The sequence below is a fragment of the Camelus ferus genome, chromosome 17 (assembly GCF_009834535.1).
Source record: "Camelus ferus isolate YT-003-E chromosome 17, BCGSAC_Cfer_1.0, whole genome shotgun sequence".
NCBI classification, from domain to species: domain Eukaryota; kingdom Metazoa; phylum Chordata; class Mammalia; order Artiodactyla; family Camelidae; genus Camelus; species Camelus ferus.
Genome location: NC_045712.1, coordinates 28628131 through 28909046, shown reverse-complemented (window position 1 = coordinate 28909046; position 280916 = coordinate 28628131). Strand labels below are relative to the sequence as shown.

The 280916-nt window shown below is 56.2% G+C and overlaps 2 protein-coding genes across 13 annotated transcripts; one reads left to right on the top strand and one right to left on the bottom strand.

Annotated features, from left to right (window-relative positions):
- The first annotated feature begins 103084 nt into the window (after nucleotides 1–103084).
- On the top strand, nucleotides 103085–178805 carry SLC6A6 (solute carrier family 6 member 6). 6 transcript variants are annotated; one of them, XM_032458719.1, is made up of 15 exons: nucleotides 103085–103372; nucleotides 131342–131454; nucleotides 141999–142241; nucleotides 144173–144307; nucleotides 145429–145663; nucleotides 152996–153128; nucleotides 159680–159814; nucleotides 161003–161106; nucleotides 161233–161357; nucleotides 164929–165041; nucleotides 168863–169000; nucleotides 169840–169942; nucleotides 170484–170584; nucleotides 172013–172184; nucleotides 174799–178805. In XM_032458719.1, exons 2-15 carry the CDS (start codon nucleotides 131436–131438, stop codon nucleotides 175038–175040), a joined length of 1998 nt encoding a protein of 665 aa, XP_032314610.1. In that variant the 5' UTR covers nucleotides 103085–103372; nucleotides 131342–131435; the 3' UTR covers nucleotides 175041–178805. The 6 variants fall into 6 exon arrangements, with proteins under 6 accessions (XP_032314610.1, XP_032314611.1, XP_032314613.1 ...); XM_032458720.1 differs by lacking the exon at nucleotides 131342–131454; XM_032458722.1 differs by lacking the exons at nucleotides 103085–103372; nucleotides 131342–131454 and adding an exon at nucleotides 115780–115899.
- Nucleotides 178806–182253: 3448 nt separating this feature from the next.
- On the bottom strand, nucleotides 182254–266857 carry GRIP2 (glutamate receptor interacting protein 2). 7 transcript variants are annotated; one of them, XR_004312197.1, is made up of 25 exons: nucleotides 266761–266857; nucleotides 210003–210083; nucleotides 209613–209748; nucleotides 208670–208815; nucleotides 207926–208012; nucleotides 207379–207454; nucleotides 206333–206478; nucleotides 205372–205519; nucleotides 205095–205264; nucleotides 203012–203137; nucleotides 202535–202684; nucleotides 199998–200184; nucleotides 199408–199553; nucleotides 198630–198710; nucleotides 197010–197076; nucleotides 196767–196912; nucleotides 195784–195928; nucleotides 193629–193768; nucleotides 192897–193076; nucleotides 191710–191881; nucleotides 189950–190055; nucleotides 186464–186607; nucleotides 185957–186005; nucleotides 185597–185743; nucleotides 184595–184726 (listed from the first exon to the last, which is right to left on the bottom strand). XR_004312197.1 is itself a non-coding variant. In XM_032458711.1 (24 exons), the coding sequence occupies exons 1-24, from the start codon at nucleotides 266813–266815 to the stop codon at nucleotides 184568–184570; spliced, it is 3141 nt and encodes a 1046-aa protein (XP_032314602.1). In that variant the 5' UTR covers nucleotides 266816–266857; the 3' UTR covers nucleotides 182254–184567. The 7 variants fall into 7 exon arrangements, 6 of the variants coding, with proteins under 6 accessions (XP_032314602.1, XP_032314603.1, XP_032314604.1 ...); XM_032458711.1 differs by lacking the exon at nucleotides 185957–186005 and having other exon boundaries at nucleotides 182254–184726; XM_032458712.1 differs by lacking the exons at nucleotides 185957–186005; nucleotides 266761–266857 and adding an exon at nucleotides 231532–231601 and having other exon boundaries at nucleotides 182254–184726.
- Between the last annotated feature and the right edge of the window lie 14059 nt (nucleotides 266858–280916).

Here is a 280916-nt window from a genome sequence, read left to right as displayed (position 1 = left end):
CCCGGCCTTAGCCTTATGCCCACCTCTGAGCCAACCCCTGCAGCCATGAATGTAGGGCTCTCAGTGGGTCAGCTCTCTCAACCACACGGACTGAGAGCAGCCCTCGCCCCCACATCCCGAGTGCCCCCAGTGCCGCTCCTCCCAGTGGTACAAAGGCACAGGTGTCTCGGGGTCTTTGGATGGGAGGTCATGTTCTCTAGCATAATGGAAACAGGTGAATTTGGAGCTCAACAGGCTTAGCTGGTCATTCACTATGTGACCTTGAGTAAACACTCTCCCCTCTCTGAACCTCATCTAGAAACTGGGTGTTCATAGCCCCTTCCTTGCTGGCCACAGGCAAGATTCAACTAGTGCTCACCACCGTGCCTGACCCAGGAAATGTGCCCAACATCCCCAGGGAGGGGTTTATGAGAGAGGGGGTATGAGCGAGTCCGGGCTATTCCCAGGACTAGGATGCGGGGTGGGTGGTCAGTGATTCAGCCAGGTGGGCCGCCATGAGGCCAGGTCTGGCTGCTGACGGGTGCTGGGACTCCGCACTGAGCTCCCGTGACAGGGGCCACTCGGACAAGGCCGTCCGCAAAGGCCCAGCCAAGCCTGTTTCCCTCTCCGGCTTCTCAGGCTCCAGCCCGATCTCCAGGAGGCACCGTTCCCAGCATGAGCTGGCTCAGCTGCCGGCAGAAATGCCGCCAGAAAAGGACAGTTTGCTGTGGGCCCTTGGTGTTGGCACGGGTCTGCATCAGACACAGCTGGGTGGGAGGACAGGCACATCCAGGGTCCTCTCTGTGGCGTCTGTAGGAGACAGGCAGGCGGCGCCGCAGCGAGCACAGGCGGCAGCCGGGCCGCCTGCCCTCGGCGCGGGCTCAGCCGGTCAGCAGCCGCGTGACCCTGGACAGATCCGCACTTCCTCATCTGCAGAACAGGGGCGATGGTGATAAAAGTGGTGTCTGCCTCCAGGCTTGTTGTAAGGATCACACAGGTCACGTACTAGCCCAAGCCATTGTTACATGTTTGTGAGCAGCAGTTTCATGCGGCTCAAGCTAAAGTTCCTGACACAGAGTAGGTGTTGCCCACCGACATGAGCTCTCTGTGGCACCCCCAGAAGTCTTGTCAGGAGGGGACTGTTGCCCCTGTGCCTTGGGCAAGGGTGTGCAGGAGCAGTGTGGCCACACACACAGCAGGTGCCCCGCACCAGCCAGCAGGAAGCCGAGCATCTGAGAGACGCAGTCCCGTCTCTGGGGTCCTGCAGACGTGACCTGGGCCTGAGACGAGTTTTACAGGCTTACACATGCCTGGCCCCTGCAGTGGATTATTTCTAGAAGACACTATCCTTTGTTCTAATCGGGGTCCCTTATGTGAGGATCCAGGTGATACAGGTCTCATAGAAGTCAGTGCCAGCGGGAAAAAATCTATCTCTCCTAGTAAACTTTTATCAGAAAAGCCTAGAAAGGGAGAGAAGATACGGGGCTGGGTTTTGTTATCATCTTTATTATACCTACCGTCATGGAGCATTGATTATGTACTAAGACATTGCTCTAAATGCACCGTGTGAACCATCTCCTGGCTCCTCAAAATGTGGTCCTTGGACCAGCAGCAACAGCATCACCCGGGTACTTGCCAGAAAGACAGAATCTCTGGCTCCTCTCAAGACCTGCTGAATCCTAACCTGCATTTTAACAAGACGGCCAGGTGACCTGTAGGTACGTTTACTGGTTGAGTCATCCCGCGCCCTGGCATTTAATCCCCACTGCACCCATGAGGTAGACTGTTACCCGCTTTCTGGAGAAGCAGTTGGTTGAGTAAGATGAGGTCACCAGGCTCAGACCGCATGACTGGGACGCTGACTGCCCAGCCCTTGGGGAGCAGGAGGAGACGCTGTGAGCAAAGCCCTGGGGGGGAGCGTGCCTCAGACCCTTGGGACAGCCAGATTGCCGATGGTGTTTCTTGGGCAACTTAAAGCTCTGGGCACCTTTCCCAGAGATTCAAGGAACTCAGAGCTGGCAGGCCTCCTAGGTGCTCACGTTCACGTGGCAGGTGGCAGCCCCAGAGCCAAACCCTACTGCAGAGGTGAAGAGGCTTTCGGGTCAAATTAAAACCTGCCGCTGCGCTTCCTCCGGCCTGTTGATACGAGCTCACTGAGCCTGTTTCCTTTCTTGTAAATGGGGCCAAGTGTATCCGCGAAGTCCAATTATTGGGAAGATAAAACAATCTTATGACATTAAATTCCTTCATTCAGTGCATGATGGAATCTCGGGGGGTGGGTGGGGTAGCTCAGTGGTGGAGTGCACGAGGTCTGGGGTTCCATCCCCAGTACCTCCATCAAGACAAACAAATAAATAAACCTAATCACCCACTCCCCCCCCCCCAAAAAAAACCAAAGCAAGACAAAAAGAAAGAAAAAAGAAAAAAAGAAAATCTCCAGACTCAGGTCGTTTGCTGGGAATCTACAAAACATTCAAAGAAGAATCAACACCAATTCTATGCAGTGTCTTCCTGTTCTCCACAGGAGTCAAGACGCAGTCAGTGAGGCAGGGTCCGAAGTTGTATCTATTTCTAATACGCAACACACGCCCTAATCTCACCCCCAGGATTCACTTACCTTCACAGCTGGAAGTTTGCACCTTTTGACCGCCTTCACCCGTTTCCCCCCAACTCCACCCCCAAAATCTGGTGACCCCCCCATGTGTTCTCTGCTTCTATGAGTTCACTTTGTTGTTGTTGTTTCATTTTGTTTTAGATTCAACATGTCAGTGAGATCATATAATATTGATCTTTCTCTGTCTGGCTTGTTTCACTTAACGACCTTGAGATCCATTCATATTGTTACCAATGTCAAGATTTCACTGTTTTTAATGGCTGAATAATATATATATCTATAGATCGATATAGACATAGATATCTATCTATACATAGATACAGACAGATACATAGATGTGTAGGTACATAATCATGTTTCTTCATCCATCATCCATCAACGGACATCAGGTTGTTTCCACGTCTTGGCTGCTGTAAATAGTGCTGCATGAACACGGGAACACATACGTCTCTGGAAGTGATTTCCTTCCCTTCAGATACATACTCAGAAGTGTAACTGCTGGATGATCTGGTAGCTCTATTTTTAATTTTCTGAGGAGCTTCCATACTGTTTTCCATAGTGGCTGCACCAATTTACGTTCCTGCCAACAGAGCATAAGGACCCCCTTTCCTCCACACCCTCACCAGTGCTTGTTGCCTCTTCTTTGTCATGACAGTCGCTGGACCAGGCATGAGGTGCTGTCTCATTGAGGTTCTGCGTTTCCCTGACGATTAGTGATGTTGAGCATCTTCTCATGTACCTGTTGCCCATCTGTATGTCTTCTTTGGAAAAATCTTCAGTTCCTCTGCCCGTTTTTTAATAAGATTGTCCACATTTTGCTGTTGAGTTGTATGAGTTCTTTATATAGTTTGCATATTAACCCCGTATCAGATACACGTTTGGCAAGTATTGTCTCCCATTCTGTTGTGTTTTCATTTTGTTGGTGGTTTCCTTTGCTGAGAAGAAGCTCTAGTTTGATACAGCTCCACTTGTGTATTTTTGCTTTTGGTGTCAAATCCAATAATCCATTTCCAAGACTGACACCAAGGAGTTTACTCTGCTCCCTGTGTTTCCCCCTGCTGGTGCCCGCTGCTCCCCACACCCACGTCTCCCACCTCAGCGAGTATCTTCATCTCCTGCCTTTTCTTTAGAAACCTGTGGTCTCTAGCCTCCTCTCCCTGCAATCCATCCTCCACCGTGCGCAGAATCTAGTTACGTCACGTGGCTGTGGTCCTGTCACCCCTCTGCTCACCGCCCGTCACGGCCCAAGGGACAAGGTGCAAGCTTAGGCGCACAGCCCATCACAACAGCCTCATTCTCCTCACCACGGCCACCCGGGCCTCTGTTCCAACAGAGGCTTCAGGGAGGCACAGTGGGGAGCCTGAGCCCCCGGTCCTGGCTCCAGGCCCCGCCAGTTAGAAGCCCTCTTGCCGGCATCAGTTTTAGAGGCCAGTGTGCCCTGTCTTCCCGTGTCACCTGGTTGCTAGTTTCCTCAAACAGGAGAAGCCTAAAGAAATCCATTCGAAGCCACATTGTAATTAAACTTCCAAAGGCAAAGAAAAATCTTGAAACTAGGTCAGATGCAGTGTAGCGGATTCACAGAGTTAATAATAACTCCAGGAGTGAGCCCAGAGCAGCACACCCTTCATTAGTGTGCTATTTCTGCCAGGTTTTCGGTATCAAAGTTATGCTGGTTTCATAAAAGGAATTTGGAAGCCTTCCTTTTTTCTCTGTGCACTGAAATGCTTTAAATCGCATTGGAGTTACCATTTCTCTAAGGATTTGATTGAGTTCACTTCTGGGCCTGGATATTTCTTTTTTTTTTAATTGCATCTTAATTAAGCTGTTTCCATAAAACTCTCATTGCAATCAACATGGCAGGCCCTCCCGTCACCCCGGAAGTCTCCTTCCACCTGTGTGCACTCATCTCCCCTCCACCCCGCCCGCAGGCAGCCCTGACCTGCGTGCTGCTGTGACGGATTAGGGGGCGTGCTCTAGGCCTTACGTAAATGGAATTGAACAGTATGTACTCTTTATCTCACGTCCTTCTTTCAGTGTAATCATTTTCAAATTCACCTGTGTTGTGTGTATCAATAGTTCGTCCACTGTTACTGCTGAGTAGAACTGCGTGGTATGGACACAGCACCGCCTGTCTACACGTTCACCAGCTGAGGGACGTTTGAGTTGTTTCCAGTAGAGCTACCGTGCACGTTCATGTACAAGTCTTTGTGTGGACATACAGTTTTTTTTTTCCTCTTGGATAAATACGTCGGAGCAGAGAGATTGGGCCATATAGTAGGTATATGTTTAGCTTTTTTAGAAACTGTCCAACTGTTTTTCAAAGAGCCTGTTCCATTTCACATTCCCACCAGCAGTGAACAAGAGTTCGAGTTGCTCCACATCGCCTCCAGTGCTTGGGATGGCCAGTCTTCCTGTGAGCTTTTGGGAGGATATGACTTGACATCCTCGGTGTCTTCTCTTTATCTTAGCCTGGGCTGCCTAGACGGCAGAGTTGGAGGCAAACAGGTGCCTGGGAGGAGTCAGGAGTCCAGGTAGAGGGAAAATGGGAAGGGAAGCAGGAAGGAGAGAAAGCAAACACAAGGTGTTACATGCTGAGCTGGTCACAGCTGCACAAGAACGTGCAGGAGGTCACCCAACCATGGCATGTCTCCCGAGAAGCCGTGTGGAACTAGAACACCCTGGAAGAGCATATGAGAGAGGAAGGGAGATGACTTTATCCACTGACAGTTTTCTATCTCCTGTCTTTCACTGGTCCAGAGTTACCCTATGGAGTCTTAACTCCCCTTAGCAGTCAACCACAGATGTATTAGAGAGACCACTCGCTACCAGAAGAACTTCCCAACTGAGCCCAGCCTATATTATCAACCTACAGAATTGTAAGGTAAATAGACAGTTGTGTTTATAAGTCACTAATTTAAGACCATTTTGTTACACAGCAATGGCTAACCAACACAACATGTAACTTGCTTAGCAGAGTAATCACAGCTTACTTAATAGAAGCCATAATGCTGCTGCTGCTGCTGCTGCTGCTGCTGCTGACAGTGCCCATGATCTTTTGGGAAACCTTGGTTTCATAACCTCTGCCCTAGAGGAGCTCATGGCATGACCTTATTCATGGAGAAGAAAGGCAACAAACAATTGCTTCTAATTCACTCTCTCACTCATTTATTCTTCAGAGTCCTGACAAATTAGAAGACCTCAGGCCCCTGCTAAGGAGATGTGACCTCATGGCCACCATGAAGAGCCACTGATAGGTTCACAGCTGGGAGTGGTGGGATGAGAACTATTTTAGGAAGATCCTGCAGTGAGAGGAAGGGTCAGAGAGAGGCGGCCCGAGGGAGGGAGAGTGACGATGTCAAACTCCTCCTTCCATCTCTCCAGGCACCCCATGGTCTTAGAACTCAGACTCCTCGTGGCCCGGTGCGACTGGCCTTCCACCCTCTTGAGCCTCTCTCCCCCAGCCTCACTCTGTTCCACCCACGCTGGTTTCTCTTGGCTCCTTGGCAATGCCCTGACTTGTCTTCCCCTAGTGCCTTTGCACATGCTGTTCTGATACCCGCCTCCCTCTCTGTGTCACACGTGCTCATCCTCCAGACCTCTGTGACTCAGATGTCACTGTGCCCTTAATCTAAACTAGGTCATCCTGATAACACATCTGAAGCCCTGTGCTTTCCTTTTGTGGCAGAGACGTGGTTGATACTTACCTGTAGTATATGAGTGAGATTTGAGGGGTGTCCGTCTTCTCCACCAGACTGTAAGCTCTGTTAGGGCCGGCTTGCTCATTGCTAAGCCCCAGAGCTTTGACCAATAGCTGGTGTGTACCAGGCAGGAACAAAATAGTTGTAAAATGAATGGATGCCCTTGAGTGAAGATCCTTTGGGGCAGAATACCCACAGTCATCCAGAATCTCTCCATCCTGAAATGACATGGGAGGAGACGGAGGTCACAATCCTTAGAACTCTTCCCTCAGGAGACAAATCAGTCTCGCCCTAGAAGTGTCGCCCAGGACTCCAGCACCAGTTTTATAGCCAGAGGACACATTTAATCCCGCTGGTAATTAGTCCATCCCACCAGCGCTGGTGGCTGAGCAGAAGGTTCTTGAGGAGAGACCAAGACTGATGTGGAACAGCGAGTTCCCCAACCTCAAGGACACGGAATTTTCCTGCAGGGTTTTAATCATCTATTTGAACAAGGAATGCTTTCCCCAAGCCTGGCTTCATAAACAATCCTGTGATCAGAGGCAAACAAACAGCCCCTGTGTGGACAATGGACATCTGGAAGATTTCATCTGGGCAGCAGCAGGCAGACTTCACAGAGAAACACCCAGAGCTGAAAGCAACTAAAACCCTTGTGGTTTTACTTTATTGCCCCCAAATGGGACAGTCAGTGACATCCCTCCCTTTCCTCTTTCAGAATCCCTCTTCTCACTTGGGGCTCCTGGCTTATATATAGCTGTTTGTCCATCTTGCTGTCTCTCCCACTAGATCATAAGTTCCGTGAGGACAAGAAGAGAGCTTGGTCATTCATTGTTTTCCCACACATAGCTCACTGCTTTCCCACACATAGCCACAGAGTTGGCTCCAGAAATGTTTGCTGATTGGGTAAGCAAAGGTGAAAGATGGAGCTGTAAGTGGGAATGGAGAGAGCAAACAGTCTGAGAATGGGCTCATGTATACAGAAAAGTTAAGTTAAAAGCTTCATGAGAAATGAAGTGCAGGCTGGTGAGATTGGGAGCCTCTGGATCAAGCCATACCTGAAGCCTTCCCTGTCACTGCAGTTTTCAATCACTTGTGCCAGGATATTTCCTTTGATTAACCCATGTCCACACAAACACACATAAACGTTCGTAGCATCTTTATTCATAACAGCTAAAAACTGGAAACAACCTAAATGTCCATCCACTGGTGAATAAATAAACCTATTGCGATATATCCATACATGTAACAGAATACTTCTCAGCAACTCAAAGACAAAAGGAGTGAACTGCTATTACATACAGCAATATAGACGACTCTCATAGACATTCTGCTGAGCAGAATAAGCCAGATTCAAAAGATACATATTGTATGATTCCACTTAAAGGAATTTCTGGGATGGGTTAACAAAACTATGAAAGATTCAGAATAGTGGTTGCTCTCAGAAAGGTGGGAGCTAACTGGGAAGGACATGAAGGAGCTTTCCGAGGAGCTAGATATGTTTCATGTCTCGATCTGGATGGTAGTGACATGCATGTGCTCATATGTAAAAGCCATCAAGCCATACACTGAAGCTGCGTGCATCTTTATGTAACTTATTTTCCCTAAGCTTAGTATTTTATCCTTGTTTATTTTGGGGGGGAGTAATTAAGTTTATTTATTTACTTATTTATTATTTTTTCTTAATAGAGGCACTGGGGATTGAACCCAGGACCTGGTGTCTACTAAACACGTGCTCCACCACTGAGCTCTACCCTGCCCCCGAAGCTGTATGCATCTGACTGTATGTAAATTATACCTTAATAGTTTTCTAGTAAGTGTTGGATTAGATTCTCTCTGAAGTCCTAATTCTCTTGAGTTTAGGACCCTGGCTAGAGTACAGCTGGCAGTCACTCGTTTCCCTGGGTTCCCTGGCAGGCGGTGTCCTGTAGCTAGAGGGGCACCAGGGAAGGACTCCAGGCCCTGGGCACTGGGCGTGGCCCGGCAGGCTGCTGGGGGTGCGAAACCGGGGAACGCAGAGCAAGTCAGCTGGTGACACCGGGCAGATGTACAAAGAGAGGGCCGAGAGGGAGGAGGAGAGAGACAGAGACAGAGGAGGACAGGAAGACCCAGAGAGCGCGGCAGGACAGGGACGCGGGCCGCTGCGCGCGGCCCCACGCCACAGCCGTCTTTCCCTTCGCTGGACTCTTGGCGCTCACGTCCACATCCCTGCAAGGGTCACTCGGATGCCACCCTTGTCCTTGAACCTCCCTGACCTCCTGCTCCCGGTGAAGACCTGCTTCCCTTGTGCTGACTTGCTTGTGTGGCGCTGAAGGTGTCCCCAGAGCTGTGGGCTCGTTCCTTCGCTGTGTGCCAGCCTCAGCCCAAGGACCAGGAGCGTCAGAGGCGGGGAACCTGCCCTGTCAGGCTCATCCTCCAGCCCCACGCCCGCCCCCGCAGGCCTGGCTTCATCGGGGAGGTGATTCCTGAGTTGCAAGGTGTTCACACCCCGTGGCTGTGTTTGGGACAGTGGCCCCTGCCCCTGGGCCTCCCTGTCAGCTCCTCGCTGTACGACTGGCGAGAAGCTGGTGCGGACGCCATCTATCCCTGTGCTGTTTCACAGGACACAGGCAGCAGTGAGACCAGGAAACCCAGGGCAGAAAGCGCAGGGGGGTGTTCTGTGTGCTGGCCAAGGCACGTGGTCCTACGGGAAGAGCAGTCACACGGTGGGCTCGAGGCATTTGGAAAGTGGAATCGCAGGGCTGAGACCAAACAAAGCAAAGATGTGGGAGGACCTCTCAGGGCGGTGTGCTGGAGAGACCTGTGGGTGGGCCTGTTATGTGTCTGTTGCACAATCTCCCAGGGGTCATTGAACTTGGGCCGAGTGGCCAAAACCAAGATCCTCCTTGCTTGCCTTCCCTCCAGGCACCCAGCAGGCCCAGGGTCTCAGCTGAGTGGATTAGCTACTAAATCATCACATAAGAAGTCCCATTTAAGACTTAAGGGAGGGCACCAAGTCTGGGTTTTGCCAGAACTTCTCTCATCCACTGCCAAGACAGCTTCCTTTGAGGACAGGCCTAACCGCACGCTGGCCACGCCTCAGTCTGGTGTCCAGGATGGCGGGGCCCACAAAAGAGGATGGACTGACACTCGGCCGACAGTGCCGCCCTGAGATCAGGGACTTTTCCATCTCTTTATTCCCAGACTCCCAGTCTGAGCCCTTTAGGAATGTGTTTTGCCTGGGCCCCGGGGGCGCCGCTGATGAGGCCTGAGTTCCCTTCCGCTCCCTCTGGCTGGGATATGGTTCCCATCCAGACTGTGGGTGGAGGAATTCTTGAATGTGGTTCTCGTTTGCATCTTTGGCGACCCTCAGACAAGAAAGGAGGCCAGTGCTCAATGTCTGTTCCAACAGGAGCTGCACTAGGGGTTCCAGTCCGCAGGGAGGCGGGTCTTTGAAGGAGGAGGACGAAGCCATCGCATGACCAGCTGTTGGGGACAGTTAAAATCACGGTTTTGAGCAGGTTCTGGTCCACCACTCACTGGGTGACCTGGGCCACTCACTTGCCATCTTGGGGCTCAGGTTCTTCACCCGCTGTGCCTCTTCCAACTTGGCTATTCGAGGTCCTCCGAGCTCCAAACCTACCAGTCCTCTGCAAGGAATCACAGTTGTCCTCACTTTTCAAAAACCAAGGACAGAAACAGATTTCGAGGTCTCTCAGCAGGTGGAACTAGCATGACGGTCACCCCCTCCTCCCAGGATGCAGAGGAAGAAATGGAGAGGCAGGAGTCCCAAGCCTGAAAGGGATTTGCAAACAGAAATGAGCAACGCAGGCGTTCCGCCTAACGGCTCCCAGGTTCCGTGCTACATCCTTTCCTCTGTTTGCTCCCAACACTCTGCTCCTCAGGGGCGCCCTCCCTCAGTGGGGCAGCAGCAGTGGCCAACCCTCCTGTTCGGAGAGCTTTGGGCGCCCCGGCCCTGTGCTAACCGGGCTGTGTGATCACATCAAAGATGGGGAGATGGAAGCACAGAGAGTTTGGACAGCAGGACCCTGGTGCGCCGTGTCCCGAGGCCCAGCCCTCAGCAGGGCCGTGTAGCCGGGGAGTGTGAGTGTGTGTGTGTGTGTGTGTGTGCACGCACAGGGGTGGTGGTGCCTGTGTAGCATGTTGGGTTTTCTGTGTGCCGGGGGGTGTGTGTGTTGGAGTGTGTGCTGGTGTGCCTGTGTGTTGTGTGGGTGGGTGTTGGTGTGTGTCTGTGTGAGGAGTGACTGAGCTACTGCATGTAAAGCCCTGGGCCTGGAACATGGTAAGTTCTCAATAAATGTGGCTCATTATGGAGGCTTGGGTCTTCTTAGGTTTTTTTACCTGGTTTTCTTTATCAAGCTGGAGTGTCCAGTCCATGCACAGGTCTCAGGTGTAGAGCCTGACCGAGTTTTACATGTGTATACATGCATGTAGCCGCGCCCAGACCAAGGTGCCGGACACTTCCAGCTCCCAGAAGCCTCCCCCTGCATCAGTTCCCCCCGTTCTGACTCCTGTCATCACAGACAGGCTGTACTGTGGATGGAAGTATATGCGCGTACGCTGTGCACTCTTCCATGTCTGGCTCCTCAGTTCAGCGTGTTGCCTGTGAGATTAGCCCACCTTGTGTTTAGCAGCAGCCGTGAGCTATTGCGTTGTACGAACTTCCTGTCATGTGCTTATCCATCCTCCTGTTGGCGGCCATTTGGAAGGTTGCCGGTTTGGGCTGCGATGAGTAAGGCTTCCGTGAACACAGCTTCTGTGGGCAGGGCAAGGATTTCGGGGGGCATCTGCCGAGAAGAGAATTTGCCGGGTCGCAGGGGATCTGCAGCTTGGGCTTGAGCAGACGCCGCCAGACAGGTTTCTGAAGTGGCGTCAAGTTCCGATCCAGACAGCAATAACTGATGGTTCCGGCTGCTCCGTATCCACATCCTCGCTGTCACAGCTGCTTCTCCAGAGGCAGGTGCTGTAATGGAATTTGGGTTGCAAGGTGCCCGTTAGGGACCAGCTCCTGTGGGGAGAAAGGGGCGGAGCAGAATTGGACAGAGGTCCAAGCTAATCTGTGACGCAGGCGGGTGGAGCCCGGTCAGCCCAGGAGCGGCGCTGGAGTGAGCACCGCCCGTCACAGCAACCACTTCGGTGGAAACGGCCGACCTCCAAGCCCTGCCTCTCTTGGCCTTTGGATGCGGACTGCTCGGTGAGCGCCATGGCCTTAGACAGGGTGGCTCCCAGCAGACGTTGAAGGGGCTGACAGCTGCCTGCTGATGGCAATTGTGTGGCTGTCCAGCAGGCCGTCCCTTGAAGGGAGATCCCTCCGGGGCCACCACGCACAGTCGCCTTGGTGGGGTATGTGCGAGGCGTCCTGCTGAGGTTTAATCGGCGTTTCCGTGCTGACCAGGGTGCTTTCTGTGCTCATCGGACATTTGAATATCCCCTTGAGCGCAGCAGCTGTGCAAGTATCTGCCTGTTTTTAAACTGGGGTGTTTATCTTTTCCTTATTAATTTATAAAAGTTATTTATGTATTCTGGATATGAGTTCTTTTTCATAGATGTACCACAAACTTCTTCTCTCAGTGTGTTTTCTTTAGGAAATGTTTGCCTACCTCATGGTCAGGAAGATATTCTATTCTTTAAAGGAGTTATCATTTTACTGTGGATCTATGATCCATCTCAAATTAACACTTGTGTGTGGTAGGAGGCAGGCTTGTGTTTTCCCCATAAGGGGATCCAGTTGAGCTGATACTATTTACTAAAAGGACCGTCTTCCCCCCACTGAATTGCAGTGCGCCTGGACTATAATCAGCTGATGGAAGGTGCCAACACAGCCAGGCTCTGCGGGGCTCCCTGGCCCGGTCCGCTGGACGACTGTTACGCTCCACCACACTGTCTGCTGTGGGTTTATAAAAGCTCTTGACGTCTCTTGACGTAGTCCTCCAGGTTTGTGCTTTTGTTTTTATTTTTTGAGATTGGTGTTACCTGTTCTAGATCCCTTGAATGTCCGTATAAATTTTCACATCAGCATGCCAATTTCCTCAAAAATGCCTGCTGGGCTATCGACTAGGTGCACACTGAATACGGATCTTCTTTGATTTACGATATGATGACATCCTGATAACCCATTTAAGTTGGTACTATCACAAGTCAGAAATGCCTTTAATACAGCCAACCCACCAAACATCACAGCTTAGCCTGGCCTACCTTACACGTGCTCAGAGCACTGAGCCTACAGCTGGACAAAATCATCTCACACAAAGCCTGTTTTGTAATGAAATGTGGACTGTCTCATGTAATCTATTGAATACTGCACTGAAATTGAGAAACAGAGTGGTTGTCTGGGTACAGAATGGCGGTAAGTGTATCAGCGGTTTGCATTGCGAGAAAGGATTGTAACCGCGTACACCAGCCTGGGAGAGACCAAGATCTGAAGTACAGTTTCCTCCAAGTGTGTATTGCTTTCACACCCCTGTAAAGCCCAAAACTCCTAAGGGCCCTCTGGATGCAATTCTCTCTGGGGCGAACTGACATCTTAGTAACATTAAGTCGGCCAGTCAATGAACATGGTATAGCCCTCGATTTATTTAAGTCTTCTTCAGTTACTCTGCAACATTTTGTAGTTTTTAGCATAGGAGTCTTGCATCTCCTTCGTTAGATTTATTCATAAGTATCTGATCATTTTTGGTGTTATTATAAATGACATTTAAAGTTTTTCTTTTTCTAATTGTTGCTAGTATATAGAAATTCATTTGATTTGGGGGAGCTGATTATAGTCAGTAACCTTGCTAAATTTACTCATTCATTCTCATATCTTGTAGATTATTTTGGATTTTTTCCATGAAGTTTTATTATTTGAAATAATAAAACAGTTTGTATGTTTCCTTCCCAATCCTTATTTGTTTTATTTTTATCCCCCCCCCCTTATTGAAATGACTGGGTCCTGGGATGCCATCTTGAATAGAGATGCTGGTGGTCAACACCCTTCACTTGGTCCTGTCCTCAGGAGAAGAGTGCTCAGTATTTCACCATTAATGATGATGTTAGCTCTGTGTGTGTGTGTGTGTGTGTGTGTGTCAGACACCCTTTACTGGATTAAGGACTTTGATACTTTCTCTGACAGTTTTTATCATGAATAGGCATTGAATTTTAACAAATATTTTTCTGTATCTGTTGATTTTAGCTCACATATATGGCTGCAACACTTAAGAGCTGGGAAGTGGTTTGTGGCTGGTCTCAGGCCAGAGGTTTCAGGGCAGCTGTGCCCTCGTTGGGGCCAGATGAGACGGCTGCAGGGGGGCAGTGGGTGAGGTCCACTGCAGAGACAGGCAGTGACATGTGATCACCCACCTCAGTCCCCGCGAACTCCTGCTCCGCTTGCTCCCAGCAAGGACACGGGCTCTGCTTTCTGAAGGGAAACTAGCCCCCTTTGTATGACCCTGCACCAGGCACTATGTTAGGTGTTGTGAGGAGGCACATGACACTGGTACCGACCCTCCAGGGCCTGTGGGGTCTCCATGTGTCGTGCCTTCATGCAGCTCTTAGAGGAACCCGATTTGTGCTAGAACTGGCGGGTCTCTGTCTGTCTCCTCCACCCCCACAGAACCCCTCTTGCCAGGGACCAAAGGCCCTCGGAAGCAGTCGGGCCACGCACAGACAGGGAGAGAGCAGTGGAAAATGCAGAATGCATCCAATGACCCCCCCGCCCCCCTGCACCCATTTCATCCCCTGCACAGTTGTCTTGTGGATTCTTGGCCTCGCCAGTGCGGTCTGGGAAGACTTACAAAGTTTCCTCCCAGAGCTTCAAGAAGCCAAGAACAGGAGCTGCCCTAGGCCATTTCTGTCCCTGGGTCTCCTTTCAAAAGATCTCTGGATAGATGAGGGGACTGCGGCCTGTGGGCAGTCAGGGGAGAGTGCCTTTTAGGGTTTCAGATTTCTGGCTTGGCTCAGATACTCTGACTCTCCAGTTCCCACACTAGATGCTTAGTCCGCTGGGAGTCAAAGCCTTGCCTCCCCAAATTCCCATTACATGTGCTGCTTCTGCTGCCTCTGCTCAGCCTCCCTTCTGCTTTCCATAGCAAGTCTCAATCCCAGGCCAGACTAGTGGGGAAATTAGGAAATTTTAGGTTGCAAGTAATAGGAACAGACGGCAAATTAGCCCAGTCCTCGAGAGAGGGGGAATCTATTGGTTCACAGATCTGAAAATTCTAGGGGGAAATGACTTCAGGTGTGGCTGGATCCAGGTGCTCAAATCCTGTCATCAGGAACATGACTTTCTCCATCTTTGGCTCTGATTTCTCCTGTGTGGGCTTTTTTCTCAGACAAGCTTTTCCCTTGCAATGGTAAAGAAGATCTGGCTTATATCCTCCCAGCTTGGTAGCTCCAAGGGAAAGACAACACTCTTTTTCAATAGATGAGGCAAAAATCCCAGGAAAGGCTCTCATTGGCCCAGACCAATTCACATCCCCATGTTGAGAATCAGCCTCACTGAAAACTTGTGGCCTGCGAATGTGGGAAGGGTGACTCCTGAGGGGGAAAAAGCGTTTGCAATGAGAATTAAGTGTGCCGGGCAGACAAAATCTCAGCGCCACCGCCAGGCGCCCTTGCCCTCCTCCATGCCTTTGTCCACATGTTTTCCTTTCTGGGGTGTTGTCCTCTTTCCCATGCTTGATGTTTCTATCCCTTCGATCCTCACCTCCCTGGGACCTTCCCCAGCCTTCCAGTCCACACAGACCTCCTCTTCTTTGAGCTCACCATGTACCAATAGCCTAAACATTTGATTTTATTTTAAAATAAATATAACTTATATTCTTCTGATTATGTCAAAATAATACTTGTTCCCCAGACAAATCAGAAAATACAAAGACGAAATCCCATTACCTCTGGGGAGGTGACACTGTGCCCAGGCGTGGTCCACTTGGCATTCGGGACAGCCCTCTTGGCTGTGAAGTGGAGAAGGCAGAGATGATGCTGGTTCTGCCCAAGGTGGTGGCCGTGGGGAGGGGGAGAAGCAGGGGAACTGCAGAGGGGTAAGGGTTGGGGAGAAAGGTTGAGTACGATGGCTAGGTTTCTGGCTTGAGCATCTGTGTGGATGGGGACGACGGGGAGCAACAGACGTGTCTCCCTTGATACCGCGAGTGGATTTATGCTCACAGCTGCAAGGAGTTACTCTGATTAGTGCTCGCTCCCCCACTCCAGTAAGCCTCTTTCCATGTCAATAACGTGTCTTTACAGCGTCCTTGGCAATGCCCACACACTATTCCATATGATGTGCTGATATTTTAACAGTGCTCCATGGATGGCCATTTAAGTCATGTTTGCACTGACCCTTTAGTACTTGAGTAGCTGCCAGATTGCTTTGTTTCTCGGTCATTTGTCCCTTTATGTCAAGTCCGGGAGCTGTCTGTTCTCTGTTCCTCCCCTCAGTGTCTTGCGTTTTGGCCACTAGATGGTGGTGTTGCATAGTATCCCCCCCACCATGGTCCCAGCCCTTGGCGGGCTCCGTGCGGAGAGCCGTGCTCCCCAGAACCCAGCCCCCCAGCCCCCCAGCCCTGACCTCCACCCAGAGCAGGACCGCACAGACGTCTTCGCCGACCCATGGGTGAGTGGGTCCTGCATTCTCGGTGCCCAAAGAACTCCTGCCCTAGGGACGACCTGCTGCTTGCTGCACATGGATGCTTCCACGCTTCCTTCCCTGCAGGAATGAGGGGCTGGCGCTTTGGACAGTGGCTTCTGAAACGTGGCATCCAAATTGCTGATGGAGCCTGAGATGGTTTGAGGGGGCGCCAGGACTGCATTACCAAAGCTTCTTTGGTATGTTTTGAGAAAAATAGTTGTTCGTCCTTCAAATCCATGATTTCACAGATACTACTCTTATTTGAAATAAGGTTAAATTAAAAGAAAAATGTTTAAATTTTCATTTAAAATTTTAAGGAAAAAGACGGTACAGGTAGCACACAGATAAATCGCTAGCTTCACTGCAAATCAGAAAGGTCCAGCTCTGGATCTAGATGAGAAAGTGTGATGGGGTCATAAGATCTTGTAAGGACTGAATTTGAAAGTTTAGACCCTGAAGATCTTAAACTCTTGGAGCCTAGAAGTAGAATCTTTGAACCAGTTTCTTTGATCGACCACCTTTGCCACTTACGTATCCGCTGCCAGTTAGAGCATCTCGAAGCCCGCATCACTGAAGGCTTGTTGCAGAGGTCAGGTGTGTCCTCTTGACTCCCAGGCGCCCCTTCCATCAAGATGCAGAATGCAGCGTAGACCTTCCTTCCACTGGAACTTGGACGCTCTCGCTTGAGCAGTAGAGTGCAGCAGACGTGACAGTGCGCCACTTTCTGCGACACTGGCTCTGGGCACCCAGCCACTCTCCCTGAGGAAGCCCAGGCAGCCCATGAAGAGGCCCTGCAGAGACAAACCAAGACCCCACCCACATCCCCAGCTGAGCTCCCCCAACACCCATGGGTGCAACATCTTGGAAAAGGCCCTCCCAGGCCCCAGGTAAGCGGATCCAGCTGACGCCATGTGGAGCAGAGACCAGCTTTCCCCACAACAGACCTCTGACTGACGAGGAGCCCGAAGGTCAGAGAGGCCCTGTGGCTTACCCCGGGAAATACAGTGGAGATGTGGCAGGGCTGGGGCTTTCAGGAGTGGAGAGAGGAGGGCTGCCGCTGCATTGGCCACTGCCCGCCCAGCCTTCCAGGCACCCCTGACCACAGTTCCTGCTACTCCGCTCCAGGCCCTGGATCCGCACCAACGCCTGAATCCTTCTGCGGGAAGGCCTGCTTGGGCAGGGCTCGGGCCAGATGGACTTCGGCTGCCTGGGGGCTCTGAGAGGCGGGCCTGCGGAACCTGGGGCAGCCCTAGACATGCCAGGCCCCTTGGCACCAGGACTGCTCGCAGCCCCAGGACTCAGAGGCGAGGCTCTGTCGTCCTCCCCATGCAGATGAAGAGGCTGAGGCTGGAGGCTTCTGCTTCAGGCTCAAGGCTCATGGGTGGCATGTGGACCCCAAGCTGACTGCTAAAAGGGTGTGAGGGGAGGCAGAGGAGCTAGAGGGCAAGGGACTAGAGTAGAGGAAGGGTCCTGTCCTCCTGGGAGCCCACCTTCACGTTGTGCCCCCCTACGCCTGCCTACCGCCATCCCCAGCCCCTCCACACACAGTGGAGGGAGCCTGGAGGTGACAGCAGACCTGGGACTAGGTTGAGAAATCCACTTTGTGAGACCACTGCGCCCGGAGGTCCTGCTCTGACCTCTCAGCTCTTGCAGGAAGATCTGGAGGTGCAAGAATGCAAATCCTCCCGCCAGGGGCCGTGCCTGAGAAATCGGTGGCCCCCCCGTCCCCACCGTGGTCCTGAGAACACAGACACCTTCACACCCGCGAGCTGGCCTGCCTGTCCTCCAATCCTCGCTGCGCCCCCAGACCCGGCCCCCTGTGTCCACCTGCCGGTGAGGAGACCCAGGCTTGGCGGGGTCCAGTCTCAGGTCCTGACTTCCAATCCAGTTAGAGGCCAGTCCACATTCCTTTTGTTTGCTTGCTTGTTGGCTTGTTTTTAACTCTGGGAAAATACACATAACATAAAATTTACCATTTTAACCATTTTTAAGTGTCCAGTTCAGTGGCGTTAAGTGTATTCACACTGCTGTGCAACCATCCCCACCATCTGTCCCCAGAACATTTTTCATCTTCCCGAACTGAAGCTCTGCCCCCGTCACCACTAATCTCTCACCCCCCCTCCACTTCAGCGCCTTGGCCGCCACCACTCTACTTGCCGTCTCTGTGGATCCGCCTGCTCTAGGGACGTCATGTAAATGGGGCCATGCATTTATCCTTTTGTGACTGATTTATCTCACTGAGCACCATGTCCTCAGGGTTCATTGATGTTGTAAGCATGTGTCAGAATCTCCTCCCTGTTCAAGACTGAATAATATTCCATTGTCTGTGTAGACCACATTTTGCTTATCCATTCATCCGTCAATGGACACTTGGGTTGCTTCCAGGTTTTTGGCTGCTGTGAGTAATGTTGCTATAAACACGAGGGCACAAATATCTCCTCGAGACCCTGCTTTCTATTCTTCGGGGTATATATCCAAAAGTGGGAATGCTGGGTCATATGATAATTCTGTTTATAGCTTTTTTAGGAACTACCATCCTGTTTTCCACAGTCGCTACGCCATCTTGCATTCCTATCAGCACTGCACAAACGTTCCAGATTCTCCACATCTTTCCAGCAGTGGCTTGTTTCTGGCTTGTTGCTGCTGCCTTTCTGCTTTTCAGTAGCCATCCTAATGGGCCTGAAGTGGTATCTCGTTGCAGCTTGATCCTTGGCCATCTGCATGTCCTCTCTGGAGAAGTGCCTCTCCAACCCTTTAGCCGCTTTTTGGTCTGGTTGTCTGGGCTTTGTTGTTGAGTTGCAGGGGCTCTTTATATGTCCTGGGCATGAACCCCTCGTCACAGAGGTGCCTGGCAAATGCTTTCTCCCGTTCTCCAGGTTGCCGTCCTTGAGTTCCTCAGATAAACCTTTTGTGTAACATACATAGAGGAAACTGCACGGGACACAGCGTCAGCCTGACGAGCTGTCGCAGAGCCAGCACGCCTGTCCCGCCGCCTCACCCCTGCCCTCAAGGGCAGGGGGACTAGAGGAGCGGAGGGTCTTCCGCAAAGGTCGCTGCCAGCCTGGCCCCTAACCCCGCTTTTAGACGCTGCGCCTGGAACAGCACGGTGAGTGCTCTTTTCTTTTCCTGGCTGCTTCTGGTCTTCACTCTTTAGGTGACATCACTGCACGAAGCTGTCACTCGCTGCTGTGTGACATTCCGTGGATGGCACTGAAGAGTCTCGAACAATCCAAATTCCCTTCAGTAATTCTGAAGCCCACTGCCCTCCCCCACTGAGTCCCCTTTCACCTGCTGATGGACGTCTGGACCTTCCCCAGGACTTAACCAGGTGTCCGGTGCCCGCTGTGGCCAATTCAGGCCCTGGGAGGAAGGCATGATCACACTCCCCATTTGAGAGGAGGGGAGGAAGGATGTGAAGAGAGACTCGAGCCAGCTGCCCCAGCCGGAGCTGGGGATCCTCCATGCCCTCCTTCTCTCCTCCAGCCAAGGAGGCCTCCAGGCCGGGGCCTCCCCCTCCCCTCCCAGGGCCCAGCACGGGGCCTGGCCCAGCACTGGTGGTGTGGATTCTGGTCGGGAGAACCAAGGTGGAAATCAGTCTAGTTTGGGTGCCACAGACCCCACGTGGGACCCTGAGCAAGTCACTCTGCTCGGGTCCTCAGCGTCCTCCTTATGTGATGACACTGCTGTGAGGGCATGTGAGTTAGTGCCTGGAGGCGCCCAGCTAAGCGGCGGGTGAGTGTCCACAGTTGTGGCCGTGTTCATTGCCTCTGCCCGCTGTTGTCACAGACACAGAGGAGGCATCACTTCCTAGCCCTGCCAGCCGCAGCCGAGTGCCCTCCCTGCCCTGTCAATTATTCTTTTGTGTTTCCAGCCTCCCTTGAGCCCCGTAAAATACTGCCTTCCCGGTAAAGTCTTTGTCCACAGGACGTCGCCCCACTCCCTTCTTGACTGGCCCCTTGGGCTCTCAGAGGCAAACCAGTCGCTCTTCTCCCAGTGGGCTCAGGCCCCACTCTAAGCTTTTCAAAAAATTAAATTAAAAGTTTTAAAGGGTGAGAGATACCTACAGTATAAAAATTCAAAAGTCTCAAGAGAAAAATAGAAAAATTAGATTTCCTCTCTCTCTCACTGCTGTACCCCTGCCGTCCGGTCCCCTCCCATGTGGCTCCAACATTCCCAGTCCCTTGTGTATGTTTCCAGAAATACCGTGTTCTGTCATCAGCAGGAATTACTCCCCATTTATATTTCACACACGTGGGACTCTCTCCACACACACTCTTCACCATGTTACTATTACTTTTTACAGCAAAAAAAAAAAAAATCAAATTGAACAAAGCAGCCCACAGCCATCACCACTTTAAAACTTTCAAATTTTGAAATAGTTTAAGACTCATGAGAAGCTGCAAAAATAGCACGGAGAGTCCCCGTGAGCCTTTCCCCCCGCTCCCCCCGCTCCCCCCGGTGATAACATCGTACACAATCGGAGCGCATTGTCAAAGCCAGGAAACCGACGTGGTACAGTATCATTAACTCAGCGCCCGGCCTTATTTGGGCTTCACCAGTTTTTACATGCAGTCATTGTTCTGTTTTGTTTTCTGGTACATAGTTCTATGAAATTTAATTGCAAGGATAGATGTTGTAACCATCAGGACACAGAACTGTTCCAATCACCATAAAGAAATCCCCTCTTGTCAACACTTTATAATCACACTCTGTCCTAACCCTGTTCCTGAGCAGCCGCTGGCCTGTTAACACCGTGGTTAGGGCACTTGGACAGTGCTGGATAAATGGAGTCATACTGTGCGTAAAACCTTCTGGGATTGGCATTATTTTGCTCAGCAGAATGCCTTGGAGTTCAGTTCAATTCGTCGCTGGTCAGTAACTCATTCCGTGTCATTGCCTTGTGGTATTCCATGCACGGGATGGCCATGGTTGGTTAATCCATTCGCCTGTTGAGGGACATTTGGGTTGTTTCCAGTTTGCGGTGATGACAAATCGAGGTGCTGTGAATGTTCACCTGCAAGTTTTTGCATGAACCTACATCTTCATTTTTCCAGGAGAAGCACCCAGAAGAGCAGTTGCTGAGTTGTGTGATAAGCGTATGCTTAACTGGCTGAGAGACTGCCACCCTACTTTCCAGATCGCTGTGTGTTTTTACATTCCCACCAGCAGCATTGAGTCCCGGTTGCTCTGTGTCCTTGTCAGCCCTCGATCCGATCAGCACTTTTCACATTGGCCGTGTTGCAGGTTTGAGTGCTGTCTCAGCGCAGCTCGGCGCTGCGTTTCCCCAGTGGTCAGGGGTGCGGCGCATCTTTCCTTAGGCTTATATGCCATCCACCCATCCTCTCTGGTGATCGCTCTGTTCAAAATTTTTACCCATTTTCTAATTGAATTGCTTACTTTCTTACTATTGGGTTTAGAATGTTCTTTGCATGTTCTAAATACAAGTCCTCTTGGGATATGGGTTCTGCAAATACTGTCTCCCAGTCTGCAGCTTGTCTCTTCATCCCCTGTACAGTCTTTTGCAAAGCACACTTCTTTCGTTTTGCTGAGGTCCAGTTTATCCCTTTTTTCTTTCTGTGGACCATGCCTGTGGTGCCATGTCCCCTTGCCTTTACCTCACTGTGTCTTGTAGACAGCACACAGCCCTGTCAGCACGTACAGAGCTTCCTCGTCGTGTGTCTGTGGCTGCAAGCATGCCACCTTACAAATAAAGCGTAATTTATTAAGCCAGTCCCTGTGGGATCCAGCCGTCCAGACTTGTGCTATGCATCAGTGCGGCAATAAATAACCACCAGCAGACATCATTCTTACACTGTGGCTTCGCATGCCTGCGGGATAAATTCCTGGAAGCGGGGCTGCTAGTCAAAGGGTTCAAGCATTTGCCCAAGGCGGTCTCTCCCCTGGCCCTCCCGCGGCCGCGCCCGCACCACTGCTCTTCCCCTCCTCTCTTCCTAGCACAGGGTTTTATCACGTTGTTTGGTCTTCTCCAGTTTGAAGAGTGAAGAACGGTTCTCCATGTGGTTTTAGTTTAGCTCTGTCTTTAAGGGCTTCCTGTGTTTTCTTTCCTGTGAACGTTCGGCTCCTCCTGGGCTCCTGGCCGGATGGGTCAGAGGAGACCCGCCCTCACTCTGGGAGCGGGGTGGGCCGCGGCCTCAGGGCTCCCTCACCGGCCAGCGCTCACTCATTGGAGGGCTGAGCCCCGGGTTCACACCCTGCTCCTGGCTGCTGCCTGAGTCCCTGCCCATGTGGGCTCGTGTGCCCCTCTCTGAAGTGGGGGTAAGAGGGGCAGCTACCCCGAGGACTGTCGGGGACGTCCTGCGTAACTCTGCAGGAAGGCGCTCAGACTGGCGCTGCCCGGTGGGCGCTGTGGCAGTGCTGGCTCTGTGGTCAGCCATAGGGAACAACGCCGTGTTGTGTATTTGAAAGCTGCTAAGAGAACAGACCTTAAACACTTTCATCACAAGAAGAAAACTGTAACTATAGGTGGGGATGGACGATAACTGGACTTACGGCGAGGGTCAGCTCCCAGCACGCACACGCATCGGCTCGTTGTGTTGCACACCTGAAACCAGTGCAGTGTTACACGCCAACTATGTCTCAATTTCAAACAATGAAGTGCTGGCTCTTTTCTTACTATTACTATCTGTGAGGACCGTGACTCGAACAGGTGTCTTCTCCCCTCGAAGTGCTCATCCAGCCCCTGCTTGACTTTCCCCCAGAGCCCTGGGGCTCCCTGCCTCCAGCGTGTTCCAGCTCCGAGGGCTGTGGACAGCCCCCAGACGGCTCCGTGTTGCCCTCGGAGCCCCTGCGAAGGCTGCGTTCTAATGCTGGCTGTGCGCCATTGCCTTCTGATTGCTCCATCCCAAGGGAGATTGCACTGGCTGTCTCCCTCCTGCACACCCAGTTCTGTGCCAGGGACAAGCCTGTCCAAAGTTTAACCAAGGACACGGTGGGGACAGGGAACTGTACAGGTAAAAGCAGAGAGAGGGGCTGCTTGGATGTGGTAGCCTGGGGCCCTAGAATGTCTCCAGGTGTGAGGGTGTTGGCCTGGGTGGCATGTCAGCAAGAAGTTTGGGGTCTTCTTACTGCCCATAGTCTTTTTTCTCCATGAACTTCTGGACTCCTTGACCTCTCAGAGATGAGGGAAGGGAGGCCCAGAAAGGACCACTTGAGGAAACAGGCCAGTGTCCCCACCAAGAGCATGGGCTTGGGCATCTTGATTTGAATCATGGCTTTTGGCTGTGTGACCTTGAGAGAGTCACTCAACCTCTCTGAACCCCAGTTTCCCCATCTGTAAATGGGACTGACAATAGCAGCTGCTTCCTAGAGCAGATGTAAAAGTTAAATGAGATGGTGCTTGCGAAACACTTACCTGGCACGGACAATGCCCACTTGTGGGGGGCAGTGGTGATGATGGTGGTCTTGGTGGTGGTGGTGGTGGTGATGGTGGTGGTCATGGTTGTTGCTGTTTTACTAAGGGGAGGGATCTCAGGCCTTTGTACCTGCCATGCCCTCTAAATGGAGCACCTTTCTACTCCCTCCACCTCTCCAAGCCCAGTCATAATTCAGATCTCAGCCTAAACAAGCACCCACCATGTGCAGGGCCCTGGGAACATGGCGGGGAGCAGCCCCCACCCACAAGGACGCACCTTCTCCAGCTGCTGCTTGGAGCCGAGTGGGCCCCGCCTGGGCCGGACTCAGGACACCTGCCTTCTTGTTGCACATCATCTACTCTTTCATGGGTGCGTCAGGCAGCTCACCTCTCCCAGCCTCAGTTTACCCAGCAAGAGATCTAAGAAAAGCCCTGCACACTCCCCCTCCCCAAAGCCTCCCGCCCCCACCCCGCAGTCAGCATCCACAACGGTACACACACGTCTCATCTCTTTCCTTGTGTGGTGCTGTTGGGCCAGGAAGTTCCCAAACTGCCCTCACAAGTGCTTGGAAATAGAACGGCTCTCTCTGGCATCTCCTTTCAGCTCTGTTCTCCCAGGGGTGTCAGCGAGAATACCCAGGCCTCATTAACTCACGGGGCATCTGCATCATTTCATTTGCCAGAAATTCCTCACCACATCTACCCTAAGCGATTGATTTCATGGGAAGCTATTATAGTAGCCACATCTTTATCAAGGCGAGCCTTCATTTCCAAGGCTGGGGGAAGGACTCAAGCATCTGATAAGTCCGGCCTTGGGGCTCTGCCACCAGGCAGTGAAAATTTTGGGCTTATGCCCCAGCTTCTCTATTGCATGAGTTCTCTCTTACAGTTTGTTGCCTGTGACAGAAGAGCTGGTTCAAAAGAGAGGGAGACTTACTGATTCCCATAACTGTCAAGCCCCAGGATTTCAGGCATGGCTGGATCCAGGTGCTCAAATGATGTCCCCAATTGACAAATGAAGAAATTGAGGCATATAATTTGCCTGAGGGTGCACAGCAAGGAAGTCCCCTCTGTCCACTCTGGTTTCCTCTGTGTTGCCTCATTCTCAGGCGGCCTTACCTTTGTTGATGGGCAGGTAGTCTCCAGCAGCTTCAGGCAGCGCTGTCCAATAGAGAAAGGATGCCAATTTCCTTCAAGTGCTTCAGCAGGAGTGCTGCTGAGGGCTGTCACTGACCATGCTTGGGAAACCTGGCCACCCCTGACAATGAATGGGCCAGGGGATCTGGGCTGTGAATGGTCAAACCTGGAGCATCCACTCCCCTCTGACGTACAAGCTGAGAGCTGGCTGCTTGAGTCACCCCAGCTCCGCTGGGGGTCGGCTTCAGGAATCATAGAGGGGGCACCCTGGAAGCAGGGATCCTTGGGCCAGCTGTGCTGGACAGGAGAGGCCCAGTGGGTGGGGCCTGGAGAAAAGGGACTCTGCTGGCCCCAGGGCTGGGCCGGGGAGGGGTGGGTGGGAGGAGGTGGCCTTCCCCATCTTCCCAGGGACACGCAGCCCCGCAGTACCTTCTCATACGAGCACACTGACAGGGGTTCCGTCCTGGCACAGAGCAGTTACTAGACACCTAGGCACTGTTTAGGATCCTCACAACAGCCCTGAGAGGGAGCAGGTATATGCCCGTTTGACAGATGGGGAAGTTGAAGTTCGTAGAGCTGGTTTGCCCAGGGTAGTGAGGATGCAGAGCCCGGTACAGATGCACTGTGACTCAGTGTGGGCCAAGACCAGAACCGAGGCAGTTAAACGTAGAGAGGGTTAGCAGAGGAGGGTACGGCCTGTCAAGCTGAGGCTAAGGGGTGTGTGTGGGCGAGACGGGAGGGCCGGGATGGTCAGGAGAAGTTTTCAAGCAGGATGTGCTGCTTCAGCACATCTGGAAGGATTTCCACTAGAGAAGCAGCAGTGAGGAGGGTGTAGGATGTGCTAAGCAGAGGGCACAGGGTGGACGCGGGTCCAGAGACGTGAAACGGCATGAACCCTGTGGGGAGCTGGAAGCGGCTGGCTGTTTCTGGGGTCGAACAGAGAGAGTGGAGGGAGGGACCAGGTCAGGATCCCTGGGCCTTAGCTCCCCGGGCCTTAGCTCCCTGTGGGATGGCCTGTGGCAGCAGAACCTGCTGGCTAGGGAGGCTGGTGGCGGGAGCAGCGGAATTCTGAGCTCGTTGCTGGTTTGGGAGACAGAGGGACAGAGGCCCAAACCCAAGAGCTTATGTGTGTGGGATTTCCAGATCACCTTCCCGTGTGGGTGGGGTGGGGGGGGTACTGCCTTCCCCAGCGAGACCCTCGGAGAATGCCACAGTCACTAACTCAGCAAGCTGGTACCCTCACCCCACAGCATACTCAGTAGGGACTCATAAGGGGGAGGGTAATTATCCAAATTGTTTAGAGGGGAAGCTGAGCACAGAGAGGGAAAGCAACTTGTCCCAGAGCACACAGCCAGGAAATGACAGAGTGGGATTCCAACCCAGGACTCCCTGATTCTCCTCCTGGCCACCCATCACCCCCGAGCAAGCTTCAGGCCAAGCTTGCCCATTGCCACTGGGCCTCTGGAAGCTTCTCATTGAAAATGTTTGCCCTATTGTGTTTTTTTAAATTATACTACCAATAAATGCTCATGGTAACATACTAAAACAGTACAGGAGAATCTAAAATGGAAAATGAACGCTTTCTACCTTTGTCTCCCACAGCGGACACTGCTGGTGCCTGGCCCGGACCCCCCTCAGTGGCCCTGGGCTTCCTCAGTCTGCTGTGCATCACCTGGGGCGCTGGTTTATGTGCAGATTCCTGGGCCCTGCCCCGGAGATGCTGGCTCACTGTTGGGGGAACAACTGGGAATCTGCGATTTTACCACTGCCTCAGGGAATTCCCATGGGAACCACTGGCCTGGGAGCATCTGGGAGTTTTTCCCAACTCTGAGGTTCTGGGAAACCATCTGCGCCTCAGGCCAGGATGGGCCACAATTACCCAAGAGCTGCTCAGCTGTCCCCTTAAGGCAGTTCTGGAGGGCAGGGCACTTCGGGCTGAGGCCTGTCCGAGCCTGGGGAGGACCCTGAGGGGCAAGCGGAGGGGCCTGGGGGGTGGGTGGAGTGAGGGTGGGTTCCCTTGATCTGGTGTTAGCAGCTGGGGAGGGACGGGGGCTGTGCTCCGGAGATGGAAACCACACACTGCTTGACATCCGAGAGGAACACTCCCGGCTGTGTTCCCAGTGGTCAAGCCCACGGAAATTCTGGATTTTAAGAATCTTTCTCTGCTCACTTTTACTTCAACCTTGACTTCTCCCACTACCCAAACCTGGGACCAGGTACAGAAGTCTCCTGCATCCTTAAGGAAAAGATGGAGATCCTCCCCTGACCCCAGGTCACACCTCAGGGCATGAGGGACAGAGCACTGACCAGGTGGAGCCACCGCAGGCCTGAAGCAGGGAGGGAGCCAGGGGAGGCAGTGGGAGGGTACTCTGGCCATGACCTTCAGTGCCAAGCACCTTACCTCCGTGTTCCCTCTGTAACAATGGTGGTGGCCTCTCCATGACCCCTGGGAGCCAGGTGCAAAATGGGTGGGCTTGAGCACTGGGGTTAGGGGCGGGGCCCTAAGACCTTAGTTTTTAAAATCAGATTCTCACAAGAGTCTGCGACTCTAAGAGGAAAAGAGTCGCTGATTTGCTTGTCCGTGCCATGTGCCCAGCACATGGCTCGCTCTGTGCACAGTGTGGGGTTAGAGGCTCTCGGGCCAGCCAGCTGGGTTCAAATCCGGACTCGGTGAAGTGTTACTGTGTGACCTTGAGCAAGGGGTGTCGCCCGAAAACCCTGCATAAGGGTTAGCTGTTACTATGGTCTCATTCCTCCGTTAAGAGCCTGACACCGGAGGTGCTACTGGGGCGGGGAGATGCCTTGGCTGCAGGTACAGGGCACCGGCTAGGAGCGGCTCACATGACAGCGAGATGTGCTCCCATCATAAGTTCCGAGGATGTCACTCTGGAGCTGGTTCTGTATCTTGAAGATGTCTTCAAGGACTGGATTTCCTTCCATCTTTCTGCTCTGTCATCTCCTTCACAAGGTGATGGACATATTGAGGGGAGGGCCCAACAGTTACCATGGAGCCAGGTGATCCGTGCGGGATTCCTCAGTGCTCCAGGCCAGAGAGTAGAGGTGCCAGGAGCATTCAAGAAGGTAGGAGGGGCCTCTTGGCTGCATGAACCATTGGCCCCACTCCTTCAGCACCTCTGCGCAGATGGACGGTCTTGTCTGGGATGAAGCGTGCCCTCCTGCCCTTGACTTCGGACTTCACCGTGTGACTTGCTTTGGACAGTGGAATGGAACAGAGGTGACAGTGTGCCAGTTTCAGACCTGAACTTCAGGGGACTTTGTGTGCTTTCGTTTGCCAGCTCGTGCCTTTGCCACCCCCGTGAGAAGAACAGCTCCAGCCAGCCCACTGGTCCAAGGGGGATGCGGGCACGAGGGGCAGAGCTGCCCAGCCGCCCCCCCCCCCCCAGACCCGCAGCGTTAGCAGAGCCACCGCACAACCTGACCTCGTCCAAACACCCCAAACCCACAGACCCACGAGGATAAATGGCTCTTGTTTCAAGCCACTGAGCTTTGGGGTGCTTTGTTACATGCTGTTAGTGTGGCATCGCTGACTGACACATTTTCCATGACTGTTCAGAGATTCCAGCGATCTTGTTACCGGTCTCTCTGGCTCCCCTTTGTCTGAATCTCCTTCCTATTGCAAACCCGTCCCCTCACCAGTGGAGTTTGGAGGAAAGAGGGCCCACCTCCCACTATGGAAGCCGAAAGGACAAGATGCTCCTTCTCCTTCCTTCCGGATCACGGGCTCCTGTCCCAGGGGACTTTGAATATTTAGTGACAGGTGCAAAGATGCAGGACCAGAGGAGCAATCACTCATGCAGGTGGTGGTGGCTGGGATGGCCCAGCAGGGGCAAAGGGCCACTTCTCACCAGTGTTCCCCTTGGCAGCGCCCCTTCCGCCTTCCCTATCCCGGCTCTTACCTGTGTTTCTGAGCCTGGTCTCCAGTCTTCCCGAGGATTCCATGAGTACCCGACATCCTTCCAGTAGATTCCTCTTCCTCGTAAATTGGCCAGGCTCGGCCTCATTGCCTGCACCGCTGAGCCCTACTGGTGCACTTGGGAAGCGGGCTACTTCGCCCCTCTGTGGCTTGGTTTCCGGTGTGAGGTACAGGAACAGTGATACCAGCGCGTCCTGCACAGGACGGAGCCGGCGCAGTCCTTGCGCGGTGCCTGGCACGCAGCGAGCCCTCAGCAGGCAGCAGCTGTCAGCGCCTCGCATACTCCTGCTGCCGGAGAGCGCGAGGAAAGACGAAACCAACGTCCTTGAAGCCAGATACGTCTTCGTGTCCTCTAAAGTTACTCCAGAGCCCCAAAGGGCTGCACCCACCATCCAGGGTACTGGAGGTGACCGTGAGGACGATGACGGTGGTGCAGATGACGACAGCTGATGCCACGTGGTGCGTTTTCACTGCCAGCCCCCGTTCTGAGTGTTAATCCTCATGGCCACACCATGAGGAAGGAGCTGTCACTTCCCCATTTTACAGATGAGAACACCAAGTAAGGCCCAGAAAGCGGAAGTGACTTTCCTGTGATCTTGTGACTGGTAAGCAGGGCCTTGGGGTTTGACCCCAGGCATCTGGCTCCAGAGTCTACAGCTGGAAGATAAGGCAGCAGACGCTCCAGAGCGATTGCGTGCGTGCGGGCAGCCCAGAGAGGCCTCTCTCCCGGACTGAGCTGGTCCCTGCCTCCAAGTCCACGGGGAGGGGAAGCCGCAGGCCTGGCTGAGTTGCAGCTTTAGAGCCTGGGGACTTGGGCCCCAGGTCAGAGCCAGCCAAGGGGGCAGCCCTTGGCAGAAAACGTGGTTCCAGCGGGACTGCTACCCAACGTGGCCGCTCCGGTGTGCGGGGCCCAGCCTCACTCCAGGGGCAGAACGCAGCCCCCCGCCCTCGGCCTCCAAAGGAGGGGCCTACCTGTCCCGGGCCCTGGGCTTGGCGGGCTGCCGCCTGCCGCCCAGACACTGGATTTGTGCCCAGGAAGCGGTGGCAGCCAGATGTGACCACTGTTTCTCAGAGGGCTGAGGTCACTTGCCTGGGGTCACGCAGCTACTCCAGCTGGAGCCAGGGATTGAGTGCACGTCTGCCAACCCCAAGGCCCCCGTGGCTGTGACCGAAAGGAGTGTGTGGCATCTGTTAGACTCGCATCTGGCCGACAGTGGCTTGTTTTTGTGTCCTCTTATAACAAACAATAAAAAGCCAATCGCTGACATTTATGGAGTGTTAGTTACTGAGAGCAGGCCCCACGTGGTGACATCATTTAGCTCCCTCAGTCACCCTCGGAGGGCCGGGCCATTTCTGTGCTTGTTTGCGGAGGAGAAAACTGAGGCACAGGGAGGTGAAGCGGCAGAGCAGACGCCTGCTTTCCTCCCCTGCCCGGCATTCTTCACCCCCTTTTCTGGGAGGTGCACCCCAGTTTCCACACCCTCGGTGTTGGCAGTCCAGTCAAGACTGCCCTGTGCTCCTCTGAGAGGCGGGCTCACGGCCAGGCCTGGCCAGTCCGACGCTCTCACCGGGGGTGCTGACTCTTGGATCACGTGACCCGTCATCTCCTTGGAGACTTGTCTGCTGGTCCTTGCTCCAGGGCCCCTCATCTGAGCCTTGCTGACTTTGAGACTTTGATTCCAAGAGTGACCTCCTGTCCTTCCTGCAAGGCCCCTGCGTCCTCGGCTGGAGTCAGCCGAGCTGCTTCTGTTCCTTACAAGCCAGAGTCCCGGCCAAAACAAGGGGGCGCCCAAAGGTCACGCGGTAGTGCGGGACTCACACCAGATAGCCTGACACAGAGTCCAGTCTTGGCCACTACCTGGGCTGGGAACTCTCATGCGTCATGGAGCCCAGGGACATTGTCCAAAGTGACTGTGACTTTTGCATTCTCTACCCCTGTAGAAGGGTAATGTCTTAAACTACATAGAAGTTGATTTTCACTGTCCTCAGTTTTCAGGGCTTCACAAACGCCACAGACTAGATCCTGGTACCCAAGGGGTGTGTGCACCCCAGTTCAGACCCTCCCCGTGGGCTCCTTGCTACCATCTAGGCCTTGGCTCTGGAGTCACCGGCAGACCCGGGGCCCCCGGGATCCTCTCCAGAGGTCAGGGTGGATGGGGTCCAGCACGACGGTGCTTCTGAGAACCTAGTGTTGGCCATTCTCATCTCAACTCAACCTTTCTGCCCTGCCCACATCCCTCCTGTACAATCATCTTCCGAGTATTCTGTGTTCAACTGACATCCATTCTTTACTGAAGGTCATTAAAAAACTTAGGAGACTTCATTCATATCCCTGCTGGAAAGGGCCCTGGGACACTGAGCACAAGCAGAAGGCAGCAGTGCCCAGAAAACCACGTGCGTCGCAGTCCAGCCCGACACCGCGGCTGCCCGGAGACGGGGGCCTGCCAGGCCTTCGCCAGGGACGTCTGCAGGGGTGAGCGAGGGGTTCCAGACGCCCAGCGCCGCGCTGAGCTTCCTCCCTGGAGGGATCGGAAAGACGGGTTCAAAGGAAAGCAGGAAAGAGCCACTCTGTTCTTGTGTGCACTGATGTCATTTAAGGCTGTGTCGTGTGCTTCACATTTCAGGAAACACGGTCCTCGTGGTCGGCTGAAAACAGAGAGGGAAAGCCTTGTCCACGGCCACACAGCGCCTCCCAGAAAGACGGGCTGGAGGGGGGCTGTCCCACCCACACGCTAGCTCTTTCCGTGGCCCCTTCTTGTCTTTAAGGCGCTGCAGATGCTCCAGCAGCTCCTGATCAGCTGGGACCACCTTTAATCTCCAGCAGCCTCTCCCCTTCCATCTGCTGGGTTTGGGCACCCCCGTCACCCCTGCGCACACCCAGCACCAGCTGGTGCGGGCTCTACAAATGCAAACTCATTGAAATGTCAGCTGGAGCAACGCAAAACTAGAAAGGCACACAGGTGACAAAAATAGACGTGACAATCACAGTATCCTAGACTGTCAGCGGTGCTTCCAGGCCCTCTTAACCCTTCCTGGGGCAAGTAGCCCTTGAAGAATGAAGATACCTCGGCCTCCCACCCAGGGGCACCCACACGCACGCACGTAACATTGCCTGTAGCTCTGAAGGGGCCACGGGCCCGACCCACCTCAACACCTCCTGTTTTTGTCTCATGCACTGGAGCTCCAAGAAAGAGTTTGTTTGCGAAAAGCGACCTGATGCCAAGAATTTGGAAACGAGTGGTCTCGGTGATGTTTCAGGCAGCTCCCCGTGAATGAGCTGCGCAGAGAGGCTCAAGGCCACGCCAGAACCAGCAGTTCAGGGTCCACCTTTTGCAACCTGAAACCTTACCCCCGACTTATCTCTTAGGGAGGGTGAGCCTTGGAGTTTATCTTAAAGGCGGGGGCACTTCTGTGGAGTCAGTAAAACTCTCTGACCACTTTGAAGAGGCTCCCAGGTGATATGTTGGCAGGGGAGGGGATGGTGGTCTCCGGTCCCAGCTCTGCGGCCATGACCCCCCTCCCTGCCAGCACAGCCCCAGGACACCATCTGCACAGAATACAAAAGCAGCCACGCCCTCTGGCTTATGCAACTCTGAGGTCCTGGCCAAGGTCCTGAGTGGCCTCGGTGTGTGTGCTCGCCTTCGTTCCCTCGGTTCCCACATCTGCCCAGAAGGAGAGTGGAGGCAGTGGGGACGGGGACCAGCCCCACAGCACCCTCTCCTCCTTGATCTAGAACTTCCCGTACCTGAGGTCTTGGCTCTGCCCCATTTGAAGTCTCTGTTCTCAGGTGGCTTCGTGTCTTAGCAAGAATTTGGGTAAAAAGATGTCCTTCCCAACAGGAAGTGGTAGGGACAGAAGCTGAACAATAGGGCTGGGAGAGAGGCCCATGGGGCAGGAAGGATGGACGGCTGATGAGAGGGCAGGGAGAGGGAGAGGACAGGCACTGAGGGAAGCTGGCCAAGGTCGCAGCAGGTCAGGGACTAGGGGACTGGGGGACTGGGGGCGGGTGGGGGTCACATGGTTGGAAAGGGGGCATTTTCCACCTGCCCCTGGGGGCTGCCATCACACCAGATCAGGAGGCTCGCAGTCCGGTGCTGATGGCCTTCGGGCTGGCCCGGTGCCGGTTGGGCTGAGAAGCCAGTTCCCGTGGCAAGCTGCGCCAAGAGGCATGTCATGCCTGCTGGGTCCCTGCCATGGCCCCTTTGCCCCCTTGTGTTTCCTGCCCTGTATTTGCTGCAGAGTGTGCTCCCTGGCCAGGACCATTGGGCTCTGATGTGCCACCTAGCACAGGGTCTGAGGAGGACAGATGGCCCACACATGGTGGCCTCAGTCCCCCATCCGGACTTGGGGACAATCACCTCCAGTGATGCTGGGGTCAGAGATGGGCGCTGGGTGTGGAGGGGCCATCCAGGGTCAGGGAGGGGTCCACGTGCCTCCGCCCCGGGGCAGCCTGCAGACCCGGTAGGTGCCCAGCCTGAACCCACAGCTCGAATGCCTGTGTCACTGGGAACGAGGCTACAGTGCTGGCCGGCGGTCCACATCCAGCCCCAGGCCCATTCCTCCCACCACTCAGAGGCAAGTGGGCATAGACTTTGGAGCCTCTGGTTCCAAATCTTCATTCTGCCACTTACCAGACGTGAACCTCTGCATCTCCGTTTCCTCATCTGGAAAGAGATTAATAAATGACAAGCTGTGTCATTGGCAAATAGCACAGGTTCTGTTCTCTGCTTCTGAACCCATGGCAGACATTGCCAATTGATTAAGACTTCAATTTTCTCCTTTTGCACCGCGGAAAACATCGCAAACTGATCAAGAAATTCTTTCTCACTGAGCCTCAGAATCTTTCTAGGTGTCCAGAGCTCCAGGCAGCCACTTCCGATAGATCAGATTTGGCATTTGAGATGAAACCTTTTGCCATCTCGGCTGTAATTTTGCCTACAGAGCACAATTCCTGGCACATATCGTGTACAAATGTCCTCTAGGAATGTCCTTTACCATTCAGTATCTGCTCAGTGCAGGAGTCCGTATCCATTACCCCTAACTCCTGCTTTCTCCCCTCCAGAGGTGGGGAGCTCACTCCTCGCTCAGGCCAGCCACTCTGCTGCTGGGCAGTGCTGCTGATGAGGAAGTTCTCGAGTCTCCCTCCTTGCACATCCCTTTTCCTCAGATAATCTCTGATTCTCTAGCAAATTGCTTCCTTCTTTCCTGGATTAGCTTTCATTACAGATTGAGGTGGTGTATTTTTAGGTAATAAATGGGAACCACCTGATGAGTAAAACCTCCTCTCAGCTTGCATGTATTTGATCCTGGACCAGCTAAGCAGCTTCGGCATTTGATGGATGTGTTTGGGGGAGTGTGTGTGTGGAGGGTGTTAGAATGTGTGGGTGAAGGGGAGAGATTGAGAGAGAGAAGAAAGATGGAGTGAGAGAATAAATTTTAAAGCCTCATGACACACCAGGCCAATGTCACTTCTTATGTAAGTGTAATATCTTCTCCGGGGATTGGGGCTGCATTCAGGGCCCCATCATTAGCTGATTAAGGCTGATTATTCCAAGGGGAGGGACAGTGGAGAGGGATGTGAAGTTACATAACTCTCCATTTATTTGGATTTAATCCATGCTTCTAAATTTAGGAGCTGAAAGACTTCAAAGGCGAGCCCTGTCATTTGGAGGCGGTGCTGGCCGCGCAGGGGTCCAGCGAGTGTTGGCGCCCTGGGTGCCTATAGTCGAGGGGGCGCTTCTTGGCGGGGGGCAGCTCCCGGGCCTCACCCCACAGGGCCCGGAGGACACGTGGGGAGCCGGTGCCACCCGGTCGTTTCACACCCTGCAGCAGGTGCAGAGGCACTGGGGGTGGACAGCGTGGTGATGAGGGGTGAACCAGAACCCAGTGTCCCGGTGGGCAGGGCAGTTCTAGGAAAACCTGGCTAGTTGTGGTCGCCCCTGAGCTACAGCTGTGTTCACGTGTGTGGTCAAGTGTGGCCACTTCCAAACAGATCTCCTGTCTGCTGGGGCTCAGAGCGTCCTGCAGGGGCGGGAGAACCACTCCATCACTCAGGTCGCACCCTGCACGAGGGCACCGCATCTGCGTGGGCACCTCTCTCGTTGGAGAGCGCAGAGATTCACACGGGTGTGAGGACGGTTTCTTACAGACGCTTCAGAGGATGCTCCAAAGCACCGCTATCGCAGTGCTTTTCTGGAAGCTGAGAGCCAAGTGTCTGGAGCAAAGGGAGCTTCTTCTGGTTTGCACACAGGCACTGGCTGGGCGAGCAGCACCCTGCCTCTAGCTTCCCCTGGGGCTGGCTGGATCCAGCTGGGAGTTCAGGTCACAGCGATCCCGTTCAGAGGGGTGGCGCTGAAAACTGAGGGCAAAGAGCAGCTGTAGAGCTGCAACTAGTCACTCAAGGTCCCAGAAATACTCCCCAGGCCACTGCAGGGAGGCGGTAACACTCTTAGAGCACAGGAGATAACGAAGTGCAGACAGATCACTTCAGTGATGGTGAAGAACCCACGCCCACGGCAGGAAGGGCTGTGAAGTTGTGTTGCAGCAAACGGTGAGCCAGATGCGGGGTCGGCCACTTACAGCGGATGAGTGGCTCACCTTCCTGGGCTTCGGCCGGATCGGTTGTAAAATGGAAGTGAGGCGGCGGCTCCGTCATCATTTAAGAGTTGAATAGAAAAATGGCCAGAGCCTGGCTCACAGCGGGTGCTCTCCGAATGCTTGACTTCTCTCTCAACACGGCTTCGAGGAATCCAGGCCATTTGAGCACTAGACTGCAGTATTTTCTTTGCAATCCTATATACTAGGAACAAAAATCAAATTCAATATCCTGGCAAAAACAATCCCATGTATCTGACTCCCTGCCCTGCAGGCTGAGCTGGCCCCCCTGCCACTCTGCCCCCGTCCCTCCACCCCACACTGTTCCCTCAACGTGCCAGGCCGTGCCCACCTCAGGGCCCCCACGCTTGCTGTTCCTCTGCCTGGAATGCCCTCCCCATCTCCCCACGACTGGCTCCTTCCCGCTGCTCAGGTCTCAGCACCCGTGCCGCCCCTCAGTGCAAAGCGGCCCCGGGCCTCCCACCCCTCACTCGCCTTCATTCTCTGCACGTCCCTCATTGCTCTGTTTCTTTGCTCCCTTGTGTATCTTCTGTGTCCATCACCAAAATCTAAGCTGCACAAGGGCAGAGGCTTTGTCTGCCTCTCTCACCGCTGAACCCAAGCCGCAGGTGTCCAGTGACTGGCTGTGACGCCTGACTCGTGCTGGGGAGGACAGCGAGGAGAGCCGGCCCTCCGACTCCTCCTCCCTCCCTGGGGTCGCTGCTCTCTCGGTCCACATTCCTCTCCTCCTCCACTAGGTGACTTCCTGCGGTCTTTCATGATTCCCTCCCTTAAAAAACTTCTTGCTCTTTGTGTTTTCAAGGTGCGTGTGACTTGAACCTTCCCCACGTCTCTACCTCTGCCTGTCGGCTTGGGTCCTCTTCGCTTTGATGGGGGGGGTGGGGGCGCAGGGAGCAGGCGCAGGGGTCAGGTGTAGGAGCAGGTTCTAGATGAGTAAGGAGCCTGCTGCCTCCGAGGCAGTGGGACCCTCCCCCCAGGGCTGTGAGTGGCCCGGATAACCTGCTCCTCTTGGTGCTGGGGTGCTCCGGGCCCCACCCTCTGGGGAGAGTCCCAGACCCAGCTGCCGCTGCGCCAAGGCTACTTCTCGTCCTAAAAGCCAGGTTTTGACAGGTCTGCCATGCGAGGGCTTCACTGAATCGGTCTGGCTTATGCCGACCTGGCCGAGCTGAGGAGCTCGGGTGGCACTTACCTCACAGTTTACAGGTCTCTTTCATTGGTCATTCATTCAGCAGATGTTTAATAAGTACCTAATCCGTGCCAGAAATGGACCTAATTTCCATTAATTAGACTTCATTTGCTTTTTAATTAATTAGAGCTTACCTACTTTTCGTATAATAATGTGTTCATAAGGCAGTGGCTTTTATTACCATGGTCCCCATTTTACTGCCGAGGAACCTGTGGTCCAGGGCTGGCTTTGCTCTAAAGCTCAGGTCTCAGTCCGTTTGGGCTGCTGTCACAAAATACCACGGGCCGGGCGGCTTACAAACAGCAGAACTGCATTGTTCACAGTGCTGGGGCTGGACGTCCAAGACCCAGGTGGCAGCACGGTCGGGGGAGCGCCCTCCTCTGGGTCTCAGACCTCTTCACATGGTGGAGGGGCTGGGGGGCTCCGTGCGGTCTGTTTTATGTGAGCACGTCCCACTCGTGAGGTCCGCCCACACAACCTAAACACCTCCCAAAGGCCCAGCCTCTTGGACCAGCACGTTTGGGGGTTAGGTTTCAACGTACGAATTCGGGGCCAGGGTGGGGAGGGACACATTCAGACCACAGCGCTTGGGAAGTAAGTCCGCACGGTTTCTCCCGTGCACAGCCTCCTTGCTTATTCCCAGGTGGGGCCCCTGCCCCATGTGCACCGGTCATGTGTGCAAAACTTGCAAAAGTAATACATTTCACCTGCAAGCAGCTAAGACAGCCCTCTCTTTCCACTCTGAACTCATCTGTCCCTCTTTCTCTCATGTTGAGCAGTATTGGAGTGGCTGTGGGCATTCAGATCTGGCTTAGGGGAAGTTAAGTAGGAGATGATTTAATTTGAGTTTACTGGGACAAATGTATGTGGTTAAAAGTCACTCCATGTATGGTTAAGTTATGGCCAGCCCCCCTGGTGTAGAAGACAGCTTCTAGGAACACCCTAGGGCTCCCTGTGCCCACTGGGCTGGACTGTAACTCAAAGATACTGGTCCAGAGTTTGTATCACCATCCAAAGATGCTCTGTGTCACCCAGCACAAAAAGCAGGCAGAAAGCAGGAAACCCAGGCCTGAAATGCAAGGAGTCAGAAGCTGCTCTGTAGAAGGTTCCTCCTGCCATCAGACATATGACATGGTAAAGGCAGATCTGCTCCTCGGTGCTGTCATGGACGCCCGGTCCAAACCGAAGTTCTCTCCTGCAGGAGTAGACTGGATACCACAGCATATACAGTGAAAACCTCAAGACATTTCTTTTTCCTCTTTGGGGACGATCACGCAAAACGCAGTTTTTCAGAATTTCTGTGTTTGTACAGCTGTGCAACAGACACCAAGGGCTCTGACATGGGCAGCGTGGGAACTTGACGGACGTTCTCCCAGATTTGACGATGGTGCGAACCTGTGTGTGTTTGTGTAAAGCACTTACAAGTACACGTTGTGAAGCTGAGACTTCCCTGAACCGCCTGTAGGAGTGAAATCAATTCAACAGGGCCCGTTAGAGGAAAGGCTGGGTTCTCTTTTAATTCCCTATAAATAATATGGCAGAATTGCCAGCCATGTGAAGGTGATCAGTGAAACTCTGGGGGGAAGATTACAAAGGTGCGTCAGATAGTTGATTAATACAAACACTGTGTTATGTTTCTGTGATGTTTGTGGCGTTTGTTAGCATCCTGAAGTGTCCAGTTTCCTGTGATTTCTTTCCTCGTCCTGAATCTCACCTTTTGTACCTAATTTCTATAGGCTTGGGCTCCACCTCTAAACCATGACCGTCACACAGCTACCAGGACAGGGTGACTTCCTACCGCGAATACAAGCTCACACAACCCCTATTCTTCTCTGTCATTTTAACACAAAAGGTAGCTGACAGCAATCCCACTGGCAGCTGTGGCAGGTGCCGGCTGCGAAGCAGGATGCGGGTGAGAGTGGGCACGTTCCCGCAGTCGTCTGGGGAAGAGAGGATCCCCAGGAATGTAGAGGAGCGGCCGTATTTTGGGCTCAGTTCTGTAGAGTCAGTGGGAATCCATGACAAAGTTGGGGCTGAGGGGAGAAAGGGGAGACATCCAGGATGATTTTGCAGCCCGCGTTTGCCATTCTGGTTTTCCTCTGGAGGCTGTGACCTCGGGAGTCAGGGTTCTGGGAAGACTGCTGCGGGTGGAAGGGAGAACCGGGCTCCAGGGAGCAGGCGGGGATTCGCAGCACCAGCTCCCTAGTGCCTGCCTGGCTGATGCTCACACAGGGCCTAGAACGCCCAGAGGCGTGCTACCTGGTGCCAGAGGCCTGCCGCCCGGTGCCAGAGGCCTGCCGAGGCCTGCAGGGACCCTCCCTGTGCAGACCGAGGAGAGCGGGCCACACGCGGCCCCGCGTGTGCCCAGCCCTGCCTCCCTGCTCCTGGCTGCTGCCAGCTCCTGAGCCTGAGCAGATGCCTGCAGATGGGCCCTGGGTGGGGGCCAAAACTGGCTGGAGGAGGGGGAGCCTGGTCCTGATCCCACGTCTGCATCCCAGCCAGCTGGGGGACCCGGTCAAGGGACCCCACTTCCCTGAACCTCTCTTTCCCAGTGTAGGCGCATGAATACGACCTTCCCGGAGGAGCCTATGCTGGCTTGAGCTTTTCCAGGGCTAAGAAAGTGACAACAACGGTGGCGCTAAAACAGTGACAAGAGCAACGACAAACATTTCCTGAGTGACCACTCGGGGCCAAACACTCCACTCATAGACTGCCCCCAGCAACCCCGTGATGTCAGCCCTTTTACTGTCCCCATTTTACAGATGAAGAAACGAAGGCAGAGAGGATGGCTGTTAGTGCTAGTAATCATAAAACAATGGCTGATACCAACCGCAGTGATAACCGATGGGGCTTCAGCTTACTGAGGGCTTGCTGTGCACAAGCAGTCAGCGCACAGAGATCACATCTCCTGTGAGGGGCATTTATATCATCCCCATTTTACAGGTGAAGACTGAGTCCTAGAGTGTGAAGTCACTTGCCCTCAAAGACACAGCTGGTCAAGTGGCAGAGCCAGGGCTCAAACCCATGACTGTCTGAACAAACTCCCAGCCATGGTCACTACTGGCCTCTCCTGATGCGATCTCTCACCTGCAATGTGGCATCTCCTCACCTGTCCCTGTCCCTAAATCGGGTAGGGCAGTTCTGGTCTGTGACCACAGGGTGATCAGCTCCAAGTCTCTGCCAGGGAAGTGGCTGCTTCGCCCAAGCGCGCACAGCTGGACAGGGGAGGAGGGGACTGAAAGTGAGGCTCAGGACCCACTCGCCGGCACGCGGCGTCCTGAGCCTGCGACCCACTCGCCGGCGCGTGGCGTCCTGAGCCTGCGACCCACTCGCCGGCGCGCGGCGTCCTGAGCCTGCTTCCTGCCCCGGGCTCAGGCGAAAGAGCCCGAACCCCCCAGTAAGTGTCCTCCTCCTGCAGACGTCAGGCTGGCCAGTCTGCCTAAGACACCTGTCTCCTTCCTGGCCAGGTGCCCGTGGTCTTGCCATCGCCCCTGGATCTGCGGGCCCCACCCCTCAGGAAGTCTGGAGGCCTGACACACCTTGCCCGCTTGTCCAGAAGTCTCCTCGTCCTGGCCCCAGCACACCTGGAGAGCTCCTGCCTCACTCCCGTGTGTGCACACCTGCAGCCCAGCCCAGCCTAGAGAGTCCCCAGGGCTTGTCAGAAAACTGGATCATCAGAATCTGATGGGGCAGATAGGGTGGGGTCGTACAAAGTCACACAGCAACTGAGAGGCTGAGGCTGCTGTCTGCCACCTGGAAGGTGGTGGACTGGGGGGCTTCTGGCCGCCCCCCCCCCCCCGCCGAAGCTGGCTGTGCAAAGCTGCCCAGCCTCTGTGTGCCTGATGTCGGCTGTGTTGGTCTCTCTGACCCGCCTTAGGGACTGGCCCAGGGCTCACTGGCTGTGTCTTCCCCACTCAGGGGTCTCCCCCGACCCACTGCTGTGGCCTTGACCTAAGACACAGAGGCTGGGGTTCAAGCCCAGCGCTCTCGGTCTGGGCTAACATTTCTTCAGGTTGAAAAGCACAAGGCACCTCTTGCGTCCCGACCCTGGGGATGGAGCCTCTGAGCCAGCATGGGAAGGGCCTGAGGAAACAGCTCTCCTGGCAGCTGGGCCCCAAAGGTGGGGTGAGACCTCAGCAGCCTGCAGTGTGGCCCTGCTCCTCTCAGGCATGGCTGCTAGAAGACACAGGAGCATGAGCCTGGCAGGGTGCAGAGTGATCTGCCCGTCTCTTCAGCTCGTGTCCACAGAACATGTCAGCAGGAGGTACACACTCACTTAGAGGAATGCACCGTCACTTGTACACACACACGCACACCCTTCCCTCCTGACATGCCAGGTCTCTCTCCCCACCCTTATCGCATTTCAGACTCACATCAGGGCTGCCTCTGCCCTTTGCCTACGTTGTGCACTGCACAATTGCAAGGGGCACCAGTCACATGGCCTGTGATGTGAATGGTGCCCCTGGTGTTGGCTAGCACAATGGCCCCGCTCACAGTGACCTGGGAGTGAGCCAGGGAGACTTGGCCCATCCTGTAGCTGGTGGAAACTGATGCTCAGAGACAGCCAGTGCCCTACCCACGGGTCAAAGAGTGAGTCAGTGGTTGGAACAAAATCTGTGTCATCCTTTGTCTCCCTTCCCCTGGACATTTCAAAAAGAATTCTTCTTTCTTTATTTCGTTCTAAAACTTAGATTTACTTTTAAAACAAATCATTTAAAACCTTCTAGCTAGCTGTCTGTGTTTTGAAGAGGAGCCATATTCACGTGACAAAGATCATAAGGGCACCAAAGGATGGAGAGAGAAAACCGCTCCCCATCCACCCGGACCCTCAGGCAGCCGCGGCCGCTGTCTCGTGTGCCCTTCCAGAGATGGTCAACACACCTTTCACACAAATGGGTGCATCTGATGCCGTGCACACCTCTCTGTTTTCACTTGATATGTCCTGTGATTTATTAGAATATTTCAGGCTGTCTGATTTTTTGTGTTACCGTGGACAGAATTCCGTTATGTGGAGGCCTGGGTGGCTATTTAAGCAGGACCCACTGGTGTTCATTCAGGGGGCTTCCGAGCTCTCACGGAAGCAAAGGATGCCGGATGACACGGCCGTGGCCCCTGCCCCACACGTGTATCATGTCGTGTCGGAAAAAACACTTAAAGGATAAATGCTTTATTTCTTTTAAATCAAAGTATTTCATTTTTGAAACAAATTTAAAGCACCGTGAAAGGACTCTTAATAATGTACAAGAGAAGGTCCAAATTGCCCACCCCGGCTGATCCTACTCACTGGAAGTGACCGGTGTGGCGTGAGTTCACAGCTGGCTTCTGTGGCTTCATAGATGCGGTTGGTGGCAAAAATGGCCACAGTCCTTCACATCTCGCTGTCTCCGAGCCCTTTCTCGTGTGACTTTGCAGCTCCTCCCTGTCTTGACTCTGGGCTTGGTCAGATGCCTGGCTTTGTGCAGAAGAATGTGGCAGAAGTGATGGTGGACCAGTCCTGAGCCCAGGCCTCAAGAAGCTTTCTGTGCGTCTGCTGAGTGTTTCAGAGGCTCACTGCCCGGTTGGAGTGAGCCTGGGCTAGCCTGCTGGAGGATGAGGGACGCGTGGTGCAGGGAAGTCAGGCCCCAGGGAGCAGAGAGCCCAGCCAGGACCGGCAGGGCGGCCCACCCAACCCACCGCTGGCCACAGGTGCTTGTGGGAGCCCAGCAGGGGCCAGAGAACTGCCCAGAAGAGCCCAGGCTGGTTGCTGACCCTCAGATTCTCAGAACCATTAGCTAAATAAGTGGTTGTTTTAAGCCAGGACTTTAGGCGGACCTGTTTTGCAGCTTTGCAGAGTAATAGGTAACAGACTTCTGGGTCAGCCTCACCCCCTCTCGCAGCTGCTAAGTACTCCATTTGTGTGGAGGTGCCATGGCTTATTTTTCTAGTGCCTTCTTGGTGGACTTTTGGGTTGTTTCTTTGTTTCTGTGCCTCTGTCTCTTCATCTGTAAAATGGGACTGATGACACTGCGCTGAGATTAATTTGTGAAAATCAGCATTCATCAACGTGTAATGGCTGACACTTGGAAAGTGACCAGCACACGTTTCTCTTCTTCCTTCCTGTGGGACAATTCCCACTCAGACAAGAATGGCAAACAGGTTTGTCTCAGCCCCCGCTGTCTGGTAGGCGCTTCCAAGGGCTTATACTGAGCAGGACTCTGGGGCCACGTCTGGGTCAGAAGGAAACACTGCCATGGTCACTTAGCGACGCCTGCCGTGTGCGTGAGGGAGCAGTGGTGAGAGGGATGTGTGCTATTCTCCTTTTGGGGGGGTAATTAGGTTTACTTATTAATTTATTTTAGTGGAGATCCTGGGGATTGAACCCAGGACCTTGTGTGTGCTAAGCATGCGCCCCACCACTGAGCTGTCCCCTCCCCCACGATGTGGGCTGTTCATGCCTGTCTCCATCTGAGCCTCCCGCTCACTCAGAGACTGAGGAAGCAGATGCCCCTCGAGGCCCGAGGGGAGGGCGCTGGGGGGGCTTGGACCCAGCTCGCTGTGTGACCCAGGACAGCGGGCCCTTTCCTCCTGTGCCTCAGTCTCCCTTACTGTCCAATGAGTGAATTGGAGGCAAAGGTGAGACTCAAGCCCAGGTCACCCCGCTCCCATCCTGCCCCCCCAGTGAGTGGAGGCTGGGCCCCCTGGCCTGGGTGGTGGTGGCTGGAAGCGTGCCCGTCCACGCTGCAGGTCCGCAGCCCCTCCTGGATACCTGGTAGGGTCTGGCTGTGTCCTCCATGGGACATGTTAACCCGGTGGGTGTCTGCTGGAACGGCAACCAGCTCTCAGGCTCTCGGGGGACCGGTCCCCTTCTGGCTTGCACTCCCCCGGCGTGAAGCCCCTTGTGGGCGGGGAGGCCCCAGCTTTCTGTGGTAAAGGTCTCCCGTAGACTCTCCACCTCCAGCAGCCCTGGGCTTATCTGTATTTATATAGCACTTTTTCCAAAAACGTCTGAGTAGAATTTATTTAAAATTCCCTCCAAAGGTTAAAAAAATAAATAGAATAGTCTAACAAAAGGATTAAAATAAACAACACATTGTGAGAGAAGAGAAGGCTGAGAAAAAAGTGTCCCTCTCCCAAACCGACCTCCCGCCGCGTACTCAGCGGGCGTTGCCTGGCGGCGGCGGGGCTGCCCTCGCCGAGTCCGAGCGCGGCCTCCTGGGCCTTCTCAGCACCGCGGCCGGGTAGCCGTCCCCACGCCGCAAAGGCAAATGCTATTTTCATCTGTGGTTTGCAGTCCCACCCTTCCTGGGGGTCAACGTGTCCAAGGGGGAGGGCTGGGGCCTCAGGTCGGGGAGAGACGCGTGACTTCCCTGTGGGGTGCCAGTGCTTCCAGGGAGCTCGCCCCACCTCTCTTTCTCAGTCTCTGTCTCACACACAGACACAGACACACACACATGTGCGGACACACACACTCACACACGTCCTTTTTTCCTTCACACACCTGTTCTTCTGCCTCTTTCTAACAGCTTCCTTGTTCCCCTTTGGAGCTGGAAGGGTCCTTAGAGGTCATCCTGACCAACCCTAAACGGCTGCTCTGGTTACAGGTGGGGATTCTGAAGGACAGAGACTTCACCTACACGTCTTATCCCGCTGGGTTAATGTGGTCTAGAAGTAACTCCCCCGACGCTGAGCCTCAGTTTCCCTGCTGATGCGGGAGAAAGGTGGTAATTCCCAGCGCTGGGACTGCTGCTTGCTGGGCACGTTAAGTAAGACAGCATGATGGGCTCTGAGCACTTAGCAAGTGCTCAGCAAAAAGCACCCGTTCCCATCCGCGTCCTCCTCCTCGTCGTGATCTCCCCACGGTCTCAACCTGCCCCTCCCAGGCCACCTCGCCGGAGGAAGCGATCCTGGCAGTTGGCCACGTAGGGGATGGGGGTGGACCCAGGCAGGCAGCAGCTCCTTGAAATCTGTCCCAGACCTTTCAGCTCCAACCCCTCCCTGCCCGCCCCCCGCGGCCGCATTCTTAGCAATGTGACAGCGCGTCCTCTGAGACCTGGCCGCTCTGCCCGCACTAGGGCCAAGTGCAGGGGCCCCAGGCTCTGCCGAGGTCGGGGGGGGGGGGGCAGGGCTTAGAGGAAGCCACAGGCCCCGTTTCCCCTCCCTCCCTCCCTTTCTCCCTGTCCTCTCTCTCTCTCTTTCTCTTTCTTTTACTGGAACACAGGCCACGTTTATATAATGTTTCATGGCCTAAAGCATCCCTCTGGGACGGGTTTTCCCCAGTAGGTGTCTCCTATTTTATTGGTAAGTAAGTAGAGACAGGATGCGGTTGACGTTTCCATGGGTACTCGGGGGGTAGATCTTGATCTCACACGTTTGGAATCTCAGTCTCAAACCAGTCAGGAAACTGCTGGAATAATCCAGGAGAGATGGTGGGGCCTCAGACATGGTGGTCGCCGCGAAGTGGGGACCAGTGCTCAGCTGGACAGCACTGGGCTGTGGTACCAGAGGGAACTAGAGGGGTCAGAGGTGACTCCAAGATTTTGACCTGAGTAACTGAAGGAAGAGTAGGCTGGGGGCCGGAGAATCAGGAGGGTTACTGGGGACAAGCAAGGACTGAGATGTCCCCTGGACAAGGGAGGGGGATGCCCAGGGGGCAGCTGGACACACAGGTGGCGCCTGAAGGGGAGGGTCCGGACGGGAGATGCACTTTGGGGTGATCAGCACGTAGACTGAGGAGGCCACCAGGAGGTGCATGTGGATGGAGCAGAGAAGAGGACGGAGGCCTGAGCCCCAGGGCTCCCCGCCAGTGGGGAGCAGAGGGGGAACCGGCAAAGAGGGCCGAGAGGAGTCCATCTGAGGCTGAAGGGAAGAGCAGGGAAGGAGGGGGCGAGGGGGAGGGATCCCGGGAGGGGGCGAAGGGGCGCGGGCAAGAGCTTGCCGCCCCGTGCGGCTTGTGGAGGCTTAAACACCAGATTGCCCCTTCGGGTACCTGGACCTCACCGTTTTGCTGTTAGTGTTTCTCCTACCCCTCCCCTACAAATGTAAACTTTCCTTTACAGTTTTTTAAACAAGAAAAACGCATGAGGATTGATATCTTTCCAAGGGATTAAGTAACTACAAACCAGCTTTTACTTGATTCAGAAGTTGATATCTTCAACACATCGCTTTCCAAAAATAATAATCACCCAAAAAGAAAAGAAAAGAAAAAAAAAACACCAAAATGATGCAAGCAGGGTCTGTTACAGACACACCACAGAAAGTTTCCAGAAAAAAAAATTGTCTAAAGTTTTAACAACCAAACTGACCCCCGCCTGGGCTTCCAGATTCTAATCAGCCCTGAGCACTGGAGAAAGGACCTGCTTTCCCAGGGGTGCAGCCCCACGTCAGCAGATCAACTGGTGAGATGTCTGGTCTCCGGAGCCGGCTTCACGTTCCGGGCCGATGGGCAGAGCAACCCTCGGCTAGTCAGTTTCCTGGTTTGAGTCTGCACAGTCTGCTCAGTGGGCGGACCCCTCCTCCACAAGGGTCCGTCTCGGTGGAGGTAGGCCGGGGACTCCTAACTCCTCAGGCTGGCATTCGAGGCTCTGCCCAGCCTCCCAAGACTCCCTTCCTTCAGACCAGCCCTTCGCTGCCTGCGTCTGGTAGTTTTCCACCTCCGAGCCTTCCTGGCTCCCGTTCCCGCCCCTCTACTGCCCCTCCTCCCAACCTTGCGTATTCAAATTCTCACCATCCCTTAAGCCCAAGATGACCAAAGAATCTGATTGACCTGCCACAGTCCTGGGGTACCCCAGCGGTCCTGGTGTGATTGTTAATAATGTCCCCCATACACTCAGAAATATCCTGGTTTAGACAACAGATTCTATAATCACCTGACAAGAGGCCCGGCTCAATGCCTCCTCCAGGAAGTCACTCCTGATTCCCAGAGCAAAGATCTCCTTTATTCTGAACTTGCACAGCCCCAAGTCCCTCCCCTGAATGTATCACACTCTCTCCCACATCGTCCTCCCCATGTGGCCTGTCTCCTCTGCTGGGCAGATTCAGTCTCCTTATTAAAAGCATTCAGGAACATAGTGTTATGGGTTAGATTGTATTCCCTCAAAACATGCAAAGGTCTTAACTTCGGATACCTGTGAACGTGACCTTGTTTGGAAATAGAGCCTTTGCAGATTTAGCTAGGTCAAGATGAGGGCGTTCAGCTGGGCCCTGATCCAGGATGACTGTGTCTGTATAAAAAGGAGAAATTTGGACACAGAGACAAACATGTACAGAGGGAAGATGATGTGAAGACACACAGGGGAAGATGGCCATGCGTCTAAAATGATATCTCTACAAGCCAAGGGGCCCCAAGGGTCGCCAGCCAACACCAGCAGCTGGGAAGAGGCGAGGTGGATTCTCCCCTGGAGTCAGAGGAGAGAGCAGGGCCCTGCTGAGACCCCGTACTGGGGCTTCCGGCCTCCAGAACCATGAGACAATGCATTTCTGCTGTTTTAAGCCACCCAGTTGTTAACACTTTGTTACAGCAGGTGTAGGAAATTATTAGGTAGAGTAACTACTCTTAAATAACTGCTTCATTGGGATACAATTCGCCTATTATAAAATTCACCCTTTTAGAGTATATAATTCGACGGTTCTTTAGCATATTCACAGAGTTATGCAAACTTACTACTAATTTTAGAACATTTCATCACCCCAGAAAGAAACGCAATATCCAGTAGCAGTCACTCCTTGGCTCCCTCTCCGCTGGTACCCACTAATCTGCTTCTGTCTCCATGGATCTGCCTGTTCTGGACACTTCATACAGCACACAGCATTTTGTGTCTGGCTCCTTTCACTGAGCATGGTGTTTCCAGGTTCGTCCACGTTGAGCCTGTATCAGTGCTTCGTTCCTTTTCATGGCTGAATAATATTCCTTTGCAGGGATTGAGCACATTTTGTTGATTTGTTCATCAGCTGATGGACATTTGGGGTGTTTCCACATTTTGTCTGTCATGGCTAATGCTGCTGTGAACATTTGTGCACAAGTTTTTGCAGGGACATCTCTTTTCCATTCTCTTGGAAAAGTAACTCTTTTAAATTGGAAGGTGACGCCTGCATGCGGTGAAAACCGCCAGGAGCAGAAAGGTGTCTGCAACTAAAAGCCAGACTTCTCCTCTCCTCAGGTGGTGGTTCCCTCCCCAGAGGCCACCCATTCGTCTCTATCCATCTTCTCAGAACCCTCCTCTTCACATGCTCCCTCGGGGTGAATGAACTTGTCTTTTCTCCAGCAAGAACTCCAGCCCACGCCAGATGTGTCCCTCGGTCTTCTCACCTGTCACTACCTCTGGGTCCTTCTGCGCAGCTGTTAAGACGCGCTGCCCTCCAGTCTTTCAGTGACTGACTCGCCGAACTGTTTGAACATGCCCTTTGTTACTAAACCATGTGAAAGTCATTTAGGCTGCTCTCAATCTTTCGTCGCTGCGATTATGCCACCCTGAGCTTGCTTGTGCCCCGTGCAACAGTCTCTGGGGGTAGAGCAGAAGGCCCAGACGTGCACTTGCTGGGACACAGAGTGTTGGCTTTTTTTGGTTTGGATAAGGAGATGGCCCTGAGTTTCTTGATATTGGGGCTGAGTCTTGATCACCCTCTTGCCCCCCAAAGACCCACGCACAGCCCAGACATGTGCCCAGTGGGGAAAACCTGTGTTTAAAGCCTCAGGGGGCTGGCGGGGAGGTACGCTGGACAGTAATTGCCACTTCACCAGCCTGTTGGTGACCGCGTGGGGATGGACGCCCACTACAGAAATTGTAGATCCTTTGCCAACCTGTTTCCATAAATGTTAAGAACCAAGCTCGGTTATTCTCTTAAAGATTGCAACTTTCAAGAAATTGGAAGTCTGCATCTTTAAAACCAGCCTGATTAACAAAAATAATCTTTGAAAACAAACCTCATCGACTTTGCACCAGCTGCTTTCCAGTTGGACAGAGGGTTTTCTGCAAATCGGTTTTATTCTACTGCGTGCCTTAAAAGATGACAATCAAGTCAGGTCAGCTGTGTCCCAGCCCTGACACTAAATGGGCCAGGTGACCTTGAAAGTGTTCCTTACCTTCACTCGGTGGCAGTTTGCTGAACAGCAAAGGAAGGGGTTAGATAAGACTGAGACTCTGGGATCTTAAACCCCGAGGCCAAGCTAATTTCTGTACTTTGATAGCTCCCACGTGCCCACGAGTCCTCTCTTGACATCAAACCTTAACCGGAGATGAGGGGTAATGTCAGATTGACTGTCTAAATCCTGTTGGAACTTGAAGTGCAAACAAAGGGTTAATGTCGAATCTAAGCATCAGAATGGGTCCTGTGGGGGCCTTGTTTGCCTAGATAAACTCAGAGCCGGTCGTTTTAGGCTGTCCAGGGACCTTTGGCAGAGGTTTCTGGGTGGAGACGGGCTAGAGAGTGGCCTGGGGATTACAGATGAATTAGCATTTCTTCCCTGGCACATAAAGGCACCTCCTGCTGCTCCCAGCAGGTCGGGAGCAGGAAGTTGGGTGGTGTGGACAGCAGGAATCTGGCTCCACAAAGGCTGCTGAAAAGCCATTGTTCTAGGGCTTAACCGGCCTCTTTGGTTGGCAGCTCCCTCTTGTCTCAACTGGAGCCAAGGTCTTCACCCAGACACTGATAAACAGCACAGTCGGTGCCAGAATAAGCTTCATGAAACTCCCCTGCCAGCCAGTCACTCCCCTCCTCAAGAACCTTCAGTGACTCCCCATTGCCCACCCTCTCTCTGCTTAGCGCTGCAAGTTGACTACAGTCCAGACCAGCCCAATTACTTGGCTAACGTTAATGCCCACTACTTCTCGTTGTTTCATTTTAACCAGTGTGTGTCCAGCATCCAGTCTGGGCCAGGCACTGTGCTAAGCATCTTGTTCCATCTCGAGAATTCTTAAAGATGGCCTTATCCCCACAGTTAGACCAGGAAACGAGGTCCAGAGCAGCTAAAAGTGCCACCCAGCCAGGAAGCAAAGAGCCAGTGCCAACCCCGACACTCCTTGCTGCCCGAGGGACGGAGCCCCAGTGCAGGCGGGGCGGCAGCCGAGGGACGCTGTGTGGTGAGAGGGAGCAGACTAGGTGACAGGGAAGAAGAGCATTCCAGACAGAGGGAACAGTAAGACAAAGGACTTTCTCTCTCTGGGACTGTTTTCTCATCGGTCAAAAGCGTGTGTGTGTCTATGTCTGTCTGTGGTCAGAAGGTGTTGCCTTCTGGTTCTCTGATTCGACTTGCCCCCTAAAACACCCTGCATCTCTCTGACTCTTCCCCCAGAATCAGAGAGTGGGAGCCTCTTTAAATTTGGTGCCCCAGGTCCCTTGCTGCTCTCCCTTCCAGCCCCGTCAGACTGCTGGCTGCACTCCCCCTGCAACCTGATACAGGAAATAAGCAGACTGGCTGAGAGGGGTGAGCTGGTGTGGGGAGGGCTGCAATGGGCTCTTCCTTGTGCTGAGCCATGAGATCTGGGACTGTTTGTTACAGCAGCTGACCTGACCGATGTAGGGAGGATGGAAGGAGAGACAGGTGTGCAGAGCTGAGAGCGCTTCAGGGGTACAGTCATGCGCCTTGTGATAGATTGGTGAAGGAGTGAGGCAAGAGGGGGCCTTGCAGACCATGCTCAGGCTTCGTACTGAACAGAGGTGTCTTTTATTGAGAACACTGTGGGGAGATCATCAAGGGGTTGATCCCGAGTTGAGAGGATTTGGGACATCAGAGTGGAAATGTCGAGGGGTCTTCTCTTGGGCTCTGCAACCCAAGGCAGTCCGGCAGCTCCTCTGGGAGCACATGATGGTGACGACCACCTGCCATTCCTGGGGAGAAAATGCCAGGAGCCATCATGCTGCCCTGGGCTGGCGGCTGCCCGTGACACAGCGGGATACCGACTGCTCCCCTCCCAGTGCAGCCGCACCACGCCACGTCCAGGCTTTGGACCCCAGACTGTAGCAAGGCTCATGTGGGGCATCACTTCCCCCTCTTTCAGCAATATTTCCCAAAGATCCAATATAATAATAATGTTAGAACTGCTCACTGAACACTTACCACGTTCTAGACCCTACTCCAAGCACTTTACTACATGACTTCACTTAATCTTCAGTCAACAGAGATGAGAACTATTAGTGGCCCCATTTGACAGGTGGGGAAACTGAGGCTCCCAGAGGTCAGCCTGGCCCCCTCCTCAGTTCTCCTAGTGATGCCTCTCCAGTCCCTCACAGTTCTTGCTCCTCTCAGTTGGGAAGTGGCTCCTTTCTGTCGCCCAACACATGAGCACATCCTGGAGCCCTCTTCCTTTGTCTTTAGGAAGCCAAGAGCCAGGAGACCATGTTTCATTTCCCTCTCCCAGAGGGGACTGTCACTGGTTCTGGAAAAGTTTCTGGTTTTTTTTTTTTGTTTTTTTTTTTCTTCTTATTTTTTCTTTTTTAAGGCGTCAAAACCAGCTGGTCTAATCTTCTCCTCTTCATCCTTCTTTAAATGCAGGTATGATGCCTGGAGCAGTGGCAGCCATCTTGTAGCTAGGAGGGAAAGGCAAAAAAACCCACAAAATTCCAGCTCTGACCCTACTGAGTGACTGAACCAATGCTTGTGGGCACCTCCCTCTATATTCCTTGTCATATGAGAAAAATGTAACTTTACTATCTGGTGGCCAGATTTGTTTTGACTTGCAGGTGAAAGCTTGGCGACAGTTGTCACTTTCACTACAGCTGCATGAATGGAAACATAATTGCCCCAGCTCCTGAGTTTCACATTTTATAGCCTCAACCTTCTGAGTCCCAAATTCAAAAAAACATTCCTGGGTTGAGACTCAGTGGCCCAATTTAGATTGCTTATGTCTGGGCCAATCAGCCGTGACCAGGGAGAGCAGGCTGTGATTGGTCCAGTTGGTGCCAAGCCCTAGACCAGTCAGCTCTGGCCAGCACAGCAGTGGGAGGGGTGCTGTCTGCACATGACAGTAAGAAAGCCCCTGGGCGGCGTGACCTATCAGTGTCTGTTCCGGTCACTCAGCCAAGGGCACTGACTGGGGATCTCCCCCTACCCCCTGGCTTCCGTCACTCCCACCGTGTTTGTGATGCACACCGTGTGTGCTGCAGGTCCTGGGGCAGGGCAGGGTTGGAGCTGGGCCCACAGGCTGGCCCGTCTCCACACTAGACCCCCAGAGCAGCCCGGCTCTGTACAGCCCTTGAGTGTACAGGCTTGGGTTCAAACCTGGTCTCTGCCTCTTACTGGCTGGTGATGACTGTTTCTCACTGCAGCTCGGTGTCTGGACCCGTTGCTGAGCTGAGCCCTCTCCTGGCTTCAGGGAGCTTCTGAGTCTGCAGATTCTGTTCCCGACCTGCCCCTTCCTGGCTGTGTGACCTCAGGGCAGCCGCCCCACTTCTCTGCACGTGACTCCCCATCTGTAAACCGAGGGGATAATCCTGACCTCCGGGTTGTTGGGGTAAGAAGATTTATGAGCTAACTCTGGGTCACACAGGAGGTGCTCAATAAATCCTAAAAATAAAAATGTAACGGCCCCAAGGGAATGTATGACAAATCAGAGTTTCCTGAGGCCAGCTGCCCAGGGAGGGGCTGGGCCTCCCCGCCTAGAGATTCTGCTGGGGCAGGACAGGCACCAGCAGAGGGTCTCCCAGACCCCTGCCTCGGGCCTGTGTGAGCTCAGGGGACTAGTTGGCAGACGTGGATCGGTGGTGCACGCCAGTCCCCGGGGTGAGGGTGGCAGAAAGCCGTCCCTGTCCGTTGGAGGGCTTGCAGCCACCAGGGCCACATCCATGTAGGACAGAGACCAAGGGCAGCTCTTGGGTCCTCACAGCGGCTGGCCACGGAAAGAGGCTGACCTTCTCTCTGTCCTCCTGGGAGCCGGGTGGGGCTGGGTAGGTGGACAGTGGCACCAGTCCAGGCGTTTAGGCAATCATCCCCGCACTTGGGCGCCTCGGCAGCTGCAGGCCAGGCACCGCGTGGAAAACAAAGCTTCCTGTGGGCCCAGGCGGCAGGCACCCACCCGACCTCCCCGGGCCAGGCCGTGAGCGAGGCTTTGGGGAGGCTCCCTCTGCCCTCAGGAGGCTCACTGACTGGCGGGGTGGAAACCACAGGCCGAACGGAAACAGCTCCGTTTACCAAGGTGTGCTAAGCGTCGGGCACCACGACCTGCATGCTCAGTCACTACTGCTCACACCACCCAGGGAAGAGGACCAGCTGTTATCCCCCTTTTACAGAAAAGGAAACTGAGGCTCAGAGCCTGTGAGCTGGCTTTGCCCAGGGTCGCACAGTCAGGAAGTGGAAGCTGAGATTCCAGACCAACCCTGTCCAGCCCCAAAGAGTGGTCTCTTTCTCCTGCGTGACAGTCCAGGAAGCAGGCAAAACGACAAAATGGCATCGAGGTGTCCTGGGAAGCAGCTGGGCTGGGCATCAGAGGACTGGCCCTCGTTCCCCAAAGTCCCCACGGCCCGGCCTGGCTGTCTGCTTGAAATGCCCTTCCTCCCTCTCCCCAGCTGAGCTCTCCCTCCACCTCCAGGTCTCCATTTAGATGCCGCCTCCTCTGGGAAGTCCCTCGTGATTTCCCACGTTGTGGCTCCTCCTCTCAGCTCCCATACACCCTTTTGGCTGAGCCTGTCTGCCTGCCTCAGGAGAATCTAAACTCCAGAGGGCAAGACTATTTCTGTCCAATCCCCACGGTATCTTCAGGGTGTAGTAGGGTGTGGCACATAGTAGGCCCTCAATAAACATATGTGGAACATGAGGAATAAAGGACTCTGACCAGGCCCTCTCCCCACAGAGTAGACACCCTTTTCTGGGGAGTAGGGACTGCATCTCTGGACCAAGGGGAGTAGGACAGGACAGACCCCAGGATTCCCAGGGGTCCACGGACTGCCCATCAGGACCCTGTCCTCCCCCTCAGGGTGAGATGTGTCCCCAGAGCCTGGCCCATTGACTTTTTTCCTACCAACTCATTCTGATTCATTCTCAGCCCTTGGGCTGCCTGGGCCTACCCAGAGGCCACAGGCCCCGGTGCTAAGTTTAATGACTGCAAAATGTCCCCGTGAAATTCCAGGCAGAGCCTGGGGACTGGTGGCACATTCCACAAGGCTTCCTTGGGCCTCCCGCTTAGCTCCAGGGCCTGAAGGGAAACCAAGTGTAAATAGCCTGGAAGGGCTGGGTCCCCGCGGCCACAGAGCTCAAGGACAAAGCTGTCCTTTCCTGTCAGAGAAGCTTGATGTGGAGGGATGGGGGCCTGGGAGCCTTTGAATGATGTACCACAGTGGAGGGGGCCCTGTTGAGGTTCAGGGCAAGCCCCTCTCCCTGGGAATCCTATCGCTGTGTGGACAGTCCACACCTAGGGTGAAACTTTCCGTGCTCAGGCTGGGGTCTGCCTCTGTTACAGAACACAAGTTCAGTTCGTGTGCTGGCCGCACAGCGAAGCCAAACAAACCAAAATGTCAGTTTGGAGGAGAGAAGGGTTTATTGCAGGGCTGAGCAGGGAGAATGGGTAGCTCACACTCAAAAAATCCAAACTCCCAATGGCTTTCAGGGAGATTTTGTAGCAAAATGTGGGGTGCGGGCCGCAGGGTGTGCCACTCTCTCCTGATTGGCTGGTGGTGAGGTGACAGGGCAGTGACAAGAATCTTGTGCTCAGGCCACAGTCCTCCACCTGGGCGGGGCCTTAGTTCCCGCAGAAAAACTCAAAGGTATTGTTACATGTTTTGAGTGGGGGCCAGGGTCCTGCTTTAACCACTGTCGCACCCTCTTTTCTTGATTGTTGCATTTTGTTTCTGCATTCCCTTACTTCCCTGATTAGCAACAGTTTGCAATCTGCTCTTGGGTATTCGGGAAGGTCCAGGAGGCTGAAGCCTTCATCCTGCAAATAAGAAACAGGGGACATGGAAAGGATTTGTACCTGAGGTCCTGAAGGGTTTCACCTCCCTGTGCCTACTTGGGAGATAGGAGTGTCCTGGCTCTACCCTTGGGCCTCCAACCCAGCTTCCTCCTGCCCTCCCCAGCCCTCTCCCTGCTCTGCAGTCCCCTGCAGACCTCCCCTGTCTGCTATGCCCCTCTCCCAGAGATGAGCCCCAGCCCCGCAAGCAGAACTGAACAGAGGAGAGGGTGTGAGATGTTCAGGGGAGGGACCCCTGCCTCTCTTCTGAACACCGTATAGTGTATATACCACGGAGGCAGTGAATGAAATGTTAAGTTACCGTAAATTGTTGACTTAGGGTGAGCTTGTGGCCCATTAAGACCTTCAGATCTCCTTCATGTGAACATGATTCCCGGGAAAGCCTCCCACAGCCTGCATTTGGACAACTGGTTTCAATCCAGCTCTCCTCCACTTGGGTCTTGTGGTTGGAGAAACCACATCCCCCTGGTCACAAGTCAGAAACCTCAGTTTCCACACTGGACTGTCAGCTCATGGGGGGTGGGGTGGGGTGGGGGCCGTCCGATGACTCCATTCTCCCCGGTGGCACCAGCACAAAGCCTCCACAGAGAAGGCCCTGAGATGGAGGCTCCTTTTTTAATGCGAAGGATACACAGACGAAAGACAATGACAAAAGCTTAAAGGCTAATACTTTTTAAATAATAAAGCAAGGCGTTAAGCCAATTCAATGGGGAAAGGGAAGCGTTTTTAACAAATGGGGAACTGGAGTATCAGGAAAAAAAGAGTCTCAGCTGCTCCCTCACTCCACACACAACAGACAGTTTAAAAGCAATAATAATAATAATATAATAATACTAGAGGGAGGAGGCAGCTTTGGGAGGCGACGCGATGCGCGCACAGGGCCTTGAGAGTGCTGGCAGTTTCACAGGTGTATACTTGGCCTCAAGCTCACCCAGCTGTAGACATTAAAACACAGCTCTTTACATGTTAAAAAAATCAGTTTGAAATGGATCATAGACCTAAATGTAAAAAGCAGAACCAGGACTGCAGAGGACACAGAGGTGAATATCTTGGCTCCCTTAGAATGACGCAGGTCGGGACACAAAAAGCACTGATCTTAAAAAGTTGAAAGATGGGACTTCATCCAAATTTATATCTTCTGCTCGTTAAGGCACCACTGACAAAAGTAATGGGCAAGACAAAGACTGGGGAAGATATTCAGTGTGTGTGTGTGTGTGTCTGTGTGTGTGTGTCTGTGTGTGTCTGTGTGTGTGTCTGTGTGTGTGTCTCTGTGTGTGTGTGTCTCTGTGTGTGTGTGTCTGTGTGTGTGTGTCTGTGTGTGTGTGTGTCTGTGTGTGTATGTCTGTGTGTGTGTGTGTCTGTGTGTGTGTCTGTGTGTGTGTCTGTGTGTGTGTGTGTGTGTTTGTGTGTGTCTGTCTGTCTGTCTGACAGAGGACTTGTCCCAGGACAAATAAATCACTACACATCGATCCTAATGTGAAAAATGGCAGAAGACCCGAACAGACGCTGCACAGGGTGGCGTGTTAACGGCCGATCAGCGCGTAACGTGGAGCTCAGCACCAAGGAAAGGCAAAATATTAGAATTAAAATTGTAACCAGATGCCAGAGCGGCTACAGTTCCTTTAAACTTTTGACACCCAAGTGCTGTGAGGGGGTCTAGCGACCAGAACGCTCCTCCTCTCCCAGAGGGTTCTTTGGAAAACAGTTGGGAAGTTTCTTATAAATTGAGGCAGCTGAGGAGACTTCTAAGTTACCTTCCACTCGGCAGACGTCCACGGAGTGCCTCCGCCATTCCGCGCCCAGCTCTTTTCCCAAGAGAAATGAAGACGGGTTTCTCTGCAAAGGCCCTCACGGAAATCCTGGCAGCGACTTTCCTCTAGGCCAAACCGGGCACCGTGCAGACGTCTGTCCCCCGGCTGAGTGGATGTAAGGATGCTGTGGGTCAGCCACGCAGAGGAGCACTGCTCCGCAGTGAACAGTGTCACGCTGACGACGCCGTGGGTGGTTCTCCATAACATACAGGGAGGGGGCGAAGCCAGGCCCAGAGAGGGAACGCTGCTGTGCAAACCCACGTCCGCAGAGCTCTGGGAGCGGCCAAGCTGACCTGTGGCCAGAGGACGCGGAGCAGCAGCTGTCTCTGGGGGACAAGGAGGGGCTGCAGAGGGGCACGAGGGATGTTTCGGGGGGGGGGGGGCTGGACGTGTTCCTTGACTTGCCCAAGGGATAATTGCAAAGGCGAACACAAAAAAGGCATTGAACACTTCAGAGGTGCGCAATTTATTACCTCCTAACTGTATTTGCCTTCAACAAAATACATCTTAAAAATAAACAATTTAAAGATGATCTGTATTGTTAGCGATAATTTAGAATGACAAACATAGAACAGAGAGTGTGTTTCCACCGCCCCTGAGCGTTTCCGCTGCTGCGAGCCTTCGCCTCCCCTCCCTCCCTGGAGTAAGCGGTAGCCGACACTGTGTGTCCCTTCCTGCTTTTTGTCCCCCTTAATGGTAGCACCTCTGCCCGATTCCTTATTGTTTTTGTTTTGTCTTTGTTTGTCGTTTGGTGCGTCTGTTTGGCCGCACCATGTAAACGGACTGGAACCTCCTGTCTGTGTTCTCCTGAGACTTGCTCCCGCTCACGCAGCTCCTCTGACCTTCACGCGGGTGTGCGTAGCTGGGCCTCGTTCCTTGTCGTGGCTGCAGCGTGTCCGATGTGGGGCTGTGGTGCAGTTTCTTCCTGATTCTCTTGTTGGACTTTGGGTTCTTTCCAGATGAGGGCACCCAGGTGCAGGTGAGTACACGCTCCTCTAGGCAAAAACCCAGGTTGGGAATCGCTGAGTTATGGTAGATGCGCGTCTTCAATTTACAGAATAATTCCAGCTTTCACTGGAAATTACTGGATAGTTTCCAAAGTGACCCTGGACAACTCTTTGCAAGTTACACTGCCACAGCGGAGGGTAAAAATTCCAGTCACTCCACATCCTCACCAAACCTTGGAATTACTAAATTTTTAAATATTGGAGAACAAAGACAGGAATCACAAACTCAGAAGCCTTTCAGGCCGTTAAAGTAACCAGGGACCGGGCTGCGGGGACAGGGAGAGAGGAGGGGACGGCAGCAAACTGAAACACACACGCTCTTCTGAAAGATATGGCCTCGGCTCTGCACCCTGACCGTGGGCAGGAGGGAATGCAGACCCAGGGCTGTCAGAGTTCTGGAATGTTCCAAAGAAACCAGAAAGTCAGATTTTTACATGGAATCTGACTTTGAAATGTCAACAGCGATTTTGGTTAAATTTATTTATTTATTTTAAAATATTTACTAAGCAACTGTTTTATTTTATTTTATTTTTATTTTCTTAAATGGAAGTCCTGGGGATGGAACCCAAGACCTCTTGCACGCTCAGCATGCGCTCTACCACTGAGCTATGCCCTCCCCCCTGAATTTACAGCTATCAGAACCTATGGGAACTTTGGCAAATGACCTCAGCTCTCTGTGGCTTATGTGCTTGTGGGCTGTTCGGACTGTCATCGCCCACTGGTGGGAGTCACTGCTCTTCCTTCTGCCTTATTTTTCAGAGAGCTGTGTCTTCCAGAAGCCCTGTTGTCTCACAGGACCAGGGTCATGTGCTCCGCTCGCCTGCTGTGCAGTTGAATTTACTTCACGGGAGGAAACCTTTCCCTCCCTCAGCCCTGGGGTTATGAGGAGGGCTGTGTCCCAGGCCTTGGCTCAGGCCCTGGGACGCGCCCACCAAGTGAGGGTCCTTGGCTTCCCACGGGAAGGGATTCAAGAGTGAGCCACAGCTGAGTAAAAGTGGATTTGTCTGGAGAGATGTACACAGTGGAGGGGGTCGTTACAGTAAAGGTGAAGTAAAGGTAGATACACGTTCCATAGAGTGCGGCCGCCTGGGAAGGCGGGGGGGGGGGGGGGGGGGTGGAGAGAGGGCACAAGGCGCCTGTGTTGCTGGGTTTTACGTGCCAACAAGCAAGACGATCACTCCAGCTACTGTGGCGAAGGGGCAGGGATTCGGAGGAAACGGGCCTCCGCCTCTGCCCTTCCATGCTTAGCTTCAGGGCTGGCACGGCACCTGTGGGGGTGTCACATCATCGGGCTAGGACACTGCAGTGTAGTGTCCGCTGGAGGCCGGGTCTCCCGCCGCCTCGGGCCTCGGGGTCTTCTGGGAGTTGACTTTCCCGCCATCTTGGTGCCGACGGTTGTCGTTCCTTTAATGGCTGTGTCCTGCCCCCTCCCTCCGGTCTCACTGTGACCCCTTCTGGAACTTGGCCTCCATTCAGCAGCCAGAGGGGTTCTTTCAGATATAAATTCGATGCTGTCCCTTCCTTTGCTCGAACCCTCTGTTACCAAACGGATGCACAGCAAACCCGCAGAGTCTGGAGCAGAGGAAGGTTTATCGCAGGGCCGAGCGAGGAGAACGGGTGGCTCACGCTCAAAAGCCCCCAGCCCCCCGATGGCTGTCAGGGAGATATTGTAGGCAACATGTGGGGTGAGGGCCCAGGCTGTGCCGCTTCGTCCTGACGGGTTGCTGGGGAGGTACCAGGGCGGTGCTCCAGGAGTCCTGTGCTCAGCCTGAAGGTGCCGCCCTCCCCCTGGGCAGGGGCCTCGTTCCTGTGGGAGGGCTGCGGGTGTTGATTGTTTTGTGTATTCCTTGGGAGGAACCAGGGGCTCTGCCCCGAGGCTGCACTGCTGTTTCTTGGCTGCTCCTCCTTTGTCTCTGCATTCCCTTCCTTCCCTGATGAACAGCTCTTTGAATCTGCCTTTCGGAACCCAGGGAAAGTGAAACAGACTGAAGGAAGCCTCTTTCCTACAGACAAGAAAGGGGGGACACGGGAAGGATTTGTACCCTGGAGAGGCCCCCAGGGTCCTGCTCTGTTTTGCCTCCAGCCAGCTTGTCATCCTCAGAAACGGGTTAAACTCCTGACCCAGGGCCCTTCGCTGCATCTTTGCCACACGCTCTTCTTCCCTCCAGGCTGCCTGACTCCCCAAGCTCGCCCTCAGCTCAGGGGGTTTGCACGTGCTGCTCCACCTACCTGGATCTCCCTTCCCTCTGATCCTTCCATGGCCGGTCCCTTCCCAGCCTCAACTGTGGGGGCTCAGATTCTCAGGGTTTCTATTTGCTGGTGAAGCGAGCAGACTGAGTGAGTGGGGGTATGGTTGCCAGGTTTATCAAATAAAAATAAGATACTCACTTAAAATGGAATTTCATATAAATAACAAATACCTTTTTAGTATTAGTATGTCCCGTGCAATATTTGCGACACACTTATACGAAAACAACGTGTGTGTTTATTCGACATCCCAGTATAACTGGGCCACCGTGTCTCATCTGCAGCCTTGATGAGAGTGAGCTGAACATCTGCCTGCAAGACACTGGTCTTGGTCTCTCACTAGAAGAGCCTGGCCCGGAGGCCAGAGGCTTTGTGGCGTAGGACGGTCAGAGGGAAAACATATCTGCCCCTCCAGCATCCTCTCTGCTCTGTTCTTGTTTTGAAACTCATCCCTGCCACTGGCTGAGCACTGGCCGCATCAGCGCTGGGGGCTTGCAGAGAGTGAGGACCAGCCTTTATCTTCTGGGCAAGCTCAGAATGGCTGGATGCTTGGGGCCAGGGTACTGGTGGTGGGAGGGCAGGCTCTAGACCCAAGATTGTCTGGGTCATCCGCCCCTTTGCCGCTCCCCTACCATGACTGGAACCCAAAGAGCACCTGGGCTTGAGGCCCACCAGCCTCCCAGGAAACGCCATGCCCTGAGGCCTGGTCTGCAGCTTGGCTGGGCTCCCAGAGCACTCGCTGGGAAAGAGGCCCATCTGCCCCACCTGAGAAACAGGATTGAATTCCTCTGCGCACTCCTGCCGGGGACAGGACTTTCCAAGCCTGCCAGCACTGGCCTGGTGGGCATGGCCGCTCCCTGTCCATCCCTCTCTGTCCAGCCCCTCGGCCCACCCTGAGTTCCTCAAATGTGTCCTGCCCCAGGCCCGGCTGCGCAACTTGGGAGGGTCTCTGTCAAAGGCAGGAATGAGGTATCACTATAGAGACAAAGATAGAAACCTTCCCATTCTTCAGCAGGCCCCTTCTCTCTCCCTCTCCCTCCACCCATCTCTTCTCTCCACCTGACATGGTATTTTGTATTTGGCATTTAATGTTGCTCTCCTTTGGGTGTAGGGAGACTCATGGGGCAGCCACACCTACACCTGGGGCCTTGCCCCACCACCCAGCACCCACCACGGCCCAGGTACCCCTCTCACAGGCTGCCTGACCAGCCTCCATGCCCTGGACAAGGGTAGTAGACCCAGGCCCCCGCCTTCCTGGGGTACCCTGATCCCCTGCTGGAGGAGCCCCCCAAGTGCCTTCTGGTGCTGCCAGGTTGGGTCAAGGACACCACTGCCTTGTCGTCCTCTGAGACGCTGCGGGCTTACAACCCTGACCCTCTCTGTGCCTGGGGAAAAGCCAGCAGCAGTCACTGTGCAGGGCCTAGGGTGCAGGGCCTGGGGTCATGGGCAGGACCTTTAATGTCCTCTGAGGTGGCAGGAGGCTGCAAATCCCCAGTGCACACTCCACATCAGACTTCAGCAACACAAATTCAAAGCTAAAATTACTAGTAATTTCAAGGCGGCACCAGGAGGCTTTTAAACCCCAAGCATGGAGCTCTTCTGAGCGACCGCACTGGCCACTCACCCATGAAGGCAGCGTTGGCCTGCTCCCTCCTGCTTCATGGCCTTTGCGAGGGCTGTTCCCTCTGCTTGCCATGCTCTTCCCTGCCTCCTTCCCCAAGGCACTCACACCCGTGCCTCAGGCATCACTTCCTCCTGGGAGGCCCTTGTCTGTCCTGCTTCCCAGACTGGAGCCTCCTGAGCCCCAGAGCCTCAGGGCTTGTCCCACAGAAGGCGAGGGGTTGTGTCCAGGGCAGTGGACCGGCAGGGCAGAAGGCCCCATGCGTTGTGTAGGATGTCCTGGGTCACAGGGCACGAGAAGGGCTGGTGGGAAAAGAGGCCACCTTGTCCAGCTGAGTCAGACCGACAAGGGCCTCGAATGCCAGGCCGAGGCCTCAGGCTGTGTCCTGGAGGGAGCCGGGCTCCCCACAGGGACTCTAGCAGCAGTGTGCTGTGGTCACAGTGGAGGGCAGTCTGCAGGCGGAGAGCCTAGGGGAGGCTGGTACAATTGTCCAGGGCAGGGGGAGTGGAGAAGTTTGGCAGCGGCCCCCGGGCTGGGTCCCACGCGGCCTAACCCTTGTCTGGCACAGGTTAGAACGAGGTGCTTACGGGGCACGTGGCGGCCGAGCCCCGTGCTGCGGGATTACTGTGCTCAGGCACCTCTTGGCCCCGTGGACTGCAGCCATCTCTGAATCCCTCGCCTGACCCAGGGTCTACATTTATTTGGCTCTGAGTTTGAAACCCGGCTCCTAGAGTGAGCGCCTTGGCCACCTTACAGGCCCCTGGAGAAGGGAGCGTGGAGAGGGATGGCAGATATCCTCCCAGGAAAGTGGGTGACGATTCCAGGAGTCCTCAGGTTCAGAGTCCTGTCTTAGTTTGAAGGGCTGCCCTTTGAACCGAGAGATGCTCTTGACAGGGAGACGTGCTGGGGGAGGGGCGGGGGTTATTGTCACACGAGGGCAGGCGTGACAGATCAGAGCTCTCTGAGTTTATCCAACCCCTCATCCATTCCTCAAGGAAGAGATCTTGACAGATGGAGAAATACTGGGCAGGTCTGGACACCACGGGTCCGACTGTCCTGGTGTCCACCAAGGGGCACAGCTGACCGCGCTGTCCTCCCCGACCAGCAGGCGCCCAGGAGGAACGGGAGTGCAGCTTGCCGATGCCGGCGGGGAAGCAGGGTGGTCAGTACAGCAAATGTTACACTGGAGTTTAACACACACACGCCCACGGTGGGGCCTCAGGAGAGACAATCAGATACAGCTTCTGCCTTCAAGGAGCCTCCGCTCTTGCGGGGGAGAAATGGCAGTGAGTTACTTTCAAGGCCAAAGACGTCACTGCCTTTAGGGAGAACTCCACGCTTGGGGAGTCAGAGGAGGGGGCTGCCCAGGGCCAAATCTGGGCTCTGGCACGAGCAGGGGGACCTCCCGGCCTCCGTGTCCCCCACGTTCCTACAGCACTGACCCTGAGGGTCCGTCGGGCCCATAAAGGAGCATTTCCAGCAAGTCCCAGATGCTGCAGGGGGTGATCCCACTTTGAGACAACAGACTGGAGTAAGGGTTTTCAAACCTTGTTTTAACCACATAATCCGTCTTCACAAACTCTTACAAGGAGCCCTAAAAGAGAGGTGCGGGGTGCGGTGGAGAGTGCCAAGACCCTCACCCACGTAGCTGGTGTGTTAACTGCCCCTGTTGGTTCTCCTCCTTCGTCCCGCACAGGCTGGTTAAGCACGGGGACATCGGCAGGGTGCACACATCTCTGGGCCTCCGTTTTCCAGTTTGTGGAATGGGTTGTTACGAGGAGTGAGCCAGGATTTGGCGGCTGCCGTGGGGGTGCAGTCAGCGTCTGTTGTCAGGACGGCTCCCTGCAGCCTTTGGCAGCCACGCTGGCTCCTGGTGTGCATAGCCAGAATCCAGCTGAGCTCTGCCCCCAACGCCCCAAACCACAGGCATGTGCTGCGCCCTGCGGGGAGGAGTAGGAGGTTAACCGGGTCCCCGGGATCCCTGGCCTCTGGGCTGGGGCAGCCTGAGACTATTTGCAGTTACAGAGCCTCCCAGAGCAGTGGCTGCCTGTGCTTGGCGTGTCTCTGCTCACCCCTCACAAAGCCCCTCGGGCAGGGGCTGTTAGCCGGTGTTGTTCCGGGCTTTGTCACTGAATTCTGCAGGGAAGAACCTGCTGTGTGGGTGACACCTGGGCTCGCTGAGGGTAGAGAGAGCCCCGGGGGCTTAGCTTCCTTCTGCCAAGGTCTCCTTCCTCCAGGGGGTAGCTCCCAAGAGGTCACAGTGGTCCTGATGGCCAAATCCTGTGCTTGACATGAGGCCCCGGGAATTCTGTTCTCCTTCTTCCCTCTCTCATCCCTGCTCCCCAAGCCCAGCAGGGCTTCCCTGAGCCAAAGCAGCCAAGTCCGCCTCTCACACCCTTTCCTTCCCGCCTCCCAGCCTTTTCTGAGACTTCCGGTGCCCAGGCTGGGAATGTTCAGGACAAACGTGGCGAGTCGGTCCTCCCATGTCACCCTGTCTACAGCACATCGGGGCCCCACTCACTCCCAGACGGGAAGGGACAAGACACAGAATGGAACAGAAAGTCTGAGACCTAAGTGGACTTTAGCCCAGGTCCTTGAGTGACAGTCACACGACCTCCCCCGGGGCACAGGCTCTGTCCTCTGCTGCCATTGCCTTGCTTGCTGGGATCTGGGACCTGTTTTATGAAGAAAAGGGCAAATCTTTGGGAACCCAGAGGGACAGAGACTTAGCAAGGAGGGGTGGCCAAGGGTGCGGGCAGAGCGCGGACTTGTAGCCTCCCTGCCTGCTGCTGGTGGCCTTGGACAAGCCGCAGCCATCTCCGAGTCCAGTGTGCTCAGCTGTCAAGTCAGGCTCCTGTTACTCTCCACTTAGGGGCATCAAGAAATAGCAGGTAATTTTATTACGAGGTTTAACTGACAGCCAGTGGCAGATGGAGTGTTCAGAGTCCCGTAGCCCTGTGCCTCTGCTGCCCACGTGTTCCAGATATGGGACTCTGGGCCTGACAGAGAGGGGAGGTCCCCTCCCTGGCACTGGGACCACCCAGGGAGCGAAGGTACAGCAGGGCTGGGCTGACAACTCGTCTTCTGGGGCAATCAGGAGAGGCCTCTTTGAGGAGATGACCCTTGCACTGAGACACAAAGATAGGGAGGGACCAGGATCTGGGGAAGAGCATTGTGGGCAGAGGGAATAGCCCGTGTAGAGGCCCTGAGCGAGAACTACCTGGGTGTGTCCTGCGCCAATGGGGCGATCACAGGAGTCAAGGTCAGGGAGCGCCGCGTGGGCCAGATCATGCAGATGCAGAGCGAGAGTGGTCACATGAGCCATCAGGGTCCCACGGCAAACTCAGGAATACAGGCCGAGTGGGCCCTTGGAGCCGGTGCCCGGTGGATGATGCTTTGTTCTGGTGCCTGTGGGCAGAGGGTGTCAGGTCTGAAGCCTGAAGCCCCAACACCCTGCTCAACCAGGGCAGGGCGCCTGATCTGACCCCGGAAGATGCAGCCTCTGGATGGTGGCCAGAGCAGGGAGCAGAGCCCTGGACCCTGGGACTGGCAGGACAGCATCAGAAGGGCCAGCTGCACTTTTGGTCCTGGGGACTGGAATCCAGATGTTTCTGTGTAACACATGGCATGTCAGCAAGATGTTCTTCTGGGGCTGAGCAAGGTCTGCTGTGTCTGGGAGAAGGCATGTGACCTTACACCCACCACCCACTCATTCATTCATTCACTTCCTCATTCAACCATTCACTCACTCATCCATTCCTTAAAAAAATTTTATTGGAGTCCTGAGTCAGATCCTATTTATAGCCACAGAGCCTCAGATCTTGTCAAAGTCCTTACAAAAAAAAAAAAAAAAAAATTCCCAAGAGAGACTTGGCCCCAGGAAAGGGTCCCCAGAGATGATGTCATTTAAGCTAAGGCTGGAAAGTCCTGTTGGAGAAAAGGAAAAAGCCTTCTGGGCTTTGGGTACTGACTGCCAAGGCACAGAGCCATGAACTTGAGTGGGTTTAGAGGCAGGCGCCAGGGCCTGACTGAGTTACAGGGTGCAGGGGTGTGGAGGAGGAGGAGAGGGAGACAGGGCTGTGACAGGGCCACTGAGAAGCCATAATGCTGGTTCCCTGACTGGTGGCCGAGCTGGCCCCAGCCCCTGGGACCCTCGTCCCCTTGGGCAGCTCTGCCACTTCTGTCTCTCCCTCCCATCCCCTCTTCAGCTCCAAGGCTGGGTGAGCATGTGTTTCCTCCTCCCCCGCCAGTCCCCTCAAATCACCGCACTCACCCTGCATTAGGGTTTCACCGTGGGGCCGTGACCTGCCACCGGCTTGGCTTGGAGCCACCCGTTTGCTGGAAGGAGACATCCAGGCCCGAGGTGCTCAGAGCTGGGAAGGGTCCTACAGGGCGGTCATTAAGTATGTACTGAACGGGGGCCGGGCCCCTTGAGGGCTGAGTGCCTGTGGACGGCATCAAGAGGACAAGGTGGGGCTCGTCCTCTCCCCAGTTTACAGTTTAAGTGAGGAAAGAACACGCTGAGGCCCCCCCACATCAACACGGAGGCTGCACTGTCCAAGTCCTCCCCGCTCCTGCTGAGCCCACACGCTCCTCCCCCGGTTCAGCGGGTCTTGGCCTGACTGCAGCGTTACTGGGGGAGAGGAAGGTGCCGAAAACCAGGGACCCAGGAGCTTCGCTGGAAATAGATGGTCGCCATTGTGGCCAGTGCGTAACGTGCGCATGTTAAGTCACCATGTTGTGCACCTGAAACTAATGTAACATCGGACGTCAACTATATTTCAATTTAAAAAAGAAAAAGAAGATGTCAGTTGCTAATAAACACACTTGCTAAAAAGCCAGCCGTTAACTGCCACCAAAGTGTGAGCGCGTCTTTAAGGTCTTGGCTGAAAGTCAGGCTTGACTGACGTGGTAACTGATAACTAAGGTATTGGCTGAAACACTGAGCAGCTAGTAGGTGACTAAGGTGATATGTGATAACTAGGATTGTGACCAAGTCCAAGCTCGGACTGCTCACCGCATGACAGGCCAATAAATCAGGAGACTAGTTGTTGGGGCAAGGAATAGCGACTTTATTTGGAAAGTCAGAAGATGGAGAAGATGGTGGACTAGTGTCCCAAAGAACCATTTTGCCCCAGGGAGAATTCAGGCTTCCTTTATACTAAAAGGGGAGGGAGGAAAGTCAAACATTTCCTGGTTCCCAGGCTCCAGAGGGGATGTGTTAACTTCTTCCTGCCCGCAGTCATTCCCAGGTGGGCCTGGTCAGGAAGTTTCCTTGAGCGAAACAAAGGTATTTTAGCTTAATGCTCATTACCTGGGAGGCAGGGTTCCCAGAGACGGACCATTATGTATAATTTAAGTTTATAGACGACTTGCCACCCCTCCCTGACCCCTAGACTCAGTTCCCAAAGCCACAGGAGCCCCCGCAGGAGGGCCAGTGTGGACAAGAGGGCGGCGGTAATTTACAGCCCTGGAGGTGCCCACCGAGAAACAGGACGTGGGCTCCGTGTGTGTAATCCCTGCTTCCTGAATGCATGGTGGAACAGGTGAATGTCAGAATCCTTTGTGGTGCTCCATGTTTGTTGAGTGAATGGTGGGTGGGTGGGTGGGTGGGTGGATGGATGGATGATTCTCATTAAGATCCATTAAAAGGGTCCCAGCCACTGTCCTACAGAGGAGGCCTGGAGCAGGGAGCAGTCTGATCCCCTGGCCCTGACACCATATCTTCTCTTCCTTCCTTTTCCTACCCCTCCAGTTCAGTTTCTTGTTTGGAAGTAATTGTCTCTGCCTGTCTCTGTCTCCCGCCTCTCAAAGCTAGTTTCGTGGTCCATTCTTCAAGGACAGCTCTTTCTTGACTGAGGAGTGAGCAATAATGGCCTGTCTGCCTTGGTTCCTTTCTAGGGGGCAGGTTCACACTTTGAAAGGGGTAGTCCTGAGAAAGGAGAACCCGACAACTTGGTGTGTGGTCTGGGGGCATCCAGGATGGGGCTCAGCCTGGAAGCAGGACAGTGGCCACCCTGGGACTGAGTTTGGCCCTGTGTACAACCAGAACTAGAGCTCAATCTGTAACCAGAGTCAGGGTTTAGTCTATGACCAGGACCAGGGCTCAGTTAGGAGTTAGGACCGGAGGTCATCTAGGGATCAGGGGACCGGGGTCAGGGCCGAGGACTCAGTCTATAATGTGGGTTAGGATTCAGTCGGGTTAATGTTTGGGCTCAGACCAGGAGCAAGATCACGTATACAGTCAGATCAAAGCTTGGTTCATGCCAGGAGCCAGGCTTGTGGATAAGCCTGCCGTTAGGGCTAGGGCTGTAGCTGAGTCTGTGGCCAGAACTAGGGCACTCAGTCTGTGACCAGGAAGAGGCATCAACCTAAAATCCAGTTCCATCTGTGACCAGAGTCAAGGCCCAGGTTGCGACAGGACCAGGGCTCAGTCTGGAGCTCAGATCAGGGCTCAGTCTGTTTTCAGGGTCAGGGCCAGGCTATGACTAGGGTCAGGGCTCAGTTTATGTACAGAACTAGGGCTTAATTTGAGAACAGGTTCAGGCCTTAGACTGTCACTAGGGTCAGGGCCCAGTCTGGAACCAGAATCGGAGCCCAATCTGCTGACCAGGGTTAAGGCCCAGGTCGTGACCAGGATCAGGGCTCAGTTTATATCTGAGGCTTTGTTACAACCAGGCAACTAAGATGAAGAGTCATTCTGAGACCACGATCAGGGCTCAGCCTCCCTCCACGCTCAGAAGCTCCTCCGTGGATCCTCAGTGACACAGAAGTGAACACAGCTTCCAGAACCACTTAGCTCCCTCCTTCCCTGCCACCAACTGAATTTCCCTTCTATTCCTTAAAAACCTAGCTTCTTTCTAGTGGGCACTGTCCTGGCACTGCCCATGCCGCCGGGGGGCTGCCTCCACACCTCCACTGAGACCCCCGCCTCCACCCTCCTATCAGGGAGCCTCCTGGCTGCAGGGCTGTTAAGGGAGGAATCTGTGGGAAGAGGGTAAACAAATTTCATCACTGGGGCTGGGGCAGGCGCCCATCCCTCCCGCGGCTCCGCGGGCCGAGTCGGATGGAAGCCAGCAGCACCGAGCGGGCGATGTTGACAGGAGAACTAATGAAATCCAGAGGGAGGCGCCCTGGCAGGGCCCGCCTGGAAGGAGGCCCGAGATGGTAATTAAATTAATTCCAGTGTGTGTCCCAACAAGTGAAGGAGCGAGACCCAGGCCAGGGCCCATTCACTCGGGGCTCCAGGAGTTTGTGATAATTACAAGGAAAAATAAGCTTCAGAACTTACGTAACGCAGCTGCTCAGGGTGCCAAGGGCGAGGCCCAAATCGCTTTTCTTTTCCAGGAAATGCACTTCTTGCAGCTGCACCTGCACACCGGGGTCACCTGTGCGGGTCACAGGACCGGAAGGAGCACAGGGCAAGGGCTTGGTTCTCATGCCCATTTCTCAGGTGAGGCAAAGCGAGGTTCAGGGGGCAGGAACGTCTCGTGCCGAGTCATGTGATCCAGATACAGGCCTACTGTCGGGCCCAGATCCCAGTTATCCCGCCCTGAAACCTCCCCCTCTCCAGTGTACAGTCTGGGGGCGACCAGGACGGAGGCTCGTTCTGCCTGAGGAGAGGAAAGGAAGGCCCTGCAAGTGGTGCCCTCCTTTGAGGACGCGTGGGGTTGGCTGCTGGCACCTGGCAGAGGAAAAGGCACCTACAAAGGCACGGGGGCTGGCGAGCGCAGAGCAGGATGGGAGGGCAGGCCCGTCCCTAGGGCTGAGCGCAGGCGGAGGGCAGGGCTGGGGGGAGGTTGAGCCTGGCTGGCCAAGAGCGCCATACGCAGGGGGAGCCCCAGTCTCCCACAGCTCATCTTATTTAATCCTGCCAATGGTCCTGGGAGCTGGATGCTTGCATCTGACAGATGAGTAAACGGGGGCTCAGGGAATTTAAGACATCTGCCCAGAGCAACACAGCCAGGAAGTGGTACAACTGGGATTAGACCCCGTGGCTGTAGGGCTCAAAACTGCCCCCTTGAACATGCCTCTTTCCTGCTTTACTGCCCCCAGCTCTCCCGGCTTCCTAGTTCAGCTCAGCCTGTTGCCAAGGCGTGAAGGTGCTCCCGACCAGGGTGGAAAATCATCAGGATCTCCAGGAAGAGGGAAGGGAGATGAGACCCCTTGCCCAGGGGTGGGGCAGCGGCAGGGAGCTGATAGCTGACTCCAGGCCTCCGCAGGGCTGTCCTGCAGTCACAGGGAAGCCAGCTGAACTGTGGGCTTCTTGGCCAGGAGGCGAGCACCCTATCCTGGGAGGTGTGTAGGCAGAGGACGGACAGGGAGGCAGGAGAAGGCAGTCCTCGATCGGGTCCCTCCAAAATCTGCCCATCTGAGCTCTCAGAAGCCCCCACTTCTGGTAAAAGCCCTTCCTGGCCATTGGCAATTGTGGGATGTCATCAAGTGAAGCTCCAGGAAGAGGCTGTGCCTGCCCGAGTGCTCTGTTTGCTCCCAGAGTGTATCCTTCCTCAGGTGCTTCCAGCACCTTGAAGACGGTCCCTGCACAGAACCTGAGGGCAAAGTCCTTAGTGTGGGAAGACCTCTCAGTGGGGTCCTATCTCCCCTAAGCTGGAGGCAACAGGTGCCGTAGCACAGAGAGGGGGAGCAACTGACAGGGTGTCACCCAGCACGATCCAGGTGGGCCTCCCGGGGAAGGGGTGTGGCCAGGCTCAGCCTCCAGGCAAGGCCCTCTCTGGGTTAGAGGGCCCTTGACATTGCCCTTAAGCAGGAATGAGAGTGTTTGTTTCAGACTGAATATTTCCCCAGCTGCAGACAAGACGGGACAGAGCTGCACATTCCAGGCTTCTGGCAGCTTGGGGAGCTGTACTGTGGGTCCTGCCCTGTCACCTCTCCTCTTCCTGGTGGCCTAGTGCCCACCCCTGAGGCCTGGGGTCTGGCTGCCAGCTTATATGAGAACCCTGCTTGTGGCAAAAAGTGCTGGAAATAGCCACTGCCTCTCCTTTCCCTGCCCTTCCAGACTCCCTCAGATCGTTAACATGGGTCATTGGAGTTTCATCAGACTCGGTGAGGACAAGCATTTCGGGCAGGGGAACAGCACATGCTGGGGCCCAGAGGCACAACAAGAGGGTGGTATCTGGAAGAGGGCAGGAGGCTCCTGCCCAGCAAGGGGTCGGGGAGGAGACAGCTGGGCAGGCGTGGCCCACTGGCTGAGGCCCAGAGCGCTGCGGTCCTGTGTTTTATCTTGGAGTGACAGGAAGCCCCGAAAGCTGAGCAGGGGAGCACCGCAATCAGAAAGGTGTCGCAGAAAGCTTCCTCAGCTGGGCGTCAGTGACCGATGGATTGGACAGGTGAGGGCATGGAAACTGGGAGATCAGGGAGGAGGCTGAAATGAGAGCCCAGCCCAAGTGAAGTGCAGAGGAAGGGACCAGACAAGCACTTCCAAACAAAAAGGCAGGGTCAAGCAATTGACCGGTTGCAAGGATGACATATGGACATTAGGGTCCTTGTTTCACAGAAGAGGAAACTGAGGCTGAGAAGGAAATGCCTTGCCCGTGGTCGCCAGTCTAGGGGGTGCAGGAGCCAGCACCATGGATCCACGTCCAGCTCTGTCTCTCCTGCATCCCTCTCAGCAGAGTTCACCTCTTTCGCCACTAGTGGCCGTGATTTGCAAGGTGATTCACACCCCTGAGCCAGGCCCTGGTGAACTCCTATTCATCCCTTAACGCCCAGCTGACAATGGGATGAGGCCCTACCTCCTCAGGGTTGCCCTCTCAGACTGCTGCAAACAGAATCAGTCTCTGTCTTCTCCACATTCTGGGAGTTTGCTTGTTTGTCTGCCTCAGCTCCTGGGAGGGCCTTAGGGGCAGAGGGCCTATCTCATGTCTGCCTTCCCAGCACCCAGATCAAGGCCAGGTGTACAGGAGATACTCGATAACTGTTGATGAGAGAGAGAGATGAAAAAACAAACAAGTGAATGAATGAAAGAACGGCAACACGCACCCCCGGGGGGCACAGATGGTCGAAGAAAGGCTTTGAAGTCGGACAACAGGGGCCAAGTCCCAGCTCTGCTTTTCCTGGTCAGCAGCCCTGGGGCTTCAGCCCCTGAACCTCGTCTTCCCCCTCTGGGGACTGTTGGCAGTCATGCCTGGCGCGCAGGCTGACGAGCGGGTTCGGGAACACGCTGGTGACGGCCCGCCTGGAGGAGCACTTCAGCACGTGCTCCACGATGCCCGTCGGGCTGGGCTCAGATCTTGCCTCTGCCACTTACCGTGTGTGAGTCTGGACACATTACTTGACTGCTCTGTGCCTCGGTTTCCCCATCTACCAAATGGAGAGTAACAGGACTGAGCTCATAGGGTTATTTTGAGGCTCACACGAGGAAACGAGTGTAACACGTTTACAACAGGATGTAGCAAGTGGTAAGAGCCAGATGCGGGCTTGTTTCATAGAGCTGTTTATCACCATGAACTGTCTTGGAACTGCCATTGCTGCAGCCCATGGATTCTGGATCGTTGTGCTTTGGTTTTCATTTGTCTCCAGGTACTTCTTGGCTTCTTTGACTTCTTCAGTGACCCACTGGCTGTTCACTCGCAGACTGTTTATCCTCCACGTGTTTGTATGTTTGCAGGTTTTGCTTGTAGCTGATCTCCAGTCTCACAGCATTCAATTGAAAAAGACGCTTGGTATGATTTCAATTTTCTTAAATTTACTGCAGCTTGTTTTGTGGCCTTTTCTGTGATCTGTCCTGGAGAACGTTCCACGTGCATTTGAAAAGACTGCATGTTCTGCTGCTTTCGGATGGAGTGTCTTGTGCGTATCTATTCAGTCCATCTGATCTAATGTGTCATCTAAGGCCAGTGCTTTCTTACTGGCTTTCCGTCTGGATGATCTGTCCGTGGGTGTTCAAGTCCCCACTGATACTGTGTTGCCGTCAGTTCCTCCCTCTTCGTCTGTGAGTATTTGCTCTGTGTATTTGGGTGCTCGTGTGTTGGCTGCACGTATATTTCCAATCGTTACGTCTTCTTGTATTGATCCCTTGATCATTATGTAATATTTTTCTCCCTTGTTAGTAGTCTTTGTTATAAAGTCTGTTTTGTCTGATACAAGTGTCGCTACCTTGGCTTTCTTTTCTTTCTTTTTTTTTTTTTAACATTTTTTTATTGAGTTATAGTCATTTTACAATGTTGTGTCAAATTCCAGTGTAGAGCACAATTTTTCAGTTATACATGAACATACAGATATTCACTGTCACATTTTTTTTTGCTGTGAGTTATCACAAGATCTTGTATGTATTTCCCTGTGCTATACAGTATAATCTTGTTTATCTATTCTGCATATGCCTGTCAGTATCTACAAATTTTGAACTCCCCGTCTGTCCTTTCCCACACCCACCTCCCCCTTGGCAACCACAAGTTTGTATTCTATGTCTATGAGTCTGTTTCTGTTTTTTTATTTATGTTTGTTTTTTTTTTTTTAGATTCCACATATGAGCGATCTCATATGGTATTTTTCTTTCTCTTTCTGGCTTACTTCACTTAGAATGACATTCTCCAGGGACATCCATGTTGCTGCAAATGGCATTATGTTGTCGGTTTTTATGGCTGAGTAGTATTCCATTGTATAAATATACCACATCTTCTTTATCCAGTCATCTGTTGATGGACATTTAGCATGTTTCCATGTCTTGGCTATTGTAAATAGTGCTGCTATGAACATTGGGGTGCAGGTGTCTTTTTGAAGCAGGGTTCCTTCTGGATATATGCCCAGGAGCAGGATTCCTGGGTCATACAGTAAGTCTATTTCTAGTCTTTTGAGGAATCTCCATCCTGTTTTCCACAGTGGCTGCACCAAACTGCATTCCCACCAGCAGTGTAGGAGGGTTCTCTTTTCTCCACAGCCTCTCCAGCATTTGTCATTTGTGGACTTTTGAATGACGGCCATTCTGACTGGTGTGAGGTGATACCTCATTGTAGTTTTGATTTGCATTTCTCTACCTTGGCTTTCTTTTGATGTCCAGCTGCATGGAACACCTTTTTCATCCCATAGGGCTGTCTATAGAGTGCCTGACACGCAGCGTGTGCTTGACCAGGGCAAGGGCCCTGCTCTCCCACCTCTGCTGCCTCCATCCTGAGGCCCAGGAGAGGGGCTGCAGGGACAGGTCTGGGGCAGAAGGGGTTCTTATGAGCTGTCAAAGCCACAGCCTGCCTCTGTGAAAACATCAGGGGGTCACACACTGCAGGATCTGCTGTTTCTCCAGAAAGAGACCCCATGTAGACACTGAATTAACCACCCATGCCAACAATAATGGTGTTCGTTTCAGAATTTTCATGGAGGAGGAAAATACAAAGCAAGTCTTGCTGTGAGAGAACTTCAGCTTAATGAGTCTCAGCCTCTGAGCTCTGCTCCAGAAATGTCTTTTTAACGTGCTCCTTTTAAGTCCCAAATCAAAGTGTTCCTTTCCACTAGGCAAGGTCGATATTTCTATCAGTGTGATGATTTTAGTTACTTTTTTTTTCTTTCTAGCTCTAAGTACCAGGCAATGTGCCCAAATTATATGATTTAATCTCTTTAGCCCCATGATGAGAGTGTCGTTCCTGATAGAAGACTGAGGCTCAGAGAGGTCACTAAACAAGCCCAAAGTCGCCCAGCACGAAAGCAGAGTCATGAGCTGAGCCCGTGTGTATCTAACTCCAAAGGCTGTGCTCTTCATGTCAGTTCTCAGTGCCAATCACACGTTGAAATTAACAGAAACTTTGAAAACATTGATTCTGGGGTGTGGCCAGGGCATAAAGATTTTATAAAACTCCCCAGGAGATCCACCAGGCGGCCAGGTTGGCAGGACAGGTCCAGGGGACAGAGACGCATCCAACGGGAGAGATACAATCTGTGCAGCTCTAAACCTTGCCCCTTCAGCTCCCCTCAGCCCCCCAGCGACAATTTAATCATTCAAGACCAGACCCCAGCCAAACGCAGGCTGAGAACTTCTGAACGCTGCAACTCCACAGAGTCGGCAAGGATGCAGCAGGCCTTAGGGCAGAACGTCTTCCAGGAGCCGCTCCTGACCCCGGACGTTTGCCTGGGCTGGAAGCTCGGCTGCGTCCCCCCCGATCCAGCCTGGGTCCCCTACCCGCCACCCGCCACCTGCCACCCGCTCACAGCTCAGCACAGGCCTGGCTCTCCGACCTTGTATTCCTATATTAGCCATGGTATCATTTCTTCAGACAAAATCTGGGGAATTTGACTTGTCCAGACTTTGACTTAGGCCCGTTCCCTTTGATGTTCCAATGAAAGGTCTCTGAGCCCCCACCCCCCCTTCCAAAACCTCCTCCTAAACTCGCAAGTGCCAGTCCTGGTTGCTCACCCACCTCCCCCAGGTTGGCGGATTCCACAGCCCCTGTAAGACACTGCCTGCTAATCCTGGATCCGAACCGAGTGGGCTTGGGATGATTGCTTGACTTCTGTGAGCCTCAGTTTCCTCCTCTGTAAAATGGCACCTACCTCATACTCCTAGAAAGGCTGCCGAGATTACATGAGAGAACAGTAGGACACTCCTCTCCAGTGTCTAGCATGCAGGAGGCACTCAATAATGGCCTCTCTTGCCTCTGAGCCTTTGCACATGCTATTCCCTTTTTCTGCTGGAACACCCTTTTCCCATCCCCTCTGCTGATCAACTCCAGTTCACCCTTCAGCTCACGTGGCGGGGGCCTCAGATCTTCTCTGTGTGGGTCTCCACAGATTACTTGGGGTTCCTAACAGCATGGCAGCTGGATTCCAAGAGCAAGTGTCCCAGAAGGACCAGATGGAAGGTTCTTCCACTGGAAGTCACACAGCGTTATTCTGTCTTTGTCACGGGCCACCCAGCCTCGAGGGAAGAGAGCACGTGGACTGCACCCCTCAAAGAGAGGAAAGTCAGAGTCGGAGCATAGGAAGAGCCCATGCTCATGGTGGGAGCTGTTGTGGCTATTCTTGGGGAACAAAATGCCAGAGGGAAGGGTCCGTGTGAGGACTCAGCACACAGCTGGGGCCAGGTGCAGGGCCAGGTGTCCGTGACCCTCTCTGACGTGCAGCTGGTGCTTTGGTGGGCGGTGTGGCCCTGACTCACCAGGAAGCTCCGTGGACACAATGATGCACGTGACGCATGTGACCCCTGCCCTTGAGGGTTCGCTATCTGGACTGTTCCAGAAATAGGAGGTGAGGTCTAAGCAGAGACCTAAAAGACAGAGAAGTAGCCAGATGGGAGGTGGGAAAGGCCCGTGCCAGGGCCCAGGGATCTGACAGCATAGTTTGTGCACAGCAGTGGAGCTAGAGGGGGATCAAAGGTAAGAAAAACGAATATATAACATAGATGGCATGTTAGGGATTGGTTAGGGATAGGAAATAAAAATAAAAAAGAGAAAAGTAAAGTGGGAAAGAGACTGAGAGTGTGTAAGGGGTGGGGATGGGGGCGGCATTTTGCACAGAGGAGGGCTGCACTCAGGGGAGCGCATTCGAACAGAGCCAAGAAGTGAGTCATGTGAGTCTCTGGGGGAAGGGCCTTCCAGGCTGGGAGAAGCAAGTGCAAAGGTCCTGAAGCAGAAGCGTCCCTGTGCTTGGGAAGAACAACCAGGAGCCAGAGTGGCTGGAGCAGAGTGGCCAGGGAGGGCGGTGGAAGGTGAAGTCTTGGAGGCGCTGGGGCTTGGACTGCACCGGCTTTGGGGGCCACTCTGAGGACCTTGGCTTTTACCCCAAATGAGGCGGGAGCCCTAGGGTGGGGGTTGGGTGGCTGAAGAGAGGAGGGATGAGGGTTGACTTAGCGTAAACAGTATCCCGCTGGGGCCGGCGGGGCGGGCGGGCCCTTCGAGAACAAGGGGATGAAAAGGCAAGGAAGGAACAGGGAGGAGGGGAGAGGTTGTGGACCAGGTGGTAGCAGTGGGCGTGGCAAGAAGTGATTGGTTCCTGGGTGTTTTTTGAAAGTGGAGAGAGAGGGAGGAGAGATGCAAAGAATGCAGGAGATGGAAGGGAAGGGGGAGGGGAAGGGAGAGGAGAGGGGAGGGGGAGAGGAGGGGAGGGGGGAGAGATTTGCTTTGTCTCTTCTGTTTTTTTGCTGGGGTGGTAGGGAGGGGAGTCAGTTTATATGAGTCAGGGGAGGAGAGGGGATGGGAGGGGGAGGGGCAGACGGGAGGAAAGGGGGAAAGAAGATGGGCAACCCCTGGCACACACACCTCTGGTCCCTCCTGGGCCCATGACAGACACTAGGTGAGACCTTTTCCCCGTTGATCCCAGACTGATCCTCAGAATGCTCCTCAGCCCAAACCCACAAGCCGTCATTCCCACTAATGAAGGCTGAGCAGTGGACGAGGAAGGCAAGCAGTCTAGGTTCACACAGGAAGGGAAACCGTTATTTGTGGCCTCCACCGGGGGCCTGGAACCAGCTAGTTGATTTTCTCTTAATTTATTTAATTTTCAAATTAATTAAGTAATTAATGTGCACCTTTCCTGAGAGCTGGTTGAGCTGTGCTGGCTGTTTTTCAGACTCTCTCAGTTCAGTACTCACAATGGATACTGTGGGGTTGGCATCAGCATGCCCATGTCACAGATGAGAAAACTGAGGCCCTGAGAGGTACAGAGACCTGCCCAGAATTTTCCAGTTAGGAAATTTAGCACCAGGGTTCAAACACGGCAGTCACTTAGAACAGTGCCACCCCCAACTCCCCACCGGTCACCCCGTCCTCACCCTGCGCAGGCCTCCCTCACCACACTTGGGCCTCCTGGCCCTGCCAGGCTCTGTATTCCAACAGAGGCTGGGGGAGACAGGTGTGGGCAGAGCACAGCTGGAGGCTGAGGGCCCACCTGCCAAGCCCCCAGCATCACTGGGCAGGGAGCGTGGAGGGTACGTGCACTGGCGCTGGGAGCCGGTGCCGCTGGGGGCGGGCCCCGCCTGGCCCAGGGCTGCCAGCCCTGCCTGGCCAAGGTTGCCATTCCCTCCTTTCCTCTGATGCACCTACAAGCCCAGGGCTAGGAGTTACTGAGGAGAATGTGCAACTGAGGGCATGGCGCCTGGAGACGCCGCCGCCCTCCGGAGGGCGGGGCCACTGTCCTCCCTGGCCACACAGCCAGAGAGCTGGTGCGTCCGTCTGTCCTGATGTGCTGTGGGTCTCAGAGCTGCTGTGACTAGGGAGGCTCTCCTGACTCCACGGGGGCTGCAGAGCCAGACAGCCTGAGCTCAGAGCCCGGCTTGGCCACCTACCTGCCGTGGGGCCCTGGGCCGGTTACTTTACCTCTCAGGGCCTCTTTCCAGGTCGGGAGGGAAGGGTAACCGTATCCACCTCGCAGGGCTGTGAGTATGGTGGGCCGCACCACCTGCGGGACATTTAGCACGGCGGGTGCCCGGGAAGGTGAGCCGCCGCCGCCTCCGTCTCCTCCTCCTGCACATCATCACCACTCACCTCTGAGCCTTTCAGGATCCACGTGGACCTGAGTAGACGCCCGGGGAAGTCTGTGCAGGAACACAGTGAAAGCCAGCCCCTCTGAGGTGGTGCCAGGGGCTGGGGCCTGAGGACCGAAAGGGATGGGAAGAGCTGAGTGTGGACCACGTTAGCCACCACCTTGCTGTGTGATCTTGGGCTAGTCCAGTGCCCTCTCTGGACCTCCATCTCCCCCTTGTTCATGTGCATGAAGACCCTCCTGGCTCTGCAGCTCTGGGACTATGCTCTTTACGGGCACCTACGCCTAGGCCCAGCCCAGGGCCAGATGCTTGGTGAGGCCTTGGTATCAGATTTGGAGGGGACTTGGGACCCCTGGGCCTCCCAGACCTTTAAAGGGATGTTTGTTTTCTGAGAAAGGAAGATGAGGTCTTGCTCGTTGTTTGGTTTCCCTGTGGATGCCCCCCTACCCCCCAGCAGAGTGAGTTCCATGCTCATTCTCAGTGCTCTGCAAAGCTCCAGCCTTTTGGTACCAAGCCAACTCCTCCTCTTCCTCCCACACTCAGGTTGGCTCCACCTCCTCCAGGAAGCCTTCCCTGACTCAGGCTGAGTTAGCTGCCTTCCTGGGCCACCTCAGGGACACTCTCATGAGATGGTTTGGGGTCCGTCTCCCTACCAGACAGCTCTTGGAGGCCAGGGGCCATTTCTGACCTGTGCTGTGCCCCCGGCACTGTGGAGTGCCGGCCGTGTAGACGCGGGAAGTCCTTGATGAGTGAATGAAGGAGGGAAGGAGACAAGGCGTGGAGGCCACCTAAGGTGCAGCCTCAGAAGGAAAGGATCTTCGACAATGCCTGCCTGAAGGGATGGGATGATGCTAAGAAAAGGGCTGACAATGGGCAGCCACGCAGATCAGGATCTCAACCCGGCTCTGCTCCGTCCTGACTGGGCAGACTGTCCCCCCGAGAGTCCAGCTTCCTCACCTGTCCCAGGTGGCCAGTCCTTGCTGCCTCTCAGGCAGGCCCACGTGGAAGGCTGGCTCCCTGTGGAACTGGAAACCGTGTGCGTGTGGTTCTGACGGATCTGTGCCTGGTGGGTTTCTGTGTGTGCCCCCTCCCAGCTGTGGGCTCCCTGGGGCCCACCCTGCCTCACGTATGGGCATGGGCTGGGCTCTGTTTTTTCACCTGTGAAGTGGGGATGCCCAGCACCATCTCAAAGATTAAAAGTTATCAATGCAGAGCGTGGCCCTGCCCTAGAGAAGAGACTCACTCTGCGCGAGCCCTTCTGTTCGCTGTTGCCTCTGATCCGGACCCAGCCCAGGGGCTCAGTGCCAGGGGGTGTCCCTGCTTCTGCTGTCCTGTCCCCGGCTCTGAACTCCCCCAGTAACAGGATCTAGAGAAAACGACAAAACCATATTCTGTCTTGATCATGTTTGTGTTTCTGGTGCCTTCTGTTTATCACAGCCGTTTCTCAGATGTGACGTGGCTTTTCCTTTTTAAATGTGCTGACCTAAGCAGTAGTGCCTGGGGCCAGGTGGTCCCGGGTCAAACCCCAGCCCCACCCTCCGTTTCCCTGTGCTTCCAGGCCATTCTAGCCTCGGTTTCCCCTCCTGGACAGGGTAAGGACAGCACTGGGACCCCCGTCTGGCCTGAGGGCTGTTATGAGGGTTGATGGGTACATAGTGCCCAGAGCAGGTCTGCGATGAAGACAGCTTAAAATGTGAGTTGACACAGAGCACGCTTGGGGCTGGACCTGGTGACGGCAGATATCACGCCCGCCTACCCCGCTCTGGGAGGCCTGCTGCTACCTGCCTGCCTGCCTCCCTGGTGAGCACCCCCCGACCCCGGCACCGCTTTTAGTCTCCAGGCTGGTAAACATGAGATTGGGTTTCCCAGGCTGTGTGCAGCTCTCAGGCCCTGCACCCCTCTTCCCACCAGCACCACCCACCACCCTGACTCCAAAACCCCCGCTCCCTCTGTCCGTGATCCATGCCTCAGCGTCCTCATCTGTGAAATGGGCCGGGGTGCCGAGCCCTGCACTCAGGAAACGGGCATCACGCTGCTCTTACCTCATCAGCTGTGGAGCTGTGGTTGTCACATGTTGTCACATGTTCATCGGCTGGCTGAACGCCTGACTGCAGGGCCCAGAAAATTCCACTGTGCCCCGCACCCTCCTCCGCTCACTGTCCCCTCCCTCAGTCGGAAAGCCTCCCACTCTTTCCTGTTCACCCATCTTCCTCACCCCTCTGACATCCCACAATATGAAACCAAGGGCATTACCTGCTACCTGGCAGGTCAGGTGGGGCAAGGAAGGGTGGCAGAAGCTGTCAGACCTGGGTTGCCCGCTGTGTGGCCCTGGGAAGGTCATCTGACTCTGTGTGCCTCAGGTTCTGCGTCTACAAGATGGGAACAGTGACTGTTGCTTCCTCAGGTGGCTTTCCTGGTGACGCCACGGGCCTGGCGTACCATCAGCCTCCCTTGGCTGTGTTCCTGGCCTCATCAGCTGGTTGAGACTGAAACAGGAGGCAGTCCTGCCTTCTGCACGGTGGTTTCTAACGCTATATTTGGCTTCAGCATGAATGGAAAAATTCAGCTCCTCCCTTACTCTCTTCACATAGCTACCTTGGCAAGGTGTCCTGGCGCCGCTCACCTGCCCGTTTTCACAGCCCACGTACCACGCCCTGGCTCGTTCCACCTCCGCAGAGCGTGGCTTCCAGACCCCACCTGCTCACCCCTCCTGGCTGCTCTCCCGCTGCCCCCGCTGGCGCCCTGGCCAGGCCCCGTGACCTGTGATTCCCCAGATACGCCTCCTGCTTTCCCAGCTAGGCCTCCAGCCCCGAAGCCTCTTGGGCTAGCCCTGGCCCGTTCACCTGCTGAAACCTTACTCATACTTCAAGGCCCCTGGCTTCCTGGACAGAGCTGGGGGCCGGGGTCAGCCAGGCCTGTGCTGGAATCCCAGCTTCCACCACTTACGGGCTGCCTGGTCTTGGCTAAGTCGCCTCTCATCTCACAGCCTCGGTTTCCCGATCTGGAAAACAGGACCACATTGGAGATCAAGGATAATGTGGTTCATGGAATGGTTCCCACGCTCCAGGCACCCAGCCGAGCAGTTTCACCAGATGAGTTCATTGTCTCCTCCCAACCACACTGTGTCGTGGGCAACGATCATGTGCCAAGCCCTGTTCCAAACACGTTATATGTACTCATTCATTTAATCCTCAAAACAATGCCATGGGGAGGGACTGGCATCACCTCCATTTACATTGGGGGAAACTAAGACATGGCACAGTGGAGTGACCAGCCCAGGTTACACCCTAGCAAATGACAGAGCTGGGCAGTCAGACTCTAGGACACTGCACACGGAGCCACTTGGTCACATGATCTCTCATAGACCCATTTCAGACAAGGAAACAGAGACCCAGAGAGGAAGAGGGACTTGTCCAAGTCCACACAGTGAGGACACAGCAGAACTGAGTCCAAGACTGGATCATTCCAGACCCCACCCGCACAAGGCCAGGCACCCAGTAGAACCTCTGTACAGGGATTGAGTGGGATTCCCACTGACCAAAGGGAGACCACTGTCCCGGGGAATCTGCAGGCTCCTGTTTGGGAGCCCAGAGCCTTTCTGTTTGGGGTGGAAGTGAGTTAGGAATAAGGGTGACCCTCCTACCCACCTGGGAGGTCCTTAATGACAGGGACTTTGCCTCATTCATCCATCCACCTACACACCCATCCTTCCACTCATCCATCCATCCACCCACCCACCCACCCATTCATCCATCCATCCACCCACCCACCCACCCATCCATCCATCCATCCATCCACTCACACATCCACTCGCCCACCCACGCATCCATACATCCACCTACCCACCCGTCCTTCCATCCATCCATCCATCCATACATACATACATACATCCACCCATCCATCCACCCACCCATCCATCCATCCACTCATCCATCCACCCACCCATCCTTCCACTCACCCATCCATCCATCCACCTATCCACCCACCCACCCATCCATCCATTCATCCATCCATCCATCCACCCACCCACACATCCACTCACCCATCCACACATCCACTCATCATGCATCCACTCATCCATTCATCATCCACCCTTCCTTTCCTCTTTCCATCCATTCACACATCCCCAATTACTCGCCACTCCACCCATCTGTCCATTGTCTATTCATCACTCTTTCTTTTCTACCTTCCTTCCATCATGCATTCATCCATTCACCCTTCCATCCATCCATCCACCTCTTCTGTGCTAGGCCCTGTGCTGGCCTGTGCTGAGGACTTGGGTGAATCATCTCCAGTCCATAATGTTCAGGACTCAGTCCCCAGTAAGGGAGACTGACTTATAATTCAGTGGACTGTGATGTGACAAATGCTATGTAACTGGGGCAGTATGAAGGGCTCTGATAGACCAAACAAATTGGAGAACTTTGCCTAGAGATCGAGGAAGACTTCCTGGAGTAGGTATCCTTTGAAGGGCATCTGTATTAGTCAGGGGTCTCCAGAAAAACAGAACCAATAGAGAGTATATCTAGAGAGAAAGAGATTTATTTTAAGGAATTGGCTCATGTGATTATGAAAACCGGCAAGTCCGAAATCTACAGGGTGGGCCAGCAGGATGGAGTCCCAGGAAGGGATAATGTTGCAGTTCAAATCTGGAAACCACCTGCTGCAGAATTCCCTATTGCTCAGAGGAGGTCAGTCTTTTTGTTCTAGTCAGGCTGTCAACTGATTGGGACAAGGCCCACCCTCATTATGGAGAACCATCCACTCTACTCAAATCTACCAATTTAAATGTGAACCTTGTCCAAATGCACTCTCACAGAAACATTTAGAATAATGTTTGAATATACTTGGGCACGATGGCCCAGCCAAGCTGACATAAAACTAACCATCATAGCATCTTACATGACGATGTTCAGAGCATTCTAGGCAATGGAAGCCATCCTGGCATTGGTCCAGAAAGGGGACGTGGCTTTGAGACAGTGGACATTCCACTAAGGAGAGAGACAGTGGGCTGGAAGGGGGCAGCCAGAGCAGTGAGGAGGTTGTCCTGCCTGACATGCAGAAGGGAGCATTTGCTGAATTCTGAGTCCTCAGGCAGGTTTGGGGGAAATGGGGTGTCTCATGGCTGACACTGCCTCTCCATTCCCCTTCCAGAACCCCGGGGCCCTGCCAGGCCCCAGCCAGATGCCACCTCCAGCTGCCCCGGGTTAGGAGCCCTGTGCCTGCTATCAGGGAGGGGCAGGCCTGGCTGGGTTCCCCTGGGCCTCCACCCCCGCTCTGACTTATCTCATCCCCACCTCCATGCCTCTACCTGTGTGCCTCCTCTGTGCGCCTGCTCTCTCTCTCTCTCTCCTCCTCCATCTCTGAGATGAATGAGGCACACATCCATGGCTCGAGCATCCCAAATACCAAGAATAGCCACCTGGAAACATCTCAGAGCTGGGACAGCAGCTGGGACAACCGAGGGCTCTGAGCCCTGCCCGAGATCACTCAGCAGGTGCTGGGGGGGGGGGTGTAAGGAATGCCTCCCTCGCCCGCTGCCTCAGGCGTGGGCCACCCGCAGGGCTGCCGGCTTCTGGGACCCTCTCCTTCCCTCCAGCTCCCACAGCCGCTAAACCTCGAAACAGCAGTTAAGCCCACGGTTTGCAGGAGGGGCTGGCTGCCAGGGGCCAAGGACTCTGCTTGGGGAAGACAGGATCCTCGAACATTTCAAGGAAAGAGATCACAGGGCCTCCAGGGAGAGGTGGCCGGGGCGGTGCCGCAGGTGGGCCTCTGCCTCTCCGCCTCCGTGACCCTGCCCGCCCTTGGAGGCCGTGGCTGGGGCCTGGTTTGGGACATCCACGGGCCCGGCCCCTTTCTGTCCTGCATCCTCAGAGACCCCACACACCCCACTCTTCATCCTCAAACCCACCTTCTGAGGCCAGAAACACGGCCCAGGGCAAGTCAAGCCCCATCTTTATAAAAATGGAGCTAGTCACCCTCCTGGGCAGGGGGCCAATTTCTGGCATCAGGCTCCCTGTTCCTCACTTTTCTTATCTATAAACTGGGGAGAGTGGCTGCTGCTTCCTAGAGCTGCTGTGAAATATGAGAGAGTCCATGTTAGAAATCCTGGGACAGGCCGTGGCCCACCCCCTCTCCCTTGTCAGCGCCGTGATCGTTCTGCTCCCTCCCAGCTGCTGGCGGGCGAGCTGGCCCTGGGCCTCGCTTCTCTGAGGAGATGCTGACTCCTGTGTGCCCGCTCTGGACAAAGAGCTTAAGAAATGCCCACCAGCTGATGCTGTTACCTGGCTTCCAGGGCCTTCCAGGGCGCAGGAGGCCTGGACGCCCACCCAGCTCTGCCGAGTGATACAGGCAAGTCCCTGACTCTCTCTGTGCCTCAGTTTCCCCATCTGGAACACGATTCATCCCAAAGCTCCTTCTCGCTCTGACACGATTCAGATCTGGGCAATTTTGGCAGAAAGCTCCATCCAAATTTTTATGTGTGAAATGTGGGGTGGGCCACCTCTCTGGCAGCGGGGCAGAGAGGAAAGGGGAGGAAATGAGCTCTTTGGGTGAGATGGTGGGCCTGATGCCGGAATCATCCAGAAGTGGCCTTCCTGCAGGCGCTGAGGGATGCCCGCTGGCAGGACTCCCCCTCAGTGGCCCTCTCCTGCAGGCATCCCCCAGGCTCAGCTCAAGGAAGTGCTCCCCCCGATGGCTGCCATCCCCTCTCCCCGTCCCTCTCTCCCATCTCTCTCTGGCTTCTGCTCTTTGCCAGACACTCGCCAGCTCTACCCGGCTCAGCACTCAGCCCCCGGCCCTGGCTTCCCTTCTCTGGCGTCGGCATTTGCCCTGGAGTCGTGGGTGCGCACCCCTTGCAGGGGGCTGGGACAGTTCCCGTCTGGCCCCAGACCTCGGTGCCATCCCCTCTTGCAGGGCCTGGCCCCCCCTCTCACCTGGCTGAATCTCACACATCCCTGCTCAGACAGGGCACACGTGTCCAGGGTCAGACAGCCCAAGAGTGGCAGTGCCAAGATCAGGCCCCGGCTGTCTGACCCAACTCCTCAGCTCTTGGACCAACCTGCCACAGCTCCTTGGAGGGTGTGCCCCTTGAACCACCTCCCGTCGGTCTTTCTGAAGGCAGTGGGGACATGGGAGTAAGAAGAAGGTGGAGGTTGGAACGGATAAACCAACAAGGTAGGGGTGGACAGGATGGCAGGGCCCTTGGCAGGCGGTGACACCCCACATAGGATTTCCTGCAGGGCCTGCCATGGGCTGTGCCCTGAGCTGTCTCTGAGGGTGACCTGAATTGGCTCTTCTGCTGGCTTTGTGTTTTGTGTCAAGCCAGTGCCTCCTGCCTGAGTGCCGACGTGAGGGTGGGCAGGCTCCACTGGCAGGGTGGGCAGGGCCTGCGCCGGGGCCAGGGCCCGATGCTCTTTGATGGTTGGGAGGGTGGGGGAGTGGAAACTCTGAGAGAAGCAGCTGCGTCTCCCGGGGAGCAGGAGGGCGGACGTGGAAGGGGAGGGCGGAGGAGGGGCTTTCCTCAGCCCCCGTCCCTGGGGTGACGTGCCTGCATGTCTGGGGCATGAGCTGACCTCCTGATTTTGTGCCCAGCTGCATCCTATGGCTGGCCCAGTGTGGGGACAGCGCCTGCAGCCAGTGGGCAGCCGGCCCCGGCTCCAGTGTGCTCCCTGGTGCCTTTGCAGGCTGGCTGCTGCCTGGGGCCTCGGGCTGTGCTCTGCCCACATCAGGGAGGGAAGACCCGGCCCCCCTCCCCGTGGTCACGTGAGGGTCTAGGATTTCCTCCAGTTTCCTCCCACAGGGGAGGAAACAGAGGTGCAGCGAGAGCCACAGCCGGGGCACGGTCTGCCTTGAGCTGACTCCCAGCCCCCCGCCGCTGCGGGGCCTGCAGTGCCCCGCGTGGCGCTCGGCCCACAGCAGGGGCCCTGCACTTCTTTGCTGAGTAAATGAATGAAGATGAAACTGGAATAGAAGCACCTCGGGATCCTTAAATAGCAGACGCTCTAAACGATGTTCAGGTGCCCTCTAAGGAGGTGCCATGACTGTCCCCACATCACAGCTGAAGACCCCGTGGCTTAGAGTGGAGTCCAGCTCAGGACTGCCTTATTCTGTGTCCTGGGCAGGAGGTGTCTCATGGAGCCACACAGTCCAGCCTGTGACATGTGTGTCGGCCCTGAGCTACCCCTGGGGTGGAGAGAGGCCCATGGACAGATTTGGGGTTGGGGTGTTTCCTGACCCCTGGGCCACCTTCCCAAGGGGTATGTCAAAGTCCCCCTTCCAGGCCGCCCCTGAGGGCTAAGATGGCCCCAGGGCTAGCCTGGCTGCATGGCCTCCTCCCTTCTTGCTCACGGAGTTTAACAGTGAAGGAGCTTGTGAACTACACCATTCAGGGCTCAGTGGAGGGGTTTCTGCCCCTCAGAGGCTGGCTGATCCCAGACAATCTCCTTAATATCTCTGAGCCACCTTCTCATCCATAATATGAGAACCAAAATTACACCTGCCTGAACCAGTGAGACTCAAACAGGAACAACGGACTGAGTTAGAGCCAATCCACGGAGTACGATACAGCAGTGAAAACAGATGCACTGGAGCCACACGTGCCAACCCGCTGCATCTCAGACACACACTGCGGAGGGAAGAAAGGCATGTTCCAGAAGAAAGAGTCTGTTGTGATCCACTTTATGATAAGACTGAGGACACATGCAACATTTGGCATGTATTATTTGTAGATACATACATCGGTATTCATAGTAAAAGAATAAAAATACATTTGAACAAGGAACACAAGTTCAAGACTTGGCTAACCTTGCAAAGACTGAGAGGTGCCCAAAGGTGTGTGTTCAACTTGTACAAGATACAGGTTTGTTAAAATGTGACCTTTCTGAGCATCCCTGGCCCCACCTGTGCATCATCCAGGTGAGTGATGCCAGTGGGTGGGGCCAGCGAGGTGGCCAACGGTAGGGAGAGCAGGGTGTGGTGTAGGTTTATTTTGACAGCACTGCTGCTTTGACCTCACTGAGCTCGGCTTCCTTGTCTGTGGAATGGGGACGCCCCTGCGCGGGGGGCCTCACGAACTCAGGGCAGTAACACACAAGGCACCCAGGTGCTCCTTCAGCCGTGACGGCCTTCACCACTGCGCTCTGTGCCAGTGTCGGGGTGGAAGAGGGGAGTCTGTGTGGGGGCTCTGGGCCTCAAGGCTCCACAGCTGGGGCAGCCCCCCATTAACACGCTAGTAGCTCCAGCCTCTGCAGCTGCCCTCGTGGAGGGAGGTCAGGCCTCAGGGACATTTTGCCCCACTGCAATCCCTGAAAATCCCTCCCAATACGACTCACGGGCCCCACTAATCGGCCATAAGTTTGACCCTAAGCCACTCAACTCCACACCCGCCTCCTCCCACCATTGTGAAGCCTGGGCTTGGGGTATCTCCTGCTGGTGGAGAAGGGCAGCCTGCACTGCAGCCCAGAGCCAGGCCGAGGGCCGCTGCGCCCACACCTGTCTGGGCCCCAGGCACCCACTTACGAGGTCTGGGAACAGGCCAAGCATTCACACCCTTGTGCAGCCCCTTCTCCAAGCAGGGCCACGTAACTGATGGGATATTGCAGAAACGACGGCGTGTGACTTCGGAGGTTAAGTCATCTAGCTTTGCAGCTTCCGCCTCCTCTGGGGCCACTTCCTCTGGGTGGAGCCAGCCACCATGGGGGCTGCAGCCCGTACAGAGGCACGTAGGTCTCCCGCCGGCAACCGGCACCGATTGCCAGCCCTGTGAGTTGGCTCCAGCCCCAGTCAAGCTTTCTGATGACAGCGGTCCCTTGATAGTGGCCTCCTGAGAGACACCCCCAAGACTGGAAACACCCAGCTAGGCCGCTCCCAAGCTCCTGGCCTCCAGAAAACAGAAGCTGTAATCAGTGTTTGTTGTCGTTGGGGTAACACGCTACACAGTGATGGGTAACTGACACAGACAGCCTTGGGGCCAGCAGGGTTCAGGCAGGAGCCGCCCCCAGGTTGCTGGGGGACAACTTGCCAGGTACAGATGACACGCGAGGTCCCGACCCCCACCCCCAGACCACGGTGGGGCGGTGGGAGCCTGAGCCCTGCGGAGCGAGAGAGAGCTCTCAGTCCCGGGCCCCAGGCTGGGGACCTTCTGGGCCCAGGAGGCAGACCTGACTGTTGTCCACCTTGTTTGTCCCCCCGGGGCAACGTGAATGGTGCTCCTGGAGGCAGAGGCCTCCCTGGAGATTCACGGTGCTCGGGAGGGGAGCTGAGAGTTACTCCTCAGAAACTGCTGCAACGCCTGCTGGGTAAGCAGGTCAGACTCTTGTTCTGTCTCTTGGTTTCTTTTTTTTTTTTAATTTGCAGCATCAAACCTCAAGTCACAGTTTCTCTGAATTCAGGCACACCCAGGTATGGCGGCCGGCCTGGCTGCCAGGCCCCGGGCTGGGCACACAGAGGGGCCGAGCCTGGGCCATGGCGCACGCCCGCCGTCATGGACGGGTGCCTGGTCCGCGCGGGCGCCGCCAGCACGACTGTCCCCCAGCCCAGCCCACCCCCGACCACCGCCGCACGCACTGGCCTGGACTGATGGGCTGCCTCCTCGCTGGTCTCCCTGGGGTCCTTGTCCCCTTCCGTCTCTTCTCCAAACGGGCCTCAAAGTGATCTTTACAAATAGTAAGTCAGATCATGTCACTCCCCTGCTCAAAACCCTCCACTGACCCTGACATTAAAAGGAAAACTCACCTCAGCAGTGGAGAGGTCTGGGGTCACCCCTGACCCACTGAGATCGCGGGCAGCGGGGCGACCTGACATTCTGGGCCTCAGGGTAGGGGGTGTGACACGAGGGGCACAGTCCCACCCACGAGAGTCAGTGTCACTCACTGTCACCAGGCACACCCCAAACGTTCCCCGACTGGACAGCAGGAAAGTGTGTACCATCGGAAGCCAAGACGCTAGCCGCATGGCACCCCCACCTCCAGAGAACACGCGGTCTGACTCCATCTCCGAGGGGCCCGAGGTCACCCCGCACCGGCCTGCGGTGATGGACTGGGACCAGCAGCTGCCTCGGGCAGGGTGGGGATGGCCTAGGAGAGTGGAGGGAACCTTCTAGGAGGATGGAAATGTTCTCTGTCTTGATCTGGGTGGTGAGTATATATGTACAAATTCACAAAGCTGGGGGGAGGGGGGAGCTCAGTGGTAGAGGGCATGCTTAGCAAGCACGAGGTCCTGGGTTCAAGCCCCAGTACCTCCATCAGAAAATAAATAAATAATCCTGATTACATCCTCCCCCCAAAAAACCCCAAACAAATTCACCAAGCCACATACTGAAGATTTGTTCACCGTATGTATGACAAACCTCAACTGAATAAAGTCATCGAATGAATAAAATGTGTACAAAGTCAATGTCAGGTGGTGATGTCAGCTGGCAGACTGTTCTTACTGCAGAGGACTCGACAAAGTCGTCACGTGCGACGTGCAAACCTGCACCGGATCCTGGTTCCAGGAGAGAAAAGGAGGCAGGAGGGAAGAGACAGCCCCGGGGAGCACTCGGGGGACGAGTGAACGTGGACTGAGAATCGGGGAGCCGCGTTCATTTTCTCTAGGCACTGTGGTGACGTGCTCGTGAGGAGGAATGTTCTTTCTCTCAGGAGACCTGCGATCAAGCGTTCAGGAGTCAGGAGTCGTGACGTCCTCAAGTTACTCTCAAATACCAAGCAGGGAAAAAGCACATGGATGTGAAGATAGAGCAGATGTGCCAGAACATTAGCAGTGGTTGAGCCTAGATGGAACCCATGTGAGTGTTTCTTCTCTATTCTTTCAATGTTTCAAATTTGAGGGCTTTTTTATAATAAAAAGTGGGAGGTACAATGAAAAAAAATCTAAAGGTCTTGGCTGTGGCCTCTGAGGTCCTGTGTCATCCAGCCCCTGATCTGATCCCGTCGCTCTGCCCCTTGCCGACCCTCTTCCAGACACACACAGACAGACACGCACACACACAGACATACACACAGGTCCTAGAATATACCAAGCTCCTTCCTGCCTGGGGCCTTTGCACAGGCTGTCCCTACGCCTGGAACACCCTTCCTCCAGGTTGTCACTCAGCTGGCTCTTGTCACTCTGATCCCAGGGACGCTCGGTAGCTTAGTGCTGTCCCACGGGGCCCCAGCACTTTCTGACTTTCCACCCGTGGCGATGACAATGCCATCGTCAACATGTCAGAGACACTTTCCCTCGTGGACACTGATGGTGGCTGCAACTCCAGATACCAAGTGCCCCACTCTGGGAGAGATGGGGCAATGGCTGCATCTCCAGAACAACGAGGGGTCCCTCTCTTTTCTCCAGGAGGGAAACCTTCCCCAAAAGCCCCTCAGCAGCCTCTCTCCTGTGTTTCATTGGCTAGAACCTGGTCACATGCCCACCCCAGAGCTCCCTGGCCATGGGGAGTGGGAAGGCGGGGACTCCCCAGACTGATCGAGATTGTTCCCTGGCATCTGGCATTTGGCTCCATCCCCTAAAGGAGAGTCCTCTTGGCCAGAGGGGTGGCCGGGCAGAGGGATCCGAGCCTCCTGGAGCCGAGCAAACAGGCTCAGCGCCAGGCGCCCCTGCTGGCCCCGGGGCACCGCCGAGGCGTGGGCGCAATGTTGGTCTCAAGGAAACTTCACTCTTGGAAGAAGCACCTGGAGTCGGTGGTGAGCAGAGACCATCCTTTGACTGCCAAGCGATGCGCTTCCATAAATCATCAAAGAGGGCCCGGGACGTGGCTTCTCACGGCAGAAGGAACCGTTGGCCACAGCAGCCTCAGGTAAGCCTGTGGCTGACGTCGTGCGGGAGGCTTCGGGGGCTCGCTGGCTTCTCAGGTTCGCTCAGGTCTGCAGGCCCCTTAGGCCCAGATGCTTTCTCTGCTGCATGGCAATCCCCCGTTAGGACAGCAGGGCCCACTGGGTCTTCTCTCCTGTGGCTTCTTGGGCTGAGGGTTCCTGCCACCATCCAGTTCCCCCCATGGGGCTGGGCGGGGGCGGAGTGTAGGGGGTATAAGGACGCCTTGACTCTGCCCCCAGCCTCAGGGGGCTCAGGAGTAATTGTACAAAATGCACTCTGGCGGGACAGGCCACCAAGCTCTGTCCCCTGACTCGGCAGGAGCCCTCATTGGCCTGGGAAGGGAGGCAGACCCACAGAGGAACTACTCAAGCACAGACACAAAAGTGTGAAAAGCCAAAGGAGAGAATCCTTTCGTGTGTCTTGTCAGAAAAGTGTATAGGGGATGGCTGGTGGTCCAGCTGGAGTCATGGAATTGTGAGACCTTGGTCAGGGGGCTGAGGGATTTGATCATTTTGAAGACGATAGGGAGCCACTGAAGATTCTTTAGCAAGAGAGTGGTATGTGAGCTAGCTTTTCCCCAGCAGCTCAAATGGCGGTAAAGCCAGTGAGGAGTGCTCTCGCAGGGGCTGGGCACGGGGCAGGACCCGACTCAGGGATGAGCCTTGGGCACCCCTACCCAGGCAGGGTCTCCTTGGGTGCGTGGGCCTGGGGTGGGGACTGACTTAGGGCTGACCAAGTGGGGCATTTAAGCCCCAGTGAGAGGGGAGCCTCTGGGTAATTCCAGATGGCAGGGCTCAGCCCTTGCTTGCACAGATGGGGTAACAGGTCTGAAGATGACCAGGGTCCCACAGCAAGTCTGTGGCGGCTCCAGGCCCCAGCCCGAGACTGTGAGCTCCTGACCCCGGGCTCCGTCTGCTCAGACAGCCTCCCATTCCCTGATTGCTCTGGGATCGGGCCGCCAGGACTCCAGTCCTGCTCCTGCTCCCCAGGCTCTGTCCTGCAGGGTGGATGTGCATTTCCCTGTCGGCAAAGTGCAGGTGATCCCAGCAGTGGCCTCGCTGGGCTGCTGTGAGGATGAAGTGAACTGACGCGGTCACGGTCGGAGAGCTAAGAACACAGGCTGCATGGTTGGGGTAGGGGGTTCAGGAGCCTCCTCCTTTGTCCCTCCCGCCCCTCAGCATCCCACCACCACCCCACACACAACCCTTCCCCTATTTTTCTTTTCCCTAGGCATTCACCTGCTCAGGTGTATTTCATGAAAAGCAAAAAGACCAACCTCACAGTTCCCTGGGGTATTTGCCAGCCAAGGGGGACCTCTCACACCCACACCACTGTCCCCTGAGCCCTCCCTCCACGGGGTCTCCCTGCCCTTCTCAACAAAGAGCCTGAAGCTATCACAGCTCCACCGCACAGGCAACGAGGCCAAAGCCCAGAGAGGTGAGGTCACTTGCCCAAGGTCACACAGCTTAGAAGCATGAGAGCTGGGGCTCTCTTCTCCCAGAGCCGTGTGCTGGACCCCAGTGCTATGCTGAGGGACGGGCTGGCTGTTGGGGACAGTCTACCCAAGAAGATCTTCACCCATTTGTTAGATCATTTATTCATTCATCCATATCTCTGTTTCCCCTCAAAGATCTCATATTTCTTAAAGATGGAGACTGGACTATTTAATTCCGTATCCCCTAGCTCCTCAGAGCAAAGGAGGGAATCTGAAGACATATGTACATAAGAGAATATTTGGGAGCACAAGACGTCCACACTGCATGCCTCCACTTGCTCACCTGGCTCACTCCTTGAGCCGCCGTGTTCAGATTTCCGTCCCCCACACTCCATGGCATCCCGTCTCCAGGGCCACCAAGGGCTGCTCTCCAGGGGGACACATCCAGTTGTCACTTGTCAATCCTCTTTACTGGCTCCGTTAACCCTCCTCCATCATGATCCCCGTGCTCTCCTCTGGGCTCCCATAACACCCCCCACTTCTGGTTTCCTTCAACCCCTCCGATCCGTCTTCAGGTCCCTTTATGAGCTCCTCTTCTGAGCTCCTTCGAGGTCGGGTTTCCCTTGTCTGTCAACATGCTGTCTTTCCAGGTGTTCTCATGGACCCCAGGACCTAAAACACTAGTCAAGGAGGGCTTTTATGACAGACACCAAACCCAAGGAGCCCCTCTGTCACTAAGATGTAGAGAAGGGCATCAATCTCAGGTGACATGAAATTGGTGGTAAAAATCATGAAACCCACAAGAGGCCTCACCTTCCATCACCTCCGGTCCTGACCCAGGAGCCTGAGACCAGCCTGTAGTGAACGTCCTCTCTGTGGCAGGCACTGTCCAAAGTGTTCCTTACACCTCACCAGCCAAAGAGGAGGGGGAAGGGAGGTGTCAGCTCCAGCTGCATAACAAACATCCCCAAACTAAGTGCCTTGAAACAAGGACAATTTATTAGGCCCACAATAATGGGTTGGTGATTTGGGCTTGGCTCACCTCAGAGGTCCTGTGCTGGCCTGAGTCCGTGGTCAGCTGGTGGGCCTCTCTCCACCGGTGGGCAGGCCAGGCTCGTGCCCGCGGCAGGGGAAAGATTCTAAGATGGCAAGAGCAGAAGATGCAAGGCCTCTCATAGCCCTGGCTTGAAACTGGCACAGCATCATTCCCACCACATTCTACTGGACCGAGCAAGTCACAGGGCCAGCCCCGGTCCACCGGCGGTGGGAACAGACCCACCTCTGGATGGGGAGGACTACAGAGCATCAAGGTCATTTCCCAATCTGCAGCAGAAACGGTCTTCATTTACAAGGGAGGCTGGTTGGGACATGGCAGCCCACTGACCCTCCCGCAGACCCAGACCTGTGGACCTAGGAGCTCGAGGAGGCAGGCCTCCCCAAAGAGGCTGCTCCACAGGGTCCCCAGCAGGCTGGTGACAAGCAGGCGCTTGACTCAAGAGGAAGATTAAGGACACTAAATCCGTCCCTCGGGTTTGAAGTGTGGCCAAAGCCTTGGGGCCCCAATCCAAGTGCAGGCCTCTGAAGGCTGGGAGCACGGTGCCCCCCCCCCCCCAACGGCTGCCTGGCTCCAGCCTCGCCGGCCCGTCCTTCTGGGAATCCGAGCAGCCAGCATGTGCCAGGCCCTGCGCTGAGCCCAGGGATCCAATGGCCGCCAACGGTCCTTGCCCAGACTAGCAGGGCACACAGGTGCCACCGACACGGGCCCGCAGTGTCCTCCCCACGGTCGTCCTCAGGGCCAAGGCTGAGGAATGTGGGGCTTCTGAGCCTGCCAGTGTGGAGGTCAGCCTTCCTGCCTCCTCGCCATCAGGCCTGGGGCAAGCCGTGCTGTCTCTGAGCCTCCATTTCCTGCTCTGTAAAATGGGGCTGAAGACTTTGCTTTCCTCACAGAGAGGTGGTGAGCATTAAGGAAGACAAGCATGTCGAGTACTTCCCTCCAGGCTGGGCAGACACAGACTGTCCGGGAAAGGCAGCCGTCTGTGATCACCAAAGGTCCTCAGTCCGCTCTGCAGACCCTGAGTCTAAGCGTGGCTTGGGATGAGAAGGCAATGCGGCGCACACACCGCCCAGCACACGTCACCCTCAGCGGCGAGAGCTGCCCCCAGGCTGTCGGCTTGGTGCTTCTGCAGCAAACCTGCGCCTGTTCACAGTCCGTGGGCTCCGGTTTCCAGGTAGTGTCACAGACTTTCAAGTTTTCCCACTCCATCAGGTTTTTTCCATTTCATTTTTCAGGAAAAAAAATTGTTGGCTGGGAGAATTACAGCCAAGCGATGACTGGACTCATTGTAATTATCACTCAGCGGTTCTCCGTCTTGGCTGTGGGTGGGGAGCAGGTTAAAATGTGGGTTCTTGGGCCTCACACCAGACCAAAGGAACCACGGCTCAAGAGGTGGACCCAGGGCGGGCATTCTTCTCCCGTGTGGATGATTTTGTGTTTATTCATTTACTTATTTTGTTACTGCAGTCCGCTTACAACGTTGCATCAGTTTCTGGTGTACAGCACACTGCTTCCGTCACACGTGTGCACACACGTGTTCCTTTTCACATTCTTTTTCATCGTGGGTTACTGCAAGATACTGAATACGGCTCCTTGTGCCTTACAGTCGAAACTCGTGTACCTATTTTATATGTAGCAGTTAGTATCTGCAAATCTCGAACTCCCAATTTATCCCTCCCCGCCCCTTTTCCTCCCTGGTAACCATACGTTTGTTTTCTATGTCCGAGTCTGTTTCTGTTTTGTAAATAAGGATCAGGCATTTTTAAAAAGCTCCCAAGGTGGGTCTGAGGCGTAGGCAGGGATGAACTAGCCGTATTCGAGGCATTATAAACTGGGGTGGGGGCTCCGCTGGTTTAAGAGGATCAGGGAAGGCTTCTCCGAGGATGGGACCAAGCGCGAGCAGAGCTGACCGGGTGAGGAAGGGGAGGAAGAAAGTCCCCAGCAGAGGGGACGGTGGGCACCAACTCCCAGAGGCAGGAGGACACTTGGCAGCAAGTTAAGGGAAGAGGAAAGCCCGCAGGGGCCGGAGCAAGGCTGAGCTGCCCCCTGGGGTCCTTCTGCCGCGGGGCACGCACAGGGGAGCTTTCAGACTGGGACCTTCCTGAGGGTGAAATCTGTGCGGAGACGCTTTCTTCCCAGAGAAAAGGGAGAAGCAAGGCCTGGGGAGGGGAATAAATTAAACTCAGCATGTGTCAGGCTGGGAGGAGTCACACTGATCCACTCACCCAGTGGTTTTTAAGTGTTTTTATTTTTTAAGTTATTTTGGTGCCTTTTTGTCAAACAAAATATTTTGCCACTGTCTCTGATGTTGGGGATTCTGGGGTTCTGCCCCCTCTGACCCCCCCTCCTCAACTCTCCCCAGGCCCCTTTGGGGTTCTGTGAAACCCAGTTTGAAAACCCTGGGGAACCAAGGCTGAGAAAAGGGGATGCTGGGCTTTCTCGAGGTGCCCTGGCCACGAGGGCAGGGCTGGGTGTCCCCTTTCCCGTGCTCCTTCGGCCTGGGCAGGATTCCCCAAACCTTTGTCCATTAGGCCTCCCCGGACAAGTTTTTCTTTTGCCGTAACTCACCTATCGTGTGTTGAGCTGAGCCCCCAAAAGATATGCTGAAGCCGTAACCCCCAGTGCCTGATTAGGAAACAGGGTCTGTACGGATGTCATCAAATTAAGATGAAGTCACTAGGGCGGCCCTAACCCGAGATGACCAGTGTCCTTATAAGAAGAGGGAAACCTGGACAGGGACTAGGATGGCCGTGTGAAGTCGGAGACGCACTGAGAAGGCTGCGTGAACACAGGAGCGGGGCTGCAGGGACGCAGCTGCATGCCGAGGCACGCCCAGGCCGGATGGAAGCCACCAGGAGCGAGGAAGGGGCAGGAAGGGTGCCGCCCAGAGCCTCAGAGGGGGCACAGCCTGCCAACACCCTGACCTCAGACTTCGTGCCTCCAGAAACATGATGGAATACACTTCTGCTGTTTGAAGCACCCAGACTGTGGTCCCTTGCTGCGGCAGCCTAATACTAACACGTCTCCAAAATCACGACTCATTTAATTTTTTTCCCTTTAGACAGACTCGTTTTTAACTTGCACACATTTTGCTAAAAAGTAAATCTCTCCCGTCGCTGCTATAAATGGACGACCACGATCCTTTCCATAAATAGAAGGCGCTTCAAAAATAAAGACAATGAAAACCAGCTAACTTAGCCAGAGGCAGTTGCCTGACAGCTTGTATCCGGGAACATCTTAGTTGGAAAAGAAGAGCAGGTGACAAAGGGTGCTGAAGACACGCGAGCACCTAGCAGAGATTTCTCGAGGTCTCTGAGGGACAAAATGGCAACTGAAAAGAGAACTCCCTTCTTACCTGAACAGGTCCCTTTCGGAGATGTCTCCAAGGATTAAGTTCTCAGGGGTGGCTTTCCCTCATCCAGCCCAACCTCCCCTTATGTTTGAGGAAATTGAGGCCCAGAAAGGGTCAGTGACTTGCCCAAGGTCACACAGCATTGGTGGCCAGGCTGGATTTGAGCTGGATTCCTATGTGCTTTCCAGGAAATCACACAGGAGAGACTTCGCGCTCCCATCCTGGAGCTCTGGGTCGTGCCCGGGTGGCCACAGACGGAGCGAAGCAGGAGCAGTAAACTCTGAAGGCCGAGTAGACAGACTCAGCCTGTGTGTCCTAACCCCACAGCAGGTACAGCCGAGGGGAGGCCATGCAGGATCATTACTGCGCATCAGGGCAACTGCACTGACGGTCATAATGCAAGTGATGATCGCACGATTTTTAACTCCTTGCTTCATGGGACCACCTGTATCAAGAATCAAGGTCCCTGCAGGCAGCTGTCCCACATTCTGTCACACGCGGTTGCGTGCTGAACGACAGTGGTCGTGGGGCACACCCCCAACACCAGGTGCCCGCGGCCCCCTCTGCCGACCACGTGGCAGTTGTCTTCCCTCCCCGCTCAGTGTCCATCACCTGCTCCGGCCTGTGGGGAGGAGCAAGGCTCATGACTTATAGTGTGACAAGCTCCACTGTGTGGCCTTGGGTAGGTGGCACATCACCTCTGTGCCTCAGTTTCCTCATCCACAAAATGGGTCCCTCTCAGTCTCCCCGGTGGGGTCAGCCAAGTCATGCCTGTGAGCATGTAGCTCAGTGCCTGGCAACACTGATCCCCTCCCTTGCTGGAGTGGGAGCTCCTGTCCTCTCTGCCTCTGCTCAGCTACCCTGGGAGTTCTCAGCCTCACTGTCGATAACTGGAATCATGCCTTTTTATGAGCCAAGCCCTGTCCTAAATCCTTCCCTGCATCAACCCGTTTCATCTTCCCGTCCACTGTGTGCAGGTGATACTGTTACTGCCCCGGGCAGGGGGGCCCATGCCTTAGAGGACCCCGCTGGGACCACCCCCCAGAGCTGTGCACCTTCCCCCAGAATGAGGGCCAAAGAGATGTGGGCACGCAGAGCTGGCACACTCGGTACGCCAGCTCCGCCCCCATCCATCCACCTGAGCATGGAGAGGTCCGTGGGTGTGAACCGAGCCCGAGGGCGGACGGGCGGGGATCTGTGAGGGGTGCGGGTGTGGCTGAGCTGGAATGGGGGGCCGGGTTGTGCGTATACTTGAGTGTGCAAGGCTGCCCAAGGACAAGGGGGGAGCCAGCGGTGGCAGGAGGGGAGTGAGGGGGGGCACCAGCCATCTCAGATGGAGGTCGGGTTCTCCCTGCCACCGCTTGCAGTACAGAACTCCAAGGAGACAGAAGTTTTCATTCAAACCTGGCCCCTGGCTCACCCTGGAAATACACCCACCAAGGTGGGAGAGCGGGACAGCTTTTATTCAACAGCATCACAGCTCGATGTACAGCTTGTCAATATTGAGACGGACGCACGTGGGCAGTCCCACCAGCACGAGGAAGAGCCTGCTGTCACCCGTTTGCTCCACCACTGTTAAATTAAGGAACGTGCTGGGCCCAAGGCTTTCAATACACAAGTGGAGAAGATCAGGCTCAAAACTGCCACAGAAGCATCCAAGCACGAGTAACAGTGACGTCCCTGGAGACCAGGTGCAGGGCCCACGTGGCAGGACTCTGCCCACGTGGCAGGACTCCACCCACGTGCCTCGGTCTCCCCACTGGCACAAGAAGGGTACTGGCTTCCCTCCTTCCCTGGGGCCTAACGAGGACCCCCTTGGTAAGCTGGACCTGTCTCTTCCCTTCCCACCCTCCTAAGCGAGCCCCATACCCCGGCATCTGACCCTGACGGATAACCTCCCCTGTGCCCCCTTTCCCGCCATCCTTCATGCCTTGTTCTCACTTGCTCCCGCCAGCTGGTTTTGCCATCTTTGCAAAAATAATCAGAATGACAGAATAATTATGAGCACTTGCCTTGGGCAGGCCGTGACCTCTGCAGTAACTCTGGACAGGGCTCTGGTGCCACCCGCACTTTGCAGATGGACACACTGAGGGTCCGTTTGGGACTGCTTCCTCACCTAGATTCACAGCTGGTGAGGGGCTGACCTAGAACTGAACGCACTTCTCTCTGACTCCCAGAGCCCACACATCTGCCCTACGGCCAGAAACCACAGAGGAGAGGGGCCTTCTTGGCGCTGCTGTGTGTCCTGGGACAAGTCACTCGCCCTTTCTGAGCCTCCATGTTCCTAGAGAAGTGTCCACAGAGGGTGCCTAGGGTCACCTAGAGCTGAGACCGATTCTGGGATTCCAGTAGTGGAGCTGGGGCAGCCTGCGTGCCGGGGGCCCACCCCGTCTGGCTCAGACGACCAGTCCCAAGGGCCCAATCAGGCCAGTCTTGGATCAGGCCATAAGTGGGAACAAAACAGTCAGGGAGCTTGCCTCCTTGGCTTTGTTTATTGTCTGGGAGCTGGGAATATTTTGAATTGTTGTGTTTGGGGCGGGAGGGGAAAATAACCAAATATAAGAAGGCAGCCATGAGAGGCCGGGCAGAAATGCAAAGGAATTAGGCCTGCCCGGGTATGTCTGGGAGACGGCGATGCTCCCAGAGGCCCAGCACCCTCCAGGTCGAGGATTCTCGGCTCTGACGAGACATCCAAATTGCCCGGAGAACTTGATTTCTAAAAAAGCCTCCTATCTAATTAAATTAGGATTTCGGAGGATGGGCCCCAGACCTAGAAAGATTTTTGTGAGCTTCCCGGGTGATGGCCCTGGGCAGCTGAGGTTCAAAAGCAGTGCCCATCAGAGGGCTGGTGAAACAGGACCGTGGGCCTGGCCCCCGAATTTCGGATTTGAGAGGGCTGGGGGGGGGGGGCCTGGGACTGGACATTTCCCACAGGGTTCCAGGCACTGCTGTTGGTCTCGGGGCCACACTCGGAGAGCCAGACCATGCCGTTGCCTCTGCCTGTGAACTCGTCCCCGGGAGAGCACGTGCACTTTGCAGTCAGTGGGGGCTGATCTCAGCCACCTTGGCTAACCGTTCGTGCTGCAGATGGGGAGACCGAAACACGGACAAGCAGAGGCCCCCGGGGTTACGGAGCCATTAAGGACCTTTCAGGGCTTGGATCCAGGCCTCTCCAGGCAGGGGCTCCCACGTGGGGTTGAATGCACAGCCTTGAGGACGGGAGGGTTTAACCCCAGCTACACAAACAGTTCTGCAGTTCGTGAATGTGTGTAGGCGGGGTGTCCAGTATGTGGGTGGTGTTGCATCTGTAGGCAGCCACAGCCCCGTTCACTCATCCAGCAGATGTTTGGGGGGGCACCTACCACAGGCCAGGCACGGCTCCGGCCCTGGGAGTACGGCGCTGGCCCAGCAGACTCCACCCTGCCATGTGAATCGGGCAGCCTAGGTGTGGAAACATATGAACAGGTGGACGTGTAAACCATCAAGGAACATTTCACCCAAGTTAGGGTGACAATATCACCAGGTCTCAGGGGAGGAGACACTCACCTAACAGCGGGAAGGGACCAGCCCTGGAAAGGCTGCTGGGAAGTACTCAGGCGGGACGGCCAGAACGAAGACCCTTCGCAGGAGAGCCCGGGGTCTGAGGCAAGCCTGGAGGGCTATGTGGCTGGAGGGGGAGAAGGAGGTGAGTGACAGAGCTGGGGGTCCCAGAGGCTGTGGGGAGTGTGGGCTGGTTCAAGGCAGGAAAACCTCAGTGGGTCTGAAGATCTTTTGACTTTTACTGAGGTGTCCATCACACTGAGTGATATGCTCAGATCTAAAGTTTACCGCATAGGTACACACCTGCGGGGCGCTCACCACATCAGGAGGGTGGCACCTTTCCAACCCTAGAAGGTTCTCTCAGGGTCCTTCCGGCCCCCCCAACCCCCTTACAGGGGCAAACAACTGCCCCTATTTCCAAGACCATAGACTCAAACGAGCCCCTATAAATGGCCATTTAAATGGTGCTCTATGATGTCCTCTTCTCCCCCTGGCTTGGGGCGTCTCAGAAGTCCTCCATCCATCTGTTCTCCATTCTCCTGCGGGTCTATGCAGCCGGAGCTGTTTCTGTCTCCTGGCTCTCAGGAGTAACGCCGCCATTCACATTCTTGTACAAGTCTCACGTGGACATCTGTTTTCGTGTCTCTTTGGTCAGAGCCTGGGCGTCGAATTGCTGGCTGATCGGTGAAGTGGATGTTTAACCTTGTGAGAAATTGCTGACCTGTCTTCTGCGGCAGCTGTGCGGTCATGCCTCACCAGCGGTGGAGGAGAGTCGCAGGACCCCTCTGGCTGCTGTGTGGAGATGGGCTGGGGCGGGAGGGGACGTGCGGAGGAGGCCTGCGGTCACCAGAAGGGAGACAAGGGTGGCCAGGCCTGAGGGGCTGAGGAGCTGGAGAGCTGGGCTGCGGGGGTGGGGCGGGGGGGAATGAATGCTCCTGTGTGGGTCCCCTCCCCTGCAGGTTTGTCTCAGCACTGACACCTTCCCTTCCCTGGGGGCAGGGGAGGAAGTGCACCCTGGAGGTCTGCCACCCACAGACCACATCCGGCCAGGACCTCCCAGGATCCTCTGCGCTCCGGCCGTGCTGGGCTGGGCGCTGCTAGGGACCCCTGCCTTCTGGGTGCTCCCAGCCTGGCGGAGATCCAGGCTGCAGGAGGGCAGTGGGCAAAGTGCTCTGGGCGAAGGAACAAGCAGAGGGGAGGGGACAACGGGGGTGAAAGCCAGGAGGTAGAAAAGCCCAGGGCACGCAGGCGGCAGGGCTGGCGGTGTCTGGCTGACCCGGCGGTGTCTGGCTGACCCAACGCTAGACTGGGTGCCAGGCGGCAGTCTCAGTGCTTGGCATGAGTCACCTCCACTCAATCCTCACAACAACCTGGGCAGGGGGGTTATGGCCAGTCTGGCTTGACACATCAGGGAACTGAGGCACAGAGAGATCACAGGACCACCCTGGGTCGCACAGCCCAGGAAGGGCGAAGTTGGGCTTTGCAGGCAGGAAGGGGGATGGGGTGGGCAGGAAGCTGATTCTTGTGGCTCAGATGCGCTGATAAAGTCTCCGTGGCGCAGCCATCTGTCCCTCCACATCCAGTGATGTGGACACAGGGCTGCACCCAGGAGAAAGTGACCAGGACGGGGACTCCTGTCTTCAGGGAGCGCCATTCCCAGGGCATGGAGGCTGGCCAGACAACCGTGGGCAGGGCTAGTGCTGGGACCTCCCTGTGCGTCCAGATGGGCCAGCATGGCTGGACCCCCAGCAGCATTTCAACAACTCTTGTCGGTTGTCTGATAGACAGAGGAGATGAACTGTTCTCTGGCAAGGGGTGAAGGGTTTTGTTCAAAGCCTGGATTGATTTCTCTTTATTATTGCCAGCTGCTGAGGAAAAAAAAAAAAAAAGCATCGTCCAGCAGCCTTTTCAAAATCTCATTCACTGCCTTTAATTCCAGGGCCGTCCGTGAGTCCTCCCCGCAATTGATTTCCGTTCTTGAAGTGGAAAGAATTAGTCTCAAAGGAATTTCAGGCCAGAATGTGGCTTCTGAAGGAAACCTCTGCCTGGCTTTCCTTGAAGGTCCCTCCTTGCTGCCAACGTTTTCGCTTCCTTGGTGCTCACGGTCTCTTCCAGGAGCAAGGGGGTAGGGACACACACAAGTACACCCAGGGTCGCAAACTCTGCCCTCTTCAGGGCTGGGAACTGGCACAGGACGGGGTTGGGGGGCACTGGCAGTCCTGAGGAGCCGCGCCCGTATGCGCGGGGGGTGGCTGATGCCTGTCAGCCCCACGGGACGGGAGACAGGCAGTGGCTGGGATGCTTGAGGCACTGCTGGCCCTTTGGTTCATCCTGGAGGAAGGGGTGCCTGGGCCCGCAAAGGAGGGCAGGGGAGGCACTGGAGAAAGGCATGGAGGGCCTGTGCCCATGTCTGGTGTGGCTGCAGCTGTGGTGGGGGTGCCTGTAGAAGGTCAAGATGGAGTCAGACAGCAGGGGGCTCAACGAGGACACCAGGGAGAGATGGAAGGGCACCTCCGGAATCCTGCTCCCCACATCCCTGTCCACAGTCTGGGGCTGTTCAGAAGAGGGTTTACCGAGCACTTGCAGGCAGCGGCTCCGGCCTGGGCCAGGTCTGGCGTCGGGGGTGGCCTCTGCGGGGCCTGTCTGGTATTTCTTCTTTCACTCTCAGTCTAAAGGGTAGAAGGATCTATGCGCTTTCCACACAGCCTCCAGGTGCAGAGAGGGAGTGAGAGAAAGCGAGAGGAGCGCCCTGGCTCAGAGAGGGGAGGGGCCTGCTGGGAGTCACACAGCACTTCCCTCAAGCCCAGCCAGGGCACCGGTGTGGAAAGTGGTCTCTGAGGACCCGCTCATGCAAATAAGGACAAGAACAATGGCACATTCCCCATTTTCATTTAAAAATAGTCACAGTTGCTGACACTCGCTTGGCACTTTCTAAGTGTGCCAGGAGCTGTTCTGAGCTCCTAACACTGTTAACCTTGGGTCGTCATAGCAGCCAGAGAAGATAAATTCTATTATCTGTATTTCCATTTTACAGATGAGGAAACTGAGGCATGGAAGAGAGCCTGAGTCATCCCCCAAGATCACCCAGCCCAGGCAAGGCCAAGGATCCGGGGAGCTCTTTACTAGTTTCCCGTCACATTCTCATGTCACCCTCAGGTCTGGAGCAGGCGGCTAGGGCAGAGTGGCTGTGCCCACTTCTTTGAGGAGCCCACCGAGGCTCTGGGAACCTGAATGATGGCCCAAGAGGATGCAGTGGAGTGGTTTGGACCTTCCTCCTCAAGGAGCTGGGGCTGCACCCCATGAGCCAGGTGGAAGGGTAAATAGTGGGGTTTGGTGGCTGTGCTGGGAGGGAGCACGTAGGGGTCCCGGGTTCTCTTGCTCTTTATGGGAAATCAGGAGAGGGCTGAGGACCCGCTGCAGCCCTTGGCACCAGGGTTTGGAGGTAATGGGTTTCCTGGAAAAGAGTGCTCTCATGGGGGAAGCAGGGGACTGAGTGCTCGCCCGACTCATGAGGGTGTGCGCGCGCGCTCGGCGAGCCCAGGCTCTTTGTGTGTCCGAGCCCGAGCGCGCGTGCGTGTGCGGGGTGTGTGTGTGTGTGTGTGTGTGTGTGTGTGTGTGTGTGCGCGCGCGCGCGTCCGTGCGTGTGTGTATGTGTGTGTGTGTGTGTGTGTGTGTGTGTGTGTGTCCGCGTGTGGGGCGGGGCTGGGCGCCCCGGCCCCACCCCTGGCCCCGCCCCCGGCCCGGCCAAGCTGGTATTTTTCCACCCAGCAGGATGGGTGATGCTGAGAGCTGCCTGCTCAGACAACAGACACGCGAGGTCAGGAAGAAGCCGCTTATAAATTACCGCTTCCTCCGCGCCGCCGCCAGCGCCGAGCTCCGGGCCCTGGCTGCAGCCCCGCTCGCTGGCCCCCGCCGAGCCCCGAGGACCGCGCGCCCAGGAGCCGAGCCCCGCCGAGAAGGAGCGCGGAGCGCGGACCCCGCGGGCCAGAGATCCAGCCGGCCGGCAGCCCCCGGCGAGCGGAACCGAGCACAGCCGAGCGCAGCGCCGCGGCCGCCCCAGGTACCGAGGGAGCCGGAGCCCGGCGCGCGGAGCCCCCTCCCCAGCCCCGACCTCCTGCCCGCCCAGGGCCCCCAGTTTCGGCGCCCCTTTCACCACCGAGGGAGGGACGGAGTGGTCGCCCGCTCAGCCCCCCGCGGGGCTCTTATTGTTTACCGGCGAAAGGGCTCAGGCTTCTAGTGCAGGAGGCAGGTGTGTGTATCTTCTCTCTGTCGGTGTCTCAGTCTCCCTGGGTGTCCGTGTGCATCCCCGTGTCCTTGCGTGTGTCTGTGTGCTCCTGAGGGCGGCTGTTTCTCCACGTCCCTAGCAGCATGCACTTGTGTGTCCGGATGTGTGCCTGCTACTCATGGGTCGGGTTGTGCATGTGTGTGTTCTGGTGTGGGTGTGTGAGATACCTGAGTGTGGCTGTGTTTTCGGATGTGTGCCCTTGTGTGTCCTCGTGGGTGTCTGTGTGAACCTGTGTGTGTGTGACCATGTCTCCGCGTACCTGGCTGTGCACGTGTGTCCCCGAGTGTGGCTCTGTCTCTGGGTCCCTGGTTGCCGACTCTCGTGTGTCCTTGGCTGTACCTGAGGGAGTGTCCCCCTTGCCTAGAGGGCCAAAACGCCAGTGCTGGTTCTCCAGGGCAGGCACTGAGTGGGGAGAGGTGATAGGGCGGCAAGGCTCCAAGGGTGCTGCCTGTGTGCGGCGTGCAGGTGGCAGTGCCAACATCCACCCTCCTTGAGTGGCAGGATGGAGGCCCGGAGGGACAGCTGGGAGCCAAGTGGCCAGTAGGCAGGGACAGCAGGACACATCCTCCTCTAGACCTTTCCCTTCCTTCTGGGGGTTCCTCTTTTGAGCTGGAGGTTCTGGTCCCCCTCTCACCAGGGAAGCCAGAGAGAGAATCTCAGGGACCTCCTCCCACAGCCCCGAGGCTTCGTCCTGGGCTAAAGGGGGACCTGTGGGCTGCCCTCTCGGGCACTCAGAGGGAGGTGTGTACTGGGCAGGGCCACTGGCCTGGCTATTTTGGTCACTGCCCAGCCTCTGCCAGATCCCGGCCTCCCCCAGGACCAGCCCCAAAGGCTTGGGAGGCAGCCCGGGTCCCCATTTCCTGCCTGGGGAAATAAATCAGCTCAGTAACCACCCAGATGCTTGAACAGAGGGTCTTGGGGCTGAGGCTGAGTGGCGCGTGGCTCCTTTTGGACTTGGGTGAATTGGCCTCTGCTTTGGCACTGCTGATGTTAAAATAAATGTCATGAAGGAGATCTTTTCTTAATTTCTTTTTAATTTTTTCTTGGCTGGAAGGGAGGGGATCTCATCCAGAGCCTCCCAGCCAGAAGGAGTTTATTTTTATGAGAGAGAGCGAGTGAGCGCTTAGCAACCGCCTGCCTCCCTCTCGACCAGGGAGTCAACTGGGGAGTGTGGGGTGGGCACCGGGAGGTGTGGGGGCGGAGTAGGGGCAGGAATTCCATCAGGATGTTGTCAGGAGGAGCTTGGAGGGGGACCGAGGGCCATGGCTGAGAACCCATCATAGAGCGGGATTGATGGAATGGCTAGAGGTCTTGGGCCTGGCTCAGCCCCCTGTTGACCTTGGGCAATCTTTTTTTGGCCTCAGTTTCCTCATCTGTGTAATGGGTGGAGTAAACCGGTTATGGGGTAAGCTGAGACCAAGAGGTAGGAGCTGGTCCCCAGGGGGTTGAGACCAAGAACTGAGCCTCTGTTTTAGTCAGCAGGCGACCTTGGGTGATTCCCTCAGCCTCTTTGAACCTCAGCTTTGCTATCCAGGCAGCAAGGACGCCAAAGCCAGCCTCCCTGCGTCCTTGAGGGGATTGAGGGAGATGAAGCTGAATAAGCCTGTGGTAAGCTGTAAAGCCAGGCTCGGCTTCAGAGCTGCCGATTAGAGGGTGTCACGAGGTCCCAGGTCACTGTGGTATGTGGCAGGGCCCAGGGGCACTCTTCTGCTCTTGTCCTAAGGGAATGTCCTTGTACTGACCTGTGGTGCAGCCGCTGTCGACCTCCTCTGCCCCTTCTCTCCCATCTCATCCTGCGGAGATCCAGTCACATCTGTTTTGTGGCCCTAGTGGGAAGTGCCCATTTCACAGATGGGTAGACTGAGAGCCACCAGAGAACTTTGATTGGAAAGCGGCAGGATTCGGCGTCAAAGGCCTTCCCTTGGCCAGCTGTGAGTTTGGGCTCCGTGGAGCTTTAGTCACTGATGTCCCAGGGAGTTGAAGTTGGACAGGGACCTGGAGAAAACAAGGGTCAGAGGTGCCTGCTCCTCAGAGTTGGAGGGTGAGTGCGTGGGCCCCTCTGGTGCCTTGATTCCGTCCCTGTTCTCCTCCTCAGGGAGCCCTGCCACTCTTCCTACTCAAGTGTTGGTCCCCCACGAGATAGTGTGGGCCCTGGGGATGGTGTTTTAACTCTCCACCTGTCAGCCTGTCAAAGGATTTGGGAGCCGGTCAGACTTTATCTGAAAGCCTTTCCAAAGGTCCCGAGATGATAAGACACTTGTGAGTCATTGAACACATTCCTGCATATAGGAAAGAGCTGAAAAGTAATTTACAAGGAGCACCTGGAATGCAGCCTGGCCACGGCTGGAGGGGGTCTGGGTGGGAACTAGGGGCACCCTTGGAACCCCAGGGTCAGCCAGCAGGTGTGGGCTGACCCCCCACTTCTGCAGAAGCTTGTAAGCTAGGGTTGGATTCTTCGGGGCCTCATCTCACTCTCACGTGCTGGCCAATTTATCTTGGCCAAAGTGTTTCTTTGAATTTATGGGTCCTGGGGAGGAGCTCTGGGTGTGGAAATGCCCAGGGCGGCCTTCGAGTGTGAACGGGAGCTCTTTTGAAATGTGCCGCGTTTCTTTGGTTGATAAACCTTGCTATTGTCAGTTCTGACTGGCCACTGGATCCGGGGTAGACTGTTGGCTTTCGAGAAGCTCATAACCCAGAGGAAGGTGGACATTGGCAGCTGCCACCCATGGGGTGCCGTCCCTGAGTGCGCAGGAGGGCAGAGTTGTAGGCAGGAGGCATTTCAGCGCCTTAGAGGAGGTGATGTTGGAGTTGGCAACTTCTGTGAGCAGAGGAGAAGAGCGGAGGCTGGCATTCTGGGTGGGGGGCATCTCAGGTGCAAAGGCACTGCGGCATGAAATAGTCAAGTGTGTTTGTAGAACAAGCCTCGAGGAGACCCAGCTGGAGGGAGGAGCAGGCGCCAGGTGGTGGAGGACCTTGGGTGCTGGGTGAACGGGTTAGGCTTTATTCTCGGGGCAGCAGAGACAGAAATAGCATGAGCAGTGGAGAAGCCAGGTGGACCCTGGAGACCCTCATGGTGAGTGAGGAACTAGGCTGGGGTCCCGGGCCAAGGGTGGCGGGGCCACTGCTGGTCAGGGCACAAACTGTTGTCCACGCCAGCGAATCTTGCCCTGAGGTCTTTTTGTAAACATGGGTAAAGGCCTGGACATGCTGTTTAACAGGTACACAGGCCATTAACTGCACCTCTGAGCTCCCTGGAGCGTGCAGCCCTGGTGCCTTCTGTCCTGAGTGGCTTCATTCAGGGTTTCCCTACTCACCTTACCTGCTCAAAGGCTTCATTTGGAAACCTGAACTGAGGGGAAGGGGTTAGGGGTATCGGGGAGAGGGCAGAAAGAGTGGAAATTGCTCCTGTTTCTAAAGGTCTATGAGTCAATCAACTCCCTCTTGTAAAAACCGACATACAAACCAAAAATCACTCAACACAATAAAAAGGAGAGGGGGTGTGGGGGTGGGGGAGTGGGTCGCATTAACTCTAGTCAGGCAACAGAATTACCTGAATGACTTTGTACAGATTCAGGCTCCCAGGCCCGAACTTCTGGAATCAGAATCCCCAGGGGGTGGAGCCTGGGAATATGATCTGTATTTTTAAACATTTTCTCATGTGACTTAAAAAAATATATATATTAAAATTGAGATACAATTTGCATTCAGTGAAATGCAGGCAAATATTCTGTTACGGTCTGTTGAGTCTTGTCACATTTCTACACCTGTGTAACCACCATCCAGATCAAGGTACAGACCATTTCCAGCCCCCGCAGAAAGATGTCTTGTGCCCCTCCGCCCTCCCAGAGGCAGCCAGTTTCTGATTTCCATCACCTTTAGTTCTGCCAAGCCTGGAACTTCATGTGAATGGACATGTATGCTAGATACTCTTTTGTGTCTGACTTCTTTCTGCCTGATGATTTTGAGATCCATCCATGCTGCTGAGTGTGTCAGTAGTTCCTTCCTTGTGCTGACGAGGAGGCCACTGTATGGATGGACCACAGTTTGCTTATCCTCTCTCCTGGGAATGGACACGTGGGTTGTTTCCAGTTTGGGGTGAAGATGAATGAAGCTTCTTTGAGCCTTTGCGCACAAGTCTTTTTGTGGGTGTGTATTTTTCATCTTTCTAGTGGTGGAGGTGCTGGGGCGTGGGGTAGATATTTGGTAACTTTATGAGAACCTATCAAAGGAGTCTTTTTTTTAATTAAGAAAATCTGGTGGGGGGGTAAGTAGCTTTATTTGTGTGTTTATTTATTTATTAAATGGAGGTACTGAGGATTGAACCCAGGACCTCGTGCTTGCCTGGCGTGCGCTCTGCCACCGAACTCTACCCTTCCCCGAAGGAGTCTCTTAATTACAAAAACAACAGACCCAGAGGAATTATGAAACTGTATAAAGTAAAAGTGACTCTTAAAAATCATTTATTTACAAAGTGTAATCTAATCTTCTGTCTGTCTATCTGTCTTGTCATCTCCCTCTCCCTATAATAACAACAAAGGCCTTGAAGGTTATACATTTTCCTCTGTGTACAGCTTTAACTGTAGCCTTCAGCCATCTCTATGTATGTACGTTCCTTTTTATTACTTACTAGATAAGCTCTCATTTCAGTTTTGATTTCCTCTTTGATCCAGGGGTCATTTAGGATTTGTTCAACAAGCAAGCTGTGGTGGTTTCGTTGTTAACGAAAATGGCACGGTGCTGTTCTTGGTTCTGCCACTTACTCTGTGCAAACAGACCATTGTGGCCCAGTGGCTTGTCAGAACGTACAGATCTGTCAGGCTCTGTACAGCTAGTCTGTGTTGAGACTCACTGACCTAGCCTGGCCATCACCCGCGTGCCACCAGCTCAGCGAATGAAACGCTGCCACCAATGGCTTTGAACTTGCCCTTGAAGGTGGGCAGAGAAGCAGCCCAAGGTGGCTCGGCATTCTGAGATGGGAAGGGACCCAGACATTAAGCACCACTCAGCCTTGTCTCCCTTCCTGCCCTGAAGCCCTGTGCCTGACTTGGGCCTTCTCACCTCCACCTTCTAGCTCATCCAGTCTCAGAAAATGACTCGCCACCCCTCACACAGAGGGACACAGGGCGGAGAACTGGAACCAGAGCCCATCCTCATTCCACAGGCCGCACCGCAAATGTGTTTTATTAAGCACCTGCTGGGTGCTGGGCATCCCACCGAGGCCAGAGCAGGGGACAAGTAGATGAAAAGCCCCTGTGCTCTGGTAGCTCACTGTCCCACGGGATATCAGGAACAGGTTAATGAACAACCCTGAGGGATTAAGCCAAGGGCTGGGAGCACCAGGGAAGGTGTGAGGGAGTGGTCCGTTGGCTGGGGGTTTGAGGACTTCGGGGGGTCACGGAGTTCAGCCTCCCTCCCCACCCACTTTACAGATGAGGAGACTGAGGTCTGAGTGAGACAGGAAGCAACAAAAGGGCCATTGTCCACAGACTGGCTGTCCTCCCCCGGCCCACCTGCCATTCAGTGCTGAGAGAAAACAGGTGACGCTGAAGACAGCGTTTTCATCAGTCTCAAACTTCTGATGACTGTGTTCACCATCCTCTGATCCTGACGGTATCCCAGCGGTGGGGAAGGGGGAGATTCCCGGGGCTTGGCTGTGCCCGCGACGCCTGCGGAGTCTGGAACGGCGCTTCCTGGACAGCGGGACCGCCTGGCTCCTGGAGGGCGGCTCTGGCCACCGTGAGGAGTGAATGGAGGCAGTTGTGAGGGCCGGCCAGCGGCCGCGCCTGCTGGAGGGCGGGACGGCTGCGCTCTTCTGGTTCCGCCCACCCTGGGTCCGCCCCGGGCACGCCCGCTGCCGAGCTCCGCCCCCACCGCCCCCAGTCCGGCCAGGCTCGCACCGCATCTCTGCGGGGTCCCTCGTGTGGACGCTCTGAGAGTTTTCCGCTTCCCACTGCTCTCCTTTGCACAGGATAGAAGAGCTGAGTGACGGCCTTTTCCCCCTTCCCCCTTCCAGCAGAAAGCCCTCGGCTCAGCCAGGTTGCCCGTTGCCCGGTGGGGGTGGAGGGGTGCGGCTGGCCTTGGGCTTCAGCAGAGTCATGCTGAGCGGGGAAGGACTCCGGAAGGGGGCGGTCCTGAAGGCGCTGCTCTTTTGCCCCATGGCCAGTCAGCACCTGGAGATGACGGCTGCTCAGCCCTGATGGGGGACTCGGCCATGATTTCAAGGACATTCATTCTGTCATCAGGTGGCACCTGGTGTCTCCTCTCTGGGTAGATGTCACCACAGCCCAAGACAGCAGCCTCCTGACCAGCCTCCGTGCCTCCAGGGCTTCTCCCTGTAGCGTTGGGGGCCAGCTCGCAGTATGTCACTCTCCTGCTCAGAAGCCTTTAGTGGCTCCCTAGTGCTGTGTGAAATCCAGTCCAAAGTCCTTAGTCCGGCAGTCAAGGCCCTTCATGATCTGGCTCCCGGCCAATGTTTATTCTCATCTGGACCAGTTCTCTCTCTCTTCTGGCTGGTTTCTGCTCCTAGACCAAGCCTCAAGCTCTCGGTTCTGCCCTTGCCCATGGGCCCTGCCCAGATGTCAGCCCAAAAGTCCCTTCCTCCCTTCCTTCCCAATTCCCACTCTTTGAGGGCCAGCCTGAAGCTCACGAAGACTTCCTTGAGTCCCTCAGTGTTGCCGCCCCATAGAAAACACTCAGCAAGGATGCTGTGAGTCCACATGGACTTAATCTCGCTCTGCTCTGAGCCCTTTTCTCTGGCCGGAGCCCAGACCTGTGTGGTCTTGCCTTTTACCCAGTCCCTGACTGAGGGCACATCAGGGGACTGACAGGTGCTCCAGCACCAGCACAGGGCCTGGTCCACAGTAGGTGCCCGGCACACAAAGGCCACCTGATTCCCTCCATCCTGAAATGAGAGCCTGTTTGAACATCTGGGTGGGTCCTGGCTTGGGAATTACATTCGCCCATCACCATCCATCCACTCAACAAACATCTGTTCTAGGCTCCATCCTAGATCCTGGGGATGCGGCAGATGAATAAGACAGACCAACTCATGCCCTCATGGAGCTGACCACAAAACAGCGTAAGGAATTGTCGCAGGCGCACTGCAACACCGGGGTTCAGATGCTCTTGGCCTCTGGCTTGCATGTGACCTAGCCAAGTCCTTTCCCTCCCTGGTCCTAGCCTGTGAGGAAACTTCATGTTTGAGGGAAGTACCGGCTGAGGGAAGGGAGGAGAGACCCTTCCTTCTCTCTGCGGGGGAGCACACGTTGTCACCACACAGGTGCTTCCCCAGTGGGTCCCCTTTAAGGATTCAATTGTAGTCCTGCTGGTTTTCAAGATGTCTTAGCTTGAAAGGGGGCATCCGATTTGGGGACTGCAGTTCAGACATGCTGTGAGCAACAGACTTTCAGTGAAAATCGCTTCCTTGGGGAAGAAAGTGGGTTTTTAATCCATCATTGGCAGAAGAGTATAGATCAGAATAGACCTTGAAAAAACCCTACCCCGCCAGCCTCTGTTGCCAGGAGTGAGCAGAGTCTGTTTCTGTTTCCACTCACTGGTGGAAGGTGTGGGTTGTTTGAAAAGGATCCCAGGACTGAAAAAAACAGTACCAGTTGCAGCGAAACGGTCTCCCAGGGACAGCTCTGGGCCTCGCGTGTGGTTTGTGTTGTCCATTCAGTGTTTTATAAATTCGAGCCAGTGTTTTTTCAATGTGGGATTTTTGTTTGTTTTTGCATCCGCCTCTGGTTGCTCAGTTTCTCTGAACAGACCGCCCTCCCACCCGGCAGCCCCCCTCGGACTCTCAGAGTGCCCAGCCCACCTCCGCTTCCTCCATTAGGTCCCAGCACGCCTCCAGGCGGACGAGCAGGGCAGATGGGAGCCGTCCTGCTCCGTCCATTCAGCTGGGCTGACAGTGCAGCGAGGAGAGAGAGATTCCACAGCCTCTACCCCATTGACTGCCCTCCAGTGGGGACCCCTAGCGCTCTCAGGGGGGTTCAGGGCTGAAGCTGGAGAAACCCAGCCACCTCGCTGCACCGGGGGGGGGGGGTGGTGGCTGGGGGCTCCTGGCTGGAATTCACTCCTCCCAGGGCAGCCCCCTCTGCCAACCTCTGCTGGAGTTCTGGGCAGCGCTCCAGGCAGAGAGGGTGATTTGCCTCCTTGAACGGGAAAGTTTCAGCCTTCTGCGGAAACCAACAAGCAGCCAGTCTCTGCCGAAAGCCCCGAATCTGAGACAGGAGAATGTTTTCTGTATATTTTGTTACCTTGTCTGAGCCATGAGTTCAGTCCAGTGATCAAGTCCAGTGGTCGGTACCTACTTACTAAGTCCTGTGTCCCCTCCCCTCTCCTGAGCCATCCAGGGGCTTGCCATTAGTCGGGAGGCTGGGAAGCCGAAGGAGTTTTCTTCCCCCTCGCAGCATTTCATTACCTCTGACCCTTGCCTGCTGTGGCCCTGGGCCTGGAGTCGGTTGGTGCGCCTTGGCTCCATCCTGGGATGTCGCAACAACAGTCATAATTATAACATACACCAGCTCTTCATAGCCTTGGAATATGTAGCCCTCACTTGGGATCTTGTTGAAATGCCCCTTCCCCGGCAGGAGGACTAAGGTGGGTCCTGAAATTCTGGGTTTCTAACCAGCTCCTAGGTGATGTATCTGGTCTGAGGGCTACACTTTGAATAAAGGAGGTAAATCACAGCCTTGGGGCACCTGCCACACTTTGTAAACCACGCCCCATGCCTTGCAAGCACTGTCTTCCTAATCATCATTCCCACTTTGCCTGTGAAAAGCGGGAGGCCCCAGAGAGAGCAGGTAACTTGCCCGAGGTCACACAGCTGGGAGGCCGCTGAGCCAGGCCAAGCCCTCTGGGCCAGTGCCACCTTGGAAAGACTGCTGGTGGGGAAGCCATTTTCTGAACCGTGTCTGTGGTCCAAAAGCCACAGGAGGCTTTTCTGGGCAGCCAAGTCGGATGTAAATCAAGGAGGGCCCGGGGCCAGCCCGGCCGCGCTGACAGCGGAGCGGCCGAGGCAGCGCGTCAGGACCAGCCCCGCAGCGGGTTCGGTGCTGGCCTGCAACCCCATGAGGGGAGCGCAGGGAGGGGATGCTCACAGCTCCAGGAGGACCAGCGTGCGGCCCTCCTGGAGCCCAGGAAGGCACCAAGTCACTCTTACTGCCTCCCCATTATTTAGATAAATCCCAGGGCGGAGGGCTGGCTGGCAGGGGCAGCAGTGGGCCAGGCGCAAGCTGGGACCGGGTGCTTAATCATTTAAAGGCTGGCTCCTCCTGCCATCACACAGGCACTTTTCCTTAATTGGGGGTCTGATTTGGAGACGGAGATTCCAGGGTCTCCTTCCTGGCTGAGCTTCTGTTTTTGTACTGGGCACGTGCCGTAAGCAACTGGGAAGAATAGAATAGATATAGAGTCTGGGTCCTCTGAATGTCCCTGGACGAGCTGGGTGAGCTTGTGAGAAGGCAGAATCTTGATCCCCACCCCAGACCTGCCGAGTTGTAGACAGCCCTCTAGTCCTAACTTGGAGGAGGGCTGACTTCTCCACCTCCGGCCGGCCAGATGCCCAGGGGTGGGAGAAGGTCAGTCCCAACCTTTGCAGCTGGCTAGAGTGCCAGGCTACAGGGAAGCTCAGATGGCATTTCATTTGCAGCCTCCTTTTCTGAAGGCCTGTCAGAGAGGTAAAGGGATGTGCATAACATGACACCGCAAATTCAAGACAGGCTGTGGGCCTGGGTTCTTAGGGTTGCAAGTGGCAGAAATCAGTTCAAACTTAAACATTTACTGACTTCCTTAATTGAAAAGCCCAGAGTCGTACATCAGGTGTGGCTGGATCCAGATGCTGAGAGATGTCACTGGGGCTCAGTTTCTTTCTCTCCATTTCTAGGCTCCATGCTCCATGGGTTACCCCGAGCTGCTGAGGATGTACCCCCCACCCCCCAGCAAAGCCGTCTAAGCCTAGAAAGAGCCTTTCCCCCCAATATTTTTAGCATAAGTCCCTGTCATCACTCTCATTGGCCAAGTCTTGGTCATGTACCTGTCCTTGAGCCAATCCTGACAGCCCTCTGATTGGCTCGGCCTGGCTCACACCCCCACCCCCGGAAGTAGGAGGTGGGCTCAGCCCACCCAGAACCCCACGGGTGGGGAGTGGGCGTGTGTGGGTCTCCTGGTGGAATAGGTGCAGGCTACCCCCAGGAAGAGGGGCCGAGGTGCCCGTACACTCGCTGGGCCCACAGGGACTTGCTGCCATCTGTATTCTCTGAGCTGGGCTGGCCTCTTACTTCAGATAGAATTATACTCTCCTTCCTCTGGCGCTGCTGCCCAAAAGCAGGGTTCGCCTCTTCATGGGTGTCGAGACAGTAGACACAACCAAGCCGAAGATCGGGAGAAGGAAGGATTTATGATCACCCGCATCAAGTATGGAGAACATCTGGGAACTTTCCCAAAGCAGTGTCTCCCCGAACAGCAAAATTGGGGAAGTTTTAAGCTGGGGAAGTACATGCATATTCATGAAGGAGCTTGAGCAAAGGAGACTTCAGCCCCAAATTGGGGCAAAGGTCAACAAAGTCCAAGCTTCCGTTTATCAGCATTGTTATTCTGTCCTCCACCTGGGTGGGGGCCTCAGCTCCTGCAGAACTCAGATATGTCCTTCTGTATGTCCCGTGAGGAGGTACCTAGGGCTCTGCCTTATCCCTGTACTGGTGCTTGGCTGCCTTTTCTCTGTCCCTGCATTCCTTTGTTCCCTTAAGGTCATTAATCACTGAGACCTGTTTGAGGGCAAGCGTTGTGGCCAGTCTTAGATCACAAAGTGGCTCAGGCCAAAATGGCTTCTCTCATGTCGAGAAAGTCGTCCCTGGTTCTCTTTCTCTAGGGCCCCGCTAACCTACCTGCTTACTGTTCCTTTAACATCGTGCCTGTAATTGTGCGTTAAATATGCTACCTCACCTTCCTTTTTGTCTCTCTCCCCTTGGTTACCATCCTGGATACCAAGGAACTCGCTGCCACTTCCACCACCCACACCCGCTGCAGACATTACTAATCCACCCAGCATTCACAGAGCCATGCATCCACCCACAACGTGAAGCCTTGATGGAGTCCTTGTCAGGTCAGCCTCTGCTCCAAGAGAGCAGGGCCTTGGCTGTCTTGTTCACTGCCGTGTTTCCCAGTGCCTAAAACAATGTCTGGCACATAGTAGGTGCTCAATAAATTATTGACTCAGTGTTCCTACCCCCGGTGCCTCAGACACCATGGTGCCAGTGTGAGCCTACTGAACATGGGGGCCCAGACCCAGCAGTGAGGCTGGGGGACAGGGAGCTCTGCAGGCTGCTGGGACGCAGTCCTGCGTCTGGGAGGAGGCTCCAGGGGCAGGGCTGCAGGTACACGGAGGAAAGACGTGTCCAGCTCTGAAGGCCTCTCTCTGCTCTCCCCTCCAGCCCCTTCCCCCTCTGCTAATCTGTTTAGCTGTTTAGCGAAGTGTAAGATCTTTTTTGATAAGGAAGCATTTCCTGGTTTTCTGCATTTTTTTATTCCAGGAAACCAGGTGAGCCTTGCAGCACAGCCGTGCTGGTGGTGTGAGAGGCAGAGGTGATCTGCTCCCACTTGTGTTATTTCCCAAGCTGAGTTCCAAAGAACAGGAGGTGGTCTCTTAAAAAAAAAAAAAGGCTTCTGGGTCATTCACTTCTGGGGACCGAACAGTTCACCAGATTCCCTTGGGGCAGTGACTCTCAGCCTCTAACCAGTTGATGGGTGCCCTGTTCTCCACCCAGCCTTGGCGGGTCCCTGTGTTCACAGGGGACGGTCACCCACAGACCTGGGCTCTGCCCACGGAGGGTGACGAGCAGGTGCTCGTCAAGTTGGTTCTAAGGTTCGAGGTTGGATGTGCGTGCAAGGAGGAGCTGCTTGGCTCCCAGGAGACAGGATGCTGGGCCGGTCGCGGGCTCGTGGGAGCACAGGCTTTGGGTCAGGGCCAGGGGACCGTTCACCTGTTCGCAGCCGGTGAGAAGGCCGTCCTGACCGCAGGCTGGGCCCCCGCCCCTCCCGGCACCGGGCCTTGCTGCTGGCGCTCTCAGGGACGCCGCACCCAGGAGAGGGCTGCGTGAGCGTGCGCGCGCGCGCGCGTGTGGGTGCGCCGGCGCCGCGCCCCGGTGTTCCCGGCGCCTTTCCCGCCGGGTGTGGATGGGCCCCTCCCAGCCGTGCGAGGCTGGCTGGCCACACAGGGAACAACCTGAAAGCCTGACCAGAGCTCGCTTCCTCTCCCCATGATAGGCCCAGAACCACAGCCCCTTCTGAGGGGCCTCCAAAACGTAAGTGGCATTTCCCCTCCCGCCCCCCGGCCTCGGTGTCTCAGCATGTGCGGCAGGGCCCCATGGTGGGCGCCGCGGGGCTCAGCGGGGGAGACAGAACCTTATGGGCAAGTCTCCTCTGGGTGGCGGGTCCGGGGCCAGGCTCACCCACCTGTGCGCGCCGCTGCCAGGAGGCAGCCCTGCAAATGAGCCGAGCACTGATTTTGGAGACCTGGCCAGGACTCCCTCCTGGCTCTGCCACCGGGTGGTGATGAGGGGGGCCCTGGTGGAGTTGATTCTATGGTTCGAGGTTGGATCCATGAGAAAGGGGGGGCTGCTTGGTTCCCAGGAGACAGGATGCTCCAGAAACCGGGGCTGCTGTCCCAACTGCCTCTTTATTAAGCATTTTATTTTTAAAAAACTGAAACCTTTCAGAAAAGTTGCAAGAATGTTCCAGTGGACTTGGCATACCCTTCACCTAGATTTTCCAATTGTTAACATTTGCTTCATCTCTTTAATATAGACTATAAAAATGCTCACGTTAATAGCCTTTCTTTTTCCCGCTGAATCACTGGAGAGTCGCAGTCATGATACCCCTTCGCCTCTAATCCTTCAGCATGCATTTTGTAAGAGCAAGGCCATTCATTCTCTTATATAAGCACACAGTGCTCAGCCCTGGAACATTTAACATTGACACAATTCTGTTATCTAATCTAAGACCTTAATGACATTTTGCTGATTGTCTGGTATTTACAGAACCTGCCCCCCGCCAACACACACCCCCATTTAGGATCACAATAGTGTTTTTAAAAGGGTTGTTTAATGGGGCAGGAACCTGCTCCAGCCACTTTTTTGCCAATGTCTTCTGCACTTGGTATAAAACATCCTAACTGTAGGAGCTCTCAAAGAGTCATAACATTCAGCAAGAAATGCATTTTACGACTGGAAGCCCCGTGTACTCACACATGCATGAAACTGAAACCAGAGTTTCACAAAATAACACTCATACCTTCACCATCTCCAGGGCTGTCCCATTCTCTTTCGTACAAGAGATAGCCCTGCCCCTCCAAGTTGATTGCATGACCCACTAGTACATTTTGCTCTGGAATTTGAAACTTTGACTTTCTGGGCAGAAGCTTCTCCCAGGGACCAAGGCCTGGGGTTTGGTCGATTGGGATACCTCGGGAGCCAGGACGGGGAGAAGAGCCCGAAGACTCTTGGCGTCTTTCTGCCAGGCATGGACCCAGTTCTACCCTTGGCATCAAGCCCCCAGCCCTGGGTCTTTGTCACCAGCAGCCACAGGCCCCTGGCCCCACAGAGACCTGCTCTTCATGCTGTGACATCGGATGTGGAAAATCGGGTGGGCGTGTCCCTGGTGGCCCAGGACACCTCCCTGACCAGCTCAAGTGGCATGGAGATGCCGTGCTCCAGGCCAGCCTCCAGAGTCCTGACAGCGATCGCACATGCCCACAGAACTCCTAGCAGCATGCTCATGCTCCTGACGGAGCGTTTAATGATCGCAGTGACTTTATCCTGCAGCAGTCCTGGGCCTGGCACTGTGGTTCCTTTTGTAGAAAGGACACACGTTTATCGAGTGCTTACTCTGTCTCAGGCACCACTAGGCAACTTTGACTCCTGCAGTCCTCACAGCAGCCCTGGAAGGTGAGCACTGACTTTCTCTCCATTGTACAGATGGGGAAACTGAGGCTCCGAGAGGTGAACTGACCACCCCTTCTCAGGTCACATCATATAGGATTTGAACCTTGGTTGATCTGACCCTGTGCCCACACCATCCAGCACCCTCCCCTCCTCCTCCCCCAGGCTGGGAGCAGACTCTGGTCCAGTCCCTTCCCGAGGCCTCCCGCTGGTTAATGAGTAGCTCAGGGCAGACAGGAAGCCAGGTGCCTGCTGCTGTGAAGCTGGAATGTGAGTTCTGCTTCCAGATAAAGAGAATCTTATGCAAGGGGCTCAGGCTTTATAGCAATAAACAGAGACCGGCACTGTCCTCCTCGGCCGAGGCTTGCCGGTCCATCCGTGCTTGGTGGGAGCCCATTTTACAGGAGAGGCAGCTGAGGCTGAGAGGCACGTTTGCTCTCGGGCCGGCTGCCGCCTCCTCCAACAACTCTCTTGGTTGGGTCTTTCTGAAGGGGCTCCCTGGCTGCCCAGATGGCTGCAGCAGGATTTGGAGGGAAGCGTCCTGAGTGAACAGAAGCTGTTGTCTCTGATGTCTGAGCACTACCCGGTGTGCAGCCTTTAGGTTCCCATCTGGGAAAGGGGTCGGTGGTCTCTCAGAGCCCCTCACAGTGTCCTGTGCGGCTGCAAAGAGATGACAGATGTGTGCTTGTCTCTCGGTGGTTCAGCAGGCCCCGAGTGACTAACGAACTGGCCCCATATGTTATTCCTGACCGAGGACAACCCATGCAGTGGAAAGTCCATGGAGCTGGAGACTCAGACAGTTCTGGGTTCAAATCCTGGCCCCTCCCCTGGCCAGCCCCTCCCTGTGGCCTGGAGAGGGGAGTCACTCGGGGAGCCTCTGCGAGCCTCTCCTTCCCCGCCTGTGAAATGGAACAGTAACAGCCCCCAGGAGGAGTAGAAAGGCCCTGAGTAACAATGTCACCGCATTGGGGTTTGTTTCCAAGCTGTCAGCGGGCCTGCAAAGCCAGTGCCATGCCCCCAGCAGAGTGTCTCATCATCTCCCAGATGGGATCCCCCGAGCACCCCCTCCTTCCTCAGCTGAGAATCAGGTCCATACCCTTGGCTGCCCAGGAACGTTAGGAAGGGGGAGCCTCCCTGGGCCTGTTATGAGGATTCCCTTGGACCACCCCACCCCACCCCGGGTTGTAAACTGGACTAGGACGGGGGTCTCCATCTTCCAAAGCACTCGCTCCCTGGGAGGGCCAAGGCAGTAAGAAAATGGTATTTATTATTTGTTTACCCTGATTATAAAAGTAAGACTTTTTTTTAATTGAGATGTATTTGCCATACAACGCTGGTGCGAATTTTAAGTGCACAGGGTGTCGGTCTGATTCCCTGATACTGCAGTGTGACTCCTGCTGTCGAGTTAGCTAACACCTCCATCCAGTCACATAATTATTTCTCCTCGTTTTGGGCGGTAGTATACTTTTGATACAGAAAATTCGGAGAACACAGAAAAGTCAAAAGAAGAAAATAAAATTCATCTCTGTTCCCATTATCCAGAGATAACTACGCCCAAATGTATGTTTGTAAACGTGTGGGTAAATATACATTATTGAAATTTTTGCTTTCCGAATTGAACTCATAGCGTGGCTGCTGGGGAGCTGGCTTCTCCCACCACAGCCCACCCCACTCCCCGCCACCCTGCAACGTATTTCTTAGAGTTTTTTTTTTGGGGGGGGGGTCTTGAGTCTTCCAAGTCCAAGGTTGGCAGACTTCTTAAAGGGTTGGGTGTGTGTATTTTGGGCTTGTGGGCTTGTGGTCTCATCGCTTCCGTTGCAGCTAGAACATAGTCCAAGATGATATGCAAATGGTGGATGGAGCTTTGTACCAATAAAACTTTATTTAGAGCAAAAGTGCTGGGTCTGGCCCAGGGGCCACAGTTTGCTGACCCCCAGTTTTATTTTGGTTTGTTTGGGTAAAGTATCGTTTATTTAATTAATCGCCTAGTGATGAGAGATTGGCTGTTTTCAGTTTCTCTTTCTTGTAAGCCACCTGCTGTGAACATTTTTTTTCTATTTTTAATTGTGGTAAATTACACATAACATAAAATTTGCCATCGGAACTACTTTTAAGGCTCTGGTTTAATAGTATTAAGTGTATTGACACTGTTGTGCAGTCAGTCTCCGGAACTTTTTCATCTTGCAAAACTGAATGCAGTGAGCATTTTGCATGTTGGTCTGGATAGGACGTTGGCGTTGCCAGCCTGGAGGCATGTGCATTTTTAAGATGCTGGCACAGGCTGCCAAATTACTGACCCTCCAAAATTGCCCTCATGTCGTCAGTGACAGCCCTCAGCCACCGAGAGCGAGGGTGGCACATTCCCGGGGGATCTGCCGTCAGGGTTTTCGGGAGCCGAAGATTTAAAACGATCCATCCCAGAGGAGCCGCTCCCACCTGCTGGCCTTCCCTGTTGAGGGGAAGAACACAAACTCAGCAAGCAAAAAATGCTTTGAATTCTGGGCCACCTCAGAGGCTAATATGTGCATGCTTTAGAGAGAGGAGAGGTGTGTTTAAGACCTAATCTCAGGTATCCGGTGAGTCTGGGTGTCAGTGTCTTTTGGCCTCTACCTTGCTGTGCGACCCAGGGCATGTTACTTAACCTCTCTGGACTGCGGGGGGGTCCTCTGTCTAAGGAGACATGATCCCTTCTCTGGTTGTTGTGAGGATCAGGAGGAAGAGCCGAACGTCCCCAGGCCAGTGAGGAGCACGTGGCAGTTACTGCAGCGGTGCTGTCGCCCTAGCTGGTATTCCTGTGGCCCCTGTAACGGTTAATACTCCTGCCGCCTGTATCAGGGCAGTCTGGGTGTGCAGCCATAGTGCGTGCAGCGCTGGGCGAGTCTCAGAAAGGTCTTCCGCCTTTAACATTTGCATCATCTTAGAGCATAGTTGTTACTGTCCCCACGTAACTGGTGGGAGATTTGAGGCTCCGGGAGGCAGTGGCCAGGACGGACCTGGGGTGAGCTGCGTCTTTGGCTTCTGATCTTCCACACGGCAGCCGCTGGAAGATGGGCTTCTGGACACAAAGGCGAGCAGGAGCCTCCTCTAGGGCCTCACCTGTGGTGGGAGAGCTTGGGCCTCAGGTGGGGAGAGCCCCCCCAGGGGCCACAGGGATTTCTTCCAGGAGAGAGCTGATCATCCCAGTGCGAGTGGTTCTTCTCCAACACCACCCAGCAGTTCTCCAGCGCCAGCCCGTGGCCTGCAGTTTGACTCAGTGCAGCGCTGTGCGGAGATGGCCTCAGGATGGGTGGGGAAGGGCTCAGTCCCACAGGACTGGCCTGAGTCGGAGGTTCCCGTGCCCCACCCGCCCCTGCCCCATCCTGGGGTGGGGGGCATGGGGGGGAGGTGTAGCTCAGTGGTGGAGTGCCTGCTTAGCATGCACTAGGTTCTGGGTTCCATCCCCAGTACCTCCACCAAAAATAAATAAACAAACAAACAAACCTAATTTACCTCCCCTGCAAAAAATAAAATGAAAAAAAAAATTTTGCTAGAGCAGATCACAGAACAGTTTGCTTACTTACTAGATCACCGGTTTATCATAGAAAGAGATAACTCAGGAACAGCCAGATGGAGGAGACCACAGGGCAAGGCCTGGGGCAAGCTCAGAGCTTCCAGGCCCTCTCCAGGCACCACTGTCCCCGAATCTCCAGGTGTCACCCACCTGGAAGCTCCCTGAACCCCGTACTTTGGGATTTTGTGGAGACTTCTTTACCAAGGCACGATCCATTAAATCATTGGCCGCTGGTGATTGACTTAACCTCCAGCCCCTCTTCCCTCCCCAGGGGTGGGGGATTTGGGACTGAAAGTTCCAGGCCTCTAATCACTGGTGGCTTCTCCTGGCAACCAGCCCCCTTCTTTAGCCACTAAGTCGCCTCATTAACATGACAAAAGACACCTGATCATTCTCACCACTTAAGAAATTCCAAGAGTTTTAGGAGCTCAGGGCCAGAAACTGGGACTAACCTTACATTTCTTATTATAAGTCACAATTATCACAGGACTTTTTTCCCAGAAACTTGACAGGGCCTTTCAAAGACCAGAGCTTCCCACCGAGGTGAAACCCAAGGGGTTTCTGGAAGCTGATCTGTGTGCAGCCAGCAGACAGCAAGCCCAGAAACCCAGGGTCCCAAGGCAAAGCCGGTGCCTCCCAACCCCTAGGACTGCCTGTGGCCGCTGGCCTTGGAGGGGCTGGTTCCCTGGGGCCGTACCCAGCCGCCCTCCGCCCTCCGGCTCTCCCACCAACGTGCTGGGGACCTTGGAGAAGTCACTCCCCTTCCTGGGGCCCTAGGGTTTCCTCACATGTAAGACCGAGGTGTGGGATCATCTCCCCGGGATGGGGGCATGGGGGGGGGGGCTGCCGGCATGGTGACGCCCAACTTTGGCCACGAATCTCAGCTCTGCCATGTCAGAGCTGGGTGCCTGGTGGGAGGGGGTCTCCCTCTCTGAGCTGGGTGTTCTCTGCGAAAGTGGCAGAAGTGCGCGTGCCCCCCAGGGCCTGCGTGCTTAGGGAAGGGGCCGGCCCCTGGCCGCTGGTGGCACACCCTCCTGGGGCCAGATCTGTAGACCCCTTGGGGTCCCCTCATCGCTCCTCCCCCAGAGCGGGTTTGGGGTCGGCCCGCCCCTCCGCCCCTCCGCCCCTCCTTCCCACCCCCCTCACCTTGCACATGCCCCGCCTCGGTGCTCTCTTCCTCCCTAGACTCTTGCTCTGGGGTCCACCAGGGCCCACGCCCCCTCGCTCCCTCCTGCCAGCGAGGGGGTTGTGGCTCTTATGTTCTCAGGGTCCAGTGCTGTGAGCTTCTTGTTCTGCTGTCTCCTGGTCTTTTCTGGGCGTCCTGCCCGCCCCTGACCCTGACCATCTCCCTCATGTGAGGGCTTTCGCTTGTCTGTTAAGTTCCTGAGGCCCAGGGAGACCAGGTTCTGATGAGAAATCCAAGGCTGGGTCCCGATCCGGAGGAGGACGCCGTGATCCATTAGCAATGTCTGTCAGGGTGGCAGGACAGGAGGACAAGGTGGGTTGTGTCCGTGACCTCCTTGGTAGCAGACGCCTGCTTTGGAAAAACTGGGGAAAAGGAGGGGCTGAGAGGATTGTGAACAGTCTGTGCAGCTGCCAGGCAGGGGGCCTCGTCTCATGGGAAGAAAGAAAGGAACTCGGCTTCAGAGAGTGTGACCTTAAGCTCCGAGTTCTTGAACTTGCATTTAGGGGGCGGTTTTCAGGCGGGGCTCCCAGCGTATTTGATTCCTCTTATCTCCCGGGTCTCATGTTTTTTGCTGGGTGTGGAGGGGGTGACTGCTACATCGAGACCCTCCCGATAAGGCTGCCAGATTAAATGCAGGTGCCTGTTGAATTCAGGTTTCAGATTGACAGCGAGACAGTGTTAAGCATAAGTGGGTCCCGCGCAGCGCTGGCTGAATCTGACAAGCCCACCTCAGCAGCCCCGTTTGCCCCCAGCTCAGGGTGCTCATGCCCACGGGAACTGTTGCAGATTGCTCCTTGAGGTTTCAGGTTGTCCCCGGGAATCTGGTCGCAGCGGCTCTCCCCCGGGCCCTGGCCTTCTTGGCTGTGAGACTCAGCTGCTGCTGCCTCTGGCCTCCGTCTCCCCGTCCAGGCGACAGAGGGGCAGGCCTAGCAGATTCACAGGGGCCAGGTCTGAGGTCGAGATGCTCACGGACGACTTCACAGTCATTTCTGTATCCCTTATTCAGCATTCATTCACTCACTTGCTGAGGATTTATTGAGCACACACTGTATACCAGGCGCAGTGATGGGCAGTGGGGACAGAATGGGAGCAGGGCTGGAGGGGAGACACAACATGACTGAGCACACACCATTATTCAGCTGCAGTGTGGGGTAAGGCTCCCCAAAGCAGTCGGTGAGCAGCTCAGAGTAAGGGAGGCACACAGCTTGGACCGCGAATCACCTCTCATTCTCAGGAGCCTTTCTGCCTCCAACCTTCCCATTTATCCATCCTCAGAACAAGGTTCAGAGAGGTGCAGCGACCTGCCCACGGTCACACAGCACTTTAAGACGTCAGGTGCCTCTCCTCTTCTGCTTCCTGGTTTCATGACCTCAGGCAAGTCCCATCCCCCACTGGGCTTTAGTCACCCCATCTGGAACATGGGGATGGAGATGCCCACTGGGTGAACTGGTGCCCAAGGGAGAAAGCAGCTGGTGTATTGAAAAGTTCGTGCAGTTATTTCTCACTAATGCAGCTTATGAATAACGTCTGTAAAAAAGTGCTTTCAGGGAAGATTTAGTCACATTAAACAGTCAGGACGTTCAGTGAAGTCTCTTGCCCTAAAAGAGACAAGACTAGAAAAGCCACAGCTCCCAGGTAGCCACTTCTGGGCACTGACCCACGCACCTCGGACCTCTGGGCAGCTGACCCCCATGTGGCCAGGCTGAGGACCTGCCCTGCCGTGCTTCTGGGGAGGACAGCCACCCCAGCTTCTTTTTTAAACAAAATAATTTTGTATCATATTCATAAACATTATGGCAGATGCTGGCAATACAAACATAGGTAAGACGTACTATCAATTTTCTTAGAATTTTACAATCTAGTAGGTGAGACTGATGTGTGAACATATAAAGTGCACTAAATGCTGGTGCTTTTCCCCCAGTGTTACTGAGAATTGCTGTGCAGCGCTGTGTGAGTCTCGGGTGCACAGCGTGACAGCTTGGTTTACGTGTACCGTGAAGCGACTGCCACGGCAGGTTCTGTTAAGGTCCACACCTCGTGAGATGCCCCCCACGTCAGGTCACAGTGCAGACCTTTGACTTCCCTGTGGCTTTTCTCATCCATCTAAGAAATTTGCATGTTTTCAAGCTTTCTCCAGCCCTGCTGAGGGGGTTGGGGGGTGCCCAGGCGAGAATGTCTGATGTTGGGGGAAGTTTGGGGAAAACCTCTAAGCAACTGAAAACTGAGAATTGAAAGTCTGCTCGTCAGTCAGCAGAGGGTTCCGGACTTTTCCTGTGGCTCAGGCCCCCAGGCTCTGGGGAAGTGGAGGTGAGCCCTGCTCTGCCAAGCCTGGGAAGTCCCTGGCCAACGGGGAGATGCTGCAAATCCAGTGTCCATTGGCTGGGTCTCTTGAAGATGCTCTGGGCACCCAGAGTTCAAAAAGCTTTCCCAGAGGCCTTGAACGACGGAAGCATGCCAGGTGGACAAGACTGGTGAGTAAACGGCCCACGGAGAAGCCAGCAGAGCGTGAAGGCGTGGCGTGGGCCGTGGGAGCGTGGCGTGGCTGGGGCGCCGTGTTCTGGGTCAGGGAGAGCAGCTGGGTGGGTGTCGGTCTGGCCTGGTGCCCCTGGATGGTCTGCCCAGCGGCTGGTCTCGATCCACTCTGGGGAGCCTGCCTGGAAGCAGGGTCCTTATTTCACGCTCCCGGTGGCCCGTGAAGGTAGGGACTGTTGTTTAGCTGTTGTTTTGACAACTGGCTCCTTCTGCTCAGGAAGAAAACCAGACAAGCCCAGCCAGCACCCAGACACGCTCGTAGGAGAGTCGCAGGTGCCCCAGAGGCCCCAGGAGGAGCCCACTGTAACGAGCCGTCTCACCTAGTTTTGCCGATTCACATGCGTCGGGGAGCGTGTGAAGTGCCGTGGGAGGGGACGACGTCGCCAGCGGACTTGCCCCAGAGCACGGATGGAGAAACTGTGTTTCGTGTTTTCCCTGCGTGACTATCACCCTGGGTGCTTGTCTCTGTTTCTCCCAGCCCTCCCCACCCCAGGGTGCAGAGGAGGAGGCAGTGTTTGTTGATGAACTGCAGGAAAGGAAAGGAGGCTGATCTTTCTCATTCAGGGGCCAACTGCCTCCTGAGCGAACCCAGTCTTGCCCTGAGGCACTTCCTGGTCCCTTCCCTGTGTAACGGCCCATTTCACAGATGACAACAGAGGCCCTGAGGCTAAGTGACATTCCTGAGGTCACTACTTGCCGCTGGCAAGGGGCAGAATTAGGTTCCAGCTGAAATATTTGATGGGGAAGCAGAGCAGGCAGATGGAGCTGGGCCAAGGGTGTGTGGGGCGCGCCGGGCAGGGCGGGGTGGGGAGGGGGAGGCTCGCAGCTGGGAGGTTCAGGGACAAAGCTGGAGAGGCCGGGAGGGTCCTTCCTCTCCACTGACATTATGGGGGGGGTTATGTAGGTCAGAACTCGGCCATCTGGGGGTCAGCAGGGACTGACTGACTAAATAAACAGATGAGGCAATTAAAAAGGACAACGGATTTCTCGACTATTTATAGCTGTGGCCTAAGTCGCAGGTATCCTTGCCCCCAAGGGTTCAAAGGAGACTTTTCACATGGCCCAGGCTCCCCGTGGGGTGAGTGAGCTGATTAAGGCCCAGGCTGTACTGGAGGGGACACTGGGCAGGGGCCGCGGCGGCGGCAACCAGGGTGAGAAAGCTCAGAGGAGGTGGGGGCGCTCTCAGGCCTGAGAGGGTGAAGGCGGCAGGTACGCTGTGGGCTGGCGGACAGCGCCCCTGCAGCCTTCCTTGCCTGCATCCGGTCCCCAAGATTAGCCACACCTCTGGACAGTAGCCCTGGGCAGGCTGAGTTTAAAGGCTGAAAAGCTCTTCCCGGCCTGCGGGGTGGTGCTTCGCCGTCCCGGCAGGCGCATGGCAGAGCACACAGCCTCAGCCAGGCGCATCGTGTTGGTGGCTGCCGTCCCCTGGTTGAGACTGCCTATGTCCTAGTCCACGAGGACATGTGTGATCTGGGTCCTGGCCTGGGCTCTAATTCTAGCTGGTTACTTTACAGTAGCCCCTTACTTCTTGCCGGCCTTGGTTTTCTCCTGTGTCAGGTAAAGGGGGGACCTCCTGGTGTCAAAGGTCATAGCCAAGGAGATGCCCCAGAGCCCGTGGCTCAGCACTCTGGAGCCCTGTCTCTTGCTGGCTGTACCACCTTGGTTAAATTGATCAACCTCTCTGAGCCTCAGATGGGGTGAGAGTCCCTCATCTCATAGGGTGGTTGGTAAGGACTGGGCAAAATACTGAACCCAAGTGCCAGGAGATGCCCCAGGCACACGTAGTTGCTCAGACCAGGGAGCTGGTATTCCTCTCTGGAACCGGCTGTGCAGCTGGAGGATTTTCCATACAGTTAAGGCATTTCAAGTGTGCTTTTTTTTCTGTCAGACTCTCTGAAAACACTATAAAGTCTCATTAACTTTGGACTGGTTAGAGAAGAAAAGTGAGCAGTCACCATCAGTGAAAAGTGATTTAAGGAAATAAAATATTTAGCATGATTTAAAAATTACTATTAGCTAGAATTTTATCAGGTGCCCAGCACAGTGCCAGGCACACGTGAGCCACAGTTATTACTGTTTCCAGGACGTAAGGACAGAACAGAGGGTTGCTATGATAGTGGTAGACCAGGGTCCTCATCTGCTGCCTCCTGGGAGGAGGCTGGCCCCCTGCCCTGGAGCACCCAGACCCTGGGAGGAAGACACGGGGATCAGAGCTGAGGAATGAGTGCATCGTCCCACTGGGAGATGGGCAGTGAGAGGTGGTCGGGAAGTCTTCCTGGAGGAGGTGGCATCTGAGGCTGGAGAAGAGCAGGGATGTGCCTTCCCGGGCCTGGAATGGCCTGTGGAAATGCACCAAGCTGTGACAGCCCAGGACCTCACAGCGATGGCATGTAGACGCGGTGAGCTCTGTGATAAAGGAACCCTCTCTTTGGCTTTAGTTCTGCTCAGGGACATTCCTAATCAGCCGCATTTTTCTGAAGAGCGGAGTCTCTGGGCACCTGGGCTGTGCTGGAAGGGGCATTGTGACCTCACGAACAGATACTCTGAGGCCTGGAGCCGAGGTCCGGGGCATCTTCCGTACTCTCTCAGGCCTCTGATGCCTCCCATTTCCCCGGGCCTCAGGTAAGTCACGTGGGCTTGGCCACCCGTGTCCCTGGCCCCGCGCTCAGAGCCTTCTGTGAGTCAAGCTTGTGAGGTCTCCAGTCGCTGCGGTTGCCTAGGAGACGGTGTCCTGGGAGACCGCCCCAGAGGGGGAGCAGGGGACAAATGTGGGAGCCCTTTGGTGCTTCCAAGTTCTGACCCAGTGGCCCCGCTGGGGGCCTGGTTGGGGCACAGTCTTCCTCAGAGGCATCCAGCACGGAGCAGGCCATGGCTCCCCTGGCTGGAACTGCTCGCCCAGGTCACCCACCCCAGACCACCAGTGGGGCCCTCTTGTTTACCCACCTCCTCAGCCCCAGTCCTTTCCTGATGGAGCCTCTTAGCCCCTGAGCTGACCGCAGGTAAGCTGCTGGGTGAAGAGGCGGGGACTTCCCTTGAAGTCAAGAGCCTCTGGGGACTTGGGGGTCTGGATTTCCTGAGCCTGGAAAGGGGGTCCCCACATAAGTAACGGAGTTGAGCTGGTCCCAGGCATCCACGCAGGAGTTGGCGGGAGAGGGAACTGGAGGGGTAGGGCTCAGAGTTCAAACACTGTGCATCCCGGCCTCAGTTTCCCCACCTGTAAAATGGGCACATGAGACCAGAGGATGGTGCTGAATTTCAAGAACTAGTACATGTTCAAACATCCAGTTGGGGTTGAGGAGTGGCGGGGCCCACTCTCAGCTGGCACCCTTGTCCTCTTGCCCTTCACGGCAGCTTTATACAAGTGGCCATCTGCTCTCGCCGTGATGTTATGAAAGAAAGACATTTTAATGCCCCCAGAGTAAGAAGGCTACAGTGTTAGGAGGCGGGATACTCCTGTTTAAGAAGGAGCCGCCTCCCAGCCAGGCCTTAGCCGCTGCCCGCACCGCGGGCTGGAGGAGGCTTCTCTCAGGTTGGCCGGGCCTGGGCCTGGGCCTGGCCCTGGGCGGCAGGGGGTTCAAGCTCTGAGCCACGGTCCTGCCTGTCTCACCTTCCTCCTAGTCGGCCCTTTGAGATTAGCCGCGGCGTGAACAGATGCTCATCCTCACACAGGATATCCAAGTGTCACCTGTCTGCGTGCCTGGCCCCCTTCCTAGCTGAGCGGTTCCCCTGCATCAGCTCATGTGGTCGCCCCTCCACCTGGGAGGCTGATGCCACTGTCAGCCGCCGTTTACAGCTGAGGAAACTGAGGCAGAGTAGGCTGCCCAGGGTCACTCAGAGCCTGGATTTCAGCCCTGGCTCCAGGGCCTTCTGGCAAGCCCCCTTCCCCTTTCAGGGCTGAGTCTCCTTGTCTGTGAACTCCGGGCACAGGGGCCCTGGGCTGATCTGTCACTCAGTGCCTCCCAGGAGAGGGGTCTCAGGTACCCAAGGACCTCTAGGTAGGACCTTTGGAGTCTCAAGGCTGCCAGGAGTTGAGGGGTCACAGAATCTGATTTCTGCAGCCTCAGCCACTGTGGGGGACACCAGGGAGGCCACCTTCCCCTTGTGAAGGTTTCCTTCACAGCTGCCCAGGGTCTCTGGCTGTGACCCGGGGAAGGAGGGAGGCCTCTTGGCCACTCTGCTCCAAGTAGCTGGTCCGTAGTTCTAGCCATGGGTTTCCCAGCAAAGCCTTTGTCTGCCCTCAAGTTCAGCCCCTGTAACTTCCAACCTCCCCACCCCGGGCTTAGCAGGTGGCGCCACTCAGGGGCCCAAAGGGTACTGACACCTTGTGTGAGAACCACCTGGGACGCCGGCTCCATCCCATCCCACGTCTAGGTTGGGGGGGTGAGGGGAGGTTTCCGCATCCAAACTCAGATCCCCAGGGATCAGCCCCTCATCAGCAGAAAAACTGGCGGGGACCCCAGGGTCCCCCAGTCCAAACCTCTGTGGGAGAGGAAGTTGGAGCAGGCGGCAAGGATGTTAAGGTGAGCCCCGCACCTCAGAGCTGGCTGACCTGTGTTTGAACCCCAGTCCGGGCTCCGTGGGGGATCTGCAAAGTGCCCAGCAGGCCTGGCACGTAGGAGGCGCCCCGCAGGGCCTGAGCTGTGCCTCCAGGCCGCCGCTTGTCTGGGGGAGAGTGCGCGTGACTGCCCAGGTGCTGTTTTAAGCGGTCCGTACGTGTGAGCTTACTTCATCTCAGCAGCCCTAAGAGGCAGGTACTATTCCTCATTCTGTACTGGAGGAAACCCCCATTTGAGGGTTTACTGCCTTCACTGAGGGAGAGAGGGCCCCACCTGCTGCCTCCACCTTAGAAAACAAGTGACTGCTAGGGTGACAGCCAGGGGGTCTGCACGTCCCTGGCAGTATGCCCTACACCTTGTCCCTGTCCTTGGAGACGCCTGCTCAGCTGGCCTCTGCCCTTCACCAGGCTTCAAAGCCAGGTCCCGGTTTCCTTCGTGTGCCCCCTTCTCCTGGGTTGGGGGGGGGTGTCTCTGATGCTCACCAGAATAGCCCACTCAACCCCCCGCCCCAGAGGCCCCAGGGAATGCACCTGCCTGCCCTCACCTTCAGTTCTCAGGCTTTTTCACTTTAACAAGCAGGTAACAAGGAGGCTGGCCTGCCCGGGGTTCAGTCCTGGCTCTGTCACTCACTCACTGAGTAACCTTGGGCCAGGTCATGTCTCCCCTCAGAGCCTCAGTGTCCTTATCTGTAAAATGGGGCAAAGTGCCCGTTCCCCGGGGTACTCTAAGGAGCAGTGGTAATAGGGAGTTAACCTCGGCAGATGATCACGTGTGGGGCAGATGGTTACTGGGGTAGCCCTGGGCTCACCGGGGCTGGCAGACGAAACCCAGCCAGCCCGGCCCCCAGCTGCCCACAGTCTGGCCGAGGAGACCACGCACATGCGCACACGTGTGCACACGCCTGTGCACGATCACGCGCGTTAGCCTCCCAGGCAGGAGTCCTTTTCATTGGATGATTTCTTTTGCATTTTACCCGGCATCTCCCAGCCCTTAGCGCCGCTGTTCCCAGCCTCACCTGATTCTGAGAGTTGCTTGGGGGCTGGTTTAACAGCTGTGAGGAGGCAGTCAGTCGGTCTGGGGCGGGGGGCGGGCGTCTGCAGAGTCCTGGGCGATGCTTATGTTCAGTTACATGTGAGGAGCTTGGGCATCTGCTAACTCTGCCCATGAGCCCAGAGACTTCAGGGAGGGATGGTTTACAGATTAGGAGGCCCGTTTTATAGGAGAAGAAACTAAGGTGTCCCCACAAGAACTTTGAACTTTGTCTAGAGTTGCACAGTTCTGAACAAGAGCCCAGCACCTGGGGAACTGGGGCAGAGGAGGATGCGAGGGAAAGGGTAGAGGGGCAGGAAGGGCATCCTGGTAGGTGACAGTTAGGCCAAGTCTTCAAGGTGGGTGGGATCCACCTAAACATAAGAGAACCCATAAGCAAAGCCCATGGTGGAGTTGGGGTAACGTCGGGGAGAACCAGGAGGCCCTGGGACCCATGCAGGACAAGAGGAGAAATCAGGCAGCAGAGATTGGGGATGGGGTGGACGAGTATAAGGAGCCTTGGATTCCAGGTGGGGAAATTGAGATGATTATCCTCTGAGCAGCTGGGAGCCACTGATAGTTCTTGAGCTGAGGGCAACATGGCAGGCAGTGGGGTTTGCTAGAAACCAGCTTGTTTCTAAGCAGGTGGGAGCAGAGTTCAGGGCACGCCTCTGGGGAGTTCCCAGGGGTTGGGGTGGCCTCGTCTTGTGACACTGCTTGAGTGACAGGCCAGAAGGAGGGAGTGCCCAGTCCCTAGCACCGTGCTCTTGGCGGGTGCGGTCAAGGCCTAAGTGGAGTTGCAGGAGAAGGTTAAGGGACACGGAAGCCCTCTGGGCTGCCCTGGGAGGTTCTCTGCACGTGCAGGAAAGCCAGGGTTTAGAAGTGCCAGTCCTCCCTCGAGCCTACCCCCACCCCACCCCCAGGGTGAGTTCTAACGCTGAGTTTTCCTTCCAGCCAAGCAGTAGTTGCTGTTAGGCCCCATCCTGCAGCCCTGGAAGTCCCTGCTGCTGCTGCTGCGCCAGCGTTCGCCAACCTGACGGAGTCAGATATGAATCCGATCCACCCAGGTTTGGAATAAGACCTTTGCTTCCAGCCTCTGGCACTCCCGGGCGCCACCGGGCTGGGGTGTTGGCGTCGCCCCTAACTTCGGTCACCCCACTCCAGCCTCAGTTTCTTCTCTGTGCAGTGAGTTCCCTCCAGCTCTGACGGTCCCTCTGAGAAAAGGGCCGGGGTCTCATGTATTGATCTGCTGTGGGTCAAGGACCTTGGTGTCCCCATCTCGAAAGTGGGCTTGCGAACACACATGCCAGGACCTCTAAGGCCCCACTTGGAGCCTTTGATTTTGGGACAAGGTCTAGTTGGATCCCTAGCACTGGGCAAACCCATAGAGGATGAGGGAGAATGTGCTTCCAACTCAGTTTTGCTCAGAGAACACGTTGTTTAATGTAACTGACTTCCTAAAGATTTGGGGCTTCTCTCTCAATAAAAGGCCGAGTTTTGTAGAATTTTGAACCTTTGAGGGGAACTGTGCTGAGATGCCGGGGACCCATCTCCTCTCTTTGTAGCAGAGGGGGTGTGTGGACAGCCCTGCTGTGTCTCGCATCTCCAGCTCTTTGCTCCGCCACCCGAACTGAGGCACCCTCACAGCTGCAAAGTGGGAGGGACTTACTCCTATACTGAGGGCCCCCAAAGGTACTCGCGGTGCCGGGTCTTGTCCCAGGTGTCAGGCAGCAGGCCCTGGGAGTGTGGCGCAGAGGTGGTGTGGCCTGTGGACCCCCAGGAAGGCACTGGGGGTCCTCGGGGCTGTGTGCCTGTGGGCTTGCCTGTGAGTGACTTGGGGGAGGGCAGGAACCAAGGTGCGGAGGCTTGGGAAAGCCTGGGCTGGGTGGTTTGGGGGCCCCTGGGCATCGCGGGTGGGCTCTGGACAGTAGAGTTTGCCTGAAACTTGACTTGCAGACAGTGGGGCAAAAGCCCAGGTGACGCCCCTGTGCTGTCGGGGGTTGGGGGGCAGCCCTCCGCCTCGCTGAATCCCGAGCTGTTTCCGTCCACAGGCTCCAGGCTCCCTGGGCTGGCTTTCTGAGTGGGGGAGAGGTGAGGGTGGAGCTGGGAGGGAAGAAGGAAGTCCTCCCTCCTGGAGGAGGAACGGGTGTGAAAGAGGAACAGGGAGCCTGTTTACAGATGCTTGCTGAGCCTGGAGGCTCCGCGCACGGAGGCAGGATGTGGCGCCCATATTATAGATGGGGACGCCGAGGCCAAGAGCGGGGACTGCCTGGCTGGTTTCCGTGGAGCTGTGACTTCCGGCAGAGCCCTGGTGACAGAGGTGGGGGTGGCTGGGCCTCGGGCGTGCCCTTAGCTGGCCTTGCCCCCATGGCCTGTCTCTCCAGTTTCTACAGCGCCAGGGAGGGGCTGCCCTCTGTTTGCTGTTCACAGCCAGTGAGGGGAGGGCGGCTTTAGCTTCTTAGAGCTTAAAAGGGGAAGTTTGAGGAAATGAAAAAACGAGCCTTTCTGTTTTCTCATGTCTCTCTTTGTGGCCTCCAGAAATAATCCTGGGTTCTGCAGCCCGGCCTCAGGATCATGGTTGACCCCCTCCACCCCCACTTCCGGCAGAACCCTGCTGGTGCTGGGCTGGGGGCAGAAGAGTGACAGGCTTGTGGCTGGTGACTCAGTGCCAGGAGGCCGTTGCCTGCTGACTCACCCGCCCCGTGCGTGAAAACAGGCCCCCAGCACCCCCGGCAGACGTGGCGGCCCTCCCGCCTCCTGCCTCCTCTCCTTTACCTGGGCGGTGGCTCTGGAAATCTAAGTGGCATTTGGGGTCCAAGGCCCCTCAGACAGAGTCCATGCAGCCTGACCACTCCTGGACCCCCTCCTTCCCCCAGGAGCCCGGGGCGGGGCCCAGCCTGGGGAGGGCGGGTGAGGGGGTCATGGGACCAGCTCCTTGAAGCCTCTCTGACCAGACACGTGACTCTTGTCCTCCTCCTGAACTTAGAACGATTTTTGTGACACTGTGACCAAACGAGCCCCCAGTGCTGGGACATCAGCACCCCGAGGGCAGGAAGAGGAGCCCCTGCAGTGGCCCTGGGCCAGCCGCGGGTGGGGGCCCAGTGCAGGTGGGGCAGCCTGGGCTTCTCCTCCTGCGGCCCCAGGGGAGCAGGGGCCTGCTGGGCGCAGGGAAGTGACTTGTCCCAGATCGGTTAGCCTCGGGGCTTCACCCACGGAGGGCCGAGGGGTCTGGACGCGACGCACAACACATTTTCTTCCCTGGGTCACCCGCGTTGTGCCCCTTAGCCAAGGGGAAGGAGTTATGGCCAGTCATCCTTGACTGGTCCCTCTTTGCAAAAGACCGAGGGCTGCAGGCCCCCACTAGGAAGTCCCTACTGGCAGCAGCTTACAGACGGAAAAACCCCCTCGCAGAGGGGGAGGGCGCCCAGCGTGCAGGGATGTGCGAGGCCTTTAGTTGCCCAGGCTGAGCCTTCCTTGGGGCAGCACACAGCTCTCTAGGGGTTCCCACCACTCACTGGATAAATCCAGATTCTGCCCCTGGCCTCCAGGCCTGGCCTCCCCTCCGGGTTGCCCCGTGTCCCGCTCCCTTGCTCTGTCCTGTGCTGGCCTTCTCTGTTCCCTTGCCATGCCCAGCGTGGCCTGCTTCGCACATGCTGTTCCCTGCTCTGAGATGCAGATCTCAGCTTCAATGTGGTTAAGAGCACAGATCCTGGAGCCCCTGCCTGGGTTTGAGTCCCAGCTGTGTGACTTCAGGCAAGTAGCTTCACCTCTCTGGGCCTCATGTCTTCATCTGGGCTGGTGAGAGGCATCAATGAATGTAAATGAATTGGTCCCTGAAAGGGCTTAGCACAAGGCCTGCCCAGAGCCAGTCCTCAGTGAGCGTCTGCCGTTAGGGAATGTCCCCTCCTCACGGGGCCTGTCGGGCTCCCCGTGCGCGTCGCCTGCACCGCATCCTGCTTGCTTGTCTTTGGCGTGCTGGCCCCGGTCATAAATATCTGTTCGTGTACGTGTTTAGGGTCTGTCTCCCCTTCTGGAATGTCAGCGGCAGGTTCGCCCTGAGTCCCCTGTTCCTCCAGCAGTGCCTGGCACCTCGTGGAGCAGGCTCTCAGTAAATATTGATTCGGTCTTCACTGCTCTGGCTCATCCCTCAGCATCCAAGATGCGCAGGGCACGTGTTTGACCTGCAGAACGAGAGCTGGAGCTAGACGCAGCTTTCTGCTCCTTACCTGCTGCCCTTTACCCCGCCTCGGCGGCCTGCTCGGCCGGTGCTGGGGACTCCTGTGTTTTGGGCACGTTGTGCGGCCTGCTCGCACCGCCGCCCCCCCCACCCGCCTGCAGTTTTTGTGAGGGGACTGGAGCAGGTGGCTGTACATTGGGCCCACATCCTGCCCTGCCCTCCCCTCCCCAGCTATGTCCCAGAGGCCAGTTCTCTGCAGAACATGCTCACCTTCACCCACTTTTTCCCCTGCAGACTGCAGACCTGTTCTGGTGGTCCCTGTGCAGAGGCTGCCATGTCCTGGGGTGGCACCAAGGATGTGGAGATAGGATCTAGGTGCAAATCTTGGCTGTGCTGCGAGGCTGTGTGACCCGGGCCAGACCCTCCCCTTCTCTGAGCCTCAGCTTCCTGGTCTGTGAAAGGGGGGGCTTCATGAGGCTGAGGGCGAAGTCAGCGCTTCTGTAGGTTGGAGGCTGAGCCTGAGCCGGGCAGGGTGCTTTCCGCAGAGTAGGGGTCCCTGGGGGTAGACGCGAGCCTTCATGGGGGCCAGGTTGCAGTTAGCTGGTGGGGGCGAGGGCCCTGCCCAGGCGAGACCCTGAGCCCAGGAGAGCACAAGCCCTGTCCCCAGAGATGTCGTGCTGAAAACAATTCCCCAAATGGAATTCACTTTCACTAGGACCACAAGACTGTCGCTCATTGTTTCGACTTTGTTCCTGGCCAAACAATGCCCGGCTTCCTGGATGACCTCACTGGGCGAGCCGTCGGGCCCTGGAGGCCGGGCCGGGCAGCGTCTCCAGCCGAGCCTGCCCTGCCCTTTGCTGCGGCTGCCCCGGGTGACCGGAGACCGTGGGCAAGACCGTGGGCTGAGCAAAGGGGACACGCTGAGTGTTCGGGCCACACGACGCTTTAGAAACTGCAAGTTGTGTATGCACGTACATCTCAGATTTCAGCACCTCTGGAGAAGCTGGAGGATCTGGCCCCAGTGGCCCTGGTCCCAAAGGCGCTGAGGAGAGCTGCTCAGGGCTGGAACCCGGCCCCACGTGCTGCGGGCTCTCCCTGTGGCCTCCCCACCGTTCTCTGTCCTTTGCCTGCCAGGTCCCTGTCGTGCCTGAGTTAGCCCGAGTTAGGAATCGGTAACCAGACAGAGGGCTACAGACCCCATGATCCAGTCCAGTGATTCAGTCTTTAAAGCTGTTCCTTTTATGAAAAGAATAAAAAAAACTCTTTCTTTAAAATTAATTCCTGCTTCCTTTCAGAAACAGCCACCCTGAGCAGCGAAGTGGTGCTCTTAACACGAGTTTCCTTTTTTTTCGGTGCTTAGCTGTTAAAGGCTTTCTAGGGCCAGGATGGTGATTGGGCAGTACGCCCAGGACAGGCGTTACCAGTTGATCCCAGCTCTCCTCCTCCTTAAGCCTGTCCCTTGCCTGGAGTCTGCAGAGGGTACTCCAGGGAGCCCCCTCAGATCTGTCAGAGAATTCTGGGGACCCTCCCTGCCTGCTGAAGGAAGCCTCCAGTTCCCAGCCCCAACCACCCTGCCCAGCCCTGCCCCAGTCCAGCTGTCTCATCAGTCCGCTCAGTCCATCCCTGTGGCCCTGGGCGCAGGCTGCTTCACGGGCCCCCCCCGCCCTGCCCCCTCTGTCTCTGTCTTGTGGCCCCTCACTTCCCTCATCTACTTCTCGAATTTGCCAGCTCCGTCCAGTAGCTTGAAGCTACCTTAAAGGCACCAGGCCTGATTTCACTCTGTGACGTCGCCAAAGCCACTAGATCCAAAACAGCCGAGCAGGTGAGAATGTGGAATTTCAGAGGCCAGAACAGACCCGGGAGCCGTTCAAAGCTCTAGCGGCCTCTTACTTGCTATGTGACCCTGGGCAAGTAACTTCACCTCTCTGTGCCTTGTCAGCAAACTGAAGGTGGTCACCGCACTCAGGGACGGGGTTAACTAAGAAAATGCTGGCCAAGTGCTCAGGACAGTGCTAAATCAGTGTGCACGCACCTTGCTTGCTTTTTCTTTTTTTCAAATACTGGGGATACAGTGCCTGCCGCGTAGTGTACTGAAGTCCCGATGTGGTCAGCTGATTTCTTCAATAATAGTTAATATTTGTTGACCACTTGTCTATACCAGGTCCTGTGCTGGATATTTTACAGGCATCATCTATTTTATTTTTACTCCGTTTTTTGTAACCAGTGAGGAAACTGAGACACAGAGAGGGTTGTCCCTTGCGCCAGGTCACACAGCTTAGCTGTGGCCTCTGTGAGCCCAGAACACTGGCCTTGGGGTGGATGTGGGGGAGGGGGGCAGGGGAAGGACAAGGAAAGGGCAGACAAGGGGCCCAGCTGCGTGCGTGGTTCCACCGCAGGCCCAATGGGCTGGAGGCCATTCAGGACTCAGGCTCCCCCCATCCCTGGTAAAATGGGTCTGTCATCCAGGTCTCCTGCCTCAGTTCTAGGATTCTGGGAGCCACTTGCCAAACCCCAGAGGTTTGCTGAGAAAGTAACCATCTGGTCAGGCACAGAGAGCGATCTTGTAGGCTGGCTGTGTGCTGGGCCCTTTTGGAGTGGGGAGAGTATTCCAAAAAGGAAACAGAAGAAGTACCTACCCTCTTATTTAAAAACCTGGTAGGAACTCCTGAGTGGTTGTCGGTGACAACAAGGGACGTAAGTCATTGTTCTCAACAAGAGAGAGCCATGTGAGAAGCTGTTTCCTTGAGAAAGTTCAAGTTCTGCAGGGGAGAGCGAGGCAGAGAGCCCCCAGCTTCTGGGCAGCTCATCCTGGAAGGGCCTTGGCCGGAGGTGGTGGGTCCAGAGGAGGCAGCCACAGCAGCATCTGCAAGTCAGTCGAGACCCAGCGGGCTGGCGCTGGGCACCTGCGGCCAGAGGGGGCGGGCGGCGGGGGCAGCAGGCAGGGCGCCGAGTCCCCAGCCTGCACTGCTGCTCGCTCTGTGCCTCTGGTCCTTTTCCTCTGGCCTTTGTGCTCATCTACAAACCCCACAGAGGCCTCCCTCCTGATCTTTGCTCCAGTGCCTTAGGCACTGGGCAGACCAGCCAGAAATTCTGCCTCCTGTCTCCTTCCCACGTGTGTAGCCTCAGGCAGGCCACTCGTTTCCCTGCCTGAGCCTCAGTCCCCACATCTGTAAAATGGGTCTAAAAATCCCTTCTACAGTAATGAGGGTGTTTGAGGAGTGAATAGGAAATTTAATAGAAAGCTCAGCACAAAGTACTCAAAAATCTGGGAGTTTTATTTATTTTGGGGGAGGGTAATTAGGTTTACTTATTTATTTTTAGAGGAGGTGCTGGGGACTGAATCCAGGACCTTGTACATGCTGAGCACGTGCGCTACCCCTTGAGCTACGCCCTTCTCCCCTGGGAGTTTTAAACTGGGAGGAAACAAAGGAACATCTTGTAAATCCAGGGCATCCCTGGTGCTAGGTGGAATCTGTCCAAGTACATCCCACAGCTGACCAGGTGATCCACGAGTCACTCGTCAGGCACGGCTGGTTCTGGCCTCCACCCCTGGAACAGAGACTTCGGAGGGTTCCAGCTGGGCGAGGAGGGAGCTTCGTCCTGGAGCCTCTGTCTCAGAGCCGACGCTAATCGCTTGTAGCTGTAATAACCAAAGAGGAAGCTCTTAAAATGGGGAATAATGTACCCCGGTCACTATGAAATAGCCCTGGGCCTGGCGCCAAGGAAAACAGCTCTCGGCGGCGGCCGCAAGGCAGCGGGCTGCTGGAGCGCCGGCAGAGGGGCCCGGGCCCAAGTGCTTACAGCAGGGGGTGGGCTGCTGGCGGGTGTCGGGGGGGAGTCAGCGAGCCTCGTGGCCGGCCCGCAAAGGTGGATGGAGGTACCCCGGGGAAGGTGCCTGCCGTCTGAGATCAGGCGGGGCTGGCAGCGGGACAGTGGAGGCAGAGCCGGGGGTCCTGGCACACCACGGTCGCCGTCGCGGCTTCCTGACCTCGGAAGTGTCATTTGGCCTCTCTGGGTCTTGCTGATCTTGCCCTGAGTGGGACTAGGGCCTTACATACCCCGAGGTCAGAGTGGACTCAGTAATTACAGCGGAAACAAGAACACTAGCGGCAACTGGTGAGGGAGTACTTGCCACATGCAGCCTTCATTCGGTCCTCACAACATCCCTGTGAGGTGGGCGTGTTTAGCCCCACTTTTCAGATGAGGACACTGAGGACCAGAGAGGTTGAGTAACTTGCCTGAGGTCACTCAGACGGAAAGTGGCTCTCAGCTTCTAGGCCAAGGCTCACACCTTGATTCTCGCAGGGGCCACCAGAGGGTCTGGCGCAGCCATGCAGGGAGCCCGCGCCTGAGGGGTGGGCCGAGCTGGAACCATTCTGTGGGGCCAGCGTCCCGCAGAGAGGTGCCTGCACTGGGACCCTTTAGGCCGTGGTGAGGAGCTCGTGTTTCCTTCCCAGGGTGATGGAGGGTGGGGGTGGGAGGGCATTCTGACCTGAGTGTGTTCTGTAAGCTGCCTTCAGCTGCAGTATTGAGGAGAGATTGTGAGGGTGGGGCGGGCCAAGTAGCAGTAGGGAGACCTGTGAGGAGGCTGCGCAGGATGCCGGCGTGAGGGCTGTTGGGCTTGGCGGGGATGGTTGCCCTGCGATGGGGAGACGTGGGTGGGTGCCAGGAATGTACAGGAGGCAGGACCTGGAGGTCTTGCTGCTGTGGGCTCTCCAGGCCCAGGGCCGGTCAGACACCCCAGAGGGGCTTGGAATGAGCCCCCCCTGAGAGGGCACCTGGGTCTGACTTCCTCCTGGCGCGAGTGAGTCTTCAGTGAGGCCATGGACGACAGCTTGGGTGGAGGGAGCCAGAGCCGGGCTGCTGGCTGTGTGTTCTCCAAGGCCGGGTGCGCCGGCCTGGGTGGTAGCAGCCACAGGTGGGACAGGTGGCAGTGATGGAGGAACTCATCTCCAGATACACCTTGGCAGTGAGGAGTGGGGAGACCCCCAACTCCAGGCACATGACAGGCCCCACACTGTCCTGGTTCAGCTGCAGGGGTTGGGTGGACGGGGTCCTGAGTGTGGAGAAGGGGGCTGGAGGCCTCGTCTTGCAGGAAAGCAGGCCTGGAGCTGAGGGTCCCAGGGAACTTACTGCTACCTGCCACCTCATGTTTCTAGGGGGTTCTCTGAGGGCCAGCTGGCCTGCGACTCAGAGGGCAGAGCCGGGACGCAGGGTGGTCTCAGGGAAGCAGACCCCGGCTGCCTGCGTGAGCAGGAGCTGGCCTCCCCGACGCTTGGCTGACCTTAGGAAGTGCCTTCCAGCCCAGAGATCCAAGGAGAGCCCGAGCGGGCGGGACGGGCCCTCTGGGTGAGGAGGCTCAGGGGTCATTCCCTGAAAAACATCTCCACGAGGAGGGAGCGGAGTCCCACATCCTCCAATTATGCTCCCGCCCGCCAGCCCACAATGGGCCGCTCAGATAACCACCGGGGGCTGCACAAATTAGCGCTGGAACAATGCTGGCCGCCGGGGCTATTTTTACAGTAGCCGTGCGCTCGGCGAACCCCCGTGTCGCCCCGAGGGAGCAGGGCAAAGAAAGGCCATGGATGCCGCCGCCAGTCTGCGCTCCAGGAGACGAGGAAGGCCCGGTGAGCCGCCCGGCGGCTCCAGGAAGCCTTTTCTTGGTCTGCTCACCGCCAGATAGTGAAACAATCGGGGTCCCCCACCCCGAGCCAGGAGAGGAAGGAGGGGTGGGGGAAAGGGGGATACTGTCGTGTTTTCGTGCCTCTGCTCCTTGGAGCACAGCCCCTGAGGGCCCGGCTGCTGGGGCCTGGCCAGCACGCCCCCCTCCACCCCCAGGTCCTCGGGTAGCCCCCACCCCACCCTGCCCAGACCGCCTCCTTGCCACACAGGGCTCTGAGGCCAAGGACACGCCAGTGTCACACGGTTGGGAGGTGGCGGAGCCAGGCTTTGTAATTGACTCCACTCTGGGGACCATCTACCCAGCAGTTCCTGGCTGATGACCTACTGTGCGCCAGTCCTGGGCACACAGCAGTGGACAGGGCAGGGCGTTGTCCCACCGAGCCTCTATTCTAGTCGGGGATGAGGCCGTTAACAAGCAAGCAAGGGCTTGAAGGCATTTTCAGGTAGTGCCAAGCCCTGTGGCAAGCAGGCGCAGATGCCCCTGGACAGGTCCGGTGGGCCGGGTGGGGTGGCGAGCTGGCCCCCGTGTGCCTGGGTGATGGCCGCGTCTGGTCCAGCTGATGGTCTCTGTCAGGGGCGTGGACCCATCATGGCCCACTTTCCCATTTCTCAAGAGAACTTAGAAATTTCCACCTCTCTCTGAAATCTGGTAATTCAGTGTTGGCCACCAATTTGGAGCATGAAGACAATCAAGTTACGTCCAGGGCTGCTTGGCTATGATCAGTCACCTTTGTCATCATCCCTTTAGTTCTGCAGATGGGGAAATGGCTCATCTGTCTTCCCTGGCCCTCGGCACCCTCTCCCTCTGGGCTGGGACTCACGATACCCTTGCCTTCGCGGCCAGGTTGCCAGGGGCAGTGAGGACTCACGGGCCTGAGAGAACACAGGGAGAAAAGGCTGTGCTGGCTGGTAGCAGACTTTCTCTCGAATGGGGTACAAGCAGGGCTGGGCTGAGGGTGCCCATGAACAGCTCCTCGGAGATTTGATGTCCTCTGGGGCCTCCCATTGCCAGCCCAGGGAGCCTGGATGCTGCCGGGGTCCGAGCAAGCCAGAACAAGCATCAGGAGGGCTGCGCAGGACACGGGGAGATTAGCCAGCATTCTTACGTAATCCTGACCGAGCAAATGCCTTATTTTCTATGCGGCAGAGATGTGACTGGTTAATGAGTTGCAAATATATTTTATAAACATCCATTTTCCGTACTTTGATGGGAACTCCATTTTCAAATACCCTTTCCATTCCAGCCTGAAACCCCGTTCCTCACTGGTTTGTGTTTTTCCGTTCTTTAAATAGTGAGGGATGAGTACCTCCTGCGAGCCAGGCATTGAGGTGTGAGTGTCACTTTCTATGTAAATATGAAATTTGAGATAATTTCTAGAACATGCAGGGAGGCTGTTACTTGGAAGGTGGCCTAGACCTGCCTGGAAGGTGTCATATTCTGCAGAGATGCTGCCGGGGCTGGGTGGCTTCAAGCTGATGTGCCTGCGGGTGGAGGATGGGTGTGACATTCAGGGAAAACAGGTGTGGGGCCCCAGTGCTTCTGTTCGGTAGGTGCTTAAGGAATGGCACCTGTCAGTCCCTGGATCACTAGACCCCTGATCACCTAGGAGGGGCAGAGGGCTGGCCAGATGAGGGGGTGGCAACCCCCTGCCACAGGCCTGGGCAGGTCAGAGCCAGCCCGTGGGGCTGTGCCCAGCACACACAGGCTGCCCCTCACCAACGGCACGCTGGCGTCTGTTTTGTCTCCCACAGAGAGTGAGGGGAAGATGGCCACGAAGGAGAAGCTGCAGTGTCTGAAAGACTTCCACAAGGACATCCTGAAGCCACCCCCAGGGAAGAGCCCGGGCACGAGGCCTGAGGACGAGGCGGAGGGGAAGCCCCCGAAGAGGGAGAAGTGGGCCAGCAAGATGGACTTCGTGCTCTCGGTGGCTGGCGGCTTCGTGGGCTTGGGCAATGTCTGGCGTTTCCCGTACCTCTGCTACAAAAATGGTGGAGGTGAGCCTGGGCTGTGCAGGGTGGCTTCGGGGGAGAACCGGGGGCCAGAGCAAGGGTGGACTGGGTGGCTTCCCCCTGCCTGGCTTTTCCGGCCCACCTTGACCTCCCCTCCCTGGCTCTACCCTGCCCCGCTCAGAGCCGAGAGATGAGCATGACTGGGAATCAGGTGGTGTTCTGTCAGGGTCTTACTGTGTTACCTCGAGCAGATTGCTTACCCTCTCTGATCCTCTGAGAAGGGCGATGAGACCCAGGTCAGGTCTCCCAGCTTCAGATATTCACACGCCCCCTCGTAAGTTCCCTCCTGTCTCTGCACCTCCCCACTCTTCCTTACTTGATATCTTTCCTAACGTTTGCTCTTGCTTTTCTAACTGAAACCAAATGTATTTCAAAAGCCAGCTTTGTTTCCCATCTTAAATAATCAATCAGTGTCATTTGCCATGACAGAAAGGTATCCAGGAAAAAAAAATAGAGCGAAGATCATTTTTAATTTTAATTTTTTCCAGTTTTTTTGAGATATAATTGACACACAGCATTGTGTTCGTTTCAGGTACGCAGTCTGATTGATTCCTGTATTGTGGAGCAATCCCCTCACTAAGTCTAACTGACAGGCATCACTTCACACAGTCACACATTTTATTTTTCTTGTGACGAGAACTATGAAGACTTTAGTCTCTTAGCAGCTTTCAAATATATGATCCAGTAGTGTTAGCTGGGGGCACCACGCTGTGCATGACACCCAGGACTAATTTATCTTGTAATCAGAAGTTTGACTCTTTTGACCACTTCACCCAGGGAAGGTATTTTTTAAATGTAAGGTCTCTGGTCAGTTGGTTAGTTGGTTGGTTTGGGTTTTTCATTTTGTTTTGTTTTTAATGGAAGCACAGTCGGTTTACAGTGTCGTGTTACTTTCTGGTGTACAGCGTGAGGATTCTCTACACATACATATATTTCTCTTCATAGTCTTTTGCACTTTGGCTGTTACAAGGTATTGAATATAGTTCCCTGTGCTGTCCAGTAGGACCTTGTTGGGGTTTGGGGTTTTTGGGTTTTTTTCAACCTGCTGGAGGTTCTGAGCTAGAATCCTCTCCTGTTGGGGAGGTGAAAGGCGGGCAGTGTGCAACCGAGGCTTTCTTGCTGGGGCAGTAAAACTGGGCAGGAGTTGCCCGCCACCAGCTCCTCGGGACAGCCCGCAGCCGAGGGCTGGTCTGTCCGCAGAGGCGGGCATACCGCATGGCGCCCGTGCCAGGAGGACTGTCGTTGGGGAAGTTCTGCCTTCGAGCCTGGTTTCTTAACCTTTCTTAGGCCTCAGGTGCCTCTGGGACTCTGATGGGTCCTAGGCTCCCCAGAACAAAGCTCTTACATATAGACCCGAGTCACCACAGTTTCCAAGGGTTTTTGGACCCGCTGAAGCCATTAGTGGACACCAGGTAGGAGCCCTCACCCCAGCTCTGTGCCCCTGACTGGCCCCCCGGCTCCCACCCCCGACTGCAGAGGCCCACCTCTTCCTTCTCGTCTCCGCACCCCTCCTAGCTAGCTCTTCTCGGCTTCCTGGGCGGGCCTGGGGGAGGCTAGGTGAAGGCTGCAACGAGGAGGCCACGTCTGAGACGGGCGTTCAGGGCGGAGCAGTCCTTCAGGCGGGCGGATGTGGGGAAGGCAGGCAGGTAGTCGCACGGCTTAAGCAAAGGCTCAGAGGCTGAAAGCACCTGGTGGACTTGCAGAAGGTCAGAGGGCTCGCCGGAGGGCCGATGGCAGCTGACAGGTGAGCAGGGCGTGGAGAATTTTCAGCCAGGTCCAGGAGCTGGGCCTTACCCTCCCGCCCCTCACCCATGCTCTCCGATTCCATTGTCCGGGAGGGTTTGGGAGTGAGGCCTGCCGCCTCAGCCCCAGGACAGCCGCTGCCTTACCCTCGCCCTGCTCTGCTCTCTCTGCAGGTGCATTTCTGATACCGTATTTTATTTTCCTGTTTGGAGGCGGCCTGCCTGTGTTTTTCCTGGAGATAATCATAGGCCAGTACACCTCTGAAGGGGGCATCACATGCTGGGAAAAGATCTGCCCCTTGTTTGCCGGTGAGTACGGGACAAAGATCACCTGGGGCCTGGTGTTCAACTGTTCAGCAAACGTTTATTGAGCACCTGCTGTTTGCCAGGTACATCGGAGCCTCATGCCAAGCCCTGGCGCTGTGCCTGACACAGGTCGCAGCCGGCACGGTGCGCGGGCGATGCTGCTGCAGTTGGCAGCGGCTCGTTGCCTGTGGCTGTCCCGCCTCCCTGGGTCGTTGAAGGATAGGTGAGCGGCGGCTGCTAAGCCGCAGAGCCCAGGAGACGAACCCTTGGATTCAGGAACCTTCCAGTCTGGCTTCGAGTCCCACGTGCTCTCTGTGCTCGCTCTGGTGACTTTGGGAAAGTCACTTAATCTCTTTGTGCCTCAGCGTCTTCATACAGATAATGGAAAGAATGTGCTTAATTACAGGGTTGCTATGGAGACCAAAGGACATAGCCGTGTAAAAGTGCTTCGTACATGCAGGCAGCCCCAAACCAGTGGTGGCTTTATGTTACTGTTAGAACATGTAGTCCTGGGCCCAGTACCTAGTCTGCCCTCATAAGATGATACTGTCACGATTATAGTTAGCAGGGATGGGAGAATGTGTGAGTCTGTTCATTCAGTCATCCGTATAAACCTGTCCTATCTGTTAAACCTTTCTTCCATTAAACTAGTCAGTAGTTTAGATAGTCCGTCTACCCATCCACTCGTCCATCCATCTATTCATCTACCCGAACTTCCAATCCACCACCACCCATGCATCCATCCAACACCGTGAATATCCATCCATCAATCAGTCCAACATCCATCCATCCGTCAGTCCATCTAACCATCCATCCATCCAACCAACTGACCACCCATCTGTTCATCCAGCCAGCTCACCATTCATCTATCTAACCGTCCATTCATTGATCCATCCCTTGTCCATACATCCTTTGATTCATGTAACTGTCTGATTTATCTAACCGCCCACTCTTACACCTGTCCATCCATCCAATCACCCACTCATCCTACAGATATTTTCTGGTCACTGTTAAAGGTCCCCTTCTGGCCCAGGCCTGGAGGTACCAGGGTCTTCTGTGTGAGGATGTGGCCACGGTGGGTCTGGCCGCCCCCTGATGCTCGTCTTGCTCGCCCACCCCTGCAGGCATCGGCTACGCCTCCATCGTGATCGTGTCCCTCCTGAATATATACTACATCGTCATCCTGGCCTGGGCCACGTACTACCTGTTCCACTCCTTCCAGTCGGACCTCCCCTGGGCGCACTGCAACCACAGCTGGAACACGCCCCAGTGCCTGGAGGACACCCTGCGCAAGAACAAGAGTCTGTGGGCCTCCCTCAGCACCGCCAACTTCACCTCCCCTGTCACGGAGTTCTGGGAGTAAGCCTGGCCTCGCCGGAGGAGGGGGGCTGGGGGCATGGGGCGGGGGGCAGAGAGGGCAGCCCGGGGACACGGGAGCCACTCTCTTGGGGTGGGGTGGGTGGGAGGTGGGTACAGATTTGGAGGTAAATCCATGCCTTTGGTCTCAGACAGGCCTGGAGTCGAATCCCAGTTCTGCCATTTTACTGGCTGTTTGACCTTCGGCAAGTCACTGCCCCTTTCTGAGCCTCAGTTTCTTTAACTGTCAAATGAGGGGAATGAATCGTTCCTACACCCATGGGATCTCTGTGAGGATTGTTTCCCAAAGGCAGGTATACGTACTTATGTTGTCTGAAAATGATACAATTTTCTTAATGTATTTTAGAAAAAATATAGTTAGCACATCAAACCTGTTATTGCACAGAGAAAAATGCATATGTGAAGCTGATGTAGTTATTCAAGTGAAAAGGTAAGTAGATAAGAGTGAAAAATATGTATCAGTTAGCATTCGCTGTGTAACACACTTCCCCAAACTCAGTGGCTTTAAGCAACAGCCATTTATTTGATTTGGCTCATGGTTCTGCTGATGGGCAGTTTGGGCTGAGCTTGGCTGGGCAGTTCTTGTGGTCTTTGCTGGGCTCCCTCGCAGGTAGGTCAGCTGCAGGGCATCAGGCTACCTCTTCTGCAGATTGGCTGGCTATTGGCTGGGGTGCCATGGGCAGTGGGTCCCGTGGTCTCATCACCTAGCAGGTTAGCCTAGGCTTGTTTGTAGGTGGCTCAGCATTCCAAGAAAACAACGGATGGGAAAGGCCCAAGGCAGGGGCACTTTGCCAGCCTCTGCTTACACCATTTTTGTTAACATCCCATTTGCTAAAGACTAACCCAGACTCAAGAGGTGGGGAAACAGGCCCTGTCTCTTTATGAGAGGAGTGCAGAACTAGGGGCACGCTTACAGTTTACCACAATATAGTCAATAACCGCAGGAGTTTACACACAGGCCAGACATGAGAAAGGCAGAATGTGGAGGGCTCCGTCTGGGTGACTCCTAGCTGACATATGGGCAAGTCCTTCTAATGCAGTGCTTGGAGGCTGATCAAAAATGTAGTAGTGCCTTGCTTTTCCTGCACTTCATGAGCTGTTAACTTGATGCTGGAAATAACTGAGATCAGGCCTTGCATGGGGTTGAGAGCCCGGGGCCAGAGACGGTGCTGAGGAGGGAGGTGGTCCCGCATCATCACTGGATTTGCTGTTTCAGGGCGTCTCTCCACCTCTTAGAATGTGGCCCAGGAGCAGGCCCGCAGAGGAGGGGGTTAACTGCTGCCTGGTCCCAGCCAGATGCTGGGGCCCGGGCTGGGGAATCTTAAGCAAGAAAGGGTCCGTCAGCTCTCACCCAGGTGGCCCGTGTCCGTCCCCTGACACCCGGGCCTTCAGTGTGTGCTCAGAGATCCCCGGGCTTCTGGGACGGGGCTCTTTACGTGTGCATAGTTTGCACTGACAAAGGCAATCACAGGCACCCTTAACGCCCCCACCCTCCCCAACTCCCCACCCACTGGAGAGCTGAGTTTCCAGGCAACGAAATGCAGGCACTTCACTCTTCTCACTTGACCGAGGCCCGAGGCCACATCCCTGTCCACTCTGCTGTGCCTGGCACGGCCTGACCCCCCAGGGCCTGCCCCACGCAGGGCGCCGGCACCCACCCAGCCCCTTGGGTCCCCGCTGGGGCCCGGCTGCCTCGGGCGTGGACTGGCTGCCTGGCTTGGCACCCTCGCTCTGCTCTCCTGGCTGGGACAGGTGCCTTTTCCTGTCTGGGCTTTGGCATCCTCCGCTGCACTTGGGAGATCATGGCGCTGCCCTCCCAGGCTGGCGGGGCTGCCTCCATGGAACGGGTCATGCGTGGGCCGGCCCGGGAGTCTGCGTGATGCGTGTGGGCCAGCATTCGTCAGTGTCCTCGTTGTGGGTACAACTGTCCCCCAGGACTAGGAGTGGCCCCTTCTCAGACGCCCGCCTGGCCCCCTGTTACAGAGGGCTCGCCCCCTCACGTCAGCCCGGGGGCTCTTGAGAAGGAGCACGCGTGAGCATCAGGGTCCTCAGGTGTAGTCTTCACCCACGCCTGCTCCCCTGCCTGGGCCCCAGCCTGGGCCCCCCGCCCCGGGATTCCAGGGCTCCTGCCTTCCGGAACCCCCTTTCTGAGCGCCCCGCTCCCTTCCCCGGCCCAGAAGACATTAAGACAAGATTTCTCTTGGGAGACATCCTGGTCCGGCAGGCTCTTTCCCAAGCCCTGCGTGCTCAGGTGGACTTGCGAGCGCTGGCCACCTGCCTGCCCCCCCATCCCGATCCCTCGGGCTCTAGCAGGACCCTGGGAGCCCACCTGAACTTTCCTGGACAACCTGCCATCTTTCTAGAGCCCTGGGGAGGAGTGGGGTCCACAGAGGAGGAGCCTGGAAAGCAGGTTTAGGAGAGAGGACCAGCCTGCCGCCTGTGAGATCAGGGAGGCCGGGGCCGCCTGCCCTCAGGAGCCTTCCCTTTTACTGTGCATGAAGAGAGGGGAAGGAAACAGGACCAGACTGCCCTGAGCATGGTCCCAGGGGCTTGCCCCTGTCATTGCCTTCTTTGCAGAGGCCCTTCCAGGAGGGAGCATGCCTAGGAATCATCCCAAACTCCTTCCTACCTCAAACCCCACATCCAACCCGCTGGTCCTTTCGGCTCTCCCTTGAAAGCATGTCCAGAATCTGACCACCCTCCCCACCGGCACTGCGGCCCTCCCCTCACGGGACCCCCGTCATCACCCTCCCAGACCCAGCGTGGCCTCTCACTGCTCCCCCCACCTTCCCTTTGCATCTCTGCCACCAGCTGTGACCCCAAACACACCCTTTCTCAGCTCAGAACCCTCTCGTGGCTTTTTCCAGACTGTGATCTTGCCCAGCTAGAGAGGATTAAGTGAGTATTTAACACAGTAAAAAGACGTGCTCACTGAGTGCTGACTCTTATTAATTCCATGTTTGCATCTGTCTGGCTGTGTAGCCTGGAGCAACAAGTCACTGCCCGTCTCTGGCCTCGTTTCCCCGTCTGCAAATGGAGGGGCCATGTGAGCTGAGCTTTGAGAGATGCGTAGGAGCTCACTAGGCTGAAAAGGAGAGAGAAAAAGACATTCTGGACAGAAAGAATAGCCCATGCTAAGGCGTGGCATTCAAAGAGCACATGAGTGGGAACAACAAGTCACTGGTTTGGCCAGAGTGCAGGACACCAGGGGCCCGGGAGAAGGACTGAGGCCTTGGATGGCAGGCTGATAAGTCTGAGCTTTGTTCTCTAGGAAGCGGGAACCGTGGCAGCTGTAGGAGAAGGGAAAGGGAGTGACGTAATTGAATCTGTGTTTTCTAGACTTTCTCGAGGGACACATTGGTGAGAGAGAGGCTAGGACAAATATTAGGCACCGACTGTATACAGGGCCTCAGAGGGCTCAGCCGTCAGTATGTGGGTTGGTTCCCTTTGGGGTGAGACTTAGCTTACGTGATTTCCCCTGAAAACAGCCCGCAGCCCTGCAGTGAGCAGCTCTGGGGTCCCACTGAGAGAGGCTCACTGGCTGCACTTAAGGTGTCACTGGCTGGTACCCGGTTGGGCTGCAGAGGGGTGAGGCTCCTCTCAGGACTGGGCTCCGTGCCCCTTGAGGCAGAGCGCAGCCCCAGCCCTCACTTCCTCTACTTCTCTCACCTGCGCCAGACACGTGAGTCCCTGAGCTGTCCTTTCCTGCAGGTGAATGATGGCTGGCAGTGCTCAGGAGCTGCCTAGGGTTCCAGACAACAGCTCCATGGCGCTGAGCCTCCCTCCTGGCTCTGGACAGGGGAGGGCCTTGATCCTCTTCCCTGCCAGCCCCTCCCCCACCCTAGTTTTACAAGAGGAGATAACGGGGAGCCACGGGTGATGCTCCTGTCCCTAGGAGCAGGGAGACTGACTCTGCCCAGGGTCCCAGCGGCATGACCTCAGGGCGGTCACCACCTGAGGTAGCATGGTCCCAGCATCTCACAGCCTGGCTGAGAGTCAAGGAGTTGAGACAAGTGATGTGCTGAGGACGGGGCCTCTGGCCGTGGCTAATTAGGGGTAGCACACTGAGGACCAGAGTGGTTAAGTGACTTGCCCAAGGTTCCATAGGCAGCTGGACATAGCAGAGACCTCAGCCTTGTTCCCCGACATGACGCCACCTGCAGTGTCTGTGTCCCCCAGCAGCTGTGGGTCCAGGGCAAGTCCACGGCCACAGGTAACATCGTGCCGTGTGTGTGTGACCCCACTCTCAGGTTACGCGTGCGGTCCTCTCCCGGCCTGGATCCCCACGCCACCCTGTCTGCAGCGTGAGGGTACCGTCCTCAGCGCGAGCCAGTGAGACGCCCTTCTCCCTTGCAAGCTGCCCGGGCCCCTGAGACAGACACTTCACGCTGGCTTTATAATTTGACCCTGAGTCACTCCGTGAGGGGGAGGGAGAGCTTCTGCCCCGGTCATTCCGCTCGTCCCTGCTCTGAGGTCACCTGCATCCCCAAGGGCCTGCTTTGCCCCCAGCCCTGGAAGACAAGCAAGCCAGATCTGGCCCAAAGCCCTCCATCAGCCTGGAGCCATGCCTCCCTCCCCAGTTCCTCCAGAGCCCCCTGGGAGCTCGGCACATATCATTAGACTTTATTAGAATCAAAGAAATGAGTCACATTTGCAAACAAGCCCTGCTCAGCCAACCTTCCCCTGCAGCTGTTGGAAGGGGGAGGCGGCGAGGGAGCCCTGGGCGGCCCCAGGCTCAGGGCGGACGGGCTCTTTTATAATTGTTGCCTCCGCCGGTCTCCAGGGAAGAGCCATCGCCAATAAATGGCTGGCCGGCAGTCAAAAGGAAACGATTTGGCCCACTCGGAGGACGTATTTACATCTCTGAGTGCCGGCTGGACGGCAGCAGGGCGGCCGACTCAAAACAGACGTCCAGGCGATTCTTTTTTGGATCCCACCCTGGAATGAATCATTACTATTCTTGGACAAGAATGCATCTCACCTCTGGGTCTCCTCCCTCTCTGTGTGAGAGATGCAGGGAAGCCTGGGGTGCTGGGGACCCTCTCAGAGGGACAGCCTGGTACCCAGCCCCTGGGTGGCTGGTCCCCAGGGTGGCATCAGAAAAAAAGAACCAGGCCCAGGGTTGATTTTTTTTTTTAATCTGGGTAATTTCAGGTGAATCCCTGAACCTCTCTGAGCCTCAGTTTCCCCATCAACCAAATGGGTATAATTAGTTTACTCAACGAATGTCTTTCAAGCATCCACTGTGCCAGGCATTGCTCTGGGTCCACCAGTGGTCGAGACAGACATAAGCCCTGTCTCCATGGAGCTGACATTCTAGTAGGACAGACAGACATTAAACAGATGATGCGGATAACACTGTAACATAAAAGCAACGATAAGCGATGAAAAATAGGAGTGTGACCAGGGATGGTCTTTACATCGGTGGCCAGGGAAGGCTGCCCTGGGGAAGTGGCATTCGAACGGAGACCTGAGGGAGCCCCATGTGTTGAGTGGTCGAGGGAACAGCCAGTTCCGCTGTCCTGGGGCAGGAGCACGCTGGACCTATTCAGGGAACACACCAGAAGCCAGTGTGGCTTCAGCCGCTTCCTTCAGGCGGAAGTGAAGGGGCCGCTTGTGTGCGTGGAGCTTGTCCTGGTGCGGCTCGCCTGTGCCTGTGGTCCCGGCCTCGTTGTTAATAGGGCTACCTTGCTGTTTACAATGTCTGGGTCTGAATGATGGAGTATTTGGTCACCGTATTCAGGGAGGTGAAAAGGAGTGGGCAGGTGGGTGGGAGCCATCGGGGGATGTGGAGCAGAGGTGGGGCAGGACCTAGCTGGGGTATTGCCAGATTCTCTCTTGATAAGAGACTGGGGGTTGAGAGTAGAGGCAGGAAGGCCAGTGAGGAGGCTGCTGAAACAGCCCTGGGGAGCAATGGGGGCCCGGAGAGGGGTGGTGGCAGTGTGGGGGGTGTGGCCAGATTTGGGGTGACTTGTGTAGCCTCCGGGGGAGGTTAGGAGGCAGTGGTGAGGGGCATTGCCCCATGGCAGCCCCTCCAGGGCACAGCACTCTGCAGTTCCCTGAGCAGTCCCAGCTGGGGATGGCCTGGGGGCGGGCACTGTTGTTTGTGTTTTACAGAAGAGGAAACTGAGGTGCAGGGTTACATTTCCCTCTGGCCTCTCCTGCTCAAGGCTGTGGCCCTTCAACAGGGAGCTGACTCTTTAGAAGGAACCACCTTCTCCCGGGGGAACATGGACTCCTGTCTCCTGTGACTTCAGAGGCAGTGACCCCTGAGGGCCGGTGGGCAGGGCTGATGTCCCTGTGCTCGGTGTGACTGCCCTCGGTCACTGCCTCGTTAGTCGGAGCCCTGGGACTGTGGGAACGGTTTTGGGGCATTAAGTTTAAGTTTCACGGTCTCGGCCGCCAGCACTCTGTGGGGCCCCACCAGGCTTCAGAAGGTGTCTGCCCGTCGGGGCGTGTCTGAGTTGGGGCTGCGTCAGTCTCCCCCGGTCAGCAAAGCCTGTGGACTCCGAGCCCCTGGCCCTGCCGTGTGCTCCTGGGCAGGGCTGGCGGTGCCTTGTGCTGATTATCCTTTGAACCGTCCACGTACCTCTTCCTGAGCCGGGCAGGGAGAAGGGGAGGAAGCGACCCTGCTCGGTGCCTGGAGTGGCCCTGGGGTCCCAGCACCACGGCAGTAACAACCGCTGGCTGTGTCCAGGCGCAGTAGTTGGTACTTCGTGTGGGTTTTCTCCTGAGGACCATCCCTGTCAAGAGGTGGGTGGCTGTTCTACAAACTCTCTGCCCTGTTGAGGCTTACGTTGTAGTGAGATCCAGATAAGGAACGGGGAGTGTAAAATAAAAGAGTGATAGGGCAGAGAATGTTGGGGGAGGGTAGATTCCCATTTTATAGATGAGGAGACTGGGATTGGGTGGTTGGGTAACTAACCCCAAGTCAGTGATGGTGGAGCCCAGATTGAACCCAGTGTTTGGCCCACAGTGTGCACTGAGGAAGAGTCTGCTGAAAATCAACCACACAGGAATCAGTGCCCATTTCACAGATGAGGAAACTGAGGCTCAGAGGTTTACTGTACTTGCCCGAGGCCTGGCTGGGTAGAGTCCAGGTTCGCCTGACTCAGGAGTCCGAACCCGCCCCTTGTTGGCATCCCCACTGCCGCTGTGACGTGGGGGTTAACTGTGCTCCGAGGCCACTGGCGTTCCATGGCTTGAAGAGGTGAGGCGAGCTGTGCACGTGCAGCACCGCAGCCCGAGACCGGAGCCCCGGCTCTCCCTCCCGGGGCCAGGCCCCGGCTGACCTGCGGTTCTGTTTGCTTGAAGGCGGAAAGTGCTGAGCCTGTCTTCTGGAATTAATGAACTGGGTGCTCTGAAGTGGGAACTCGCGCTCTGCCTGCTCCTCGTCTGGCTGGTCTGCTTCTTCTGCATCTGGAAGGGCGTCAAGTCCACAGGGAAGGTGAGTTGTGCTTCTGTCCCGCCCCCACCCCCGCAAGCCTTCCTGCTCAAAACTGGTGCTGAGAAACCAGTCCCCCCGGAGAACACAGAGCCCTGGTTTCCGCCCTTCGCCCATGCCATGGCGTAGATACTCCCACCATGTCCGATTTCAAGTCCTTGGAGGTTTAACAGCCAGCTCAAACAGTTCCTGAAAATTGAGCGGTCCTCCTTCTCGGGGCTGCCTCGCTCCCGCACGGCCCTGGTGCCCGTGTCAGGGAGCTGGCACAGCGCAGATGGGAGCAGATAGCAAACTGGTGTCGGCGATGCCGCTGTAAGTTAGCTGGTGTCTGTGCCGTTAATGACCGGCTGTTCACACGGACCTTTGCCATATCCGCATCCCCTGGGAGCCTGTTAGAAATGCAGGCCGGTGGGCCAGCCCCAGACCTACGGAACCAGAAACTACATTTGAACCATGTCCCTCCGTAATCCAAACGCACACTGAGGTTTGAGAAGCACTGACTGGGACTTTTGCTGCTCAGTCAGATTAACTGAACCAGCTTACGTTTCCGCTGGTGACTAAGATGCTAGTTCTCTGGGCAGGCTTTCGCGGATGGCAGTCGTCCCCTCACAACCAAGATGTTAGTTGTTAACCGAAGTGTCAACCGTGACTGAAATCGGCTGCTGGTTAATAGGTTACACGATGTCCAGGATGTTAGCTGTTAACAGAGGCCGTAGCTGATAATTAAAATGTTAGCTCGTGGTTCAGGCTTTAGGTTTAGCTGCTGGATTGTCGGCAATGAAAACATTAGCCTGTAGCGACGCTGTTACCTGTCAACAGGGCAGAGCAGTTACCTGACAACCAAGATCCTGGCGGGTGCCATGCTCGTTCCCATAACAAAGTCCCTGCAGAGGCTTCTGGTGGGTTCAGGCGTGAGCCCGACCCCAGGGCAGTAACTCAGCCACAGCACAGAGACTGGGTGATGTGCCTGTGCGTGCCCCCCCGCCCCGCCGTCCCCCCACCCTCCGTCGTTCGCATCTCAACAGAGAGGAAATCTCTTAAACGTCCAAACGCCTCCAGAGGTCAAGAGTCACTTCAGGTGGCGTTTGAGGTTCAGCCACGGGCAGTGGGTGAGGTCGCCTGGAAAATGGGGCCTTTGCTGCACCAGGACTTGGAATAAAGGACCAGGTCCTCCCCGGATGAGGAGACCCGTAGGCAGTCACGGGTCTGAACAGATCCTGGCAGCTACTCAGGCACCTGCCACGCGAGATCTGGGTCCCGGGTTGCCGAGGCAGCCTGCGCCCCCACCCCCTCTGCCTGTTTCTCTGGGCAGGGCCACCCATGACCCTAAAACCCAATCTGGAAAGGAAGCAGGCCAGGCTTCAGAAATCCGGACAGGCACACCCCCTGCTGACCTGGCCTGCCTGGACAGGCAGGAAGAGGGGACGCCGGTGACTCAGCACTCCTGTGTCCACCTGTGTCATCCCGTTTCCTCCTCCACCTTGTGTGCAAGCCGTTTCCATTACACCCTCTCTTCAGACGGTGAGGGGACCGAGCTGGGAGAGGTTAAGGGACTTGTCCAAGGTCACCCCCTCCTCCCGAGCCTCAGTCTCCCCATCCAGAAAATGGGTGAGGCTTGAAACGAGGTGTTTGAAGCACCCAGCAACAGGCTTGTGCAGACTGGCAGTAAGCGCCAATTGCGGCTTCACGCTGCCTCCGGGTCCCCAGGTGGAGGCCAGTCTGTCGGGAAGTTCTCTGGACCCTGGGCCAGAGCAGTGATGTGGACGTGCTCACTTACGCACTCGTAATTCGAGCCACCTGGTGCTGAGGAATGGGGCCCCGGGACGTGCAGGGCTCCACAAACAGACAGAAATCCCTGCTGCTCAGGAGCGGACAAGCCCGCTGGTTGTAACAAGGTGACGTGTAAACTGTACAGGAGTCAGAGAGTGACAAGCACGATGCGGAGAACACTGTGGAGGGGAGGAGACCAGGAGTGCGGGGTGCAGTTTCACACTGCGTGGCCGGGGAGCACTCGCCCAGAAGCAGAAGCTGAAGGACGTGAGGGGTGAGCCGTGGGCCTGTCTGGGGAGAGAACGGCCAGTGCAGAGGCCCCAAGGTGTGTCTGCCCAGACCCCTGGAGAGCCCCCCGTCTGATGGAGGAGGCTGACGTCCTCCAGGATCAGTGAGCAACGCTTGAAACACAAGCAGGGACAGGAGGACAGAATCCAAGTGAAGAGGAGAGGGAGCCGGGCCGCACCTGTGGCGGGGTGACGACGTGACTTGCTGGAGGCCCCCCTGCGCACCCCCAGACAGGGTCCAGGCCCCCAGGGGCGGGCGTGGTTCCCAGAACAATAGCAGGTCCCAGGCCAGCCCAGAGAAGCCAAGACAAACACAGTTCGGCCCAGTGGCCTTCCTCGAGCTCGACGGCCGGCCTGCCTGCCTGCCCACCCGCCACCAGCCGCGACTTCCAGCCCTGGCCACAGACCAGGTTCACGGCTGCCGTGGGGGCTGGGTCCGCAGCCAGCGGGATGGCCTCGTCTTGGCCATGGCCTTGCTCCAGTGGCTGACCCTGGTCCAGCAAGGGGTGGATGGAGGGAGCAGCTGGGCCTGGGAGGCTCAGGACCCAAGTTCAAGTTGCTTTGCCTCTCTGAGTCTGTTTCCTTTTTTGTAATACTCAGCCTTCCAAGGGTCTGAAACTTGGCCCAGAATGTGCTGTGGCTTAATTCATTCAACAGATCGTGGTGGTGACAAGGATCGCACTCCTTGGCACGTGTGTGCCAGGCACCGTTCTCAGCGCTGATTACCAACTCATGTAATTTCCTGGTGTCTGAAGTGTGTGCGGCTATTAGTACATTTTACAGATGGGGAAATGGAGGTCCAGAGAGGTTAATTAACTTGTCCACGGTCACACAGCTTGTCAGTGGCCGAGCTAGGATTGGAACCTGGGCAGCCCAGCTCCCGACTTCGGTGCCCTGCCTCCTTCCACCTCCCAGTCATCACCTGCTCTCTGCCCTCAGCCCTGCGCTGGCCTGACTGTGTGTCCCTGCTCTCCCAGCACGGGAGGTCCAGAAAGTGCAGCCCAGTGGACCCAGAGCAGAGGACGGTCCCAGATGTGAGCACAGGTTGACCTCTCTGTTGCCAGCCTCCAGGGCAGCTCTTCCGTCCAGGGCTTAGAGATAAGCAGAGGTGGCAGACCTGGTTTGGGATCTCAGCTCTGCCCCCAGAGTCTGCATGACCGTGTGTGAGTCCCTTTCCCGCTCTGAGCCTTGGTTTCCCCTTGTGTGAAATGAGTCAGCCGTGCCCCCTCTCCGCCTGACACACAGGGTGCGGTGAGGACCCTCGGGACCTGCCCAGTCGCTGAGCACAGACCTGGGGCCCCACGTCTCTGGGATGAGTGGCCCATGGTGCCCAGGCCTTCTCCCCAAAGGAAGCTCAGGGCAGCAGGAGACCGGCCTGTCTCCCTCGGGCCTGGCCTGCCACCCTCTTCCCACCGTCCCTAGGGAGTGAGGAAGCGTCGTCCTTGCAAGTTTCCAGGGCAATTAGGCCTCAGGGCTTTTGGGTCGAGGGCTCAGAGGAGCCACGGAGGTTTGCCAGCAAGAGTGGAAAAAACCATGTCCCGTGGCAAAGCCTGCTGGGCCCCTGCCAGAGGCCCACTGGCGGCGGCTGGCACCAGCCTCTCCCATGAGGGTCCCCGGGGAGTGACAGAGATGTTGAGAGAACGGCTCTCAGGAGCTTGTCCTCAGCGGCAAATTCTGCAAAACAAGCGTGTCTTTCCAAAGAGGAGGCGCGGTGGCGTGACGAGGGGGGGGTGTCCTGGGTTCGGGGGAAGACCAGCAGGGACATACAGACCCTGGGACCCTGAGGCCAGCCGGCCGGGATCCAGCCCCTCCTCTGCCACCTACCAGCCCCGGGACCCCGGGCAGCTGACGTCCCCTCTCCGGGCCCCCGTTTCCTCCCCTAGAAGATGCAGGTGGTAATAGTCCCACTTGTTCAAGTCGTGAGGGCAGGTTGACATGCACAGGGCTCTTAGTGCCACTTAAGTGCTCGTGAAACAAATTAAATACGTGGAAGCGAGGGAAGCCACCCCCACCCCGGGAGGGGTCCTGTGTCCCTGACACAAAGCCTCTGGCCACAGCCGGGCCGCCCAGCCCAGGGGGGCCCGGCGGCTTTGAAGTGGCGCCCTCCGCCCCGCCTGCTGTCAGCAGCCATTGTCCTCCCGGGGCCGGGGGTGGGGGCTGGCGGCCTGTCCTGTCCTGTCCACAGGAAGGGAGGAGCGGCCGGCTGGTCTTCATTCTTCTGTCACCCCTTCTGTGGCTTCCTGACCCACCCCACCCTCCACGTCTGCCTCTGGTCCTTGGGGCATGGGGGGTTCCCTGTCTCAGGAGAAGATAATCAGGGTGGCTGGGGAAACTGAGGCCTGGGGGAGAGGGGTGTCCAGAGAGGGGGCTGCCGAGGCGGGAGGAGGGCCAGCCCTTTCGGCCTGGGGTGCCCACCGCTAGGGTGAGTAGAGAAGCTGAGGCCAAGCCGCCACCCTGGGAGGGGGCAGAAGCAGATACGAACCCCAGTCTGGGCGACCCTCTGGGCCATGCCACCTCTCCCACTGGAGCAGCCAAGCTGGCAGGTAGGGAAGCGAAGCCCAGAGCGGGGCAGCAGCTTGCCCAAGGCCTCACAGCAGGCCTGCCGCTGAGCCTGAGTTCTGGTCTGAGCCCTAGGCCCCTGGGCGGCCCAGCCCCCCCCTCTGGCCTTCTGGAGGATTGAATGAAACTCCAGATGTTTAGGGCTTTTTCCTGCTGTGCTGTCACTGGAGGGGGCTCAAGGGCGCGTCCCTGCTCTGCCGCTTGAGCGCTGTGTGACCAGTGGGCAGGAGATGACTCTCTGGTCCTCAGTTTCCTTGCCTTCAAGATGGGGATGGTAATAAAGCCTAGCTCCAAGGGTTAGGGCAGGACCAGGGCAGAGTGGGCAGCTCCAGGTACACAGTGAGCGCTCAGCAAGTGCTGGCTGGCGGCGCTGACAGGGCAGCGGGGCCGGCGGCGCTGAGGGCTTCCTTCCTGCCCTTTTCCAAAGCCCCCTTCTGGGTGCTGCTGCTCAAAGGAATGGCGGCTGCCAGAGAACTGTGCCCCATCGAGACTCCTGTGCCAGCTAGGTGAGGAACCATGCCCTGTCACCATCCGTTGGTGCCCATTACCTGCCTGGGTCCCAGAAGTGCCCTGCAGTGTCCTGGCCCTGCCCCTCCCCCACACCACGGGCACCTTCATCCTGCCCTCTGGACCTCAGTTTCCTCACCTGTGAGATGGGCACGTTAGCCGTGCAGCGATTCCTCCCTGGCCCCCGGCCCTCAAGGCCTTCAGGAGTCTGTGAGCTAGTCCTGGCATTACCTCTGGTCGCCGTGGACATCCAGCGTGTCCTGCGCCACCTCAGCCCTCCCTCCGGCAGCAGGGCGGCCAGCGCACCGATCTGGAGGTGTTGTGAGGCTGAAGTGGGCTGGTGCCCGAGGAGGCAGGGCTCAGCCAGCGCCCTGCTGGAAGTACCAGGGTTTCACTGTCCATTCAGCCAGGCACCTTTGAGCTCCTCCTGGGCACGAACCCTGTCCTGGAAACGTCTGTTGAAGACAAAGGTGGGAAAATCCATCCATGAACTGAGGCCACAGGATGTTTGGAGGCCGGTGCTTTTAGGACGGGGGAGGTGGAGGAAAGTAGGGCAGGGCCCTTGGGGATGGAAAGGCCTGGCCCCAGCCTTTCTGGGCCCCACCTTGCACTGACCTGGACCTGCCTGGGACGTGCTGTGCGAACCAGGGGTGGCCGTGGGCCTCCCGCAGCCCCAAGGAGGTAGACGGCTTCCCATCCTGGCTGAGGGGTTTCAGAGGCCTCATTTCCTCTCCAGAAGTTCCCATGTGTTTCCTGCACAATCATGTTGCCAACCACAGGCCCCATTTCTTGAGCGTCTAAGTGCTGGGCTCTGTTTTAATGGTGTTCCGAGCATCATTCCATTGAATCCTCGCCTCACCACTTAATGAGGGCCTTCTGTTACCCTTATCTCCATTTTATACATGAGACAACAGGTCCAGAGAGGTTACGCATCATGCCCAAGATCACACAGCACGTGAGGGAACAGAGCAGGGATTTGAACCCACACTTACTTGATTCTGAACCACGAGTCGTACTGGCAGTTGCAATGTAAGCTGATACACACCAAGTGCTGACGGCCCACCTCTGGGCTCCTCCTTTTGCCTTCACACTTGATAGCATTTTCCTCTATCCACTAGAATGTCAGTTCCATGAGGGCAGGGATTTGTTCTCTGTTTGGTCCACCACTGTATTTCCAGGGCCTAGTAAATGTTTGCAGGATTTTTCAATTAACTGAAACTCAGTAAATATGTGAGGTAGGTAGTTGCATTATACCCAGGTTATAGGTGAGGCACCCGAGGCCCAGAGAGGGTCAGCCATCTGCCCAAGGTCACCCAGCAGGAGAAATGCCAAGCTCGGTTTCAGAACTGCCGCCCTGGAGAGGATGACGTGCGAGTCTAACAGCAGCAGGCGATGCCGCGGGCCCCCCTGAGCCTCTCTTGTCCCTCGCAGGTCGTCTACTTCACCGCCACCTTCCCGTTCGCTATGCTGCTGGTGCTGCTGGTGCGCGGACTGACACTGCCCGGCGCGGGTGAGGGCATCAAGTTCTACCTGTACCCCGACATTAGCCGCCTCGAGGACCCACAGGTACTGCGGGCCAGCCCGGCCTCCCTCCCTCCCAGGGCGGGGCGCGGGGGGAGTGGGCTGCGGCCCAGCGCCCATGGTTCTCGGCGCACAGATCCGGCCGGGCCAGCAGCACCAGGCCCTTTTCCGCTGGGCCGTGGCAGGTGCTTCACTGTGCTCGTGGGCCGTGCCGGCTGCGTGTCATTCCGTGTAGAGGACTCCTGAGGCCGGCCAATTATAGAGGCTTCTTTAGGCAGCACCAAGCCAGGTAAGGAGACAAGTCTTCATGAGCCGGCCTCCTCCTCTGCCCGCAGTGGCCTTGAGGGCTGCGTCATGGGGATGGGAGAGTCGGCCCAAGAGAGCTGCGGGCTTCCTTGTCTGCAGCCAGAATTCAGAGCTGGTGGCCTCTTGGAAGGTGGAGGGGCGATACTGAACGTCCGCCTTGAGGCACTCAGCCATGTGACCACAAGGGGTTGGAAAAATCCTTGGAGATTTTATTGGCCCATCTGGGGAGCTTTGTCCTCAGCCTTCAGGTTGCCCCCAAGGGTCTGTGCTGCTTCGGGTCTCCTCCCCGCTGTCCTCTCGCCCTGGGTCGCAGGTAGGTGGGAGGGGCTTGGCCATCATCAGAGGACAGCTGTGAAGGCAGCTCTGTGGCTGTCAGGACCTTCTTGATGAAGGTTCTGGAAAACAGCTTTGCCTGCAGAATCCATTCGGGAATTCCTCCTCCTTCCACCCCAGGGTTCCCCGGACAATAACACTTAGGTAATGATAGCAGCCTTGACCTACAGACTACCGTGTGTCTGGCACTGGGCTAAATCTTAACTCTTTAAACCTACAAAATAGTGCTGTAGAGTAGGGCAGTGGAGCCCATTTTACAGATGTGAAAACTGAGGCTCTAGAAGTCATAAATTTTTTGCCCATCATCATTCCATAGTTGGAATCCAGATCCATCTGCTCCAAAAGCTCAGCCTCTTAACCCTGATGCTGAGTGACTGGGGGGGTTTCTTAGACTTCTGGGGTTCCTTGCAGCTCAGCATTGTCTTGAAAGGCGCCATGGATTCCAGCCCAGATGCTCCAATTGCAACGAGAAACTGCACACTTTGAGGCGCAGTCCTCAGGGCCCCAGGGGCCAGGGGCCCGCACCCCCTCCTCCAGGCAGCCGGCCCTAACACCTGCCTCTCTCCTTGCCGCCCCCTCCCCCGCACCCCACAGGTCTGGATCGACGCTGGGACCCAAATATTCTTTTCCTATGCCATCTGCCTGGGGGCCATGACCTCGCTGGGGAGCTACAACAAGTACAAGTACAACTCGTACAGGCAAGTGTCGCGCCGGCGGGCCTGGCGGGCCTTAGGAAGGATGATGTTTAAAGAGAAGAGAGAAGTAGGGAGCGTGGCTTCCTCGTGCTGTGAATTAACTTGCTCCCTGACATATGTGTAACATAGGGACTGTATGCTGCTGGGATGCCTGAACAGTGGTACCAGTTTTGTGTCTGGCTTCGCAATTTTTTCCATCCTGGGCTTCATGGCACAAGAGCAAGGGGTGGACATTGCTGATGTGGCTGAGTCAGGTATGGTGGTATCGGTGGCAGTGGTGGTGGGCACTGCCACCTAGTGTGTAAGATGAGTACTGCAGGCATGAAGCCAGACCCCCAGGGGGCTTGGGGGGGGGGACAAGCCTGGTTTCCGAAATGGACCCCCCCCACCAAGATGTCCCCCAAGTATCAAAGAGTAAAAAAGCTAAATTTTAAACACTTTCATTGCAATTTGGCCACGGGGCGGCAGAAACATGGGGGGGTTTCGTTAAGTCAGGGAACATTTAGCTACTTCCACGTGGTATTTCCCCTCCTCGTCCTTCCCCAGCAGACTCCTGGTTTCAGCAACAGAAACCACTTTCCTAAATTAGGCCCAATTAAGCCACCAGTCGGCATCCATCACCGCCTTCTCAGCTTCCATTTCTGTATTTTGCACTTTGCTCCCAGCACGCCCCGCTAAGCGAACCCATGCGTCCATTCCACAGAGGTGGCTGGTTTGCTGAGCCTCTGCCCTGTGTGTATTGTCGGGGCGCCATCACCCCCCACCTCAGGGTGTGGGCCCCGTTGGCGGGGTGCTCCCCACAAGACACCTACAAGTGGAGAGTCTTAGAATCGCAGGGTCTGCAAAGCCTGGGGTCTTAAGCTGGGATCCTGAGACTCCAGCAAGAGGGTGCTAGAACCTGGGAATTGTGAGGTCCTCAGTAGCTAGAATCCCAGAGCCCCAGGAGCCAGGTGCCCTGGTTTAGGAAGTACCCCTGGGCACTGCCAGGCCTGGGCCTGCAGCTCTGAAGCTGCAGGGCCTTCGATGTGGGAGTGGGACCCTTGCGTTCCCAGGACCCTCGAGGTCCGCCTTTCCGGCTTCTCTGCCCTCCTCCCATCCTGCCCAGGTCCCTTGGAGGGTGGTCCTTGTTTCATAGCCTGGCCTCCTGACTTGTCACGGCCTCTCTGGGGCCACTAGGAGGCAGGTGAGGGCTCTGGGCTGCAGCTCCTCCCTGGCCCAGAGGACAGCGCGGGGCCCTAACCCCAGGGACCACAGACCAGGATCAAGCACAGCCTGAATCCCCACTTGGCGTTGCCCTAGCCCTTGTTGGAAACAATGGTCAGCGTCCTAGCTCCTCAGCCAGAGAACCCTAGTGTCGGCGGGTCGGGGGAGCCTCCACATCGTGCATTCAGATGTCGGCTCCACAAATGAAGCCAATGGCTTAACAGCAAGGGCCTTGCATGGGGCTGGTCAGGGCCAGGGCTGGGGTCGCCTGGGCAGGGCACACACCACGTGCTGGACAGGCCCCTTGACATGAGGGTGTCCCCCACCCCCAGCCTCCCCACTGAGCCCTGGACACATGTGATAGCCCCTGGCCCTTCCCGTGTGAGATGACATCTGGGTTCGTCTGACTCTCAGAGCCCCAGACCCCGCTTCCCTCCTTACTTGGAGAAGATGCTCGCTGCCCCGCCCCAACCTCCTGCCCCTACTGCTGCAGGACAAGCTTGGCCAGGCTGTGCCTCGGCCCCACGCATCTCTCCACTGCCCCCGATCCCAAGGCACACCTTCAGATGCAGTTTTCCTTCTCTGAGAGCCCCAAAAGGCAGGCCAGAGACCGAGGACACAGAACGTAATTCCAGAAGCGAGCTGCCCCTCCCCGTGTGGGAGTTCGGCAGAGAAACGAAGGGGAGACACTTGACGCCTCCGTTGCAGAAGGCTGTTTTCAGTTGAGGGCTTGCCAACAGACTCCGATTGGTAACCGTCAAGAGCACGGCAGGAATTTGGCAGCGGGAGGGGGCCTATCAGTGTGTGAAACAGATCTTTCTCTGTGGACAGCTGGCTACTTTTGCACGTGTAGACGTCGTGAAGCTAAGTTGTTTCTTATTCCCGTCCACTTCAAAGACTTTGTCGTTTATCCCCGACGGTGATGTCTGAACAGCCCGACACATCAAGGGTGATTATTTCGCTAATAAGCTTTTAACAAGCACCATATTGAGCGAAGTGCATTGGAACAAGATCATCATTTAGCCGAACGGAGTGCAAATGAAGCGTAGCGCGGGGCGTCTCCGCTGCCCCAGGGGCTCCCGCGGCTGCGGTGCCCCCCTGGCTTCTCTCTCTAGTTCCGTGCGCTCTGAGGGAAGGGCGCTCAGACCCCTCTCCCGGAGGCTGGCTTGAGAAAGGCAAAACTCAAATACAGAAACAGCGCATTGAGAACCTCCCCAGCCCGGCGGGCGGGCAGGGGTGGGGTGGGGGCTCCATTTTACATCTGTCTCGCAGCGGCTGGACCGCGTCCTCCCCAGGGCCGCCTACTGGCCTCGCAGGAGCTGGTGCGCGGCCCCGGGCACCCAGCCAGGGGGAGACAGGGCTTTGGGGGTGGGGCCGGCACCTTCCATCTCTCCTGGGGGTTTCCCACCATCGCCGCCAAGGACGTGGTCTCCGGCACGGTCACCGCCGGGCTTCCCCACGTCAGGGACTCTGCACTAAAAGGACGCGCCCTCTCGCCGCCACACATGCCCTTAACGCTGTGCGATGTGGTTTCTGGCTCCAAGTTATTTCAAAGTTTTTTTTTTCCCCCATTCTTAGACCATTCCTTTGGTTTCTGATACCTGTTTTAAATACCCTGTTGTCCAGCCTCTTTTGTTTCACATTTCTTGACTTTTTTTTTTTAAGTTGTGGATTTTACTTTTTTTTCTTTTTTTCCAGCCCATGCCCTTCAGGCCTCCTTTCTTTTGCAACTCTCCACCGCCTCCTGGCCCCACAGGTCTCATTCACAGCTCGGTCCCTCCCAGGCCCTGGCTGGAGGCAGGATGGGCCGTTTGCAGCCGGAGCACCCTCCCCTCCCCTTCCCTCAGAGCTCGCAGGGCTCTTATCTCCCAAGCCTGCCTCCGGTTCCGTCAGGGTCCTCCCTGAGAATATGGGCCAGAGGAGCCTCCTTGGGACTCATTTACGGGAACCTGCCCCGCACCTGTTGGGGGGCAGACAGAGGCCCCACGAGGGCAGGTGATGATGTTACGAGGAGGAGGTGGGATAAGGACTGGACTGCAGTCTGGGGCCGGGCTCCCAGCCTGGGGTCTCACCCCAACTCCCTCTGGCTTTGGGTCTTGGATCTGCCGGTGCTCCCGGGGGCCACCCAGACGTACCCCAAAGAGACATCGGCCCCACAGGGCATGGTTCTGTATTCTTTTTCTTGCCACTCACACAGTGTTTTCATAGAAACCTTTTCTTTGCAAGCAAGGCGTTAGTGGTCAGATAACCAGAATGCTCCCCGTTTTTGCTTCCTTCCAGCAAACTTTGGTGTGGTTCTCTGGTTTGGGGGAGGGCCCCCTTTTCTGAGTCCCAGGCTCTGTCCCATTTCCTGCCTCCATCACCAGCATCCGCTTGGAATCTGGCGTGCGAGGAGGCCAGTTTGCTGCTGCGTAGGAGACAGATGCTAAAACGGGGCCCCGCCTGAGCCCCGGCGCGTCCCGCCCAGAGTGGGACAGGCCTGGTCTCTCCCCCTAGGCGGGACCCTGCATTTGGGGTTTGGGGGACCTGCCTCAGACCCAAGTGTCTTGTGTGTCTCCGGCGCTGTGGGCAGCTCCGGCGCTGATGCCCCGCCCTCTGCCCCCCATCTTCTCTTCCCTCTAGGTCCTGGCCTGGCCTTCATCGCCTACCCGAAAGCCGTGACGATGATGCCGCTGCCCACCTTCTGGTCCATCCTTTTCTTTATCATGCTTCTCTTGCTGGGACTCGATAGCCAGGTAGGTAGGAAGCATGGGATGGCCCCCGGGGGGACCATGCCCCCTCCCCCAGGAAGCCCGGTTTGGGAAGTCTCCTTCTTTGTGCTGTGAGTGGGGTGGTCACACCCTTCCCAGCCTCACATCAGGCCTGCAGCAGCTTTGGCTGGGGAGGGTTCCTCCGGGACCCCCAGGACGTGGCCCGCCCCAGAGCTCAAGTCTCCAACCTCAGCGAGGGAAACGGATGACTGAGGGGTGTGGTCAGGAGGGAGCCGGGCAGGGAGGGGGACTAGCAGGAGGAGACCGGACAGTAACAGTGCATCCCCAGGAGGCCCACGGGCTGGGTGGGCGAGGGGCCAGCACCTCTGCCTGGGGCACGAGGTGGTCACTGGCCAGGCCGTTACTGAGAGTCCTGAGTGTGGCCAGCGGGCCGTGTTGTGTGCTTCCTAAACCTGCAGCGCTGGGGACCTCGCTAAGCCCACCCTGCCCTCCAGCCGCCCTGGCTTTCTGCCCTATCCCCCCAGGCAGGACTCCACCTCCACCTCTTAACCCCCACATCCCGTCCCTCCAGGGCTCAGGCCTCCCCCCGGCTCAGTGTGTCACTGAGAGCCTGCTGGGGCTGCGTCTGGAGCACCAGTGCCCTGCCCACCTCGCTGCTTTGTGTCACTGAATGTGTTTCCCCACGCTCTGAGCCTCAGTTTCCTCATCTGGTAAATGGGTATGACTATCCCTGTGTTGCTTTCCGCAGAGGGCCCAGCGCCAGGCCTGAGGGAGAGTGGCCAGCAGTGCTCAGAGGGCACTGCAGTGCAGGCCTCATGACAATGGTTCAGAGCACGGGTGGGGCTCCAGGGGTGGGGAGTTGAGGTGTGCAAGGCGGGCCAGTAGTGTGCCCAGGGCTGCCGACCTCTGAGGTCTGTCCCTGAAAGGCAGGCATTTTTCAGCCTCGTGTGTGGGCCGGGGGTCCGCTGCAGCTTCTGAGTCAGTGCCCAGGTTCCCCGGGGACTTGGAGCTGGGGAGGAGCAAGGTCTTCGGAGGTGAGACAGCAGAGAGGAGACCATCCACTAGCAAGGTCGAGAGCAGAGTGAAGGATTTGGCAGAAGGAGGACCAGGAGAAGCAGCGAAGACGGAAGGAAAGCATTTGGGGACTGAAAACCAGACCCAGTTGCTCACAGGCCGAGCTGTGTGAATAGCAGGACGTCTCCGTCAGTCATTCCCAGTCAGTGAGCCTGGCCTTCGGAGGCCCTAGGCACACGGCTTTCATACCTCCTCCCAGAGCTCCAAGTGAGAGCTAAAAGCAGAGCCAGGAAGTGGTTAATAAATGACAGCACACGGCATCTCCGTGGGCCCAGCACCGGCCTCTTAGGCCGTGGAGCCTGCTTCCTGGCTGGGCGGGGGTGGCCATTCATCAGATTTCTCCCCGGGAGGCAGGCGGAGCCTGCGGAGGGGGCGCACCTCTGGGCCCGGCACAAGCTGGGACCCCTCCTCTGCATCTGCAGTGCTTGGTGAGCTCAGGGACTTGGGGGGAGGTTTTGCAGATGCGACCTCCCCACACAGGACCAGCAGTGATGGGGTCAGAGCACTGCCCTGGGAGATGTCCACGCGGGCCACGTGTCATGTGTGGCAGAATACACGCAATGTGAAATTGACCGTTGTAACTTTTTCAAGGGCACAGCTCAGGGGCATTGAGCTCACACTGTTGTGCAACCATCACCACCCTCCATCTCCAGAACTTTCCCACCTTCCCAAACTGAAACTCTGTCCCCATGAAACACAACCTCCCTCTTCCTCCCCCCACTTCGGCTTTTTTATACGTCAGCTCCTTAAATGCACACAGCATCCAGGTGCCTGGGTACAACTGTTGCCCCAGAACCGAGGAAACTGAGGCTCACAGAGAATCAGGGCTTGGCTGAGGCCACACACGGCCGGTTGCTGGTTAAGGACAGGGGCCAAGGCTGACTGTTCCCAGACCTGGCAGTTCCCAGACCTGCTGGTTGGCCTTACCTTTGAGGTCCCCTCAAATAGCTCCCTCTTGTGGACGTCGCAGGAGATCCACAGCCCACTTTGGGCAGAGGCCGCGTTCGCCTCGCTCATGGGGGGGTTCCTAGCGTTTTGGGGGAGCACTGTGCTTGGCTGAGGGGCCGTGGTACCACTGTGTGTTTCTCAGGGAGAGCAAGTAGGGGCGTCACCCACGTGGAAGCAGATGCCTTGGCACACAGTTTGTGGACAAACCCAGGAGAGAGCTGCCACCGCCCTCCCCCAGGGGCTCACCCATCCTAGCCCTTGACACGCGTTAACCGTGGTCTCCCAATGGCCAGTTCACTCTAATGACTTCACATCCCTCATCATCCCTGCTGAGTAGGGAAGATGCTCCCATTTTGCAGGGAAGAAGACTGAGGCTCAGAGAAGCAGAGGTCACATCACTTTAGTGAGGCCCTCGGAGGGGGTGCAGGCGGGGCGTGCAGTGAGCTTGGCAGTCGGCTTGTGCTGGTGTTGGCCCTGACTCGGTGACACTGGAGCTTCCATCTTAAGTTTCCCCCATCTCAGAAAAGGAAAGAACCTCTGTTTTTAACTCCTTTTGAAGCCTAGTGTTTGAGCTGCGGGGCCGCCGCCATTCAGTGGCAATGTACACTCAGAACCCCCCTGGGGACGCATCATTCGGAGGTCAGAAGCCCAGCCCCTTCTCTGTGGGCCCCTTTCAAGAGTCCCTTGACCATCTTTTCCCTAAATTCCCGGCAGCGAAGAGCCATCTCCCTGGCCGCCTTGGGCACGTGAAAGACACTTGCTCCTAGTGTATGCCCGTGAACCTCCTGTGACGCGTCCCAGAGGAGTCAGCGACTGGACGTGCAGGAAGGCTGGGGAAACATCCTTCCCCAGAGCCTCTCCCTGAATGGAGAACATACGGGCAGAGCATTTAGCTTTCCCGCTTTTTAAGGGATCCGATGGCCTCGCAGGGCGTGCTGCTCGGCAGAGCAGCTTGGCTGTAGCTACACAGATTAAGTGCGGCAGTGTGCCCTCGAGCCCTGACGTTTACCCCTGAACTGCGCTCCGGATACGTGTGCGCACGCGCCTGAGGACAGATGTGGGGGAAGCGCCCTGCCCGGGTCAGTGGCCGGCACTGGTTAGACCCGTGACAGTATGCTCCCACAGGATGGAGTTTTAAGTCTCCCTTTAAGAAACGAGGCGGCTCTCCGCGTACTGACGGGGGGCAGCCTCTGGAGTAAATCCTTAGACACAGAGACAGGGAGATTTGGAAGGGCTGAGGGTCACCCTAGAACACTGCCTGAGGACAGTCCTTCCCAACCAGCGGTTTCACCTTTGGGAGCCCAGCCATGGGTCCCTGGGGTCATGGGCATGTGGGCCTGCACGCACATGTACAAAATTCCCCCACAGGCTGACGATCCCCACGGGGTTAAAAACCACCATGTGCGTCTGATGAGGGAACTGAGGCCCAGATTTGGTCGGGTGACCACCCATTTGTCACCTGCTGCTGCACGGCCCCAGGTACCTGGCCCCACCGGGCACTTGAGCCCTGGAAATGGGGGGTCACCACCTTTGGCTTCAGAGAGGACCCAGACCAAGGTGGGGGGTGTCCACACACGTGCCAGCAGCGAGCCAGGGTGGAGGGTCAGCACGGGCTCAGAGCAGCGGTCAGGATGCGGAGGCGTGGAGTATCCGGAGAGCTGTGCGTGGCTCCCCGGGCCTGCACCAGCAGGGGGCGCTCCGGGGCCCGCAAGCCCAGGCACACACACGTGGACGTGACCCCACAGCCAACGCGCCGGGGCCTCCTCTCTGGGCAGAGGGGGTACCAGGCACCTGCCGCTCAGCCCCCCTCTCTTCCTCCCCAGTTTGTGGAAGTGGAAGGACAGATCACATCCTTGGTTGATCTTCACCCATCCTTCCTAAGGAAGGGCTTCCGCCGGGAAATCTTCATCGCCTCCATATGTTGCATCAGCTACCTGCTGGGGCTGACGATGGTGACAGAGGTGGGTGACTCTCACCGGGCACCAGGACCTCCCCTTGCAGGGCCCTGGGTGCTCCAAATGTGCTTTCAAAGGTCAGTTCAAGGCCACTCTGCCTCCCCGCTCCCCCCACGCATGGAGGCAGCGGCTGATGAAAGGACCAGACCCCTTCTTCAGGGGTCCTGCCCACCCAGGGCTCCAGTGACACAGGGGCAGCAGGAGGTGGCTCAGGACCCAGCACTTCACGCACGCTGCCTGTCCCGCTTCCCTGTTACCATGGCAACACGGCGCCACTCGCTGCCCTCTGTCCCTCCCTCATCCCAGGGGGCCTGGGGAGAGGGGGCTCCAGCTGAAATCCATTTCACAGCAGCTCTGTGCAGGGGCCCTTCTCAGGCCTGCAGGGGAGGTGGGGACATCTCGAGGGTGAACACAGCAGATACTGCAGATGGTGCCCGGGCCTGTCTGGGGACAGGGGGTGTGTGCACTGTTTTTCTCAGAGTGTCTGTGAGAAACACCCCCTGAGAGGCAGATCACAGGTCCACACACTGAGCAGTTGGTCTCACGAAGTCTCCTACGTTGGCCACAGTGGATTCTAAGTACCTCTTTTGGAAGCAGGCTTCAGCAGACCCATCATTTTTTGCCAAGAAAGATCTGTTTCGCTTTTGTTCCTCTGTGCGCATTTTCTTAATTCAGTTTGTCAAACGTGGAGTTGAGCATCGTTTTACACATGTATCTGGACCTTATGGCCTCTGCCCATTTTTCTCTTGGGGTTTATATTTCTTATTGATAGGCCAGAGCTCTTTACATATTGAGGGAACGAGATACCAAATAACCAATCCACCATCTCTGTCTTTTCTTCACAGGGTGGCATGTATGTGTTTCAACTCTTTGACTACTATGCAGCTAGCGGTGTGTGCCTTTTGTGGGTTGCATTCTTTGAATGTTTTGCTATTGCCTGGATATATGGTGAGTGGAGATGTTTGCATCCCTTCCTCAAGTCTATCCTTTGGGCTCCTCTATTCAGAAGCTTGAGAAATGGAATTCTAGTGGGAATTCGTTTTGAGTCAAACACAAAGGTGTCCCCTGCCTGGACTCTTCCTTTCCAGGCTGCCCTTTCCTACACAGATAACAGGGCCGTAGCCACAGTGTAGATGCTCCCGTGCTGAGGGCGCAAGGTGTGACTGGCTCTTTGAACAAACACAGAATTTGGCCACGCAGGGGTCCGTCTTGATGAGCCACTTTGGGGTCTGGGAATGGTCCTTTTTGTGCTCCTTGGGACCTTGGCACGGCCACACCAGGATTTGGGGTCTGCCGGAGATTGCTTGGAGACATGTGAATTTTAGACCTGTTCACATCAACATCTGCCCGCACCTGGGTCTGTGCGGTATAGCGATGCAGGGACCAGGGGGAGGCCCCCACCGTGGCCCCTGGGCCCCTGCTGCGCCCTGCCGGGGCTGATGCTGCATTGGATGCTGGGTCAGCTCCTGTCTGCCTCTGTGTCTCGCAGGCAGTGATAACTTCTACGACGGTATTGAGGACATGATCGGCTACCGGCCTGGGCCCTGGATGAAGTACAGCTGGGCCGTGGTCACCCCGGTTCTCTGTCTCGTGAGTGCCACCAGCCGGGCAGTGGGCAGCGGCCCTTCCTCCCTGGGGCTTGGCAGTTCCCCTGTGTCCCATCGTGCCCTCAGCACCTGCTCAGTGCTGGTGTGTGACCAGCCTGGGGGTAGGTCTGCTGCGGAGAGGGGGCCAGGCTGCGCCAGAGGGCTCCTTGTGAGGGGTGAGCAGGAGCTTGTCAGGAGGAAGGGCCTAGTGGACAGAGGCACCGGCCTAGTGGCCTTTTCATCTGAGGTGCACATTTTCCCCCCAGACTAAAGTAAACTGCAGCAGCCAGTAACCACCGTGGGCGAGCTCACTGCTGGGGTGAATCTCCCAGAGTTCAGAGCCCGTGTTATCATCATCACCTAACGCCTGTTTGTGGGTGACTCCTTTCACCACTCTGACCATCAGACTCTTCGTCGCCCCCTCCCTGGGAATTGGCTAGGGCAGAGACAGGTGGCATTCCAAGTGAGAGGAGCCCAGAGCAGCCCTCTCCTGGACGCTGACTGAGCTCCGCCCCACACACAGGGACAGAAACAAGAGCGCCAGGCATACAGTGGGCGCCTAACAAAGGGTACCTGCAGCCTCAAGCCCTCCCTTCCCCCCGTCACCAGTTCTGACTCAGAGAAATTTGTCTTCCCTTCAAACCAGGGCGATTAGATCATGAAGTGTAAGTCACTTGCACGCTGGGGAGCAACCCCAGGCAGTCCTGGGTTCTGCACGAGGGGCTGTGGTTCCAGCCAGTCGCAGAGCCCAGGCCCTCCAGCCCCACGGTGCTCCTCCTGGAATGAGAGCGGGCTCTGGGGTCGTGGCTGAGCCCGCCCTGCCCCGCCATTCCTGGATGAGCATGAGCGGCCTGGCCTGGGTGTGGTGGCTTGGGGCAGACACACGCTGCCCTGGGGCCTGGGGGGTGGGGGGGGGGTGGGGCGGCAGTGGGGGAGGGGCAGGGGCTTTCACGCGTGTGACTGCCATTTACTGTGCACCTGCTGTGTGCCCGAGCTGCACCAGGTGTTGGGGGAGGGTTGGGGAGCCCAGCGCTGAGGAACTAGTTGTAACCACACGCTTCCTGGGAAGGAAAGTGAGGGTGCCTGACTGAGTCTGGGTGGAGCGAGTCAGGAAGGGCCCTTAGGACTGAGGAGAAGGTGAGGGAAGCGAGGTCCGGTCAGAAGAAGGGCCAGGAGCCGAGGAGGAGCCAGGCGGAGTTGGAGGCAGCCGGAGGGCGGCCGTGGGGGGAAGGGTCGGGGCCGGGAGAGGGGAACTGCCCGCCGGCGTGGCGTTGGCCTCCCTCCTGAAGGAGCCGCGGCCGGGTTCTGAGCAGGGAGGCCGCCTGGTCAGACCTGCCCTGGGGGAGGCCCCCGCAGCAGAGGGGGCGGGTGGGAGCCTCTAGGGGGGCCGCCCTGGTCCCAGAAGCCCCCTGACCGCCCCCCCTCTCCACAGGGGTGCTTCATCTTCTCTCTCGTCAAGTATGTGCCCCTGACCTACAACAAAGTCTACGTGTACCCGACCTGGGCCATCGGGCTGGGCTGGGGCCTGGCCCTGTCGTCCATCGTGTGCATCCCCTTGGTCATGCTTGTCCGCCTCTGCCAGACGGAAGGGCCAGTTCCTCGTGGTGAGCACGCGGGGCCCGGGCGGGACTGGGACAGGCGCGGTGCTGACCTCGGGCAGGTTACTTGTCCTCTCTGGGCCCTAGGCCCCTCCCCTGCCTGTGGAGGGCTGCAGACGGGGCAGGAGGGTGTGAGGACAGAAAATGGGGACAGAGGACAGTTCCCGTGGGAGAGGGCTCTTTGCAGACCCCGGGGCTGGGCCCAAGGAGGAACCTGCCCCGCAGAGACGGTGTGGTGTGAGGACCGGGCAAAGGGGACTTGAGCAGCCGTCACACGTTCGGGGCTGGGGGCCAGGAAGCTGGAGAGGGGGCAGCAGCTTTGGATGCTGAGCTGAGAGCCCAGCTTCACCCCAGGAGCAGTGGGGGCCATGTTCTGAAGCAACGAGACAGGACAGGGAGCCCGGGAGGAAGGCTGAGGCTCCCGCCGACCCCGGAGCCAGAGCTGGGGCCCCGTCCCTCAGAAGCCACCTCTGCGCCCGCCAGTCACCTCCCCTGCGCTCCCCTCCCCGCCATCCTCTCTGAGAGCCCACCGGCAACACTGGAGATTCCAGGCCCTGGGAAAAGCCGGAGCTCTTTCCAAGAAATCCTTTTCTTAGAATCTCCCTTAACCTTTGGGCTTGGGCTGGCTCCAAGACGGCACTGTTTTGTTCTGGGCTGTTTTTATTGTTATTCTCTTAAAATTCTGGAGCCAGGATGTCCTGGGGCCCTGGCTCCCTTTTGGGCTGGGCCAGTTTCCTCATGGGCAGTGGGATGGCCTGGAGGGGGTGGCAGCAAGGGAGGGAGGGGAAGCTGGGCAGAGAGGGGCCAGACCAGCCTTCCTGAGACAGCGGAAGGAGGCAGGGGTGTGCCAGGGAGGAAACCATGAGGCCGGGGTCCGTCTGAGCCGGGACGGCCCATGGGGTGTTCCTGTAGCACCAGACAGCGTTGCGTTTTCCCAGAGGACACAGGGGAGGACCCCAGGATTCAGCCAGAATGAAATACTGGATCTGGGTCAGACGCAGCCCCTCCCCAGGAATTTCCAGACTGTCCCTACCACCCAGAAACTAAAGGGTTAATTGAGGACACCCCAGAGGCTGTTGGATGTCTGTCCCGTGCGGGTCAGTGCCTGGTGCCTGTTACCTATTTCAACTGTGGAGGGAGGGGGACACCCAGTAGGTCACGGACTTGTGTCCCTCCAAAGTCTAACTTTAAAATACCGTTCCCTCCCAAGGTTAGAGGTTTGGGCAGAGTGGGGTTGGCGAGGGGAAAGCAGGAGGGTGAGGATTCGACTCCACCCCGAATCCACATCCGGTTTCGCCCACAAAACTGACAACCAAAGCGCCCTCCTCTGAAGGCAGCTGGCCGCCATCCGTCTGTCTTCGCTGTGTGCCGCTCGACTTCCCACCTGCACAGGTTGCCAAGGGGTCCTCCCAGCCACGAACTTCCCTCTGAGCTCTGTCCTGGGAGGATTCCGGTTGTGTCTGCATCTCCCGTATACACGGGACCCCAGGTGGCTGCCAGGTGGCATTTGCCTCATGTCTGTCTTTGGGGCGCACACCCGCTGTACAGGTGTCCAAGAGGCAAAGCGATGAACGGGGAGCAGGGCCCGCCCCTCGGGCCGGCGTCCCACCCCCACCCTGTGCCTGGCGCCTGCAGCCCGGTTCCTCCAGGGCGCGGGCAGCCCACCCAGGTCGGGGGTCCGGCAGGGGCGCTGGGGAGGGCGCTCACTGGCTGCAGCAGGCAGGGCTGCTCTCAGCTCTGGGCCCGCGTTAGCCAGACGTGGGTCTGGGCTCGCCTGACCTGGCAGTCTGTAAAGAGCAGATGGAAATCTGGATTTTCGGATGAAACATTGTAGCTTTTAACAAGCAGAAAAATTGTTCTAAACCTAAGCTGAATGTCAATGCCTAGCTAGAGGGTTTCTTGGTGCCAGCTGCTTCCTGTGAAGCCTCTGACTGGACTCCAGGCAGGAGGTGGGCTGGGAGGCAAGAGCCCTGAGTTCAGGTCCCAGGTGTACTGGTGGTTTTCTGGGTGCCCTGGGGCGGAATGGGGCCCTTTCCCTCACTGATTCTGTGATCAGGCAGCCTGGGGAGGACAGACTTGCCCCTGCCCAGAATGGCCCAGCCTCTGGCCCCTCTGCCAGGAGGGGCAGCGCAGACACAGGCAGTGGTCTCCAGTCCCCCGGGGGGAGACGGGGGGACCCTCTGCAAGGAGGCAGGACATGCAGCTGTGGGGAGACAGAGGAGCTTCTCTGCAGGGAACATAGGAGCCGTGGGAGGCTCAAGAGGGTTATCCAGCCTCGGGCACCCAAATTGCAGAAACTCGGCTGCTTTGCCAGTGAGAGAAGTGGGGGGCAGGAGTCACGAGGAGGCATGTTTCAGCTCCGGGGAGAAAGTCTGAGTTTGAGGGTGTGAGCCTCCTGTTCTGAGGTGTATTGGCAGGGGCTGGCCAGGGAGACTGCGGCCGGGGACTCTGCCCTCACTCAGGGTCTGGAGGGACTTCAGAGCACCGTTCATCTCCTCTGCCTGCCAGGGGATGACACGGGAGGTCCCGAGAGGGTAGTACTTTGGTGGCCACACAGCACACTGGCAGGACTCCAGTCCGCGCTGACTCTCTTCCCCGTGCCGTCCCCTTCCTCCTGCAGAGATTCAAGTACCTGCTGACCCCGAGGGAACCCAACCGCTGGGCCGTGGAGAGCGAGGGGGCCATGCCCTACAGCTCCCGCATGTCCGTCAGCAGCTCTCTCAGGAAACCGACCCACATCATAGCGGAGACCATGATGTGAGCGCTCTCCGCCGACGGCTGCGCTCCTGCTGTTTACTAACATTAGATTCTCATAGGACCAGGTTTACAGAGCTTTATATTTGCACTAGGATTTTTTTTTAATTGTCACAGAAAATGTTTGTGTATGTGTGTGTGTGTGTGTGTGTGCGCGCGCGCGTGCGATGTCGCGTGTATGTGTATTTTGTTTTGATTCCGGGATATTTTATACAAAAAGAAAACCCACGGGCAGCTGTCCGGGGCGAGGCAGAGCTTTCATACGGAATTAGATGTATTTTATGGGAACTTGGTAAATTTTTCTTCGTATTTTTTTTAAACCTACAACTGTGTATACACTTAGAGAGTGTCATACACTTTACCACTTGAATCGATCTTGCCAGCAATAGATCTCATTTTCAAAAGCAGTTCTTCGGTGCTTGTGTCACTGGCAGAAAGTTCTGCCCTCAGAGCCACAGGGTGGCATTTTCCTGGGACAGCAGAGCCATTTTAAAAGTGCAGTACCTTACAAACCTGGTTCACGGGGAGCAAACAGCCGGGGGAGGGCCCCACTAGCTGGCCGGACCCCGATGGGGCTGGAGGAAGGAGGCTGTCAGGAGGTGCGTTACATTTGTCTAGCCGAGGAGAGAGAGGCGAGAATAATACAGCAGCCGCCAGGCAAAGGGACTGGCCCGAAGCCCGCAGACGAGGCCTTACCGCGGAAGTCCGAGTGTGAGGCCAGGGGAAAGCATTGCATCAGGGGCAGAGGCCCTTTCATTCTGAGAAGGAGGGTGGACAGATGGTCAGACCCGTTCATTGTGACGGAGCGGCGTCTGCTGGGGCAGCCCGGGTGGAGAGCGGAGGCTGGCCTGGCGCGAGCAGGGGTCTCAGGCCCCAGATCTCACACAGGTGGATCTGTTGCATTTGAACAGGGTCCTGTCAGCTTCTGGTCAGCCCCAGCTGCCACCTCTCGAAGCTGACGTAGGAAGCGTGATGTATTTGGTGAGGGACAGGGGGTGGGTGAGCACGTGGACCAAAGGATGTGGGCCGAGCACTCGGAGCCCAGAGTTGGGGAGGGGCTTTACTTTCCTCATGTCCCCACCCTCAGCTCTGTCCTCGTCTCCCAGGGGCCGAGAAACTCCTGAGCTCTGGTTGAGGAGCCCAGCCCAGGGCCACCCTCGCTCCTGGGAGGGAGAGCCCGGGATGACCTCTGATGCTCCCAGACGCTCCTCCCGGTCCTGGCACAGTAACCTGGGAGATGATGGAGCTCTTCCTCCGCCAGAGCTGGGGTCCGGGGTGCCCTGTGTGGGGACCGAGGGCAGGAGGGGAGTCAGGATCGTTCAGGAGCAGGCACCCCAGAGCGGGCTTGCCCGAGAGCCTTATGTCGAGCAGCGCAGCTCTCTGAACCAGGAGAAGGGGGTACTCCACCTTTAAAATCCCGGGGACGGGCACACCTCCGCCCCAGCCCACATCTGGACCTAAACTGTGCCATTCAAGCAGGAACTTCCAAGTTCAGGGCCCAAAGTGAACAGAAACATTGTCACGCACAACAGCAGTGACTCCCTCTGGGGTGCGGAGAGCGCGGCCCCGCTCTGCGTTCAGAGCAGGGGCTCCCTGAGCCCGGGAAGCCCCTCCCTAAAGCCGGGCCAGGCCGGGCGGGGAGGACCCTCCCGTGTCCCGCCCCCCCCCCCGGGGGGGGGCAGGGGCAATGCTGAACCTCTTGTCGTGGGTAAGCAGTCACCGTCCGCTGTCTCCCAAACACATACTCTGCCAAACAACACCCAGTCCTATTCCAAACAGCTAGCAAGTGTGTGCTCCTGTTTGACTGTGTATTTATGGTCACCACTGTGTCTGACTTGATTCAATTGTTTTTGTTTTTGTTTTTCCTAATTTTACCGAGTAGCAATGTGACCTGTTTGCCTTTGTCTTATGGAACTTTACTAAACTAACCACTGTCGGTAACTGGGGACAGGTGACGTGCGGGGGCGAGAGGGGCTGGGACCCCGGGGTGAAAGGCCACAGCGATTGGGGTTGGTAGGCAAATTGCAACATTCTGGAAATGGCCTGAGAAAGGCCTCTTCTTACAAGATTCCCAGACCAAATTCTAGACCAAAGACACATGCAGACCAAGTCCCCAGGCCCCGCCTGGGAGACGGTCAACTGCGTTCCCCAAGCCCGATCCTCGCCAGCTTCCCGGGGTGCCTGTCTCCAGCTGCGACCCTCCCGTCCGATCCCCGAGCTTGCGTGTGTCCGCAGATCTCGGCTCTATGTGTGTGTACGGTGATGCATGACTTTTTGTCTCCACATAAAGGAAGTTTGTCATTGGAGCTCACCACCCTGGTCCGCCTGACCCTGGGCAGTCCTCCGCCCACTCTGCCTGGGGTGGGTTGGAAATTCTGATGTTCACAGCCATATCTGGAAGGAACGCAAGGGAGATGTTTAAAGGATGTTTGTAGGACGCAGCAGTTGGCCAGGGCCCCAGGATAAATCCCACCCAGAGGATGCTCCGTCGAGCTGGGCCTGGCCCATGTTAGCCCTGCGGTGGAGCCGCACGATCTGGGATGGAGAGGTTTCCAGGGCCCCCAGTCAGCGCCCTCAATGTCCAATGGGCCTGTTCTCCCTGAAGACCAAAGACGAGCCTTTATGGAAAAGGACATGCTCCATCCCCAGCCTTCAGGGACGAGGTGAGCAGCAGCCCCTCCCTCTGGCCGTCCTCCGGAGCCAGCTGGCCCCCAGGCTGTGGCTCAGTGGGACAGGCGACTGGCCTCCGCAGGACAGGCAGGGCCATTTCCCCAGCCCCCTACCCAGCAGCTCTCCGGGAGCCAGGCATTGAGACCCCTGTTGCTGCCCAAGGCAGCCAGCTGGTGTTCAGGGGGCCGAGCCCCTCAGGCAGGAAGTGGCCTCCCTCTCCGGACCGCTGGTCCCTCCTTCTCACCCCAGATCCCCTGCAGACAGTGAAGCACACGGGGAGAGGGAGCCCCCCTCAGCCTAGCCCCCAGGGGATCAGGACCCAGCCAGCATCTCCCAGTGTCACCCCTCCGGATGGGGCAGTGCCCTGGGCAGCCGGTGCCGAGGCAGGCACACCTCCCTGCCCCTCACACCTCAGACACAGGCCACGAGAAAGCTTGTCAAGGTGGCCAGAGGTCCCATCCGGCCCTCAGACCCAAGGTCAGGTGGCCCCGGGCTGGGCTGTCCACGTGGGTGCTGCCAGTATCGCAGCGCAGGGACCCAGTGAGCACAAAGCCACATAGCCCGGACGTCAAAACGTGGGGACGCCAGGGGCACTTCTCCCCGCCGCCCCCCCAGTGCCTGGCGTTCCGATGCAGCCAGGTTTCACTAGGAAGCTGTGTTCCGTTGTCTTCTGGGTGTCACTACAGACGTGTTCTGCCATGTTCCCTGAGGGACTGGAGCATCTTGTTATATATTTGGCTTCAAACTGGGACGTTGGCTTCTTTTTTTTTTCTTTTACCCAATTAATTTCCGAACCCCTAGCAACTGTGACTGTATTTAGCACAAGAGAAAGCTGAGAACGTGGGTCTTGCCTCCTTCCAGAAATATGTCTGGCTCATCAGGACATTTTTTTAAAACTGCAGAATATTTTTAAGATATTTTAAACTTTTGTAAAAATAAGAAATCAACCAACAAGAGACTCTTCTGAGGAGGAGCATTTGTATTTGAGTAAGATCCTTGGTGTGTAATTCAGTCTTGCAGGATACAAGCTTTTGTGTATAAATGTTTTCTGATCTGAATCCCTGCATTTTGCAGGGTTTTTCTTTTCCTCTTTGGCTTTTTAGATAATATGTATATCGATATTTTAAATTCATCTTTGCTTTTTTTTTAGAGGAGTTTGTAATCACCTTATAACATGAAAATAAACGTTTCCTTTTTAAGATCCAAAACGCGTGGGTTCTGATCTGATGCAGCTGTTTCTCTTTAGGTCTGGCCAGCACTTTGCAGTTTACAAAGGGCTTTCAGTCCTGCCCCAGGACGCTCCTCCAAGGGGGGCGTTACTCCCGAGGTTGGAGACACGGGATCACGGAGGGGGCTGGCTTGCCTTGGGGCGCGCAGGTCCCTGGAAGATTCCGGAGTCGCACCCAGGTGCACAGACTCCCTGGCTAGCTCTGCTGCTTCTGCCCGTGCGCCCCGCTGCCCCTGGGCGAGCTCAGATCAGGCACCTGAGCCTCCCCTGGAGTAAAGCGCCGCCCTTCCGGGGCGGGGACGATTGGAGGCGGAGCTCCGCGCGCACCAGGTGCCGCCGCTTACTCCCGCCCAAACCCGGGAGTTCGGAGGCTGCTGGGAGGCGGCGAGTGGCCTGCCCTGGAGAGATGATGCCACGGACACCGAGACCTCAGAGAGGAGGCCAGTTAGGACCCACAGGTCAGTGGTTGCTTAGACGAGGCTGGCCTGGGGCGTCAGGAGCCCAGCCCGCTGTTACAGATGGGGAACCCGGGGCCAGGAGAGGGGCCTGGCCTCCCTGGGGCCGCAGAGCGGGTCCACGCTTGGGCAGGCTCCCTCTCCACTGACCCACCTTTGTGAGTGGGCGAGGTCGGGGGCTTGTGGGGTCCTTTCCCCAACCTCCTGGACCAAAAAATTCCTTCCCAGTAACTCATACGTAGGCAATGCTCGGGGAACTCTGCCCCCGACTCTGTCCACCTCCCTCCCTCCCTCCCTCCCTGAGTGTCCTGACCACCTGGCGGTGTTCATGTCCTGGTTCCATCCCTCTCTGCTGTGTAGTTTCCTTAACCTCCCTGCCCCCTTCCCTGCTCTCATGTCAGGACAACAGCCGTCTCCCAAGGCTGCTGGGAGGCTCTAGGGAATGTTTCTGGCAAGCACTCAGGACAGTGCAGCCAGGCCGTGGGACCCCTGCGGCCTCTCCCTCTTGCTGAGCCCGCCCACACCTCTCTCCGCAGTCCGTCCCTACCCAGTAGCAGGGAGAGCAGCAGTGCCCTGTGCACGACTGGTCCCTCTTCCCTGGCCCCGCCCCTGCCTGCACCCTCCCAAGACAGGGTGCCCCCTCCATCCTGCACAGCTGCTGGGAAGGGACTCTTCCTCTGCCCACACAGAGCTGCGGTCCCCGCCGGTGAGGCCAGCACTGCCCTCTGCGCTGATCCTGCCCTGCAGGCCCTGCAGAGACCCAGGGGCATCGCTGGGCCCCCACCCAGACTAAAGGGACTCCGTACAGCGGGCCCCACTCACCTGCCTCAGTGGCGTCCCCTGCACACAGAATAGAACCCAGTCCCCACCACTGGGCCCTGCGCCCTCCAACCCCACGCCCCTTCTAGGCCTCCTTTCTCTTCTCAAGCCCCCCAAGCTCCGTCCACCTCAGGGCCTTTGCACGTGCTGTGCCTGCTGCCTGGGACACTTCCTTCAGGTCTCCACAGGCTCCTCCCGTCCTTCACGTCTCAGCACAAACGTCACCTTCCCGACCCCTGACCTAAAGGCCCTCATCACTCTGCCCCATGACTCTCCCGTCCTCTCCGCTGCACTCTACCTCCTGGAGTGACTCCTTAGGATTCCCTCAAGGGTTCAGTCTTCCACAGGGATGCAAGCCCCTGTAGACAGGACCTCATCTGTCTTGTTCATGCTGTTTTCCTGGGGGCACAGGGGTGCACAGTGCACTGCACTTTATGAATGGATGAATTGATGAATTAATCAAAAGCAGGCGAGCTGTGACATGATCCAAACAGAAGCTGACTCTTGCCAGCCTGTGACTTTGATGGACTTATTTAATTGAAGTGTAGTTGGTTTACAGTGTTGTGTTAACTTCAGGTGTGCAGCAGAGTGTCTCAGTTACACATTCTTTTTCAGACTCTTTTCCATTACACGTTATAACAAGGTATTGAATACAGTTCCCCTGTGCTGCACAGGAGGACTTTGTTGCCTATTTTATACATAGTAGCTTGTGTCTGCTAATCCCAAACTCCTAACTTATCCCTCCCCACCTTTCCCCTCTGGTAACCATAAGTTTATGTTCTGTATCTGTGAGTCTGCTTGTTTTGTAAGTAAGTTCGTTTGTATCACACTGTTAGATTCCATGTGCAAGTGAGAGCATATGGTGTTTGTGTGACTTCTCTGTGCGACTGACTTCACTGTGTATGGTCATCTCCAGCTCCATCCATGTTGCTGCAAACGGTGTTACTTCATTCCTTTTTATGGCTGAGTAGTATTCCACTGTATAAGTATACCCCAGCTTCTTTATCCAGGCATCTGTCGATGGACATTTAGGTTGCCTCCATGTCTCGGCTACTGTACATAGTGCTGCTGTGAACACTGGGGTGCAGGTGTCTTCTGAGTTAGAGTTCCCTCCAGATATATGCCCAGGAGTGGGATTGCTGGATCATATGGCAAGTCTAGTTTTAGTTTTCTGAAGAATCTCCATCCTGTTTTCCATAATGGCTGCACCAGACTACATTCCCACCAGCAGTGTAGGAGGGTCCCCTTTCCCCACGCCCTCTCCAGCATCTATTGTTCGTGGACTTTTGAACATTGGCCATTCTGACTGGTGTGAGACGATGCCTCATTGTAGTTTTATTTGCATTTCCCTGGTAATTAGTGGTGTTGAGCATCTTTTCGTGTGCCTGTTGGCCGTGTGTGTGTCTTCTTCAGAGAAGTGTCTGTTTAGGTCTGCTGCTCAGCTTTGATCGAGGTGCTTGTCTTGATACTGGGCTGTTTATATGTTCTGGAAATTAAGCCCTTGTCAGTAACATGACTGGCAAACATCTTACCCCAGTCCACAGGGGTTGTCTTTTCACTTCGCTAATGGTTTTCGTTGCTGTGTCAAAGCTTATACATTTGATTAGGTCCCGTTTGTTCATTTTTGCTCTTATTTCTACGGCCCTGGGAGGAAATACTACTGTAATTTATGTCAGAATGCTTTGCCTGTCCCCTCTTCCTGTCCTGTGTTGAAGTCTTTAAGCATTTTGAGTTCATTTCTGTGTCTGTGTGAGGGGGCGCTCTGCACGCGGCCGTCCAGCTTTCCCAGCACCACGTGCGCAAGAGACTGTCTTTACTCCACTGTATGTTCTTGCCTCTTTTGTCAAAGCCTGACTGACCGTAAGTCCGTGGGTTTGTCTCTGGGCTCTCAGTTCTGCCCCACTGACCGCGTGCCTGCCTCTGTGCCGGTGCCGCGCTGGCGTGGTTGCTGCAGCCCTGTGGTGGTGTCTGAAGTCTGGGAGCGCTAGGCCTCCAGCCTCGCTCTTTCCCTCGGGGTGGCTTTGGCGATTCTGGGTCTTTTGCGGGTCCGTGTAACTTTAGTTATTTGCTCTCGTGTGGAAAGCACGGGTACTCTGATAGGGCTCACCGGCCTCTGGTATTTTTTAAAAAGCAGACGCTCTACTCCAGGTGCATTTAAATAATTTTATTTTTAAAAAGTCGTCCCCACAGCACCCCACCCCCAGTTCCCAAGTCACCGCAGCCCCTGGTGGGTCAGATTTAGCCATGGGCCCCACGCAGGCCCAGCTGGCCTTAACCTGCCGCCCCTGGGCGAGTTGTGCTTCCCGAGAGCCCTAAGAAAACCCCGTGTAGAAAAATACTTTACAAGGAATATGCTCGAATCTCAGCCAGAGAAAAATACAGCTTTTAGGGGGTGGCAGGAGCATGTCGCAGGGGCTGTACCCAAAATGCATAGGCAGGCAGGACACTCACTGGGGACAGGCGTCATCGGGAGATGTCAGTTCTGGGGTGAGCAAGCCCCAGGAGAAGCCAGAAGGACTATTGCATATGAGAAGGCCGGCGCAGGGCCACCCGCGGGCCTGGCTGCATACGTCTGGGGGAAGTGGCAGAGGGAGGGGGAGCTCGGGTCGGGGTCAAGACGCGTCTTCCCTCGCCTGCAGTCGCCAAGAGGCCCTGGGAGAGTGTCCCGTCTAGCCCTGTCCCTTGATAGAGGCCCAGAGAGGCTGGCCACTGGCTGAGGGTCACACAGCTGAGGCTGCAGTGGCCATGTCTCTGCTGTTGCCCCCTCCGCAAGCTCAGGGCTCTTGGTTTTCGCTCGGTGCCCCTGGGACGGGGGCCCAAGCTGTTTCACCTTGGGGCAGACGTTGACACAGGAATCTGAGCTGGCAGAGGCACTGGGCGGCCCAGCCATAGCGCTCTTCCCTCCGGGGAGGGCAAGGAGGGCCAAGGTGGGAGGAAGCTGGGGCCAGGGGGCAGGCCCTCAGGGGAGAGCGTGGGCAGGGGAGATGGTTCCACCCTGAGAGGGAGGCCGGCCCCTGCCCGGAGACTGACTGTCCACCTTGATTGTCCGGAGGGGTCAGACCGGACGGGTTCACACGGCAACCGCGCAGCACCCTGGGGTGAAGAGGACAGACCTCATCTCCCCACCCAGTCCCTTGAGTGGAAGTGCATTTTTCAGGGCTCCCGGGGTCACAGGGGTGGAGGAGGAGGCAGGAGGGAGTGGGTGCCCCCCTCTTTTCCTGAGACCCTGTTAAGAGCTGAGCGGGGGCAAAGCAAGTCCCCAGACCTGGCTGAATCCCGCCTGTCCACCCCTATCCCAGCGCCCACAGCCCGGACCACCAGATGGAGGCACCCTGTCCTAAATGAGGGCTGCTGGTGCTTCCAGACTGCCAGTGGGAACAAACGCCCCTGAACGACCACTAATGACTCTGTCGCCCCTGGGCGTGAGAGAGAACGGGCGGGCATTGCTCCAGCCTCTCTCCCTGCCTGTCTGTCTGCCCCCACGTCCCTGCTTCTCTCTCCTGCACCGATTCGGATAGTGGAGAGGGGCGGTACCATCTAGTATCAGTCCTGTTTCCACGGTTTTCCCATCTTCACTGTAACGGCAGGTGAACGGAAACCCCTGGGTCTTTTGTCCCAGAAGGACCCCCTCCCACCTGGAGGGCCTGGGCTGAGAGGCAGGTATCCATGTGGGTCAGTGACCACGCGTCCTACAAAAGAGGCAGGTGGGGCTGACAGCCCAAAACTGTCCCCGAGCTTGCCCTGTCAGCCCAGAGCCATGGTCTCCAATCAGAGAGGCAAAAATGAAAGAACCCCGCCAAGGGCCACTCCTGGGATCCCAGACACCCCAGCTTAGAGCCTCCAAAGTGGGGGCGCTGGCGAGCCCCGAACACCAGAGTCCTGGAGAAGGGAAGGGCCTGGGCTCCTACCTGAGCAGCAGCCTTCCTGGAGGGAGGCTGTCCAGCTGAAGGAGCCTCCAGCCTCACCCTAAAGGCTCCCCCATGGGGATGCTGACCACCCCAGCCCGTGTGACAGATTGCCGGGACGCCGCGGCCCACGGCTGCATGGGCGTATCAGCTCCCACTTGCTCACCTCCCGAAACAGGGAGCTCACGCCTCCCTGGCAGCTCATTCCAGCCCCATGGCTCTGCTGGGAGAAAGCGCTCCCTGCACTGGGCTGAGCTTGCCCCGCACCAGACACTCTTCCGAGGAGGCTGTGCCCCAGACCCTCCTCCTTCCCGCCCCAAGCAGCCTGTGTGGACCCCTGCGGGCAGGGCCCCTCTGATGGAGAAAGACCTAGATGTCACTCCAGCTGGACCTGGCAGCCCGTTACCACAGAACTGGAGAACGATGTCCTGTCCCCGGCTCAGCATCTGCCAGACGGACAGACGGACGAGTGGCTGGCCACCTCTCCAGCCCAGCTACAGGTCTGGGAGCCAGGATCTCCCCAGGCGGCCCCTTGGGTGTCCAGACCACGTGCTGACTTCAGAGCATCCGGGGGCCGCTGGGGCCTGGCGCTCGGGGGGCCCGGCTGCCCTGGGCCAGCGGGTTGCGGCTGATGACCAGCTCCAGGACGTCCCCCGCCTCAGCCAGGAGCGGCACCGTCAGGCAGCAGTCCAGGTCCCGCGTGCGCACGTGGTTGACCTGCAGGCACAGCCAAGGGAACGGCGGCGGCAGCTCAGCCCTGGGGCTCCTGACATGCGGGTCCCGCCCAGCCCAGACCCCGGGGCCTCTGCAAGGCCCCCACACAGGCAGGCACCATCATAATGCCTTCCCGCCTTCCGTGCGCCCTCCCCCCAACACCTGCCCCTCTCCGTCCTCAAACGGAACCAGCAGACCACATGCCCAGCCTCCTGCCTCCAAGGTGGCAACTCTGCCTTGTTTCTATTAAACATGGACCTTCTGTTTCAAGCAAGGGGTGCTGGGTTTTCAATCCTGATTGAGATGATAAGTTTCCTTTTAAAATAAATTTAACTTGAAAGAAACTTCAATTCAGAGAAAACACGTATCAGTAAACTTAGCACAAATCAGGCAGAAGTCACACCGAGGGACCCAGAGTAGCCGGGGCCTGGGGCAGGCAGGGCCAGGGCCGCCCCGCAGCCCCCAGCTGCCCCAGCTTCCCCGCTGCCCTGCGGGCGGTGGGGTCGCGGGGCTCGGTTCTGGCCAACGGGCTGTGAAGGGGACGGGCAGGAGAAAGCCCTCGGTGATTTTCCAGTCCCCTTTCCCCGGCCGTGGAGGCTGAGGCAATTACAAGAGGGTGGAGCCCCCGCCCGCCAGCCCCGGTGGAGAAGGCCCGTGCCGGCCTGGGGTGTAAGCGGCACATAAACGTGCCCGTGGATTCAGCCCCTGAGGCTTGGGGTTGTTATTGCAGCGTAACTTAGCCTAACCTGGCAACACCACTGTGCTGTCACTCCCTGCTCGCAGACGAGGAGACCGGCTCAGAGAGGGCAGGCGACCCGCCAAAAGCCGCTCCGCCAGCGCAGGAGTGGGGCTTTCTCCCCAGCCCAGCGTTACCTGGAGGACCCTGTCGAAGGGCCGGAGGCCCCCACGCTGGGCGGGCCCGTCGGGGCGCACCGTGTGGACGTAGACGCCCTTCTCCAGGAGGCCGTCTGAGACGCTGAAACCGAAGTCACTCCGTACGGGGTCCTTGTGCAGCGTCACCTGGGAGCCGAAGGGGGAAAAGGTCCCTGAAGCTCTGCCCTATGGGCCCAGCCCCCCGCAGTCGCCCGAGTCCCTTGGTCTGGCACCCGAGGCCGCCGGCCCCGGCCCGCGCCCGCCGACCTCCCCCACGAGCTGGGCGCCCTGCCCCGAGCCTCTGCCCTGGGGCGCCCCCCGCCCCCCCGCAGACCCTCAGCCCGCAGCACTCAGTCTCACCGGAGGCCACGGGAAGCCAGTTCCTTTCTGTCCTTCTCCAGTCTTCCCCCTGCCACCCAGGAGGACGTCTCCAAGAGGCAGCCATGGGGTCTCCCCACCCTCTTAACTTCCCACCTCCCCATCCACCAAGCTGCTGGCTTCAGGCTCAGCGCCTTCCGAGGGCTACTGGGCGAGACATCTTTTCTCCCCGATGTATTTTGTTTTCTTAGGTAGTAACCTATGGCAAAGATTCTGGCTTCTCGTTTAAGGTAGTGAGATATATACATATATATATGCACATACACATGTATTATAAGCCTTTATATTACACACACACACACAATAACTAAAGTGGGGAAAAGTCTACTTACTTGAAGTAGACTCAACCTAGCACAAAGTCTACTTGAAGTAGACTCAACCTAGCACAAAATCTGTGTCTTACGACGGCGGAGAACAAAGCCTGGAGGGGCGGGCGGCCCGCCCGGAGCCACGGTGAGCCCTCGCGGCAGCGCCCACCCCGGCACCCACCTTGTGCGTCTCCAAGGGCGGCGGCAGCAGCAGCTCCTGCGTGTCTCCGGGGGCAGCTCGTACCTGCCGGCTCCTCCTCCAGGGCCGGTGGCCAGGCCTGCCCTCGGGGGCCACGCTCTGCACGGTGCCCGTCATGATGGATGCCTAGGGGGACACGGCCCTCCACTCAGATGTTTCTCGCTGTCTGGGGGCCGCCATCTACGGAGACCGACTACATGCCAGCCTTCCCAGTCACAGTGGTGTCCCTGCCCTCCTGGGGCTGTCAGCCCACTAATGGGTTCGGGGAGCGAGGGTGAGAGGCCACTGATCAATCACACTATGAATCAGAATAGTAATCACTGTTCTAAGCACGTCACACCCAGAACTCATTTTATGCTCTACAGTATTTTGAGACAGGCAAACACCATTCCCCTCCCCCAATTTTACAGATGAGGAAACTGAGGCTTCAAGAGATTAAGATGTGAACTGAGCGTCTGACTCCAGCGTTGAGGGTCTTAAGTACTCTGCTAATGTGCTAATTGCAAAAATAAAGAAGATGAAATGACACGTGGCAGTAAGTGTCACAGGCCAGGTACACAGAAGGTGAGAGGCTAGGATGGAGGATCTAGTCAGTGTGAGGGGCCAGGGAAGCTTTCTGAGCTGAGACCTGAAAGATGAGCAGGAAGGGGGTCGGGAGGAGAGTCCCCAGCAGGCAGAAGGAATAGCGTGAGCAATACCCTGGTGACGGGCAGGTGTGGACAGGTGCCCCGCACCTGGAGAGGGTGCACAGGACAGGGCTGGGGGGCGGGGGCAGAGGGTGGGCCCTACAGCACCCTGGGGACCACAGTAGGAAACAACTTTATCCCAAGAGCCCAGGGAGACTCTGAAGGGTTTTAGCAGAGGTGGGGGTGACAGGACCAGGTTTGTGGATTTAGAAGCATCTTCCAGCTGCTGGATGGAGAACGGACTGCAGAGGCGGGAAGGGAAGCCGGGAGGGAGACCCATTCAGGACCATGTAGCTGTTCAAGCAAAAGGTGACTGTGGTCTGGACAGGGATGGAGACAGTTGGGAAGGAGAGAGGGGTGGAGTTAGGACATGTCTCAGAGGTGAACCATCAGGCGTGATGAGGGAAGGGTGGGCAGAGTGATCAGTTCTGTGCTCTGTGCTGAGAGCAGCAAGTTTGTGGTCCTGAGGGAAAGGCATTCACATTCAGACTGGGAAACCCACAGATGGGAATGGAGGGTTGGTGGGATGGGAGGATATACATCTTACCTGTAATATTATACAAAATCTGGTGTTATACAGAATCTGCCTTCCACAAATCGTGTAGTAGAAACACCAAGCTGGCAAATTAATGTGAAAAACTGGTCTGGAACCGGTCAAGTTCAAAAGCCCCAGCAAAGACGTGTGAGGAATTACCTCAGAAATGCTTCAACAATGCTGGGTACCTGTGGGATGCCTACAAGTCTAACCACTGCTGAAATAAAAAGTCTACCTGCCTATAGACATAACAGGTGAATTCACACCCAGGGAACGAGACAAATACAGAACTCAAAAGAAACTTTTAAAAACAAGTCTGTTTAAAATGTGCAGAAAAATAAGAAAATGAAGAGAAAATATTAAGAAAACAGACAATAAAGATTTGAAAAATAAAAAGAAATTACAGAAATACAAGATGTAGAAATGAAATACAGCATCTAGGAAATGGGTTGAGCAGTAGAATAAATACGGCCACGGAGAGAATTAGTGAACTGGAAGACAGATGAAGGAAAGCAAATAGAACACAGCGCAGAGAAAATGTGAAAGGAAAGTTGAGAGACACGGTTGACAGAAGGGGGCATGGATGTCCTAACAGCAGTACCAGAAGGAGGTGGTAAAGGAGAGGCAACATTTAAGGTATAATGACTAGGAGTTTCCCATCACAGAAGGAAAAAAAGAGTGCTCAGACTGGAAAAAAAGAAAAAAACCCAGACTGAGTCTTTAGTAAGACAAATAAAAACAAACTCACAACGAGACACATCACAGTAAAAGAGCCAGCTGTCACAGATAAATTCTCAAAGCCACGCGGAAGAAAAGGAGCAACAATGAGCAGCAATTGTTGCCAGAAGACAATCGAGTAACATCTTCAAGGCCTGAGCAGGCCTGAGCTTCATACTCAACAATCATTCAAAAGCTGGGGTGAAGTAAAGGCATTTTTCAGGACACGAAGCCTAAAAGAATTTACCACCTAAAGACTCTGACTGAAAGAACGCCGTAAGGGATGAACTTGGAAGGAAGAGAGCGAAATGCAAGAAGCAACGGTGAGCAAAACAACGGGTCCAACATGCTGATAGAGCTAAGTAAGTGTTGACTAAAATTCCACATTAACTAAGATGTCTTAACAACCCCAAAGAATTAATATCAAATTGGACACATTTTCACAACCCAATATAAAGCGGTTTTTAAAATATGGATTAAAAAATAAATAAAACCAAAAAATACACAGTTCAAAACCAGAAAGCCCACTTCTGAATAATTAAAGGATTTAAGTAAAAATCACAATTGAAATTTTAAAAATAGCTGGAATTGAATAGACTGTAAAGGTAGGTACCCCGAACTAACACGTGTGGGACGTGGCCCAGCCTGCGCTTGCCGGTATTCGTGCATTTAAATGCACTGTGCTAGAAAACGAGAAAGCTGGAGAATCAGGGAGCTGAGGAGCCGGGAGAAGCATCAGGACTTCAACACAAAGCAAGCAGAAAGAAGGCAATATCAAAGCTGAACACGAAAACGAGTAAGATGGAAACATGAGATAATTAACAAAACCCAAACCTGGTTCTCTGAGGAGTCTAGTAACTGGCAAGACTGAGAGACAGGAAAAAAATAAAAATAAAAAGAGCCCAGTCAACAATTTTAGGATGAAAATGGGGCAAAAGCATGAAGAAGCAGAAGTGTAAACTGCTGCTCTCAGAGTCTGAAGGACCTTCAGAAGTGACCCAGCGACAGCCTCCCCAGGCGCCCCAGGCGGCCTGCTCCGTCACCGGCAGTGCTGACCTCACACAAAGGCCGCGTTCACCTCTCGGCTCCTCTGGTCCCTCGTCCCCAGGGTTGACATCCACACTTCCACTGGGCGTGCTCACAACCACATCCACGTATTGCACTCGCATGCACAGACACCACAACCGCCCCGTGCACCCGAGTGTGCACTCCCACATGTTCTGACAGCACACACAGCTTTTGTGCATATATAGAGCAAGCTCACATGCACACACGTATGCTCCCCGTGCACACACAACGATGCCAAACATGCTCACACGTGCACAGACCCCGGCGTGTCACACCACAGCGCGCTCAGGCACACTCGCACACGTGTCCATGCAGGCTGTGCGCGTGTGAAGGCTCCTTTACGTGGAGGTGCCAGGTGAACGCACGCGTGCGTGTTACACGTGAGCAGCATCCCATCAAGGCGCTCGCCCCCCGGGGCACACCCAGCAGCGTGCCCTGCGGGCCTGAGGGCGGGGGCCGTACCTCCAGCTCCCTCAGCAGCTCTGACTGACCACAAGACTCCAGGTCTTCGAGGGCCTCCCCGAACGTGTGCCAGAAGCCCTCCTCGCGGGCGGGGCCGGGGGCTGGGCTGTAACGTAGGAACCAGAGAGCATCAACTCCTGGCAGGCGGGTGGACGGGCAGGCGGGCTGGGGCCTGAGGAGTCTTCGGGGCCCCGGGGCCCTGCGTTGGGCTCAAGGGGCCACAGGGTGGGCGGGCAGGCAGGCAGGCAGGCAGGCATCCTCGGTGGCAGTGCTGGGGCCCCGGGGTAGTGGTTGGTGATACGGAATGGGGGGAAGACGCAGTTAGGGGCAACCAGGACTGTCGGTGGCCAGTTAGAACAGGGGCAGATGAGACGGGGTGGAGAGCGGTGACAAAGGACGCCTGGGAAGAGAGAGACAGAGACACAGACGGACAGACAGACAGAGAGGAGATCTATGGTGTACCCCCAGAGGCCAGCCCCCTGGCCCCACCCAGACACATGGCATCGCAGGACAGTGACAGGGACAGAGCTGGAGCCAGCAAGGACACAGATGGATGGAGAGGATGGAGTGCTGGGGCTGGGGAAGGGGCCGAGCCCCCCTACACCTCCCACTGCAGGATGCCTGGCCCCTTATCAGCACTAAAATCAGGTCTCCTTAGAACAGTAACAAGCCTCATTTCCACACTTGACAGAGTCTGCCAGGCCCTGGCCGTTACGAAGTGTGCTGTGGTGTGCAGAACAGTTTCTCTCTTACAAAGGCACACGGGCAGCCTCTCCTTGGGAGCCGCAGGGACAATGATGCCAAAGAGTTGCCTCCTTCCCTTCCCATTTCAGAGGCAAGAAGACTGAGGCTGACGGACATTCGCTCCATTCAAGTCAATTCTACAGACGTTCTGAGCCAGGCCCTCTGCTGGGCCCAGGACCGTGACAGTGAATAAGGCGTGTGCCCTGTTCTTAAGGAGCTGAGGGTCGCTCACAGAGTAAGTGTGAGCACCAACTGGCTGCTGGGCTGAGCGAGGGGGGCCGCGGAGAAGACACGACAGCCAGGTGATCAACCAGGCAGACCCAAGGTGGCCAGTGCCACCAGGAGGCTCACGGGAGCAGCCGTGGGTACCAGCGGAGGGAGGAAGGGTGCTTTCTGCCTGAGTAAGTCAGGGAAGCCTCCCAGAGGCAGGGCAGCTTCAGCTGGGCCTAAAGGATGCATGGGCGTTGGCCAGGAGAGGGGAGGGAACAGCCTTCTAGGCAGAAGGAACTGCCTGACCAACAGCACAGATGGGAGCGGGCGGCGCGGGCCGCACGAGGAACAGCACTTCTCCCTGGGGCCTGCTCTCCGCCCAGGTCGGCCGAGTCCTTCGAAGCCGACACTACAAAACCCACCACATCCACAGCCCAGGGCTGGCGCTCGTGACCATGAACTGAGGCCGCCGCACTCTGGGCTGCGTCCGCAGGGCCGGGGTTCCAGTTCTCAGTCTGCTGCTGCTCTTCTGAGGACAGCACATCACCAGGCGGGGGAAGGGACACCGGGCCGCTGCCCACCTGCACACCTTTGCCCCCGCTGAGCCCGCCCCCAGCACAGCCTCCCCGTCTCGGCGCCCCCAGATGCGGGCTCAAGGCTTCCTCTCCTCTCCTAGGAGGTGCCCCCCCGGGGGCCAGACAAGACCCACCCACGGCCCCCACTGCTTTGGCGCAGGGACCCGCTACCCCCGCCATCCCAGCAGGGAGAGCTAGCCGTCTCCCCTTCGGGGCGCTCCCACCACAGACCTCGCTGGCGGCTCCCAGTCCTCCTCCTCCTCCTCGGGGAAGCTCTCATCAGTGGGGGCTGGGGTACAGCTTGTCCTCCGGGGCTCAGCGGGTGGGGGACTGCTTCTCAGCCGGCTGGGCCGCCACTCCTGGGGGGTCACTCCCCGGGTGGCTGCCTGAGGAGTGTAGCAACCTGTCAGGTGGAGAGAAGGCCGCCCATGTCCTCTCTGTGCCCTTAGCGTGCCATCTTCCTGCCCCATCTCCAGCCATGCTGGGCGGCCCCGGAGAGGTCTTTGCCCTCTCTGGGCCTGCCTGACTACCCAGAGTCCCCTAAGGGCCCCTGCCAGCTGGGTCCCCACCCCAGAACCCCTGGATCTCCTGATCATCAGCAGAAAGAGTTCATGCCGGGTGCTGGGACCCTATGACAGCTCCACAGGGTTTGGCTGGGCCAACCCCTGCCTGAGAGGGAGGTCCACCATTCTGACCACCCCCACCCCCACCAAGGTGGGCTCTGCAGGTCCTGCCCCGGGTGGGTGAGCTGAGAGATGCTGACCAGTGCCGGAGACTAGGGAGCCAAGACTCAGAGCGGACAGGTACCTGGTGAGGGAGGACCAGAGCTGAGGGCCAGCTGAGGCCCCCAGAGGCCTCACTTCACTATGAGCTGGGTCTTGGGGAGCCCTTGTGGTTCTGGGTTACAGAGGCCAGAAGGCCAACCACTAGATTCAGATGCCCTGAGGCCTCCCATGGGTCTCAACGTGCATGGGCAGGAGAGCTTGTGTCTTGGGAGTGCCCTAGGGGTGTCCAGCCAAGCAGGTCTAGTAAAATGGGGTGGACAGGGGCTTTCTGCCTTCTCGTCTTCAGTGGGACGCAGAGCACTGAGCACTGGCCGTGTGCCGGGCTCTGGGCAGGGAATGGAGGAGGCAGCAGAAGGAAGACCAGCTTGGGCCCGAGCCTGGTGGGGGGCAGCTGAACGGGTGATGCCCTGGGTGCCAGTCAAAGCCCAGAAGGCCTGCGGTCTGCACTCTGAGGAGCGAGGGGCCCCCAGAATGGCTCCCAGGGCCCATTTGGGTCTGCTTTCAGGAAGCATGTCCCTACAGGATGGAGCAGGCAGGAGAGGAGCAAAGGAGGGGGGGGGGAGGCAGTGGGAACAGCCCCTACAGAGGCCCAGAGAGGACACAGTGTTCATCCAAGGCCCAAGGTGTTATTACCTGGGCCCCCAAAGCCACCCTCCGTGGCTGAGCTGCCCCAGGACTCCACGGCGCTGTCCACACTGGGCACGGCGGGCGCGGCCCGGGGTGCCAGCAGGCCTCCTTTCAGCGCCTCTGGCGGGTCCTCATCCACATCACTGGCTTCACTGAGGCTGCCCGATTTGTGGGCTGGGAGAGGGCCTGGGAGGAAAGGGGGCTGTCACGGCCACTGGCTTCTGACCTCGGAGACTCAGACACTCCACAAGCCTCAGTCCCCACTTGGGTCTGGCTTGGGGAGTTACAGGCCCCGAGCCCCCAACTGGGCAATCTGACGTGCAAGGTGGGAGGCAGGCTAACAGGCAAACCCATTTCACAGACAGGAAAACCGAGGCTCAGGGAGGCTGCACAACGTGTCCAAGGTCACGTGGTGAGCAACATTACAGCCCAGATTAGAAGGAAGCCTCTAAAGCGCAGGCTCGGTCCACTTCCTACCAAAGCATGGGGGACAAATTCAGGGGAAACTGAGGAATGTATGGTTATGCTGGCAGGCAGGTGGTGAGGAAGAGCCCAGGGTGCCCCACACCAGCTGTGTGACCTCAGGGCCCCTCACCCGGAGCCCGGGCTCCTCCCTGTCCCAGGCACCCTCCCACTTCCACACAGCAAGGGAGACTTCTGGGAGGCTGGGCACACAAAGCCTGGCACAGAGGCTCAGGGGCATCCCCCTCCCCGAGCGGGCTGGGTGGCGGGGCTCACGGTCTAACTGCTTCTTGATCTTCAGGGTGACAGTCTCGCCAGCCACCTGCAGGAGGTGGATGGCCTCACTCAGTGGCCGGCCCTTGAGGCTAACACTGTTGATGGCCAGGATACGGTCCCCAACGTGGATAGCGCCAGTCCTGGGGAGGGGGCACAGGGTAGAGAGGGTGAGAGTTAGATACTCAGGGCCTTGAAGTGGGGGTCTGCCCTCAGAGAACTCAGGAGCCCCAAAGCACAAACCTAGGTGACCCTAGTTAAACCCACCTGGGGGAGAAAAGAAGTGAGTGTGATTGTGGGTTGCATTAATAGAGGTACAAGCCTAGCATGTGGGAGGGGATTTTCCTGCTCAACTCTGAAGTGAGGTTCTAGAACCAGTGTCCAGCATGAGTTTTGAGGATGGTCTGAATCCCGCATACTAGCTGCCAAATACTAGCTATGTGGTCTTAAGTCAGTTTCATAACTTCCCTGAGTCTCAGTTCTTTCATCTGAGGGATGGGTATAGCTCAGTGGTAGAGCACATGCTTAGCATGCACGAGGTCCTGGGTTCCATCCCCTGCACCTCCATTAAAAAGAAAAAAAATTTTTAAAGTTCTTTAATCTGTAAAGTAAGAGTGATAATACTTATTTTATCAAATTACAATGGAAGGGTAGATGGGTGGAATGAATTCATGCTTCCCTCCAGCTGAAATCCGTAGGTAGCCTTTCCCTCTCCCTGGGCCTCACTTTCCCCACCTGAGAATGAGCAAAATCCCCAGGGGTCCAGGTGACTTCACAAAGGGGTTTGGGGGCTGACAGGCCAGGCAGCAGCTTTGCAGTCGCCCCGTGGTTCTCTGCCTGGATGCTGTTAGAATTACCTAAGGAGCTTTTTAAAATTGCAGACACCTGGCCCCTCCCCCTGGCCAATTAAATAGTACCTCTGGGAGCCGGGCCAGGGAAGGGGATTCTGAGAAGCAGCCCGGCCCGAGGGCGAGGGCGAGGGCGAGGGTGGGGAGACGTTGCAGCAGGCGCTGGCCTGGGAGGGGGAGGAGGAGGCAGAGGACTGGGGTGGGGACTTCACCCCAAGTGGGAGCTCACGGAGGGTCGTGCCCCCTTGACACCCAGAACTGCCCGGCAAGCTCCCCGAGGGCCTTCAGTAAAATACTGAAGACATAATATGAAAAGAATGTAAAATATTTTGCTAATAATTTTTATATTGATTACATGTTGAAATAAATATACACTTAAGATTTTTTAATGTCTTTTTTACTTTTCTAATGTGGCTACTAAAAAGTTTATAAATAAATATGTGGCCCCCATTGTAGTGTAGCTGGACAGGGCAGACTGAGATCAGCCAGGCGAAGGCAGGGGGTTGTCTGTTGTGGGCTGGCACACAGGAGGACCCAGAAAATGCGGGAGTCGATGAAGACCTTTGAGGTCAGAATAGTTCACACTGGCCTCTGCAGTCTGCCGGGCATCCAGCAGGGGGCGCTCCAGGAGTGCAGACACCAGCTGGTCGATGTCCTGCAGAGCCTCAGCCCCAGAATCCCTCCCCTCCTCCAGCCCCACCCCACCCTGGTGTGGTCCCCCCAGTGCTGTGTCCTCCTCCGGGGGCCCATCCTGCCTGCCAGGCCAGGCCCCCCTTTACAGGCAGCTCATTTCTGGGCCCAGAGCTCACTGCAAAGCTGCCCGGAGAAAGCTCCCCTCACCCACACGAGGTGGCCTCCCTGCGACCCCCGTGGGGCCAGTTCCACTTCTGGGCCCAGATCCACCTGCTTCCCCTCTAATCTGGACAGCCTGGGACACCCCTCTCCTCACAGCTCTCCCAGCTGCCATTTTTGGGGACACTTTCTAGGGGAGAGGACAGCAGGGGGCCCCCAATGCCTCAGGAGATGCTCCAGGCTGTGCTGGGACCCAGGACCGGGGCGATGCCTGGACTATGAGGCACCAGCAGGTGCTCCAGAAAGGCCCACAGTGATGACTTTCCGGAAACAGCGGGATCACCAGGCAGGAGAGCAGAGGGATGAGCACACACTCGTCCGGCACCGACCTGAGCCGGCAGGTCGGCCAGGGGCTGGCCCGCCTCTGAGGAACTGAGGCTCGGAGAGGGCAGGGACAGGCCGGGACCAGCTGGGCTGATCCCAAAGCACAGCTCCCGCCCCCGAGGGTCCCCGCTCACCTCTCAGCCAGACCACGCTTGGTGAGGCCCGAGATGACAATGGGGTCAAACGGCTCCTCTGTGCCCGAGATGGTGATGCCCAGGGGGCCCCCGTAGCGCTTCAGCTCCACCGTGTAGCTGATGGCACCTGTGGTCTCCTGCTCGTCTGCAAGGGGGGACGCTTCAGGGCCGGGGGTGGGGGGATGGCACGGCGCCGGGCCAGGAATGGGCACTGCCAGCCCTTGCCAGGCTCTGGGGCACTTACTCATCACACTCACCCGTTCCCTCAGCCACTAATCCACCTGCCCCTCAGCCATCAGTTCATCCGTTCCCTCAGTCATTAGTCTACCCGTTCCCTCATGCCAGACTGTATACGGCACCATCTGAGGCCATCTTCCGCCTCCAGAAATACTTTCTTCCCCCCAAACACCATTTTAAAAAAGAAAGAAAAGAAACGTGGGACCAACATTTTTAAAATAACGATTTCAGAGACCTCACAAAATAACGATAAAGATGATAATAATAATATCAATGATAAAAAGAGAGCAGATTTCCAGTTTTCCTTTAAAAAAACATAAGTCTGCACACAAGTGGCCCTCCTTCCTAGGGCAGGAGTTGGCGGCTGCCCCTCAAATACAAGGTTCTCTCCAGTTGCCGCAGCCCTCACCCCTCCCTTCCGCCTACCCAACCCATATTTTTAAAATGTCTTCTGTCCAGTTCACTCACTTCCGTCCCCTCTGCTTATTCACAGCCACCCCTGCAGTGGGGCTCCCCCCCGCACTCACCCCCCGCCATCTGCCCGCAGCTGCTTTGTGTGGGACCTGGACCATCCAGGTAGAATCTCAAACTCCTGCCGACCTCACAAGGGCCCTTGGAGAAGCCCAGCCCCGCAGCAGCGAGAAGCCTGCCGTGCGCTCACCCTGGGTGGCACCCACCACCGTCCCTCCTTGGGGAGCCCGCTGGGTGGAGGGTGGCCTCAGGAGGCAGCGGGCCAGGGCTCTTACCAGAGTTGTCCTCATCCTTCCGAATCTTCAGCTTCACCAGGTCCTCGCACTGCCGCAGGATTTGCACGGCGTCCTCCATGGGACAGTTGTCCAGGCGGATATTGTCAATGGCCAGCAACTTATCACCTGGCTCAAGGGTGCCGGTCCTGCAGGAGACAGGTGGGGACGGGAAGGAGCCCAGTGCACGCTGGCACCAGAGCCACCCCCACCAGCCATGCCCCACCCTGCCCAGGACACCCCTACCTGTGCGCCACACTGCCTTTCTTGATGTCGGAGATGATCAAGGGCTCGCCTCGCTTCCTGCTAGCCGCTGGGGGGAAAGAGGCCACGAGTCCCACCTGTGGTCTCTCAGCCTCAGGGGCCCCGGGGTTGGGCACGGACTCGAAGCCACACGCCCCATTCCCACTGCTCCCTGGCTGGGTGGCCACGAGCCAGTCAGCTCCCCTCTCGGTGCCTGTGTCCCCTCTGCCATGGGGGTGGTGCTGCAGAGTTCAGGGACGTCAGAGACGAGATGAAGCGGGCGCGCACCCGCCAAGGATCCCGGCGCGCACAGGGCGCTCGGTCCCCATCAGCCCCCTTCCCCCCCTGCTCAGCCCAGCCCCCAGCAAACGGAGCTCCCAGAGGGGCTGGCGGGCATCTGTGCCCCCAGCACCCGGCACAGGGCCAGGCCCCAGAACTAGGTGACCCTTCAACAATGGAGTTCTTCCCTCCCCAGCTGCAGGGAACACTGGCTGTGGCGGCTCACAGCAGGATCCCGCTGGGGAACTGCCTTGGGCCAGGGAGCAGCCCCTTCCGAGGTCACGCTAACCCCAAGGACTGGTCCTCGCAGGGGCGCCCAGGCCCGGCTGCCAGCCTCAGCTCAGGACAGCTCCCGAGGCCTCCCCAGCTAAGACTCGCCGCGAGGCTGGCGGAGCACCTTCTCCCCTCACAGGTGTCGATCCTAAGAGCCCTCCTGGAGAAACCCCCTGCACCCGGCTCCTGCCGGGAGCAGCTACTCCTGGGGGCGTGACCTAAGACAACGGGCGGCTGAGTGTTTGTGATGAGTCCCTGTGGGCCAATGGGCTTTCCTGTGAGTGACCAGGTATAAGGCGGCCCCTCTGGCCCACGTGGCATCTCTGCAAATGACACAAAGGCGTCTCCCAATTAGTCTGCTGGGAAAATGTAGGGAAATTTTCAGTCTGCCTTGAATCGGCACCTTGTTTCCTGGACATCCTGGGCCACCGCCCCTGTGGCCCGGCCCAGGGGTTCCTGGACTGGAGGAGGCTTCTGCCCTCCGTCTGCTTAAACTCCCGCCTCTACTGGCTGCGGTGTCGGGGGCAGGAAGGAGCTGCTTCAGTGGCCCCTCTGGACAGGGTCCCCTCCCAGGCGCGGCTGGGGAGATGGCAGGAGAGGAGGTCAGGGGACTCGGGCTTTTCCTGAGGGAGACGGGGGCCGGGGGTCCCGACCGTTCCCCTGCTTCTGCATTCTGCCTTTCTGCCTGCATTCTGTGGCCCCTCATTTTCATTCTTTTGACAAACATGAATTAAGCTCCTACTGTGTTCCAGGCCTTTTCAGGGCCCTGGGAACACAGAGGTAAACAGGAAACCAAACCTCGCCCGTGTATCTGGTGCCTTACAAACCACTCAGCCACCCCTAGACCCCAGAGGCCCAGAAGACCAGGAGACTCCCATTGTGCAGAATGGGAAATGGAGGCTTCAAGAAGCCCAGGTCTTGCCTGAGGACACACAGCTGGGCACAGCAGCAGAGGGAAGCCGAGTCAGCCCTCCCTCTCTCCCCTCCAGAGCCCCCCCTTCCCCAGGGCCAGGGGGTGCGCGGTCTCCCCGGCAGTGGGGGCGGGCGGAGGCGTGCGGGGCGGGGACTCACAGCTGATGGTGATGCCCAGCTCCACGCCACGCCTCTTGGGCAGCTTCACGTGGAAGGTGCCACTGCTCGGGATGACAGACTCTGTGCAGACGGACACGAGCCTGCGTGAGACCCAGGGCAGGAGCCCCCACCCCACGCCCATTCTGGTCCAGTGGGGAGGGATCCCAAAAAGTCGCCATCCCAACCCCATCCTGCTTTGACCACCCACCGATGTGGAAACAGGCACGGTGAGCCGACTTGTCCGAGACAAGTGCCCTCCCGGTCAGAGCAGAGTTGGGACTGGAACCCAGACCTCACGCTGCTGCCGTGGCCCCACGGCCAAGCCAAACCCATTCGGATCCAGCGACACAGACCTACGGAGCACCTCCCACGTGCCCAGCCTCAGCTGTGGCTTTCATGTGATTTATCTCATCTAACCCAAACAACACGCCCCGTGGTAGAAGGATTCTATGCACTGTTTTCACAGTGAGGGGAGCTGAGGGTAGGGGAGGAAGAGTCCCGTCCAAAGTACACATAGTGTCCAAATCACAGAACCAGAATTCTAACAGAGTCATTGTTTGGGTCTTTGCACAAGCTCTGCCACCCACCCCCTAGCTCCTGTTCCATTGCAAAAATCTCTCATCAACACTCACACTGGTGTGTGCAATTCCTTCCTCCCCGGCCAGTGCCGTCTTCCCCACCATTAGTGCTTGGGGACACCCCGCAAATGCGACGGGAGGGGGAGAGGGGGAGGAGCATTTGCAGGAGGCACGAGGAGAGAGCTTGGGGCATCACTCACCGGCCACGTCGAACTCCACCTCCAGCACCACCTTGTGCGCCAGCGCCGCGTCCCGCAGCAGCTGGTTGGCCTCCTCCATCGTCCCGTCCTCGGTGGCGATGCCGTTGATGGACAGGACACGGTCCCCCACCTGCAGCAGCCCACACCTGAACCCGGGGCGGCCCGGCAGAGAGAAGAGGACCCCGTTGGGAGATGGGAACATGGCGCAGGAGCTGGGCCAGGCCCAAACCTTGGCCCCACCTCCTGGGCTGGGTTGTAACGCTCAGCGCCACCCTGGGCCAGGTGTAAATGCTCAGGCAAATTACCACAGGCCTCTGGCTGGACCTCAGTTTCTCTGTCCAGTGGGAATGATGCCATGCCTCATGAGATGTATATAGAGGACTCTGACTTCAGACAGACAGGGGTTCCAGTTCTGGGTCACTCGTGAGCTGTGTTACCCTGAGCAAGTGAGTCAGCTTCTCTGAGCCTCAGATTCCTCACCCGCCAAATGGGGCCAGTGATGGGGAGTGGTGCGATGGTTAATGAGAAAGAACTGTGCAGCCAGGCTTGGTGTGTGACTGGGGGCCAGTGGGGAGGAGCAGCAGGCTCACCTCTCAGCCGGGCTGTCGGGCTCGATGAAGCGCACGAGGGGTGGGGAGGACAGGGTCTCGGTGGCGAAGATGCCGCCCTGCAGCTGGAGGCCGAAGCCGCTGAGGGGGTCTCCACAGAGCACGACCTCTGTGGTCTCCGTGTGCACGATCTGGCCGCCGGGCCCCACCGTGCTGGAGGACAGCGATACTGCGGGGCAGGCAGGCACAGCGCTCAGGGGCACGGTCCCAGTGAGGCCTTCCTGCCAGAGCCCACCCACCCTCGTCAGAGGGACAGGTGAGCGGGAGGCCTGACCGCCCTGGGGCTGGGCCAAGTCACGGCCCATTCCGAGCCTTGGTCTCCTCATCTGAACAGTGGGATCATCAGTCCTACGTGCTGGAGCTGTGGCAAGGAGTAAGGAAGACAGCTCCTGGGACTCTCATGTTGCAAAACGGGGGCTCTGAGGGTCAGTGATATGATGGCATTAATGTGGCATTCTGCTACAGTTTCTTTTATTATTATACCATACAGATATCACATTATATTACATTACTGTTAGGTATGGTAGTATATGTTATGCTATTTTTGGTAATGGCTTTATTGAGATACAATTCAGCGACCACAGTATTCACCCCCCTAGAGTTCGAAAACCAATTCACTGGTTTTTAATATATTGAATATTTAGTATAGTCAAGTTGTACAACCATCACCTCAAATCAATTTTAGAATATTTTCAGAAACCCTTTTTCCTTTAGTTAATCACCCAAATCCTCCCATATCTTCCAGCCCATGGCAACCACAAATGTACTTTCTGTGTCTAGAGATTTGCCTGTTTTGGACATTTCATATCAATGGAATAAAATAATATTTATGGTCTTTTGTGTCTGGCTTCTTTCACTTAGCATGATGTTGTCCGGGTTCATTCACGCTGTAGCACAGATCTAACCTTCCTTCCTTTTCAAGGCAAATATCCCATTGTATGATGATACTGCATTTTTTTAATCCACTCATCATTTGATGGACACATAGGCTGTTTCTATCTTTTGGATATTACAAGTAACACTGTATGAACATTTGTATATATGTTTTCGGGTGAAGATGACACGTTTTCATTTCTCTTGGGCATATACTTAAGGAGTGGAATTTCTGGATAGTGTGGTAACTGTTTAACTATTTGATATGTTATTTAATATATTTTGTTTTATATTCCACATATATAATACATTCGTATTATTAATATGGATATTGGGTATCATTTATTAAGCAAAATTTATTGTATTTCATTCTACTATTAATGGTACTATTGTGTCTTTATATATTATTGATTTATACTATATTTTATATTACATATTATTTATACTATATTTTATATTACATATTACAAAATGTGTAACATTTTATTATTGGGTATATTGAGTTATATTCATTATTTACATTCCTAATGATAAGAATGGTACCTGGAACATTGGAGGTGTTCAAAAATTTTTGTTTAACTAATTAATTAACTGAAATCATTAAGGAAGGAGACAAGTAAGGGGTTCAGGGTCTCCAGCTTATGGAGATAAGCTTCTGCCTGTGAAAAACACTTCTGAATCTTTTCACTGACACATCCCCAGCTTCAGTGGGTGACAAAGGTGGTTGGTAAAGGTGTATCTTATCTATCATCTGACCCTGAATTGTTTCCCTTTTCACCTTGGCTGCCAGGAAGCTCATAACCATCTTTAGCTCCCTTCATGTGCCAGATGATTTATATTTCTCTTTCCTTTCCCAGTTCAATCTCAAATGGCCCAGCCTGACCTTCCATTATTCCTGGGGGCCTCTGCAACTCACATGGAAGGAAGCTAGGAGCAACCTCTACATCAACAAAGACTTTTCCCAGAAAAGACTTCAGAATTCTGGGTATTCTCATGATTTTTGCTACTTCCACATGCCTCCTGCATGATCATTCCACGACTATTTGTCTTTATGTTTATTCATTAAAAAAAACACTTAAATATCTCATTTCAAAAGAAACTATATAGAGTAATCTTAAAGAGAAATGTTTACAAGCAAAAGTCAAGTAGAAATATATATCTAGTAAAACTGAAAATTACTACACTCTGGATGGCTAGTCTCAGGCCTGTGTGTCTCTGTCTTAAGAGAAAATTAACAAATGTCAGAGAAGTGATAAAGACAAAGTAACACCACACTCAGACTTTCCCCTTGAATGGACCAGAGGCTGAATGAGACAAAAATGAAATGGAGTTACTGTGAGAACTTGATGCAAATCTGAAAAGGCATCCTTTCCTCAAGACACTTTGCCACCACCTGCTGGAAATTTTTCAAAATAAAATATAAGACAAAGTGTACAAAGTAACTGTCACCCTTCAGGTGTGCCCTTGTGCAGTGCACAACCTGCCCAACCATCCATGGCAGCCTGGTGTACTACACATGCTACTTAATGCTTCTCCCCGACACATAGCCCCTGCAGGGCCCTGCCCAAAATGCTCCACACCCTTTGGCAATTCTCTCTCTCAGGTATACAGGCAGCCCAGAGGGGAGGGAAGAGACCATGGCTTACATGAGCTCTTGTGTTCCCGTCTTCGCTGCCTCCTCCGCCCCATTGTGGTCCGGGGGCTCATAGGCTGGGATCCACGAGGAAGGGTGCTGGGGTTGGTGCAGGGAAAGGCGTGGTTCATGGTCGGCGAGGAAAAGGGAGATGAGGACAAGGCTAGGGAGATGAGAGCACAGCCCCGTGAGCCCCAGCAGGGCCCTCCACGCTGCCACAGGGAGACACAGGGGTGCCTTTGCCCCTCCACCACGCTCGCTGTGTGACTTCAGGCAAGTCTCTCCCCCTCTGGGCCTCAAAGCCTACAGGGTTTCCAAAGACCTGGTGAAACCCAGCCGCCAGGCCAGGGCCCATCTCATCCCTAAGGTGTGTGCAAGGTGCTGCTGCAGGGCCCCCTGACTTCTCTGGGGCTTGGTTCCCTTCCCTACAGGACAGGCTCACGCCCCTCCCTAGGAAATGGGGAGAGTGACAGCAGGGAGGGCACTTTACATCGGCTCTGGTCCTGGCCAGCAGGGGTGGCCCAGGTGGGCGTCCTGCAGTGGCCAGGCCGGGGGCTGTGGCAAGAGGGCACGCAGGGGTCCCAGCGATGCGGCCGCTCGCTCCTCTGCACCTTCACTGCAGCAGAGGAAGAGGAGAGAGAAGAGAGAAGCCGGGCGTGAGGGGCGGAGCGGGTCTGCATCGCCACACCCCGGGAGGCTGAGCTCCTGTCACCACCGCGAGGAGAGGCAGGGAAAGTGGGAACAGGACATCCTGAGTTTCCCGAGCCAGGCTAGGCATCCGAGATTCCCTCACGGGCCCCGGACGCCACTGTGCGCCGGGCACTGTGCTCGGGGCTCAGCCCCACAGCATCCCGAGAGGCAGGGACACGGAGGGAAAGCGGGCTTAGGCCGAGGCCGACGGCTGGGAGGGGTCATGGAGCAGGATCCAAACCAGGCTGACTGGCTCTGAGCCCAAGACCTGGCCAGGCAGCTTGGAGGAGTGCAGTTTGCAGACGGTGTCCCGCCGCAGCTCCCTTGGGATCTGTCACTACACTGTAGCCCTGGAAGCCTTGGCCGGCAGTGACGGAGCAGGGACTGGACCCTCTACCAGATCCTGCCTCCCGACCTCCCCCACCTGCTCCTCCAAACTGGCTGCCTTGTGACACCCACTCCTGACTGCCCTGGGTCCTGTTCTGCTTCCTCCTTCCTCTGGGACTTTGGGGGGTCCAGCCTCGTGCGATGTGTTCTTGGCTAGATGAGTGAGGCCCTGGTAATCTCAGCCCACGGATTCTGCTTCCCTGTGCGGAGCCCCCACCCCCACCCGGGGGCTGGGCTGACTCTGGGGGTCCAGTCCCGGCTCCATCACTGGCCAGCTGGAGAGCGGGACCTGTCACTTAGCCCCTCTGTGCATCATCTGTAATATAGGACAAAGACAGTGTCTACTTCCTAGCGTAACAGGGAGGAGCAGAATGAGCTAATACGTGTGACGTGCTCAGAGCAGGGCCTGGCACTTAGCAGAGGCTCATTCAGTGAGAGCCAGAGGACCGTCAGCAGCTGTGTGCCCTTGGAAGGCACTGCACTGCTCGGAGCCTCAGCGCCTCTGTAACATGGGATAATCAACCTCGTAGACTTGTCCCGGGAGTGACCAGGTGACCCATGGGAGCCCCAGCACCACAGCAGGTGCGCAGTAATGGGGGGAGGACAGATGATGCAGCTTCAAGCCCCAGAGCCCCTGCTGTGGCTTGTCGGGGCCTCTCCAGATCCTGGCAGAGACTGCAGAGATGGGCCCTCCCCCAGGCCGGTCCCCCCACATCTGATCTGGGCAATTATTTTTCTCTTGGGAGTATCAGGCGTGCAAAGGGCGGTGGTGGGGAGGGCAGACTCCATCCTTGCCCCCCGCACTGTGCCCTAGGGCTGGAATTCACAGCCTGACCAGCCTGACCAAGCCCTGTGCACTCAGGTCCTCACTCCTATTTACAGGTGAGGCAACTAAGGCTCAGGGAGGCTGAAGCATCTGCCAGCTGCTGGGGACAAAGCTGGGCATGAACTCAAAGCCCAGGGTTTGGTTGCTGGAGGCACTTCCTTGCCCTGAGCAGGACGCTACCTCCCCATGACCACCCTCCACCCCAGCTCTGCCGTCTGGAACCCCAGACCATCTGCTCCCTCAGGTTTTAGAACTGCTGGCTGCTCCAGGCTGGGAGTCCCTGGGAGCCTCCCTGACTGCCTGGTTGCCTCCTCTGGATCTGCCAAGGGCCCTGAGCAGAGCCCAGGATCCAAACTCTGAGTAGCACAGAGCAGAGAAGGACTGTCCCCTCCCTTGTTCTAGCCTTTATATTTCTATTAATACAACCAGTGATGGGACTAGCTTTGGGGGCATCCAGACCAGCAAACTGTCAATACAAACACCCACGTTGTTTCTCTGCCCCATCTCTCCACCTTTACTGGGGCACTTACTTGGGGCTTCCCTGTAGGAATGGACACTGTTTATCAGTAAGTTTTAGCCTGCTCAGAGCTTTAGTCCTGGGCCTCTGGGACTTATGCACCTCTCTCCATAAGCTAGAGTTTGGGCCCTGAGGTTTGTTAAGGGGACCTACCTGCTTCTGAGGGCTTCAGGGGCCGCTGGCTTTGGGGCGCAGGCAAGATCTCCAGACGTACTTTCTCCGACACACTGGCCAGGAGCTTGGTGGCCTCAAGCAGCGAGCAGTGTTCCGTGCTGGTGCCATCGATGGACAGGATGTGGTCTCCGGCATGCAGGGCCCCACTCCTGGCCGGGATGGGGAGCAGAGGGGGAGGCTGATCTGGCCAGATGGAGCTCTGGGTGGCCTCACCCCTGCACCCCGACATCGTGGCGGCCCCCAGCATGAGCCTCACCTGTCCACCACACTGGCTGGCTTGATGCGGTCGATGGTGATGACCGGCTTGTTCCGGTGGGAGCTGGTGGTGAGTGAGATCCCCAGGGCCGACCCTGGCGTCTTGGTTATTTCCACTATCAAGGGCCCCGACGCGTTGGCCACCGTGTCTGGTACAGGGAAGGAAAGAGTCTGAAATGCAAATATTGGGCACCTTCCTCCATTTCAATTCAACGCTCTCTGCAGGGAGGGATCACTGCACACACTTTGCAGACAAGAAAACGGAGGTGTGTGGGGGTAAAGGCCTCGTCCAAGTTCACACAGCCCCTCGGCAGCAAGGGGCCGGGCGGCGGGATTTCAGGCCTGAGGGGCCGTGGGCCCCGGCTGGCGGGACGACGCTGACTTGCTCACGTTTGCTGAGTGTGTGCTGGCGCTGAGCCGTAGCTTCCACTACGAGCCTCCCCGTCTCCAAATGACACCCCATTCACCCACCCAGTGGCTGGAAAACAAAACCTGGCTCCGTCTGCTCTCGCCAGCCCGCACCCCCGCCCCCAAGCCCAAACATCAGCAAATCAGGCCCACTGGACCCCCATCACGTTTCCTGACTCCTTCTACGCCCTCCCCAGCCGCCATCACCTTTCTGTCGCCCGGACGGCGGCAGGTGGGAGGGCACCCCAGCCTTCCCCGTCTCGCTCCCTGATTTTTTTCACACACTGATCATCACCTGAGACTCTCTTTGACTTATTTTCTTCATTGCCCACCTTTCCCCACCAGGGTGTCAGGTCCACGAGAGTGGAGACCTCCTCTGTGCTGTTCTTGGGTGGACCCCAGCGCCTCAAACAATGCCTGGCAGAGTATTTATTACCCAGAGAGGCTCAGAGAGGCTGTGACGGGCCCAAGTCACACAGCCTTTGCAGTGATGAGGATCTGTACCCGCACTACCCCCTCCCTCCATCCCTGGGCCTCTCGTGCCCCCAGCTCACCTGGGATGGCCACGTCGTACTCCACCTGGAAGAGTGCCTCGTGGCTGCACTGCCGCAGGGTGGCCAGGGCAGCAGCGTGGCTGGCCCCACGCAGCGAGGTCCCATCAACGCTGAGCAGCCTGTCACCCACCTTCAAAGAGCCCTCCCTGCAGGGAAGGGCCCGGTCAGCCTGCCCAGCCCAGAGCAAGCTCTGGGCTAGCCCTGCTGGCCAGGGCGGGCAGTCTGGAGGCTTCATGCAGCTGGCACAGAGGTCCCATCCCAGGGCCCCACCCTGGTTCTCAGCAGCGGTTCTGGCCTGGTGACAAAGGCGCCTGGGAAGGAATTCCGCTGGGCCCTGGGGGAGGGGCCTGAGTGGGGCTCACCTCGGTTTGGGTCACATCCCGGTTCTGGAATGCCTGCCCCAACAGGTGGCCAAAGCTATTCTGGGAGGTTCTATGAATAGCTCGTTGCAGGCCTGGCCCAGGGACGGGTTTAGATTCCCGACAAGGCCGTTCCAGGCTTCTCTTAAAATGGCCAGGAATCTCCCGCTGGGGAGGCCAGGGGTCAGGAGTTGGGAACTGGGCGTGTTCCTCCCATACATTCTCTCCTCCTGGTGCTTCTGAGCAGGGCCCAGGCAGGGCCAGGCTGGCAGCACAGCCAGGACTGGGCAGGCCACATCACAGAGGGCCGTGGTGATGCCGGTCACCAGGTCCCTAAATCTCTCACAGCAGCTCTTAGGGGCTGCACTATTGGACCCATTCCACAGGCAGGAAAATTGATGCCAGGGAAGGGGCAATATGACACCAAAGCTCGCTCCCCACCCCCCACCTTGTCCCCTGAGACAGCAGAATCTTGCAGAAGATAGAGCTTGGGATCTCTGTCATCTGGGATTCAGTGCTGGCTCCACCAATAATTCCCTGAGCGACTCTGGGTAGGGGTGTCCCCTCTCTGGCCCTCAATTTGCTCATCTGGAGACTGCGTATGACGTCCACCCAGCCTTCTGCACCGGGGAGCTGGGGGAGGGCAGTGCAGGAAGAGGCTGGTGGGTCCCTCCGGCTCAGGCTCACCTGTCGGCAGGGCCGCCGGGCCGCACGTAGGTCAGGACGAGCGGGCGGGACTTGTGCCCGTCTTCGTGGGCACCTCCTGGACAGGATTCGACAAGAGGCAGTAACCATCTACCCACTCCACCCCGGTGCCCAGAGGCCCTGACCCAGACCCTAAGCAGGCTCCCTTAATTAACCCAGTCCTTGCTTTGCACAGTCCCCGCCATGAGACCCCAGCTGTGAATCCCACCCAGGGCTGGGACAAAACGCAGGGAACAGGACCAAGTCCTCCGTTAACCCCCTTGCTTCTCTTCCTGGGATCTCATCCTGTTTCCCTTTTGCTCTGCCTGATAGGCAGCCCCAAGCATCATTTTTCAGTACAACTTTTTCCTCTCATTCCCCTTAATCACACACATTTTGCTGCTTGGCAGATTTTGCCGTCTAGTACTTGATTTAATGATCCTGGGTTTGTTAAAGTCAGAAGGAAGACATGTAAGATATATCCATCTTCACACCTAGAAATGGCATAGCCTTCCCATCCGTTGACCCCAAAGGGGACTCTCACACTGACCTCTGAGGACAAAGCCAAAGCTGTTGCCCTCCTTGTACAGGGAGACATCCACTGTCTTTGAAACGATCCCTGGGTTGTTCTCAGGGGCTGGGGAGAAATACAGGACTTCTTGAGTCCCTCAGTCACACCGCCAAGCCGACAGGTGTCCCCAGAGCTCGTTCCAGGAGAGCTGAGTGACAGGAAGGGTAACCCCACCCCCATTTTACAGGTGGGACAAGTGAGGCTTAGAGGCATTTTCTCCCTCAAACCCACTTAGCCCACCACTTAGAGAGGGGGAGGGCCTGCCCATGCTCCCACAGAGACACCGCAGAACTCAGGCTTGAGTCCGTGGCTCGCAGGTTCAGGCCAGACCTGAATTCCAGATAGTTACTCCAATTTCAGGACTTTAGACCAATTTTGAAAATTCAGAGCTGGCCTAAACCCTGCGTCTCTGTACTCAGTGCAGCATGGTAGGGCAGGGAACAATTCTTCAGCCACATAAACCTTCCCCACTAAAGGGAAAGCATCTGGAAACTAAATACGCGAGAGAACGATGGGTTATAAACAGCGCCCTGCCACCTCCTGGTGACAGCGTACTGCAGTTGTAGACAAAGCCCCAGGTGTGGCCTGGGTGTCTGTGGCAGGTCTCCAGGTCCCACCCACCCCAGCTGGCACGATCCCCACCACCCAGGTGCCGGCGAGGAGGCAGCTGTGTCCACCCACGACCGAGGCAGCGGAGAAAGTTCCCTGTCCAAGGGCACCCACCGGGCGGGGGCAGCTCATACTCCACCTCCAGCACCACGCGCTCGCCCACATTCTTGAGCAGAGTGATGATCTCATCGTGGCGGAGCCTGGTCAAGTGGATTCCGTTCACAGACCGAATGTAGTCGCCCACATTCAGCAGGTCACTCCTGGAACAAGGAGGCCGAAGCACGCAGATGGTAACAGGAGCCGGCATTCACATCCCCCCTCCCACTGAATCCTCAAGATCTGGACCCCATTTTACAGATGGGAAAGCTGAGGCTCAAAGGAGTCACATCGTCCAAGGTCGCATAGCGAGTGACTAGGAGAGTGCGGATTCTAACCCAGGCCTGGCCTTTCCCCCTGGACGATGGTCTGTCCACTTTCCCTCTGGTGGGGCTGTCACCCTCACAGTCATAGCTCTGACCAGCCCCAGACAGCCCGCAGAGTGGACAGATCATCATCCCTTTGCTGTTCCTTAATATTCTTTCTGAGTCCAGAGAGGCAGCGGTGGAGAGGCTAACCCCTAGGTTTCACAGAACTCACGGTCCAGAGGAGCCGCAGGGGTAAAATAATGGGAAAGGGCCAGGCCCTGGGGGCAGAAGTGGCACGAGGGCTGTGCTGGCAGAGAAGAGCGGCTGACTGGCCTGGGTCCTGAGGGCTTCCCGGAGGCAGTGTGGAGGCATGAATAGGAGTCTGCCAGGAGGATGCTGTAGGGAACGGGCCTTCTGGGCAGAGGGAACTGCATATGCAAAGGCCTGGAGGGCTGGGGGAGTGTGGGGCACTGTGTACTAGGGAAGAAACAGCCACGGCCTGGAATCAGCCTCCACCGAGGCCTTCCCTCCACAGACACCCAGCCCTTAGGTGCTCCTGGCAACAGCTCCCTGATTGCTTTGCCGAAGCCCCTGGTACATTTTCCACTGGCCCCCGGCCCCCGCCCACTGCCCCCAGCAAGCCCACTTCTCACCTGGCTGCGAGCCCCCCGGGTCTCAGGTTGGAGACCCGGGGCTTCCCGTCCTTGTCCGTGCCACCCGAGATGGTCAGGCCCAGCGTGCTGCCTTCCTTCTTGGTCAGCTCCACCGTGGTGACCCCTCGGAACTCCTCTGCCAATAGATTGGGGGTGAGCGGGCAGCGTGGGGCAACTCTGGGCCCCTAGCTCCAGGGCAAGTGAGGTCAGTACTTGGTAAGCAGCACACTTGGCTGCATTAGGTGGGGTGAGATCCTCTCCTTTTTTCAGAGGCAGATCAGAGAGGGTAAGCGACTAGTCTAAGGTCACAGAGTGAGTTAGCGGCAGGGCCGACGGCATCTGCCCCCGACCCAGAGCTCCAGGACACAGCAAGAGGAAGGAGCGTCTCACCTGGAATGCTCTGCCGGCGGCAAGCCAGGGCCACATCGGCCCCTCCCACGTCCTTGCCTGCTTTGGAGTAAGGCCCATCGTCTGCAGGCGAGAAAGAGAGGAAAGGCCCTGCGTCTCACTGTCACTTCCGTCGGGCGAACCCCTTCTGCCTCAGGGATCTTCCGCTTCGTGGATGTGGCGCGAGGGCTTCCTGCCTGCCACCGCCTCCACCTGGGTCTCTGCTGCGGGGTTCGCTGGCTTCCCCTCCCAAGGGCAGCTCTGCTCTTGAGGGTGAATGCTACCCCGTGGAGCCGCTTCGCGGCCATTCTGTGGTTAACCATCTCTACAGCTGTCAGCCACTTACAGAGAAGGAAGATGAGGCTCAGAGAGGGACAACTCGTGCCCACGGTCACACAGCAGCCTCTGCAAGGAGCCAGGACCGGACCCCAGGACCCTCGGCTCAGGCCACCCCAGGCCCCAGGCTCCCTTGACCACGGTCTTTTTCCCACATTCCTTCTCCAAGCCCTTTCTCAGCACTGGACTGAGATGGGTAAGTTCAACCAGCAAACACTCCAGCTGGCCGGCTCTTCCATGCAGCCTCCAGGGGCCACCCCCTGGCACCTGTACACCCCACAGGCTTCTGTTGCTCCCCCAGGCCCCCTAAGTCTGCACATGCCCCACCAGCCCCTGAAGAACAGCCCTCCTCTGCCCGCCCTCCTACCCCGCTTCAGCTCGGCCCAGCCCAGGGCTCAGAGCGTGGTCAGGCCTGAGCGCTGACCCTGGCTCAGCCGTTCACCAGCTGTGGGAAGGCCACTCCCTTCCTGAGGCCCCTGGTCACTCCAAGGCCTAACTCACAGGACCGTCCCCTCCTTGCTCCTCAGAGGAGGGTCAGAGAGCAGGGCTGGAGGGGATGCAGCCCCGGCAGCAGGAAGCAACCTCTTATCTCATCCCAGCCACCTCCTCTTCACAAAAGGGTTAGGGAGGGGATCAGGTTAGGGCTCAGCCAGGGGTGGGGTCAACTGGACCAAGCTCAGGGCTCAGCCAGAACCAGGAACGGGGTTCAGTCTATGGATGGTTTCTCGACCTCGGCACTAAGGACATTTTTTCTGGATAATCCCATGAGTGGGGGACTCTCTTCCGCATTGTGCGAGGTTTAGTAGCCTCCCTGCCTCCAACCACTAGATGCCAAGAGCACCCTGCCCCATCATGACACCCCAAAATGACTCTAGAAACTGCCGCGAGCTCCCCAGGGGAGCAGTACTGTCCCCCTCTACCCCCAGCGAAATCACTGCTCTGGGGACAGGGGCGGGCTCAGGCTGGGTCCGGTCGGTTCGGCCTGGGGTCAGGGCTGTAGCTCAGCCCAGGTCTGAGGAAGCCTGAGAACCTTCGTCGAGAAGGAGTTTCCAGGGGCAGAACCTCACGTTCGTGGGATAAAGCCATGGAGAGGCTGCTTCTCCAGGCCAGGGCTAGGCTCCCTGTGCTTGTCAGGAGGTGGCAAACAGCAAATCGAACAGCGTGTAAGCCTGGAGCCATTTCCGGGGCCCCTGGAGCTGGCCCCCAGCAGCTGTGCTCACCCCCCACCCCCCAGGCCCTGCGTTCACACCCGCCATGGCGGATTCAGGCAACACCCCATTAAGTATAATGAGTCCTATTACGGTTCCCTGATTCCCACTTCATTTAGATTCAACAAAACGGTCCTGAGCTAACAAAGCTAAGACCGGGTTCTTCTATCCACTGTGTGACAGCAAACATCTCTGGTATTTCATGTGGGCAATTCGGGAATTAAAGTCTGTCTTCATCCCCTGCACGTGAGATTCTACCCCCGGAAACTCCTCTCCTGGGCTGTCCGGGGAGACCAGAGATGAGCTTGCTGGCTCCAGGTTAGGGGTCGGGATGGATCAAGGTTGCCAAATTTGGAGCCATAGGATCCCAAAGCATGGAGTGGACCAGCAGTGGGTTAAAGCTGGCTCCTGAAGCAGGGGGTGCAGGATGCATTTCCTGGGGTGTCTCTGCCCTTCCCTCATCTCAGTATTCAGACTCTGCTCCAGTGGACAGCACAATGCCGTCACTGGGCTGTGACGGCACGCCTGGGACAGCAAGGTGTGTCGGTCTGCTCGTCTCAGTGCTGAGTGGCCCCAACTCCCTTCCTCCTACAATTTTTTGCTGGCTTGGAGCTCAGCTGTCCGGCAGTCCTGACACTGTGAGGCAAACCAAGGCTCATACAACTGTGTGCCAACAAAGAGTCAGTGGGCAATGAGTGAGGACTTGAGAGACCCCTCCCTAGGGAAGGGGTCTATTTCTCCATCTATAAAATGGGGGTGTCTCCCCCCATCACTGGCTCTAGTCAGATCAAGCTTGAGAGTTTGAGGAAATTATTTTATTTATAGCAAACCCTCTAAGGGTTCAGACCCCAGTCCGCCTCCCTCAGAGAACATGCCCACTCTCTCTCTTTTTTGTTCTGGGACCTGGTAATTACATGCTTAGAGATGAAGGCTTTTCAAAAACATCTTTCCCACCAATTTTCAGCTGGAAACGTGCATAAAAAACAGAGATATTTTTATCCGAGTGTTTTTTTTCCTGTCTCCTCCTTCCAGCAATGGGCAATTATGAGCTCTTGCCTTCAGTCAATCTGTCCTGTAAGGACTTGCTTCAGGAGGAGATTCATTTCCGCAGAGATGCCAACCCATCGGGCAAATGCGGGCTGGGCAAGGCTGGGGAGCCAGAGGGAAAGGCCTTGCGGGGCACAGAAGTGCACACCTGGTCCCCGGCCCGGCTCCGCTGCAGCCTGGGTGGGTGGGTGGGTTTCTTTTTTATTTTATTTCTCTTGAAAGCGTTGCTAACTTGCCTTCATTATCTCTGTTTCTCTGGGGCCCCGGGAAGCTATTGAGCTTTGACAAAGGGAAAAGGGAGTCAGCCCCTGGCCAGGCCGCCTCTGCTAGGGTCCCGCCTGAGCCGGAGAGGGGCAGGGCAGGGCTGTAGACTCGGCAGGCAGGCGGGCGTGACGGCCGCCTGGCTCTCTGGGCCTCCGTTCAGCTTCTGAGATGGAGCCACCGACAAAATCAAAGCCCAGAAGCGCAACTTGGGCTGAACAGGAAATGACCAAGTGACAGTGAGCCACCAGCAGGGCCAGCCCAGCCCAGGTGTCGAGGGGGAGAAGGGGCCCCGTCATCCCGGGTAGAACCCTCCTCCGGCCGCACATCGTGGCCCACTGCTGCTGGCTGCTGCAGCTCTCCACCAGGCCATCGGGCCGTCCCGCCGGGCCCGCCTCACCTCCGCAGGTACTGCTGGCCCGATGGGAGGGGAAGGGTGGACTCTGGAGTTAGGCCCACTCAAGATTCCGATTCCACATCTGCTGCTGACCAGCTAAGGGATCTGGGACAAGCCAGCCCTCCCCTCCAAGTCTAGTGCCCCCCTTCGAGGGTTGTGGGGAGCAATCAGTGAGGTTAGGCAGTGCCCAGAAACCACGGCACACGAAGTTCTCTCGCTGGCCCTAAGTTTTGTCCTAATTAATGATGGTGATGACTCCGGTTGAGCGAGTGCCGGGTCTTGTGCTACGTGCTTCACAAGCTGTGTCTCATTTAATCCTCAGCCTTTGCTGAAGTGGGATGATGATTATTTCCACTTTACAGACGGGGAAGCTGAGGCACAGAGGGGTGACGTGACTGCTCACCATGAGGAGCAGGGCAAGGATTTGACCCAGGCTGTATTCTGAAAACTTTAAAATTATCACCACTTTCTCCTCATGATACGTTTATGTGGTGGGTTCCATCATCATCTCCACGTTACAGACGAGGAAACTGAGGCACAGAGAGGTTAAGGCAACTGCCTAGGGTCACAGAGCGCCCAAGTGGCAGAGCTGTGGACCCCGCCTGCATCCTCCTCCCGCCTCATGACAGTCCTCGGGGATCTCAGGGGTAATGCCCGTGGCCCTCCTGGCAGCAGCCCCGGCTCCTTCGGGCACTCCTGACGGACTGAACGAATTCCCCTCTGGCCATCACGGGCTGGACGGGGCAGAGGGCTGGATGGAGCTGCACGGAGGCTGACCTTGGAGTAACAGTCCCAGCTCCGCAGCTGACAGGCCCCCCCAGGAGCCAGCCTCGGCTACCGAGAGAGGCGTGCAGCGGTGGGTTCGGCCGTGGGCGACTCATGCTCGGTTCAATGCATGTTTTTAAGGAAAACAAGAAGAAACATATCAATAGATTTAAAGAGCAGATGCCTGCTTCACTTGCTGCCATGGGATTTTAAAAAAGGATCTGAGAAAGGAGCCCAGGTGTTGGGCCCACCCTGTGCCAGTCCTGCTCCAAGCACTGGACAGACACTGACACACTGAACTTCAGGGGGCAACAGGAGGGGGGCTCCCTGACTAACCCATTCTATAGATGAGGAGACTAGAGCCCAGAGAGGCCATTCAATGGGGGAGCTGCGGAGGACGGACTGGAATCGGTCTTCCTAGTACCCAGCAGACCACATCTTTAACCCTCAACTCTGCTTTGTCCCTCCAAACACGAGGGCAGCAGACCCCAAGCCAGGGGCGACCGGGAAGACAGTGTGGGGCCCGAGGAGGCCCGTGTTAGGGTTCAGGCACCCACAGGCTGGGCACCACCCAGAGTTTGCCAGCCCTGCAATCCCACCTCCACGAGGTGTGTGGAGCCCCTGGCACTGGGCCCTGAGGCCACGATCAGGCTGACACCCTCCTCTGGGGGGCCACGATGGCTCCAGTCACGTGGGATGGGGTGCAGGCTCCAGCCGGGCCGTGGCCTTCCGCCTTCTGGGTCTGCGCTCTCCCACCTCATTCTGAAATCCGCAATGCAGAGGAGCATGTGCCCTAAACTGGTCTTTGCTGGAGCAGCGAAGACTCAATTCGCCCCATGAGAATAAAAGTAGAAGTTGTCCCCACAACTGACAGTCCCTCGGCCTCCCGGACCTCATCTCCTAATACTGTCCCCTGGGCCCGGTCCTCTCCAGTGCACTGGTCCCCTCGCCGTCCCACACACCAGACTCAAGCTCACCCCAGGGCTTTGCACTGGCAGTTCCCTCTGCACAGAATCCTCCTCCCCAGGCATCTACAAAACCCCCTTCCTCACCTCCTCCAGGAACTCATGGAAACGTCACCTTCTCGGGGACGCCTTCTCCAGTCGGCCTGTTTGAACTTGCACCCGCGCCCCCAACACTTCCTTCCCTGACAGACTTAACTTTCTTTTTTTTAACTTAGTGATCTTACTTACTGCCTGCCCCTGCCCGCTATGATGTCGGCCCTGGAGGGCTGGGTTTTTGTCTGTTGGTTCACTGCTGTGTCCAGCACGGAGAGTCTGGCACATAGTAAACACTTGGTAAATCATTTGAAATTCAATCCCCATTTACAGATTAGGAGACTGGGGATCAAAGAGGTGAAATGAGTTGTTCAAGGTCGTACAATCAGGAAGAGGCAGAGCCGGGTACAAACCCAGGCCTCCCTGGGTCTGGAGGCCATGGCCTCTACGGTCTGGAGCCTGGGGTTCCTCCCACGGCCACCACCCCTACTGAGGAACAGGAGGTCAGGCCTGCCCAAAGGTGTAGGTGGCTGGAGTGAGGGCCCCTCAGAGGAGTGGGCGGCCCAGGCCATGGCAGAGGGACCCTCCCATCCACCCCAACACGCACGCACCCTGCCTGAGCCTTCCCAGGCCCTGGGAACAAAGATCACTTTGTGGCCGGGAGTCAAAGGAGAGTGGACATTGTAGGGGTGTGGGAGTTGGGGAGTTTCCTGCCCAAATCTGCATTCAAGCCTACTGGGCGCCCCAGACCGGGCCACACCCCTTCCTGTAGGGGCTCAGGGTTAGGGGCGTGAACAACACAGCAGGGCCAGGGGATGGGTCTGAGAAAGGACTCAGGCAGGCAGAGTCCATGGGGAGGAGGAAGGGCAGTCCCACAGTCCTCAAGCCCAAGCCCGGCTCCCCCTGGGGAGCACCGCGCATGGCCGGGTTCTCAGGACCTCAGCCTGCTCTGCAAAATGTGGAGGGTGCATGGAGTGGCCATCCTTGTCCCCGTGCTCTGGGGGAGGCCACATGCCCAGAAGCCCAGTGGGTGGTCATGTGTGGACATGTGATCCAAGCTGGGCCAATGAGCACTGGCCCTGGGATGTTTGCTGGAACTACTGGAAACAGGTTCTCTATTTCCTTAGGGAGGATTGATCTGGCTGGCCTGAAGGTCAAAAGTATTAGGGCCCCCCTGGGCACCTCAAGGAGAGGAGTGTGACTGGAAATAAAGCTTGCTGAAAGAGGAGCAGAGACCTGGAGTCCTAACCGTGTTAACTGAGCACCTGGATCCCACTGTGCCTGAAGCTCCATCTTTGGACTTAAAAAAAAAAAAGCCTCAGCACTGATGCCAACTGAGGCAGGTGTGATCATGAGGCTCTGTGACCTGGGGAGCAGACTAGGGTGGGGGCTACAATGGTGAGGGCGATGGTCAAGGAAGTCATCAGACAGAGAAAAAGCCGGGGAGATTATGAAGGGCCCTGAATGCCAGGATAAGAAGCTGTGATCAAGTCTGAGTTTTAGCAAACTCCCTCCTGTGACAACACAGGGAGCGAGCGTGAAGGCTGGGAGGCCAGAGAGGAGACTGGGCCAAAGGTCCAGACAGGCGATGCTGAGGCCCGACCCTGAGGGGAGGCCACAGACCCAGAATGGGGAAACAGCAACCTGGCGGTGCCCCTGTGAGGTCTCCAGGGCACAGCTGCCCTTGTGGCTCTGACCACTGCAGGGCGAGGGGACCCCACTCCCGGGGCCTGATGTCAAGAGGACAGATGCACCCAGGCCAGGAGAGGGCAGAGGCGGACCCATGGGGTCAAATCCCAGCTTTGCTACTTCTGGCCTACACCTCTGTGACTCAGTTTTCCTAACTGTAAAATGGGGAGAATAATAGTAATGAGCACACGGTGTTGTGAGGATTGAATAAGAAAATGCAGAATTCAGAGCAGGGCCTGGCACAGAGTAAGATCTCAACAGCCTCCAGTTACTAATATTATCTGGGGGCCCGGGAGTGAATGACCCTGCCTCTGTCCCCTGTCACGGGCAGGGAGGTGGGAGCCTAACCTCACGGGCCCTCGGAAGCAGGGTGCTAATCCCAGCTCTGCCACTGTGGGTCTTGGGCAGCCACCGTCCCCTCTGAGCCTCAGTTTCCCCATCTGTCCACTGGGACCATGGTCCCTACCCTTGGAGCTGTTGTGAGAAGATAACATCAGATGTGTGTTGAACATGGGAAGGATGACCTGGTCTCGGCAGAGCCCCTCCCAGGGTCCCAGGCCCAGGCCCATGCAGGAATGTGGCAGCTGAGTGACACCTGTTCCCCACCACGTTCCCAGAGCCTGGGGCTCATGGAACAGACACCACCCGCCAGGCCAGGGCTTCTGCCTCCTGCCATGAGCCCCAAGCAGGAGCTCCCCCCACAGCACCCTGGCTCGGGGCTGGCTCCCACAGCTCACGCAGGGCAGGACGCGCCTCCCGGAGGCACACCTGAGACGTGAGCGCTGCCCTCTGCAACTCCGCCTGCCTGCTGCCCGGGGCCAAGCCCTGCGGGACGGCCCAGCGGGCCCATCTCCAGCACAGGACAACAGGACAGCAGGACAGCAGCCAGGGTCAGACAGACAGCCCTCTCACCTGCCCACCAGCCAGGGGTCCCACCCTTGCTCTCCCTCCGGGCTCTGGGTGTCTGGGGAGTGGCAGTCCCAGCCATCACCATCCCAGTCCCCTCTCTAGGCGGCAGTTCCAGAGGGATCTGGGGGTTCAGCCCCATCACTCTGCCTACTGGTCCCCATCACTCACCTGCCTCTCCAGGGGTCTCCCGGCTGAGCCCACACAGCATGTCTGCTATTGTCTCCCGGGTGCCACCGACTCCTAGGGAGCCACGCTGCTCGGCGCCTCCCTCGCCCTCCCCAGGGAGGGGCTGTGGGAGGGGAGCTCACAGCTCCCACTGGCTGGGCACGAGTCCACCCACTGCAGCGGGCGGCTCTCTGCTTAAAGGGGACACGGCCGTTGTCATGGCCGACTCCTGGATGGGGTACAATGCCCCCTCCCCAAGCCTGAGTCTGGGTTGGGGGTCTTTGAAGATGGCGTGCCTGAGGCCTCCCCCGGCGCCCCCAGGGGCAGGCAGACCCCTGGCGCCAGTTCTGCCCCTAACTTGCCCTGAGACTTTGGTAAGTGATTGTGCCCTGCCAGGCCTCAGTTTTTCCATCTGGAAAAGGGGAGCAGTGCCTTCCATACTCTTTTTTTTTTCAAGTAGCGTAATTCAACAGAATCTTGCCCAGAATCCCAGGACATAAGCCAGACAAAGTTCACCCGATGGACCATGCCAAGGCATGCCTGCTGGTCTCAGTTTAGAAACCCTTGCACTCGGAGCCCCCAGGGGCCCTTCCACTGACGTTCCAGCGACCTCTCCCAGGCCTCAGTTTCCTGGTCTGTCAGGCGGGGCTGGGGGAAGGTCAGCCAGCAGCCTGTGGCACGGAGCACCCCCAGCTTTGGGGAAAGACAGAGCAAGCCTGGCAGATGATCTGCATGTCCTGGCTTGACAGGCAGGGGCAGCTGGTCACAACTCCAGCCCTAGCTGGGCCTCAGCCCGGCCCACTCCTGGATCCCCCCACGCCCGTTCAGGATGACCCGGGCGATGCTGGTGGACAGTCAGGGCCCTCCTCCAGCCCTCCGCTGCTCCTGCTCTCCATCCCCCCAACGTGTTTCGGCACCGACTGAGGGCCAGACACTGCACAGGTGCTGGGGAGAAGGGTGGGCGACAGTGACACGGGGCGTCAAGCCTGCACCACTAGCTACACGCTGCATCCTACTGAATGCAGCAGAGACAGACAAAGTCCCAGCCCCCATGGAACTCTCAGATGTGTGGGGACAAGCGGGGCTCCACTTCACCTGTGCCCTGCAGCGAATGGAGGGGTACAGCTCCGCGGTTAGGGACCGGGGCTTCTGGTTCCCTCCCAGCAGGGATGCACATCATGGAACCCAGCCCACAATTCCCGGGCTGCCCATCCCAGCTCCTGCCAGCCTAACACTGTTGGCACTTGCAGAACAACCCAGGCTCTAAATCTGGGGTGAGGCCCCTTGTACCCCTATACCCACAGGTCATGTTCCTCCCCTGTTGCCCACTTCCCAGGGTGCCTTCTTCTTTGGGTGACTTCAGGTATGTCCCAGGGGGTAGGGCCCCTCGGGTCAGCAGTGAGGCCAAAGGTCAAAAAGAGACGCCGAGGTCTCAGCCATGGGAGGGACGGTGAGCACTGGGTCAGAGAGGGGGGACCTGAACTGGGAGGCGTTTCCTGGGAGGCAGGACAGGGGGTGCAGGCTCTCTGTGTGGGCCACAACGGTGCCCACAACGGTCACGATAAGATTCTTGTTGAAGACCCCGACCACCTCGGGGCAGTCCCAGCTCCACACCAGGCAGGAAGGGACAGGGCCCTTCTCAGCCTGCGAATTGCTCTGCACAGACCCTCCCCCTCTTCCCCCTATCTGCAGCCCCTTCGAGGAGGAGGGCTGTGCAGCGCACAGGTCTTTGCAGTTACATCCACCCCCTCTCGTAAGAAAATATTTGCTCTCCGTACAGACGCATTTAAATGAGAGATTAAGATTGATGGTCGGAAACCTTGCTGTGTTTCTGTCTCTCCCGCTGCTCCTCTGGAATTTACTTTTGGGGGCGAGAAGCTCCTGGAAAGGTCAAGCCGTGGGTTCTGGGAGAGCTTCCATGTGGCGTTTCCCTGAGCGCCTACTGTGCCAGGCACTGGGACTGGGACACCAGGAGGCAGGTGGCGGCCAGCATCTTCCCGCCCTCCGTCCCTGTCAGCCCACCAAGCACATCTTCATTTCATCTTTTCCAAGAGTAGGTTTGGAAGCAACTGTTGATCCGTTTTGGAACAAGCTAGGGTTTAAGTAAATGTTTGGCACAGAGAGGTTAACTAAGTCGCCCAAGGTCATTCAGCTGTAAGAGTGGAGCCAGGTTCACACCCAAGGGGTCTGTTCTTAAAGGCACTGCCATGCACCTCTCAGGATTTCAGGGGCTTGTAAAGGGGTCTGGGCGTGCAGAGGAGGGGCAATTAGCTCTGACAGGGGTCCACTGGAGAGGTGTTTTTGAGCCTGACCGAAGGATGGGAAGGAAGGTGCCAGGAAGGGAAAAGCCACTCACTGTCCACGAACACAATCCCCTGTGATAAGTGAGGGAGAGACCAGGCAGGAGATGCAGATGGAGCCAGGCCACGGTGAGGGGTGCTCCTAAGGTCTCACTCCTCCAAGTGTGGCCTGAGGACCAGCAGACCAGCACTGCCAGCGGCACCTGGAGCACCTCAGCAATGCAGAATCTTGGCCCGACCTGGGCCTGCTGAGCCAGAACCTGCATTGCCCAGCTCCCCAGGGGATGCATATGAAGTTTAAAAAGCACTCTGTTACAAGTTTGCCTTTCATCCTACAGGAAACGGGAGCCACAGATGGTTGTAGAGCAAGGGTGTGAGAGGCTCTGCAAGGACCTCAGACATGGAGCAGCTCCAAGGGAGAAGGGAGGAGGGCCTGGGAGCTGCAAGCAGGTGAAGCTGCAGCTGGGCCCTGCCCCAAGACGACCCCACTCGTCCAACGCGGCCAGACTCTGGGGAGTCAGAGAAGGGGGACAGACTGCTGGGCCCGCTCCGTAGCTATAAGCCAGGCCTGCCAGGGGCCTGGGCCACCAGCGGCTCTTGGTCACAGAGTTTGAATCTTTCATATTTCCAACACTATAAATGACCCGTGCTGGGGCCTGGGGAGCCAGGTGGCAGGGCCACTGAGCTGGCCAGCAGCTTCTCCATGGCTAGGAGAGGCAGTGACACCTCCATATCCTCAGGTTTTGTATGACAATTGGAAGATGCTGTGTGACCTGGGCATGTGTCCAAACCTCTCTGGGCCTCAGCTTCCTCAGCCATACAGTGGGACTAAAAAAAGCACCAACCCCGTCCTACGGTTGAGGAGCCCGCATACTGAATCAGGAAGCATTTATCCATCCACTTTCCTGCCCAGAGTCCCTCACCAGCTCCTTGGATGGACACAGGCCACAGAGGCGGGACTTCAAGGTGGCCGAGCACACAGATCAGATGCACCCAGTTCAAACCCCAGCTCTGTCAGCCACAAGCCATGTGATTCCAGGCAAGTCACTTCCGTCAGAGCCTCTGTTTCCCCACCTAGGCTTGAGGGCAGAGGCCTTGGGAGGTCTGCCCAGCACATGCTCTTTCCTACCAAGGCCAGGTTTGCAGGCCCTTCTCAGAGTCCCTTAACGGGGAACCACTGGCACCCCTGTGGGGCCGTGCTCTGCTGGGCAGCTGTCCTCCCACTGCAGGACCCCAGCGTCCCGGGCCCCAGCCCACCCAGGCGAAGTGACCCCCACAATTGGGAACCGACCCCAAGCTGCATAGATGGGAAAACCGAGACCCAGAGAGGGCGGTCTCTGAGGCTCCCCCAGAGCGGAGTGGGGCCTGGACCCCGGCCTCTGTCCTTCCTCTGAGGCCCCAGGGCTGGTCCGTCATAACCACAGCGGAGGGAGCCGTGTCCTGATCTGCCGGGGCCTGAGAGACAGCCGGAAATGAAGTCTGGGTGGGAAGGAGGCAGAGATGGCGATTCGAGGACGAGAGATAAACCCTTTATTGCTGTTCATCTGCGTCTCCCTCCCTCTCTCCCTCCCTCCTCACACCACCCCGGGGGCCAGGCCAGGACAATCGCTCCCCTCTCCTCGCTCCCCTCTCCTGTCTCCAGACATTTCCATAAGGTGGGCTTTATCGTCCCCATTTTACAGACGGGGACACAGACCCAGCCATGATGCCACCTGCCACAGGTGAGGGCCGCAAGGTGACCTCCCTCTCAGGGGATACCACCTGGCTGTGGCCCCTACTCTGCCACGTTGCCCCACACCCCCAGCCCTACTGCCCGTCACCTGACAGGTGGCACAAGCCAGGCAGAGCTTCAGGGGTAATGCCACCCCACGGCTGCACGTGGGTGCAGACACCTGCTCACAGCGCCTTCCCCGAAGCCCCCCTCCAGCCCTGGGGGGCAGGGGGCAGGCAAGGCCGCGAGGTCCCCGTGGCTGCGAGGGCAAAGCACCGCAGGTGGCGTGCAGGCGACCAGGGAAGAGCAGGCTAGGGAGCGGAGAGGAACCACAGCTGACGGTGCTTCACGCAGAAACTGTGCCAGGCTGCGTTCTCAGCATCTCCCATGTCTCCTCATTTCCTCCCCATTGCATCCCCACTCCACAGGTGAGGAATCAGACGGCCCAGAGAGGGGAAGCTACTGGCTCTTAGTCACACAGAGCATGAGGGGTGAGCCGGGATTTAAACCCAGGCCCTGCTGATGCCACCGACACAAACACCGCACCCACAGCCCCCCGAGAAATGCAACTCACACAGGTACAGGAAGAAAGGGGGACTGTGGCGGGGGTCCCCCGAGCTGCTGCTCCTGGGGCGTCTCCCTAAATCCTCTGACTAGGGAGGGCCAAGCGGCAGGAGAGCCAGAGGCCAATTTTCTCTGTGTCTCAGGCCAGTCCCTTCCTGCCTGAGCCTCAGTGTCCCTTTGGATGACAACACACCAGCAGTGCGAGTTTGGGGACCTACCGGGGGAGAGGTCAGAAGCATGGAGTCAGGACCCAGCTCGATACAGAACAGGAAAAAAAGGGAAAGGAACACGACGGTGAACAGGCTGTGCACCAAGCGCAAAGGAGACGGCCTCAAGTTCACGCAGAGCCCCCCCCTCCCCCGCTCAGTCGTAAGCAAAGGCGTGAAGGGGAGGCGACGCTCTCCCACTTGACCCTTGAGGACGGTGGACGTTAGAAATGCAGGTGGGACCAGGTGCTGTGCGTGGGGGGGGGGGAGTGGAGAGGCAGGACACTGCTGGGGGCGGTAAACTGAGGCCACAGAGAGACCCCGCACCCTCCCTCGTGGGAGTTACCCCAGGGTGATCCCCCACGGGTCCCCAAGGGGTGAGAATGGAAATGTCGCTGGTGAAGTTGACCTGGGTCTCCCTCCCGGAGGAGGGGACAGGGAACACAATGGCCGCACCCGTGGAGGATGACATGGTTTAGAAAATAGTGTCAAGTTAAAGGGAAAAAGGGAGGGAGGAAGAGGAAGGGGGAGGGAGGGGGGACAGAGTGGGGAAGAAAGGAGGCAGGGAGAGAGGGTGGGAAGGGGAATGTGCCCTCCCTGTAACATCATTTATACAAATAAAAAACATACAGGAAGCACTTCAATGAGCTGCAAGGGCAGCGTACACCTGTAAAGACCTAGATCACAGAGGGATGGGTTCGAGGCAGGAAACTGGGAGTGGGGACAAGGCATGAAGGAGAAGCAAGAGAAAACAGCGCCAGAGCAGGTGCCGGGCCAGCCCGGCAGCGTGTGCTGGGAACTGAGGGGTTTAGCTCGACCCCGGAGCCTGGGATTAAAAATAAAAAATAAACAGGTGCCTCAAATGGCATGTTAAGAAGCTAGAGCTCTCTCCTGAGGATACCGGGGAGCCATGGAAGAGTTTAGAGGGAGGGAGGGATGAGATCAGTCAAGTGCCTTAAAAAACGAACTGACCTGGGTGTGGAGTGCGCCCCTGGGTGGGGTGGGGGCCTCAGCCGCCCTCCCTCCCATGGGGGCCACTCTGACTCTGCCCACCCACCCTCTTGCTACCTGAGCAAAACCTGAAAATGAACGAGCAGGCTGTCAGGGCTCAGAGCCACCCTGCGCCCTCATCTCAGGGAGTCAAGGACGCCACGGCAGTGCCCTCCCTGGCGCCCACCCACGTCCAGCCCTGGAGAGCCCCCTGGGCTGGGAGTCAGGGAGACCTGGCCTGGAGGTCCAGCTACTGCTCACAGGACCGACTCCGGGCCGAGAACACGACACGCGACCAAGACCATCAAGGCCTCTTGCGGAAGGGACGGCACTCAAAGAGGATGTGCTAGGAGCCCAAGCATAACAAAGTGGGCCGAAGAGTCAGGGCCCCTCCGGGAGGAGTCAGGGAAGGCTGCCTGGTGGAGGCGGTGTCTGAGGGACACAGGAACCAAACCCTCAAAGATGAGTGCAGAAGGGCATTCCAGGCAGAGGGGCCGCCTGGGCAAAGGGTGGGAGGCCGAAGGTGCACAGGATGGTAGGGAGAGGCACCAGCCCACGTGGCTAGGGTCACAGGCCCCCCAGAGAGCAAGTGGGCTGGACGGGCAAGTGGGGGTGGGTCCTGACGAAGCCCTGCTTCAGGGAGAGAATCACTGAATGGGGCAGCCCAGGACTGTGGCCGCCACATGGCTGGCATTTAAGGAAGGGCGAGCTCTCCCCCTCAGTGAGATGCTGGTCGGGGACACACAGGAGGTCTGGGCATGCCAGCCACTCGACCCAGCAGACAGGAGCAGGGCTGGACCCTGAGGACAGCGACGCCCCCTTGCGGCTGGTGGGGGCTGAGGCCTTGGGAAGGGCGGGCATACCCCTCAGCATCCGAGGGGAGCGGGAGACCGGCCTCGGCCCCTGGACCCCCACCATCCGCCCCCAGGTCAAGCACTACCCTGTTCTCCCACTCTACTGCGCACAGTGTCCCATGGAGCCTTTCAAGGGCCCTTGGAAGTGGGCGCTGCTGCTCCTGATTTCCAGAGGAGAAAGCGGAGCCCCGAGTGGGGAAGGGACTCGGCCGAGGCCCCGGCTAGGACGGGCCGAGGGCCGGGCCGCCAGAACCGGCGCTCCCTCCACGGGCCCTTTACACGGGCTCTTCCTTCTGCCTGGAGGCCCCCCCCCTCCCGCCTCCATCCTTAGAGAACAAGCAGTGAGGGCCTGCGGCAGGGCCCGCCGGCGGGCACGTGGGACAGCGCTGCCGGGCTGGGGTGGGCCCTGGCAGAGGCCACTTCTTTGAGGACAAGGCTTGACCCCGAGATTTCAGGGCCAGCGCCTGCTACCTGACAGCTGAGGCACCCTGAGTTCCACGGCCGCCTGAGCGGCATTTAGGAAGAAACCTTGGGAGGCACCAACTGGTGTCCAAAATCGACCACCCTCCTCTGCCGCCCCCGCTCCCTCGGTCCCCAGCACCCTGAGCCGATTCCCCTCTGAGCCTCTGCACTCTCAGTCCCCCAGGAATGCGCCAATCCCTCCTTCGGCCTGACCGAATCCTGCAAGCCCCCAGGGCTGTCCCATGTCACATCCTGGGGGGCCCTCCGGCTGGTGGGTGCCCCCTCTGGGTCCACAAGCCCTTGGGCGTCCCTCAGTCCCATTGTCAGCTCACATCCTCCTCTTCCTTGCCCATCCACCCCCAAGTAGGCCCAACACCCACCCGAGTGGTGATGGACATTCCAGTCTGCCCCTCCCACCCGGCCAGCACCCCTCCTCCAGCAGCAGCCTGGGGGCCTGGGAGGGGCCCTGGGTTTGGGTCCTGTCTCTCCACCTCTGACTGGCTAGGTGGCCTGGAGCAAAACCGGCCTCAACTTCCCAGGTGCAAAAGGAGGGACCTGTGTGGGCTGAGGCAGGAGTGGGGCCTGGGTGTCTGGGGGCTGTTTCAGTTCTGACCTCTCCAGCCTGGGGCCCCCTCTTCCATCCCTTGCTTGGGTTCCAAATGACCCCAGCTGTTTCCAAACTTCAAACAAACATTCCTCGATGGACTATTCTGCAAATGGGGCACTGAGACACAATGAGGGGCAGGGACCATCCCCAAGGTCACCTGCGGGAACCCCAGCTGCCCCAGTTGTGTGGCTGTAAGAGGTTGCTGGGTAGGTGCCACCTCCTTGCCCTCCCACCTGCCCACACATCTGCTTATGAGTCACCATCTCCTCGGCCAAGACAGCGAAACGTGGGGGCTGGAGAGACAAGGTCAGCCCAAGGAGAGTGAGTGGGCGGATGGGGGAGGAGGTGAGGAGGCTTCAGCCCAGGGAGCGCAGCTGGGGGCCCAGGATGGAAACAGGCCAGGAGGGGCAGGGAACTGCTCCAGGCCCACAGAGAGTGCGGCCAGCCAGCCTCGGGCTCCTGTCCGATGCACGTTCTCTCTGCCCCATCAGGCAGTCTCCCCAGGGAGGGAGAAGGGCCGGCAGCCCTCATAATTATCTGGGCAATTAAGACAGGCAGATGGTCCGGCGGGACGGAACATTCAAGTGACAAAGGGAGACAGTGCTGGGACGTTAGCTGACAAGATCAGCTCTGGTCCTGATGGGTGACACGGGCAGCAAACGTGCTGTGAGTTCATCCCAAGTGCGAGCCCTGAACTGGGGGCAGAGCCGACTTATCCTGCCCGCTCGGTCCTGCGCAACCCACCCCCACAGACCCTGAGCCAACTCTGGCTCTGCCCTGCGGGAGGGACACAGGCAGGCTGGGGCATGGACAGAGGTGTGCCTGCTGGGGACAGGCGAGAGACCCTGAGAAATGCGGCTGCTCAGCCTGGAGGGACAACCTTGTGGGGACCCAACCACTGTCCCTGGGGGCTATCCTGGGGCCAAGGGGAGCAGAGGGAGGGTGGAGCACCTTGGGGGAGCCTGGAGAAGACAGACCAGTAGACCCAGGCAGGGAATGCCACAGAGGGGGCCCTGCTCCTGGTGTGGAGGCCAGATACCTGACCTCTGAGAAATGACCTGGTGGTAAGATGTTTAGGCTGGAGGTCAGACTACCTGGAGGGCTGAGGGGTGGGGGCTCTGGTGGTGCACAGACTCCACCATATCCTCTCTGGCTGTGTAGCCTTAGAAAGTCACTTCCTCCTTGAGCCTCAGGTTCCTCACCTGCAAAATGGAGCAATTTAGTTCTTAGCTCACAGGACTGTTGTGAGGATGAGGGAGTATACATGAACCACATAGCAGGGTGACCAGCAAACAAGTGCCCAGTAAACACCCGGAGAACAAAGAACAGGTCCAGAGGTTCACTCCAGGCTGCTGGGATTCCAGGAACCCCTACAGGGATGAGTTTATCCCCAGCTCCTTGAGAGAAGTCCCGGGGACTCCAGACACAGCAGCTGATCTGAATTTCTGGTGCCCCCGACATCAAGGAGGGTGGGGGCGGGGAAGTGGGGTGCTGTCTGGGCACTGGAGGGGGGCTCGTTTCCACGTTGAGAGTCAGATCTGAAACCCCAGTGCAGCTGCTGCAGTGCAAGAAATGCCAGGAGCCGGATGTGGAGGCGAGAGGCAGACAGAGGAGAGTCTCATTACGGAGGGGAAGGAAGGAGTGAATAATTCATCACAGATGTGCGCCACGTTGGGCGCGCAGGCGGGCAGACCTCAGGAGGGCACGGTGCAGGAGGCCCTCTCAGCCGGCGGGAGGGATTACCATCCTTAATAACCTCATCACCCCTCAACTGTCCATGGCTCCCCCAGTGCCGCAGGGGCCAGACCAGACACCCCTCACCCCCTCACCCTCTGCTCCAGTCTTGCTGGCCTGGGGACACCCAACACGTCCACACCCCAGGAACTTTGCACTGGCTGTGGCCTCTGCTGGCCACATTCTCCCCTTGGATTTCTGCCTGGCTCCCTCTCTCACCTCTGTCAGGGCTTTGCTCTACTGTCACCTTCTCAGCGTGGCCCTCCCTGAACACCCCATCTAAAACTGTCCCTCACTTCCCACGCACCCCATGCCCTCTCCCCCTTATCTGACTCCACAGCATGTGTCACCACCACATATTGTCCTTATCTGTCTTGTTCCTTGGCTGTCACTCCTCCTAGAATGTCAGCTCCATGGGGATAGGGATTTTGGTCCGTCTTGTTCCCTGTTGTACCCCCAGGGCCTAGGACAGTCCCCAGCACACAATAGGTGGTAACTGGTGCTCAGTAGGTATCTGTTGAATGAGTGGATGGCACAGGGCATCCTCCCACCCCCATGACAGCCCTAGATCCTGCCTCTCACTGGACCCCAGCCCAGCCTCTCCCTGCATCCCCACCTGTGCTCTGCAGTCGCCAGAGCCCATTCTAACACTCAGCTGTCCTCCACGCTCTGCTGCTCAAGGACCTTCCATGGCTCCCACTGCCCCTAGGACAGAGTCCAAGCTCCACAGCCTCCCACCTCCTCTGCCCTGGCTCCCTTCTCTCCCAAACCCTTCAAGCTGACCAAAGTCAGCTGACCAGTTCTCTGAGGCCGATCTTCCAAGCCTCCAGGCATTTGCACAAGCTATTCCCTTTACCTGAAACTTCTCTTCTTCCCTTAGCGACCTGGAAAACTCCTACTCATCCTTAAAGACCCTACTCTGGGAGCTTTCCCTGAATTCTCACAAGCAAAATCACTGCCTCCTTCTCCAGGCACCACCTGGACCCAGTCCGCCCATCCCACTGAAGCCCTGACATCATCTGCACATCATTTCTTTCTGGGTCTTCACTCTCTGGATCAGGAACTGTAAGCTATCCCCTTCTGGGGCCCTGACAGCCTAGCACTTTAAAACTATCACCTCAGTTGTCCTTGTAGCCACTCAGTGAGGAGGGTTCCAATGCCGACCCCATTTCACAGATGGGAAAACAGAGGTCCAGAGGGGTAAAGGCACTTGCCCTGGTCAAACAGCTGGGACTCACACCCAGCAGGCGGCTCCAGGACCTGCATATCCTGCCTCCCTCACATCAGCACACAGCAAATTAACTCACTCTTTGAGTTGAATGTAAGTGTTCTATGCCTCCAGAGGCCAAAGCTCAGAGCAGGGTCCAGCCCATAGGTGTCAGAGTTGGAGCAGCTCCGCAGGCCCACCCCGCTCCCCAAACCTCTGCTTTCTCAGTGTCCAGACGTGGAAGCAAAGGCCACTGTCAGGACAAAGGCAGGCGGAAGGGGCCCTGAGAGTCCAGCCCCCAGGGGCGCTCCTATCGCCTCGGCCTCTCAGGCTATGGCTCAAATTGGGGGGCCAGCCAGGACGGAACCTCTACTTTCCCCAGTCCCAGCCCCAGGCAGGAAGCACTGCTCCCCGACTGAAGCAAAGCCTCAAATTCCAGTCTGGGAGAGGCTGCAGATGGCTATGTGGCCCAGGGACCCCCCAACTTAAGCAATCCAGGTAGAGGAACTTGGGGGTGTTACACAGAAAAGATGGGAAACAGGAAGCTCTATTAAAGAATTTGGACCAAGGAGAGGGTATAGCTCAATGGTAGAGTGCATGCCTAGTGTGCACGAGGTCCTAGGTTCAATCCCCAGTACCTCCATTAAAAAAATAAAAATAAACCTAGTTACCTCCCCTCAACAAAATTAAAAATAAGTAATTTTTAATTAAAAAATGAGCCAGAATAATCCAAAAAATTAAACAAATAAAATGTAAAAATTTTTTAAAGTTGGGGGAGGACATAGCTCAGTGGTAGAGCTCATGCTTAGCATGCACAAGGTGCTGGGTTCAATCCCCAGAACCTCCATTAAAATAAATACAGTTAATTACCTCCCCCATCAAAAAAAATTCTTTTCAATTAAAAATTAAGAAAAAAATTTTTTTAATTAAATAAAATTTTAAAAAGTATATGGGCTGGAAGTGGGGAGAGGTGTGTTCACACATTTAAAAAAATATTTTGGAAAAGAAGGCAGAAGAAACACCTCCCTTCCTCCAGCCCCTTGTCTCCCTCTCCCCGGAGCGTCCCCATTCTCAGTGGATGCACAGGTCCACGTGCCTCCCTCGACCCCCGCTAGGGGAGGGGAGGGAAGCCACAGAGCCAGGCACACCTCAGCGCAATGCGCCCTCGTTAATCAGGCCGTGCTCCCTTCTGCTCTCTGTTTATTTCCTGTTAGGGGCTGGCTGGTCCCAGGCACAACCACACTGGGGCCCGTCGTGTGTGAATGTGGGGTGGGGCGGAGGGGTGAGGGGGAAGAGGCAGCAAGAGGCTGGGCTGCTGATGGGAAGATGAAATTCAAGGTTACCAGGAGCCTACTGTGTGCCAGGCCCTGCCAGGACCCTCCTAATCATCACTGCGCTCTCAGGAGGGTGGCTTTTCTTGGGTATTTTTTACCGATGAGGAAACTGAGGTTCTGAGTGAGCCACACAAGAAGTAAGTAAAAGCCAGGGGCAGGATTTGCACCTGGGTCTGTTGGGGACAATACAAGCACTTCCTACATCTTCAAGAGACAGAGCCTGATTCGCAACATGCAGTTGGCTATTCTCCAAACCCTGGGGATGCTCAAATCAGAAGGAGCCAGGATGTGTCTGCCCATCCCTCCAGGCTGGGAGGGTCCCACCGGGTTCTCAGGGCTGTGGATCTGAAGAGGACAATGGCCTTGATGGGGGAGGTGGCTATTCCCTTGGAAACCATCCAGCACACAGTTCTCTGGGAAGCCTCCCAGGAAATCCTGAACCTGATGCTCTCCAGGCATCCATCCACCTTGTTGTCTCTCTGAAAGGGGCTTCCAGGGGCCTCTGGGATGTCACACCACCAGCTGCCCACAGGCCAGTGCAGGGCCGAGAGCCCTGTTAGCCCACAGACCCTGCTATCCTTTGACCGCCCCTAAGGCAGCCCCCCAGACTCCCCCATGGGCCCCTCAGAGGCTGGAAAATGCTCACAGCAGTTATAAGAGCTGGCTTGAGAAAGCCTCCATATGTCAGCTGTGTGGCCGTGGGCAAGTTACTTAACGTCTCTGTGCCTCAGTTTCCCCCTGTGTACACTTGGGATAAAGATAGGGCCAACCTTGCAGGGCTGCTATGAGGAATTAATGAGTAATGCCTTCCCTGGGACGCCGTGGCACTGAATTAACATCAGTTACTCTTGTTCTCATGATCAGTGTGATTATTCCTAGTTTTGAGGCCCGAAGCATAAGGACTGAATCCACCACCTCCCCTCACCCCATGCTGCAGACGGAGTGGTGGCAGCCTAGGGGGGCCACCGCTGAAACCTGGGGTCACATGTGGCCTCGGGGGCTGGACTCCCAGCTCTAGACACTATTCCCCACCCCGACTCCCACTGCAGCCTCGCCCCCTCCTGGAGATGGAGCCAAAGGGACCCTGCACACAATGGGGCTCAGCACCGACTAGGACTCAGCCCAAGTCCACGCCCCGCATTTGTGCACAGCCCCCTGCCCCAACTCCCCCCACACAGCCCTACACACACACACACACACACACACACACACACACACACACACACACACTGCCCCTGCCTGCCCAGCTCCACCATGTCCTGAAGGGGGAGGAAAGGAAAGGCCACCAGGGCCACTGGAGGAGGCTGGTGATGAAGGAGGCTGTGACACAGAAGAGAAGAGAGGGAGCGCGTCAGACACAGAGGCCAGGAGAGGACACAGACAGATAGGGCCCGAGAGGGCGAAACAGGTGAGCCAGAGAGAAGACAGGAACAGAGAGAACCAGAGAGGAGAGAGGATGGGGGGGGGGTGGAGATGAAGAAAGGGGACTTAGAGAAAGGAGACAAAGAGATGGAGAGAGAGAACGAACGGAGCGGTGGAGAGATGGGGAAGGCGGCAGGGGGTGGCCAGGGCAGAGAAAGGAGGCACACGCGCTGATCCAGAGAGAAAGACCCAGAACCGGGAGGAAGGCAGGCGGCAGCGGAGAGAATTCAAAAGCGCCAGAAGAGCCGGGGTCGGGGCGGGGCAAGGGGTGGGTGAGAGGGCGGGAGGGGAGGCCCGGCCCCCCAGGCCCCTGGCCTCCGCCCGCTTAGGGACCCAGGTCCGGCCCCAGCCCCGGGGCCCCAGTACCTTTGGGCCGCCGCCTCACCACGCCCAGCCGCCACTTGAGCGACACGGCCAGCATCGCGCCGCCCGCCCTCGGGGCCCCGGGCCGGGCTGCCCGCGCCGCCGCCGCCCGCGGAGCCGGCGCTCCCCGCGCTCCCCGCGCTGCCTGCGCGGACTAGCAGAGGCTGGGCGCTCCCTGCCTCCGCCCTCCCCGGTTGCTAAAATAGACTATCCTCCCCAGAGCCAGCGGAGATAGGGCCCTTCCTCCCCCGCAGCCCCGGCCTGGGGAGCGCGGTTCCCCCGTGGACCAGACCCCGAGGCAAAACCTCCGTCCCTCCATCAGCAGCCCCCGCCTCAACCCAGTTCTCTTCTCCCCAAAATGCTCCCCTCGACCACCTGTTCTTTTGCCAAAAATCCCCCTCCCCTCTCCCCTAAACTGGGCTGTTCGATGCTGCCAGGCCTCTGCACTGGGCCCCCCCCCCCCACTAGAATGCTCCTCTGCTCTGACTGGGCCCTTGAGCTTCTCTGCCTGGGAAGGTTTGCTCAGCCTTCAGAGATCCCTGCCTGCTGGAGTCCTTGCCTTCTGGGTCGCAATAATGCTTCTCATACTAGGGTGAGATTGTCTACCCACCTCCAAGACTAGGCGCTTCTGAAGACAAGGAGAGGGTCTGGTCCTCCTATGTCCCCTGAAGCCAGCACAGGCATCTGATGGAGTCATCAGTGTACCATCACCTCACTCGTAAGCTCTATGCACACCCTTATTTGTAACACGGGATAAGGACACATGTGAGTGCTCCAGGCATCCAGCAAGAACTCAATAAATGCATCTGGCATCCCTTCCTGTCTCATACACAGCCAGCCTCCTCTCTGACCCCCTAGTCTGGCCCCTGAGGTCAGCATTACACCCAGGGAGACCAAGGCAGAGGGGCGGCAGCTGGCTCAGGGTCCCAGAGCAGATGTGGTGCAGAGGTGGGACCAGACACTGGGCCCCTGGCCCTCCCCACCACGGCAGTGCTTCCTCCACCCTTTCCCCAAACCACGGAGGCCCCTCACAGGGAGTGCCAGACACCCTCTCGGGAAACAGAAATCAGACTTCGTGCTTGAACCAGCAGCTGGGCCTCCCTTCAGAAAGCTGAAGGTCTCTCCCCATGCAGACTTCCTGCCAATCCCCGTCTCTCTGGGATAATCCCACCTCCAGGGCTGGGTGCAGCATTCACCAGGGTGCAGGATTCCTACTATGGATGGATTGCAGGGCGATTTCGAGCAAAGAGATCCAGCAGTTATTAAAAGCGAATTACACAGAGAGCCACTGATTCCCTTCTCAATGATCTGATTCTGCCCAGGAGTCTCCATTGGGCTCTGTCAGGCCTTTAGTGCCTCCCTGAGGCTAGCAGATCAACCAGTTCTAACAGAGAGCGGGTCCCAGACTCAGAGACCCCCACAGCATGGATTCCAGACAGATGCATCCGGAGGTGCTTGTTGGTAGAGGTCGGGCTGGGGGAAGCCCTCCGGGGGCCACTCAGTGAAGCCAGGGGTCCTGGGTCCTTTATACTGACTCCAGTGAGGAATTCTGTCCTTTTTGTCCTTAAGGTGAGGGTGGCTGGGGCCGTGCAGGGCCAGCCCAGGGAAGATGGAACTGGGTACTTGATTGAGATCATCCAGCTCTTCCTGAGACACAAGACAGCGGGCGGGCTGCCCCCATCCCATCCTACCCCCTCTGCTGCCATCCCTCCCAACGGAAGGGAAGCCCGGGCCTCTTGCTGAACAGCAAATCCCCAGCATGGCTGTGCAGAGTGAGGGAGAAGTCAGAGAACACAAGCCTTCAATGGTGGGCAGGCCTGAGCTCAAATCTTGACTCAGCATGGCCCACTGAGCCTCCGTTGGCTTATTTCCCAGCTCCTCCCAAGTTCAAAGTGTCGTGGACTGTGCCCTTCGAGAGGGACATGGATCCACTCAGAAGGCACTGGAGACAAGGCACCGGAGCCCAGCCACTCGGAGCTGATTTGGGACGGTGGGGCGATCCCAGAAGACCCAGGTCCTACCGAGAAGCTCCCTGGCACTGTGTCTGGTGCTGCAGAAGGAGCAGAGCTGAGGAGGACGTGGTCCCTGCCCTCCAAGAGCTCCCACCTGCGGAAGATGCTCTTCTCCTGGACTCCGTTTCCCCATCTGAACACTGGGACAAGAATCTGCACTGCCCAGTGATTCCACATATTGGAGCATCTGTGTACAGCAGGTGAGCAATACTCTCCTCTTATCCCCCGAGCAGTGCGACTTCTGCAGACCTCAAGCTCTCTGGGAGCTGGCGTCTGCATGGACCCCTGCTTTCTGCCTCCAGTGCTCTCTTCCTCTGGCAGCTTCATCCCCCCTTTCCTGGGGGAGCTGCTCCCTCTCGCACTCAGACTGGGTGGAGCTTGCCCCCAGTTCCAGGAGGACCCTTGACCAGAGCCCGCTAGCCAGCACACTCCCACCCTGGCCACTGGTGACTAGCTCAGTCAGCCCAGCGAGAGACTCTTCCGGGACTCAATCAAACTGCTGGGAAAGGGAAATCCTTCCATTGCAGGGTGAGGAAAAGTGGTGTCATTCTGGAGCTGCCGGTGGTCGTTGTGGCACTAAAACAGAAGTGGGGTGGTGAGACTGATCAAATCCTGGTGATGAGGTCACCTTGGCACGGAACCCACTGTACCTGATGTCAGTAATACCCCTTTTCAGTTACTTTAGCCAATAAACTCCCTTCTTTGCTTGTGCTAGTTTGGGCTGGGTTTTTGGTAACTTGGACCCCAAAGCATCCTGACTAATTCAGTGTCTTCTTCATCTCAGGTTCCAGCACAGAACAGGGGTTCAGCAAATGCGGAGTGAATGAATGAGTGAGTGAGCAAATGAGTGAACGATAGACAGAACACAGATTGGCATGCTCCCCACTCTGCTTCAGCAGGGCCCGGGGCCGCGGACTTTAGCTGAAGGAGGCCACAGCTGGGCGACGGGTTCCTTAGCGGCGCGGGAGCCCCAGATGCGTGGTTTTCCTGGCAGGACTTGAGAAGGGAGCCTGGGGGTTCTGGCTTCCAGCCATCCGGAGCTTGCCTGTTGTCTGAGCAGGCGCCCCCTCCACCGTCCCCAGGTTTTCACAGGGCTCCTTGTGCAGAAAGGGCGGCCCCAGGGACAATGTGGGCAAGGGCACGACCCCCTTAGAGCAGATGCAGCCAGGGTGAAAGAGCAGACCCCAGGGGGGGCCGGGGGGGGCAGACAGGGGGAGCGGGGGGGGGCAAGGAGGCCTGAGTTCAGGTGGGCTACGGGGGGGGCGGGGGGGCAGACGGGGGGCGGGGGGGGCAAGGAGGCCTGAGTTCAGGTGGGCTACGGGGGGGGCGGGGGGGCAAGGAGGCCTGAGTTCAGGTGGGCTACGGGGGGGGCGGGGGGGCAAGGAGGCCTGAGTTCAGGTGGGCTACGGGGGGGGCGGGGGGGCAAGGAGGCCTGAGTTCAGGTGGGCTACGGGGGGGGGCGGGGGGGGCAAGGAGGCCTGAGTTCAGGTGGGCTACGGGGGGGGCGGGGGGGCAAGGAGGCCTGAGTTCAGGTGGGCTACGGGGGGGGGCGGGGGGGGCAAGGAGGCCTGAGTTCAGGTGGCCTACGGGGGGGGCGGGGGGGCAGACGGGGGGGCGGGGGGGGCAAGGAGGCCTGAGTTCAGGTGGGCTACGTGGTGGTCCCGCCAAGCAAGTCCCCGCTGTCCTCTGGCTTCGTGGGCTCCATTCCATGGCCCTGCCTGGGTTCACCCTCCCTGTGCCTCTCACTTCTTCTGCCCCAAGGCCCAGAGAGGCTCCTCTCATTGCCAAAGGTCACACAGCCACGGAAGCAGCCAGGCCAGGATTGAAACACAGGGCCATCTGACAACCCTCAAAAATGAGGTGACCGAGGCCATGGGCTGAGAGAAGGAAACCGATCACAGAGGATCCCAGAGGGATCCAGGCCAGCCTCCACCCTCGACTCTACTTTTGCACCCCTGCCTCAGCCTCACAAAGCCCCAGAGGCCATGGGCTGCTGCCACCCCCACCTGCTTCCTGAAACAAATTAGCATCTCATCAGCCATGCCTTTAATCTTCTCAGCCTGGCCCTTTCTTCCCCAAGGGCCAAGTGGTGTGACATTTCTGCCACCCAGCTCTGCTGATCTAAATAAGACAGAGGCCCCCAGGCTCTGCAGGCGGAGGAGAGGGGGTGGGGGACAGACCCCTTGTCACTGCTTCTCCAGGCTGCGGGAGGGAGAGGACGCTGGACACCCATCCATCCATGCACTCTTTCAACAAATACTTTATTAAGCACCTTCTGTATGCCAGGCCGGGCAGCACAGCCACGAACAGAACCAAGCCTTCACAGGTGGGGGCGTTCTAGTGGGGAAGACAGAGAGCAGATGACCAATGCGAGAAGTAAAAGCTGCAGGACGTGAGAGGGTGAGATGTGCTAGAAATAAGCAGAGCAGAGCAAGGGGCATCGAGTGCAGGAGATGTGGCCGATCCTGCAGGGACCCTCAGAACCCAGATTGTGGTCTCCAAATACCTCTTCCCACTAAAAGGACCCCCAGGGCTCCTGGGAGAAGTGGCTGACTCCAGGACTGGCGCAGGGAAAGCGCAAGACGAGCCCGGCACGTCTCGTGGGGCCAGAGTAAGGAGCTGCTTCAAGTCTGGTGGGGAAGCACACAGAAGCCAGCTTGGATGTAGGACATGCTGAGCATCAAAAAGAATAATGACCCCCAAACTGTAATATCCATGTGTCCGGGATTCTCATAAGAAAAAAGAGCCTCCTCAGTTCCTTTGGAGGCAGTCAAGGTGCAACAGGGAGAATAAATCCGACTCCACTCGGTGACAGGCACCAACTGATTACTCTGAAAACAGAAAACGCAGGTAAAGAATGAAGCATTTATCCCGTCTTCCTGTTTGAACGGTATTTTGGGGGAACCTAATAAGGGAATGTCGTTCTTTACAGAAGAACCACGGCAAGTAAGTGCAGGAGAAATAAGAGAACTGGAAAGAAAACCACCTTTCTGCAATCCTGAGAAAACACAGGATCCGGCACCGAGCATCCATGGAAGGTTGAATGGGGCTGTGTGACGGAGGGGCCCAGGCAGACAGCACTTGAACCCTGGACTGATCCCAGGCATCACCAAACGTGGGAACGTTCTGGCATGTGTGTCCCCCAGATGGATGTGGAAGGAAGCCAAGCCCCTCTGCCTGCAAAATTGGACCCGAATTAAATCCAGCTCTAGACCCAGATACTAGTCGACAGGAAGTACAGGGGACAGACACCATGAGGCCATCCCACAGGACAAATGACCCGGTTTTGCCAACAAATAGAGTGAAAGGGGAGAAAAAGGGGGGGATGGGGAGAAGGTACTGTTATAGATAAAAGAGACTTAAGAGCCCAGTCACCCAAATGCAGTTTGAGGACCTCAGCTGGATCCCGACTTGAATAAACCAGGCGTGGAGAGACACGTGGGAGGCCCCAGAGGGAAACTGCACCAGGTCTGGGAACGGGACGGTGTTAAGAAATCATGGTGGATTCTGGTGGGTCGGTGCTGCTATTTTAATTACACTTAAGAAAAAGTCTTGATCTGTTGGGGATACAGATGAAACAAAAGAGTCTAAGATTTGCCCTTAAAATGCCTCAGGGGTATTCCTGGGTTATATGTGCCACTTAGAAGTAAATAAAAAATGGAAAAATATAAAATTAAAAATAAATACAGGGGTTATAACAGGTCTCACTCAGTAGGGGACATTTGAAGAAAGGCTGAAAAGAGGCGGGGGCGTGGGGGGTTCTCCAGCAGGGAGGGGCCAGAGCCAGCCTAAGGTGTTCCGGGGGGGGTGCAGCAGTGGGTAGGGGGGTGCAAAGCGGGGCCTCCTAAGGACTCTGGCTTTCCTTTGAGGAAGGTGGGAGCCACTGCAGTGTACAGTGCAGAGGAGGGGTGTGGTCTGACCTGTGATTTAACACCATCCTCTGGCTGCTGGAAGGAGACAGGACTCCAGGTGGCGAGGGTGGAGGCAGGGAGACCAGGGAGGAGGCCCTGGCACAAGTCAGGAGTGTGGGTGGTCCCTGGATCCAGGTGGGGACAGAGGAGGTAAAGACAAGGGCAGAATCTGGTTTCTTCTGAAGGTCGCAAAGCCTTCGACTGTAGGGGTTAAACATTTGCTGAACGGCAGACAGTCCTAGGAGGGTGAGATCTGGGGTCCAAAAGGCCTGCTCAGATCCAGCCCCTACTCTCTGTGCGGTCAGCTCCCCACTCTGGGCCTCACGTCCCCCGTCAGTAAAATGAGGATGATGATTAAGAACTCAGACAATCCAGGGGGGAGGGTACAGCTCAGTGGTAGAGCGCATGCCTAGCATGCATGAGGTCCTGGGTTCAAGCCCCAGTATCTCCATTAAAATAGGTGAATAAACCTAATTACCTCCCCCCCAAATTTAATAAAATAAATTTTTAAAAATCACAACATCACTCTATTAAAAAAAAAAAAAAGAACTCAGACAGTCATTAAGCTCTGTAGAGACAAAGAAGGTGAAAATGTCCTGCAAGCTGGTAAGGGCATGTATCCCCGAGAGGGAAATGGCCCTTATGGAGCACCTAGCAGGGGCCAGGCACAGAGCTCAGGGCTCCACAGGCATCAAGCCCCACCTTGTCACAGGTGGCACCACCTGCGGAGCTTAAAACAACTATCGCTGAATCAGAAACGTTTCGGGGGCCAGGATGGAGAATCACTGCCTCACTGCCGCCCAGTAGGAAAGACAGGGCATGGGTGTACAGAGAGGGAAAGCGGCTGCTCCAGCATCACACAGCTTCCAAGAGGCAGAGGAGGGACTTCCAGCACAGCCCCGCCTACTGCCCTCTCCACCACCCCCTGCCCTCCACCTCACCAGGCCTCCTTTGAGCCAGCAGCAGCCCCACGGGAGGCTCAAAGACCGCCAGGCAAGCAGCCTACCCATCTGAGGGGTCTGAGACTTTCACAAGCCAAGAAAGAAAATGCCACCAAGCATCTTCCGAGTGGGCCAGGGCGGCTGTCTGACAGGTGCGCCAGCAGGGCCACCTGCCAGGAAACAGGTGGCATGCCTGTTGATAGTCCTGGCACTGCCTTCACAGCGCAATAATCAGGGGCAAATGCCCGGGCAGGCACCGTTAACGACTAAGATGCAGATTAAGTCCCGGGAACTGGGGTGGAGGTGACAGAAATGCTGCAATGCGGGTAGGTCCCAGTGTGCCACGAGGGCTCCCCCACCTGCCACAGCTGTGCCCACGCCTCCCACACCATGACTCCCGGCTTCCCTCTCCACACCTGCCCACCGAGTCCCTGGGAGAGGACAGCCTGGGGGCAGGTTTAGAGTCCGACAGTGCTGGGTTCAAATCCTACGCTTTCCTGGTTCACGAAGTGGGTCTGACATCTCCCAGGCATCTCGTGGCTGTGACAGTGTCAGGAAATGACACGCATCTGGGGCAGGACCAGGGCTCTGTGAAACGGACCTGCCTCATTATCATGGGCCAGGCATTTGCTCTCAGAATACAGTTTCCTTGTCTGAAAAGTGGAGATGAAAATCCTTCAAGTCTGAGTATTACTCTGCGGTAGGGCTCCCCAGCCTTTGCACACAGCAACCCTCCCCGTGACCCCATAGGTAGGATGATGGTGAGACCAGGCACGGAGACCAGGGCAAAGGTTCAAGGCCGCCCAGCTCTGAGCCTGACCCCTGTGGCCACGCTCCAAGCCCACCCTCACACCCACTCTGCTGTTTTTCCCGACACAGACGCCTCTGTTGTGGTCTCCATGGGAGCGTGTGGGTGGGTGTGAATCAATACAGCACCGCTCCAGGCCCAGGGTGCCCTCCCACCTTGCTTTCTACTGTGTGCCGTTCCTGCCGGCAGGCAGCCCGGAGGCCTGTAAGTAGAGGCAGACCAGGCAGGGCCCCCAGGGCTCTGAGCAGCCCTGTGGCCCTGGGCTTCACCTCCCCTTGGCCACCGTGGGGACATCACCTGGCACTTGGGGACTTTGTGAAGGTTCAGCTGGGTCAGACGCGGGAGCTGGTATCACACCCACCCGCTTCCCTTGGCACCAGCCAGTGAGACCTCATCTGGAAAACTGAGGCAAGAACAGGAGGGCCAGGGCCAAGGCCGGGCTCACCCGGGTGGGACGAGCCGCAGGAGGGGTCCTGTCTCCATTTGGCAGGTGAGAGAAGTGAGGCCCAGAGAAAGGAAGGGACAGGCTCAAGGTCAGAGTCCATCCACGGTAGTCCGGGCTCAGATCCACGGTGCTGGGCTCCCAGCCGGCCCCCTGCCCACTTAGCAGACATGCCCGCTGGGCCAGGCGACGTGAGTGGCCGGGATCCCCCCACTGTCTGAGGGCTTCTCAGATCTTCACACAACAGCAGGAGAAGTACCCCCCACATGGTAACCCTGCGGCTGAACTGAGGCCCCTGCGTGTGTCCCCCAGACCCACCTACATCCCAGATCTCCCAGATCCTAAGAGGTGCGAGCAGACAGCTTATAAGTGGGCAATGTCACAGCCTGAGGGAGCCAGGTCCGAGCGTCACCCTTCCTGGGGTGGCCTGCAGGTCCACATCCCCCAGCCGGGCCCTCGGAAGACCAGGAGCCCCCACGAAGGGGCACGGGGCTTTACGCCCACCTCGTCGCCAGCACAGCCCCGTCCTGCTCAGCACTTCCCCCCCAGCCCCAGCCTCGAGCACAGACAGGAGGGGCCGGAGCTCACCCAGCCTGCTAGTGGCGGCTCCAGACCAAATGCCTGTGCCCCCTCCAGATTCGTACTCCAGATTCGTACGGCGTCAGGAGGGGGCCTTCATGAGAGAATTGTCCTGAATGGGATTAGAGCTCTGATCAAAGAGACCCCAGAGAGGTCCTGCTCTCCTCCCACCACTGAGCACACGGCGAGAAGGCGGCCGCTGTGGGCGTGGGCCCGCCCGAGAGCTCGACCACAGTGCTGCCTTGACCTCGGACTTCCCACCTCCAGAACTGTGAGAAAGAAACTTCTCGCTTACAAGCTACTCAGTTGGGTGTTTTGTTCCAGCAGCTGGAACAGACTAAGATGGCGGCACAAATGGGGCCAGAAATACCAGGTCCTGTTACCCCCCACACCCTCCCCCAAAAGGCAGCAGCCACATGTCCCAGCAACACCTGAAGACGGCCCTGCCGGTGGCCCCAGGTAAAGGGAGAGTGTGTCCCCAGGGAGAGACTGGCCTGGCTGCAGGGGGGCCTCTATCTGTCCACTTGTCCGCAGGGCAGCTGTGTCAGCAGTCTGGACAAGGTCTCGGGACTCTGGCCATTCAAATGAGCCACCGCAGTGTGGGAATCAGAGCCCAGGCCAGTAGGAAACTGGGTGATAGCCCATGAGGGGACAGGGACAGGGACACAGAGTCTTACAGCCACAGGGGACTACGAAATAGTCCACAAGGGCAAACAAGATGGGACACCCTGGAGCCCCAGGACCGCAGGTCCAGAACCACAGAGCATTCATCATGGAAGCACCCCACACTGGCACCCGACCACAGGCATGGAACAGCAGCAGACAGGGTCAGAATTACACACACAGAAGCCACAGTGGTGAATGAACCCAAGCCACAAGTCATCAGACTGAGGGTGGGGACAGGGCAGAGGATGGTATCGTGGGACCCCAGACCACGTCCAAAGGGATAGCATGAATTACTGGTATCTTGCCCAGCAGACTGTGACCTCCCGAAAGTCCCTTTCCACGGCCCTGTCCTCTCCATCTCACCCTCAACCCCACCAAACTCCTCCTCCCAAGGCTCTCGGGGAGAGAGGCAGGCACATGGCCACTGTGTGACCTGGGACAAGTCGCTGTGTGCTCTGGGCCTCAGATTCCCCACTGTAAAATTAGAGGGTTGGCCCTTTCCTAGAATCTATGAAATGATCACATCACTCTTCTCTCCCTCCTGGTAAGAGTCTATGGATCCCAAAGAACATCACTTGAATGAATGAATGAATGGACGAGGTACCGTCTTGAAGTCTGACCACTGGACTTACCGGGGCTCACCTTCGTGTCCCTGGATCTTGGCCTCTTGTTCTCTGCCCCTAGGTAAACCAGGTCCTTTGGCTTTTTTCCTGCTACACAGCCTCCTCCTTGGAAGGCCGCCTCTCCATCTCCCTAAGTTCCCTGGATTCTGTCAGCCTACCCATGTGTCACCTCCTCCAAGAAGCCCTTCCTGACTCCTCCCGCCCTGGCGAACTTCTCTCCCCACACTGCTGCACCAACTGGACACTCCTTGGCACCACAGTGCTCCCTCCCCCACCCCTGTCCAGCTGTCAGCATCACTCCCCTGGACAGCAGCAGCAGCCTCCTCACTGGTCTCCCTGTCCTCCACCCTCACCTTCCCGAACCCACCTTCTTCATAGCAGTCAGAAGCCAGATCTTGTCTTTCTCCTGCTTACACCCTCCCATGGCTCCCAGGACACTAGATAAAACCCAAATCCCTCAAAAGGTCAATAAGGTTCCATATGATTGGTCCCTGTGACCTCTGGTCTCATCTCCCTCCAGTCCCTTCACACTGGCCTCTCCCACCACACCATTTCTCAACCACAGGACCTTTGCACGTGCTGTGCCCTCTATCTATGATGCCCACTCCCTTCCCACCCCCCTGTCTGCACAGCTCCCTCCCTCCCTTTCCTCTTAGGTCCTCACTTAAAAATCACCTCCTCGACAACCAAAAGGTGCAGACCCACTCCCCAGCACCCCCACCCCCTTCCTTGTCTTGTTTTTCCCTCAGCATTTCTCATCTGCCAAACCACTTCTTCCTTGTATTTCTTATTTACTGTCTGTCTCCCACACTAGAATGACAGCTCCATCAGGGCAGGGCCCACGCGCATCTTCTGCCCTGTCCCGATGCACCGCAGGTGCCCAGCAACACTTGTTCAGTGAGAGATCTGAAGTCACACCCAGTCTGGAGGCATCTTCCTGCTCTTTGCTGGCTGCAGGTCCTGCCTGAGGCCCCCCCCCCCAACGCCCCTTCAGCTCGGGGTCAGGGGGACAGGACGGGAGATGAAGCCTTCTTCTGTGTTTCTCCCTCAGTTTGGAGCAGATATTGGCACAAGGTCACCCAGCCATGAGAACAGAGCTGGGATCCCCACCCAGAACCCTTGGTTCCAAGCACTGTTTCGATCTGTTTCTGGGCACTGAAAAAATATCTGCAGGGAAGAGAGGCAGGCAGGCCCCTGAGAGGAATCCTGGCCACAGGTGATTCAGAGTCCCCTGCCCTGCGTGGGTTCCAGCTGAGGGAGGCCACCAGCCACCACGGGTAGACATCCTGCGGAAATGCCCCACAGAGAGGTGGCCGGCGGGTCAGGGAGCCAAGGCAGCGGGGAAGGGGCTGTCCGAGAAAGCCCGGGGGCTGGGAAGGGGCTCCCCAACAGTCAACATCGCGGGGACCCCAGGCTGGGCCTGTTCTAAGCCCTTCGCGTATATTAACTCATTTAACGCTCATAAACGCCTCTGCCACGAGTGCTCCTTTGAGCCCCACCCTACAGCTGAGGAAACTGAGGCTCAGAGAGATGGAGTGTCTTGCTCAGGGTCACCCAGCCAGCAAAGGGCAGAGCCAGGATTTGAAGCCAGGTTGTCTGGCTCCAGACCCCATGCAGAGGAAGAGGGCCTGTGGCAATGGGGTGAAGGTGAGGAGAAGGACTTTAAAGACAAAGCTGTCTGATGTCCATTTAGGAGATGTGTGAATCTGAGCAATGAAACCCCCTCCATCGCCTCCTGCCGGCCAGCGTCCCAGTCAAGCCTGCTGCTCCACGTCACCCTCCAAGGCTTACGGCCTCCCAGCCGGAAGCCAGGTGGACATTGTGGGGACAGAGACCACCCACGCAGGCGGGGATGTGACCCTCACAGCCAGAGCAGCAGTGGCAGGAAGTGAGAGCCCAGAGCCGGGGCGGGCGGCTGCCCTGGGCGTGCAGAAGCCTTGGAGGGTGTTGGGGCCACCTGGGGCCGGGATTACAGCCTCAGCCAGATCGAGAGCGGAGCTGCGCAAAGCGCAGTCTGCGGACCCAGGCCTGTCCTGGAACTATTTCTCGCTGGACAGCAACAGAAGAGCCCAGAAACTGAGAATAAACGGTTAGGGACCATTAGAGCAATGCCACACTGCCACAACACCCCAGCGCCTGATCAGTGGCTTGTATTTTTCATGGCTTTCTTGTTTCATTTCATTTTTCAATAATTCATTGCTAGTGTACTTTTCAAACGTATGAGATTTCAATAGATAAACAGTGAAAGGAAAATACTGGCCCTTCACCAGATAATCTAAGAAGCAGTGATTTGGAGGAACCAACCAGTGACAAGAAGCTGGCACCCAGCCTGATGTGTAATAAACATAAAATAAAGCTGCAAAATAAAAGCTTAGCTTTGGAAATGACATAAGACTTTTACGTGTGCTGAAATGAGCTTTTTCAGATCAGGGTGTCTCACAGTTTGGACTGGACCATCCTTTGTGGTGGGGACTATCCTGTGCATCCTAGAATGTTGAGCAGCATCCTTGGCCTCTACCCACTAGATGTCAGTAACCCCCTCCCCCAGTTGTGACAACCAAAAACGTCTCCAGCCCTTGCCAAATGTCCCCAAGGAGGCAACAGTGCCCCCATTTGGGAACTGCTGGCTTAGATGTTCTGACTCTGTGTGTGTGTATGTGTACGCATCTAGGTGAACGTCTGTATGTGCAGGTGTGTTTGTAGTGCACATGTGTACGTGTGCATGTGTGTGTGTGTCTGTGTTTATCCTTGGCCCACCTTCCTCACTCACATGGTCAGCCTGCCTGGTGTCTAGAAGCTTCTGAGTTTGCAACCCCTGGGGTCACCCATTACTCTAAGGGCTGCCTGTTGGATTTCCCCTCCCTAAAGTTGGCCCACAGGAAAGGCATGGCTACCACTGAGGACCAGTCTAATGAGGTCGCCATGGGAACCTGTGTCCACCCAGGAGTGAAGCTGCCCTCAGGGCCTCCTACACCTCAGCCCCGGGAGCCCAGGGGCGGTGGACGAGACCAGCCACAGGACAGAAACCGTGGCCTCCAGCCAGAGGCTGAGACCAAGACAGGTGGTCTCTGGGGCTCACTGGGCGGGAAGAAGCTGAGGGACCTGGCAAGGTGGCTGGTGGAGCAGAAGCTCTTAAGGACACACCAGGGAGCACAGCCTTCAAACCACAGGCGTCCACACTCCGGCTGGGGGCTCTGATGCACAGCGACACAGCAGGGTCTCGGGGTCTGTGTTTCCAAAGCTCACTGGGTGATTCTGATGCACAGGAAGAGCTGAGACCTCCCTCTGAGTGCATCAGAATCCCCTGTGAAGCCTGATAAAAGAAGAGATTCACTGCAAAAGGAAAGAAGAGAGAAAGAGAGAAAGAAAGGGGAAGAGAGGAAAGAAGAAAGAGAGAAAGAGAGAAAGAAAGAGAGAAAGGAAAAGAAAAGGAAGGAAGGAAGGAAGGAAGGAAAGAATTAGTGAGAATGCAGAGCAACTGGAACACTCACACATGGTTTGTGGCAACATAAACCAGTAGGACTTTGGAAAGGAGTTTGGCAGTATCCATTAGACTCTCTAAGCATGCATATCCTAAAATATACCTCAATAAAGCTGCTAAGAATATGCTCATCCTATTGGCCAGCAACTGCACAAGGCATATACCCAACAGAAACGTGTGCCCCTGGCTACCGGAAGGCAAGTTCAGGAATATTCCTAGCAGCATTTTCCATGAGTCAAAAAATGGAAACAACCTAGAAGTCCATCAACAGTAGAACAGATGAATAAAAATGGTGCATTCGTGCCACGGAATACTACACAGCAGTGAAAAAGAACGCCCTGCTGCTACACACAGCCCAGTGGCTGGAGCTCAAAACATGATGTGGAGGGAAAGGAGCTGGACGGAGAAGAGCACACACTAGGAGATTCTGTTCACGTGAAGCTCCAGGACAAGCAAAACAACTTGTCATCCCACTCCCAGCAACACCGGTTCCTCAGGCTGGGGCCCGGATGAGCATCTGAAACATCCCCTCCCCCTCCTCCCTGGAGATTCTGGTTCCCCAAGTCCTGGGGCCACATCATGATCTAAAACATTCGCTGAGCACACGTTGGGACGGGGAGCCCAGAAAGCCAGCCCCCAGCTGCCAGGTCCTGCCGCTCAAAGCAAGCTGGGCCGCAGCTGGTAAGAGCCCAGAGGACCAGCAGCAGGGCTGGTCGATGCCGGGCCCTAAAGAATGGCCTTGTGGGCATAAGGAGGGAATTCCCACTGGTGCCACCCTGGTTGCGGGAGACACTGGAAGGGAGGGTGGGATGGAGTCGCTCGGTCACTGAAATCCCGTTGCAGGTGGGCTGGCGGCCTAGTGTGCCCACTCTGGAGGCCAGGCTGGGCGACAGCCCTGTAAGGGAAACAAAAGGATGGGGAGGAAGCAATTAAGGGCCTGCCATCAGGGAGGCAGCTGGCATCTGCTCAGGCATCTGCCGAGGCTCGTTCTGTCTCCCCAGAGCCCAGGTGGGTGGGGGACGGGATGGGGGAGCTTCAGGCCCACCCTATGTGCGAGAGGCCGTGGAAGCCAGCAAGCTGCACGGACGCCACGTCTCCTTATCAGCCAGGGTGGCTGGGCGGACGAGTCCCCACCCTACCCTGTCACCACCACTGGAGGGAATGGGCTCCCCGCCACAGCACCTGAACTGCAGGTAGCCTGCTCAGTGCCAGGCCCGGGGAAACGCTGGGCACAGAGAGCAGCAGAACCAGCCCCAGCTGTGACAGGGTGTAACGGGGAGCGCCAGGAGGCCTTCCTGGAGGGAGATGCTGGGCAATGTCTGCAGGATTAGTGGGGACTAACCAGACAAGCCCCCCACCCGCCAAGGCAGAAAGAATGCGTGGCAAGGGCCTGGGTGAGGTAAGAGTGAGCACCCCTGGGCGCTCCTCTGCAGCAGGCAAGGCTCTGGGCCCTCCTGCACTAACCCAGCTCATCCATGCTGACACTCGTGCAGGGGCTGCCATTCCCATTTTACAGATGAAGACACTGGGCCACAGAGAGGTTAGGTAACCTGCACAAGGTCACACAGCTCGTAAGTAGCAGAGCCTGACTCTGAACCCCCTGTGCTTTGCTGCCTCTCACTTGGCTGTTTTCCTCTAAGAATGGACAGGAGGCCAGCGTGGCTGGAGCCCCGAGAGGGCGGAGGGGAGCAGTGAGGGCGGGTGGGGAGGGCAGCAGCGGGCGGGGCCCCACGGGAAGACATAGATCCTGGTAGCGGTGGGGGCCCTGCAGGTAGAAGGAAGTGATGGGGCCAGACACGTGTTTCACAGGCGCCGTCCGGCCAGGGTACGGCCAGTGTCTAGCAACACAGGACCGTCCACGGACACCTCCTCACTTGTTCTGCAATTACTGAGCGCCCCAAGGCACCACGGTCTTTTCTCCAGACGGCATGGTCCACGTTGACCCCTGGTGGGCGGCAAGGACCTCTCAGACACAAATGCACAAATTGCACGACTTGACAAACTCGAGAAGCACATTCTGGCATGAGCCTCAAAGCCCCAGTTTAAGCCCTTGATGGGTCCCCCTCCAAAGCGCAGCTGAGCCACTTCCACGGCTTCTGTTGCCACTTTTGCTTTGTGAAGGTCGATGTCATCGAGATGGAGTCTTTCCTAATTAAAATGTGGGGTGAAGATTTGACTCATCAATCAGTTCCTCTGCCCAAGCACACACTACCGGTCGCAGCAGCTTCTGCCGCCGCGGATTTCCCGTTCTGGCCACAATTTCTGTCAACTCCAATCCTCTCGGGTCAGATTTTTGCAGGTCTTACTGTTGGCATGGAGATTTGATTCTTCTGTCAATTGTTAGATCGATAACCATTTTTACTGTGCACCGATTTAGCCAATGTCAGTTTTATTTTGTGTTGGTTATTTCTACCGGTGATGTTCATGACAGACTGCACTGGGCACAAGCAGTCCAGGATTCTTTCTTAGGGAATGTGAGGCGAATGGAACATGCTTGCAAATCACAAAAAAGGAAAGGAGCCTGAAGACAGGGAGAGAGGCCCAGACACAGAGACCACAGATCGAGGCTGTCAGGGAGCCAGAGAGAGACAGAGAGACACAGAGAGAGACACGGAGGGGAGAGAGACCCGTGAAATGACAGTTTAGCTTCTGACAGCTCAGCAGAGCCAAAGGGCAGTGTCCCAACCACTAGGCCACGCTGCCCTCCTTCCTCTCCAGGCATAGTCTGGACAGCCCCACCTCCAGGCCATCCTTGGTCCTTCTTGACATTCAGCTCAGGGTTCAGTCCTCCCATGGCTCAGTAAAGCTTTATCAAAATAAGAATAAAGGTCACTCAGACTGTATCCCAGCAGACAGACCTCTGGGCAGATACTGACCAGCTAACAACACCCCCAGCCCAAGTGAAACCAGCTCCAGTCCTCGGCCTAAAGCCAGGGAAGTTCCAGCCAAAGGAGGATGTTGATGTGGCTGAGGGAGTGCGGGCGCCTGGGGCCGGGCAGGCTGGGGTCTGAGTCTGACTGTCTCTCCTTGGTTTCTCCTCCTCAGATCTCAGCTGTCTCACCTGAGGGCTGGGGCTGAAGGCCTAGCTTGCAGGGCACACGTCAGACGGGGGGCCTGTGTGAAGCCCCTAGTGGGCCCCTCTGCCCAGATGCCATCTCCAGCCCCCACCCTATTGGGCTGTCTAAGGAAGGTGCAGATCCTCCCAGCTCTGGCTTCAGAGCAACAGCCCCATCCTTGCCCTAGGCCGTGGGGCAAAGAGGTCCTGAGCTTGGAGACCTCCTGGCTCAGCCTTGGGCTAGGGAGGGCGCTTCTGCAGGGCAGACCTGGACTCTGGGATGGGGTGGAAGGCCCGCTGGTTTGGGTTTCTCTTCTCTTGCCCGCCTCCCCAGCGCATCGCGAGTGGGTCTTGCGTCTTCTGCATCTCTAGTGGGTGCAGTGGAAGACCGAGGGCACAGCGGTCTGGATAAACATCTTTTTCACTTATCAAGCGAGTCGATGACGAGGTGAAGGAGCTCTGGGCTGGAGCGTCTTCGCGCAGGGTGACCAGGTCAGCTGCTTTCTCTCCCTGACCCTCGATTTCCTCATCCATAAAAATGGGTCTGCTTCTTATAAAAAGCTGAACATACACTTGGCCTGCAACCCAGTACCCACACTCTTAGGTATTTAGCCGAGAGCAGTGGAAACACACGTTCACATAAACACCTGTCTAAGCTCCGGGCAGCTTGGTCACAGCAGCCCCAAACTGGAATGCCCCAAATGCTCACCAACAAGAGATTGAACAAAGACACTCCCTGGATACACTCAGCAAGAAAAAGAGCAAGGTACTGACACACACAGCCGCACGGGTGAGTCTCAAGACACGCTGAGGGGGGAGGGCAGAGCTCCAGTGGTAGAGAGCATGCTTAGCGTGCACAGTGTTCTGGGTTCAACCCCCAGGAGCCCCTCCAAAACTAAATATGCAAACTTAATTACCCCCCAAAATAAAATAAATAAATGTTAAAAAAAAAGGACAAGCTGAATGTGCAAAGACTATACATATATGATCTCATTTCTATGAAACTCTAAAAAAGACAAATCAGATTTATAGTGATGAAAAGCAGATGGGCGCTTGCCTGGGTCCAGCAGGAAGGGGAGGAGAGCAGGAACTACTTGGCGGGACACAAGGAAACTCTGGGGGGGTGATGGGAAGGCTCTAATTACGCCCGAGCTGGGGTGGTGGTTACATAGCTGTGTACATTTGTCAAAACCTTCCACTGGACACTGAAAAGGAGTGCATTTTACTCTATGTAAGTTATACCTCGATCAAGCTAATTTTTGAAAGATTCCTGAGACAACCTTCTTGCAAACTTCCCAGGGCCAGTCTCCGATCGGATATCACATACCAATGGACGTGTCACACTTTGTCACCCTGGGACGGACTTTCCAGGTGGGAGGGACTGGGGGCGTCTCTATGGGTGGTACCAGAAAAGGAGCCCACAGCACTGGTTGTGTTGGGACTCCCCCATGAATGGTGACAGTGCCATGGCTCTGGGGTCGGGTGGACCAGGGCCGGAATCCAGCCCTGCCTTCACCATCCCACTCTGCCACCCGGGGCAAAGTAGCTTCTCTCCCTGAGTCTCAGTCTCTGGAATATTCCTTTGAATCCTGGCCAGCAGAGCTTTGGCTCTGGGCTGAACCCCAGGAGTGCAATCAGGCCTCATCACGTGGACGTCTCCAGCGTCCTCTAGACTGGGAGACCACCCGGGGCTCGCAGCCCCGCAGCGGCAGGGTGGCCGGAACCCCACGCTCTTCTACGCACTTCCTCCGGGCGGCAGGGCAGGCCTGTCTGTCGCACGCGGGATGGTCTCCTGTCTCCGATGCCTGTGATTCTTCCATCAGCGTCACAGCATGCCCCTTCCTCCAGCATGTTTCCTCCAGCACAGTGGCTCGTGTCAGAGCTGCTCACCCATCATGGGACTTCACGCCGGATGCAGGAGCGGCCTCTGCACAAGCCCAGGGGGCCCTGCGGGGAGGGCTGCCTCCCCCATCAGCCTGGGGGACCCCATGGGGTGGACGGCCTCTTCTGCCAGCCCAGGGGGCCCTGCAGGACAGAGCTGGTCTGGCCACCCCTGCACCCCAGTACCCAGAGCAGATGTGAACCTACACTTGTTTATGAATAGGGAATGAAAACCACACCTGGTTCTCTGCGGCCCCAGAAGGCTCTCCTCCGCCCTCGTCCTGCTGAGGCCATGTGGCCTCCCCTGCCCCTCCGTGGGCGGCCTCCCCCAGCCCTAGGCGAGAAGGGGACAGGCACACTTCACGCTGCCGCGTGGTGCGCGCTAAATCAAGCACTTTCGTTGCTCTGTGATGGTTCACTCTGTGTGTCAGCTCAGCCGGGCCGTGGTGCCCAGCTGCTCGTCAAATGCCGGCTGAGATGTCGGTGTGAAGGCGTTTTGCAGATGTGATCGCCATTACAATGACTGATGAAGCCGAGGGCCCTTCAAACGCAGGTGGGCCTCGCCCAGTCAGTTGAAGGTCTGAAGAGCAAAGACCGAGATTCCCCCAAGAAGGAGAATTTGGCCTCACGACTGTAGCATGGAAACCCAGCCCGAGTTTCCCGCCTGAGCTGCACTGTGGGTTCCTGTATACCAGCCCCAGAAGCATGTGAGCCAACTCTTTAAAGTAAACCTCTCTTTTTGGATAGACGGACAGATGGATAGATAGATCTCTTCTTGGTTCTGAGTCTCTGGAGAACCCTGCCTGATACACTCCGAGCCCTCTTTTCTCATCCAAACAAACAGAGGCCCCCACCGTGGACATCGGTTTCTACCCACCCAACATCCAGACTGCGGTCTTCTGACAACAACATTCCAGTCGTGCTTGGGGGAGACCCCTTCCCCCACCTTCTGCCTGTGCAGCTGACGGGGCTGACCTTGCTTCCAAGACGGGCATAGGCAGGTGTAAGCCAATCAGAGCAGTTTACGCATCAGACACAGTGACTGGCTGAGGAACAGACACGTGACCCCACACTGTCCAGCGGGGGACAGCCCCAAGACTTCTGCTGGAACCAATATTTGCACTTTTTTCCCCCCAGTCTGGAGCAAATCCAGCAGCACAAGAGAAAGAGACAAGGAATGGAGAGATGGATCTGGGCTGTCACCCTTTGAGCCCCTGGATTCAGCCCTTCCTGAAGCTGATGTAAGCATGCAAGGTCTCACTCTTGCTTGTGCCAGCTGGGGTGGGATTTCTGTTATTTATAACCCAAAGCTTCCTGCCCGGTACCACCTCCTTCATAGGCTTGAGGGTGGGCTGCCACGGCTCAGCAGACAGGGCCTGGCTTGTTTTGGACCCTGGTGTGTGCAAGCCTGAAGCAGGGCTGATGAGCAGAGTGAACAAAGAAAGGCGGAGGAGGGAGAAGGGACGCAGCACCAGGGCTGCAGGGGGACAGACGGGGAGAGAGGAGAGAGCGGTTGGCTGGGTGAGTTTGCCCTGTGTTGCTCTGTGGGTATGACACACCTAACCCTCGTCTCTCCAGGGAACCTGCGGAAGAGTGACGTTTACACTCCCACCCTCAAGGGCACGACGGTCCTGCTGCTCCATCTCCACGCAAATGCTCAGCACCGCCAGCCTTTTCAAGGTCTGCCCCTCTGATGGGTATCTCACTGTGGTTTAACTTCCATCTCCCTCTGTGAGATGCACTGAGCAGCTTTTCACACGTTTCCTGGCCATTTGGATTTCCTCTGTAAAGCACCTGCTCAAGTCTCTTGGCCAATTCGCTATTGGGCTATCTGGACTTTTCTGGTTGATTTATAAGAACTCTTTATATATTGTGGATGAGCCCTTTGCTGACAATATATGCTAAGTATGACTACAAGGTGGGCACAAAGAGAGACCAAAGGCCACTCAGGACAAGCTGTGAAGCTTAGATATTTTAGGAATCTCTGACCCTCACACCTAGATTACATGAAGGACTCAAGCACAGGCCAGGGAGAGCAAGAAAGCAGGAGGGCAGGGGAAGGAAGAAGAGGGTCAACAACTATTCCCCTGTGTCAGGGCCTGTGACTGATGCAGTCAGCTACTTTACCCCAAGTGCTCCTGCGGCCCTGGCCTTCCCAGAACACGCAGACCTGTCCATACCTCGGGGCCGCTACACTGGCTGTTCCCCTGGCCTGTGTAGTTCCCTGCAGAGCAGGCTCCTCCTCCTGGTCAAGTGTTTACTTGACCATCACCTCCTCAGAGAAGCCTCCCTAAGGACCACAGCTGGGGGGGGGGGTCTCCACCCCTCTACTGCCCTGTCCCAGCATCATCCGTTGTCATTTCATGGCCTGCCACTAGCACACATATGTTTGCTGATGAGGCGCTCAGCTGGCTCGCACACTGGGAGGTGAGATCAGGCAAGGTCCTATCCGAGCTGCTCACAGTGCGCTCCCAGGGCCCAAGGCAGTGTCTTCACACAGCAGCTGCGCAGCAAACACCTGTCACACAGACGAATGCCCCAGTCTCACAACAACCCTTCCAGATAAATGCTAACACTGTGCCCACTTCACAGATGACAACGCGGACTCAGAGGAGACCTCCAAGGTCTCAGAGGAAGCGGCAGACCGGAGGGCATCCGGTCCTCTGACTCTGCATGTGCCCCCACCCCCGCCCCACGCCAGGTTTCTTTCAGTTCTGGGGGTGGCAGTTCCACGAGCTGTTGTTCAGTGTTACAATGGGAGTTCCTGGCTCCCAGAAGAACTGAATGCAGTGGGGAGAGTGTGGGACCGGGACTCCTGCCAAGAGGCCAGTGCATAAACCAGAAACGGGTCAAGTTTGCAAAAGCTCAGCCCACCGCAGTGGTCAAAGCATCTCCAGAGATGTCCCGAGAGTCTCCTAGCCCAGCCCACCCCCGGACAGGGACCCTTCTGGCAGCAGCCTTTGACGGGGAGCTCACCGCCTCCCAGGGCAGTCCAGTCCCGTCCTGCCCAGCTCCGAGGGAAGCAAGAGGCGCTGGAGCCCCCAGAGACCTGAACGTGGCTGGGAGGCCCGGAGCGGACGCAGAGCACCTCTTGAACCGGGAATTCTGAGCACTGCTGGAGACGTGGCAAGAAATGAGGTTAAAGCTGGAATAATCAGCTCATCAGCCCCCTCGCTAGACGCCGCACGCACACACAGCCTGCTTTGGAGCGATGCTGCCTACTCCGCCGTCTGCCGGGATGCGGGTGGAGTGGTACAAGTGAGATACTTTATTTATGTGTCGTGCATATTTATTAGGAAGAAGTAAATAAATTAGCTGCTTGCCATCTGTAACCACCAGCCCACACTAAGTTCCCTCCTCCCTCCTCTGCCTTGGGAGGGGCCACACCAGCAAAGCCCGGGGCCTGTAAAGGGACTTCTCTTCTAGTAAAATTTTCTCCAAGGTTTGAGCAGCCCTAGAATTACAATTTTTCTGAGAAGAAACTGGTATCGGGTGCTATTCTAGGCCACTTGCCAATAGCTGATCCTCCCAGTTAGCCTGGGATGTGGGCCTATCATCATCCTCATTTTAAAGATGACGACACCGGGGCTCAGAGAGGTCAAGTCACTTGGCCAGGGTCACACAGCAAATGAACAGAGGAGCTGAGCTCAAGCTCAGAGCGGCTGAAAGACTTCTGTGCGGTGCTGGGGAGAAAGGCCGGACCAGGAAGCGACTACATTCCAGCTCTGGTGCTAGTTGCTGTGGGTCCAAGCTGGTTCCTTAACTCTCCTGGCCCTTTTTTGTTGAATGGGAAAATAAAACATGATAGGACAGGCTTCACATGGTGGAGAAGCAAACTGTCACTCATCTGAAACCTGAGTGGCCTTCAAGCATGCCACGGAGGCTCCTGACTGCCCGCCTTAAAGGGGCAGACAGCCCCCCACCCCTGCCCCAGGTTTGCTGTGTAACTCTGGGCACATCAGTGAACCTCTTAGGGCGTCAGTGTTTCCCTCTATAAAATGGAAAAACAACAGGGTATGGTGGGGCACAGGCTGTGAGGAAGAAGGTCTTACAGATGTGAAAAGCCTCGTAGGTCTGGTGGAGGCAGGCGGCAGGCTGGAGCCAAGGACAGAGGGGCAGGAGCGGACCCAGAATGCCCAATGGTGCTCCAGAGTCCAGAGAGGGCACTTGACTTGCCCAGAGCCACACAGTAATCACAGTCGGGGGAACTTCAGACCATCTGTCCCCCAGGCTGTGGAGACAGAGGCCAGGGCGCTGAGCCCGGCACCGTCCAAGCTTAGCCTGGATCTGAATCTTTTATGAAGTGCCGTAAATCTCTCCAGAATCACTCCTGCCCGCAGCCCACAAGCCCTGCCTCACTGCCTCCCTGCAGGCCCTTTTCATTAAATGAAGTGCAGAATCCAATGCAATTGCTTTTGATTTTCCCCAAGGAGCCACCTGCACCTCCCTCAGGGGTGCCTGCAGGGCCAGGGCTGCTGCAGGGCGCTCACACATACCCTCACAAACCCTCACAAACAGTACAGAGATTTCTAGATGAAATATTATTTTTAAAGATGTCTGATTTAGTATCTCCAGAGCTGACATGAGTGAGTCCTTAGTAGGCGCCAAAACAGGCCCCTAAAAGGCCCAGGAGGCAGAATTGGCCCAATTCATACAGAGGGACAGTTCAGAGCACACACAGGCCCACCAGGTCCTCAGTTCTGGGGCCGAAGGAGCTGGGGGTGGGGAGCTGTGGACGTGCAGAGCCAGCTTGTCCTTGAACCACTGTCAGAGAGAGCAGGTGGAAGCTGCAGCAGGAAGGAGGCAGGTCAGACTTGAAGAAGGCCAGCCACTAACCCTGGCGCGCTCTGCACCAGGCTAGTCTCAGCCCTCAGATTCCTTCACCAGGAGGGAACAACAGTAACAGCAATTGCTTAACCAGACACCTTCGTGGGCCAGGCACTGCAAAGGTGTCCCAGGGCTCACAGAAGAAACCTCTTTCCGCTCTCCTGCACCCTGGCCTCCGGTCCTCAAAAACACCAGGCACACTCCTGCCCCAGAGCCTCTGCCCTGCTGTTCCCTCTGCCTGGAAAGCTTCTCTCCCAGGTCTTTCCTTGGCTGGTCCCAGCATAAATGTCACCTCCTCCAGAAGGCCCTCCCTGACCACCCCATCACCCTCTGTCATCTCATCCCATTTCCTGGTCTTCCTAGCAGCACTTTACTTCTGTGAACTCTTATTTATTTGTCCACCTGTTTATGGGCCACCTCCCATAAACAGGTCTTATCCACTGCTGTAGGCCCAGCACTTAGAACAGAGGCTAGCACGCAGTCCGTTGCAGTTAAACAATTGTAGAGTGAATGAAAGGAGGGAGGAAGGAATCAACGCACACAGGGCCAGGGCACAGGCAGGAGGAGGGCAGCAAATGCCGGGGGTGCCCCTCCCCACCCCACCACCCGAGGCTAGTCCCCTGAATCAAAGAGCTGGGGGGAGGGGGCTTCCCAGAGAGAGTGGGGGGAGGCCCTCATGGGCTGTGGAGAGTGGGAAATGGTCTAGAACACGAGGAACAGCAACACTCCAGGAGTGCTGTAGCCACTAAAGATGACAAGCGTAAGGAGTCACATCTGCAGGGGAAAGGGCCGAAGCAGAACTGTCTCACAGGCTGACGACAACCGCACATAAGCGGGGTCTCACCGCAGCCTTATTTATAACAGCAAAATGCCGGAAACAACCTCGTTCGTTATCCAACGGGGTGCGGGGCGGGGGCGGCGCAGGGGAGCAGATGGGTAAACTAGGCCCCATCCCGCCGCTTGACGGGGCGCCCTGCAGCTAGAATCATCCAGGGCGATGCTGACCCTGCAAAGCTAAGGGAAGGAAAAGCAAACCGTAAAACAGTACGCGTCACGTGATCTCAACCAAAGCAGACAGTGGAAAAAGGACTGGAAGGAAGTGCCGCGAGGCGTCCCTGGATGGCGAGGCGGGAGAGGGAGATTTTAGGTCTCTTCCTGGGCTTTATCTTCCTTTTCAAAATAGCCTCCGTTTAACAACGGCACACCGAATCAGGGAGAAAGGAATTTCATTTGAAAAGATACTGTTATTATTTTTTAATGATAGCGAGAGGCCAGAGAAATGTGTACATATCAGTGCTGCATGGGGGGGGATTGCAATGCCTTTTAAAAAACTGTTATTGCTGTGATTATTTTAAATCGTTTAAATGTCCAACAAACATTTTACAAGATTTTTTTAACTGGAAACATAGACAAAGGAAGAATCAGGAAGCTGGTCAATAGCAGGGCCGAGAGATCAGTCGCAGCTCAGGGACCAAGTGAGGCTTCTGTCTGGGCCTCAGTCTGCTGGTCTGTAGAATGGGTTAACCATCTCTGCTTCCCACTGTTGCTGTAGGACCCAGGCCTCTATAGAAGGGGTGGACTGTGCCCAGCACTTGGTAGATGCTCAATAAATGCTGATGCCCTCTGCCCCCCAAGCAAGGGAGACCCCAGCCAGGGACCTTCCAACAGCTACACACCCATCGGGTAGGCAGGGAGGGGTCCCCAGACCCTTTTGACCTTGCACTCCCACTACAGAAAAATGTTTGTATACTCCTCTGCAATAACATACCCATGTTACTCATACATAACTAAATTGGCCGTGTTTTACTGCATCTGTGTATCACATCATATGCCACATGCAAAAATAGGGAATAATTAAAGTGTGATAAAACATCACTACAAACTGAGGCTCTTAATATTTTTTCCATCTTCCTCCTCAAGAGACTGTCCTGGGTGTGGCAGCCACAGCCCACTTTGGGGACCACTGGCTGAACCTGTGAGCTCCTGGAGGGCAGGGGTCACTGAGGTCTTAGGCAGAAAATCATCCCAGCAAATTGCTGACACTCAGTCAAGAGCAGTCTGAAGGGAGGGCTGTGGTTCAGGCTGGTTTATATTTGAAAGAAACAAAACAACAGCAAAAAGTGTATCACTCACACCAGAGTCTGACCCCCCCCCCCAGCTTGAGGAGCCCTGGCCTCCCCCCGGGACCTGGGCCACCCCCTCCCTCTCCCTGGGCACGGTCTCTCCGCCTAGAAAGCAAAAGAGCTAGACCAAGTGGTCTCTGAGAGAGGGTCCTGCCCCCTGTCCCCAGGCCTCACCCCCACCTCCCCAAGCCCCTTCCCACCACTTGAGGGAGGCGGCCTCTCTTGGGAGGCCAGGAGGCCACAGTGATTTACAGCCTCCTGGGGCCCAGACTCACTATAAAAGATGGCTGCCCCCACCCCGCCTGCCCTCCAGGACTCCTGCCAACCCAGAGCCAGCTGCCCACAAACCCCCAGGCGTAAATCTTGAGACCCAGTTCCGTCAGGACAGAAGGCAGGCAGTAAATTCCCAGCTCCAGGGTCCCTGGCAGTCGAGCTTCCTGGGAGAACTCACTTTTCACCCCAGGATAAATTACCCTTGCTGGACGGGGTAGGCGAAGCGTTTGTTCACTAGGTTGAAAAATGGTTGTTTGAAGGGCAACCCACCACGGGTTCTCCGACTGGGCTGCCAGCTCCCAGGGTTATCCATCCAGGCACCACCAAGACAGGGGTCTCTGGGCAGGACCCTCCCACTCAGCCCCCTCAACCCACTCCTGCACATCCCCTAGCACAGTGAAAGATACCAGCCTAAGACCCCAGGCCCTGAGGAATCCCAGGCAGGAAACCCTGAGTGTCACCGGGCCTCGGCCAGGCCCCCTGCACCCCCACGGTCACATCTGGGCTCTCTCGCTGCTGCCTCCCTGTGCTCTGGGCTGCGGTCTCCACCCCACTGGGCAGGCAGGCCTGAAGCCAAACCAAAGCCACCATCCATCTGGCTCGGGGACCTTGAACGAGTCAAACTACCTGCAATCTTTCTCTTCTGGAGGATTTTGCACCAATCCCCAAAGGGAGTATAAATCAGAACAGCCATTTGGAGAGCTGTGTGGCCTTGGGGCCGGGAGTGATCTGTTTCTCAACCCAGGTCGGATGCCCGGGTGACCGCTTTATGTTGATCTTTTAAAAGTATCAGTGTTTCTATCATTCATCTTTGTGTCCAGCATATCTCATAATAAAAGAGCAAAGTGCAGAAGGACAGGGTAGCCGCCACTGCTTGTGTAAAAGGAGGGAGAACCACATGGACGTACAGTCGCTTACATGTGCACAGAAGAAATTTCTAGAGGGGTGATGCTAAAAACAGACGATGTGTTATCTATCGCGGGAGAGATGGGGACTCAGCAAATGGAAGACAGACACCGGAGAAAGACTCTTCACTGATGTGCTCTGAGGTTTTTTCCATCTGAACCCTGTGGCCCTTGAGGTCTCATGCCAGTCCCCTATGGACGGACAGCTGGTTTATGCCCTTTGGTTTTTTCATTAACACTGCAATAAACACCCTTGCCCATGTTGCCTCGTGCACCTGTGCTAGATTTTTCTCTAGAATAAATACACAGAAGAGGAATGGCTGGGTCAAAGGGTGTGAGCACTTTGCACACTGACTGTCAAGCTGCCCCTGCAAATGGCCTTGCCCGCTTGCTGCTCCCGACCTGCCCGGTCTCTGCTCCTCCATGGTCTTGCCAACAGGAGATGCTACAGATTTTTAAATTTCCCCTCGAAATGGATATCGTGTTGTGGTTTCTATGAGCATTTTCCTTTTGTTTATATAATAAGCCCTTGAAATGGTGAGGTTGGCCCTCTTTTTTTCATTCGCTTTCTGGCCATCTGGGTTTCTTCTTCTAGAAACTTCCCACTCGAATCCATCACATTCCTCCTAGACCGTGTATCCTTTCCCACTGATTTGCTGATCTTCTTGCACTCTGGGTAATGTTCTTTGTCAGGGGTGTACATCACAAAGACTTGTCCTCCCAGTCTGTGGTTTGTCTTTGGACCTTGCGAATGGTGTCTCTGGCATACAGAGCTTCTACACGCTTACGGGGGTCCAATCTCTCCATCCTTTCTTCCATGGCATCTGGTTTCAGAGCTTCTGTTTCCTCATCTGATAACTCCGTCTTGCAGGGTCGTTACGAGGAGGGAATAAGGCATCGTCAGTGCTGAGCAAATGCTCCTAAAAATGACATGACGGTCATTTGCAGGGGTGGCGGTCTCCCTGCCCCACCCTGCCTCCAGCCCCCTCTTGCAGCCAGCAGGAGCTTTTAGAAGGTATCACTCTCCTGCTTGAAAACCTGACAGCTGCCTACAGAGATGATGCTCAGACTCCTCTTGTGGGTGAGTTCAAGGTCTCAGACACAAACACTTCCAAGGCTGAGCAAGGGGGTGAACGCACCCACAGCTGGATGGGGGCGGGAGGGGGGTGTGGTGGCCACGCTCCCAGGGAACAGCAGACATGCTAGCCCAGGGCTGCCAGATCCTTTAAGAAAGCTGCACATCTGGTGTCCTTTTTTAAAACGTGAAATCTCCGTCTTCTCCATCCACACTTTAAATTGAATGGCAACTAATTTTTTAAGCCACTGTCAGGACTGAGCAAGGTTCTTTGATGAGCTGGGTGCAGCCATCTCTACGCTCACCATCTGGCCCCAGCCCACCTTTCCAGAATTGTGCCCTACTCCGCCTCCAACACACTTCGCACAGCTGACGTGCCAGCCATACTGCACAGCTGTGGACACCCACGTTTTTCTGAACTCTGCTTTTGCACACAGATGTTTTGGCCTTAAACGCCCTTCCCGGCTCTTTTTCCTTCCTGGCCAACTCACATTTGCTCTTTAAAACCCAGGTCAGATGTCAACTCCAATCCCCCCACCCAGACAGAACTCCATGCACCTTCCCAGAACGCCCCATTGCTTGTGACCCTGGGATGGGAATTCCAAAGGAAGTAGCCTGGACGGGTCACAGAAGGAGCCCTGGGAGAGAGGCATTCCCTGGGTGAAATTCCCACGCTGCCACTTCCCAGCAGTGCATCCTCGGGCAAGTGCCTTACCCTCTCTGTGCCTCAGGTTCCCAGCTGCGAGGTGGAGACAATGAGCCCTATGTTTGGTCGGGTTTCTGGGGAGAGAAAATGAAATGGTCTAAGAGAAGCACCTGGGACATAGTAGGGGCTTCGTGATAGTCTGTGGAATGAAAGAATGAATTTAAAAAATGAACAAACATTTCCTCAGAATGCTCTGAACTCAGCACAGGGAAAAGCTAGCTAGTTTTCAAGAAGGAAGACTGCAGGTTATCTGAAGTCCTGTGCAGCCTGCACTTCATAATCTCCTGATTTCAGAGAAGACTGTGGGCCACCGACCTCCCAGCAGCTTGCACTTTGAGGAGCCATTCAAGGCTGGGGACTGCAGAGGAGTGAGTCCCTGGAGAAGAAACTGAGGCAGACCAGCCACAGGGAGAGCGGAGGGCAGACTCAAGCCCCTGGTATTTGGGAAGCACAGCCACAGGCAGCACTCCCAGGGTCCTGTGAGATCTGGGGCTTCTTCAGCACCATGTGCCCACGTCTGACATCTAATAGGTGCTCAAAAGATGTCTGCTGATTGGATGGATGACTTAATTAAACAGTACGGATAAGGATGCTCTGCACAGCGTAAACCACCATACAAATGTGTTCGGCACCGCTCCCTCCACACTCCACGCCTGGCCTGGCCTGCTCCCGGGCTGGGGCCCCTGGGCTGGACACTGCAGACCCACAGATGGATGGGACAGGGCTCCAGCCTCATGGACCTCTGCATCTAGTGCAGGAGACAGATGAGCAAACACAGAGTTATGCTCCATCAGGACAGGAGCCCGGATAGGAACGTGGCGGGCGAGACCAATCCTGCCACGCTGGGGGGAGGGGCACAGGACGCCACACCCTGGCCTGGGCTCAGAGTCAGAACGAGAGGAAACAATCATTTGCTAGGTGAAGAAGAGGGTGGGGGAGAGGCACTTCAGGCAGAGGCAGGAGTCCGAGCAAGGCTCACAGGTTGGGCAGAATGAGGTCTGTGCAGGATTAAGGAGGAAAGAAAAGTGACTGCAGCCAGATCCCAGTGGACCTTGAACATCAGAGCCTCCAGCTCCAAAGGGAGTGTCGCTTGACCCCCAAGAGTTTGTTTGAATTGGTGTTCAACATTTTAAAGTTGGGAGGTAGTATGCAAAGCTCTAGATTTTTAGCTTCTCTGGAAAAATCAGAAAATGAGAAGATCTGGTGGGCTGAGTCAGGGCTCCTATAAAGTCTGCACTCTCTGGTTCAACTTTGTCCCCAGGTGCATTTCACTCCCCTCGGCCACAAATATTTATTGAGCAACTACTATGTGTCAGGCAATGTGATAGTTCTGGGGGACAAAATGAAGAATAAGACAGACATAGTCACAGCCCTCCGGCACTGGAATACTGGTGGGAGAGAAAGGCAATAAATGAGAATGTAACACAAGGTCAGGCAATGCAAAGCACTGGCAAGAAAAAGAAAGTTACAGGGCTATGGGGAAGGCCTCTGCAAGGAGCAGACAGTCACGCGGATCTAAATAAAGTGAGTGAACCACGCACGTGTAAGGTAAAAGATCAATCCAGCAAAAGGAATGGCAGGTACAAAGGCCCTGGGGCCCCCTTCATCCATTTTTGGGTCACTTGTCTTGGCCCTTTAAGCATTTAAGGGTGAGACCCCTACTATCAATAATGAAGCAAAATGGGTAATGCGTAAGCAGGTGAAAACCACCCCTAGATGTGTATTTCAGACAAAACACCTCTGACCAGCAGCGAGGGAGGCACAGGAAATAGGGAGATGGGCGGAAGGCACTGTGTGGTTTTCTTCTCATTGGAAAAAAGGATTCGGATGACAAGGAAGAGGCAGAGAAGGTTCCTCGTACATGGCACACTAAAACTTGAGCCCAGACAGAGAAGCCAAGAGTGGGAGCAGGGAAATCCTCATTTCCTTCCTCACCAGATGCATCATCTGCCAAGCCTTGTAAAGTAGGAGGCAGGAGTGGGGAGTGGGGAGACTGAGAACGGTTAACCTTCTGCAGCTCTGAAGATCTTTGCTGTTGTTGTGTTTTTGTTTCTGTTTTTTTTCCAAGCCTACCTGGGCTGCTGCTTTAGAAAGTCAGCTGCAAAGGAAACATTTTGATGGGGTTTTGTTTGTTTTGTTTCCCCATCCCCTTTCTAAACAAAATTAAACTGTACATTCCTTGTCCTTTCACCTACAACATAGGGGGAAAAAAAGAGATACTATTTCTTTAAAGAAGGAGAAGAGAGAAAAATGAGATCTACAACCTAAGACCATCCTTCCTGGCTGGGGCAAGGGGAGGGAGGCAGTTCTGCACACTGACATCACAGTTCACCTCACGGGACATAACTTCCGCCACTCAAAGCTTTATTTGCATTTTTGGAGGTTCAGGAAAGATGTTTCAAATCAGCTCCAGTGTTGACATTGCAGTTATTAAAACCAAACAAAAGATCCTTTCCTAAGTCTGTCTGGTTCTTCTTAAATTTATCTGGGCCCCCACTACCTGATTTAAGGCAATGAGCAGATGTTTCACAGCAGGAAGTGCATTAGCTCCAGATGCTGCTGCTTTGTTCAAGACGTGCACACATACACAGTGGCAACCACACACGCGCGCACACACACAGACATACACACACAGACTCGGGGGCAGTGAACATTCGCAGCTCCCCTTCCGGCACTTGGCATGCCCACATGGACCATTTGTAACCTCTGCCTGCAGTTCTGACAGAGAGATGAGCAGCAGGAGTAAGTAGCCAATCAGATCCCACCCCATCGTCTTCCCCCTGTCTCCTAGGTAACCAGCACAGGGACACATCAGCTAACTGAGTACCACAGGGACACACACACACACACACACACATTCCCCTAAAAGTCCATAATTGTAGAGACGCTGGATGTGCCTGTCAGGACGCTGGACAGCTCCCCCCGAGTGGCATTCAGTGCCTTCAATTCCTGACTTTCCAGCAGCCTCAACTCCTACAGCTTTCCCACCTCTGCCTCTTTACTCAATGCCATTCCCCTGCCTGGCACGCGTCTCCCCACTGCGATCTCCATCACTCAAAACTTTGCTCATCGTTGGAACCAGCCTAAGTCCCTGGTCAAGACTTCCAGGGCCTCCCATTAGAGAATAAGATCCACACGCTCCTTCCCCTCTGGTGATCTGGCCGTTCTCGATCTGGCTCCTCCAACCTCGTCACTCATCACTCTCCTCTTCCCTCACGCCTTTCTCTTCCTCCAACAGGTCAACCAGTCGTCCCCGCACTACACCCTGCAGACCACGGCTTTTCTTGGTGCTCGCTGTTCCTTCTGCCTACATAGTTCTTCCTCCTGCTCTCGGCATGGCTGAGCTCTCCTGCTCTTCAGTCCTAGCTCAAAAGTCATCTTCTCAGAGAGGCCTTCCCTGACCACCCTTTCTGAAGAAGTCCCCCCACCGTGACTCTCCACTACATTCTCATGTTCCTGTATTGTCTTCATTTCACTGCTGACTCTGAAACTACCCCATTTCTATCTATTGTTTACTTGTTCTCTGTCTGCCCAACTAGAATGTAAAGTCTGTCACAGCAGAGTCTTTGCTTTGTTCATGGCTGTATCCCCAGCCCCCAGAACAGGGCCCAGTAAATATCTGATGAATGAATAAGAAGTCATTTCCTCCTGGTTGCGCCTGTATTTCCCCATCTCTCTAATAAGAAAGTTGGACGTGGCGACTTCTATTAACCCTCCTGGCTAACATTCCAAGAGGCCATTAGAGAGCAGAAAGGACTGGCAGAAGGAGGAAGATTAATCAGGCCACACCATGGGAAGAATCTGCCGGTGGAGGTCTGACCTCCACTGGGTCACAGCACCCTCCTCCTCTGAGCAGCCTCCCTGATAGGAATCTGTTGCTGCTTTCAACATCACATTCCCCAAGCGCTGGGCACCTTGAACTTTTGTTACCTGAGGGCCTGGGGGCAACCAAGCTGAGGACTGGCTTTTATTTTTCTGATCCCACACAGAGACCAGCAAGAGACTGGGGGTGGGGCGGAGGGAGTCCCCTAGAAGCATTTACTGTGATGAATAGAAGAAAACGTATTACTGTTTACAGGCCAAAAACGTCAAGGTGGAGGTTCATTAGAACACAAGTCACACACACATACACACAACTCAAAAGTGTCATGAAGCAAGAATCACAGGGCTCCCCAGTCCCAGTGGCTGCATGTGTCTCTCTTCCAGGGACATGACTTCTACATAAGGTCCTAAAAGCTGTGCAGTGATCCAGACATACATACTGTGTAAGTGTGGGATTAGCATCACCACCTTTTTGGCCAATCTCACTGGGCAAGGCTAGGTGATGAATTCAGGTAGCCACATGGTAGACACAAGCCAGAATGGACCCCCCAAACCCTAGGAGTGGGGAGCCTCTAGCTGGCCACCCATAAACCAGGAATCCACCCTGAGTCCTGAGTTCTCCACTGTCCAATAAACCAGGTCATTTATCCAAATCTGAAGTGGATGTAAAGTTCAGGAAAGGAAGAGTGAGATTAGAATTTCTTGAGCACCTACTATGTGCCAGGCCCTGTGCTAGGATCTGTTAACACTGACTCTTCAAGACCATCTGCAAGGCTACCTTTCCCACTCTATAGATGAAAAGCACTGATGCCCAGAAGAAGTAAGTAATGTGCCCAAGGTCACCCAGCTGGCAAGCAGAGGGGCTAAGCTGGGGACATGAATCTGGTTTCCAAGCCCACTCTTCATTCCCTGGGGCCTTAAATTACACCAGAAAATAAGCAAAGCTGGTCTTGTTCAAAATGTCCCTCCTGTGGGCTGAAGCTCTTCTCTGAGGATGCCAGTCTCTGCATCTCTCTCTGTCACTCTCAGGCTTGGCTGACCTCCCACCACAAGCCTCTTGTCCAGTTGGACCCACATCTCAGGGATTCCCATCTGAGACCCAGCCCACAGGAAACAATTTTCCTGTGGCCCAGAGAAAGCTGGGGATTTTTTCTTTTTAAAGCAGTAATTTCCTGCTGGCGAGGGTGGCTATAACAGCCACCCTCTGATTCAGTGCTGAGCTCAAAGTTCAATCTCAAGTAAGATTTTTCCAGGGAAAATTCAAATGCTGCGTACCTCCTGCCATTGATGGAGGGAGAAGTGGCCTCCTCTCAGGAGATGTGGCCAGTGGCAGGCAAAATGACCACAGGTACCACAAGACCCACACATCTCATACATGTAACCCACAGGCCTCATGCACACCCATGTGCATCTCAGACATCCCATCCACATGCCTCCATGCACACCTCACACACACACCACCCACATGCCTCAGTCACGCCAGACACTTGGGGGCAGGGGATCAGGAGCCAGAGAGAGCCACACTCTCCCTCTCAGGACATCACAGCCCCCACTTCTGCGCCTGCTCTGGGCTGTGTGCTGTGCCAGGGCCAAGACCTCATTTCATTCCCTGGAGGCCTTCCCCTACAGACACAGGAAGTGAGCCTGGGAGAGAGGGAAGGACTTGTCCAAGACCGTAGAGCACGCCTGGGGCTGAGCTGCCGTTTTCTGAAGGCTGGTGATGGATACTGGCCCTACAAGATTTCCTCCTTAGTTTGCTCCACTCCTTGGGGGCGGCTCCAGTGAGTAGGGGCCCTCTATGTTGGCAGCCTTTTCTGCCTGCCTCCTCCCTCAACCGAGGGGGAGGAAACCTGGGCATCCTCTGTGCAGGGGTTACAGATCTGACTTAGCCCTGGGGACAGGACAGGAGGGGCAGAAACTCCCTGTCGCTGCCCACCTTTTCCCATTCCCCATGCCCCAAACAAGAGCTTCTGGCCTGGGTTGAAAATGGATCCTTTCCCGTGAACTGAGCCAGGCCCAACCTGGGGGGCAGACAGGAAGGTGGGAGGCGGCGGGGGTCTGGACACCACCAAAATCTTGCCGATAACACAGACTTAGGTTCACACCCCAGCTTTATCACCTACTGGCTCTGTGACCTTGGGCAAGAGGCATTCTCTCTGAAGCTCCGTGCCCTCACCTGTAAGGTGGAGAGCAGAGCGCCCTCCTGAGGGGGTGGCTGTGAAGGTTAAAGACAGAGGCGGAAGTGTGGGCCGGAGCGCACGCCTGGCGCGGGCGGTGGAAGTCCGCCATCGCGCCCTCTGCGTGGGCAGAGGGTGGGCAGCGGCCGTTCCCGCTCCCGCTGCCCCTCACTCACAGCTGTGGCAGTTCTCAGCTAGCACCGAAGCCGAACTTGCCTCGGCGGTGGCAGGCACGGGAGCGGGTCCTCCTCCCTTCTCCCTCCGCGGCCCCCGGCTCAGACAACAGGTAAGAAGGCGGTGCAGCCCCGGAGGCGGCCGGGCGGAGGGGGCTGCGCCGCAGCGCTGCGGCAGAGCCAGGCCGGGGCAGGGGGCAGTGCGGCCGTGTCCACGCCCGCCCCGCACCCCTCCTGCCTGCAGCCCTTTGCAACTTTGAGGAACTGCAGACTCTGCGGTCGGCGCGGGGTGCTGCAGGGCGTGCGAAGGAAAGTTGTGTCCCAGCGACTGCAACCTCGGGATCTCAAGGCCCCCGCCGTGAGCGCCCGCACGCTCCGACCCCCCGGCAAACTCGCGGGGGGCGCGGAGGCACGTGGTCGCCGCGCCCACCCGGGCTGCTCCCGGAACCGGACTCGCACGCCGGTCCCGGGCTGCGCCCTGGAGCGTCCAGAGCCTTCGCTCCAACCTACCTCCACGCGCCCCGTGCAGCCCCCCTGCCGGCTCCCCCTGGTCCGGATGCGCTCCACACCGCGTGTCCTGCGGTGACCCCTTCAAGCTCCCCGCTTCGGGCCGCTCCCCTCCCGCGCCTCAGAGGCGGCTGGCCGCCCTTCGCCTGCCTCGGGGACCCTCGGCGGGCGCCCCCGGGCCGGCCCCGCGCTGGGCCCGCCCTCCGCGCCGGTGCTCACCGGCCTGGGCAGCGGCCGCGTCCTACCTTCGTCCGGCAGCCGCTGCAGGCAGAACGCGAGGTTCCTCCGCCAGCCCCGCATCCCCGCGGCCGCCCTGCGGCCCGGCCCGGCCTCGCCAGCCCGGCCCCGGCCCCGGCCCCGCCCCCCGCCGGGCCAGGCGGCGCAGCGCAGCGCTGGGGAGGGCTGCGGGCCCAGGGCGCGGCGGGCATGGGCGGCCGCCGAGGGTAGGGGGGCCCGGGCGGCCGCCAGGCGCTCCGCTCGGCTCCTGAGCCCGCGGCTGAGCAGACGCTCCCCGAGCGCGCGCGCTTTCCCGGGCGCGGGGGCGGGGCGGGGCGGGGCGGGGCGGGGGCGGGCGCGGAGCGCGGAGCGGGGCCGGAGGGGACCCGCAGCCGCCTGAGCCCACTCACCCGGCAGCCAGGCTCCCACGCCCCACCCCCACCCCCACCCACCAAGTCCCAGCAGTGCTAATCACCAGGACTTGGTGAATGAATGAGTGAAACAATGAATGGTTAAATAAATGGGTGAATAAGTGAAGAGTGACTAAACGAGCGTATGGATGAGTGAGATGAGTGACTGAGAGAAGGAATGAGTGAATTGATGAGTTAGTGAATTAATTTATGTAAATTAACGAGTGAATAATGAATGAAGGAATATGTCAATAAGTGACTGAGTAAGTGAATGAATGAGTGAATCAGGGAATAAGCAGGTGCCCCCTGGCCCCAGGCCTGTAAGAGGCAAAGAACCTTCCACAGGAGCCCTCTCACCTGCCGTGGAAGGGAGGGCTTCGTGTTGTGTCTCGCACAGGAGACACAGGAGGCTCAGAGAGGGCGGGCCCTGTCCGTGGACACAGCAAAGGCTGGGGTCTGGTGGTGAGGGGGTCGGTCTGTCTGCAGGCTTTGTCCACTGCATCCGATCACAGGTCCCCTCCAGCTGCCTGGCTTTGAGCTCACCAGGTCTCAGAGGCTGTGAGGAAGAGCAGTCAGGGAAGGGACACAGGGGTTCCTAGCCTCAGTCAGATTTGCTTCTTCTGTTAGCATGAGGGTGGGGAGTGGGGTGTGTGCAGTGCAGACAAAGGTGTACTGCATAGCCATAACAAAGGGGAGAGCACTGTGGAAGGGGGCCAAATGAAGAGCCTGTTTACAATGTGTGCAGAAAAATGAGAGAAGACTCTACATTCATATTTGCTCAAGAGCATAGGAAATTTTCTCCAGTGGACACACAGGTCCCCTTAGCAAAGGGAATCAGGTGGCTGGGGGCAGGTGGGAGAGACTCAGTTTTCAATGAATCTTCTTTTGTGTCTCTTGAAATTTTGAACCCTGCAAATGCATTGCCTAGCCAAAAAGTAAATTAAAGCTTTTAAATGAATAACATTTTATGACAATATGACAAAGCATTTGTCCCTCGGTAAAGGCTGCCTTCCCCCTGCCCAGTCAAGTCAGCCTGTCTGCCTGGATGCCCTCCCTCCCATCTCCTACTCTGAGAGGGAGAGGGTCTTGCTGGTCAGCAGCAGAGTGAAGGATGAATTCAGGGTCAGTGCAGAGCACGCCTGCCCTCCATGATGCTGGGAGGAAAGTAAGCGGCCTCTGCTTGGATCCTGGGATAGTCTGGTTTAGGTAGGTTGTCCTTGGGCAAATGACCTGCTCTCTCTGAACCTCAGATTCCCCACCTGCAAACTAGGGGCTATCACAATGTCCTAGTAGGGTCCAGGGAAGCTGGAGCCAGCTACTTGTATTCCAAAAGGAGTTTAATGGTGGAAACCCAGGCATCTTGATCCCATCAATGAAGCCACCTAAACTTTGGCTTTCAGAAGTACCCCTTACCTTTAAGGATGGGCTTTTACATGATCTTAGATTCCCCAGTACTTCTGCAAGGTTAATATAATTAGCCCCATTTTACAAAGAAGGCAATGTGGCTCAGAGAGGTTAAGTGTCTTTCCCAAGGTCACACAGCCAGGAGTTGGCAGAACTGGCATTCAAACCCAAATCTGCCCAGCTCCAAGCACCCCAGACAGCACTTTCTGCGCAGTCTGTCTGATACACCTATTGCCTATTCAGGCTCCTGAGACCCTTGATGGGTCCCATCCCAGCCCTGTGTTAATCCTGAATTATTAATCACTTCAGTAAGTAGGGCGCAGGCCCAGGGGGTGGGGGTGAGGGAGGGGCAGATCAGCACGCAGGCCCGAGTCTGCAGAGTGCTGACTCCAGAACTTGTCTTAATGGCTGTGAGCTCTGGACGAGGAAGTGAGTCTACCCCGGCAGCAGAACTGTGAATCACTGCTGTCCGCACCCAGATTGCTGGGCTCCATGGCCAGAATGCCCGCTGCTCAGAGGATGACAAGGCCAGGATCACTGATGGGAGAGGCAAAGGTGCCAGCGCTGAGGTCAGGGGGCCCCAGTGGAAGAGGCCAGTTAGGAGGGCAGGGCACAGGCCCGGCACCCCTCTGGTGGGGGGAAGGAAGAGGAGTGATATAAGGAAAATGGACCGGGTGAGTGAGGGGAGAGTGTTCCAATTACCTATTGCTGCATACAAGGCTGCTCTAAACCTAAGTGGCATAAAACAACCATTTCATTATGATTGTGAATTCTGCGGGTCAGGAATTTGGGCAGGACAGAGGGAATGTCTCAGCTCCATGATATCTGGGCCTCAGCCAGGAGACTGGGGGCTGGAATCACCTGGAGGCATCTTCCCTCCCCAATACCTGAGCTGAAATCATGCCTGGTGGCCTCAGGGCAACTGAACCTCTTACCTGGGGCTCAGAGCTCCCAGAGTGAGTGTGTCTGCAGCACAGGTTCCATGACCCTGTGTCGGAAATCACAGAGCATCATTTCCTGCTAATCCTCGAAGCAGTCACAAGCCTCCCAAATTCCAGGGAGGTGGCACAGACTCTCCCTCTTGTGGGAGGAACGTCAAAGAATTTACAAGTATTTCTGAAACCCACAGAAGGGAACAAAATGTCAGAGGAGGAAGAGGAACAGCAAAAGTCCTATTAACTAAAGGAGAAGTGAGAGAAAAGTAACAGGGATGAGGAAGAGTGATGAGAGAAGTAGCAGCGGAAGGCGAGTGATGCTCGGAGAGGTAACATTCGGGGTAGTAGTAAGAAAAACGGGATCTCTGGTAGGAATGGGAGGGATACAGTGGAGAGGCAGTTCTATGGCAGAGAGAGTAGAAAGAGGCATGTAAACAGCAGGGCAGAGTTTGGGGAGTGCTGTAAAGGACGGAGTACTAAGAATGGCAGCGGGTAAGTAACCTGGCAACATAATAGGACTAGAGGAGAGTGTAGTAGTCATGGGACGATGTAATCAGAGGAGAGAAGGAGGAAGAGGAGCCAGAGTGTGGGAAGAGTGAATTAATGATGAGAACAGGAGGTGGCATGACCAAGTGCTTTAGGACCCAGAAGACTCTGGAACCAGGTGCCTGGTTTCAAATCCACCTCCAATCTGCATGGCCTCTGGTGAGTTTCTGCACCTCGCCTCAGTTTTCTTATCTATAAAATGGGCATGGTGATACTCATCATACCTCCTTGATAGGCTGTTGTGAGGGTTAATGAGTTCATCTGTGTAAAGCATTCAGTGCCTGGCTCATACCGGGGTCTCTGTGTTAGCTACTGTTACTAGCGCTAGCAAGATGGTGGAAATGGGAGAGGTACCCCAGCGACAGTAGCTGCAGGGGGCCTGTCCAGGAATCAGGACCAGCTGAATGAGGGCTGTAAGCGCTGCCAAGGCAGGAACCAAGAACAAGGCGGGGCAGAGCTAAGCCAAGGTCACTCACCAGGGCTCTCTGGGGAGAAAGGGAGAAGACGTGGCTCCAGGTGCTCAGGGCTGGTGCCCTGGAACCTTCTTGACTCCAGACTCTGCTTGTACTTCCTGGGAACTTGCCAGCCTTTGCTGGGGGTGGGCCTAAGCCAGTCTGTGGGGACAGCAGGGCTAAGCAAACCGTGGGGCTGCAGGCACTGTTACTACTTACCGTTCTCTTTAGCATTCAAAAATGTAAAGAAAGCCAGCTTTACTGGCATTTAACACACAGATTGAGTGTGGTAAATGCATTTAATTTACAAGTACGTACACACCTGGCAGGGGCACAAGCTCCCAATTTTTTTTTAACCAGTGGGGCACGAGACCACAGAAGTTTGGAGAACCCCATATGATTGCAGGTAATCACACCTGGGCCAGCCGCCCGCCAGGGAGTTTGCGAGTGATCACACGCTAACAGTCGCTCTGCAGCAGGGCTCTGAGCTCCTGTCCAAGGCCTCTCTTGGCCTTGCTTCTCTTTGCAAGCTCTGAGTCTGGGGCTGACCTCCCCATCATCCTGAGCTTTTCCTTCAGTCTAGCTTTTGAATCACATGGAAACGATTATTCTTTAAATACCAGTCCAGCCTCAGATGTTCAGGGAAGAGGCCCAGCACAGCGTGGGGAAGGGTGAAGGGGGGCATGGAGGATGGGCTTTTCTTTCCTCACCCCCTGCAGCTCAGCTCCAGCCACAAACCTACGCATCTTACCCGGCAGAACAAAAGCTTGAACCCTGTCCGATCCTTAGGTCTGAAGACAAGTCAGTGGGCGTGCGTCCACCCTTCCTCCAACCATGGGGAGGGATGATTTCATTGAATCCACAGAGGACTCTACTCCTGAGCTCTGGGATATATATAATCTCGGTACATTCGTAGGGATATTTTACTCCCGAAGATTGGGGACAAGGAAACTGTTTTCCTTGCCTGACCCTTAATCCAGGCCACTGACCATGAACTTGAGTTAAACATCTCCAGAGAAACGTCTTGAAAGAAGCAAACTCCGTACTCGAAATGTGGCCAGAAATGCCCCAAACCATCTCTGCTCGCCCTGTCACATTTGCACAAGTAGGGTTTTTGTTGTTGTTGTTGTTCAAACCGATGATGGTCTCTTCTTCAAAAACCGTGAGAAGGGAAGAGATTAACCACCCCATTCCATGTGTAGCTTATATCAGACGGCTGCACAGGACTGGAGGGGTCAAGATCTTGGACAGTGGATGGACGGCTCACTGAGATGAACCCAACATCCTCCCTTGGGTCATTTGCACAGAGAGGGGGGCAGATGGAGAAGCCAGATGAGCTCAAAGTCGTTTCCAGGGGCTGACTAGACAAAGTTTGAAGTTCAGGGCTACCAAAGTCTCCAGGACTTAAGGATGCTACAGAGGAGGGAGGCAACGAGAAGTAAGCCTGGCCCTCGGTACCAGTGATTCCCGCAGGCATTTGCTACTGGAAAACGGAATGAGCTGTGCTCAAGTCCACAGCACAGAGCAGACGAAGCTGCAGTTTGGAGCCCATCAGGGAGGAGCAGCCCTAGGAACCCTCCAGGGGTTTAGTTGGGGCCACGGGAGGGTTACAGCCCAGGGGTAAGGGGGGACCACCCGTAGACCAAGACTTAGAAACCTTGCTCCCCATGCTTGAACCCGCTCAGCCTCTGGTTATATTAAGGTGATATGCCCCAACTGTAGCCACGTCCCAGGGAAGGACAAGTCTTCTCTGGAGGAAGCTAACATCGAAGACCCTCTTTTTTTTTTTTTTTTTTTGCATTCTTTTTTATTGAAGTATGGTCTGTTTACTGAACAGAGACCTTCTTCAACTTCTCATGCACAATGTCTGGCATTCAATTTAAAAATTGTTTTTAACCAGACACACCGATAAACAGAACCAAAATGAAAAAAAAAAAAAAAAAAGCCAATAGAAATAGACCCAAAGGTGACCCAGATTTTAGTTATCAGCTGTGGACTTTCAAACAACAATATGTTCAAGAAAATGTAACAAATGCAGAATTTCACCAGAGAACTGGAATCTATAAGAAATAACCAACTGGAAATTCAATAACTGAGAAATACAATCACTGAAAGCAAGAACTCAGTAGATGGGTTTACAGATGATTGTGCACCTCTGAAGAGAAGATTTGTGAATTGGAAGATGGGTCAGTGGAAAACATGTGGGAAAATATCTCCAACATAAAGAGCAAAAGTGCTGGAAAATGCAGGAAGGAGATGTACGGGACGTGGTGAGGAGGTTTCACGTGCTGAGCTGGAGTACCCAGAAGGGGAAGAGAAGGCCAGTGAAACAGAAGCAGTAGTGCTGAGGATGCCCAAGGAGGTTCCAAAATTGCTAAAAAGACATCAAACCACAGTTCCAATGAGCGCTGCAAACCCAAAGCAGGATAAATGTAAGACAAACCCCACCTAAACCTGTAAGAGTGAAATCACAAAAATCCAAAGGCAAAAAAAAAAAAAAAAAAGGACTTGAAAGCATCAGAGGAAAACAGACATTACTTTCAAAGGAAGAGCAGTCAGACTGGCAGTTAACTTCTTAATGGAAACACTGGAAGGTGGGAGATAGTGGATGGCATCTTAAAGTACCGAAAGAAATCAACCGCCGACCTGCAATTCTGTACACAGAGAAATGATCCTTTCCAAAGAAGGTAAAGTAGGGGGAGGGTATAGCTCAAGTGGTAGCACACTTGTTTAGCATGCATGAGGTCCTGGGTTCAATCCTCAGTCCCTCCTCCAAAAATAAATAAACCTAGTTATCTCCCCCCGCCAAAATAAAATAATTAAATAATACAATAATAAACAAAACATAAAGCTACTCAAAAGGGGGTAAAATAGAGACACTTATAGATAACTGAGAGAAATGTTACCCACAGACCATGTACAATGAAAGCAATTGTACAGGGAGTCCTCCAAGCAGAAGGTAAATAACCCCAGATGGAAGAAACATGCAAAAAGGACTGAAGGGTAAATCTGGAGTAAATTTAAATGAAACTTGATTGTACAAAAAAAGCTATAATGATGTCTTCTGGGGTTTAAAGTATACGTGGCATTAAAATGCACAAAAACAATGGGACAAGTATAAATGGAGTTAAAACAGCGTGAGGTCCTAGCATGGTCTCCACTCTGACAACAGTACTGACTTACACTGGACTCTAATAAGTCAAAGGTGCATATGCCGTAATATTAAAGGTACCCACTAAATGAATGATCAAAGAATATATAAGTAATGAACTCACAGAGGGGGAAATGAAATAGTAAAAATTACTTCTTGATTTGTCTGCGGCAAGGAAAGAGAAAACAAAACATAAACCAGGCGGTACTGATGGAAAGCCAATGGTGAGATTACAAATATAACATGGAATCGGTGCGACAGACACTGTTAAAGTCTTTACTAAGAGGGGGACTGTGCTTAATGCAAGATACACAGGCGATTAAGTCACGATCTCTTCCATCGTGCAATATTGGAGGGATTTTAACGAGAAGGAGCAATCTTGTCATATCCTGTTGAAATTCAAGCGAGCCTTCATGAAGATGGTGGTATTCGAGCCAGGCCTTTAAGGGTGGGAAATATTTTTTTACAAGAGGTAGGGCATGGGCAATGTGGGCAAATGGCCAGTGGCAGTTAAGGGGCCCTGGGCGTCAGGAGCAGAACAGTGCGGAGGGAGCAGAATGTTGGTACATGCGAATCATGGGAGAGAAAGTAAGGAAGGCCTTTGGGGCTGGATGAGGGGTACACTTCCAGTGCCAGCCCAGGGAGTAATGACCGCATTCCCAAAGCACGAAAACAAACAGCCAGAAGAAGTCGTTGAGTTCGTTGAGTCAGCCTTCCCATTTTTCAGATGAGGAAGTTAAGGCTTGTAAGCAAAAGTAAATTTTTTAGTACAGGTCTAACGTGGACTGATGTGGGTTTTGGAGACCTCATTCTTGTGACCCCTGGGCAGGCTGAGTAGGTGAGGCAAGATCAGGGGCAGGGAGGGAGGCCAATGAGGGGTGTATGTGATGGCCCAGGTGAGGGCGAGGGTCCCTGTCCTGGGGCAGTGGTCATGGCTCTCTCAGCCAAAGGGGAGGAGGCACAGGTGGGTGACCTTGTGTGATGTGGCTGTGCTCCAGCAATGAAGGCCAGCTGGGATTCCCCAGGTGAGTGAGTCGGAGGTCTCCAGTGACACAGAACCTATAGGATGTGTAGGTATGCATATCGATAGAGAGAGAGAGAGAGAGAGGGACTTACCATAAGAAAGTGGCTCACGTGATCATGGAGGCTGAGAAGTCTAGACCGAGGAAAGCTTATGATGTAAGTTCCAGTCCAAGTCTTAAGTCAGAAGAAGACCTATGCCCCAGCTCAAAGACAAGCAGCCTTTTATTCCCTGCAGGCTGTCAAGGGAGTGGATGAGACTCGCCCACGCTGGGGAGGGAAGCTGCTTTACTCAGTCTGCTGGTTCACGTGTTAATCTCACCCAGAAACACCCGCACAGACACATCCAGGGTAACATTTGACCAAATGTCTGGGGGCCCCACAGCCAGTCAAGCTGACACATGAAATTAACCCTCACGCCGTGTGAGCCATTGGTCCTTCTGCCGGGTGGGCTCAGGGGGAGGCCAGGCCCAGGCCCAGGACACACCTGGTCAAGTCATGCCCCCGAACTCCGGGTGATGACATCGTGAACCTTTTGGGGAAAGGAACTAGCATTTATCGAGCCCCTGGCGAGTTTGTGCCGGGCTGAACACCGTGGCCGAGCCTGATCCCATTTAATGCTGTTCGTCACCCCCAGAGGAGGGTTTGGGCTTTTTCCTCTGCAGCTGAGGGAACAGGGACTTAGGGAGGCAAAGAGTGGCAGGGCTGGAGACCCAGCTTGACTCCTCCGAGGCTCACGCCGGTTCACAGCATCAGCCCGGCTTACAGATGACTCAGCCCAAGCGTATTAGTCATAGGAACGCCACCTGCCAGGCCCGGCAGACCCCCAGATGCAGAGTGGCTCAAACAAAGTATCAGTCTACTCCTCACTCCCGCAGGAAAGGTGCTGCGTGTTTGCTGAATAAGAGGAGAAAGTCCCTTCCGGTGCTCCCAGGTCCCCAAGGCCTCGCTTCGTCCCTGGCCCCGAGTAAGGTCCTCGGCAGGAACGTGTGGAGTGGAGGTCCCTGGGGCTGGATTTGGGCTTAGAAGTTACTGTGCTTCCCGGTCAGTCATCCACCCTGTTTGAGCAGGACACAGACTAGGGAACGTGTCTACACAGACCAGGGCAGCCATCCTGTCTGTGACCCCTACCCCTATGGACAGGCCTAACGCCAGACCCCAGCTCTTCCCCTCCCCCCACCCTCTTCCTGCTGTCTTTGCGGGGACGGGATATTAAGTGCTGTGGGTGCCAGACTGAGAGATGTGTGCTTTGGTTCTTCATGCACTGCGACCATGGCCTTTGTCAGCCAGGGCTACCATAACAACACACCATAGGCTGGGGACTTAAACAACCGAAATCTATGTTCTCACTGTTCTGGTGACTAGGGGGTCCAAGATCAAGGCGCCACCAGGGTCCCTGTCTGGGGAGGCTCCCTCCAAGGGTTGCCAACGGCCACCTCCTCACTGCGTTCTCTCTTGGCCTTCCCTCGTGCTTCCACAGACAGAGCCCTGCTGTCTCCTCCCCCTCCTATCAGGGCACTAATACCCCGAATACCACCCCACTGGGGCAACAGGCTTCAGCATATGACTTTTGGAGGGACACAGGGCAGTCCACGTGCATGAGATGTGCAAAGTCCCTGCCCTCATGGAGCTGATGTTCTAGAGGGAAGTGGGACAGATCGGGGAAAGTAAAACATATATATGAGAGATGAGTGGTGAGAAGAACACAATAAAAGGCTGTGACAGAGACAAAGCAGAACCTCCTTCAGGAGGAAGATCAGGGAAGGCCTCTCTGAGGAGGAGGCATTTAAGCTGGGATTTAAGTGTTGAGGAGAAGGCAGTCATGACGGGAAGGGGAGCGTGTTCTGGACTCAGAAGAGAGGAACCAGCGAGCCAAAGTGGTAAAGGCTGCATTTGTTCCAAGGGCCCCGTGGTCCCCATGCTGAGTCTGGAGTTCACTCTGAGGGAACAGGAAGCCATGTGGGGTTTGGAGCAGACATTGCCAGAAGTTCCTTTGGGATTCTGGGTGAGGAACGGCCTGCGAGGGTCCACCCTGCAAAGGGGGGATGAAAGAGGAGTGGTCGTCGGAGGCTGGTTAGGGGTCTAGACTGAGCTATTGGTGGCCCTGGGGCAAAGCAGGTGGGATGCAGAAAAGGTTGGGGGGGGGGTCACACCACTCGGTCCTAACTCTTCACCCACCGGAGCCTTGCCCTTTGCTGTTTAATGTTTTGATTTGGGGAGGAGGTAACTAGGTTTTGTTTCATCCGAGATTAGGGAACTGCCTGGCCCGCCCCCAGCTGTCCCTGGACACACGAACAGATGCTATTGCTGGAGGCGCTGCGATCCGGCGTTGTCTGTTACACGGCAATACAGCGGCCCCCCCTCTTGTCCACGAGGGATACGTTCCAAGACCCCCAGAAGATGCCTGAAACTGCAGATAGCGCTGAAACCTATCTATGCTATGTTTTTTCTTGGGATAAATTTCAATTTATAAATTAGGCATCCCAGAATATCTGAGATGCCGGCATCACAACTCGTGGGCTCGGGGGCCATTGTGAAGTAACATAAGAGTTGCTTGAACACAAGCACAGCAGTACCCTGACAGCCGATCTGATAACCGAGCCGGCTGCTAAGTGACTAAGGCGGGAAGCGTAGACAGCGAGGATGCACTGGACAAAGAGATGATTCACATCCCAGGTGGGAGGGGGCGGGACGGCGTGAGATCTCATCTGAGCATCACGCTGCTCAGAACCGGGGGCAACTTAAAACTTATGAATAGTGTATTTCTGGAATTTTCCACTTACTATTTTCTGACTGCGCTTGACCTTGGGTAACTGAAACCGCAGAAAGCGAAACCGCAGATGGGGATGGGTGGGAGGGGACTAGGGTACTGTCCTACTGGACAGCAGACACAGGGGCCAGAACCAGGTGACCAGGCTGATGTTTGCATGCGAGAGCGAGGATGATGGGGGAGTCAAGGGGACCCCCAGTTTCTGGGTGGATGGGGTGCCCTAAACCAAGATGAGGAAGAGTGGGGTGGAGACTAGCAAGGGAGCAGGTCTGTGGAGAAGGTCAGAAGTCCTGTTCCCTCTGCTCTGGAGGGTGACAGGGAGTCACCGAGGGCTCCTGAAGCAGGGCAGTGACCTGGGACGGCGCGGATGGGGGTGTCATGAACAGCATGCTCTCATCACCAGTGTGCTCCCTACCAGGGGCTTTCCCAGAGGTTGAACTTAAACAAATGTCTTTTGTCTGCTCTGTTCCCAGAGAGAAACAGACCGTTTCCCCCTTTTCCAGTTGCTAGGACACTAATCTGTTTGAGAACGGTGTGGGAACATCTGGTTGGTGGGAACAGCGCTTCTGGGAATTTCCTTTGTATCTATGATTCTCTCGACTCCCCTGGTGCTCCTGGTGGCCGGGGCTCTCCAGCCAGGAGGGCCACTCAGGCTGGTCCCCCCGGCAGCAGTGAGGAGGGCTGGCAAGTAGGGGGAAGGCCCCCCTTTCAGTGAGCACTGCCCAGATGTCAGGCCTGTGCCAGGAAGTCGAGGTGTGTGGGTGATGCCACCCACCCCAGAGAGACCAGCGCTCGGAGGGGCCGCCTCAGCCTTTTCCTGCTTTGTCTTCCTTCCAAAGACAGATGCCAGTTTTGTGTCTGCTATTACCTCTCTCCCTAAAGATAAGCCCCATCAGGCCGGTGCTTCGTTTGGTCACCCCCGTACCCCTGGTGCATAGAAAAATATCTGACACGTGGTAATAATAGTACTTAATGCGTGTGGAGCGTTTACTGGGCGCGTGGCATTTTGGTGAGTTCTTTAGATGTACTAAATCCTTTTAGATTTCAAAATGACCCTCGAAAACTCAGGGATTATTTTTGTCCCCATTTGATAGATGAGGAAACTGAGGCACAAAGAGATGAAATAACTTGCTCAAGGAAGTAGCGAAGCTGGGAATCCCAGACAGTCTGGCCCCAGAACCCATGCTCAGAGAGGAAAAAAACTTGTTGAATGAGTCAGTGACCTTGCCCCAGGTCACACAGGGGAATTGGGGTGAGGATGTCCCCTCCCTCACGTACACAACAGCAGCAGGACTCATCGCTCTCCTCTTCGTGGGGTGTGGACTTCCTGGAGGCTGAGGCTGGCTTTCCCCGCTGCTTGCACCTGGCGGGGAGGCCACAGGTGGGCTCTGCTTAGAACCATCCAAGTGCAAGGTCACAGGCTTCCCTCCAGGCCACCAGCACCTTGTCAGGCTCCAAGCACCTTCACCACATCTGACGGAGTGGCAAGCAGGGGTCTGTGCACACAGACTAAGTCAGATGGAGCAGAGGCGCCTCCGGGCACAGACAGACAGACAGGGTCCTTCCTGCTGCTCTTTGAGCAATGGTCCTCCCTGGGTGCCCAGGAGGACAGCCAGACCCCCAAGCCCTGGACCCCTCATCTCCTCCCCTCTTTCTCAATATAGAAAACCATTCAGTATTCTGAGGCCCAGATCACCTGGCTCTTCATCTGTACCTCCCAAGTCTATTGATTAGAACATGAACGTATGCTCTGACTCAGGGCTTCTTTTTGAAACCCAAGAGGCCAGACTCAGAAAAATCAGAATGGCATTTGAAACTTACTAATCTTGGCCTTGGAATTCAAAGTTCCCAGCATTTGAAATTCAAAACTCTTTTTAAAATACTATTTTTGCTTATTCTAGAAAGGGAGATAAATTTTTTCTTATTTTTAATTGAGGTTGATTTCCAATGTTGTGTTAATTTCTGTTGTACAGCATTGTGATTCAATTATACACACACACATATATATATATTCCTTTTCATATTCTTTTTCCTTATAGGCTATTACAAGTATTGAATATAGTTCCCTGTGCTATACAGTAGGACCTTGTTGTTTATCTGTTTTACTTTTTTTCCCTTTTTTTTAATTGAAGTATAGTCATTACAATGTTATGTCAATTTCTGGTGTACAGCATAATATTTAAGTCATATAATATACATACATATATTCGTTTTCATATTCTTTTTCATTATGGGTTACTACGAGATATTAAATACAGTTCCCTGTGCTATACAGTATAAACTTGTTGTTTGAAACTCAAATGTCTTAACTTCTCAACTTAAAAGTCTTAGCTTTTGACACTGAAGGACACAGGCTGCGGAGTTGATGTCTTTTGGAAGACTGAAATCGTGGCAGGTCCAGAAACTGATGCCCAATTCCATTTCACTGGCATCAGAAAATATTTCAACTCTTACACTCTCACAGGGAGAATGTATTGTGTTCTGGCCACGTATGGAAGCATTGCTTTGTTAGTCTTATACTTCAAGTTAAGGTCTAAAAAAACTCCAGCTGTGAAAGCAACATAAACAGATTCTAAACTGTACCTCATCTGTTAAGTACCCATGCCTGAGGAAGCTAATGTCAGCTCATCATGTGATACTCAATTTGTACAATAAATTATGAACCTGGAAAAAAAAAAAGTCTTAGCTTTTGAAATTCTTGGCATTTGAAACCGAGAAGTCTAGGCTTTTAAAACTCAACGGTTTGGATTTTCCCCCCGTGTTTCTATTTATCATTTATCTATGTCTTTTTCTGAAATAATGAATGGCTGGGAGATGAGAGAGCAAAGGACTCGGGGATAGGTAGGCTGTATGTATGTATGTGTGTGCGTGCAGTGTTCACATGTATGCGGAAAAACACCAGTAAATACTTGTGGATGAAGGGTTAACCAAGCCCTTTCTCCTTCTCTTAAGAACAAGTCTGACCTTGGGTTAACTTACAATCTCTGTTAACCCTAGAATCCGGAGAAAGGTGGAATGTCAGCTGTGTTGCCAGGCAACATTGCTTATGTTAAAAAGACTCCTGATTGGTGAATTGCATCTGGACTGGAAGGACCATGAATGAATTACAAATGCCCGATGGGGACGCCATCATGTTGCGCTTCCCTGTGTACAAATAGTCTTATAACTGGGTGAGTCCTTGCAGGCTCCCAGGAAGCTTTGCACATGGAGCTGTTGTTACAGGAGACCTCGGCTCCTAAGGCATGAGTCCTCGAGGTCCACACTTCTTACCTAATGCAGGTTTCAGCTTCTGGACCGAAGTTGTCACCTGGGGACCAAACATTCCTGAGCTCCTGAGCTGCTGTGTGAAGTCCCAGGGATGGGAAAGGCCTGGTGCTGCTCTTGGGCAGGCTGTTTCTTGGACTGTGTCCTGAATGACAAGTGCATCTTCTGGTCAGGTGTGAATTTCATTGTCTAGTTGAACCCAAAGAAGACCCTCCTGGTGACCTTCCCCCACT

What these genes read in the sequence shown, in the direction of transcription:
- SLC6A6 (XM_032458719.1), top strand. An exon ending in GATCTGCCCCTTGTTTGCCG is followed by an intron (nt 144,308 to 145,428) that starts GTGAGTACGGGA and finishes CCACCCCTGCAG; the next exon opens with GCATCGGCTACGCCTCCATC. An exon ending in GGAAGGGCCAGTTCCTCGTG is followed by an intron (nt 172,185 to 174,798) that starts GTGAGCACGCGG and finishes TTCCTCCTGCAG; the next exon opens with AGATTCAAGTACCTGCTGAC.
- GRIP2 (XM_032458711.1), bottom strand. Translation starts at nt 266,815, where the DNA reads ATGCGGGGCTGGCGGAGGAACCTCGCGTTCTGCCTGCAGCGGCTGCCG. An exon ending in CTTTGGCTTTGTCCTCAGAG is followed by an intron (nt 207,455 to 207,925) that starts GTCAGTGTGAGA and finishes AATCCTGTCCAG; the next exon opens with GAGGTGCCCACGAAGACGGG. An exon ending in CCTGAAGCCCTCAGAAGCAG is followed by an intron (nt 203,138 to 205,094) that starts GTAGGTCCCCTT and finishes CCTCTGCTGCAG; the next exon opens with TGAAGGTGCAGAGGAGCGAG.